Below are 245,925 nucleotides of genomic sequence, written 5' to 3' on the forward strand. Positions count from 1 at the left end.
TTAATAAAACTATAAAAATATTTTTCATAGATGTAAATTATCTGTCTGTTTAACGTTGTGTAATCTCTTTTCAATGTTTAATGTTCCGAAAATAAGAAGATTCTCAAAATAAGAATGTTCTTTTGCTTGTGTTGTTATCATGAATTATTTCTCTATTCTCTGTTCTCCGTTTTCTTTCCTTCGTTTTTTTGGCACGTTCTCCTTCACTTGGACACAGTTTATTTTCCAAATTATCTTAGCCACATGGAAAGAATGATTAAGTATCTAAAAATTTAGCTTGATACAGATCCGCAAATAACTTTGTTGGATCATCTAAATAATTATGTAGGACGCTCGAGCATGATGAGGAAAATCGCTGCAAAAAGTTTAGACATTCTGGCAGCCAGCGAGAGAGTTCTACATAATTATTTTGATGGTCTAACAAAATTACTTCAAATCTGCAACTAACTAAATTTTTAAATACTTTGGCAAAACTGTGCACAGAAAAAAATTCCCTGGCGAAAAAAATTCTACAAAATTCTACACAAATTTGGAGAAATGCTATAAAAACGTACATGAAAATGTTAGAATTGAAACACTCCTAAATTTTGGTAAATTTTTGTATTTTTGTAGAGCGACGTTTATGATGAAATTCTTGATGAAGCTAAGTAGCTTACCTTTAAAAAATTTTTTGTAAATAAGAACAAAATTCTACTAACAATAGAAATTTATAGAAATTATTTTTTTTTTCATAAAAATATTTATTTTTTTTAGAAATATGTATTTAATTACTAAAATTAACAAAAGTGTTTCAATTCTAGCATTTTTTAAAGACATCTTTGTAACGTATTTCAAATTTGTGTAGAATTTTTTCTACTAAGGTTTATGTGTCACTTTACATAAAAATTATCAGAGCACCGTTGTTGTTATTGTCTAGAAGTTACGTTTGCACAGGCGATACGCTGCTGTAGGAATGATAAAACAACTGTTGAAGGTTTTCTATGCGCAAAATGAGAGAAGGAAATGCACGGCCACTTCCTCGAGATAACTCCCGGATGATAACGCATCAGTTTGTCCGTCATCTCTTTGCGTAACAGTGGCTCAAATAAAAAATAGTAATGATTGTACAGCCAGAAATAACGAAGGCGGTCGCATCGACGTAGATCACCTTGAAATTTTAACTTCTCGTAAACAAATCGACGAAATAGAAGAGAGAAAAAGACGAAAAAGAATTATAAATACACTAAAAAAACTTTTTATGTTTAAATAAATACATTTATCATTTCTTGATTTAAAATTTTTCCTAAGTTTAAAAATAATTATTCTAGCTAATATTTATTTAAATCACGGAAACAACATTAAAATAAATATTTACTTGAGTCTAAAAAACTTAGTTTTCGGTGTGCGCGCCGATAAACAAGTATCAAGCTCGACGTCTTGCCGAACAGCCTCCCGCGGAAGAATTCTTCTCTCAGATGCCCTTCTTTTCTTCTTTTCTCGCGCAAACTATCTGAGGAATTTATTTTCGTCAATCTGACGATCGATGCGCCGCGCAAAACTGCAAATCGTAAAGTCGTACGTGCGCATTTTCCAACAGCAACCGAAAGGGAACGAGAGTAGAATATGCTTCACCGCGTCTCTCTCTCTCGCTCTCTCTCTCTCTCTCTCTCTCTCTCTCTCTCTCTCTCTCTTTCTCTTGGTGCCCGCGATAAGATACGCGAGAGCAGCCGTGTAGTAACGCGATTACGTAGCGCACCACGTTCTACTACGAGAGAGCCTACATCTCGCGCTCGCTCTCTCGCTCTCTCTTTCTCTCTCTCCCTGGAAGGAGGCTGGCATGACCAAATTTGGTGCGGCCTCGCTCTCCCGCTCATCGGACACTTGCCGAAGAAAGAAGTTTGGCGTTTTTAACCCGCCGCACGTGCAGGACAGAGGCGCATCCGCCGGCCGGAGTGCATCCACTGCAACTGGATGTTGGATGCTGACCGCCGCATCTAAGACGACCCGACGCGCGATTTTTTATTCGCGCGCGATACGCTGCGGCCGCGTATTAATAACGCAGAGCGTTGCACCCGCGCGATCGGTGTTTTATTTATCGAAAGAGCGAGAGGGAAAGAGATGGAAAGAGTTTACATTCTAACTGCGAGTGAAATGAGCAGGAGGAGGAACTCCAAAGAGAGAATTTGTCGCGAGGCTGCGCAAGCGAGGATTGCGAAACGCTCGCGGCGGACGGCGTAATCGTTATTTCTCGCGGAAGGACGACCGCGCGCGGCCGATTGTTTAACACCGTGATCCATTCGTCGCGCGCCTTATACTTGGAAGCAGTCCCGCGGTTTTCCCGCGGTTATGGATTTTGGAGGCGGTATTTTTAGAGATACGCGCGGTTTGTTTGGTTCGGTTATTTGCATCGGCATAGCGTAGGACTGTGCATGTTGCGCGCGACGCCACCGCGCGCAAAGTTTGCGCCTCGCGAACCTAATCCCATCTTTTTTTTTTTACGGAAGGTGGGAACGTTAAAGAGCCCTCAGTCTTTTTCGAATCAACGTGGGGAAACATCCCTCGGAAATTCAAAGCGTAAAAGGTTGTTTTGCTGAGAAAAACACTCGAAAACGCGCAAAGCTCTGCTTAATTCGAAATCAGTGGCCCCTAGCTAATACTGACGGTATTGAAAATAATTACTTGTTTTTTTATATTTACGATATTACAACTAAGTTTACAAAACTTCAATTGATACATTAATTACTAGATAAGTTTACAAAGCTTATCTAGTAATTAATATATCACTTGAAATTACAATTAGTAGAATATAACCCTAACAGCAGATGATATCGCACGAACGAATATTGTGATATTTTACACATACGCACGATATCACGATATTGTACGAATGTTCGTACGATATCTAGAATATTCTAGAATATTCATACGATATCTTGTGCTGTTAGAGAAATTACTTATTTTGAAGATTAAAGGCACAAACAACAAGTAATTAATCACTGGTCAATTTAATTTTGTCAATATTAAATTTCAGTATTAAATATTTCTCTATATGCTTAATTTTTTTGGCTAAAAAATGCATTTCTTTATTGGATTTCTAGCGAAAGGGCGCGGCAGCGCCCCCGCGTTTCCACGCCTTCGCCGGCCCTGACCGTCGCCACAGCCGTCATCGTCGCCGCCGCTGCCGCCGCCGCCGCCGCAGCCGCAGCCGCTGCTGGACGACAGGAACGGCGGAATCGGGAACGACGGAGTCGCGAGAGTGTTGTCGGACGTAGTGCCTGTGTGCCTCGAAGTGATAAATTGATTTTGTTCGACGGAGGACGGCAGCGGCGCGCATCTATGGATATTCCTCGCGGTGAGTAGCGGCGCGACGCTCCTGGCCCGGATTTCGGCGGGCGAGCGATTAAAACGCGCGGCCACGCGGCCGTCGAATATTGATTTTCCCGTTCGCGTTTCCCGACGCACGGAATGGGCGTGCTGGCCCGCCGCCGTCCGTCTGTCGTCTACCGTCATCGTCGTCGTCGTCGTCGTCGTCGTGTCGTTGCTGCCGTCGTCGTCCGGCTCCTTCGAGTCTTCTCATTTCCCGCGTGTTTTATCTCGCGTCTCAGGCACCCGGTTGCACGAGCTTCCCTCTCATGACGGTCCCCGCCTCACGCGGTTCCCGTGTCGCATGTCTCTCGACGAGGAGCCGCCGTCGACACGGGTAAATAATCCGCCGAGCGGAGCTAACCTCAAAGCGGCCCCTCTCAACGAGCGACGGCAGCACGGTGGCCGGTGCTGGTCGATCCAACGGGTGTCTCCCGAAATATAGATGATTCACGAGATTGACAGATCGCGATCTTCTCCACGACGACGATTCGTGCGTGTGACACGATCGCGCGTATGCGTGCGTGCGCGTTCGCAGAGATTTTCTCGCGCGAGGGAGGGCCTCCTTCTTATTGATATTCGCGCTCCAACGGTTTTCATTCGATCAAATGTGCGACGACGTGCCAAAACAATAGGTCCCCGGAAAATCAATAGGTAGGCCGTGCGAGAGATTAAATAGGGAAACCCCGATGTCTCGCTGCTGCTGCTGCTGCTGCTGCTGGAAACGAGACGTCGTCGTCGTCATCGTCATCGTCGCGATGCCAAATCTCACCTCGAGTTTGTTTTCCCGACCTGCCCACGCGTCGTGACCTCGGCTGGCTCTTTTCGGATTTCTTAACGGTTATTCCGGATGCTCGATTTCACCGTTCTCTCGCGAGAACAGATAAGATTCGTCGTCAACGACCCACTTTCGTGACAACAATTGCAGATAAAATCCTTTTGTCCAGCCTCGAAGATCGAGAGACATTTAATCTCGATTAGGCATTAAATTATTGGCTATTTATTACGAAAATTTTATTATGGAAATAATGTGATTCGATGCTCCATTTCCTGCTTATTGTTTAATGACCTATTTGAGCTTATATTTGCGCCATAAAATATATAAAATTAATGATTCAACCGCATGTGTAAGGTGGACGATCGAAATTAAAAGATCTATGTGTCATATTTTCAAACATTGTCAAAAATATAAATTTTTTTAGATTGTTCTATTACATGAGTTTAAATATATATAATATTTGAGCACAATTCTCTTATTGGTTTAAAAGTTATTTAATTTTTTGTTCACACACTCTTGATTCTTATGTAAAATTGCGTTTTGTGCAATTTGCAAACTCCTTATTTGCAAATTTCATGGAGAAGTATTATTACCAATTAAATCAAAATTTTTACGTATGCTGATAAAACTAATAAATATTCGTCCGAAAGGTTATCTTAATTCGAATACTCTACACGTAATTTTAAATCAAATTACGATTCACATAATACAATTTTCTCTCATTTATAATTATATTCATAATTCGATATATAAATTATAAATAGAATTCTTTCTTGTATTCTGTCGCAAATTATAGACTGTTTAAAGTGGGCTTAAGATAGATCGGTGATGTCTATCAATTTCCAGAAGCGAAGAGTCATTTTAGTCAGTTTGACAATTAGCCATGAATCATCGTATATACGTAATCTTTTATAGAGAATTCTGTGGTAGAATTTTTTCCTATGAGATAGAAACAGAGAGAAGCGAAACACTTTACACGTATAATTTCGACTAAATGCGAGACTTTTTTTCGTTGCAATTTTATTGGTTTCGTCAGTTTCTATTATGATGTATCGGTTTTAACGCGACTATTCTGGGACGGACTTTTTTGTCGTTGATTAATTTTCTTTCAACTCGCCGGGTATCTCTTAATAGCGCTAATGGTTTTCTAATTCTCATGGTATAACAGTGGCTGTTAATTGTCATTATTTTTAGTGATGGACGGTAAATGAATAATTTTATTTGCATTGCGCACTTCGCTTGATATGCGACGTAATTGGAAGCGGGGCTGATCGGAATGATAGTAGTCACACAAACCCCAATTTACGGATTCATTATGCGTGACATACGAACACCCAATTATCCAAACACTACTCTCGTCGATGTGGAGCACGTTTTCGCGCGTCTTCATGGGAGTAAGGCTAATTAGAATTATATTTCCCTGCAATCAGAGCGCTAATCAATCTATGATTACAGCGAGAAAATTATTTTGACCGAATGTACAAAGAATAAATTGTTAATAAAAATATTAGACATTAAGAAACACATATATACATTAAATGTTTATATGTGTTTCAAGCTAGCAATGAGGATAATAATTTCAATTTCAATTTGCTTTGAAAGAACGGTTTTGCGGAAATATTTAAAAATTTAGTTGCATACAGATTTGAAAATAATTTTGTTGGACCGTCAAAATAATTAGGACGTTCTAACATGATGAGTAATGCTGCAAAAAGTTTTGACATTCTAGTACCCAGCTTGAGCGTCCTACATAATTATTTTGATGGGATCTAACAAAATTATTTTCAGATCTGTATCTAGCTTTTCAGATATTTCAGCAAAGTTGTTCTTTCTGCATAAAAAGAAAAGTTAAAGAATCATTATTTACATCTAAAAGCTTAACAATATTTAATCTTTTAAGATTCTTGACTGTTATAAAAATATATGTTTCCATATTCAATTTATTCAAAGTTTCTGAATAACATGTATGTTTCCTTTAAGTATATACTTAATTATTCTTTTAATTAGTAAAGTTATAAAAAATTTTTGGTTAAAACCTTTTTGTTTAAGATTATGTAACGACTTAATAAACGAAAATTTTAAATTATTTTTTTTATATTTTTTTATTGCGGAGATTTGATTTTTCCATTTATACCTAAAATATGAAAAATAATATCTCGTGAACGATAACCGAAAATCACATTGATAAGTATATATATTTTGAATAAGTCGAAAAGTGCAGATATTAGAGGAAAATAAATTACAATGATCCACATAATTAACTAGACACGTGCGAATACGCGCGTGTCATTTGCCCAGAAATAATAAACATACGAAACTGCATGATCCATCGAAATATGCTAATATACGCGGACGACAAGTTTTCTCATCAGCTCATGCAAAATTGCGCGAAACTTTACGTTACATAAATTGCGGGCAAAGTATTATCTCTTAAACTTCTTTCCTTTTTTTTTAGATATAAAGTCGAAGTTATATTGGTAGTATGCAAAGGTCGAAATTGACTCTTTAATATGCGATCGATCATGTACTAATTATTAGCAAATGCGGTAGTAATAAAGAGTATCTTAAATCGTATTATAAAGAATATCTTTAAATCCACCCTTACGAGCGGAAAAATCTTGCCTCGATTTTATTTTAATTACATCCTGAGAGAACTTAGTTCGGAAAACTTTCCTTTCCAATTATTCACAACTCGGAAACTATTAATATCTCGAAGCTTTAATTGAAGAAATTTCGATTCCGCGTTACTCGAAGAATCTAGGATGAAAAAATCGGGGAAAAAATTTATAATTTTGGCGGGCCTTGTATTCATTTGGATGCCCAGTGCCAAGCAATCGTTTAAGCGCGATGGGTAGTCATAGTCCTTTATTTTATTAAAATAGCGATGGCAAATTTCCATGTCGATTCAGTGAGTGGCGTCGTAGCGGGGCGGGGGGATGAGATAAAGCGCGTATCCATCGTGAATTGACGACGACGCTCGGATTACGTGTTGCCATTTACGACAAAGCCCGGTAAAAACGGAAGGTATAGTTCCGGTACATGAGCCCCCGGGTGTATTAATAGCCGAAGAGCGCGTGTACGTCCGGTGCGTGTGTACGTCGACAGTGGACGGCTCAAAATTAGTAGCAGCGGCCTCCGAGCACGCACACGCGTGCGGCCTTTCCTCGAAGATCGTAATGGAGCGCGAAGAGGACGACCGACTTATGCACGCTTGCGACGATGACGCATAGTCGCGCGAAACTCGTGGCGTCATCGCCGTGAAAGAAAAAGAAGAAACAGAGAGAGAGAAAGAGATTGTGCATGTGCACCCCACGGATGCTGCACTCCGGAGCGCGTGTGTAATAGTAGCCATGGCCTGAAGGCCGCACATGTGCGCGAAGCGCATACACGGATCCTGAATGAATAGCGTTAGATCACAATTGTGTCATTGATTTAAAAGAACGGCTCGAATCATTTCTCGTTGGATAAACAGCAGATTCGCGGTTCGCAATTTGCATAAAAGGTCTTCAAAATTTTCCCTCGCGGTAACGGCGACGTGAAATTTTTGTTTGCTTGCGGAAGAAATTGTTTTTTTTTTATTTGTTTTTATCTAAGGATGTATCGGACATACAGTCCTTCCAAAGTAAATAACATTTTTATAGTTTATTTTCTCTATTTGTTATTAAATTATTTTTTGCGACATTAAGAAAAATCTTAATTTCTTTTGTATAAATACTTTAAGTTTTCAAGTTGATTTATATAATATAAGGTTTTGTTTGAGTCTGTTTAGTTATTTTGTATACAAATAAATAAAATTTATTTTACAGAACTGACTTCTGCATCGCAACAAAACTTTATATAAATTATTTTGAATATTTAAAGTACTTAAATAGAAAAATTCAGATTTTTAAAAATTATTTTTTATTTTATTATTTCATTATTAATTATATTTTTATTCTACACATATCTACTTTTTTTATTAAAATAATTTTTTATCCAGACAGAAAATTGCTACCAAATTTTTTCTACTACTTTCAAATACAATATAAAATAATCTGTCTGAATTTTTTGCATAATTTTTTTATTAATGTTTTGAGAAATGTCCTATACATTCTTAAATCGTTTTCAGAATTATCGCGTGTAACCGTTATACGCAGAATTTCTTGGTTACCGTTTCGAACTCCGCGTGTTGACTCGCAATTTTCCGCTGATCCTCATCGATCTGCCTTTTCTCTTTTCGGAATCCAGATGTAGCACGGATTGACGGAAGACAAAGCTGCGGCGGCGGGCATCGACTGCCTCCGAGTGGATTCTCTATAGGAAAGAGTATCTGCTATTTGTCCCGCGTTAGGGTTGCACTCCTTCAGCACGTACATCGCTGGCAGTCACTCGACGATGTTATTGAATTTCTGGGATGGTACAGAATGCCAGACGCGCTACTCGTTCTAGTTTTCCAAATATGGAAAATAACGTGGTTGAAGCTATTAAGGATGTATAACTTATGTCTCGAAACGTTACTAAGAAACAAAAATTTCATAAAATGTTTATAAAGTATTATGTTTGGATGTCTGTGTAAAATTTGAGCACATTTTACTTATTTGGTTTAAAAGTTACTTAATTTTTTGTTGTTGATTATAGGAAAAAAAGAATAAACTTTGAGAATTTTGATAACTTTTAGCTCGTATCGTATAGCCGTATTCCTAGTTGGAAATACTTTATCAAACAAATCGAACTTTTACGAAAAAAAAGTTACAAATGCGCATCAAATTGTGTATTCACGAAACGCGAGGATTCTTAGTCCGTCAGCGGATTACTCGACGATATTCGCTTCGGAATTCAGTCACAACGCGATCGGTCGAGAATCTCCCAGGATGTCACACGCCGTTCGTAAATCCGCCGACGTTACGCGCGGCGCAAATCGTTTAGTATCGTTATTACCACCTGTCCGTCGATACATCTTATTTTTCCTCGACGTTCATCGAGCCGAGAGAGAATCGAGAGAGCCGTCCCATCCCCTCGTCCGTCCATCCGTCACATTTAATCCAAGTCCACCCCTTGTTTGCGCGGTTTTCGGTTACAACGCGTCTAATGGATTATCCTTACATTCCGCCCTAAGACACCTTCCATCCCGTGTCATCGGCTCGAATGGACGTGCACGCGCGAGGCATAAAAATAACAACGATTCCGATATTTACCGAACTTATTAGGAGATTTTACCGCGACCGGTCGACGAGAAGATCATCGAAAAGGGGGAAATATTGTAGCGGCCGTAGCGCGCGGTGTATGCCGACGACGACGCAGTCATTCCGTCCTTTTACGCGTGTCAACGTGTTTCCAGATGATATCCCAGATGAGACGGAGACTGTCGAGAATAATCCGATACTTTGAGACACTTCGCCGCGACGTCTGTGTATTCGCGCGAGAGTGCGAATTTAAACTTGAACTCGAATTCGCTTACGTCGTCGTGCAATTCTAACAGCTAGAATTCGCCTCGTTATTCAAAACGCGATAAACATTTTATTTCTTCAAAGACACACATGTGTCGTATCTTAAAACAAAAAATGTAAACAATAGACGTTTCCATTATATGGTATCCATTATATCCACATAATAATAAGTTGAGTGGAAAGAAATTTAATCAAGTTGGAAAATTTAGTCAATTTAATAACTTTTATTTTCGGTATTCTAATAAAACTAATAAATATTTGTGCCAAAATTTATTTAGCTCTACTTGCTCGTTTAAAAGGTATTTAAAACTGCAGTAATATATAATTATTTTCGTTACAAACACCATTATAAAACGAATGTTTTGGTTTTTTTTTGCATTTGGTTTCAGCACATTTCCGATCAAAATTTTTTCTCGTCGATTCGGAAAAAAAAACAAATAAACTTAAGAAGCTTTCAATTTTTAAATTTTGATAACTTTTAGCTCGTATTGTATGGCCAAAACGTCCTCGAGCGTCGAAATAATTTTGCGATAAATGAAAGCCGTCATTTCTAATTTTGAGGGTAAAATCACGGGTGTACTGTTTCGGAAAGAGGGACATCGGCATTCAGTATAGATTCTTCTACGGGACTTTTTGTGGCATTGTAATTTGGGTCGCGTCACCTTTTGCGCGACGAACCTCTCGTCGCGAACGTACCAAGTCATTAGAGCAAACGAGGATCTTTCACGAATCGATGCGCGAGGCGGGACAGGACGACTCATTGGATTTACGACCGTTATGATCCTCGCGTAACCTACGTGTGCAACAACCCCCATTACAGGATTATACGTTAGGTTATAACTAGCACAATGCGCACTTTATTAGTTGTCTCTTGTGCCGTTTTTACGGCGATCGCGAGATATTTTATTGCGCATTATTCATGACGATGTATTCGCGCCAAATCGTTTGTTAGGTAACGAGCGAGCTGAAGGACACGCTTCTCTCCTTACTTTTATGTTTAAAAAAAGAGAGATTAAACATGCCCTTTATTAAACTGAAAAAATGTTTGCAATAAGAATGACGTTCATTGATACAATGAACATTTAACTAATATTGTGAATACTACATGGAACATTGTTCATTGGCTGTAACTGGATTAATTAGTAATAAATTTTTGTTTATTAATACAATGTATACTTGAATGCATCGTGACTTAATTTAACATTTAATTGAAAACCAATGAAACAGTTTATTCTTCTAATGAACATATTTACGGAATCAATAAACTCATTCATCTGATGTGACTACAAAATTTTACACAAGTGACTAAATGCATTTAACGCATTATTTTATTAACTAAACAAAGTATATTAACTCAGTAATCGAATTTGTTGTATGTATTAAAGAAAATGTTTCGATAACCAAATTCATTGATACAGCGGAATAAAAGGTTTTCTTAAAAGCATGTACAACGTACACATTCATTGTTACAATAAATTCTAGTTTAATCATTCAAATTATTCTTTTGATAAAACTTGAGATGATAAAATTGATCGTTGAATCAGTTTTAACGAATTCTTCATTAGTACAGGAAATACTTTTATTGCCCTTAAGCTCAGTGTACGTACTCTTTGTAGCTCTTACTCGAAACGTACGTTTGTGCGAGCTTATACACTACTTCGTATTTCGAACGTGCAATATATAAAGCTTATGCGGACTGCATTCATGAAATAATATTGCACGTTTCGTTCCTCGTAACGAGATTTTGATAAATGTGCAGTATCATTTAATTACTCGAATGAATATTTATTTTGGCTGAAACACAGCGGTGCATTAATCCGATTATGACAAGATGAAAAATGTAGGGTCAATGGGTGTTAACGCTCGGCTTTTGTAGCATCTCTGAAACATTTGTCACGCACCCAGCGGTATTTGCACTCCAAAATTCGACGGGCATTGAATTTTACTTTCTCGGCTACATCGTAGCAGTCTGCGTTATACCGCGATGGGGTTAATGGATTAGCGAGACGCGCGTAACTAAGAAAGTACATTTGAGGCAAGAAGTTCCCGGCGGACGAGATTAGGAGCGATACAATAAATTCGTAACAAGCCGCAACTCAATTTCTGCTTGCCGTCCTTGTTATATCTCATTCTCGTAATGCGATATCCATTCCGTCGTCGCCGTCGTCGACGACGCAGTCCTCGTAGTCGTGTGTTCATAATGTGTGTCATAATTTAAGACGACGACTGAATAACAAGCGCCCACTTGTTTGCATATCGTTCTCCCTGCGTGTACGGTAATTGACGCAATGGTTAATTTCGAATAACCGATCTCTCTCTCTCTCTCTCTCTCTCTCCCCCTCTTCCTCTATTATACGCGTCTTGTGTACGCTGTAAGAATTCCGGGCGTCGATGTGGCGAGTCGCCTCGAGTTTAATGATCCGCGGATCAAAGAGATTTCGTCGAAAATTTGGCTCGATTAATTAGCAGTTGTCGCGTCGATCTCGGTATCCGCCCCCACGTCCGTAGATGCCTAATCAACGTCGCCTAATCCCGGTATGCGGCCGCAATCGAGTGGCATTATCATCGCGGTGATTCTGCCACTGCGAAATTATAGGGCGTGCTGTGCGTACGCGCGTGGTCGGCTGATACAGGACGCTATGTCACGGTTATTGACAGGTCGTTGGCTGCTTCGCAGTTTTGTCCGTCGCGAGTGGGGAAACCCCAACAGGGATAACAAATCGCAAGCTTCGCGCTCTTGCTTGGATTGTTTTACAATGAAATTCGAAACACACGGCGTAGATTTTGAGGAATCTGCTTCTTGAAAAAGAAAAAAACCGTCGATACGTTTCACAATGATGTGAATGCTGCGCGGAATAAAAAATTATTCTGTCTTTTGACGTTAATCCCACTGTAAAATTAACGTTTCGGAATTTATCAATATTGAATGATTTTCTTCTGTTTGATCTAATATGGTTTCTCTAGTTCTCTACTTAATAGTTCTCTATTTTATTATGTCATATGGCTTTTCCAAAAATGCTTTGCCATTAAGTGAAGATGTAAAAACACTTTCAGGATGTGTGTAAATTAAATATTAAATTGAACTTTTAGCATCAAAATTGTTTTTCTAATTTTTGATCTTTTAAACATTATTCTTTTTATATTTGTACATCATTCAGTTAAGAAAGAAATTAGAAGTTTATTATTTGTGATAAAAAGGTTAAATAATTTTTTTCCGGAAAAAATATATCTTGACATTGCTGTGCGTCCTAACGAGGATCACGTTATCGAGAATTAAACAGCGACGTGCTGTGCGACGCACAGAGCAAATTTAGCGGACGAGCATCAAGGCAATTTATTCATTAAGTAGACTTATCGTTAATCAATCGTTAATGAATCAGCGATGAAATATTTCATACGCCTGCTTCTTTACTCTCAACGCGCTATTACTCTTTAAGAGGCTGCGATTTTTTATTTCGATGTCACCGGAGGATTTCTAAACAAGTGTAAAAGATCGCGTGCCGATTTATCTTCATACGGGACCTTTTAATTAAAGACGCAACGAACTGAAAGCGTTGTTCAAGGCGCTTAAGATGTCAACAACGATCCATCTTGCCTGCCTCTGCGGGATAAATTCCATCGGCGAATACGGGCCAGATAACCCTCGATTCGGGCCCACTTGACGCATGCCACACCCTCGAATCGTCGTCGCCGGAGACGAGAGAGTGAGACCTCGCCTCTCTCCCCCGAAGTCGAGAACGGATTCCAGTTCCGCTTCTGATGCGCACCTATAAACATTTCCTCTCCCGCGCTGCACGTCGCCACGCGTCCACCTATTCACCCCCTTTCGCATAGAGAATGTCCGTACACGCACGGCGGCGCGGCGGTTATAGGGGTAGCGCCGGTGACGAGAGAGAGAGAGAGGGGGGCTTGCACGCGTGTGTGAAACAGAATCTCGAACTCTCATTGCGCGCGTACGTGTATTACGTGTGAGGGATGGGGAGGGTAACGCCGGAGGGAGGAGGGCGAAGGGGTGAGAGTCGGAACGAGAGGGTGCACGCGTATGTGTGCGTGGGTACATGCAGCCAGCATCAGTGGAGCGTCTCGGCGTCGAAGGCGCCAAAGCGTCGCGGCGCCACCCTCGGCGCCCGCCATAACGCCGCCAGCACTCACCCCCTTTCTGACTTTCTCTCCGTCTCTCTTTCTCCTACCTCCTACCTCTCGCTCCGTCTCTCTCTCTGCTTTTCCACTCGTCTCTCTATTGGTATCTCGCTTCCTCCGTCTTCCTCGCCAACAGTAAACCTCTTTCTTCGTCTTTTCACCACCGACGCGTCCGAAATTTGCGAAAATCTTCGAGGCGCCATCCTCCCTCTTCAGCGTCGTCTGTCGTCGTCTTTCGCGGAGAAAGAATCGTCGAGAATTCTTCTGCTACCGCGGCAACCGTTCTCGGAACTTTTATCTCTCTTTTTCTTTTTCTTTTCCGTCGTGATGACACGTGCCGGGCACGTTCCATATTGCTGATGTCGCGTGGATAGGGTTACCGCGTCTTTGTTTTGGCATGAACTTTGCTGGAGGTTTTTATGAAGGCTCCAAGACGAAAGAACGGAATGTACTTGTAAACGGAAAGAACGATTTCGCTCAAGTATTTAAACATTTAGCTACAGATTTGGAAATAATTTTGTTGAGCGACACATCAAGACATATAGAGAATTGCATTTTAAGCTGATGATTCTATATCTGGCTTTAATTTTTACGTGTGTATGTCGCATGCAGTTGCGTGCGTCCCCCCCTGCTTTTTAAATTAAAGAAAATTATAAATACAATTTGGAAAAATATATGTTAATATGAAGTTCCTGGGTTGCACCTCTGATTTTTAGTGAGATTAACATTAAACGTTTTAATCGATATAGTTTTTATAAATAAGACAATTTTATTTCTAAATAAATTCAATTTCGTTACCTTGAATAATTTCCAGATACACGTGATTGACGCCAGTAACGAGAACGAACGCACGCGAATTTTCGGATTGCGCGCACACGATCTGGGGAGAGGAAGTGCGGCGTAAGGAACAACGACGAGGCAACGGTAAGTAGCGAAGTGGCCGCTTCCGGTTCGCAAATCGTATTCACGGCTCGCCTTCTCGTCCGGAGAACCTCGTAAAAGTGAGCTCCATCCCGCGCATCCCTCTTTTTCTCGCTTCTTCGACGTGAGTCAGACGAATCGTGAAAGTGCCAGCTATACCCCCGCAAGTGCCATAAACTCACTTGCTCTTCTCCCTCATTCGTGTAACCCTCACACCCCCCCCCCCTCTTGCAGGCTCCCGAATTGAGCTTTATATCGGGTCGAGGAGGCACGTCCCGTGCTCAATATGGAATATTTCTGGGCCATAAGCCCGAAAACATTTAACACTTAATTGCGACAAATATGACCCGTAAAATTTGAATAGGCATTTCGAGATCAGGAGGGAGAAGATGCATTTCTCTCCGTGGGCACGAGCAATTTGAGGACGTGCGAACGCACGATTTAATCGAAGCCAGTCACACTTTGCCATAAAATGCAGGCGGAGCATTACGCGTCAAGTCTCATGTTCAACATACATATTTCTATAATCCCGCTTCCGTTCGCAGCTCAGCAAAATCCCGAGTGTTTCCGGAGCGCGTGGAAGATGGGAAGATACTTTTTCATAACGCGACGCGCGATGCCGAGGACTGCGGTCGCTGTTAATAAGAATATGGGCAAATGGCCCGTCGCAAATGGCGTTAAGAGGTCGATGGTCTCTGTTGACCAATTCGCTCGTATCTCCCTGCATTATCTTTAATCTCCATTCTGCGGCTCGTGCAATCTGCGCATCTGTCCACCGGTCCAAACTCGGCGGTTACAGTTGTCGTGTTTGCAGCCATGGCACGGTCGGAGGGATCAGGCGTCGTTTATTGCTGAACCCGGTTCGCCTTCGATAATTCCGCAATGTAATGCTCTAAGCACGACGGGGAAATTTAAAGCCGAGTACGCACATCTTCTCCTCCTCATCTACATCTCTTTCGAGACCGCCGACCGAAATTAAAATCTTCTCCTTGATGAAATTGCTTTCCTCCTCGTTTTCTTGATTTTCTCACGGGAGCGAGAAGTCTCCTTGAGAATCTCTCTCTCTCTCTCTCTCTTTCCGAATACGCGTGAAATCAAATGAAATTCGAAAAGAAGACCTCGTCTGAATTTCAGAGTAACCTCGTGACGGATCCATTTAGTTGACAACTGCAAGTTCTATTGCATGACCGAGCGTTACGCGGTGCGCAGGAAATCGTCCTTCGTCCGCGAGATTTGGAATATTCGAATTTCGATGTGCGATGTGTACATTCGGAGTAGCACGAGCGTCGATGGCCCACACAATGGAAACGTTATGGCCCAGACATTTTGGCGCCGAACTTACAGCTGCCCACACATCGAAACTGCAAACAAACACCGAGTCCGACAACACTTGTTCTACTTGCGTGTAGATTTATATGACAAGTTGAACGTATGACATTCGTTGCCACGTTTGATCGTAACTTTTACTATTGCAGCCATTTTATACTTTTCCCCCATGCACGAATAGCGTAACCATTTTCGTAGACACATTTTCAGATAGTATTTCGTCCCCTGGTTTATTATACAAAAAAGGGCGCGATAAATCATAAACTTTCCGAGATCCCCTATTGAAGATTTTTTTTTTAAATATAAACGATACCTATGTTTAGAGATGTAAGCAGAAAAAAATTTTATGTTTCCTTTTTTCATAACATACGTTTTTTGTGAAAAAAAACAACAAATATTTGATTTTTTTATGTATTTAATATATATGTATTTTTTATTATTACAATTTAATTTTTCTTAATTTTGAATTTTTTGAATAATAAATTTTAAATGTAAATTATATTAAAATTGATTATATGGTTATGAAAAACTACTTTCAATTAAGTATCATTTCAATTAAGTATCAAAAGAGAAAAATTAAAATTGAATTTGGCATGAGTATTTATTATAGATATAAGTTTGTAATAAAAAGTGTACTTTATTATTTTGAATAATATATTATTATTTAGAGTATAGTTATCTAATCACAATATTCAACATCGTCTATACTTTCAAAATTCATTGTAGAAGAAACTGAGATTTCATTTTGATCGACTTTATCATTTAAATTAATTTTCCTTGATGTGATATTGTCTCAGAAATTTCTGATTTTTTATTAATTACGCTGGTGGTACTTTGAGGAGCAGTGAATTGTTGTAAACTTTGCAACTTTAAATTTTTACCACCCAGTCATTAGTTAATTTCTTTCTTTTAGAAGTGCTTCGCACCATATGTACTAAAATTACAAATAAAATCAAATTTGTATTTTTTTCAATATTTTTTTTTATTAAAAAAAAACGTGTTTGTACATCTCTACCTACAATGCGAATGAGTGATATTATAGAACACGATATATTAATACAAATGTGTCTTGTTTACTTGGATTAATTTCTTTCTTCATTCGAGTATTATCAAACGCAATTTACATTCGACAGCGCGGGATTCCTCTAGCATTTCGTACTTTAAGCAATGTGAAGCTCTAACAGTTTACGCTTTCACTCACTAACAATTCCACGTGAGAGGATCCTCCGTATAATTGGGAACCATAAAACTTTTCCGACCGTAAATCGTTGTCGGGCGAGCGCTGCATTTTCGGGGACTGACCGCACGCGCGCGAATCCAGGGGGTAACTCGAATCGACAGGCGCATTGTCAGGCCGATTAATCGAACGATAAGTTTCACCGTGTATGGAGAGAGTGATTGACGCTACCACGATAAGGGTTGATGGCCATAGGAAGAGAGATAGAGAGAGGAGGGACTGAAGCGCGAGATGGCGAGCAGAAAGAAAAGCAGAGACGCACTTAGGGGGTAGGCTCCTTAATTCATCCCGGACGAATTCGTCCCATCCTCTGTTTTCTATCCCCCCGTAGAAGCATGCTTTTCATCATTTCCGCCGCTGACAATCGCGAAGCAAAAGAAGACACGTGACACGCCTGGACAACCACTCAGAACTTAGCAAATGTTGCTTTAAGGATAAATAAATTTTTATCAATACTTTGATATGCAGGTGCGATATTTTTGTTTCAAGATAAACGGCTCATTTTTTTAACGCCACATTGCAATGTGAAATGTTTTTTGCGTTATGTTACAGCCGTAGATCGCGTTTATATTTTATCATGTTTTTTTTCAATAGTGAATTAATCGCCTTTGTTATAAAAACTAATTGATTACTTGACAACGTATCATGGAAAGAACAATTTTGCTGAAATACAGGTCTAAAAATAATGTTAAATTATTTAAAAAATTATATCGAATATTTAATTTGGTTGCTACAATGTTTTTAACATTCTAGCAACGAAAATTCGAAGTGTGCATACATGCGTAAGCGATAAGCAATCGAATGAGCTAAAAAAAGTTTATTTTTTTTTAATGTTGGGAGTTAACTTCACACGGGTACACTGAGGAAAAAAAAGTTGTTAACTCGACTAAATGTTCAACTCGATTAAATTTTTTCAGTTCAAGCATTTATGTGTTTAAGTTAAATATATAATTACTTGATTGAAGAAATTTAATGAAGTTGAAAAATTTATTCAATTTTACAACTCTTTTTGTCATTGTCAGTGTATATTAAAACTGTCTACAGCAATATTATCGTATTTGAGCATCCTACGTAAATGTTTAAATGCTGCAGGAAAATTATTCTTTCCGTATAATATTCTATGTAATATCTAAAAAAAATATGACTTGCTATTTTACATGATTATTTAAAGCTCCGTAAAAATTATCGCGGAAGTGCGTTATAAAATTAGATCAAGCTCAATTCGTCAACTAACATCTACATCCATATCATTTAACACAATCGCACATATGAGCTGCAATTGAAGGTAACAAACATCTTAATCAAGTCGTAAAATTGAGCGAGCTGCCGCGGCGCTCGAACGACGGGAAAATTCGTCTGTCCACGTTCGATTTTTCGTTTCTTTTTTTTTCTCCCGCCCATTAGAGAAGAAAGCTGGGCGATGTTTTGCAAGTCGCTTATGGTCAAGCAACCGGGCTTCCGGGAGGGAGTGCCGCTCGTTGCATAAATTGCCTGTACATCTCAATTCACCCCCCGGGATGGTGACCATTCCCTTACACGTCGTGCTCCTGAGTGACACTCCCCATCCTCTTTCGTAGAAAACCTCCCGCCTGTAGACTCGCATTATCATCCCTTCGCGTTTCTGCATCTCACCCCCCCTCCCTCCCCCTGTCCTTCGGCCTTTAAGGGCGTGGGTCTGTTTCGAATCTTTGTACAGTCAGCGACCTAAGCTCACACCTAAGAAAATTATCTGATCCGATCTTGCGCCGCGCTAAGAAGCAGAAAGGAAGAAGAATTAAGAAATTTCCACGATCGAACTTTCTTTATTGAATTATCGCATAAAAGATATTTGAAAGAGTATTGATTAGATACGGGAAATTCGCGTAATAAGCTGCACGTGACACGATAAAAATACACGAGAGAAGTACAGCGCAATGAAATTTAATGATTACACGAATTGATCGGCCCGATGTAAAAGTGCCTGCAACGTTCACCTGCAACGGTCGGATAGCAGAGTGCTTTTTGCGATACTCCGAATACAAACGCAAAGTGGCACGTTCGAAAAAGCTATAGGTTGACGTGGTAATTTTCTTCTTAGATTCGCATTATCATTTTTTGTCATTCGCGCCGTGGCACGCCACCTGAGATGATATTGCTGTTTACGTCCACATCGCTCAGAGGCTTTTTAGCGCATAATTTATTTTCGTAATTTAAGCGATAGGTATCTCGGCTCGCGTGACGTAAATAAATTTCGTTTTCGCATCGATATATGTGAACCTATTTAATTCTCTTACTGTGGTCGCCGTGTCTGAAGAAACGGAGGTGTTTGGTGAAAAGCGCGTAACGTTTTTATTTTACTTTATCCATTTTTCAATAGAGATTTCAAAGTTAAGCTTTTTTTATCTCGTCGAGAGATGAACGTGAGAGAGGAAAAATTCTCGAGAACAATGCAGCACATATAATGTATCTATTTATGAAAAAAATGATCTTTATTTTTATTCCTCAGAGAGGAATAAAACTCTTTAACTATCGTAAAAAAAGACTCTTACTCCTCTACTGTTTTTACGGAATTAAATTTTTATGGTTTAAATTTTTAAATCCATCGTAAAATTAAAAATCAGTTCTAGAGGTATGAAAATTAATTGGTAATGATTGGTTTTTAAATAACTACTCGAATAATCACTCGGTGTTTGTACACTCGGAAAAAAGATGTGTTGAAAAATCCAAATATTCAATCCAATACGAATAACCGAACATTGGATTGATTCAGCAATTATTTAGTTGCACAAAAAGAGGTTCAATTTATTCGTGTCAACTTGATAAAAATTGTCTAATCAAGAGTCAACCAAACCAACTCAATATTTAGTTATACTGTAGTAAGCGACGCACATGAAACGTTGACGTTTCAATTCGGTGGTACCGAAAGATTGACCGAGGTACCAGATTAGGAGGGGTCTTCGCAGCGACATCATTAGTTTAATTGCAACTGCATCCTGGTAATCGTCCTATAAATTCGGCCGGTGTCATCTCGATTACTGCAATTTACTAGCAAATTCGTCGGCGGATCTTGGCGCGGTGTCACGGGACAAAGCGGCAAAGTCGCGGCGCGACGCTCGGCCCTTTCGCCAGCGCGCGGCGCGCGGCGCACGGCGTTCGTCGCCGAGGGGGCGAAAAAGGCCAGCGGCGGCGAGAGATGTCCTATAGCGCGATACGACACTCGAATTTCGAAGGGGTCGGCACCGTACGCCGTTCCGCATCCCCCGCGCGCGCGGCCGAGGGTAGTAAGGGGGCTCACAAGGGGTGAGGGGCGCGAATTGGCGGAGCACGAGGAAGCGGGGCAGCGTCGGACGGTCGCCGCCAATCGTCGCCGCCCTCGTCCACCTCGAAACCCTCGCGTCTGCGCCCCTCGGTTGGATTGTCCCCTACGTCGGTGGTTCCCTACGTCGCCCTCGGTTCGGGTACCGCGCGCAAGGCCGCAGACCTATCACTTCTTTGGCGACAGCCGTCGGGGTAACATCCTCGCCCTCTATCCTCGCTCTCTCCTTAATTCTCCCATCCCTTCGACCCTTCGCATCACACCGTCAGAAATCGTTTGATTCCCAACTTTCCACTCGAACTCGCCGCTTCCCATTCCCAGTTTCCTATTTCAATCTGTCTTCCTTCGAAACGTTTGATTTTTATCGATCCATCCTCATTTTACTTTTGTTTATTCTTCAATCCTGTTTGTCCGGTTTCGCGAAGATAGAGTCCAATCGGGCGGGGGCCGACCGTTTTCAACTTCGCGTCGCAGTGAAAGACAGGTCTCGCGATCGTTCCGGCTTCCGAGGACGTGCAAGCGGTATATAATCAGTTTAACGTTTCTCAGGTAAAACGAACTTTCGTTTCTTAAAAAAAAAAGGGGGGAACTCCTGTTATTACTTTCGCCATATTCCGAGCGCGTTGTCTATCGTCGAGTCAAGTTTTTCTCAACCTACGTGTGGTTTCGCTCGCAATTTTCGGAAAATGCTCTCGCGGTTCCGTTTGCGGTTCTTCTATCTCTTTTTATATTTTTTTCTTCTTTTGTGTTTGCCATTGCTCGCCGATTGCCTTCGCGCCGTCCGCGGTCGTACGGAAGAAACGTACTCCGTTGGTTCCGCGATTATCGCCGGAAGGCGATCGCAGCTGGTGCATCATCGCGATGCAGCGCACGGCTGTCGCGCCCCCGGAACTTCCTCGTGCCTTAAAACCGCCGTCCAGTTTGTGACAATAAATTTCACTTTGAGACCTTCCTTTTTTTTACGAGAATTTTCGATGCTCTCCCGCGCGTTCGCGTCGTATCTTCCGGTTTTTCTAGACTGAACCACCTCGTCGTCGTCAGCGTTCGACGAATCGTATCCAATGAGCTTATTTTCCCTCCGAGTCGATTATCGATCCAACCACGAGATTGCCTTATCGAGATCCAAGTCCGTCCGGGTCTTCCCGCAAGTCCTCTTCTCCCCATCCCCCTTCGTTTCCCTCGATCGAGGTTGAACTCGAGAATCAACTCCGTCCCTTCCTTGTGCCTTGTCCACCAGTTTCCCGATTTACCGCGCCCGCTTGTGACCGGGGCGGTACGTTCGTGATCCCGAAGACACGAAGATCCGACGGCGTGCAGTCGACGAGAGAGAGAGAGAGAGAGAGAAGATCGTCCCTCCCCGACTACTACGTACAATCTCCTAGAAGCATCCTCCGTTTTCCCTCTGTGCCGTGACTCGCGCTGAAAATCACGGGCGCGACGAATCCGTCCGAGAAGAGAATTCTCCCCCCTTCCCCGAGAAGCGCGATCGAGTGACACCATCGCACGATGACACCGGCGCGGTGAGTAAGAAACTATTCAACTATTGTGTGACGCCTGAGAGAGAGCCACCTTTGCTAAATCGTAACTTTAGCGATTGTTAGCGAAGTGAAATAACGTCGCGCCTCGTTCTCTAGCGCTGTCGCGTTGCGCGTGCTTTTGATGTGCCGCGCTATCATCTCGATCTAAAGCGACCAAAAGTTCACAGTTCGCGAGAACATCTCTAGCTCTTCGCTAACGTATCTCTCTGTAATAATCTTTTAAATTTCTCTTTAAATAAATTTAGATGTTGATGTGACTCGCATAATCATTTTTCTTTTACCGATTTGTTCCAAAAATGTGGCGAAAAATTTCTATTCTTCTATCGAATCAAGATGTGCCTTGACACACGTAGAATCTGATTAAAAGTATTCGATAGCAAATACTCAGAGTCTGAAGAATATGTCGATCGAGATACAAGGCTCCATCTTTCTCTTCCTTATTTATTTTTGTGATCGAAAAAAAGAGTTGTTGATTTGACTAAATTTTTCAACTTGATTGAATTTCTTCAGTTCAAGTATTTGTGGATTTAAGTTAAATATATAAATGCTTAAACCGAAGTATTACATGTATTTATAATAAGTCAAATACATAAATACTTGAACTGGAAAAAAATTTAATCGAGTTGAAAAATTTAGTCAAGTCAACTTTTTTTCTCAGTACATAATATTGCTGAATGATCATTTGTTAAGTACATTTCGATATGTTACGTCACGCGAATAATAAATATCTTCATATAGATGAAAATATGGCAATTTACTTTTCGATGGAATTCTTTCTTGCTAACATTAACGACAGAGTTGAATTCTGTATTCAAATTAAAAGTCACGTGTCCTGATTTTTGCCGGATTCAAAATCGGACGGACAAACGAGCTAACAAGGCCGAGTGTGTAAAATTGATTGCCATAGAACGATCGAGATAGTATACTCAATTATTAAGAGCGAGTCGTGGTAACAACCCCCTCACGATCCCGAAATCAGATAGTATAATACGAGGGTCGACTTTCCGGGGTCCCGAAATTGTCCAATATCGAGAGGGAGGCTGACTAATAACAATCAGACATTCACGCACACATGCACACACGTACATTGGATTTCTCTTCTTTAAAACCCGCCCGTCCCGTGAGATTGTTTTAAATGACGAAACGAGATAGATTCGATCCTCCGAAACCCACAAACGGCGATGTGAAATTTTACGATAGAAATATGTACTGATACTGTCTAGGGTTTTCCATTAAACGATATTTATCATTCTTTGTAAAATTGTTTATACGAACGGGTATGTCGAATTGTAACGTAACTGGGGCGGATAAACGATCGTAAACCGTGCACGTTGGAGGAATCAAAAGCGGTTTATAAAATTTCACGGCACAGGTGAATAGAATCGGGATGAGGGTCCCCTAAATAATTATTTGAACAAAAATAAAAGGTTCATAATGTGATACGCGAGCAAATGCGATATAGATTCTGAGTTTGACGTTTTGTCGATAGAACTGCGTTATTGACAGTACAGTTTTCAGTTGTACAATCTCTCGTTTACACATTCAAGTATTATTAATCATTTTCCAATAGAGCGTTTCCAATAGAGACATGGTATCCATTTGGGTTTATTGGTGACGTGCACACTAAAAATATAGTTATCTCTAGTAGATACGATTTTATGTGGCAACACACTTCATATTAAATGCAATAAAATTAGACACTCGAAAAGCCTCGAAAAGCCCTGAAAATATTTACATAATTCTTTAAAGCATTCTAATACGTAGTTTCTAATTTTAATTTAATTCTTTGCAAAATGTAATAGAAGTTAATATATAAAAAGAAGTAATTGTTTCATCTTTATTTTCGCAATATTGCGAGCTGTCGTTTCGAAGCCGGCCGAAATTATGGATATAGATTCCTGTGCATCCCGAGTCTTTTATCCCTTTCTGTTTCTCTTTCACGCCTTATTTTAATTCTTTACCATTGTGGCGGAAGAAGAATTGATGATTTCTGTATCTGTCACAAGCGCTCGAACGTTAAAATCACGACTTAAACACACGAGCGTATATACGTTTATTTGAAATCCCGGCGGACTATTCCTTGCGGCTCGACAATAACGCTAGTTCTCTGTGTCAGCGTTGGCTCCGAGTCTCTCAAACGCGATCAATTCGAGTAAAAATTTCTCCGAACATTGCGAGTCTTCGTCAACGAAAATATAAAATGTAAAAAAAAGTTACAGTATGATTGAAAAAAGAAAAACACGTTGAAAAAGTAAAATTACATGGAAAGAATAATTTTGCTGAAATAATTATGGTGAACCATTTGAAATTCTCGTTATTTAAGAAATTGTATGTTTAAATTGGTTGCTAAAATGTCAAAACTGTTTGCAGCGACGTTATTATGCTTGGACGTCCTACATAATTATTTTAATGGCCCAACATGAAATTATTTTCTTTACAACTTTAATTTACATTGTTATAAAAAAATGAATAACAATAAAACAAATATAAGAATATTTCTTGCTTTAGTTAGAGCGATCGTAGTTGGAGTTTTAATTTTGGAAGGGATTTCCGAGGAGAGCGAGAGAAAGCAGCTAATCGTTGGAGAAAATGATGAAAAATTAAGATGACCGGGACCCGGTCGACACGATTTGTTCGCGCTCTCACGACGCTCGAGATTTCCTCGTTCGGGGGTGTGTTACTAGGGCACCAGTGCGCAGAAGCCCCGAACATGCCCGATGTGGAGCCCCAGAGAGCCGTCGTAGCGATGTCCCCCTCCCCTCCCCTCCCCTTCGGTTCCCCTGGTCTGCTCGTCGCTTCATCCCCCGACCGCCGGAGTCCCACATCCCCCTCGAGAGAAAGAGGAAGACACAGGGCGCGAGCGAACGAACGAGCGTGAGAGCGAGCGAGCGAGCGAGCGAGCGAGGGGTGGTTCCCCGATCCTACCCTCTCGGTTACATTTCGAGCTTTAGCCCGAACCGCGGCACATTCAGTTTCTGACCGGCACGGCGATCGAAGTGACGCGTCCGTCGTTCCCGATCGGATCGTCGCAGCACTTCCCTCGGGATTCCGCCCAGGAGGATCCGGTTGTCCCGGTCACGTTGTCGCGTATCCGCGCGCGGCGAGGGGGCCAGCGAGGAGGATTGGCCTGCGAGATTGCTATACGCACGCGGTCGGGAATGTCGTCGCGCGAGACTCGCGTTCGCTCGAACCCATCGATCCTCGCAATCGAAGCGATTCAGTGACGCCTGTGTGGGGCTCGTGCCGCAGTCGTATACGATAAAATCTCAATCGGGATAAGTGCGAGAAAAATAATAATCGCGATCTAAAATACATAATCGATCGTTTCCTCTTTTCATTCCGAGCGTTTGTATACCGGAAAGTATAAGCATCTTAATTTCGTAATCAATAGGCGGACTTGACTTCTCCAATTAATTCCACCTCTATATTTTATGATTTTTTTCTTTTTAACTGGAATACTTGTACGCGAATTGCATTTGGCATCCAGCCTTTTAATCGAATGCCAATTAAAATTCTTTCCCTTGGCAAATATTTATTGTTATTAATATATTCCTGTTTTCAAGAGCAGAGTTGCCGTATGAATAATCTCGTTCATCGAGGATCGTCGATTGTCGTGTAATGGAATATCGATGTAAATAGCGAAGATTTACCAAGTTATCAAAGCTCGTCGTCGTCGCCGTCGTCGTAAATTGGTCGCGATCGCGCATAAATATAATAGAAATGGAGCTGAACCCGTGCTGCAGCTTCGTAGGGATAGTAAATTATCTCTACACGAGAAGCTTGCATCGGAAGCGGCGTCAACCGGCGGCGCCCAACATTCCACGATCCTGGGTATTATAGGAGTCCGCCAATAGCCAAAATTAGATATATAGATGTAGTTGCTGCTAGGCTCCGCTAAAGCAAGCCAATGCGTCGCCGGAGGTAAATATCATCATCCACTATTTTTTTCTTCCGCTCAATCTCATATCGCGCCTGTTGTCGCATCGCCAACGTCCATCGTTATCGCTCGTTAGCCCACCAGCCACGTGGCATTTGCCTGCCTTCATCCGAGAAACGATCGTGCCTCGTTATAGCTTTATTATTACGTGCCTTGCAACAATTTTCAGCCGAGGAAAAATTTCGTTTTATAAATAGCGCAAAACTGGAAATAGAAATTTAACATTTAACTGGTACGCAGTTGATAAATGAGGCCTCGATCGTCTCTCGCGCGAGCTAAATGTTGCTCTGACGATGTTTCGTAGAACGACGATGTTTAAATAGAGTGTTAGATTTAGAACAGATGCAAGCTGTTTCGTATTAAAAAACTTTTGTCCTATAGAGTTTGAGTGACAACGTTACACTACCAGCTTTATTTGTTCAGTTCGTTGAAATATTCATTTAATTTAAATGGTTAGCTGCATATACTATTTCATACCTTTACAAGTGAATTTATCAAAACTTTTGTTGCGCCGAACGGAAGTTTATTTACAAAACGTTTACTCGATCGATTCAGGTGCAGATGAACGCGATGAGTCGCATTTGCGCTTTATTTCGTCACGTCGGCAAATGCGTTAGTGTGTTATATTTGCGTCTACTTGTAGCTTTGTATCGTACTAAGTGTCCCTAATGCACACATTTGCCACGTAGTATAATATAACGAAAGTAAAGTGTCGCGAGAATAAAAAAAGGCTCCTTTTCTCGCATCGTCGGTGAAAGCGCGAGAAACATTACGGAATAATTGCAACGACGTCTCACAATGTCACGAAATTAACTTGTAAAATAAATTCGCGTAATGCACGCCGCGCGCCGGCGAATATAAAGCGGCGAAAAGCGCTCGTTTAAATATCTACCTGCACTTTATCGATTTTGGATGTGGACAGAGCCAATGAAAGGCTCAAGTTTTCCGCGATCGTGACGTAAAATATATTTCTATTCTCGCGACACTGCGCGAAGAATAAGTATCTCCTTTGCGGAAATTAATTGCAACGAGACACGGATATTCCCGTAAGTTATCGTATAATCGTCGGGGGGTTACAAGTTATTTGGATAACCCGGATAATAAGGGGTTACGCGCGCGTTTTGTGTGTTCCTGCGCGGTTTAACTGGAGTAGTGACGCGCGGAAAAATGTGATGACATCCGGCAAAGGGTGGCAACGACACGAAAGAGAAGAAAGGTAGGAGCATAGCGTTCGTGGAGTGGAGGGTGCGAGAACCGACCCGACCGTGCCACCCTTCCTCGCGAGGCGGCGATCAAGTTAAAAAAGCTGACGAGGCCACTATAACTCGCTCCGAGAATGGAGCATGGTAACTACATCCTGCGGCCAAAGTAAATGGCAGTAAGTGTTTCGTATCTACATATATACGGTCGATATATACGCTTCTACTCGAGCAGATTTCGTCTGCAAATTTCATTTAGCAGATTGTGCGCATCCTTTATGATGTCAGTCGTGATTATTCACAGCTTGATGACCGACGCGGCGGCGTACAGAGAGCGATTCATTATTTTATGAGCGCTTTAACATTTAATGACCTTAGCAATAAGATTACATAACGTTTTGTAGCATTCATATATTTATATAGAATTAATAAAGCAATAATAACTAGAGCATACAATCGTCACCGAAAATAGTCATTGAAATAAATTATTAGTGAAAAATTGAATTTGCAAGCTACTATTAAACGATAGTTATTGAACGAAATGTTATACATTGTCTTCATTAAAGTGATATGTTAAATTATTTAAGTAATTATAAAAGCATAATTGCTTTTTAATTAATGAATTGCCGGATCATGAGTACTTGACGATTACACTGCAATCATTATTAATTCAATCAGTTAGCGATTATATCGACGGTAATTACTGAACCGATTATTAATTATTAATTTTCGATTTTGCCTAACTTTTGCATAACTCATTAGTGGGTACCCGAGAGCCAACTTGGGAAGTTGAGCTGAAAGAATAGTGAAAATAGTCGCAATCAAAGCGATATTAATGTAATATCGATAAGGGGGCCGTAGGAAATTATGTTATCAGCATTAATCTTGCGGAGTGGGTGCGCCAAGTATATTCTAATGCATAGGAAATGTAATTTGTGTGGAATATATGCATAAGGCTTGTGTCGCGCGCGCGTGGCCTTGTTAATTCTCACACGGGCGAGCATTCGCTATCATCCGCCGTCGCCGCCGCCGTCGCGAAGAGCAAAAACACCGGTAACAGATATGCCGTAACATCACGACGAGCCCAAGTTGCAACGCGGAGAGTCACGCGACCGTAAACGAGACGACACGCCCGAACTTAACTTCAAGTTTAAATGAAACTCTCTTTCCGCAGTTCTGCAGCTCTGGAAAATAGCGTAGAATCAGTTAAGACTCAGTTAATTTAAACCGACGCTTACGGGAACGGCCTGCCGCGGAAATCGCGTAGAACGCCGTAAGATCTGCATAAAGATTAATTTGAGGGCGTGTGGGACGTCCAAATCGATAATTGTATCGATAATTGCAACGCCAATGCCGAGCCGCCGCTAACGGCAATTAGACTGGATCATCATGCAGACTCCCGCCGCTTCAAACGTTGAGCAACAGCTAATCTAATTTTATAGGAAAATTTTTTAACTATTAACTATCTTTGTTATAAAAATAATATGCAGTCAAGGAGCGTTCTAGTCACAAACCTAGCCAGATGTACTTGCTAAAGTCGTTGTTTATTTGCAATATGATTAAAAGTTATTTCTTCATTTTATTTACGTAAATATTTCAATTGAGAAGTTTTTAACTCGACTACAAGTAAATAATTTTTTGCGCTGAGTAAAATTTGTTTCTAAGATATTTTTTCTCTCAAGGTATGTTTTTCACAAAATGAAAAAAAATTCCATCTTTAGCAGCCACAGCCATTCTGGCGACAATATGTAGCGCGTCCAAAGTTCGATCAAGTTCAACTTTTTCAGGCAGCGTATTTCGAAAATTCTTTGACTATACACAAGTCGTGAAATAAAACTACAAATTTTTCAATCGCGTGAAAAACATGTAAAATCAAATAAATTTACATATCATTTAATACAAAGAAACATAATAAAGATAGTTTACAATTTAGAAATTTATTTATAAAATTGACCGTCACCCAACATTTGAAACAGCACTGCTGTTAAAGCATCGATGTCTGCACGAGGATCCAACCTTAGACGCGCCATCTAATTCCCATGGCGAGCGAGAGAATCGGTGGGAAGGAAAAGGGAGAGGGTGGGATTTTTCACGAATTATCGCGAGATTTTAGCGGGGCGGTAAATATAACGTGCGAGCTATTCAATCGCGCGGCGCTGCGCCGCGATGATAAATGACGAGGACCCGGACGGCGACAGATTAACACGTTTCCACTATAGATTCGCCGTTTCCACGATAATCGACGGAGGCCCCGCCGGCTGATTGGCACGTATGCATGCGCGGCACCGATCCATTAGAGTGAGGAGTAGTAGCGAGGGCGCCGCGCCGCGCCGCGCCGGTGGGATTAGCCGATTTTGCAGACCGCATAATCGCGTCTTCGTTGCCACCCCCGACCGCCGTCGCCGCCGCTGCCCCGGATCGCCGCCCTCAATTAGCCCGCCGTCAAGTGTCATCGCGACGGATATTATACACGACGTCTAATTTTAGAATCGCTCTTGATTAACGCGAATCGCGCAACTGGCTCTCCAGCGCTTCCTTCTCCTCCCCTCCTCCTCCTCCTCTGTTGTCTGCCTCTTCTTTTTTGTCTCGCGTTCCACCGTTAAATACTGCGATCGCGTTTGATAACGGTGCGCTTCGCGTTCGAGCGATCAACCGTATCGAAATGGAAGAATTCTCCGTGGAGAATTTAGGCGGTATGAGGGAGAATAAAATGGGAATTTGTTTTGCTACGTCAAAGAGACGGTATTGGAGTTCGATCGAGATGAAAGCCCTATTTATGTTCCAGTGCGTTGAAGGAACAACGCGCGCCGTACCGCGGGAAGAAGATCATGGGATAAAGAAGCATTTTATCATGTTGCTTAAACAAATTCCCCTCCTCCCCCCTAATAGTCTGTCTCTTCCGCCTTTTTATCGCGTGCTTCTTTCTTGCCGAGGTAACTGTTTAAAAAAAAATTTAACGTTTCTCATTTTACGCGCGAGGCTCCGTGAAACAATTCGTCGACTATTGTATCAACAACCCATTTCAATGTCTTGCATTATTTTTGCGATAAAATTCTAATATGATTCTAAAGTCGTTTGTATCGTTAATCTCGTAAATTTTCTGTTGTTCAATCTTAATTTTTAATGCTACTTTAGTAAATGCATATAATAATTGATTTGTATGTCAGTAAATTTTTATATATTATATTACGTTTTTAAGAACGTTAAATTTTCTTGACGAAGTGTACTGTATATGCTTCCAGTTAAATAAATCGGTTATTATCGTTCCTGAATCTCTTAATGATACTGATGAACGGTAAGATATTAATGGATGTTTAATGTAAATTGTAAATGTTGTTTCAATTGCTTAGTTACAGCCTCATCTCTATTGTGTGCTCGGTTATTGTTATAATTTTTTCCAATGGTCTGAATTTTATCAAATCTCGCATTGTGTTGTGCGCAGTAAAATAAATTAAAATTGAATTAAATTAAAATGTTTAATTTGGGACGCAACCGTGTCACGTAACGTTCTTCTCCGTTCAATTGTAATTCATAAAAATTATACCACTTTTATCTTAACGCTCTTAATTGTTTGTTTAATCGAACTTGAAAATAATAAAAAGAACAAAAATTGAATTTAGCGTGAAGCTGACGAAACAAAGAGTCCGCCACTTTATCGCCGTTCTTTTATTCGACGGTGGATGTTGCGCAACGTCGTCCCTCTCCGTAAGAATATTCAATTTCCAGCAATATCAATGCCAGCATTGTCGGGAAGTGGCTCCATCCCGCCGGCAGTATGTATGGACTTGATGATCCAGTTGTATGTAATGAGGTCATTCCCTCTGAATCGAGTTCGTGCGGGTAGGGAAGGTGACGTATTGCGAATTGAACGAAGTAACTTTGTAGCCGACGGTGGTTTCAATTTCGCGCAGTAAAACGCCGTCGGCTCTGCCAGCGATTGCCTGTTGCGCGATTTTTTTTTCCTTCGCGTTCCGTCATTGGGATGTTCATTTTGTTCCTCTTTTTATTCGAAAAAGAAAAACTTCGGCGCAGAGAGGAAAAGGTATTCTCGTGCTCGTATCTTTGCAGGCGAACAAAATGCATTTATGTCCATTTCCATCGATGCAGATTAACTTACCTTTTATCTTTTTCTAATTCTTGAAAATGAAAAAAAAGATATCAAGTAAACCGAGATTAATGATAATCTACTTTGGTAGAAACGGACATTAATCAAAACGTGCAAATCAATTTTCCATAATAATTTCGTATCAACTCAATTTTTTTTAATGTTGTTAAAGTCAAATTTTCCGAGCAAACAAACGTTCGTTAGTTGTACGTATAAATTGTTTCTAGTTATTAACGAGAGTGGAGCAATTACATTATAGCGTATCTGAATTTACACGACCGATCTTTAATTGCTTTTTCTATAATTATGATAATTTAAATATTTTGCCGACTTTGAAAATGAATTGTCGATAATTATTGTCAAGAATTCGATAAAATGCTTTGTGATCAGTCGTACATTCTTTGCAACTTTGATGTGTACTATTGCAGCCGACGTATTCGACAAACATTCCCCATTTAGGTCAGAAATTCGATACGCGCGATGAAATCAAAACCGTACGTTAATTGGGTGAAAATTGTCAGCGAGAGAAAACGAACGGGCGTGGAGGGAGTTGGGGGAGAAGGTGGGTGGTGATAATGGAAGAGAACGAGAGAGTGAGCTCTCGTAAGAAAGGATAGCCAGAGGGTACGGCAGGGGGTTACGGTCGGAGTTTGACACAGTCAGAGACCAGCGTTGCCTGGCAACCTTTAAGGGTGGAAATCCACATTGGCGTAGGGTGTATACCTGCGACGAATTTATGCGGCATTACTATTCCTCCTGTGGAGGCCCTGGGAGGCCTATCCCGCCTTTCCCTCCCCTCCGCAAGGGACACGTGGGGGAAAGAAACACGCGCGAATGAGCAGCCGACACACACGGCACACGGGTGTGATCGACTCTGATTGAATACAACGAAATTGGGTGTTTATTCTCGCGACGCGCGTCTAACGACGTGCTCATTGTCGCAAGAGAATACACGTTTCGCGCACCGCAAATTAACGAGGAGATAGCAATCTTCTTCAACGCGCGATGGAGGGACGAGCCCGAGGGAAGAGCCGCCGCCGCTGCACTCGGCGCGCTTTGTACCTTCGAGAGAAGCGGGGGTAATGACACTCGGTTTCAATGTCATGATTTAATCTATTCATATCTCAGAATATGCCCCCTCGCACTCTTTTTGCAATTACTCCCCGTGAGATATCTTCCCCGGGTAATCTTTATTAAGGCGATCAAACGTAGTTAAACGTTACGTCCTCATTCATCTTCCCTTCCGAGAGAAACCGTTCGCTTCAATTATATCTTAACATCATCTCGGAGTGTTTTACGCGTTTATAAATCACCGGAGCTGTGTATTACGTGGAAATTTAATTACTTCGTTTGTTGCGAACATTCTTTTTAGCTATCGAATCCGATTTAATTCTTTCGAACTGTAAGTTCGAGAGTGAAAGGGCGTATTCTTATTATTTCTTTCTATCGTTGCTCGTGAAAAAATTTGTATGAAAATATAGTGGGTGTGTATTGCATACACTGAGAGAAAAAATATCTTAAAACAAAAAAATTATTTAGATACTTGGTGGATCCTAATAGCTTATTTATTTGCCGCCAGGTTAAAATTTTCTTAAATATTTATGTAGATAAAATAAAGAAATAATTTTTAATCAAGTAATTTTTTTTCTTTCGAGAAAATATTTACTGTGTAATAATTTTATATTCAAGATAATCAGATTTTTTTTACTCTATATAAGAAAATAATTTAATAAGTTTAATAATATTAAGTAAATTAAAAATTTTTTCTCTCGGTGCAGTAAGATAATTGGAGTTAGAAAAATGTTATTCGTACTATTGCTGTAATATTACTAATTCTACCAATTAAAATTATATGTCGCGAAATTGTCAGATAATTCCGGTGTTATACAGAGAGTAATTTAAAGAATTATGCAGGAGCACGCAGTTTCCGTTCCGCGATGAAATTGCACGCAACAAGTTGCAAGGGTCGACTGTTATGTCCCCTATGAAAAAATTTTACAAATGATGATAATTTCAAACCTTATATAGTTAAGTATCGAGACATGGTTGGTAAAAATGAAATAATCCTATTCATGCAATACGTGCATTTGCAATTATGGTAACTTTTCAAACTCTCTCACTTATTGTTTATGTAGTAATAAAATTTAATAACTATTATATAACCTGCCCTGGTTACAACAACTGTAAATATACAGTTGACATCGAAAATGATTATAAATTCTGGTTAGATTATTTGTAAATTGCAACCATTTTTTTTCTGTCGGCGTACAACGGGAGAGATCGATATGTAGACAGAAGTCTCACGGTGGCTTCCTCCTCCTTCTAGCGCGGATCATTTTTAATCCGTCGCGTCGTGGTGGTTTACCCCTCGTTCCCGCGAACCCACGTACCTTCACCCTCGCCTCGGCGCTTTTTCTAGATATATCGCGATAAAAAATCTACGTAAAGAACTTAAATGGATCTCCGTGTACAGCAGAGAATTTGTTTTCAAACGGTGATGATGCGATTATTTTATTTTATTTTTTCTTTTTACTGTCATGAGCACAAATAATTATAATTCTCTCGACCGGATTAACGTTACAAATAATATAATTGAATTTAACGACGTTACATGATTACATTAACGAGTTCTATCATATCATTAGATCGTAACACGGTAGGGGACATAATAGTTGGCCGTTGCAACTTGTTGCGTGCAGTTTCATCGCGGAACGGAAACTGCGTGCTCCTGCATAATCCTTTAAATTATTCTCCACATAACAGTGAGATTATGTGACAATTTTGCGAGATATAATTTTACACTGTGTGCGAACGTTATGTCGATGATGATTACACGCACGTAGCTCTCTCCATCTTAGAAATATACTCGCCGATCGCGACGGACCGACAAAATGTTACGAAATCTTAATTAATATCCGTGAATGAACCGTCTTGATTAACGTAAATAATCTTATTTTCCGCTTATTATCTTTTTCAGTCGAGTGATTCTGGAGGTTTTCGCGCACGTAGAAGATCACCCCAGGCGATCGCAATGGCCACGCTATCTTTACGCATCTCTATACCAGAGAAGAATGCCACCAAGATGATGCAGTTTGATCCTAGCACGTCAGTATACGATGCCTGTCGTATCATTAGAGAAAAACTCCCCGAGGCTAGCAACATGGGTCAACGTAAGCACTCGATATTTTATTCAGCAAAACTTCAATTGTATTAACGAGATATTTCGCCTACGTTTTATACGATATTTTTATCAATATTCTAAAAATAGATAAAAGTAATATTTTTCATATAGGAACATATTGAATGTTATCTTGTCAAGTTTTTTTAATTCTAATAATATTATTTATGGAGATTAAGTAAAGGAATTTTATTAATTAAAGTTTTAAATATTTATTATAATTGTAATATTAGTTTAAAAATAATTAAATTTTTTATAGGTAAAGTAATGTAAATGATAATTAATACTAATATTAATAATATTTTAACTTTATAAATATTTAATAATTTATATTAATGTTTATCACTTGTTTATTTGTTGAAAACATGATTTTTTTTAATAATATAAGATTATTTTTGAATGAATGATATTAAATAGCTGCAGTATTTTGATCAGAGTGTCCACTTAAAATTTGTAAATTTATTCTCTGAAAATCCAATGAATTTTTATCAAAATTCCAAGTAAGAAAATTTTTTTATGTAGCTTTGAAATCAATATATTTTATTACGCACGCGTGTATCGACGGATACGTTTATCTCGCTTTCCATCATTAGATATAAATAATAAAACAATTTTATCAAAAAGACATAAAATTTAAATGATCCTGCGCAGGACATTTGAAAAGCATGCAAATATAATGAGAAAATTTATTACTGACTCATCGACCGATGCGCAACGAGCGGAGTTACTCAGCCACGAAGCTACGATGATACTGCAACACACAAACATAAGATTCAAAAATTCTGTGTTCAAAATAATCGGTATTTTACAAATTACTTTTTATACACCCAGAGAAAGGTTTCTTTAAGCCAAAAAATATTTGTTTAACTCAAAGAAATTTGTGTATTGCTATACTGTTAAAAAAATTTCTTTGATTCGAAGAAATTTTATGATTGTTCTTTTTATTAGAATTAAAGAAAAAGTTTGATTGTGCAAAGCAAATTTTTTTTTAAATAAAAGAAATATGTTTTTAAAACCAGAATAATAAAATTGTGTCTTACTTTCTGCCAATACTTTCTTGGAATTAAATAATTATTTATTAAAATTAAACCAATCATTTGAACAAATAATTTATTTATTTTTAGAAAGATTGATAAGGTCATTCCTTAAAATCAAATAATTTTTTATTTTTCTCAAAGGTATTTTCATTTCAACTTAAAAAAATCAAATTAAAGAAACGATTTTATCAATTTAAATATAATTTTTTTCTAGATATGTATAACATTTTATACTATAAATTTTTTTTAAGTAACTTTTTTTAATTTATTGCGATAAGATCGAAAGAAAGGGAGAAAGATTTATTAAATTTATATAAATAAGAAATTATATTTACCCCAAAGTTGCTCCGCTGTGGCCCGATGCTTCTCCCAGGCCTCCTCCTCCTCTCAGTGTCATTTAGGTTGTCCTCTTCCTCTCGTAGCATACGCGGAACACTCGCGAATAATACTAAATTCGCGCGCGTGGACTTATTATTTATATAAAGTTTTTCACGCAATACTGCGGCACTTCGGATTTATAAAACCCATGATATGAGTTCCTATTCAGAGGGATTCCCGTGGATTCAGCACCCCGAGTCGACGAGAAGAACGCACGCGTACCCGCCCCGGACAAGGGTAAGCCCCACGCAGAGAAAAACGAAATCAATGGCATTGAATCCGACGCCTCTTGTCTCACAAAAATCACGTCTAAAATTGACTCAGTCATACGCCAAGCCAGCGGCGGCCAGGTGACACCACTCGTGATATAGCTAATCTCCGAGATGTCTATACGACGAGCGATGTCAACGACATTTAGACGTGACGAAGAAGAAGGTACTCATTGCCGACGTCTAACATTCTAATAGACGAATCAGGAAATGAGAGCCAACCTCTCAACACGTTGGACGGCCAAAGCTAAGTTCTGACTCATAGTCAGATTAAACGTGATTCACTGACTCGAACCCCAGATCCAAAGAATCCAAAAAGGGTATCAAGGATCTAAGAAAGTCTTAGGATGGTGGACGAGAGCAAGAGAAACGCGCGAATCCAAGGCAACCGATCCGAACTCTTACCGCTTAGGACCGAACCGATCGCCAGAGACAGAGCGTGTTAGCCTCACACAACCAGACAGCCGCGCAACATGCACACGGAGGAAACATGTCGTACATGCGACCCGGCATTACCTCGTGCATAGTCAGATGAAATGTAATTCACCTAGCTCGAACCCTAGATCCAAAGAATCCAAAAGGGGTATCAAAGATCTAAGAAAGCCTTAAGGCACTCGGCATGAGACGTCGCGGCAACGCCTCAGTGAGGAGATGTCCACTGCCAAGCAGCGGGGGTGCGATTCCCGGCCCTCGAATTAGGACTCTATCGAACGGGAGTTATGAAAAGTTCATTAGTCCTATACTTAAACGACACTCCCGAGACAAACGCGCGACGCGACGAACCGACTACGGTTCGTTTATTTCCATTATAAGTCGGCGACGATAGTCGTTGTCCTCTTCTCGTCGCTGTCCACCTTGAGGAATATCTGTAACATACGATACACATTGGTTAGATAGGTTAGATATTGTTATGAACCCTGCAATGAAAAAAAGACTGGCAATAACTACCAAATGTACAGTGAAATATTATCAATTGAATATTTGGTCATTGTAAGCAGAAATAATTTTTCTTTTCTAAATATTTAGTAAACTTATACCAGATTTGGTAATACTTACGAAACATTTAGAAAAATTAAATTATTTTTGGTTATATTGACAAAATATTTAATTGATACTATTTCACTGTATCAATTTGGTAGTTATTACCTGACTTCTTTTTCAGTATGTGTATATGTTTTATATATTATTTAAAGTATTTAAACTCACCTGAAGATTGCCTCGCAGGCCTCAATCTCTTTCTCTCAGATCATTAGCAGGATTACACTCTCTCACTCGCGAAAATACGGTTACGATCGCGCGAAGATACACTGAAAAAAAGTCTGGTAACAACTATCAAATATATAGTGAAATAGTATCAATTAAATATTTTGTCATTATATCTAAAAATAATTTTATTTTTCTAAATATTTAGTAATAGTATTACCAAATCTGGTAACTAAATATTTAGAAAAGTAAAGTTATTTTTAGTTACGCTGACCAAATATTTAATTAATACTATTTTGCTATACATTTGGTAGTTATTATCAGACTTTATTTTCAGTGTATTTTACACGGCACTCCCGGGGACCGATCGCGCGCGATTAGGTACTCGGTTTCCCCTTCGAAACATTATTCGGCTACTAAAGAAAAGAGTTTGTAAAAGCTACCAAATGTTGAGTGAAATAATGTCAATTAAGTAAAATTATTTTTTATTATATAAATAAAATTATTTAAATTTATTTTATCCAATATTTGGTGGTTATTATCGAACTCTTTCTTTCAGTGTCCTTTTCTTTGTCCTGCGCAGGATGTTTGCAAAGTTTAGAAATATAATTGAAAAATTGATTTACGACTCACCGACCCGATGCGCAACGAGCGGAGTTACTCAGCCAGGAAGCTACGGTGATACTGTAACACACAAACATAAGAATTAAAAATTAAAACACGCTCAAAACAATCAATATTTCAAAAGTTAATTTTTCTAGAGAAAAATTTCTTTGAGTCAAAAAATATTTGTTTGATTTAAAGAAATTTGTGCACTGCTATACTGTTATCATTAGATATTAAAAAATCTAAGAAATAATTTTGTCAGAAAGATATAAAATTTAAATTTAGAAATAAAACTTTGAAAATGTCCAGAACTGGCAATAAAATTTTCAGAAAAATCCTTGATTCCACAGTCTCAAATCTCTGACTTTTCAGGGTTTTCCAGGTTTTAGAAGTAGTGGACACTCTGTTTAACTGTACTAAGATAGCATAATTAATTTTTTTTTAATGGAAACTGGTATAAAGGAATTGATAAAACTTAAACTATTTAAATTTTAATTTATGATGAAATTATATATGTTATGTTAAATCATAAAAGGCATGATCTTAAGATTAGCTCTGTTGTTCTTTGTATAGCAAAAGATTACGGCTTGTTTCTCGCTGATGAAGACGTGAAAAAGGGAGTATGGCTCGAGCCCGGGCGAAATCTGGACTACTACATCCTGAGGAACGGAGATCTGCTCGAGTATCGTCGTAAACTCCGTACACTGCGCGTTCGTATGTTGGATGGAACGTTGAAAACTATGTTGGTAGACGATAGTCAACCTGTGGCCAATCTCATGGTAGTGATATGTACGAAGATAGGTATCACGAATCACGATGAATATTCTTTAGTACGTGAGCTAGTGGAAGACGAAAACGAAAATCAGAAACCTGGAAATTTTGGCACTCTCACATTAAAGAGAAAGAAAGAAGAGAAGGGCGAAAGGGACGCTAAAATGGAACAGTTGAGAAAAAAGTTAAAAACTGATGACGAAGGTAATACTCTCGTACTCGTGTTAACACGTAATTGAAAATTTCATCAGTAGATAAGAATTTGCGAAATATGTTTTTCGTTTTTTGATTTACAGTGAATTGGATAGATCCAAGTAAGACTTTGCGCGAACAAGGTATAGATGAATCCGAAACCGTACTGTTGAGGAGGAAATTCTTTTTCTCCGATCAAAATATCGACAGTCGCGATCCTGTACAACTGTCGCTATTGTATGTGCAAGCGCGAGATGCGATTCTGGATGGTACGCATCCAATTACGCAGGAAAAGGCTTGTATTTTCGCCGGAATCCAGTGTCAAATACAGTTTGGCGATTACAAGGAGGAGAAACATAAACCGGGTTTCCTAGAGTGAGTTGCACTTTATACATCACATTCTATATGTAATTCCTTAATTTTGTACATGTATGATTAACATTTATATCGTATTCTTTTTCAGTCTTAAGGAATTTCTGCCGCAGTCGTACGTGAAAGTGAAAGGTATCGAAAAGAAGGTCTTCGCGGAACACAAGAAACACATTGGACTTTCGGAACTAGAAGCCAAAGTTTTGTACACGAAAACCGCCAGATCGCTGAATACGTACGGCGTCACGTTCTTCTTAGTGAAGGAGAAGATGAAGGGTAAGAACAAGTTGGTGCCACGTCTACTTGGAGTGACAAAAGATTCGGTCCTACGACTTGACGAGAAGACGAAGGAGATTCTAAAGACGTGGCCGTTGACGACCGTACGACGTTGGGGCGCCTCGCCGAACACCTTTACTCTCGACTTTGGCGACTATTCCGACCAATATTACAGTGTACAGACCACCGAAGCAGAACAGATACTGCAGCTAATCGCCGGTTACATTGATATTATTCTAAAAAAGCAGAAAGCGAAGGATCACTTTGGTATCGAGGGAGACGAGGGATCCACCATGGTGGAGGATAGCGTGTCGCCACTAAAGTGAGTATCTCTCACGCTCTTAATACGTGTTAGCTCCTCCGAGCCGAGTGTATGGACAGGAGTAATAATAGCCATTAAAATAGTATTAGAGCAATTATCAGTTGTCGACGAGAGTCGTGCTCATTTTCAACATGCATTCGACCGACATACATTCGATCACTCATCACGTCTTGACAATATTTCGCGTTAATCTCATATAATTATGGAAGAGATTCTAAGACGCTACGCAAACAAGCCTGTTCGAGCCGTTTCTGATTCTAACGGGTATAATTCGCGTTAAATAAAAGTGATACACTCGAGATTTTACATGTGCATTTTTATTCAACAGAGCCACTATCATGCAACATGAGACTAGCAACGTTGGCAAAGGAAATGTAGAAGCTGTCTCAGTCGCAATACCAGCTGTTATGAGAGCCGGAGGAGATGGTAAGTGAAATTTTGTTACATTTTACTTCACATTTTATTTTTCGATCATTTGATCAGGACCATTTCAAAAAACATTATCTTGTTATTTCAACTGCAATTATATACGAGTAAAAATCAAATTTTAATTTGATTTACATTGCAGCTTAAAAACATATTATTTTTGTAAATTGAAAAGTACTTCAAATTTTTTAATATTGTAAATCTTGATACACCATTCTTTTACTTAATGTATATTTAAAAAGAGAAACTACTTAGCAATATTTTGCACGATTGACTCCTCGGATCTTAGCTGTTAATATGTGTTCTTGTACATACATACACTTTTCATTTTGTAAATACACGTTTAATTAGCTTCAGCCATTTGTAAAAGTGTTGCTTATAATAAGATCAAATAATTAAGCCATTAAACTCGCTTTTAGCTTTCAACGGAAATCATTCTTTAAACGAACAGATTTACAGTATCGAGGACTCGATCGGAAATGTCAATAATTGTATATATAGCCATAGAGCTAGAGTGCATGGTGTGATTTGTAGGGGCTCGACCATATGGAACCGGTCACATAGGTGGTGCCCAATACACGACTATCAGTGGGCAGGTGAACATCGCTCATGCTCCACCTATGGTAAGTATTGCGAAAAAAAGCACTCAAGCTGCTCTCAAGCTCATGTCAGTGTCTTTTAGTTGCTTGTTATAAGTATATATACGCAAAGTGTAAAATTGAAAATCCTTCGGAAACTTTTAACTAGCAAGCCGTATTTCTTTACTGTAAATCATTAACAATTATGAGATTATAGGGAAATATATATATATATATATTGGAGAAATATACATTTGGGACAGTATACGTATTTTTTTGTATGGATATCTAAAGTCGCACCAATGAAATTATATTTGCACATTAGAGAACAAAATTTTAAGGGACTAATAGACGGTTAAATTTATTTTCATGCTAGGCGCCTTCTATTGCGGACACAGAGTAGGTACACTACGATAAAATTTTCAGTTATCTTTTACTCTTTAATTTATAGATCGTTTTACTTCATTTTACTTCTTTAGTTTTGATTTATTTGCGTTTCGTGTTTGTCGATCAACTTTCTTTCGGTACAGCGCTTACTGGCTAGATAAAATCTCTTTATCTTGCGATTCATGCTTTCTCACGACAGAATATTTGCTCATACTTGATCAGTATCAGTAAACTCTGTATCGCCGCAACTATTTGTTGCAGTTTATTGCTTCGTTATGTACGCGCATTTCGTTTATTTTCGTTGATTGACTGTTATAAGCGAAACGTTTCATTCCCACTTGTTTACGTGAAAAATATCTTTTACTGTGGTACGGCCAATCAATCAAGTTTGCAACGGCAATAATGTCTATAATGTTTGATACGTTTGTAACTAGGTCCAACAAACTAAGGTGACATCCGTCCTAACTGAACCGCAACGTGCCTTATTATCGACTATCACCGCCGGTCACGAAGTGATACACATCGCCGAAACGGAATTGATTACAAAGGCTCAGTTACCTGAACTCGGCACAGATCCGGCGTCTCTAAGATGGATCGAGCAGACGATCGACACCCACAAACAGAATGTGGGCTCGCAAATTGCGGCGATGAACGCTGCAACCGCCCAGGTGGTAACATTGACTTCCGGACCAGCGGACGACGTCGATCATACTGCAGTGGGAGCGGCGATTACCACAATCGCCACAAATTTGCCAGAGATGACGAAGGGCGTACGGATGATAGCTGCTCTCATGGACGATGAGTCGTCTGGTGAGCGACTGTTAGACGCCGCCAGAAAACTGTGTTCTGCGTTCTCGGATCTGCTAAAGGCTACAGAACCGGAGACCAAGGAGGTGAGAGTTTCTTCGATGATAGAACCTCGTCAAAAAATGCAATGTGAAACTAATACGCGATTAATCCGTGAATGTAAAGTTGAATATTATTTTAACTTTCCTTTCTCCTCCCCCTACAGCCTTTTTACATAACGTCTACGCTGTATGGACAATATGTAAGCACTAACATTTGAGCTTTGTAGCGCTTATGACATTAGATCTGTTCTTTTATGGATGTCTTAGATTTTTTTCGAGCATTTGACTTTTAACTCATCTATATCCGTGCAAATTTTGCTAATAACAATTTTTGAATGTACATAATTAAATGGATGTGAGATCAATCCATCTTTCCTATGTATAGCTGTGACAAACGAATTAAAAGATGTATACGTAATTTTTTAAAAAATATTTTAAAGCTCGTTAGACACAAATTTATATAACTATTTTAAATATTTTTGTATACTATATTTTACATATTTTTAGACGTTGTGTAAATTATTCTTTGCTTACATTTTAGCCGCGGCAAAATCTACTGAATGCAGCGTCGCGAGTTGGTGAAGCGTCACATCAAGTATTAACGACTATTGGTGAAGAGGACGACTCGAATCGCGAATTGCAAGACATGTTACTCGCACTTGCTAAGGCCGTGGCTAATACTACTGCTGCTCTGGTATTGAAAGCGAAGAACATAGCAGCGACGTGCGAGGACTCTGCCACGCAGAACAGGGTGATATCAGCCGCGACGCAATGCGCGCTGGCTACGTCTCAACTTGTAGCTTGCGCCAAGGTTGTGGCGCCGACCTTACATTCACCCGCCTGTCAGACGCAATTGATGAACGCTGTTCGCGAAGTGACCAAAGCTGTGGAGCGCCTGGTTCAAGTCTGCAACGAGACGTGCAGCGATGATAACTTGCTGAAGGAATTGAGCCTTGCCGCCGCCGAAGTCAGTCGCACCTTGAACGATCTTCTCAATCACATCAAGACCGCCACTAGAGAACGCGCTAAGGAATCTATCCAGGAGGGTGCGGTGGAAACTATCTTAGTTGCAACAGACAAACTATTCGCTAGCACCGGTGATGCCGGCGAAATGGTACGACAGGCTAGAGTGGTCGGTCAAGCTACTGCGCAGTTGATTCAGAGTATCAAGGGCGAGGCGGAGAGACAGACGGACTCCGAGCAACAACAGCGTTTGCTGGCTGCGGCGAAACTACTCGCTGATGCCACCGCTAAGATGGTTGAAGCGGCGCGGCAGTGCGCTAGCAGTCCGCACGACGCCAAGATGCAGGATCAACTGCGCCAAGCAGCGGAAGAATTGCGAGCTGTGACAACAGCGGCAGCAACCCCCGCGTTACGTAGAAAACTTATCACACGCCTAGAGGTGTGCGCTAAACAGGCCGCGTCTACGGCTACGCAATGTATCGCGGCGTCTTCTGGTACTGGACATCACAACACTAACCTGGCCAGCCAGGAGGAACTCAACATGGAATGTCGCATGATGGCACAACAGATTCAAGACCTCGTATCGGGAGTGAAGGGTACTCAGATGCAGCCGGATAATCCTACAGCACAGTTGAATTTAATAAATGCTTCCGAGCAATTTCTGCAACCGGGCACCGCCGTGGTGAAGGCGATAAGAGCCGTTTTGCCGACGGTCACCGATCAGGCATCCGCCATGCAGCTGAACAACACCTCGCAGCAATTAGGATCATCGTTGGCGGACCTTCGATCGGCGGTGACGCGTGCGAGAGAAGCCTGCGGTGGATTGGAACTCGACGCCGCGGAGGAACTAATTAATAGTCTAAAAGATGAGATAGGTGAGTTCTACCGCGCCGTCGAAGCTGCTTCGTTGAGACCGTTACCGGAAGAAACGACGGAATCAACTGCGCTGCGACTCGGTGCCACGTCGAAGAATGTTGGATTCGCTATGGCGCAGCTATTATCTGCCGCCAAACAGGGCAATGAGAATTACACCGGAAGTGCCGCTAGAGAAACCGCATCGGCATTGAAAGATCTTACTTATGCCGTGCGCGGTGTGGCCGCCACGTCCAATCAGCCAGAGACGCAGAAGAAGGTACTGATGACGGCAGATGATGTAATTATACGATCGCTACGTCTAGTGAAGGAAGCGCGACGTGTACTGAAGAGTCCTGACGATCCTGAGAACGAGGTCAATCTGGCTGCAGTCGCCAAGGACGTTTCTAATTCGTTGAACAAATGCGTGTCTTGTCTGCCCGGACAAAGAGACGTTGACGTAGCGATACGCCACATCGATGATATGACTCAAGTGCTCAACATGAATGAATTCCCGCAAACGAGCAAGAGTTATGGGTAAATAACTTTACATAGTTTTTTATATTTTTTCTTATTTATCTTGAATAGGTTTTTTCTGAATTATCTCTTATTGCTTTCTACTCTGTGTAGAAATAATTAGGCACATAGACCAGTGTTGGGCATTATTTGTTATTTTTCGAATAATTTTTTATTTAGATGATTATTTAAATAAAATTTTGTTTGTTATTTGCATTATTTTTTCTTTTATCTACATATTATTTTCTTTTCTCATTGTTACTATATATTCAATAAAAGACTAAAAAAATAAAACTTTGATAATAGCTCCATATTTTCACATTTTTATCGGCTTTATACGGCCGATTTGAAAAGTGCGAATAAATTTATAGAAACCCCACAAAAATCACGTTTATTTTTATTTTTAATTTGGAGATACATTTATGGTTATAATTATTAAAAACAATAAAATAATTATTAAAAATAAAATATAAAAAGTAAATAAATAAAGTAATAAAATAAGTAAAGAAATAAATAAAAAACAATAATTTGAATTGCTAATTTAAACAAATTTTTATTTGACTAAAAATTTTATTTGAAAATATTTTTCCGAAGTAAACGAATAAATTTTTATTTGAATAAAAAATTATCTTTTAATCATAAATAAAATTTTATTTAGAAATATTTTTATTCGAGATAGACGAATAAATTTTTATTTGAATAAAAAATTATTTGTTATTCATAAATAAAACTTGATTCGTTATTCATTATTCTTTATTCGAAACATTGCCGATCTCTGATATAGATACATAATATTTCAATTGTGTTATACGTTTCATATTTTTACTTTGCAGGCAATTGCAGAGCGATCTCAACAATGCTGCCGCCAATTTGAACGATGCGTCGTCAAACGTAGTGTCGTCCGTTCGTTCACCCGTGCAACTTGCAAGCTCGTCGAAACAGTTTACCAATGCTTTCAGCGATCTGTTGGGCGTGGGTATGGAAATGGCGAGTCAGACGACAATCGAAACCCGTACTCAGGTGGTAGTATCATTGAAGAACGTTAGCATGACTTCCAGCAAGCTTCTCATGACCGCCAAATCGATCGCGGCCGATCCCACTGCACCAAATGCAAAGAATCAACTCTCGGCGGCAGCTCGCGCGGTCACTGATTCTATAAACTACCTGGTGGATGTCTGCACCTCGGCGGCGCCCGGGCAGAATGAATGCGACAATGCCATCAGAAACATTCAATCTATGCGATCTCTATTGGACAATCCAAGCGAACCCATTTCTGATGCTTCTTATTTCGAATGCTTAGAGACCGTCATGGAAAAGAGCAAGAGCCTCGGCGACGGTATGACTGGCATCGCAAACCATGCGAAAAAATCAGAACACGAACAGTTTTCTGTCGCGGTTCGCGGAGTCTCTTCTTCGATTTGCGGTTTAATCGAGGCAGCTGCTCAGGCAGCCTATCTAGCAGGCGTGAGCGATCCCACATCGGTAGCGGGCAAACCGGGTCTCGTAGATCAAGCGCAATTCCTGCGAGCAGCACAGGCCATTCACAGTGGTTGCCAGAGCCTCGGCAATCCTACCAGCACGCAACAGCAAGTGCTCTCTGCCGCTACTATGATCGCCAAGCATACTAGCGCGCTCTGCAATGCCTGTAGACTTGCGTCTAGCAAGACCAGCAATCCAGTTGCCAAACGACATTTCGTCCAGTCCGCCAAGGATGTTGCTAATTCAACGGCGTGCCTTGTCAAAGAAATCAAAGCGCTCGATCAGAATTATTCCGATATCAACCGCGAGAAGTGCGCAGAAGCCACGAAACCGTTACTCGAAGCAGTCGATAATCTCTGCACGTTCGCGGGTTCTCCCGAATTTGCAAGTCAGCCGGCCAAGATATCCATTGCGGCTAGAGCCGCCCAAGAACCGATCACTAGCGCCGGTAAGTCAATTATCGATGGCTCGTGCGCCATGGTACTTGCGGCCAAGAGTCTCGCTGTTAGTCCGAAGGATCCGCCGACTTGGCAGCTATTAGCCAATCACAGCAAGAGCGTCAGCGATTCAATTAAATCTCTGGTAGCATCTATCCGTGATAAGGCGCCCGGTCAGAAGGAGTGTGACGCCGCAATCGAGAAATTATCAGCGCGAATACGCGAACTCGACGCAGTTTCGCTCAGCGCGGTCTCACAGGCGTTGATGCCGCGCCGTGAGAACACCGTGCAAGGATTTACGGATCAGATGGAGAGTAGCGCGAGCGAGCTGCGCGAGAAACTGGAACCGGTACGTACCGCTGCTAAATACGAGGCGGAAAACGTTGGACATGCCGTCAATCAGATCGCCCTTTACTCGGAACCGCTCGTCTCCGGCGCAATTGGCGCCGCATCTAATATGGTGCACTCAAAACAGCAAATGGTACTGTTGGATCAGACGAAGACCGTAGCCGAGTCCGCGCTACAATTAATTTATGTCACAAAGGAATCCGGTGGCAACCCGAAGGCTGTCGCGCTGCATACCGAAGTGGACGAAACCGTTGAGTCCACCAAGGATGCGCTTCAGGAACTACAGAACACCTTGGAGACAATATCAACGTCAGCGGGCATCGTTACCGGCCTGATCGACACGATTTCTCGGGCGATGGTGAGATTAGAGGATCATCGTATGTCTACTATTGACACTGTGGATTCTTACGTGGATTATCAAACAAGAATGGTTGAAGCTGCCAAAGAGATCGCTCGGTTGGCGCAAGAAATGGTAAATAGCCTCTTGACATATATTACATCTTGTATAACATTTAATCTAGAGAATCTCAAATAATGTAGAGAATCTCTAATTATAAAATATTTATGGTATATAATATTTAAATGACTCTTCTTTATTTCAGTCAACCAAATCGAGCACTGATGTAGCCAGATTGGGACCTCTAGCAGTCGATATATCACACAAGTACACTCAACTCGCTCGCGATACCTCCGGAGCGTCCGCGGCTGCCTCTAATGCTGATGTATCCGCCAGACTTCGCACCGGCGTCCAGGAACTCGGTCGAGCCTGCGCAGACATTGTGCGCGCCGCCGGTATATGCCAAATGTCACCCGGTGACGCGTACGCCCAACGAGAGGTCGCGGAGCATAGTAAAATCGTGACCGAGAAGGTTTCGCAGGTACTGGCCGCATTACAAGCGGGCTCGCGTGGCACTCAAGCGTGCATCAATGCGGCCAGCACAGTTTCCGGCATCATCGGTGACCTCGATACTACCATCATGTTTGCCACCGCCGGTACGCTACACGCCGAGAACGAGGGTGACACGTTCGCCGATCATCGCGAAAATATACTGCAGACTGCGAAGGCCTTGGTGGAGGACACGAAGACACTGGTAGCTGGAGCGGCATCCTCGCAAGAACAATTGGCTGTCGCGGCGCAGAACGCGGTATCGACGATCGTTCAGCTTGCCGAAGTCGTCAAGTACGGTGCGGCCAGTCTGGGCAGTCAGAATCCGGAGGCCCAAGTGATGCTTATAAACGCAGTGAAGGACGTCGCATCTGCACTTGGCGATCTCATTCATGCCACCAAGGCCGCCAGTGGAAAGCCGATCAATGATCCTAGTATGGCGCATTTGAAAGATTCCGCCAAGGTAATTCGCCCGTCTGGAATCTCTTTCGCTTTCGTTTTTATTGGCATCTGTCTATAACGCTCTAACAACGACAATGCTGGAAACTTATTGCGTGCTTCGATTGTTGCCTAGCATTAATTTCATTGAATACGCTTATTCAGAAGAAGCTTATTTATAACGAAATGACGAAAAGGTAAATATTTGATATCTGTAAATATATGGAGTAACGAGTCTAAAGGATTGATTTACGCTATAATACGTACTAATTTAGCAACGAAACGTCCTTTACAGACTAAAAAAAGTACGATAAATATTTTAATAAAATTTAACGAGAGATTTTTCACGATTTATTATTATTTTTTTTAATTCTAATAATGTTTTAGACATAGAGTTTTCATTTTATGTAACATTTGTATTTTTTAGGCAGAAAGACAAGGTGAAGTTATAAACCTTAAAAAAATCTGTAAGGACTAACGACAATTTTAGTGTTTGCCTAATATATTAATCTGTTGAGTTTCAATAACGCTATTTCAAACGTAACCATGAAAAGTGTTTATCCTTCTTAGACATTTTTTTGGGGTGGACTTTAATTGACTTTGATTTTGACGAGCGTCCTCGTATTTGTCTCTAACTGATTTCGTTCTCGCTCTACTAAAATCTCGCGTGGCGCTCATGCGCGGAATTATGATCGCGCGTTTGTCATCATCGTTATCGAACTGCGCGAGATACAGGGCGAGGGTGTCCAGACCAAAGCATGACTGGCGCTATTAAAGTCCACCTTGAACCATTCCCCACGTTCAGCTTGGTATCTATCTATCATGTGTGTGATATACCTGAGCGATGGGTGTTGTTTTTTTTTTTTTAATATATTTGGCGGACGGCATTCTGTAGAAAATATGTTGTTTGTTTAACGATATTCCGCCTGTTGTACACGCTTCTTCTCACCTTTTCCCTCCTCTCGATCTGATCGAGTTATCCGCGTTAATAGCGGCAGCAGTAGTGCAATTGTCTGTATATCTTGAATGTTTCGACGATGCGAATGGTGGACTTTAATGGGAGTCTCATTGACGATTTTGGTCTGGCCCGGTCCGGGATTAGGTCTTAGAACAGCAGCTGCAGCAGCAGTTGGTGCATCTGAACGACATCGGCGGCTCGGAATCGGAATGGTTCGTGTCCGACCAAGAGGAGGAACTAATCCGTCTGCTATCCACTTCCGAGAGCTCTCAGCCGGCTCAACGGACGTCCGACTTACTGTTGTTCATGTAGCCGGATTTTCGTTCCCTCCTCGCCATTGCATTTTTCTATTGCGATTTTGTACAAGATAAATGAAATGTAGCCACGTTATGTACACGATACTCTTATGTAGAATACGATGTAGTTGCTAAATTATCTCAAGATATCGGCGAGACACGTCGCTTCTTATATTAATAATTAATTAAACAATAACCGTTTACATCATTACGGTAATCTCTTTGTATTTCCCGATGATTGAAAATGGCATGTCAGATCATTTTACCGAGATGTATTACTTTTTCTTTTCATTAACAAGTTATTTATTTCGAAGTCTACCAATCTTATCAATTCAGTTTATATTTGAAATATACTTTGTCGGGCGAATCATCGTTAGGTACGTACATTTCATTGACAGCGTTTCGTTTGAACTGTTGACAGGCTTTAATATAACTCTGCTTATCGTTTCGTCATTAGAAAATTATTCATTAGGCTCATGTAGTCATAACATGCTCTCTAAATGCTTAGTAATCTCGTGTATGTTAAAATGTTAACATTGCACAATAATATTATCTGCATTTTAGCATATTTATTTATTAATTTAAGATTACTACTAACATTTTAACTTATATACTAATTATATATTTCATCTCTTTTTTCTCTTCTCTCTCTCTCTCTCTCTCTCTCTCTCTCTCTTCTTTTTTTCTCTCTTGCAGATTATTAATGTGACAAGAATAAAAATGTTAGCAAAGCTACTCGTATTAAAAGTTACGTTCAATCTTCATCCGTAGGTAATGGTGACCAACGTAACGTCACTGCTGAAGACAGTGAAGGCCGTGGAGGACGAGCACACGCGCGGTACCAGGGCGTTGGAGTCCACAATCGAGGCTATAGCTCAAGAGATCCGAGCGCTCAGCAGCTCGGAGACGCTGAGAAGCAACGTGACGCCGGAGGATCTTGTGCGCTGCACAAAGAGCATCACCATATCGACGGCGAAGGCGGTCGCCGCTGGCAACAGCTGCAAGCAAGACGACATAATCGCCGCCGCCAATATGGGCAGGAAAGCCATCAGCGACATGCTGGCCATCTGCAAAGGCGCAGCCCACAATTGCGCTGAAACTACCGAGCTGTGCGAGCGTACTCTTCAGGCGGGACACGATGTCGCCATTAATTATAGAGAACTGCTTCAGGCTATTTTGCAGATAGCGTCGAGGTCGGGTGACGCCAAGCACACTTTGCCAGTGATCTCGCGCAAGATTGCGCAGAGCGTAACGGAGCTGGTGGCGGTAGCGGAACTATTGAAAGGCACCGACTGGGTCGATCCTGACGATCCTACCGTGATCGCGGAAAACGAGTTACTCGGTGCGGCTGCCAGTATCGACGCAGCTGCCAAGAAGTTGGCCAGTTTGAGACCAAGGAGAAGTATCCAGGTGAGTTTCCGTAGAATAGTTGTACGATAAACGAAAGTAACAAGTAACGATACACGGCACACGTGTGCAAAATCTAGAGCTGTAAGGCCGGTTAGGTCTTAATAATGATAAGATAGTAGAGCATCGTTGGGTAACAGCGTCAGTACTAAGTGTGAGAACAAACAACTTTGAGTTCAAATCCCGGTTGGCTCCTTTAATTTTTCCTTGCACGTGGATGGCACGAGTTGTTCCGGTCTCCGCGAGATATGTTTGATTTTCTTGGTCGTTGTGAATGATCGACCGAGAATCGAACATATTATTACGGCGATTGGAGAAATCAACGTTCACAAGAGATGAGTATTAATTAAAAAGATAGAGAACATTCATATAATATTATATTGACAAAAGATTCATCTTTTTTCTATTTCATAAGTAGAATTACTTATTTACTTTATTTCTTGAATAAAGATGCTGAAAGAGAGATCTCTTCTTTCTTACATAGAAAAAAGAATCGTGAAATCAAGTTGATTATTTTAATTTGTAATGATTATTTTTCAAAGCTACACAATTTTGTTTCTAATTGTCATTAAAATTATTTCTCATATTTCCTTTTATAATACATATTCTCTCGTTCAACAGGAGGCTAACGAAGACATGAACTTTGACGAGATGATTCTCGAAGCCGCCAAATCGATCGCCGCCGCCACCTCGGCGCTGATAAAGGCTGCCAGTGCCGCTCAACGAGAACTCATCGCGACCGGCAAAGTGTCACGCACGCCACTGACAAGCTCTGACGACGGCCAATGGTCCGAAGGTTTGATTTCGGCTGCTCGAATGGTGGCAGCTGCTACCCACAGTCTCGTGGAATCCGCGAACGCTCTCGTTCAAGGAGTAAGCTCCGAAGAAAAGTTGATTTCCAGCGCTAAGCAGGTTGCCAGCAGCACGGCGCAACTGTTGGTCGCTTGCAAGGTCAAGGCCGACCCTGACAGCGAGAGCACGAAACGTTTACAAGCGGCTGGTAACGCCGTAAAACGTGCTACCGATAATCTCGTACGTGCTGCGCAACAGGCTATCCAACAAGAGGAGGACAGATCATTGGTCCTAAATCGCCGCATGGTGGGCGGTATCGCGCAGGAAATCGACGCACGCTCGGAGGTTTTACGAATTGAGCGCGAGCTGGAAGAGGCTCGTGGCAGGCTGACCGCGATTCGTCTAGCCAAGTACAAAAATCGACCGGATCTAGCCGACGGAGATGGCGACGTAGTGGGCGATCAGAGTGGTTACCAGAGCTATACCACCCGATACGAAACGAGGGCGTACGAGCCGCCTACTACGACCTCACCCATTCAGACGATGAATCATACTCTGGACCAGTTGCAGTCCACCACACAACACATCAGTCACCAGTTTACTGATCAGCAGAGTCTGGTGAGTCCGGAAAAAGTTCATTCGACGCAGAGCACTCTCGAGAGAAAATTGAAGGATAGTCAGTACCGATCTACCATGGATCAGTATGGATCCCTGGACAGAAAGTACATTGTCGATAGTTATCAGGACAGGAATCCATACATCGTCACCGAGAAGAAGATCATAACGGATAATTCACCCGGCCAGTACAGTTCGATCGAGCGAAGGATCAATCAAGAGAGTTTTGCTGCGGAGAGAAAACACACGGACGGAATCGCCTCGTATCCGCCGCCTCAGCACATCTCGTACTCGACCAAGTCCCCGATCCCCAAGACTATTCAGGAGCAAATTGCCGAGGACCGAAAGTCCCCACAGGATCAGCTAAAGTATCCGACTGATCGGTTCTCTAGCGTCAGTCCAATGAGCACGTTTCGTTCCGAAAAACAGATAGACACTCAGCGATTCAGCGGTGGTATGCCGCAACATCAGACGTTCAAGAATGTGGAGAGTAAGATCATTCCCGGCGGCAAAATCGAGACAATCACAACGAAGGTATACACGTCCACACCCGGTAAGAGTACCAGCTGCTCCAACTTCGAGAGTACCGAGGAGACCAAGCAGTATTTATCTGGTAATGACCTGTCAACGTTCAAGGGCAACGACTCTATTGAGGAGCGCACGACGAAGCAATCGATGCACAAAGTTACAGAGAAGAAAACCGTCACTATGACGACGTCGAGTCGGCAGGAGTCCAACACGAAGACTTTTCGTTACGAAGATAAACAATGAAAACCGAAGATAAGCGAGGTTCGCTGCGTACACTCGAAGCGGTAATTTCGTCCAAAAATAATCTTAGAAAAGTGACCTGTCTAAATTCGAATAGTCTAAAGAGTGCAGTTTATTAAAAACGATATAAGGAACAGATAAAATTATTTTAGTATAATAGATGAGTTTTCTCAACTGAAATCAACGACGTATCGAGCTTTTGAGATTGAATAAGAATAATGCGATGATTGTTCTTGACGAGTAACGACGAACTTTCGCGGCGAAAGTCTTGCTAACTTTGCCGGAAACGATCCCTGTTATGCGTTAAGAGAGCGTATAATTTACGCATTTCGACGCTTCGAAATGAGGAGGAACGATAACGCGGCAGAGTTATTATTAGCGAAACGATAGAAAGTGCCCTTAGATAGATGTAACATTCGTGCTTTCGATCAGTAGCCTTACGAACGTATTTAATCGCGAATGTTTGCGACCGTAAGCCATGAATCGTTTTTGTCGATAGCCATACAACCGGATCTTACGACGCGAGTCGATTGCACATAATATTACGGCGAATGTAGGAGAACGCTGACTTGATTTTCGTATATTTGCACAGTAATTTTTTGTTTTTTGTTTTTTTTCTCTCTCTTTGCTTATACAGCTCGAAGTTGATAGAGAAGAATAATTATGCGCTTGGTTTAATGTAGAGTTAATTTTATGTTTATTCATTTACGGTTAAGAACCACCGGATTAACAAGAGAAGCAACATATCATTTAATTTTATTAATTTTTTCGATGTGTCGCGCGGTGCCGAAACAGGCACGGCGACGCGCCATTGCTATTAACATTTTCCGTTTTCTCAATTAACCCTTCCCTTCTTCCTTCCGGTTTCATCGCGTTTCTATTCTGAGAATTCTTTACACTGTCGCGAAATCCTGACTCTTTTGTCTTTGATCTTTTCGTTTCTTTTAGCGCGATTCTACATACTGTTAATCTGCAGGCGGTAGCTCGTCCTCGAATTTAATTTATTACGGGGAGAGAGGAGGTTTATATTGATTAAATTGAATGTTGTGTTTGCGAATTTATTTCAGGGAAAGAATACAGTTTAGCCGTATTCTTTCTGGTATTTACTACTATATTTTTAATGTAGAAAATTAATTTGTAATTTAAAATTTATTAAAAATATATACGAGTTTTCCGTCATTAAAGATTTTCAAGTTTTGCCACTATTCCGTGATGCAATCTGTTATTCTTTATCTAGTTTTTCTTAGGATACTTTGCTCTATAGATTAAAACTAAAATAGAAAAATGTTTAAAATTATTATTATTATTAAATATTGTTGCAAAACAATAAAATAATAAGGTTAATTTTTACATGAAAATTTTAGTGTTACATTTTTGTTACTATGTAAGTTTTGTTACAAATTATTTACAAATTATTTACAAATTATTTACAAATTTTCTACATCTCAAATATACTAGTAAATAAAACCGAAACGAAAAACTGCGTTTATTCTTTTCCCTGAAATAAATTTGCAAAATTTGTCTCCAATTTATCCATGCAAATCTTTTTCTTTAAATGAATTTACTAATGTAAACTCATATTTTCAAGTCCAGCTAAGCCTTTTTTAGCGATCAATCAGTGCAATTATTATTTGCCTGAAGTAGATTATTCAGAGTGGATACGCTATTATACAGAAATGTCCCTTAGCCCTTAGTATGTATATGAAATTCAGGGAATTCCTACATCATGTCTAACGCGATTGCCCAACGAGAAAAAGTGCCTATCGAGCTGCCAGCGAGCTGCCGCTTCCTTCATTTGAATGAATTTAGCCGGTATGTTAGCTTCATAAAGTAAGAATATTATACTTTATGGTTGGCTTAAATTACGTAAGTTACGTAATTTCAAAATATTTCATTGAAATGATTAGCAAATCTTTTCAATTACACTGCAAAATTCTTTATAAAGGTTCTAAATACAAACGATTTTATACAAGAACTTCGTTTAATTTATTTACGTTACTTTAGGCAGTACAAAAATAATTAACTAAGATTATTTAGTTGACTATTCACCTTTAACTAAAAATTAAAATATACATCAGATCTTTACACAAAATGCAAATAATTTCGTAAGGAAATTGTTTACAAAATTGACTATTGTCGGCTAAATTCAATCGAATGCTTTCTCTCCTAATTATGCTCGTAGTACGATCTTAAGAAGTCTCTAATATTACCAAAAATTGAATGCTTTACTAATGTGTTTAATGGAGCGTGTGTGGACGAGTGTGTCTGCCGAATAAACGGCCAATGTCGAGTTCTTCCAAAGCAATGCGCACATGCTATATTTCACTACCGTATACTTTTAATTAAAAGGAAGATCTCCCATTGCGAGCCTGTATATCTCAGATTTGCGTAAATTGAGATCTTAATAATAACTCAATAATCAGCCGAGTCAATCAACCTGATCGATCTCTTTCATTTCAATTGATTCTACTAATCGACTTCTGCGTCTGTGAATCATAAACAAACAGTTATTTTTGAATAATTTTCTTGGATTCACGCGAGACTATATCGGCGACTGTATTTGAAGAGATTAATCGAAAATAGTGCGCATTGCGATCAGTTGTGTGGATTTTTGTATCTTGTAGACGAATGTGCCATGATATAATACAACAAATGTATCGCAAGATGACGAATTATATATACAAATATATATAAAGATATATATACATAGATATATTATATATTGCATATATACACAAGAAATGCAGCGATCTTTATGAATGTAATAATGTTTCGCATTGTTTTAATGATTTATATTATATAGAGGGTATTTTTGTAATAGTTGTTCTGTAATTGTCTCTTACACCTACATAGAAATATGTTGTAGATCTATTTTTCACGGAATGTTACTAGTTTACGACGTTATATTGACATTATATAATGTTTTTACTTATTATTATTAATCTTGATTACGCGACGAAAGATATTATTACGGTTATTATATGATTTGTATTATTAATCTCTTTTGCCATTATTAAAATCCAAATATTTATACAGACGTAACCAATAAAGAGTTTCTAACACTTGCTGCTTTTTATTTCCCCAAACACACTAGATTTTATTATTCTTGTGGATATTTTGATTAAAATAAATTTCATAGATTCATTATTTTATTATAAAAAATTATTTGTTACTCACCATCTCCATGCGCAACGAGCGGAGTTATTCAGCTCCGAAGCTGCGATGATACTGTAACATAAACACATAAGAAATAATTAAAATTGTGCTCAAAATAATTAATATTTTAAAAGTTTATTCTGATAGGTATATCAAACTGTTAAAATTTAACTTTTAATTAAATATTTAATATAAATTTACTATTAATTTTATATAAATAAATACCCCAAGGTTGCTCCACTGAGACCCGATGCCTCTCTCAGGCTTTCTCTTCCTCTCAGATCTATTGGTCGAGTCTTCTTCTTCCATCGCACTTAGATTCTCGCCCCGAGGAATATCTGTAACATACAATTGAAATATTTATTGATTAAGCCAGATAGAAATATTTAATCTTGAACAAATATAATATATTTAAAGAAGAATTAAAGGAAACTTATGTCGAATTTTTATAATAAACTTTCTTATCAAAATATAATTATTTATTTTTAAAATATTTTAAAAAATATCTTGTGTTGTATGGGGCAATGGTTAAATTGACGCGAAATTAAAAGTGATTTAACTTACCATTTAAAAAAAGTACGTCGCGACGCCGCTCGGCCCGGTCCCGATCCGTCTCGCGTCTCCGCCGCGTTCTGTAAATAAAACAGAAATGAAATCGAGATGGCAAGAATGTTCTCGAATCGTTATCCGCGCGCATTTCTCGTAGTCGTATGATCGTTGCGTTGTCAATTAATTATTCGCGCAATACATCTGATAGATTATGAGGTAGGCATTTTACGAATTGCTGATACATAGACACCGATCTACATTACGCTACAATATTGGTTTCGCTTACCTGTTGAACAAATCGCGACGCCACTCGCTCCGGTTCCGATCTCTCATCCCCCGTCTGCCGCGTTCTGCAATTAGACAAAAATGCGCGTCAAGATGGCGAGTCGGTTTCGTTTCGACGCGCGCGATCAACTTTATGCATCAAGATCGACGCCGCGCTATATACGAGCATCTAATCTACATTACGCGATGATTATTTTGGCAGTGAATATTATTGCGAGATTAATATATACATTTTGCTCAACTAATTTAGTCAGTTTGCGTACATCAGTACATCACTCGTTTCCGCGCTCCGATCCGCATCGCGTCCGCGCCGTATTCTACAATCAGGCGAAAATGCGCGTCAAGATGGCGAGCCGGCTTCGTTTTGGCGCGCGCGATCAACTTTACGCGTCAAGATCGACGTCGCGCCGCGCGCCTCGGACGCTCTACATACGGCCATCGAATCTACATGACGCAACGATCGAATTGGCAATAAATATCAATGCGAGATAAGTTTTGCTCACATGTTTAAAGGATTCGTAATATTACTCGTTCCGGAGCCGATCCGTTCCGTGTCCGCCATTATTCTGGAAAGGACGCAGGTATGCAATTAATATAGCACTAAGTAGCTTCGTCTCTCTCGTGCGACGCGCGGTCAACTTCACGCGTCAAAAGTGACGCCGTGCCGCGGCGCAACGGCGTCACTTTTGCCGTTCGTACATTTTCGGCTGACCAAATAATTTTGATGTAGCGTAATAATATAGATTTTATTTATTAATTAGACGTTGCGATAGCATCCATCCCTTAACCGATCCGTCTCAGCATTGCCACGTTCTGTAAATGAGAGGGAAACGCAATTAATATGGCGAAAGGGTTTTCTTACCCGGGCAATCAATTTCGCGTGCCGTGATTGACGTTGCACGCGACAGCGAATGTACATACGTCGTGATCGCTCGAACGAGTATTGAGAAATACGCGTTCGAACAAATTATAATGCGAGATCTATGTTTCACTTATTAATTAAATGATCCGCGATGCCACTCGTTCTGGAGCCGATCCGCCCTGATCCGCCCCGCGTCCGTCGCGTTCTGGAAAGAATATGCGTTGCGAATGCAGTTAATGACGTGAAGTACTTCGTTTCTCTCGCGCGGTCAACTTCACGCGCCAAAAGTGACGTTGTGCCGCGGTGTGGCGCTGCGCACGATTTTCTTGCGTGCGCATCCTTTTCACTCTGTCTTCCTACCACCGGCAGGCAAAGAAGTTAAGTGAGGTTAAGTAAGAGTTCTCTTGTCGCGTGGAAGAATGGCTGACGCGTAAGTAATTTCGATAGCTCGCGAAATCCAGCTGCATCAGCCGACAATGTGATTTTACTGGTGTAAAAGCATTGTTCTAATAATCTTTTATAATGCGTGCATATTAGCGAATCCGTATTTTTATCGTAAACGAGCGAGCAAACGAGATTGTCAGCTTTAAGTTCGCGAGTGCATCATCGTTCCCTCACATAATAATCATTACTATATACACGTACCCGAGATTGAATTTGTTTCATTGATTATTATTTATAAAATTGACCAATTCTGCTAATTAGATGCTATTTGTGTATTGCGTGAGAACTGAAAAATACTTGCAATCAATATAACCTATTTATCAGTTTTACATAGCTTATAACCTGGAACATTTAAGAGAATGGCAAAGCTATTCTACACTGTATAACTGTATTTCTCTGTGCAGGAAGAAAGAAGTTCCTGCTCCCCCGGCTCCAGCTAATAAGCTGCCGGCGGTGCCGGAGTCGGTGTTGAAAAGAAGGAAACGCCGTGAAACAGTTAAAGCTGCACGTCTACAAGTATCCATCAAGGTAAACTTATTACATGTAAACGCGACTTGACTATTACATTAAACTTTAAATGATAAAACTTGATGTATTTCTCCATATAGAAAAAGAATTATGAATCACATATAAGTTGAGTTTTGCATTGTTTTGCAGCAACGTGCAGCTCGCTATAAAAAGAGAAAGCAGATCTTCAAAAGAGCTGAGAACTATGTGAGGGAATATAGAAGAAAGGAAAGGGATGAAATCCGGTTGATGAGACAGGCTAAAAACCGTGGAAATTATTATATTCCTGGTGAAGCACGCCTTGCATTTGTTATTCGTATTCGTGGGTAAGTGTGAGCGTATTATTGTTTATGTAAGTTACACTTGTCATTTTTTTCTTAAGTTTAATTTGACGATTGCAATAATTTTTTCAGTGTAAATCAAGTTGCTCCCAAAGTAAGGAAGGTGTTACAACTGTTCCGCCTGAAACAGATCAACAATGGTATCTTTGTGAAATTGAATAAAGCAACCATCAATATGTTACGTATCGTTGAGCCTTACATCACATGGGGCTATCCAAATTTGAAGTCAGTTCGCGAATTGATCTATAAACGCGGCTTTGCCAAGGTAAACAGACAACGTATACCGATTACCAGCAACTCCATCATTGAGAAGAAACTCGGTTAGTAACAACTCTTAATATCTGTACAAATTAACATTCAATGATTATCAGTGAAGTCACCAAATCGCAGCTAATGTGCGTCGTATTCTTTGCAAATAATTTTTTGACAAATCCATGGGAGTTTTTGTAATGTATACATTCTCCCTTCCAGTTTGTCAAAAATTAATAAAGCAATTATGTCAATTACTTGATATCTAATTATCAGGTACAGACCTAATTGATACAAAAACTATCATAACTCATATGTATCAGTATATGAGTTCTCAACTTGCATCAAAGAATTGGAGCACAATTTATCGAAAGACAATTTTATTTTACTCAGGTCGATCTAATATCATCTGCACTGAAGATTTGATCCACGAGATATTTACTGTTGGTCCGAAATTCAAATACGCCAGCAATTTCCTATGGCCCTTCAAGGTATGTGCTTTTCAAGATATTAAAAAAGAAATATGATACAAATATCGATACTTTGCTTTCTATTTAGTAACATAAGTCTTCACAAGTGCCATTTAGTTTTTATTACTATTTAAATACAAAAAAAAGATACACTTGTGTTATTAAATAGAAAGCACTCTTTATATTTTACGACACAGGCATGGTTGTAGATTAATCTAAAGTCTATTAACCTCCTACTGTGTCGAAAAGCAATACGAGTTTTTTTTCACTGATGAATGATATATCCTAATATCATAAATCTAAAACAGACTCAAACATTTTTGTCAATTTGAAAATATTTTATATTTTGATCATTCTTTAACAACTTTTTATCTTTGGAAGCATTGCACATATATCAAAAGTTATTTCTCTATTTCTAGCTTAATACGCCAAATGGTGGATGGCGTAAGAAGACCAACCATTATGTAGAAGGTGGTGACTTCGGAAATCGAGAAGATAAGATCAACGAGCTCCTCAGAAGGATGATATAAATTTATAAAAATCTTAAATAAATTCTTCTAAACAAACTATTTCTTATGTTAATTATGCAGATGTGTCTGATTAATATTTTACACTGGACGTATGTTGCTTTGTTTCTAACAAATATATTTATTAGAAACAAAGCAACATACGTCTGGGAAAATAAACTTAAAATTTTGTAACAAATTTTAATGAACTTGTTAAAATTCATTGTTACAAGATTTTTTTATTCAAAAAAATTAAAAGATTTAAATGAGAACTTTCAAAATATTTTTTTAAAGTTTTATATATATATATAATTTTTTTTTATTTCTATAGAATTTTATAACTTGAAAAATTTTTTTAAATTAGGATACTTTAAAAATACTACAGAAGTTTTTTCTAGAATTCTTTATATATGATATACTATGATTTATTTCATAATTTAAAAAAAAAACTAAAATTTAAAAGATATTTTTTCACAAATCTTCGTAAATTAAAAATATAAAAAAAATTAAGAAAAATTTTATTTATAGGAATTTTTCACAAACCTTAAAAATATGCAGAAATTACAAAATATTACATTTTTCATTGATATTTAATTTCGTTCAATTATGTAAGAGAAATTTTTTAATTTTATTTTAAACGCGCAACATAAAACGACGACCGATCGATATCAAATCTGTCTCATCATTTCTCGACGAGACACGATGCGTGTGTGCATGCAGGTTAAAAGGTGCAAGCAATTCTCATACGTGTTATACTCTGTATAAAAAAAGGAGGGGGGAAATTTTATTTTTATTTAAATTTATCGCATTGTGCACAAATAAGTCCATAGATAATCATTAACGTTAACTAAGATAGTTTGAAGTGAATGATTTAAGTTATCGACACATATAACCTATTTGCGCTATTCGCTCTTGTTACAAAAGTGATACGAAATCGCGAGATTTTTTCGTTATTTATAACAATGAAAATAGAGAAATTTATAAAATCCCGCTTGAACAGTCGTATACACGGGTGACGAGCATTCTTATAACACGTAGAAGTGCGCGGAACGCAACCATGTGCTTGGAGCGGCAAGTAAGCGGTCTGGCTCCAATATCACATGTCTCACGTTCAAATCCTCGGGAGTCGGCTTTTTTTCTCCTCATTTTTTCCCTCGTATTTTTCATTATTAAAATATCGCGAGATGAGTTGTGAGTATATATCAGACAGATTAAAACAATAATTATGTTGCAGGTTAAATTAAATCTGTTGCAGCATAGAGATTCAATTTTCACAATTCTCTTTGACATCGATTTTTATTTTGCAAAAGAGAGAACAGTTCATCCGACATGTCGTTTAAGAAAAATAAATATTTAGACAGGTATAAAACGCATGACACAGCATTCAAGAGGGATACAAGGATGTCTTCTCCATCTGACCTTACGAGGCTACAGAGTGTTTGTATCAATGATGCAGCTAGTAGTAAGTTCTTACTATTTTCAAAAATTCCACAAATACAACATCAATATTGATTTTTTGAACCTTTTAATTTAAGCATCTACTTCAAACGAAAGCATTCTGTTATCAGACACAGAGAGGAGCCATAACGAACCACTGGATGTTCGGTATCCTGACATTAAAAATAACAAGTGTAAGAGCACGCCCATTATTCTACATACGCGCGATGAGAGCTGTGCACCTGAAAGTACATCACTTCGTCCTCATCAAAGTAATTTTACAGAAGTTAACAGATCTGACAGTATAAAGCAGCAGATAATTGTAGGAAGAGAAAATGTAGTGGGAAGAAGTAAGGCAAATTTAAATAGCAGAAACAAAGTACCTGAATCTTGTAAGTTAATTACTCCCCAGAATGCTGCTTGTAAAGTGGAATTAATACCTGAATGTCTTAGTAGAACAGCAAATTTAGATTATGAATCAAAGACATTTTGTAGAAAGAAACTTTCAGCTTCTGTCAATAATAAACCAAGAATATCGTCCATGGAAACAGAAGACACAGATGTTCCGACAACATCTAGAGATGATAGTACAAGCATTCTATATTCATGCACGATAGAGGACGATATTTGTTTAATCAATAACGAAGATGTGCCTGATAAAAATAAAAAGGATTTTCAGCGAGAAAAAATAAACAACCATATGGTAGAAATTTTCCCAAATAATTTATCCCAAAGATTAACTGATGATGGCACTTTGTCGACGAAAGTGCGACGTCAAACTGTGTCAAATGAACAGCACAGTACTTTATTATGTGAGAGAACTACAGCGAAGGATCGAGAAACTAAAAATATTGAGAATGGAGTAACTGCACTACCAATTAAGCCAATAAGATCACTGTCTTCAGATTTAAAAGCTTCTGTCAAAGATAATAATATGAAATCGAAATTAAAGAATAAATTGCCAGGTTCGTCGCAATCATTCTCAGCAGAAATGCAATCGACAGTGCTAGATAATGATCAAAAGGTGATGGAAGAAAGTACAGAGCTTAGAAAGTCAGTCTTATTTCACGGGGATACAAATATGTTAGTATTCGATTCACCAAGTGAAAATAATGCCATACAAAATAATGCAATAGATCGAGATATACATTCGGCAAGTGACATAAATGAAGAATATAATGAACAAGTTCAGTTACTTGGAGATCCAAATGTCAAAAGAAAAAGAGGTAGACCTAGGAAAGAGCAAGTCATTTTCAATAATGAAAATAAGGAGAGAGACGATGATACATCGCGAGAGATTCCCGATACTTCGAACGAATCTATGACACGTGATAAGAGACAAGTTAATAAAATTACGGTCACCTCCAATGTATGTGATTTCAGTGACGAGAGCGATGGTCCGGAAGACAAAATTATCGTCAGGAAGCGAGGTCGTCCACCTGGTTCTGTAGGCCGGGGTCAAATGCGTGGTCGAGGACGAAAACGAGGACGCGGTAAAGGAATGTCACAAAATTCCTTAGATAGCGAGTATATTCCAAGATTAACAAAAGACGTTTCTCAATTGGGAACAAAGAAGAGTGACAAAATAAACGATACTACTGTGGATTCAAACGCTTCAAATGTTGAAAAAACTGTAAGTTGCACTATTTCTCAGAGATTTGTGGTATAATATATTGCAATTAAAACAGAATCATTTAGTTAAATTCTTTATTTTAGATACAATTGGTAACTTGTGCCAAGTGCAACCAGGAAGTGCCGAAGAAACAATGGTCTTCACATAAATTATATCAACATAATAATATGGCTTGGCAAAAAGACGAGGAACCATTGGTAATAACGTTTATTATAACTTTGCAGATATTTGTTACTATTAATAAAAATTTATATGAAAAACAAATTTATTGTTTATATCTGCAGGATTTTGAAAATGACGAAAAATTGTTGAAGAAAGTATTAGCTGCCGCTCTTAAACAAAGAAAGAAATACTTAATTTGTGAAAAATGTGAAACTGCGAAACGGAGTGTCAATGGTTTTATATCGCATATGCAATTTTGTGGTAAATCAGAAGAAGTAAGTGCAAAAAGCGCAGCACTCGTTGCTGTATATATTTATATGTATGTCATATTTTATTAAAGGTTTTTACTTATTATTATAGCAAAAGAAAGCATTAATGGTAACATGTCCCATTTGCAAAGCAGTTATGATGCCTTCCTCTGTAGAAGTACATGAACGCTATCACAGACAATTAGAGCAGAATAAAGATAAGGAAGTAACTGTTTCAATAGAAAGAACTAAACGAAAAGCAGCAGAGATGTAAGCACAAAATTTTAATTAGAGTTGTAAATACGCTTATTAATATAGCTATGTATGTATTGATATATATTTTGGAATTACAGAGCGGTACCAAAAATATTGGAACTCACCAAAACTTTGAAAGAGCAAAACCCAAGCACGGTAAAGAATATAAATTCTGATTTATATTCACTAAAAAAAGAAATTCTTGTTTTGAATATATCTTTGTTTTTGAAATGTTAAATATTGAAATAATATTAAATAGAGTTAAATAGACATAACTTGCTTACATGAATTTTGTATATTTTGTATATTTTTTTTATTCAATAATAATTTTCGTGAATTGAGAGGAAAAAAACATCGATTTGATTCAAAATGAACATAGAAGTTATTACATAAAATATATTAATTTTAATGATATGAGTGGTTTTATATTTACGAGTGTTTGTATGTTAAAATTTTATTTGTTACATTTATTGTTTATCTGTTGCAAGTATATGCATATTAATATTTACAGAGTAATGTGATACGAACACCGAAAAATAAAAAAGTACCAAACGTTTGGAAAGCTATGTGGAAAAAAGAATTAGTTTCAAAAGGTATCGTATCGTGTAAACAACCGGGATGTACTTTTACGTGCTCCTCTTTTGAAACTATCTGTGAGCATTGCTATCAATGTAATTTTGCTCCACAAGAGGTATATATCGTATTTCATAATTTTTTACTATTTTAAAGGGGTCATTAAGTGTATATAAGAACAATGTTTCTTCCTTTTTTAGAATTTTATGTGTAAAATTTGCAAATTTTCTGCGGATTCTAAAAATAAAATAGTAAATCATATAACAGAAGTTCATTCCGGCAACAATGACTTAGACAAATGTTCTGATTACGAGATAGAGGAAGATGATTACTCATCAGATGAAAGTATATCCGAATGTGATTCAAGAAAAATTCGCGTGAAAATAAGCTCCGAAAATACAAGTAAGTAAAATCGCTAGGCACATATATTACTCTAATTTAGCAGATTTAGTTGGACCATTAAAAAAAGCCCTGCACAAATCAATATACATCATGCGTAAACAATGTCACACAAATAAAATGCTTAGTATGAATTATAGTGTTTAGCATAAAAATATATATATGTACAATTAAAATATTTGAACAATAATACGTTATATCGGACTGACGAAATTAAAACACAAGAACAGAAGGTCTTCTATTCTCGTGTCAAAATATTTGAAATAGTATATTGTATCTGAAAAAATTTTAGGAATCTCCAATAAAATGCAATTCTTAGATAAAGAGACGCTGCAAAGCCCGCAATCAACCGAAGCTTATAAACCAACTGTACGTTGGACTCTGGATTTGTAAGTAAAATTAGCTCCAAATATTGTTAAAGTTTAAATTTTATTTTTAATTTAATTACTATACAATTTACCTTATATTACTTTACTTTGTAACTAATTTTTTATTTAAAAATACTTCATTTATAATTTTGTGGTAACAGTGAGCTGACAAATTATGAATTAGCGTTGTTCAAAGATGATATGCCAAATTGCTTTACATTATTGAAAAATGATGAAGCTGCAACGTATTTCCCAAATCTAACGATTTCGATGGCCGTCAAACATGTGGGTGTCACTTCGTCGAAAAATGGAGAAAATTCTAACAATGATAATTGGATTCGCATCAATAGGTTCGAGGGTGATGTCTACAAAGGTGAATTATGCGATTTTGTGTATATTATGTTGTATTTAGCAAAAAAATCTCTAAAATAAATTTTAATATTGCTTTAGATGTGCCAACATTTTTTGTCGGCGGTCCTGTATGGGCGTTAGCATGGTTACCCATTCCATCACCGATGTTTTCCAAAAACCCAACTCAATACGTCGCAATTAGCACACATCCCACGATGGAAAGTCAATACTCGGTAGGAAAAAAATATTCGGGACCAAACATCATACAAATATGGGATGTCGGACCCTTAGATCTCAAGTAAGTAACTCAAGACACATTACTATACGATTTATATAATGTTATTGAACACATCACGTATATTTTTTTCAGTTCTAACAGCGAGAACAGATCGCCTGTTTTAGCTTATGCGATTGCACACAATAGCGGTACAGTTTGGTGCTTAGAGTGGTGCCCGTCGGGATGCTATCAGGATATCGAGTTTGACAATTATAAAATGAACGAAAGTAAGCTCAGACGAATGGGGTTGCTTGCTGCTGCGTGCTCAGATGGATGTATAAATATTTATTCGCTACCATTTGCGGACGAACTTAAGTTCGAAAAAACGGAAGATAATTTGTGAGTTGTATTACGATTTTTTGATTACACTTTATTATTTCTCTTTCCGTTACTCATGAAATTTTTATATGCGATTTGCATAAAGGTGGCCGATTTATAAGACTGATCCGGTAATGACATTGGTTGTAAATATTCTTATGTATGACGCTAACAAACAAGATTGGCAATGCACTAGACTGTCGTGGACGAAGGAACACGGGCACAGGTAACGTCCACGGTCTAGATACTCTTTCATAAGATTTATATATGTATTGTAAAAATAATGCAAATATCTTTTTTTTTTTTTAGTATTATAGCGGCAGGTTTTACAAACGGTTATATCGGATTGTGGCATCTTACGACTACCTCGTCTCTGTTGCTCACCCAACGACAGAATACAAAATTCATAGACACATTCCATCATTTTTTTGCTCACTCTAATGCGATTACCAGTAAGCAAACTTATCCAAATAAGAGAATAGAAAAGGATTCATATGTGTAAAAGGATAAAAAAATCTTATTCTTTCGTATAGTGGTGGCACTGGTCCCATATGGCAACAGTCGATTTCTTGCTTCCGCCAGTGTAGATAAATCGTATAAATTTTGGGACTTGGAAGACACGACTGTACCACAAAGTTGTGCGAAAAAGGGTATAGTAGCGAACGGTGTGTGGATGATGCATTGGCCGTGTGCAATTCTTAGCTTCGACGATGCACTGGGGTAAAATTTATTTATATTCGCGTACAAGAATGATAACTCATAACAATCACATTCACTTTAAACGCGATTTCAGATATCAATATATGCATTCCTATGTAATGCCACTGAGAGAACACGGATACAAGTTTTGTCCAATTTTAGCAACTAACTCACCAACTTACGTAAGAATATCATATCCCTGCTTGTCTCTTTCAAATGACTAATTGCGCACGCTGTCCTAAATAACATTTAATTGTTTTAGGGCGTCGCAGTTTCCGATCATGCTAACAGTATCGCACACGGCACTTTAGCTGGCGAAGTATTGACAATTTTTCCTCACCAATTATTATATATGGAAAAAATATGGCCTAGAAAAAGACAGGTAGGAAGTTATACTTTTTTAAATCGTTATTCATAATGTAATTAAATATTTTTTTTCAATAATTTGTTATTATATATTTTTTTATAATTTATTACAGTTGAACTCTTTCATTGAGACAGTGGATTTCTTAAAGGAACAACAACATAACAAAGATAATAAAAGTAAAGAAAAGAATTGCAAGGAATATCACTACATGCCGAAAACCTACGACGAATGCAAAGATCGTTTTGGTATCGTTTTTCATGATAATTTATTGGTAAGTTATCGTATGTATCTCTTGTAATGTGCGTTATATCTTGATATTTAATATTAATCAATCTTCTATATAGGATTTGAAAAAAAGTGTTGCTCGGAGTAAGCACAGAGATATTCAGAATAATGGCAGGGCTGTCCCTATCGAACAGTATCCATTTACTTCTGTGAACAGGGTATATCGGCGTTCTCTTCTATCTTTTTTCAAAAAATAATTAAAAGCATTAAAATATATATAAAATCATATTTCGACAATCGCAGATTTTGTTTGTTCTTGATATAAAAACATAACTAGAGACATATACTGAGAAAAAAAAGTTGATTAAATTTAATTTAAATACACTTGAACTGAAGAAATTTAATCATGTTGAAAAATATAGTCTTAAATTGAAAACTTTTTTCTCGGTATGCAGAGTACTGATGGAGAAAACAAAATAAGTACAATTTTTCTTTTTTTTTTCCTTAGATGGCTTGGAATCCAAATGCGTGGAGTTATCTGTGGCTCATAACAGGCTATCAAAATGGCTTAGTGAGATTGTTAAACTTCAAGTGTATGTCTAGGTCCCGTGAACTGAATACTCTGCTACCGACGCACGTGCAGTCTGTGCTTGCCAAAAAAGAACAAATTAACTAAACAATAGTTAATTTCGCGGCTTACTCTTTATATGTAAAAAAACGCAAGACTTGTATATAAGCATTTAAATTAAATTTTTATCATGTATCGCTCGAGGAAATTTTCTTCGGCTGGGTTTTGGTGAGTCGCATTGCGGGGCCTAACTTTACTCGCCACTTCCAAGACAGGCCTATTGCCGGCCCTGAGATACATCTACATACAAACCATGGCGTAGCGGTAAGGCGTAGCGGAAAAAAAATACTGGTTAGCGAGCGAGAGGATCCAGTGTGGGATTGGAGAGAGCGTCAAGCGGAGAGCCACTATCTCGCCGGCGTGCTGTCTCTCCTATCGCTGTCTTTCGAAATTTCGGGCTGATAACACTTCCGACCGGAAGTACTCGCGCCGATCGCACGATCTTTGTGACACAGCGGTAAGTGCAAAAGCTCCAATTTATTTAAAAAGATATTCTCGCGGAATGACGCTCGAGCACGCTGAGCTCTCACGAGCGATTCCACGTTATATCTTTTTTCCAGAGATTGCGAAGAGATCTTTGGAACACAAAATTACGTATTTGTCATCCGTTTTATTTATGTAGCATCTTACCTAAAAATAAATAAAATATTCAAAAATATTTATATTTGAAATTTGTTAATGTTTTAACACAATTACAGATTACATTTTTTATTAGTTTTAATTGTAATTGTAAAAATATAATAAATAATGACTAATGAAAACGTCCTTGGTGAAAAATTTTCAATATTTTTAAGATTTTTTTATATTTTATGAAAATTTCGGAAAAAATACCGTAAATATTTTCGGATTTTATAAGTGTTTTTAGAAATCTTTTTATAAAATGAGAAATCTTTCTTATAAATCTTAAAATATTTCAGAATTTGTATATATAAAGAATTTTCCAGAGATTAGACTTTTGCAGCATTTTAGAAAAGTATTTTAATTTATATAAAAAAATCTGAGAAATCTAAAAAATTTTATTATGGAAAAATTTTCTGTGAAAAAAATTTTTTTTAATTTTAAAACCCAGGAATTTCTAAAATTTTACTTTTATTATTGGCATATCAATTTTTAACTTTTATATAAATGTACACTTTTTCCTAATACACTTTGCAAACAGATAATATAAAAAAATTATAGGGAAAAAATTTAATCAACAATATTTTTTGAGGAATACTTATCCAAAGTAAACGTTGCAAAGTTTTGAAAATCTCTGATGTATTCAAGAATTAAAATGAACCAGCAGCTTGAGGTCGAATGTTTCGATACAATGCAGATGGTTTCAACTGAAATAAAGAATTGATTTACACATATCTATAACAATCAGTTTTTTTTTTTGCTGATAGAAAATGGGTCTCAATCCCATGAAATGGAAAACGAGAACTATTTTGCACGGTGTCCTAGGCGTTTTGGTTCTTTACACACTGTTTGTTTATAAGAAGAAGCATCAAGTGATGTTCGAGGGCGTCATAAATAAGTCGGATCCTAGGCTGGTGTGGGAGTTTGTGGCTGATTTTAGCAACATGAAAAAATTGAACCCAACAATGTAAGTAGGAATCAGATAATCTCTGGTGAAAAAGTTTCTATATATAATTCTTTATATAATTTTTCAGAATTTTTGTATAATTTTTTGTATAACTTTTTTGGAATTTTTAAAAATTTTTTATATAAATTGGAACGTTTCTGGCATACTAAGAAAATTTATATTCCAGATAACTCTTTAAATATATAAATTCTGAAATGTTCCAAGATTTTTTATTTCATAATTCCTGAAGAAAACTTGTAGAAGTTTAAAGTACTTTTAAGAAATCTTTTCATAAATTTATAACATAAAAAAATTCTTAAAAATATAAAAACTTTCTTATCAGAGAAACCTTAAAGTAAAAATAACTATGATGTTACATTAATATAAAGAACAGAGAATACACACACACACACACACATGTTATTTTGGTCTCTTATCTTCGAGATGTAGAGAAATAGAAAACGATACAGATCATTCTAATTCGAAAAGGCAGAATAAAATATGTTGCGCAGTTTTCCTTTCAATCGTTCCGCATTTGATTTATCTGTTTGAATTTAGAGAGGATTTTAATGTGATCGATGAAGGTGGGAATTACGAACACTGGAAATATTCCGTGCAGTACACGGAACATCTAAGTCACCTGCCAATGATCCGGAACGTAGCGCACGGGCACTACGCCGTCAAGCCGGATAACAATGGCTATGTCATCAGTTCCAGACATCGGACTTGCTTCTTCTTCAATTTCTATTGTTGTAAGTAGACACCGCACGCAATTCCGTTTACTCTACTTAATGTAAAGCAATAACACAATCAATTTTACTTTGTCTCGCTACTTTTTACTAATTCTACTATCTTAAACATTTTAAAAATTGTACTTACAAAATTGATTGAACGTTTCAAAACTTATAAAAATATTGAAAATGTAACAAAAAGAGAAAAGAAAGATTAGACATGTGAAAACGAATTTTTGGCGCGCACGCGCTTATCAGAAAAAAAGAATATATTTCTAAACTATAAATTAAAATAATGTATAAAATATAAAGTAATATGAAGTAAATAAAACGTTTTCCTAATAAACTTTTAAATATAATTCTTACATAATTTTTAAAACCTGGTGAAAATTTTTTTTAGATTATTTTAATTTATTTTTCAGAACTTCGTAATTTCAATATAATTTTATACTTAACTTTTTAGCAAACTTAAATTTTTTACACGAATTGAATACTTCAGAAATGCTGAGTAAGTTTATATCTTTTTTAAAATTCTTTATTATGTGAAATCTGAAATCTCCGTTTCCAATTTCTGAAAAAGACATAAAAATCTAAAATGTTTAAGATCTTCATAAATTTCAAAAATTTATAAATATCAAAAATTTTTTTTTAATATGTGAATTTTTTCACCAGAATGCACAGAAAAACGGTTTTACTGAAATATCTAAAAATTTAGTTTGATTCATATCTAAAAATAATTTTATGTTCGACTATCAAAATATAATTATGTATGATACTCCAACATGATGATAATGATAAAATGATTTAACATTATTTTAATCAACTTAAGCATATAATGTAATTATTTTGGTCCAACGTCAAATTATTTTTAGACCTGTATTTTGTTAACTTTTTTGATCCTTTAGCCCAAATAATCCCAAAATTTTAAATAATCTTTAGCAAAGATTGTTCAATCGATTTTCGCGAATAACTGTAGAAATTTTTTCACAAATGAATGCGTTAACGATCGCTCCAGAAATTTGGCTTCCAACATACACATCTTGGGACTATTTTTGAACGATCAATTTTCATTCACGTGCGCTTTTAGTTCGACGCGCTCTAGCTTTGGCTACATAAACTCTACGCACTAGAACGAATCGTATATTCCAATCCATCTGTTTGCTTTCCAGTGGAGTCCGTTTCGCAATTCAGATTCGACGCGGATGGCGTAGAGGACACAAAATGCATCGAGACCGTGCAATACGAATGTCCGATCGCGTTTTCGCCGCTGTGTCGCAGGGAGGTCATGTACCAGCGAGAAGAAATCCTGAAGAGACTAAAATTGGAATTTGCTATCAGTAACAGGAGAGAAAATTAAAAATATCACTGCCTACATATATGTACTTATATGTATTTAGCTCGCGAAATCCTTTTTTTTATAAAACATCGTATAATTATTTTTCATATAATTAATTAATACATATTTTAAATTATGTTGTACCTTTCCGCTTAAAAATAATTTGACATCAATTTTAATGAGCTGCTAATTATGTGTACTGTTATATCATGTTTTTTTTCTGACCGAGAATTGAATTAAAACTGTAAATGAAAAAACGCGTATTTTACGCTCTATAATTCACGTCAGATTTCACGGAGAATTTTCTAACTCTTATATGTTACGCATATGGAAATATTTTTAATATATGTATATTTTGTATACATGTTATAATATATATTCTTCAAATGTTAAATATATATATGTATAATTGTACAAATACTTTTGTTATGGTACATACAGAATGACTTCAATCAAAATTGAAATATTGATCAATGATTTTAATTGATTTAACAAATAACGCTTGTTATTTCTTTGATATGAATAGAAATATGAATCTTAATTGTTATTCAAAACATGAAAAAATTAGATTGCACTCTTATCGTGAATAAAATTGTTAATTTTTTAATTATTTAATACATAAATTAAATTATCTTTTCTATAAATCAACAATAACTTAATAATTTTACTCTTGTGTTAATAAAACTACAGTACAAGTACTGTTTATTAAAGTAAGTAATCGATTAATTCAAGTAAATTACATTTAAAGCAAAATTTCTAATTATATAATTCCTAATTACATATATTAGAGTTTGATCAAAATCGTTCATAAACAAATAATGGAAATAATTAAAAAGTTTTGTGACAAGCCGTACAGATAATTTAAATTAAACATTTTTAAATTATATGTAACCAGCCAACTGATAGATATAGATCTGTTCTTTTTACAATTAAACTTTTTGCACCGTTTATCTCCTTTTCTTTTTGCATTGGAGAGTAAAAGAAAGACGTTGCAAGAAATTTCGCTGATTCTGCTAAAACGAACAGACTCCATTCATTCAAATGACTCTATACGCGCTCAGTATGGCCAACGTGCGAGAGCATAATTTCTGATGACAAAGTGACGGAAAAAAACGCGAGAAAGGGTGAGAGAGCGAGAAAGAGAGAAAGAGGATGCTGCTGGAAGATCAACAGTTTATCGAAAACAGACGTGAAAGCTCAACGCGCGAGCGAGAAAGAGAGACGTGCATTTTGAAGAGTTTTGCGAGATTTTTGTATTTCACTTCGCGTCTAATCGCGTGATAATACTCATTTGGTGTACGACGCACTTTTGTCGCGGCAACTGCAAGCATGTCCAATAAATTCGAGACGTAAGTGAAGGGTGCTCCTTCCTGTCCCTCGCCGTGTGCATTTTCCTCGCGAGTGATTTTTTTTTCGAGGTTAGAATGCACCAGACAGCAGGCTTTCTCGCACGATCGAGATGAATGTCCCCCATCTGTCGCGTTTGTCGCTCAAACGTTCTCGTCCGAATGAAAGTTTGAGCCTCGATGATAGGGAGAATGACGTATCTATGACCGATGCCAGTTAGAATTCACGCGTGACTGATCCAATTTCCCTCGTGATTGAACAGCATCCCCTCGTTTCGACCTCATTGGCAATTAACTTATCGAGTGACGCCCTTAATATTTTGCTAATGTTGATAGAATAGTTATTGATTTTTTATTGTTTGTGATGCGAGAAATAAAAGATTAGAACGAGGATTTATACAGAAATTTTCCTATAAACTCAATTCTGATTGAATGAATTGTCCATTATGTTAATTTGAACTTGATTGGAGTCACCTTAATGTGCAACAAATGTCATATATTAGAGAGAGTAATATATAAAAAATTATGTATTTCTGTCGTATTTCACTTACAAATTATGACAGCACTTACAGATTGAAAGCCACAGAGGACAGCGGAGACGAGGAGTCTCAATCAAAGGATAATCAAAAGGTGGAAAAGGGTCCATTAGTAAGTATAAAACAGAGATCTTGCATTAACATTAAAGATATTATTATCAATATAAATATCTGATGATTGATATCTATTTTGCAGCCTCCAATAGAGATAAGTCCAAATGAGCATAAATTACAATATGCTTATGCACTATGGTACAGTCGGCGTAGTCCTGGCAAACAGACTAGCATACAAAGTTATGACCAGAATTTAAAGCTTATCGGCAGGTTTGCTAGCGTGGAGCAGTTTTGGGGTCTTTATAGTCATTTAGTACGACCGTCAGATTTAACAACACATACAGATTTCCATCTTTTCAAAGTTGGCATAAAGCCCATGTGGGAGGTAAGTACTGTTTTGTCTGTTTAAATCCAATCTACAATGAGTATAGTAAACTTTTAGGCTTTTGCTCTACTTATAAGCTCTAAGCTGAGACATTAATTTGCTCCAAACTATAAACATTATAATTGGAATCTAACCAGCTCGCTTAAAGCTTAGGGATTAACTTGAAGTAGCACTGAAAAAAAATGCTTTCTGCTGAAAAAAATATAGTTTAAATCTTACACTAAGAAAAAAAATTGTTAACTTGACTAAATTTTTCAACTTGAATAAATTTATTCAATTCAAATATTTAGATATTTAACTTGTATACATTTGCAATAGTTTAATCAAGTTAACAGCTTTTTTCAACGTGGAACAGAAGACTAAGCTTTATTATTTTAAATAGGGTTTTATAATTACTGCATAAGTATTTTACCCTATTGTTTAGCTTCTTTTTTTCTAGGATGAAGCTAATCAAAAAGGTGGCAAATGGATAGTAAGATTACGGAAAGGTTTAGTTTCTAGATGTTGGGAAAATCTTATATTGGCAATTTTAGGCGAGCAATTTATGGTAGGAGAAGAAATATGCGGGGCCGTTGTATCTATACGATTTCAGGTGGGCGCGAGAGATTACGCGCTTCTTTTCAATTTGCGTCAAACATAACAATTCCTTTTATCAGATAAATTGGTAATTTGATAGGAGGACATTATATGTGTATGGAATAAGACAGCATCGGATGTAACGATAACAGCGCGTATCAGGGATACTTTAAGAAGGGTATTACATCTTCCACCTACTGCCTCTATGGAGTATAAAACCCACAACGAGAGTTTGAAGAATGTACATCGACTCTAAAGTTGAATAATTTCAAGAACGAGATATATTGCAATTTTCCTAACAGATTCACTCAGGTAATTTGAAGGCAGTTTGGTATCAAAAGTCATTTCATGCCAATGAAAATTTCTTTTTATCTAATTATTACGCTTTTTGATAATATACCTGATTTGTACTTCCCAGGTGGTGACGCATTTGACAGGAAAGTAAATAAAACATGAAATGTTAAGGAACATCCATTTGACGAAACACTTTGTTCACAAGTGTCTGTGTTGTAACTTATGTAAATAATGAATATATACATTGATCACAAAAAAATAAATGTCCTTATTTCCAATTTGTTTAACATGGAAAAAGAATTTGTGACTAGTTATTGTATGAATAGTTTAATATATCTTCCGTCCAGTTTCTCGAAAGTACATTTCTCAAAAAGATCGTTGCCTCTTTTAAAATTGAAGTTTCTTTGTAAAAAATAAAATTATAGGTTGCTTTATAATTTAAATATTTGCAACTGGAATTTTTACTCCGCTATTCTGCTTTAATTTCATCAAATCATGCCTTCTATCTAAAATAACAAATGTAACGAATAATAGATGTAGAAAAAATGTGTGAGAATTATCTATTGTAGATACTTTTTAATATTTAAATTTTAATCCAACTTTATATACAACAGGAAGATCCTCTTATCTAACTGTACATACATGAGATCATGGCAATTAGATTATATAAAGTGATCATTATAAACGGCGAAATATATATTACAATGATTATATATACAACATAAAAATACAAAATCAGATGAGCTAGCAGTATAAATATTAACATGTTTTGCCATTATATTACGTTTATAAAGGCATATATAATTTATCATCGGTATATATACATGATCGCGCGTGGTTTAAATAAAATTACATTACGTTTCCCAGTAGGCCTGGAATGGTTCACGAGCCAGAATATCTTATCATACGTTTCGAGACTGCCTCGTTAAAATAGGATCTATCTTGGTCAACACAATGTTGAAATTTATTGTTTGTAGACTAGAATCGAGTACATTTCGTAAGAAAGGAGGCCCAACGAAGTCTTTATATTAATTTTATCTTACGATCTTCTATCCTGTGTACAAAGTTGTTCGTATAAAAATCTAAAGATTATAGCCCTAAAACGATATTTGCAACCATACCTGAAACAAAAAAATTATTGTAATTTAAAGATATGTGTGTATATAAATGTAGCGATGGTGGCATAGAGTCGTGCGTCTGCTCTCTGCCGAAGATTTGGATTCAAATCCTGATCAGAACCATTTGATTTTATTTAATCGCTACCTCTCGGAAGGCAATAGCAAATAAACCAGAGAGTATCTTGCCAAAAAAACTTCTAATTTAGGCTGTTCGGAACCAGCGTTTAAACTATAGGTTTTATGTATTTATGTAAATTAAAGGGGGGGGGGGGAAATATTATATATATATATATATATAAAAAAATATATATATATATATATAATTATACACTTACCTAATACAAATGAGAATATTAGTTTAAAATTCACAGAGAGATGGAGATAATCAGGCAGCCTATGATTTTGTTCTCCTTCAGTAGGTAGAAGTAATCCAATTATACATATAATTCCTGCGATGAGCGCTACGTGATTTGTACCGCCTAGAGCACCGTTAACGTGCAATAATAATTTATTCGAGGATAAATTCATTATTGTAACTATAATCGACAACAATTTATTTCAAATTTGTATATCAATGTAGCTTCCATTTATAGCAGTTTAGACGTAAACACAAATCATTTTGCAATATGCAAATATAAAATTTCTATTGTTTTACACTTTCTTTTTATATATCATATAAAAAGCTGCAATTTACATAAAAAAAGTACAAGCTTAACTTAAAGCAATCCTTTAGATATTTACTTACGATCCATAGTTTTATTTCGGCTTATAAGTGCATATGTTTCCTGCTGCTTATTCTCATTTATTGGAAGTTGTTGAAATATGTCTGGATCTGGTGTCGCTCGTCCAGCTGTATCCATTATTCCAGGAAGAAGTTTAGCTTCTACATCTCTTTTTCCAATTATCTAGCAATATTGATAGACTTTAAAACCTAAATGATCACCTCCTTCAATTATTTATATTATAAATATTACCTGCTTATTAGGATATTCGTACATTTGTATCCTGAATTTGTCGATCACATTGCAGTTAGTCGCCAAAACTGCTGTATGTCTGACGACAATATCTACACAGGAACTCGCTTTTATTACGCCCTCTGGATCAACCACTTGATATTTGTATGGCGCAGTAGACAAAACTATAATAACAGGATTTGTTTATTAAATAACCAAAATCAAAGTCAAAGATCTTTTCATCAGAAGAAAACAAAGAATTACCTTTGAATTTAACTGGAAATTCATATGGGTTATACAAAGTTAACACTTGCTTGTGGGTGGATTGGTCGTCCAAATAGAATGTAATGCTTTGTGGAAACACAAAGATTGGCAATTTCCGAGGCGTAATCGCTGACATCGACATTGTTCTTTCTTAATCTTAAGCTACCCATACACCTGCAAGATACAATGCTTGTGTATTTTGCACAGATGTCCATCACTCTATTTATGTATTTGCTTGCGCTCTACATTTCAATACAAAATTGTACACAAATGTAATTATGGAAGCTATTCTTTTAGATATATTTAATAGATTATGAAATCTGAATTCTATAACTTGACCCTCATGTAAGATTCATATATCATACATCGCGAAGAAAATAGCAAAATTGCGTAAAAAAGGCAACGTATCGTATTCATCAATTTCAGCTCATGGAATTAACAAATAATCTACAAGAATTTGTATCGAATTTCTAAATTTCCACGACTCACTCGAAATGAAACAAAGCTATCAGCTGGACCTCAAATTGGAGTAAACTCACGATCGCAACAAGCTGCGAACTGCGATTTCTGCACGGAAATATCACGACCGTGCCGTTGGATCGAACTTCACGTCGCGTTAAGTGAAATATGCAAAAAAAAATTCATATATATGCAAAATATTTACAAACAATTGAGTATCCCATGACACATCGCTGTAGGTTGACCACAAGCGCACCTGCGCAGTGCGCACACCTGCGCATGAAAGTCTTATACGCATCCTCATCTAGATGAATTTTGCAACGCATTCTGCCGTTTACTAGAAATATTTCTAGGGACTTTAGTGATGAGCTCGAGCACACAAAGGCTGCGTTCCGAAATTCACTGCCAGTACTGAAAATCTATAGTATACGTAACGTGAACTATAGATTTTCAGTACTTGCAGTGTATATCGGAACGCAGCCAAAATGCATAGCATGTAGTATAGAAACTTATAGCGATTTCGAGTGCAGTAGGTTTTAACCCAGATTTGACGCCATTTGCCAGAATCGTCCAATTAGAACGGACTATTGGACATTGAACCTATCGTTTGTTTTCTGTTCCTGAACTTCCTGAATTAGTGTGCATTTAAAGTGAAATAGATATATATTTGAAAGTTAGTGAAAACAAGAAGAAACGTTCCAGTGCAGTTTAGTGCTGGAATAGAAAACAAGCCTCTAGGCTTAGGCTCAAAGCACACAGGACGCGTCAACGCGTTACGCGTGGCGAATAGCCAATCATTCTTTTGCTTTCTTATTTCTTGTCATAAAAACGAAAAAATGATTGGCTATTCGCCACGCGTAACGCGTTGACGCGTTCTGTGTGCATTGAGCCTTAAGCGTCGTCTACAATACAGTCGTTACGATGTTACGACGTTGCGACGGACCAATCAAAGAAGAAAATATATCATTTTTTCTTCTATGATTGGTCCGTCGCAGAGTCGTAACATCGTAACGACTGTATTGTAGACGACGCTTTAAACTCACTGCACTCAGAAACGCTATTAGGCCTGGGGGTCGATCATGAAACTTTTTCCCTAAGGCGGAAACGTGAAAAGTGAAAATCTTTACCATTGAAGTTAATGGAGAAATTTTTCACTTTTCACGTTTCTGCCTTAGGGAAAAAGTTTCATGATCGACCCCCTGTTCGTGTTGCTGCCCTTTTTGAATTAATTTCTTTGTCGTCTCTCTCTTTCTTACGATCGAATACGTATTTATAGGCTTGTTTTCTATTCCTGCACTAGACTGCACTGGAACGTTCTTTCTTGCTTTCGCTAACTATCAAATATATATCTATTTCATTTTAAGTGCACACTAATTTAGGGAGTTCAGGAACAGAAAACAAACGGAATCTCATCTCGAGTGCAAAAATTTTTGGGGATTTCAAGCAACTCGAACAAACCTATTATTAATCGCGGTTTCGCGGAACAGAGCGATATTTTTTTCTACTACATTTATTTGTTTCATGTAAAAACACGTCGAATTAGACTAATTTCAGCAAAATCAGTGGTAGTGAGGGTGTTCTGAATAATAATTGCCCACGTCGCGCCAATTGACTAATTTTCATATAAAATGTTTTTATTGGCTGTTCCATACGAAAATCTCTAAACAGCGGTCGTTGTGAATAGCGGTGGCAACGTTATCAAATGGAAGTCCCGATTTCTGCGACCGTCTGATACGAGCTTTATGCAACGTTCTGTGATATGGACTTTACGGACCATATTGCGCTCTTCGTGGAAGTTGTTAATACGTAGCTGTTTTTCACCGTCTTATTGAGATATTTGATTAATTCGATGTTTGTCGTCGAGCCTCGGGAATCGAGTACGCACGTATCGGGATAATTAACGACGTTGAGAACATTCCGTAGATTCGTGTCAAGGGTAGTTCAACCACTATCTCAAATATCCCGAGGAGGTAAGCATATACGGTTCTATAAAACCTCTAACCTTTCCATCCAATTTTTTGGAGGATTTGCACAGACTCGCGCGAGTAAATCGGTAGTTATTACCGTCTCCTCTCAAACTTTCTCTTGTCATTGTCTTTATCGTTTTCACATGAAGCGACACGTGCAACAGTACGCGTGGACGCCATTCTCGACACGCCGAACGGAATCGCGGAGTCATACCGGATAAGACAATCTGTGCATTAATTTTAATGCACTGTGATCTTGACTGGATTTGTCGTGATTATTTCTCGATATACTGACGCGTGTACTTTTACATTCTTTTGCTTTATCTTTTCTTCATTCTTTTATTTTTATTTTATTTTAATATTCTGAATATCTCTCTTCTTTTTTTTTCAGGTAGGTGTGGTAGTAACAGTTTTAAGTCATATCAAATTACACGTTGAAAACTGAAGATTGAGAATTGAAGATTAGACTTCATTTATCAAATAAAGTTTTAATTTTGATCAGAATTTCATTTTGAATTCTAATCTTCAATGTATAATTTGATATATGCTTTGGTATTTTACTTTTTGCATGTAAATCTTCTATTTTGTACTTGTACTTATTTATTTCATTAATGAACAAGATGTACACAATAAATTTTAAAATCAATTTGTAGCTCTGTATCTTGCTAAATTCATATAAATATTTGTATAATTTTATAATATAATTTGAATATCCCATGCTATGCTAATTGCTCACATCTTAACATTTACAGATAATCCAAAGATCCTCTCGCCATGGTTAATGCTAGGGTATTTTTTGATGTTGAGGTCGGTGGCCTACCCATGGGCAGAATAGTCTTTGAATTATTTTCAGACACTTGTCCCATAACGTGTGAGAATTTTCGTGGATTATGTACAGGAGAAAAGGGACTTGGGAAAACGACGGGCAAGCCGTTGCATTATAAAGGCATTGTTTTTCATAGGGTTGTAAAAGATTTCATGATTCAAGGTGGAGATTTTTCAATAGGTAATGGGACAGGTGGCGAGTCGATTTATGGTGGTACATTTGCAGGTAAATATATGATATTTTAATATCATAGCAATTTAGTTCAATATACTGTAATGCAGGATGTTTGCTACCAAAAGAAATCATGAAAATCCTGGAATTTTCAGAGAGTTTATTTTTTTCTTAAAAGTTATGGATTTTCCTGGAGATTTTATTGGTACTCAAGAAAATTTTGAAAACTTTTTAATTTAATCTATTTTTCTGAAAATTATTTTTTTACTGTATATTGCTGATAGATTGTCAAAAGCTATATTTACATCATATTATTTCTTGGTAATATTTTCTCAGATTCTATATTCAAAGCTCAAGTGACTTTTTTGTGATTGTATAAAAATATTAAATATAAAATAAATTTATTTTAAAACTACATTAAAAAATTTTTTAAATTTACTTTTTCTAAGTTAACTTGGAATTTGGAATAAAATTGCTGAAAAATCTGAAAATTCTTAAAATTTTTTTATAAAATTGAATAAATATTCTCATAAAGATTTTTTTCTAATAAAAAAGAAAGATAGGATAAATTTACTTTCTAACTATCTAGAATTTGTTTTTAACTTCTAAGCATTGGTTTTTTTTTGCAGATGAAAACTTTATTATGAAACATAATAAGCCATTTTTATTGTCAATGGCGAATCGCGGTAGAGATACCAATGGCTCACAATTTTTTATGTAAGTACATTAAAATAATATTAAAAATTATTGCTCTCTATAAAATGCATGCACATGTAAATTTTAAGAGAAATCTGTAAATTTTAATATATTAATTATAATTATTCTTTATTACAAAAGCATTGTTACTGTGTTATACATATTATGTGGTTATTTATATATTTAGCAAAATCTTACAGGTACCTTAGAGGTATCTTACAGGTAGCAAGCAAGATATTACAATGTGGTTAATATGCATACAGTGCACATTCCTTATTCAAAGATTTCTCTTTAAAACAGTTTTTGGAATTCTTTTCATTAACTAGGCACTCTATGTAAATCATGATAAAGTTAACACAACATTAATATTTAATCATGTTGACCAAAGAACTCTCACTTAAATATAAATATGGGAAATCAAGGGAGGGATATGAGGCTAATCCTTGTAGCGATTCTATTGTATATATAAATAGATAATCGACAGATTTAATTATGTGGTGAAAATCAGCGAATTTAAATTGCACACGAATGTACAGTATTGCTCCCATAATATTTATGCGGCGAACTCACGGCAGATGTTGAAAAGATATAGGAGTAAGAATCATTCTGGAGGAATGAATAACTTAGCGATGTTTTTGCGTAGTCGTGAGGGGGTCTGCACACCACTACTACAACACAAATGACCAATGAAAGCTCTCTGGCTCTTTCTGTTCACCTCTCATCCCCTTAATCATATTTTGTTGTTGTAGTACAACACAACCAGCGCCTCACCTCGACAAGTGAGTGTACATTGAGGTTGAAAAATTTGATTTTACTATAGTCGCAAAGTGTTAAATAACCTAAGTTCTATATGAAAATATCTCGTTTTAGTGTCCATGTGGTTTTTGGAGAAGTAGTGTCTGGGCAAGAGATCGTTACGCATATTGAAGGACTTCCAGTAGACCGAATGTCACGTCCATTGCAAGATGCTAAGGTTGTGAACTGTGGCGAATTAATTTTGAAGCTCAAAAGTAAAGGTATAATTGCTTTTTATACTCCAAATACAGATACGGGATAGAGAAAAATCATAGTTCTCTGATAAATGGATTACTATGTGTGTATGTATATATGTATATATATATATATATATATATATATATATGTTTGCAGCGAAAAAACGAGAAGCAAAGCAAAGTAGTTCGGCAGATTCAGAATCTGATTCTTATGCTGATAAGGCGAAAAAGAAAAAGAAGAGCAAGAAAAGGTATGTTATCAAGCGCGAGAAAAACTACAAATTCCAAATATTCGATAATTATAATAACCACAATCTTTTTTCAGTAAAAAGAGAGCAAAGTCAGAAGATGGTGAAATTCAAGATTCTAACGAGGAAGATGAGGGTGAACCTCATCCGCTAGTGTCCGTTACGAAAATTGATCCCGATGAAATTCCAGAAGTACCAGCAAATAAATTTTTATATAGAGCAGGATCCACCAATAACGCAAATCAGAAGGAATTCAGACAGCATTATGGAAGAGATCGCGCGCGATCTCACAGAAAGACTGGCCGTGTTTTCAAGGGTAGAGGAATATTTGTAAGTGATTAAATTTAATTGTTGTAAAGTACATGCTGATATCTGTTACGTATTCGTGATTATTCAGTTCATCAATCGCATATAATTAATGAACAGATAAGAATGCAGCGTGCGCATCAGATTTCGTCTATTAACTTGTTGATTTATCTTGTCCATTTGCTACGAACTTCAATTACAGATGTACGTTTAAAATAAATTTTTAGCGATATCACACGCCTTCTCGAAGTCGTTCCCGAAGTACAACACCACCTCATTGGAAGCAAGCTCAAAACCGTACTATCAAATTGCATGAATTTCAGGTATATCGTACATGTATTGAAGTGTGTATAACATACACATAATTGTTATTTCTACGTGCTGTTTTGTATTGCAGAAAATAGAAAAAGATCGAATCAAGAAAGAAGAAGAGTTCAAACAACGTGAAACTGATAGAATTAGAAGATTCGTAGAGAATCCGGATGAAAATGATCAAATGCCAGATTTAGATGTGTGCACGACAGAATTAATGGAGAATAAAGAAAACGATCAGACAGACGAGACAGCAGCTATGACTAAAATGGCGCAAGATGATAACGCAGAGGGAAATGACGTTGTGCAAAGCAAGGAGGAGAATAAGCATAATAAAAATGAGAAGCCATTCAAACGCGACCGATCCTACAACGATAGAAACTCCCGACGTGACTCCAGAGATAGGAACAGAAGACGCGGACGTTCTCGATCAAGAGATCGTCGAAGATCGAGAGATAGAGATTATGATCGTAGAACGAGTCGTGATAGAAGGAATCGGAGAAATTATTCTCCTCGTAGGCGAGATTCTTACAGATCCTACAGACCCGGAAGAGATAATTACAGGTACTATGATAAACGCAACGATCGACGTCGGAATAATTTTAATTCCCATCAGGACAACGATATTAACTCACGCTACGACAAAAATAAGTATAAGAGAAATGATAATGTACCGGACACGAGCCAAGCGAAATTTAAACGTCGCTCGCGATCAAGCAGCTCCAGCAGCCAACACTCCAAAAATTAATCTGCGTTTCACATTCTTCTTTTTGCTTATGGACACCAACGAAATATTAATAAAATACAATTTGTGACTGTTATTTAAATCAATAAAGTCTGAACGATTAGCTTATGCAGTATTTGTTGTTAGGTGTTTTTTAGATAAACGTACATATCTAACATAATATTGTTGCAGTACATTTTTTCTATTATTTATGAATATATTATGGGATGCAATTTTAAATTAATATAATTAATTTTAATTATTGTATGTGTAATTTTAGTACTAAAGTGTAAAATTGGTACTGCATTATTTAATCGTTCAAATATTAGCAATCATGCAAATTCTTTCAGATAATCGATCTATGGTACCAAATACCAAATGCTGTTGAGCACTCTAATATTATGATCATGCTATCGATGTACAATCACTTACATATTATTAATTTGTGAATCAATAATGTCATAATAATGCTGGAGCAATATATATTAATTCTTTTTCGATACATTTGTGGTTAATGCACATGTTTCATCATTGGAATGTACAATAATGTTTATCTATATTTACATACTCTTATGAAAGTATCTATTTATCGCATCTCAACCTCTTTCTCTTTCCTGTGTTGGATATATATATATATATATATTTTTTTTTTTCAAAATTTTTCTCTAGATTTCTAATATAAATTCCTTTTATAGAGTTCAAATCATTATTCTGTTTCATAGGATTAGCAAAGGCACCCGACAAAATTGGTCTTGAAAATTAATGATAAATTAAGTCAACGATTAAAAAATACGCTTGAAATATTTTATATGTAAAGCTTTAAAATTCTATTATATTATCTATAAAAATATCAATTAAAAAAATTTATTTATAGATTAAATATTGTAAGGATGTATTCAATGTTTCTGTATGATCAATATAAATATAAATATTTTTTTAACTGTATAAATCGTTATCATAATAATCGTTTGGGATAAATATCAGAAATATCGGTATGAAAAAACATCCATAAAATTTTAGATTTATGAATTCGTTTAACCATCTTTTGGTTAATGTCTGTTTAAATTAATAGTATAAACGCTTTGTTTAATATATATATGTTGTTCATTGCAATTTTTTGCAATTTGCATTCGCGTTTTATGCAATATTTTATATACGATGTATACATCCTGTACAAAAGATATACATCATATATTACTATAACAAATATCTTCACTAAAAATGTAATACACGCGCTTTTGTACCAACGTAGCGTACTTGAAAGTCATTTTATTGCTAGTCGACGCATCGAGATCTTTTGATCCAGGTGATTTAGGTGAAAATAAGTTCTATATGTTCAATTTATTTTACAAAATATATTTATAAATTGATAATATGCCCTCTACACAAAATTGATGAAGCTTAAAGCGTAACAAATATCAACGATCAATCTGTACTAGATAAAGGACTCGATACGGCGAAACGTGTAACAATTAGTAAACGCAAATTCCCTTGAATTACACGCAACATCATCACCCCAATGTTGGTTAATTGCAGTTTTTTCTAGAATTTATATATAAAATATGCGTGATATACGATTATATTTCAAATCGCAGTATACGCTAATACCGCCTGTCTGTATAGTTTACCATGGGTTTTGACCATGCGGTGGTGGTTGAGTGCCACCGTAACGTGGTAACGTAGCGAAACCTCCATATGGAGCTTGAGGCATACTCTGGTATGGATTGTATCCTCCTAAAAAATCAACAATTTTATATATGCTTTTTGAACATATTACAGATAAAACTACGAGATCTCCATTTATACCTTGTGTAGGATATGGCATTGTAGCATATGGATTGTACGTCGTCGGCAACGGTGGAGGAGCATACGGCGCGGTTACAACAGGATACGGCGTTGTCGGTGCAGCACCGTAAGGTATAGGCATACCACCTTGATGTTGGACTGGATAAGGCAGCTGCGGCGACGATGTGGCGGCTTCTGTTGGATTTATGCCAGGAGGACCTTTTTTTCAAAGAGAGTTCAATATTCACTCGAATTAGCACGCGTAAACAAAATCAATTAACGTAACAGTTATCCATACCACTGCCGTGATGAGATGGAATACTCGGTGTTGTAGCGGGACCGGTCTGACTCAAATTCGTAGTTAAATCTTTCAAGAGTTCTTCCTTTTCAGTTTTTCGTGCGAAACAGAAGTCGGATATCTTATTTTGGAAAACCACGAGTAGCTACCGAAAGACATAAATTGTTTAAATAACGTCGACAAAGGTAAAAGCAAACATAAATAGTAAGAGAAATAAATGTACCTGCGTTAAATCATTATAAAATTTAGCCCCTTCTACTAGATTGTTCTTTAGCTCTTTAAATGCATCATAAGCAGAAGCCAGTTTACAAAGCATCGCTTCTCGCGCACTGCCGCTACCAGCTTGCTCGTTTGTAAATTCTGTATGGCAACTCTAAAACAATCGCAGATTTTTGTACATGTTTCCGTCTTGTTCACACCTCTGATTTTGAAAAATCCGTCATACTAATATCGGCTACATACTTGAATTTCAGCAACTAATTTTTCCTGTTGTGCTATACTTTCTCGTACTTGCTTCTGCAAAGGCCCATAACACTTTCCCAAACTCTCGACAGATATATTTGGTTCATCGATCGCGCCATCTTTGGCCAATGCCGAAAGGAACGTTGTCTTCATATCATTGGCAGCGAATTTAAATTCATTTTCGATGGTGTCTCGTACAGATTTCAATGTGGCTACCTAACAAAAAAAAAAAGCTCCATAATAATTAAAATGCAAAAAATTAAAATGTATAAATCCGTTTATTGCGATTGTCCTTATAATTTTTTTTACTTACATCTTCCATTAATTTCCTAAGTTTCATAACAGCATTACTTTCTTGGAGAGCAGATCCCTGTGGAATAGCACTTGAAAGTTCGTCCTCATCTAAACTTAGGATTTCGATCCCTTCTTTATGGCTTTCATATTTCTCACGAACTACCTATGTACGGATCAATACAATGGAACACTCGTAAGATTAATGAAGTTTTGTTTTCTCTCTTTGAATCTTTACCTTGTCAGCAGAAACTGCGTTATTTATAATTTCACGATATTTTTGTAAATTGTTAGTAAATTGTTCCGTCAATCGGGCACTTGGTGTCCGCTTCCAACGTTCTTTGAATTGCTCTCTTAACTGGTCGTCAGACTCACGTTCTTCCTGCAGCATTCTTTCAGACTGTAAAAGATGATGTAAAAAATAATGCAACACTTTTAAAGAACTTTTGTAAAAAAAAATATGCATCATCTTTTTTACCTCATCTAAAAGTTCTTTATTACGCTGCAATAAATCCGGCAATTCTCTCATAGATGCTTCCAAAGCGTTTATTCCACCTGATTCTCGTACGCGAACTGCTTTATCCAATAGCGATTGTGGTATTTCCGTACCACTCGTATCTTCTATAGCGGCTGGCAAGTTCAAGCTTGCTAAAACGCTACATACACAATAAAAATATTTAATGAAGAATCGATGGCTCGACGATAAAAATCGCATTATACTTCAAATATGTACCTATTTAGGAGTTGAGTCATTTCACGAAGATTCGAAATTTCGTAATTAACGAGTTCATTACGACGATTCTCGTAGGCCGACAATGCGTGGCGTACATTAAGGGGCAACAACTCGACGAATAAATCTGTGAACATGTATCAATATAGTTAACGTTATGAAAAGGGCGTCTTCTCGTGCAAAATCAACATCGCAAACCTTTGAAATCGGTACTAAATATTTCAGGTAGCGGAAGTAGTTTAGCAACGCTTGCTTTTCCTATAGCCTCTACATGCTTAATATCTGGAATTCTTTCGTGATATATAAAATCATTATCCTTCTTCACCTCTGTCAGATTTCTTTGTGCCTTGTTGGCGTAATCTTGGAACAGATTTGGTTTATTCGATCTCTGTTGAGCAGCTTTAAACAACTCCACGGCATGCTGGAAATATCAACGTATTGTCAATGACAATGAAAACGTTAATGAAATAAATAATTTTAGATAATATTGGAATTACCTCCAATCTAGCAATTTCTTCTCCAATAGTTTTATTACTTTTGCATACAAGCGATTGATGAAATTCAGCCATGGCACGGTAACCAGCTTGTTTACCCGCGATCTGTGATAACATTTATTTATAATAATGTATAAAAGTGATTCTGTAAATCATCTCAATGTACTAACCAATGGCACCCATTCCTTATCCCAAAACGCACGAAAGATTTCCTTTTGGAATAGTTTCAGAGCGTCCGCGTACAGTTCTTCCGCCTGCGCCGCCAGTCTAGCAACAATACCATCCTTCATGGAATCATGGATCGCTTTGTGAACGAATATCTCTTGTGCTTGCGCGAGCATTAAAGCGCTCAACGCTCCGAGTGTTTCTGGGCTAATATCAGGTGTCGGTTCTTGCTGAATCGCCATCATAACGTTTCCCTTCAGATGATTAAATATTCCAGCCGATTGCTATGAGAAGAATGAATAAACATTAAACACATCATAAAGAATATTAATAATGTAGAAGGACAAAAATGCGAACCTGAAATAATTTAGCTGACAGCTTTAATCCTTCATCACTGTCCAAGGACTGGGTAGCTGCCACAGAACTTTGCAAAGCAGCGATATTGAAGAGCACACATACTTTTTCGTATGCCAATGTACTGATCGCTACATAAAACAGTATTAAAAGTAATACTGATCGCATTTTTATTGACATACAAAAATTCCAGTAAAACATATCACCTTATCTTATCTATAATTCTAATATGCAATCTTAATCTAAAGATTACTCAAAACTGCTATATATTTACCAATTGCTTTAAATGGCTCTCAAACGATTCAAATTTCATAAAGATTTGTAAGATAACTACATTTTTACTTACTCAAACTAAGTTTTCCTCCAAAAATCGTACGATCAAAGGCATCTTTCCATTTGAATGGTATTTGTAATTCATGAGCAGGGATTTTCCCTTCCAGAGCGCATAATTGATCATAATAGCTGCAAATAAAGACATATGATAATGCTCCATTTCAAATTTTTTATATAAAATATAAAACATAATTATGCAAAAACTTTATTTACATCACCCAATTCTATAGTGAAAAAACAAATTATTAATACATTAAAATTATTTTGATGACTGTCAAACTTCTTAATTAAAGGAAATAACAAGATCTTCTTTCCATATATTTCCAAGATCTAACTCTATCTTTTTCAATTTTAAATCTGCTCTACACAAAGAATTAAATTCTGTTAAAGCCAAACTGTGATAAAATATATAATAACATTTTATCTGTATACTTTTAAACCTTCAAATCTAATAAAATCCACAAAGATCTTTGGACTTCCTAAATTTTTTTAAAGTATTTTAGGGTGATATTCATAGTCCAATCTTACATTTTAAATTATCATAAGTACGATTTCAAGATGCTGTGCAGTCTTTACAGTGACTGGACGGAAGACCACTTAAGATCCAATCTGATCTTTAATTTAAGATCTGGCTACGAACACTGCTCTTCAAAAAAAAAAGAAATGAGAAGAAGGAAGAGTCATGAGCATTCCATCATGTTTTATGTAGATAAATCGAGCCGATCGAATATCGTTCGTTACCCACCACGAATTCATCGATGTGAACGGCTCGGGACCGCGGAGAGACGACGAGCGAAATACGTCGAACGTTCCGTTTAAGAAATCATGACGTGGTCCAGCCGTCGCACGCAATAATTGAAAGAATAATTGAGATAGAAAGATGACTCATGTACCTGTAGATAACCTGTAAAGAGCTCTCGTACTTCTCGAAGGCACGCCATAGAGCGTTGTTCCGCAGCTTGCTGAACTCTGCGATGGCGTCCGCATAATCTTTACCTGTGCCGCTGTATGTCGATCGGATGACATTGGTGAGCGGCTTCACGACATCGACATCGGACGGCTTCTTCAACGGTATCGCAATCAGTTCCGCCATCTTTGACGTATGGCTCGTCGTCATAAAGCTCTATATATATAGCAGTCAGGCTGAGCAATGCTGACAACTTCCTAGTTATAACCTCATGTTCCTCTAGCTAGAGTGAGTTTTTTAATTCATCAGATCTGTTCTTTTTAGCTGAACTGACTGCACTAGTTCACAGTTTATCTTTTTCCCTTCACGTTAAAAGAAGAAAGATAAACTCTGAACTAGTGCAGCTAGTTTAGCTAAAAAGAACAGGCCTTCGAGCTGGCGGTGTAGCACCGCGTGGTTGCAAAAAGTGCAAAACGACGCCTCAACGGCAAGAAACTTCGGTGATATAGGTTATGAGAAAACTGTATTTTTGTTATGAGTTATGAGATCATTGTCGTCAAAGATGAAATTGGAATAACATGGTGTATCCGTTGCCACTAGAGCTGACAATAAATAGTAAAGCCGTAACTCGAAAAACGCTGTCTGACGTGGATGAGACACTCGTGGTCGGTCGAGTTTGTCAAACTTGTCACTTGATAGCTTCGCTATCCTCGAATTCGGCGACGTGATGCAGCGGTACGATATTCTGATCCAGGAGATCGAGGGCATCGACGACTATCTGGGCCCAACGTTCCGGTAAGCGAAATAAATTTAACTGAATGGGATTGTGGAGGTTTAAAATGTAGGAAGTACGCGCCCATCCAATTAAAATCCACCCCCTTCACGCAGATGCGACGAGCTCGTGGTTCGCATATGCGCACTCGAGGGGGTGGTTTTAAAGAGGGGTGACATTACAGAAGTACCCACCGCGTATAACTCACACCCTCGAGCGAATTTACAATCGCGACTCGAAATGTCAATTAATTTGTCACCGAATCTCTTAGCGTCGATGGTGCCGAAGCACGAGTATCTACTTTATGAGATAGAATCAACCGACGCTAATAGTATTGGTCTCGTTTTCAGGTATTGTCAAAGTGGCGATCATGCTATTTTTTGCCTAGGATAAAAATATAAAAAATGAAAATTTTTACTATTTTACTTTTCACCTAAGGAGGAAGTTGTGGAACATAATAGCTATCTAGAATGCAAATAATGAGCCGTGTAACTAAGAAATTTGATTACAACTAAAAGATGACAACAGAAATTATCATGTTTGATTTATGTTGCAGAGCGATTTACGATGGCCACGAGCATCAAAAATTTATGGAAAAGCTCGACGATCGTATCAAAGCTCACGACAAGGACATCGAAAGGATGTGCAATCATCACTATCAGGGATTTATTGATTCTATCCGGGAGCTTTTGCAAGTTCGCTCACAGGCGCAACAATTGAATGTTAGTTTTTATCACTCTTCGAAAATAATCGACAACAGTAACTGACATTCAATGTAACTTTGACACAGCAATACTTTTTAATAGGACTAGTTGATTTGCTTTAAAGACTTTGACATTCAAACTTTAAAATTTCAGTATTAAAATATTAAAAGGTCTAAGTTTTGAAGCTTTAATAGTTTATTATTCTTATATATATATATATATATATATATATATATACTTTTTATTTATATTTTTAGCATTTCTTGAATAAATTCACCATTTGCATGAATATATGTATTTTAAAGCTTCAAAGGCACCTTAAACTTCAAAAGTTTGAATATTCAAAGTTCTCAGAAGTAACAGCGCTAATATTTAATAGTAAGACACTTTTTAATGATTTATTTAACCTTGCTATACAGGCAGAAATATTGGAGCTTGATAAATGCATCACCGCTACATCCACCAAAGTGATTGAGAAGGGCGAGGAACTTGTGAAAGCTCGTAAAATCGAAAGCAACATGGCAGCTGCTGTAGACAGTCTCACTATGTGCCTTCCTGTCTTAGCCGCATATGCAAAGTTACAGAAACAATTGAAAGATAAACGTTATTATCCAGCCTTGAAAACGCTGGAGCAGTTGGAGCATCATGATCTACCGAAAGTTACGAATTATAGGTTTTCATCTCAAATCACACAACAAATTCCACAGTAAGTTTGATTGAAAAAATCTTTCTCAAGTATTATCGTATACCTTTTGTAAAAATATTGTATAATTGTATTTCTTGTTCTAGATTGCGCGAGAATATAAAGGATGCATCTATGTCTGATCTACGAGATTTTCTAGAAAATATCAGAAAACATTCGCCAAAAATTGGAGAAGTTGCAATGAGGCATGTGAGTAATTAAAAAAATTTTTACTTATCTATATTATACACGGTATCTGGCAACAGATGGGAGAAAATTTAAGAAGAGATTCTAAATGGTAAAATAAAATAAAAATCAAAAATAAAAAAATAATTAGATTTTGTTTTTTAATTATAAACGTTTAAACATTTATGTAAAAACTGCTTAAAGCGTGTGAATATTTAAACTTAATCAAAAAATAAAGCCATAATAGTAATTTTTATTGATTTTTATTTTTTTCTTATTTTATTATTTTATCATCTAAAATCACTCTAATTTTTTTCTTACTTATTACTGAACATCCTGTACAACATGTGTTCAGACAGACCTATTATTTATATATAATTTATCAATTTTGACATGTTTTATTAGACCGCTGAACAGTTGGCGACTGAGGCAGAAATCACAGGAAGAAAGAAAAAAAGATCTCACATGAATCAGTCAAACGAAGTCGAGGAGGAACTAAGCGCCCAAGATTTAATGGATTTCAGTCCCGTATATCGATGTATGCATATTTATACTGTGCTCCGGGAAGGAGAAACTTTTAAAACGTACTATAGGCAACAAAGAAAGCAGCAAGCTAGGCTAGTTTTGCAACCACCCATCAATATGGTAAATTTACTCGCCGAATACTGTTTTGTCTGTATTCATGTTTCAGTAACGAGTTATTTTCTTTTAGCACGAGAGTATAGTCGGATATCAAACTTACCTACACGGTATCATTGGTTTCTTTGTGGTAGAGGATCATATATTGAATACAGGTAATGGATTAGCTACTCGCGCGTATTTGGATGAACTTTGGACCATGGCATTGTCCACCATAGTAAATGCTTTACGTACACATTCGGTAAATTATTACATGCAGTTATATTTTATATTATGAGTCATAATTTATGCCAATTATAATTAATATAAGAAAATTTATAAATTTTTAAGGCTTACTGTACAGACGCTACACTTATACTAAAAATCAAAAATCTTATTATGTTATTCAATACTACTCTAAGGGTAAGCAAAAGTGCATTTATCTTCCATTGTTCATATATATGCATATGTAACTTGAGCTATTTTTCCTGTTGTGTATAAATAGGATTACGGCTATGCCGTAGAACAGTTATGTGATTTGTTACAAGAAATTAGAGTACATTACAACGAAGTGTTGATGCAACATTGGGTTCAAGTGTTCAGGGATATTTTGGACGAAGATAGTTTCTTGCCAATTCAAGTAATTATCATTTATACTTATGAAACATTTGTCTTCTAAATTATTTATTTACTCAGTCATTTGGTCCAGGTTACAACGCAAACGGAATACGACGAAGTTTTAAATCTATTTCCTTACCACGATGAGGAGTTGCAAAAAGCTGAATTTCCGAAGAAATTTCCATTTTCCGATATGGTACCAAAGGTTTATCAGCAAGTAAAAGAATTTATTTACGCTTGTCTAAAATTCTCAGAGGACTTGAACTTTACGCAAACAGAGATTGATGAGATGATATGCAAATCAACAAATTTGTTATTAACAAGAACGTTTAGCGGATGCTTGTCATCCTTATTTCGTAAACCATCTTTAGCACTCTTGCAAGTAGTACAAATTATAATAAATACAGGCTATCTTGAGAAGTCTACGAAGTATTTAGAAGAATTTGTGACTAATATTACTGGGTAAATATTTAATACTTTTTTTTGTATTAAGTAAAATAGCCATTAAGTATATCTAAATTTTTTAGCACACCGCATCAAGGCCAATTAAGTTGCATGGGTGTGGAATCTGCTATGTTTCGGGTCGCACGAGATGATGCCGAAAAGCAGATTTGTGATAAATTGAAGAATAAGCTGGATGAATTTTTAGAGTTGGAAAATTACGATTGGAACTTGGCGGAACCTCAAGGACATGCATCGGGATTCATCACAGATCTTATTGCATTCTTGCAGAGCACATTTACGTGTTTCACTAATTTACCCGTAAATATTGCGATACAATGCAGTTGTATGTATGTGTGATTTCCAGACAATAATCGATAATTAATACCTCAGGATGAAGTAGCTCAAGTGGCATGCAAATCCGCATGTTCTCACATCGCAAAAGCCATATTAGGCATATTGATTAGCGAAGATGTAAAACAGATATCTATGGGCGCATTGCAACAAGTCAATTTGGATACGATACAATGCGAACGTAAATCATTATATTTTTCATTATATTATTTTATCATAAAACATGTTTTTGAGAACATAAAAATTTAAATTATTATAATTTTCAGAATTTGCTGCTTCTGAGCCAGTTGTTGGTCTGCCAGAAGGAACCTTGTTGCAATACTTCTCACAGTTACGACAGTTACTAGATTTATTTATGAGTTGGGACTGGCCTACTTACTTTCATGATTATGGTCATGATTCTAGTAAATATGATTTAGTAACTCCTAATATGGCTGTGCTTTTGCTGGAAAAGTGTGTATTATATGTTATCTGTACTTTCATTTTGCATGTGTATTGTGTATTTCTTTATCAGCAGACATGTTTTTACAGGTTGAAAGAGTCTGATAAGAAAACGGTGTTCTCTGTGTTAAAGAAAAGCGAAAGGGATAAAAAGAAATTGCTTGAAACTGTATTAAAGCAATTACGTCAATTAGCACAGACTACTCAACAGCAGTAGGAGTTAGAATTAATAATGTACCATGTATATATAATATATTCTGAGAATGTATAAATACATAATAATTTTTATACATATATAATTATTATAAAAATATGATTATTAACAATATGAACATTTATTATAAAAGCATATTTGCGTCAAGTCAAGTCTCTACGTATATATTTTTACAAGCATTTTTTTTTATCTTTCGATTTCAAATTGTTTCCAACATATATGAATGCACAGGAGAATTAATGCGGGGAGAAACAGGAATTAAAGTGCAACGTAACATTTGTGTTCCCATATACTTATTATTTTAATTTCCTTCTATATTGGCATTGTTATATTACATGTAAACGAGTCGTATCGTACAATTACTGTACAGCGGATTAAGTATAATGTATAAAGTTCCAATTGCTACACCTCATATACAGTGTAATTATTCTTGGAATCATACAAAAAGTTTGATGTAATTCACTCGGTAATCACGAGAAATTTGCGACATTGTGACTTAACAATGCCAAAATTTTTCGTGCCGAAAATGAAGTAAATATATAAGTTGATATAGAAATATAGTTATTGAGAATATTAAAATAGAGATTAAATACAAATCAACAATAATTCCAATAAAGTAATACCAAGAGCGCAACACCTGGTTTACGACAAATCCATGCAATAATAGAAGTAAAACAAATGATAATACGCATAATTGTGTATTGCATGTGGCACAATTTAGTAGATGTGTGATGCAAATTGTAATCAATTAAGACTATTCATCGAAATTGTCGGGATCCACATCATCAGGTAGCATAGAATATTTGTTGGAAGCTACAAAATTCTTTTTAAAAAGAAAACAGAAAATTTAATGCGCTGCAACTATTAATCGATATATACTTTCAATATTAATTAATTCTACTCACTGGAGCTTGTTCGTCCTTAGCTTTCGGCATTCTACTGATTTCATCTTTCTCTTTGTCTTTATCTTTGCGATCCCTGCAAGCAAAAGTAAATAAAATACAGGTAAATTCAAATCTTGCGTATATAAAATATCTATATTTTCTTTCCGTTGATACCTTTCCGCTGCACGAGTATCTTTCTCAATGGACTTCTGAGGTCCTTTGGATGTCGGTGGTCCAGAACGCGAAGCAGATGATGATTTGGATCCACTTTGCTCCTCTACTTTAAAAATATAAGTCTCATATATCATGTCTTCAAATAAATTTTGTGAAAGAGTTTAAAAACGAAAGTAGCTTACCAGAACGAGTAGGAGTCGGTTGAGATCGTGGCGCAGACCTCTCAAGTCGAGCACCTCTATCCTCTTCTGATCGCCATGCTGGCCGCCCTCTTTCCTTTTCTTTGTCTTTATCTTTGTCGCGCTCCTTGTCTTTATCATCGCGTCCTTCCTGGAAACGGAAGTTATTTAACTTTACTTTTTATAATTACAGATATATTCTTTGCGCTCGATTCAAAATACTTACGCCATTACGTCGACCCCAAGTACCATCTCTGCGTTCCTTAGTATCCCTGGAAAGAAAACGCGTCAAAAGTTTTGAATAGATACATCTCATGCAAATTTAACGAAAGTACAACATGAGATTTTTTATGTAAAAATTACATAATTTAATTTGTGGAAATTTCGAGCAAAATGTGTGTTAATCTAATAATTTCGGGACATTCTGTACACTATACGTACGTTTCTTCTCGGGATCGTGATTCCGCGTAAGACTTGGCGAGACGCTCTTCTATCTCTCGTTCGCGGGCAGTGGTATCTACAGGTTTAGCAGCACCGAAAATATTTGCTGCTGGCACGGGCGCAGCAGCTGGCGGTCGTTGAGTCGATTCTGAACTTGTCGTTGATTTCGTCGGTTCGTCGGTGCTTTCCTTAGCTGTCGAATCTTCCGCAACTACGATGGGCTCGACGGGTTTCGTGCGAGGCTGTAGTTGCAGTTTCGGTCTTTGTCGCGACTCGGCTAAATAAGCATAATTGAATAAAGATATCGGTAATTGAGATATATCTTTCATGTATTATATCAAACAATTGTACACTTACGTTTCGGATCTCGGTCCTGTCGACGATCGCGATCCCAATCGGAAGAGTCACCGTAATTGCGACGTGGCCCGAAACTACTGCTCTTGTCTCCATCTCTGTCTTTGCTTCTCCCTCTATCACCAAAGCGATTCCAGTCCCTGTCTTTGTCCCTGTCCCTGTCCTTGCTATCATCTCTGAAGCCACCCCTTTCTCTAAACGAGGATCCTTTATCGTTGCTGTCTCTCTCGCGCCATGCACCTGGCTTGTTATCTTCATATCCTGGTAAATAAAAAATAAATATTTCTCGATTGTAAGATGATCTTTCGAGAATTTATCTTTATTAAAATGGGATAACACGTGGCTCTGTGCGAAAACAGTCGATTGTAATCAGAAAGTCCCAGGTTCAATCCCGAAAATCACCTCGTATATTTTTTTTATGGCTAACGTCAAAAATCTAAAGGTTATTTAAACCTAAGGAAAAAGTAAAATTTTTGTACTTTCTCTATCGTCTCGTCGATCTCTGTTGTCAAATCGGTCTCTATCGTATCGGCTGCGATAGGACTCTGTGTCCAACAGATCTTCGCGCGGCCCGCTCCTCCAGTCGCCGGATGTGCGTTCTGGATCGTCATAATTGTCTCGACGATTGTCCCTGCCCATCCTACCACCTCGACGATCATCGTTGGTGCTATTTGAGACTTCGATTCTCACTCGTCTCGTCTTGATGGTCTACATGGAAAGATAAATGACATTATTTTCAACGTAATTTTTTAACGATAAGTATTATTAAGTACTATTTGTTTTTACCGTATTTGTCATAGAAAGGGCATCAATTAGGCTCTGGCGATCTTCAAATTCCACATAGCCATAGCCCTTAATTTTATTCGCGTCTTTTGGCAGACGCATGCTCGAAATCTGCATAAAAAATGCATGATTTATAAAAAAAGTAAATAAATTTTTGTTTCTTTATCAAAATGTACAATTAAAATATAGTAAGATTTTATATTAATTATATTATGAAAATGTTTATTGGGACTCATTGAATTTTATATATAAAATGTAAATAAAAGTTTGCTTAGAATATTTAACTATAGAGAAATCGTCATTCATATTGAAAACATAATGTCCATTGCAATCAGTGTAGATTATCTTTGATAATTTTAGTTTAATTTATTCTTTATCTTTTTCTGATTTTTAAAACTAGAAAAAAGATAAAAAATGTCAGAAAAAATCATAATCATCAACAATAATATATATTATAGATCTATAATTAAAAAATATATAAAGTGACGTGATTGTAATAGTTATTATATTGTCATATATTATGTTGTTATATATTAATTGTTTATAAAATGTAATATTATAATCCTGAAATATAGATGATAAAATAATATACTTGCAAAAGTAACAGACCTTCATATCTGCGAAAAAATCAGCCAAATCAGTTTCATCCACATCGTATGGCAGATTACTTATGTAAGCTACATAAGGAGGATTTGTAGGGATGTTTTCTTCGTCAATCCCTGGTCCTCGTGCAGCTCTTGGAGCAGTCGGCAATATAACCGGATCTTTGTTGCTCCTTGATGAAAATCCTTCTGTAAAATTAATTGATACAATAAGAAAGCAGATCAATATTATAAGAAAACAGATACATATTTTTATATTACACAAGTACTAATAAAAAATTAATTATGACAAAGAATTATATAATAGTTACTAATTTTCACTATTTAAAATTCCAAGTAATCAAATATCATTATAACAAATGTAACATGGTAAAATAATTTTTTATACATTCTGCACAAGAATACATATAAGCATAATGTACAATACTAAAGATATAATCTAATGCAAACTGATGCACAAATACATTTAATAACTAGTACAAAGGTCTATGTATTTTTTTTTTTAATAGAACCAACTAAGAAGCACACTCGATCGTTGATCTCAAATTATGACAAAGATGATCCATTCAACTTACCATGGTCGTCCTCCACATCATCAGCCCAATTAGACGATTTCATCGGAACATTAGGAGTCGGCCCATTTCCTTCGGCCAGGAATGACCATAGATCGACGGTCACTCCCTTCTTCTTCTTGCTCTTCTTGCCTGTAAAACATACAGCGAGCGTATCGTTAGAGGAATATACCGTCGCGGCCCTCGTGGGCGCGAAACGCGCCTAGCAGCTCGTGTAATATCGAAAGCATGGTGACCACGTCGCGCGGAGTTTGGTTAGGTGCAAACGTGCAAGGCGAGAACGGGGGCGCGGACAACGCCCCGGAATCGCTTTGGACAACGAAAAAATAGTTCTCCACCGGGACTCGCGATCGCGCCGACCGAGAACGTACCTGAGGACATGGTAACGGTTGAGAAATCCACGGAATTACGTGCCAGGCCGTGTCTACGTGCACCACACAACCACTCTCATAGAATCTGTGAAAGCACGAATCATACTTGCGCGAGATGCACACGCGCGACACATTCACGAAACGGAGGAACTTCCTCTAGCTTGTCAGTCTGATATTTCCTGTTGGAAGTTTCTAGGAGACGAATTTTCTTATTGGATATCTGGACTGCAAGCAAATTGGACTAACCAATAGTGCATTCGATTTGCTAAGGACTTCAAGTGAGAGATCGGACAAACCACCGCCATTTCAGAAATACCGGATGTGTTTCATATCAAATGCATTTATTATACATTAACTTCGGAATAACTGTTTCATAAATGTTTTGTAAAAAAAATTATTATTTTATTGTAAACAATAATTTTTACAGAAAATGGCAATAAAAAAAAACGGAAAAATAATTCAAACTGACTGAAGGGAGTTATGCCGTTATGTGAATGATGCTAATTAAAATTGAATCATCCAATATTCTAAAAACTATAAAGACGTATATTTTATTACATTAAATAAAAACAAAAATCAATATATAGAAAACAAAGCTATATTATTAAGTAACAAAGTTATTTATTAATTGTAACTTTGACAAAGTTAATTACATTAATATATATACAATATCAATCTGAGATTTTTAAATAAAATATAAAACTCTTATTATGTAGGTACGTATGTTTTTAATATTCATTAATTTATATTAATCTGTTATATATATACACACATACGAAATCAATGAGAAAAAAAAAAATGTTAGACACAAGAAATCTAGATGGAGTAAAATGACAAATGTAATTATGACAATTCTATTTGTTTTTGTCTAAAATATCTGACGTGATAATTATAATCCTCGGAATCTATTGTCCATAACAATGCCATATACACTGTCAATATGGTGGCCAATAACACTCGATCCACACTGTAAAGAAAAAGTATTCGCAAAATTTATTTTAGTTTTTTTTATTTTATTTATTTGCAAGATTTATTTCATACAATTTAAGCATTACAAAAAATAATAAATTTCAGTCAATCTATATATATATATATATAAAATATAAAATATAAGTAAACTATTACAGATATATGGATTTAAACTAAACTTCAGTCAATCTATATATATATATATATAAAATATAAAATATAAGTAAACTATTACAGATATATGGATTTAAACTAAACTTCACAAAATCTCACCTCATAATAGGATAAATCCACAAAATTGCAAGGAATCCAGTAAAACTTGGATGCCTCATGTGTTTCATATATCTGCGTAGCTCTCTGGATTTTTTATCCAATGGGCTGTTTATTTTGGATACTTTGTACCATATTTGCTTGAGACCACAAAGCTCAGCGATATCCATCATGATACAACCACTATAAATAATGCTCCAAGCAAACACATGGAAGCCAGAAAATATTGTCCAGACCACATCATTGGAAGTCTCAAACTTCCAGAGTGTTGTATCTGAGATACACTGCCAATTGTTGATCAAGAAATGAAGACTCGCCGAGCTGCAGGCATTGTAAATACTCCTGCTAAGATGGTCAATATGCAGTCTACAGAAAGTATGCTTAACAAATTCATTTGCCATAAGAGAATGTTGGAAAGAAAAGATTGTAATGAGCAACATATCTATTAGAAGAAACCATAAGGTAGATTCGGATGCATTGTCATCTGAAAACAATTGAGTTAACTTATAGAAGTTTAATCTTAGAAATCAGTACAATTATTTGACAAAAATGTATGTACCTGACGCTGTATATGAATTTTCGTTATCGCCATGACTTGACAGGAAATAAGTTAGCCTGCACAAGATGTAACAAGTATACACAAAACTACAGGTACCCACAATTACGCTCAATACATTAGAGATCATCTTTCGTGAGATAAATGACATAACATAAGCGGGCTTGAACATAGATTATGTTAGAAAGTGTATTTTTATACTTCGTTGTAATATTTCGTTATGAAAGAGTGCACATTTCATAAACGATGTTTACTTAAATTTGCTTATAAATAAACCAAAATAAACAATGACACTAATTTTGCGGTTTTGTTTACACTAGCATAAAAAATAACATTGGGAGTCAAACCACAATATCTAAACTTATCCAAACTTGTCTTTTACAGAATATTTCTTGCGTTATTCGTAAGCTTGTCGGACGTTGATGATTGGTTGTGAGATAGAGAAGTTTCCAAATCCCCAGAGATTCCCCATTTTGCAACCAATCAGCACGTTTGACAGGCTTGCCCTACGCGTGTAATGCATGTCACTGAATGTCCCTAGTACCGCTGTGCGCATGCACAAAAAAGGCAGTTTGCTCCCATCAACATTGGCCACAGTCACAGTAGTGGTATGCGCAAATATTCGTGTAGTTAAATTTGTTACACACATTTGTCAATTGAAGATCCCGCGAGGACCGACACAACATCTTTTGTGTTCCAAGAACATTTTTGTATTTCTCATACCGATTTCGTGTTCCCTAGTTTGATTTGTGTTATATTCGACAATCATTCATATAATCATTGATAATCATATGGTCGAAACGTCCCAACACTGGGGAACAAATACCAATAAATTTATATTGTATTGTACCGTCAGTTGGAGAGCCGTTGTCATCGGGTTAACCCGAATTCGTGCTGATTCATACGCTCTGGAGATCTGCGAGTCCACGAAAAGGTTTTTTAAACGGCTCGGTTGGTTTCTCTCGATCTCAGGCTCGTGAGTAGTCGTTATTGTATTATGCGACATATATTGATACAAGTGGCGAGATTCTTTCAAAAGACGGTTGTAGAAGATTAAATAGTCTCGTTGAAAGCGGACATTGCTTCTCACTGCACTTTCCAACACCTCTTACATTTGGCAAATACACGTAGAATTTATTTATATAAAATTATTAACGATTAGAATGTGAAAATGACAACTGAAATTGTTACTTCACATTATAAAAAAAGATGTATAAAATTTAGAGAGAGATGGAAATAACGCAGCTGGTAAAAATAAATTTTTAAGGTTAGGATATCTACCAGAAGGGATATTTTTTCTTTTTTTTTTAGAATAAATAAAGTATATTACCTTTTCTAAACATTGATTCAATATTTTGCAAAGAAGTTTAGTGAAGATTGCGAATTCTTTTTTCTATTATCTATTACATGAGATAAAAGGCCCAGTTACTGACACAGTGTCACAAATCAACATACTAGAAATCCAATTTTAAATGCTTTTTTTTATTAGAAGATTAAAATTATACTTTTAACAAAATGTTATAACAATAAGTGGATTCCTTAACAATTCAAAATTAAAATATACATGTAATAATATAATTTTATTTGTTCAAGAAAGCATTTAAGATTAAGTTCCTAGTTGGGACAGTGTCAGTTTACTCTATGTATATTTTTGACTTTTTGTCAGATTTGACATGTCAAATCCATTAGAGCGCATCAATTATGTGCAAGACAGCAGCAGTGACACAGAGACTGATTACAAGGAGACTGATGGAAGAGGGAGGCATCGCTTGTACAAGAACAGACTGAGGTAATTCACAAATTTTTTCTAATCCAATTTTAATTGGATTTGTTCAATTTTAAATTTGGCAACAGAATGCCTGTGAACTTTTATGTAAGGCTTGAATTTCTTGCATGGTTCATCTTTCTTTTTTACATTGGAGAGAAAAAGATGAATTGTGTAAAAAGTTTAGCTAAAGAGAATAAACTTACGCAGCAACACATTTATTGAAAAAATTGTTTCCATTGTATGTTTCCATTGTATTACAAAATAAAAAGTTATTAATTTTGACATTTTTAGATTTTAGATGACTTAAAGTCTACTTGTTCCATTTATATACATGTAAACAAAAGGAGATTAGCTCTAGTTTCCACAATGTCTTAGATTTCTTAGCATGCACTTAGGTTTGCCCTTAATATTCATTATTTGCATGCAAATTATTCTTTATATATAAATTTACACATCATTTTGCCAATTGGCAAAAAATTAAATTCATGTAAGAGATACATAAATGAAGAAAATGTGTAATATACACACAATGAAATTTTGTCCTTGGTATCTTGGTACTTCATGAATATGTAAGAATACTGTTATGTATGTTGTTATAAATATATTATATTTGAGTATAAATTGAATGAAAGGTTTCCTACAAAAATCAAACAAATCTAAGAAGTTAAATTTTTAAGAAATAAAACTTTTCATCTTCAAATTGTTTATTATATAAATATGATAATTTTTCTCCAGGCATACAATGGGTAAGAACAAAATTTGGATTATTATTTTGAAGACCAAGAAAAGAAAACGAAAAAAAAAATCTTTTGTTTGAACTTGTTTAATTCTTATGAAAATTTTACATTTTACTATACATAACTATTTATATTTATATTTCTTGTTTTATGTTTGATTTTTACAAAACAAAATTTCTTGCGATGTGACACTGGTGATAGAGAATTAACGCCATAATCCAAATTTCAGGATTGAACTTGTTTGATTTTTGTAGGGAATTTTTTATATGGTATATTGAAATATAATATTATATATGTATTTTAAATGTGTATTAAACATTTTCCTTAACATATTAATTCATTTTAAATATATTTATTGCAGCATTTTTATACCATGTATTTAAAAATTTTATATAAAAAATAAAGAAATATCATGTTTTTTATAATACATTATGAAGGCATTAGAGAACTTTGCAAAGCCAGCACTCTGCTTTTTTACCATAGATTTCCATATATTATCATAGAATAGAATTTGTTTCTATTTATATACAACATATATGTATATGCGCGTGTATACGTGTTTATTTCAAAGAAATTCCAACATTATCACCTTATATATTGAGTTAGAATAAAAGTTCGTAACGACACATATGTGATTAAATCTATGTATTATACAAAGATCTAAACATTGTCCTTGAATCTCACTAAAAGTACGAACTCTTGTTCCACACAATGCAATACATTTCTTTATATTTCTGTATTTTTAAATATCTATTATGTATACGTATATTCACGCGTGTACACGCAGAATAATGATTAATAATATAATTTCTTTAAAAACATTTTTTGATCTTAATGACTCTATTTAAAACCAATAAGATATTTCAAAATTAAACTTTCCATGATTTAGGCATCCAAAAATTGACTTTGCCAAATAAAATATCTGTTATAATTATAAATTAAAAAGATTATTTTCATAACATTTAATCTATCATATCATAAGTTTAAACATTTTATGTCATTTTCTCTTGTATCCTAGGAATTTGGCTTTAACGTAATTGCACCATTTGCATTTTTGCAAGATACATATATATATATATATATATATGAAATGTTTCGGAAGCAACAAATTTTTATAAAGTAGCATAGTGGAGATGTCACAAGTGCTTGTACTGGTAGCCAATTAGTATAAGATTACGTGGTTGTTCTGTGCATGTATAGTTGTGGTGGCTCGTCGAAGCCGAAATCTTGTCTGGTACAAAGGGACAGCAGCGGCGATCGGCATTGTCATTTTTTCAATTCCGGCAGAAATTCGCAGAGCACGAGATTCATTAACAGGTAAATGCACGTAACAGATAGAAGCAAAAGTTCTCTCTCTGTGCGCTTATTTCTTTCTAATTTAAAAAAATACAATTTAGAAGTTTGTATTTAATTGAGAAATTTTATTGACTAAAATTGATATTAAAGAAATAAAACTCAGTAATTTTGCGATAATATGGTATAATTTTTATTTTATTAAATTTTTTGAATTACCATTTTAAAAAATTACAAATATATAATTAACAATTATATTAAATAACTTTATTGCTTTCTTTTATAAAAAATATTTTTCTATTTTATCTTTTGCAAATTCTTATTATCTTTATAAAAATGACAAGGTATTTTGTAACAACCAGTTCTCTATTTTTTTAATGTAAAGTATTATAGAAATCATGCATTTTATTTATTTTAATTAAATAAAAGAAACATTGTTAAATTCTAACTATATATTTATTTTGAACAATTTTTTTCTTATGATGTCTGCAAATCTCGAAATCAAGCTACCGGGCTTCGCAATTTATAAGGTAGGTTTTATAGACCATGCTAATACCATATTATCTTGTGCATCTACCAAAAAGTTTTCTACACTATTAAAAAAAATGTTATCACATGTGTTCGTTAAGAGAGAAATAATAATCTTCCCTGCAGAATTCGTGCGAACGTAAATGTGGCCAAACAGAATCAAAGTCAAAACCAAAACAGTAGCAGAGATAACACAATATCAGGAGGAGCGGCGACAACATCTACTACCGGGGTTAGCAATCAACCAGCTAGCGATGAAAGAATCACTCTCATCGTCGATAATACCAGGTAATAGAAACACTAATTAATATAATAATAATAATAATAATAATAATAATAATATGTGCGTGCGTGCATTATATGAAATGGTTTTTATATTACATTAATTAAAAATATAAAATTAGAATATACAGAATGTAAATAAGTGTCAAATTCTAGGGATGCCATGTATTCCTATCGATTTTTTTTTACATGATTTGACTAATTATTCCCCATATAAAAGTACTAAAATAGAGTTATAAAAAGTTAGTAGTTTATGAAATATTTTATATTACATTCCGATATATTTCGACATAAAATTAATTGCTTTGTTTTCAAGATATATTTCACTGTTTTCCAATCCTAGTCCCTTAAAAATTAAGCGTTTCTAAATCCATACAAATATTTTTTTATCAATGGAAAAACATCTTTAGAATATTTGACATTTATTTATATCTTGTATATTTTAGTTGGATTCTAATGTTCTAATTATATTATATTATAATACAAAAATGATATTTTCTCTGATAGTCAGTTAAAAACTAGGGAGCTACTTTTATATTACTAAAAATGTTGAGGTCGTTATTGTACATCTCAGTAAACATATTGTTACTAAACTCAATTCAGTAATTCTTTTATTACATTTAATGATTTATATTTTTCTTTATTAAATCCATTTATATTTAATTTTTTTGTTTTGTTTCAGATTTATTGTTGACCCGGCTTTATTTACAGCACATCCCAATACAATGTTGGGTCGTATGTTCAGTTCGGGCGTAGAATATGCTCAACCTAATGAACGTGGCGAGTACGAGGTCGCCGAAGGCATTTCTGCCATGGTTTTTCGCGCCATCTTAGAGTATTATAAAGGCGGAGTAATTCGATGTCCCCCGACTGTAAGTGTTCAAGAATTACGAGAAGCTTGCGACTACTTGTTGGTGCCTTTTGATGCTAGTACAGTAAAATGCCAAAATCTTAGTAAGTATTATAAAAAAAATATATATATATATATATTACTTTATTAATTTTATATATTATAACATATAACATATATTATAATGTATATTATAGTTATTCTTTTACAAATTTTATGAAAAATTTTGTATGTTTTTTTAAAATATATAAGAGCAATCAATGTATAGTATTTATGTGTTTATATGACAGTAATAAAAAATATAAAAATAGTGAAAATAATAAGAATAATTAACGTATATAATGAATATTTTTTGTATATAAAGTAATGATTCATCGAGATTGAATACTTTAATTAAAATTGAATTAATTAAATAAAATGTCAGGAAATTGAATTTATAAATAGAAGAAAAGTTAAATTGATACGAAATAATTAATTTTCTTTGTAAGGATTTTTAAAACTAACAAGTTTATTGTTACAGGAGGATTGCTACACGAATTATCGAATGAAGGTGCACGTTGCCAATTCGAGGTATTCTTAGAGGATTTAATTTTGCCATTAATGGTGAATAGTGCGCGACGTGGCGATCGCGAGTGTCACATTGTCGTCCTGCTCGAAGACGATGTCGTCGACTGGGATGAGGAGTATCCACCCCAAATGGGAGAAGAATATTCTCAAAGTAAGTAAATAAGATTGTTAATCTTTTGTACATTTGGCATAGATGTCTCTAAATTGAGAACTCTATTGTAAAAAGAGACTAAAATCTAAAATAAATAATCAGCTTTTTGTTCTTAACTTATGACGTAGTTGTTTTATATTAATATAGAAACACTAAATTTATATAGTATGTCATACTCTCTTTTGCAGCTTATTTTTATTTAAATTATTTATAAAAATATTTATACAAATAAATAAAACATTACAAATACTTTGCGTATAATCACTTAAAATAATTTTTTAAAAATCTCTTGTATATACTTTTGATATAGTTTGTATAATTTGCTATAAGTATAAGTATCCTTTAAAAGCTTTAAGAAAATACGTGCACCTTTTTAGTTGCAAAATACAACAAGCGTTAATCTTATGCATTATCACTGTGTTCAGTGCAAAATCGATTAGCTTTGTCTTTAAAGGTGCATAATCTCCATTAGTTCCGCCTGTTTTCTTCAACAATGAATGCTCAAGGTAGCTCGCGATATTAATACGACCCTGTAATGCGCCTCATATATTTAACCTCTCACACACTCAGGAAGAGGAACTTATGTAGCGACCTGGAATTTGTATCCACTCTAACTAGTAGACTTTAAGCGAACCGTCATAATAACCGTAAATACCATAAACATAAAAGAAACATAATATTCTTTAAAGACGAGTCTATTACGAACGATATAGGATATTTCAGAGTTAAAGATATACATATGTATTTCATGATTTTATTTGATTATAGTTTAATTCATATTACTTTAACTTTCTTCATTTTCGAAAGATTAAAATCTACTAGATCTCATCAGATATCAGTTATTTATATCCTTATTATATCCCTTTTTCTTTTTACTTTCAGCTGTCAATAGTACGGCAATGTATCGCTTTTTCAAGTATATCGAGAATCGGGACGTTGCCAAGCAAGTAATGAAGGAACGTGGTCTCAAAAAAATTCGTCTAGGTATCGAGGGCTACCCGACTTACAAAGAGAAAGTGAAGAAACGCGCCGGTGGCCGCGCTGAGGTCATCTACAATTATGTTCAACGACCCTTCATCCACATGTCTTGGGAAAAGGAAGAGGCCAAGAGCCGTCACGTTGACTTTCAGTGCGTCAAGTCTAAGTCAGTGACAAATCTCGCTGAAGCCACGGCCGATCCCGTTCTGGATGCTACTGGAAATCCCATGCTTCTTCAAGTCGCTGAAGGAGCAGTCGCCCAGCCAGAAGTGGTCGGGCTTCCTATGGGTTCGGATGCCGATGTAGATGGACCAATGGGACCTGGCGATCAAGACTTAGGACCGCTACCATCTGACGATTTACCATAAAAGACGGAAATAGACTAGAATTTTTAGCAATTCTGAAAAAGATCTTGGATACAAACTTTAAAAAATATTTACAATATTTATAAATTTCTTGAAGAAAATCTTGTAGTTTCGTCTTGACGAATCAGAATCAAATTCTGAAAACCGGAGTGTAATGGATTTTTAAAAGACTGAGATGCATTTGACTTGAATCATTACAAATTGAATCCCGAAGACTTTGGAAATACGTTGGATATAAAGAATGTTGTATGCTGGAAATTTTTTGAGATGTACATCTTGAAAATTCTAAAGCTTAGAAAAACGGAGCAAATTGTTTATTTATAAGGTAATTTTTGTTCTTACAATGCCGCTTTATGCGATCTCATGAAAAAAAAAACTTATATCGAAAGATTTACGAAAAGAAATAATTTTAATTGCATTACTTTATAGACAGAATTCCATTTGTTGTAATTTACTATTAATTGTTTGGTTTTTTTTTAGGCTTTTGTTATCACGTGATTTGTACGACCGTGTGACTAAAACCAGGATTTATTGAAAGATATATCAAGGCGCTATGCACTCCAGTCTTCACGATTCAACGTTTCACTTTTTTCCCGGTGTCTTTTTGTATTCTGAATGCAATGCTATCTAGATATAACTTATTAAAGACGAAAGACGTACGAAGAAACATTTTTAACATTAATTAACCAATATCGTTCAGTTATCCTTCGAGGTATGTATGACTCTGTTTAAGAAAAAGGCTTGTATTAAGACTAAATGTGAATTTCTTCATCTAGCATCTCTTGTCATAGAGTTTCATGATCTTTTTGCAATTTTGTGTATATAAACGTTTATAATATACTTATACGTAGATTTACTTGTATATTATATATATATATAAACTGCGAAAACGATCGATGTATTATTATCGCATCTTCTACTACCATCGGTCTTTCCCATTTTATACTATTATAATAAATAAAGTTAAATACGTGATTTCTTTTCTCAATAAATAAATATTTGCCCTTTTTATTCCTTAAAACGCTCATTTTTCTTTTATTAAATGTTTCTTAAAGGGCTCTGCATCATTAAAGTATTTCTTAATATATAGAAAGTTCATTCAAAGATGTATTAATAATTTAAAAAAAAAGTTTATAATTTACAATCAACATTGGTCATATATTTACATTATTTTAATTTATTTCACGATACTTGATCAATCTTTAAACTCTCAAGATTTCTTTTAAGTGTGAAATTTATATTGTGAACTAATTTTTACAATTTTATATCTGACTTTGACTTTCAGTTTAGAGAGTGCCTATTTTTTCAAGAGAAAGTGTTGAGAGAAAATATTAATGCATATTAAAAAATTACTGTTAAAATGTTGTATACACATACACATATGCAACGAACAACATTGTAGATGGAGCTTTCAACCCCATCCATACAAATGGAGCACATCTCCTTATCGTTACTTTGCCTCTTTGCAAAGTATATTCAGTACGGTTGATCGAATTAATTTACAACATGTTAAATCACTAATTACAGTGACTAAAATCACCAGGAGAACTTGCAACCACCCCCTCCCCCCTCCTCTTCTCTCCTTATCTACCCCGCTCATCTACGCTCTTTCCGAGGCTTAGTAGGTCGTCGGAAAGGAAGTCGTTCGCCGACCCGGGGGAGGCGCAGGCGCTATCAAGAGGTGGGGATCGGACGATCAATAAGGGACGCACTACCCCCGGCGACGGCAGCCTCAGGAGGGCAGGAGATCAGTAGCGTACGGGCGCGCGAGTGGTGCACGACGTGGGTGCGTGCATGCGTGGGGTGTGTGCGCATAGAGGGTGAGCCGCGAGTGAGCGAGGGCAAGTGAGAGCAAAACTCTGCCCTCACCTCCTCCTCTGCCCCCGGCGCTGCGGGAAAAACTCGCCTCAGCATGCAACCACCGCCGAGAAAAGTAAGAGGAAGTCGTTGCGTACTCGAGAAAACTCGCCCCCGCGAGCCAACGGGGGGTTGTAATCTCGTAGAATCGACTTTCCATGCTCTGTAGGTAGGGGATGTCTTTACGTCAGACGACGTGTGTCCGAAACAGAAGAGTCATCTTCTTGCGTTATAGTCGCACAAGAAAATCGACCTTATATCGGGTGTCAAATGTAAAGGATTATTTGCCCGTGTCGAGATTATATGGAAAAATAAACTTGTATTATTCGTTGGTCTTTTAATCTCTCTATATAAAACAATAATGATGTATCAATTTTTTAATAATATATTTTTATTAATAAACACAAAAATATGGTAATATGGTAAACTATATGCTTTAATTTACATGATTCGTATTTTTTCTCCGAGTCTCCTGCAGAAAATCTTATTAAGAATTATTGCAAGAGAGAATTTGAATCTATAAATATTAATAACCATAAAATAAAAATATTAATTTTATATTAAAATCTGAAAAAGCATAAAAATGTAGTAACATAATACTGTAATACACAATAATGAAATGAGAGGCAGAGAAAAATCTATTTACTTAATACATTACAATTTTGTGAAATTATTCCGGTCTTAATTTGTTAATTCAAGGGAAGAAGCTTCTTAAGAGAAAAAAAAACGAAAAGAGAGAGTGGAAAGAACAAATTAATAAAGCGAAGGACCAATTTCGCGAATGGCACATCCAACGTAATCACTGTTACCACCCTCATGTCGAAATTCCGCGAGCGATCTACTTTCAATATTATCTCGTACATTAAGTGGACACACAGAATATACGTCTATACGGAATTTACTATATAAGAATTATGAAAATGCTCAAAAAATAGCACAGTGATAAAAATAATTTCAAGAAAATGTTTTTATTGATTTCGGCAAAAAGATTCCGACAATTTGCATTTCTGGATGTCATTATGTTATATCGCTGAATGTATGTGTGTGTGTGTGTGTGTGGGGGGGGGGGTGTAATATAAATATTATTAAGTATTGCGAAATGCTAATTTATATGTAATTTATAGATTTATATTTAATTTTTTTTATATGTTTATAAATAATTATATTTATAATAAGTAATTATTATTTTAAATAATAATTGCAATTGAAGATTTTCTAAAAAAATCAAATTTAAAACATTAAATTTTCAGAAAGTGGAGAAATTCCTAATCTTCAACTATGTATTATATTAGAAATACGTAATTTTTTTTCAGACGTATAACAGACGTATAAGAACAAAGTTAAAGACATTGATTAATATTTTGAGGACCCATTTAAATGAGTAAAAAATATTTTTAAGCTTATTTAATTCTTGCGAGAATTTTATATTTACTACTTATTTATCTTATATAACAATTAATATTTTTATAATATTATTAATGATAAAGTTTAAAGAAAGAAAATCTAAGTATAAAGAAATGAGTTTTTACTTATTATTTTATAAAATTTTATAAATTGCTTTTAAAAAATAGTTTTTTAAATATTTAATAGTATTTTTTTGCATATATGTTGTAATTTTTCTCATACAATAGAGATATAATGATAATATATATAAGCTTTCCAGTTTGAATAATATTTTGAGGACCCATTAAAAAAAAATAAAAATCTCTCAACTTGTTTAATTCCTGCGAAAATTTTATATACTACTTATTTACATTTCTCCATTTTCTTCATTTTCTGTTTGATACTTGTCAGAATAAAATTGGTCACGATATGACTCTACTGATAAAGAATAATTTGGCGCCACAATCCAAATTTTCCTCAAAATAAACATGTTTGGTTTTTGTAGAAAACCCGTCAATTACTTATATATAGAAAATATATTTGATTATAATTACAGCTTAAAAAATATGATTAATTTTAATAACAGCTTACAGTTTCTATTTTACGTCATTGGGCGGTGTTTGTTTCTTGGAGAAGAATTTCTTATTTATACACGTATACATGCACATATGGATAAATAAAAAATTTTCTTTACCAAGAGACGACTATAAATACAGTTTTACATATGATATTAAAACGCATCGTTGAGTGGCATTAATTATCATTGATTTTCAATTTGCACTTTAAGTGAGAAATGGGAGAAAAAGACAGACAGAGAGAGAGAAATTTGACTAATTGTAAAAAATAAATTTGAAGTAAATTATAACTTGTAATTAAAATTTCTTGTAATTATAAAAGTGGAACCATAACATGTTTATATTTTTTTGTGTTTGTAAGGGAAACTTTGCGAAATTTCTGAAGAATGTGCACACGGAGCAGGCGGCAAAATTACAAGCGAAGAATCAGCACGAATGCGATCTTTTGGAAGACATACGGTGAGTTATTATATTAAACGTTAAATAATAATATTTTAGCATCAATATCGCGTTTTTTAAATAGAATTTACAGTTTAGGGAAATAATTTCATATTTTAAAGGATTCTGCAGTTATGATTATTATTTTAAAATTGCTCTATATAAATTAAAATTTTTTTAATGATTCAAATGAGCATTGATTTTTGTTTTTTCAGTAATTTCACGATAAAGAAATCTGCCATTGAAAAATCCTACTCTGAGGTAAGAAATTATTTTTAAGTGTTTATTTTTTTATAAATATTTATAATATTTATTATTATTAATTCTTTATAATATTGTGATATGGACATATTCACTTTTCAGGCGCTACTCAAGATATCATCTGCATATTTAAATAAAAAAATACCGAATATACCAGATCTCAAAGTCGATGGAGCAGAAGAGAAATGGTAATTAAAGCATGCAAACTGAAAATCTCTTTTTTATTTCTTCTTCTGTTTTACATAGAATAGAGAAAATCTCTGTTACATCGTAAAAAATATTTTTACGCATTTACAGTATTCAGTTTTAACAAGATTAAATTGATTTTATAATCTATGTTCGATTTGTTATAATTGATCCAATTATGTGCACTAATTTCATCATACGTGATCGTCTAACAAAAGAGTGAATAAATAAGTCGATATGACTCAATGAAAGTAAGGATTATTTTCGCGTACATGAACACGGGAATTTGACCTCTACGGAATTGTACCGGTTTCAATTCCCGGCTGTTTATCGATCGGGGAAGTTTGCCAAGGAGAAGAAGGGTCATAGGTAAATGGCAATCCACACTGGCAGGCGGTCAAATGATTATAGGAACATGTGGAACGTGTGGCGAACCGTGCTGGAAGAGAACGAGAAGCTGGCCCGCGCACGCCTCGCCGCTGTCGAGGTCTTCCAGCAGCAGATCGCGGATGACGCCAAGAGCCTCAGGATGCACAAATTACAAATCTCTAAGAAGGTATTGATATAAGATTTTTTCACAGATTAATATACATTACACACATATATAAAGATAATTATACAAGTTAGAAGAAAAATCTTGAAATTACATAAAAAAAACACTTGTTTTAAATTTTTAAAGATGTATATAAAGAAATTCTATATACATAGTATTCATAAATATATATACATTTTGTTCAAAACAAAGTTTTTTTAATATTTATAAATTATACTTATAAGTTATAAATTATTATACTTATAAATAATTTATAAGTATTATAAATATTATTATATTATAAATATACGTGGCGCATTTCATAAATTTCTATAATAAATGAATTTCTAGGCAATCGACCAATTACTGATAGTACAAAAAGAGCTCCAAACTTGCGTACAGGATGTCGACAAGACGAAGAAATTGTACTTTGACGAAGAACACAGTGCACACGATGTGCGTGACAAAGCAAAAGATATCGAAGAAAAGTATGTAAATTAAGTTTCACTTATCAGTTGCTTGAAAATTAAATTACTGTCTCAATTAATCACAAAAGTATTTTTGAAAAAATTTTATGAAAATGTTTTGTTCAATAGAATACTTATATAAAATATAAATTTTAACAATTTTGTTTCTTGAAGAGAAAGGAACGCCTATTTTATCAGTTTTTATTTAATATTTATATTTATACTCAATCAAATACATGTATTAGAAATTTGGTTGGATACAAATATAAAGAAAAAGAAAAACTTATAATATAAGCGCTCTTTTTTATTTCTTTTTTAAGAAACAACATTGTACTTTTCTTGTTTCAACAATTTTTTTAAGTTTTTGATTTATTTTTTTCTATTTTTATGCTGCTATCATTATCATTTGCTACATAAACCAGTATCACATAATAACGAGTGCAATAATTCATGTTCAATCAATGCTTTCAGACTGAAGAAGAAGAAGGGTTCCTTCTTCCAGTCGATAACGTCTTTACAGAAAAATAGTGCTAAGGTATATGTTATCTTCTATAAAAATCAATTGATTATTATAGATATTTTAAGATATAAACCATACGAGATCTTTTCAGAGATATTTTCTATCTTATTTGAAGTTTTATATGAATATAATGATTTTTTAACAAATATTTTGTGGATACTTTAAATACTTTTAACATATATTTTAAAGATAATAAAGGAAATAATTAGAATTTGTTAATACTTTCCTTTTATAGTCTTTGAAAAGATTTAAATTACTATAATATTTATCATATACTTATAAATATTTAATTATAAATTTATTTAAACAAATGTACACATTTCTTATAATTAAACTAATTGGTGAAATTTTGCACGTTTATTTGTGTGATAATAAGGATTGTGCTTAGAGTAACCTCATTTGCAATTTAGGTGAGCTCGAAACGAGATGCTCTAGAGGAAAAATCAACTGGTGCTCGCAATGATTATCTATTGAGCCTCGCCGCCGCCAACGCCCATCAGAACCGATATTTTGCAGTCGATTTACAGAGCACCATGCAAGTAAGTTTTCACAGTGATGGCATCAGCAAATTGAAAGATTGTAGAAAAATCAGAAAATATTTTAGCATGCAATTCCATATTAAATACGCAGTTCTATACAAAAAGAACGAACATTTTTATTTTGAGAATATTGTATTTTTGTTTTCAAAATGTTAAATATTAAAAACTGAGATTATATAGTGTTAAATAATTTATTTACACGAATAAATTTAGTATAGTTTTATCTGTCTCTTTCTAAATCAACGTAATAAATTCAAGTGTTCTACATTTATTAATATAAACTTTTTTATCTTTACAAAATCTTTATTTTATATTAAGTCTATGGTTTCAATTTGCTGCATTTCTTTGTGTTTCTTAGTACTTGGAGCAAGGCGTTTACGACAAGGTAGCGGAATATTTAACGTTGATGGGTCGCACGGAGTTGCTCACTTGTGTAGCCACTCAAAACAGCTTTGGCAAGATACGTGATCAAGCTCAGCAGGTATGCTTAAAAATTGATATCAGTATAATAGATTAGTAATATTATTCATAATAGATCAATAATGTTATTCATAACATTATTTTATTATTTATTTTAATTTTTATATTCCTTACATACTTGTTCCGAAATTGATATCCTTTAATCCTATAATCTTCATCATATTGATATTATTTTTTTAAAAATTTTTATTACAATTAGAAAAGAATTTACAAGCAATAATGTCGAATTACAGCTCACTAGGGAATACAATATCCAGTGTTGCTGTTTATACTATCCCGTTTTAAAGCAACATATTCAATACGACTTTGAGCCTTGCGATAGCGATCCAGTAGATAGGTTTGTAGACTATATTTTTTTCATGTATTTATAAAGCATTTTATGTATCTATCATATACATATACCTATATTATATTTTTTCAACATCTTAAAATAAATATTAAATTATCGCAATTAATGCTAACTTTACGTTGCAAGAAAGTTTCTTTTTATATAAAATTAAATTTTAATAGAATGATCTAAAATAGATAAATTTTTGACGAATTTAGGGTAACTGCCGATCATTCAGCGGCGACAACATTAGGCAAAGAAGCGCGTCGCTGGTCGACAAAAATTGCCCGCGAGGTCAGCAGCATCCGTGAAAATAATCGGAAAATTCAAGTGTTATACGCACTCAAAGATGCTGGTCAGAAGGTTCGTGTCAGTGGATGTACTAAAAAAAGAATATCGTCAATTACAGTTGATTATAATATTCTTGTTTCACTAAAAAATTCTATTTATTGAAATTCTATATTTTTAATAAAAAACGATACTTTTAAAAATCTATTTAATGATAATTTGTACATTTTGCAATAAAATTTTATTATAATTGACATTATAAATTGTATGGCTTTCTAAATTTATTTATTTTTCTAGACTGATCCGAACGATCCTAATGGTCCAGATTTAGATACTAAGATCGATGAGCTAAAACACGCTGTTCGACGAGCGGAGGTAAAAGACTTAAATTTTATCTTCTAAAAAAATTATTTATTTTAATATACTCGTATATCCAAAAATTTAATTACACGATAATTATAAAGATTTAAATATAATACGTGTATATAAGTAATTTATATCCTTTTCTCTAATAGACCGCAAAACTTAAAGCGGAAGCGAGAATAGAATGTCTTCGAAACGGTGGAGGTTCGTCCATATTTTCTATTTTTAATGAAACAGTTGTTTTTTAAAACGATTTACAATTTTATATCATTTTATTTTGTTTCGTATTTTATAGTAAACGTAGACGAATTCTTACAAGAGGCTGAAACACTCAGCGTTCAGGATATGCCGCGTTCGGCTAGTTCTCTCTCTGTTAGAACAGATGCATCTGGTGCAGCGGTAATTATAAAAATAATAATTTAAATTTTTTTTTGACATGTATAAATTATACTCTATATAAATATGTAAAAATATTTTCTATTAAATTAAATATTAATTAAATTAAAATATTTCCGAAATATTTTTTCACTCTGATAATTTTTCACCTCTAACGTTAACTACTTAAATAACAATATTCGATGATTACAGAAGAGAATTTATCAAATGAATGTACTCATTAAATTATAACATTATATGATCAAAAGAATAAGAACTTGCAAAAGAATCGTGCAAAAAGTATTTCTAATTTTTAATATAAACGAAATGTTTTTATATACAATATTTCTTTTAGGAGCATCCATCATCGGACTCATTCTACGATAGCGACGGCGATGGCGGAAGCGACCTAACGACTTTAGAACGACCTGGAAAGAATGCGCCTCAGCAGGAAGAGGAAGCCGAAGATAGGCAGAGGCATGACAGTGCCGAGGTTGATGGTATGCAAATAACTTTTGCGTATAAATTTTATACCTATTTACATTATTTATTATTCTCATTAACTTGTTTTGTGTATTTATTTATCTACTTTTCTCTTCGACTTCTCTTCTTAATTTCTTTATTTTTTTTATTAATTTTAATCCCTTTCCTTTTCTATAAATTTCTTTATTGACATTTCGCTTTTCATTGCTTGACATTTTCTTAATATATAGGATACATTCTCTTCTGCTCCTTTACATATTTTGCATTTTTGGCATATCATGCATTTTACATATACTATGTGAAAAACAGAATATTATCTTTTTAGCATTGCTGGAGCAGGAGAAGCAACGGATAGAGCAGCTGACGGCAGGCTGGGACGATCCTATGGCGGTCGATTGGGACAACGAAGAGAAAGATGAGCAGGAAATGACGCACGAGACACCAGAGATGCCTTCTAATCAACCCATATACAAGTGTACTGCTCTATACTCCTACACAGTAAGCACAATTCCGCAGGACTATATTTAATAACACTCCATGCATCAGAAGTACACTTAAAGGGACATACACACCTACACAGGCTACAATGTCTAATCCAACTTTGTGAATTTTTTTATGGAAAAATGAAAAGAGATAAAAAAAGTTGTGTTTATTTTATTATAATAGAATAGAAAAAAATAGAAAAAATAGAGAAAAGTACGATCTTTACGATAGAATAAATATGACTATTTCTTTCTGTTTTTCCATAAAAAAATTCGCAAAGTCTTGTTTTGATTCGTTTAGATACCTCATTAAAAATAATGTTTTTTTTTGCATATATATTATTTTTTTGACAAAAACAAAAATTTTTTAGGCGCAAAATCCCGACGAGCTTTCTATCGTGGAAAGCGAACAGCTAGATGTAGTGGGTGAAGGCGATGGCGACGGATGGTTAAAAGCGAGAAATTACCGAGGAGAGGAAGGTTTCGTTCCTCAGAATTATCTCGATGTAGAGAGAGAGCCTGAGACTACCACCGGTCTAACTTCGCAGGGCCCAGGTTTGGTCCAACAAATTTCTTTCTCATCCGTCGATTACACCATTGATGATCACGACGCCGTCGATCCCGATGCCAATTTGCAAATCGCTTCGGAAACTATAATACAAAATCACGTTGGAGGTACATCGCAAAATTTAATTCTTTTGTAATTTTTGTTTGTTTCAACATGATTAAAAATTTCAGATATTTAAAATTATAAATAACATGATATACACATTAAATTATAGAAATTGAGCAATTCTGCATTGCACTTTACGATTACGATGCGACGTGCGACGAGGAGCTAAGCTTTTTGGAGGGCGACATCGTTAAAGTACTGAAAAAAGAACCACACGATGTAGACGACGGCTGGTGGGAAGGTGAGCTAAGAGGTCAGCAGGGTCTCTTTCCCTCTCTCGTTGTGGAACCTTGCGGTCCGGACGGATGTCCTTTGACCCCACAGGTGACGAATTGAATAAATTATTTTAAATATATCACACATACATAATACATAACAAAAAATTCATAAATAAAACTAAATGCACATTATGAAAAAATTATAATAACTTCGATTTTAATTTATTTAATATTTTTAACGTGCAACGTGTAAAATGTTATATTAAATAAATTAAAATAAAATTAAAATTGTAAGAAAAATATGTTATATATATATATATATATATATGTTATATATATATATATATATATATATCGATGTATGTAAAAACTAAATTTTGATCAAAATTATATATTAATAATATATTAATCAACAAGTTATGTCAATCAAAATCATAAATTAAAAAATCAACTTACAGATTATTATTTTATTTTATTAATTTTCTAACAGAAAAGTGATATAATATTTTTACCATTTCAGGAGAATGTAACACCACCAGGTTCCGCGCCACCAGTCTTTACTCCACCAGATGTACCAGAATTTTTTCTAGAGGAGCTTGCTCAAATGGAAGGTAATTAGAATTACTATATAGTCGTATCATCAATCACCAATAAATAATCGTTTAAGAAAAAATATTAAAATAATAAGTCTTTAATAAATTGCAAATTAATTGATATATTTTAGATCTAATTGTAAGTAGAGTTGATTAAAATATTTTTTACTTGAAAAAATATAATTATATGTTTTTAATATATATTATTAAATTGTTTTTATTTGTTCATTGACATTTTATATACATAAAATTAAAACATTTTTCTACATATTTATTACATGTGCTTTTGTTATAGAATCGCAAGAAGAAAAATCAATGGTGAATGGTGATAGTGGATTCATAATAAATTTATCTCAAGACCAAAAAGATCATTATGGTTCACAGTTCGATGGTGATAAACCGGATGATACGCCAAGTATATTAGGTGAGCTTACAATTTAAATTAAAATTCTTGAAATGGGCTATGGTAATAGTTGATATATAGCAGGTATTATTCATTTTAATAAAATATTATGACTTGCTGCACAGTTGTGGAGATATCAGATGAATCGGGTGATAAGGTAAATTGGTATAATGTAAAAAAATGTTTATAGACTAGACATTTAGTATTAATATTTTCGTTTTTAAAAAGCATGCAATTATATTTTTATTAAACTTTTAATACATTAATGCTACAAATGTTTCTTATGATTTAATAATAAAATCTCCGAAGGAGATTAAAATCAAATTTTATTTCTGTAATGAAATGATTATTTTTTTCTCAAATCTAGTGCGATATGAACTACACAATTCATACATGTAGTTACTAAAAATAATCTTCAAATCAAAAATAAATCTTATTTGATTCGCAGACGGAAAAGGATCCCAAATCCGGTGAAGATGTCAAATCTGCTGACCAAACGGACGACTTTGGTCTTGGAGTAGCTCAGATCGTGATCACAGCCGCAACTCCGATGGAAGAGATCGAACATCCTTTCCCTGGAGTGGAGGAGACTCCGGAGGAGTCAGCGAAGTCTGCAGAAGCTTTTGAAGCCGATCCCGAAGCTTCAAGCGCGGCTTCGGATCCAAACGAGAGTGAATGTAAAGAGGAAGAAGAGCCAACTGTCATTTTAGACGAGAAGGAGGGAGAAGAAACTGAAGAAAAGTCTACAACTGACGAACTTCCAGCCGACTCGGCACCATTTCCAATCAGCAGTAGTTCTGGAAGCGAAGCGGAATCAACTTCCGGACCCAGTACTAACGAAAATTCTCAGTCGAGGGGAACAGTGGTGGAAGTGACGGAAGAGGTCACAGAAGACATGGAAGAGGAGGAGGAAATCATGCCAGGAAAAATGCTAGTAGGAGGGAGAGCCAGTATCCCGGACGAGCTGCAGCCGGACCAACTGGAAAAATTGCAGACGCTCAAGGAATCGAACGCCTAGGACTGACTAGGCCCCGGGGCCCTTAAGGGCAAAATTACATTGCCTGACGGCCATACCGACAATTTCCGACATCTACTAGACTTCTGGCGATCACCTGAGGTGCTAGGCAAAAAAGACTAACTGTAATAAACTCACATTAAGACTATCTGAAATTCATAAGGTTCTTATGGTGATCGAGTACTAGTGAGAATAAAGATGTTCGGAATTTTTGTGACTGAACTATCTTTAGAGTAATGGATGTTAATGGATCAAGTGGTGCTGAAGACTGTCTAAATTACGGCTATAAGCGTAAGAAATATTTTCGCGTGCCTGAAAGCATGGGAAAATGTCCAAAATAAGATTTAAATTCAAATCGTAACTTCTTTGAAAATAATGTATGTTGTATATCTTTATTATTTAATCAGAATCATAGGGAAAGATTCATTTATGAAACTATATACTGATTGCCATAATGATTTATTAACATCCTGGAAAGGAAGACGATTTAGCAGATTAACTGACTCAGTTGAATAAAGAATAATTTGAAGTTGATGAGAGATATTTGACATCAGGACACAGTCACAAAAAGATAGAAATATTAATGTACACAAGATCACCAAGGCTTATGTCAACTTAAGGTGAGAGATTTCTCATCTTAGAGATTTCTTTGCGTTGACCGCTAATAAAAGATTAGAAGAATTAATTTGTCCTATCTTGGGGCAAATTGGGCTTTAATGAGTTAATTAAACTCTTGAGTTAATAAAGCTAACGAAAAAGGAGGAGAATTCTTTCGTAGGAGATGATGTACAGTGAAGTGGGATAATAGAAAGAATTGTCGATACCTGTGTACTATAAAGGGCGTACATTTCAAAGGAATTACACTGGTGTTGCATGTAAAAACGACTATTTATTCAATATTCCTTATCTATTTTTTATTTTATCCTTGTCCATGTTAAAAATCTCTAACGCCAAAGAACCAATTTCTTTCAATGTGTATGTATTGCAAGAAAAAAAAATCATGACTATCTTCTAATGTTATGATCGAATATAGCTCTAGTGAAAAAATAAAAATCCGAATAGTAAATAAAATTAAGATTGTGATTAAAAGATTAAATTTTTTGTAATTATAAATTAGAATAATATTGTTCCTTAAAATACAATTTTATTTTCTTTCATAAAGATTTTAAAATCTTTATATACATTTATATATTATTTACAGAATAGCTTTCATTATGTCTTTAATAAAATTAGTCTTCACGTTTTACTGTATGTGTATGTGTATGTATCAGAAAACAAAAACTATCTAAAGTAAAGAGGGAAACGTACATGAAATAAAAAATTTCTAAAGATAAAATTAAAGTGTTTAAAAGTGTAAAAAGTTAACATTTTATTATGTATATACGTACATATTATATACATGCATTTACGTGTATAAAAAAGAGCCACGTAAGATTCATCTTGGATACTGTAATTCTATTGGTATGAAAAACTGATGGTTCTTCAAGCTTGCATTCGTAAAGCACCATCCAATCTAATTACCTCTCCATTCAACATCGTATTTTCAACAATCTGCTGTACTAACATAGCGTACTCCTCAGGTTCTCCCAATCTCTGAGGAAACGGTATGGTTTTTGCCAAATAGGTGCGCACTTTATCTGGCAGCGCCATTAACATCGGAGTTTTGAAAATTCCTGGAGCAATTGTTACGACACGAATTCCATCCTTGGAAAGATCGCGAGCGATAGGTAAGGTCATTCCTACATAATGACATTAATCATAGAAAATAAAAAAATAATTATATTACTTAGAAAAGTTATATTTTATCCTAAGTTATAAAAATTTATAAATCAGGATAAAATAGATGTAAATGCAATATTAAACGTAGCGAGGATAAGATTATATACAAAATGTTTTAGAATTATAAGCAAAACAAATTGGTTAATAAAACAAAGTAAAAAATCTGGATGAAGATAATTTTGTAAGTTAATCATTTTTATCTAGATATTCATCTTTTTGTTTTGCAAGCTACATTCTTGGTACAATTATGGGTGATTTTACGTAAAGCGTAAAATGTGATAAATTTGCTTTAAAATGAGTGCTCGCAGAGTTCTATATCTTATATCATTTAGAAATTGAAACGTTCTAAAAATATCATGACTTGGAATTTGTGTGACTTAAAAAATTCTATTTTTCGAAAAAAATGATTACAGCATTAAAACTTGACAAAAATACATGTTTTAATATCATGTAGAAAAACAAAATTCAGGACTAAAAAACAAAAAATACGCATTTTTTTAACTGTCCACTTGGACATGAAATTGTCTTTACATGTATTGCGAAATAACTGACTAATAATTTTGAACACTTTGTATAATATTTAAATAATAAAATACGAAAAAAATGACAATACCTACGACTGCTCCTTTCGAAGCAGAATAAGCAGCCTGACCTATTCGACCATCAAAAGCAGCAACACTCGCCGTATTAACAATTACACCTCTTTGACCATCTTGATTAGGTGTGTTTTCAATCATCAAGCCAGCAGAAAGACGAATAGCGTTGAAGGTGCCAACAGTGTTCACATGAATAATTTTAGCAAAATCCTCCAGTTTATGAGGAAGTTTTTTATTACTGTTATAAGTCTTAAAGGCTATGGCGATACCGGCAGCATTAACGAGAACGTCAAGCTTCCCAAATTTTTGTTTCGTAAGATCAAGAGCAGCTTGAACGTCAGCTTCCGAAGTTACCTTGAAGAAAAAAATTCAAGATTTACATTAGAGAGACAATAAGATAAAAACTACAATAATAATTAAAAAGAGAAACAAATAATACAAAATTATAACTATTTAAAAATTTAGATAATCTGTAATTTAATATTTTAAATATAAATTATATTATAAAAATTAAACATTGTGAAATATGTTCTCTATTTTGTATGTGATATTTAAAACAAATTATCCAAATTTAAAAATTGTAAATTACAATCTCTTATTTTTGTTTCTATTTATCATTATTATTATATTATTATTATCTTTCCAACAAACAAGATAACATTTCAATAACATCTTATTGATTTCATAGATTAAAATATTATTAAAACGTCATTAAGATATTATTAAAACGTTGTTTGACATGTTGTTTGCTGGGTTATTATTATCTTTCTATTAAGATTATATCTGAGATTACATAACTACGTAATGACTATATTAAATATGATACGTACATCCATAGGTGCAAATACTGCATTGGCTTCTCCCAATTCATCGGCCATGGTTTTACCCTTTGAAACAGGCAAATCGCCAATAATTACTTTTGCACCTTGTTTGACAAATCTTTCCACAGTACCACGGCCCAATCCAGAGGCACCACCAGTTACCAAAGCCACAGTGCCCTGTAATAAACAAAGTATTTATCAATTTTTATCATAATAAATAAGTTCTATCAAACAATTTTTTAATATAAAATGTAATTGTTTGCACTTTTATACATGATTATCACCAAATCAAGCTGATGTCCCCAATGGAAATAAATCTCTGAAATCGTTAAGATGGGAAATGAAAATTACTGATATATTATTAATAAAAATTGTATATTGAAATATGCTAAAAGATGATAAATCCTAAGAACAAACAACAAAAATGTTGTAAAAGTTATGAAACAAAATAAACAACATTAAGTTTTCAGTTAAGTTTTTCTGCCTAAATATTTATAAATTAATTTCAATACAAATGTTTATGTTTACAATATTTATATTTAGTATTCTCTAAATTTCTTAAAGTGTCTTAAATCAATTATAATTTATTTTAAAACTTTGAATATTTTCATTCTGATCCGCTCATACACAATACTGCATTTTTATTATTCAGCTGAAATTCTATAATCACTGAATCATATTTAAAATGTTATTGAATTCCATGTGAGTCTCTTTCAATTGGCCCATTTTCAGTATCATTTTATTTAGATTTCAATAAAAATTCAATATAAGACATTGTGATATTATAAAGAATTCAGTAAAGTTTTAAACAAAAATCAATGAATGCAATAATTCAACATTTTTAAGTATGATTCAGCGATTTTAGAATTTCAGCATATTTCCATCAAAGATATCAGACAAAAAATGTATCATGTAAAAGTTTCTTTTTTTAGAAAAAACTTGTGTGATTATTTTAAATTGCTTGAGAGTTACAGATAAGACGTTTCATTAATTCTATTCTAATCAAACTTGTGTTGCATTCTAATGTTTTTTGTTAATGCTAAAGTTAACATATGTTGTAATTGTAAGGCGGGGAAACTAGAATTTGTCAGGAACCGCCTGGGAATATTTAGGAAGCCAAATGAAAGGGCAAAAGGATGACACTTGCAGGTCTCAAGAAATATACGTTTAATGTTAATGACCAGATGTACAAAGATGTCCGTCAACGACGGTTGCCGCACAAGAAGTGCCGTTCTCCTCGCTTCTCCTGCCATGCGGCTTCTTTAAGCCACCAGATGGCAGGTCCGCTATCTCAAGCGACCAATCGCAGGGCTTCCTAGAGATCACGAGGCCTGAGGGGCCAATGTGGTCTCGCGCTCAGTTTCGCGGGTAACTGCAGCCAATCGGTTGCAACGGTACGCGAGTAAAGGCGATTCGCAGCGCCATCACGCTCATGTCCTAACCTAACGTAGGACTCCGCACGAATCTACAGGGTGTCGCTTACAGCTCGGCCATGCTGCAGATTGGTCTCGACGCATCCTACAGTCTCAGGCTCCTTTGGTGATGAGGCAGCGGGCACCGTTGACGTGACTGGATCCTCAGCAACACAGCCGACCTGCGACGAGGCAACCTTGAAGTTGGCAGATGAGAGTGATGATTTGGAAGACGCTGGTGCAGTAACCGAAGCTGTGGCCTGCTCCCTTCTTTTGAGTTTAAAGCAGTCTTCTTTGCTGTGGCCTCTGGCTTTACAGTAACCACAGTGTAAATCCTTGGCGTCCTTTGACGTCTGGTTAGACTTCGTAGGAGAGGAAGGCGAGACTTTGCCTCTCTCTTTTTTAACTGGTGGAGGAGACATCCTCTTCGACATGGTAGCGTATGAGCTGGTGATGTCATACATGAGATCTAAGAAGTCGTCAATCGTTTGAGCTCTGAGAGCAGCAGCTGTGCCTCTCAGTGATGCACTACTAATGCCGTTGATCAAAAGCTGGATGCAATCACGCTCAGGCAGTTGCAGCGGATGCATAAGCTTCAATTTCTGTCTAGCATATTGCTGGAAGCTTTCTTTCAGGAAGTTCCACTTACGGGCGTCGACCTTTTGCATAGCAAAGTGAATAGGTATTTTACGACGGAATGCCTTGATTAAAGCGGGTTTCAGCGAAGCCCAAGAGCTGGTAGCTGGTCCGATATTCATGTCGTGCCAATCCTTGGCATCATTGGCAAGTTTCTGGGATGCAGCCAATCTTATGACTTTATCCGACACACCATGAGTATCGGCGATGAATTCCACTTTTCGAATCCAAAGTTCAACATCTTCCTCCTTTGTTCCACTGAAAGAAGGAATCTGAGATGTAAGCAGTCTCACGGCTTGTCCTGTTGACATGTCCGATAGATGCTGATCCTCACTCTGAGTTGAGGTATTAAGGTATGTGTTCATGGTGTCGCTTGTTGCTCATATTCAGCGACAGACGAGTCACGTGATTTTATATATCACTGATTTCAACCGTCGCTTGTGTGAACGGAAAGCAGCGACAGAAAGAAAAAAAACATAACCTAGGTGTTGTGTAAAATAAATTTCAATCGTTAAATAACCTCAAAGCTCCTCGGGCAGGTTGACGACGCGTATCCCTTCTTTTTCTTCTTGAGGGGCCCTGAATATCAGACTACGAAGGAGTTTCAATGCCAATATTTTACTACGCGTGTTCCAAGTAAGAACACACAAAAAAGTAAATTTCTACATTGTGTGTGTCCAACATGTCATATCAAGAAAGATATCACGAGTGGGTCTGTCAAGTTGCTACAATTATTTATAATAAAAATGAAGAGCAACGTCGACGAAATAAACTAATAGTCGCTGTATACATTGCAAAGTTAAAAAAAAAATATAAAAAAAGAGATTTTGGATTGATCCATTATTTAAAAGACGACGTGAACATGGTTTTTACTACGCATCTGTTCCAAGATTAACTCCAGAAAATTTTCGAAACTATTATCGCATGACAGTTATGCAATTTGAAGAATTGTTACACTTAGTGGCACCTGCAATCACTAAACAAACGGCAATTAGAGAACCGTTACCTCCTGCAGAGCGACTATCTATAACATTGAGGTTTGTTTGTCCTTATTTCGTGCATTACATTATGAATTCAAAAATAATTATATTTGATATTAATATTTTTAGATATTTAGCAACTGGTGATTCGATGCATTCAATGTCATATCACTTTCTCGCTGGAGTTTCAACAATAAGCCACGTTATAGGTGAAACATGCGATGCTATATGGAACTGTATTCGTCAGAAAGTGATCCCACCATCAAAAACAACAGAGGAATGGCTACACCTTGCTAAAGAATTTGAAGAGAAATGGGATTTCAATCATTGCGTAGGCGCAATTGACGGCAAACATGTTATTATTGAAGTAATGTTACTGATCAATACTACATTCATCATTGGAGATTATAAGTTTGATGCATAAATGATTATTCTTTTTCTAGTGTCCACCTAAAGCAGGCTCATCTTATTATAATTATAAGAAGACTCACAGTATTGTGCTCCTCGGAATTTGTGACGCACAATATATGTTCACGTTCGTTGATATAGGAGCCTACGGTCGTCGCAGTGACGGTGGTATTTTTAGAGATTCAACGATGGGTCTAAAATTTGCATCAAAGGAAATGAACGTACCTGCACCAGAACCTCTCAGCCCAGGTGGACCTCCTTTACCATATGTTCTAGTGGGCGATGAAGCCTTTCAATTGTCAGATTATTTACTCCGGCCTTATCCAGGAAAAGGCGGTTTAAACGACGAGCGAAATATTTATAACTATCGATTGAGTCGAGCTAGGAGAACAATCGAAAATACATTTGGTATTTTAGTCAGTCAATGGAGAATTTTGAAGCGACCAATCAATTGTAGTATAGAAAAGACAATTTCAATTGTTAAAGCCATTATATGCCTCCATAATTGGATTCGTCAGATGGATATTGAAGAAAATCAATATGTTACTTCAACACTAATTGATCGAGAGAGTGATGACGGCTTTATTCCAGGTTCTTGGAGAAATTGCACGGATAATAGTGCATTAGAAAACATAACTCAGTGCGGTTCTAATAATAGTTCTCGTCAAGCGATGCAAATTCGCGAAGAATTCTGTAAATATTTTAATAGTGAAGGTGCCATACCAAGTCAATTCTATCATTGTTAGTTCTTATACTCATTCATTAATTGTATATATGCAATTTAACTTGTCTGAAAATGTATAATAAATTATAAAATATCAGTGGAGTTGATTTAAACTTTATTATAAAAATGTAACAGATGTATGCTTTTAAAAAAATAATAAAACTTAATTTTTTGTGAGTACATCAAAAGTTAGGTTCATCATTTGCTGAATGACATGTAATTGTTGTGTTGGATTCATTTGTCTTAACCTCCATCCGATTACTGCTAATGACGAATCAATTTCATCACATTTGGGTGCTGGTGGTAATACAAGTGGAGTTGATGGTCGACAGAGTGAATCGGCAATTCTATCTAATGCATCGGACTGCTGTCCCGAGGTCTTCTTCTTTTTAGTTGTTGTACCTGTAGTTTATTGGTTTATTATTATTATATTTTGATTATTGATAGAGTAATCAAAATCTTTCATCATTCATTATAGAACACTGATTATTCTTATACTTCTAGTTTCGGTGAAAACCACTTTAGCATAAAACATTCAAAATAGATATTAATATCAAGTACCTGATGCCTCTGATGGGCCATCACAAGTTGCATCATCATTTATTGATTCGCCAATGTTACTCGCAGAGTCATCGACATCAATAGCGTCAATATTAGAAACTTTTCCCCTAAAAATATAAAAATTATAAATTAAAAAGGAAACAATTCAAAAGTGTATATAATTAAAATACTGTATATAATTTTTACTTTTTGACAAGACATAAGTCACGCAAAAACTCCATGGATTCATAGTGGTGCCATTTCTTTGTAGGGAGAGGTCTAGCCGACCCACTAGGGCGTTTTTCAGTATTTATTATTCGTCTATAGGCGTCATGTAAATTTTTAAATTTTTTTTTGCTTCTTCACCACTAAGTTTACCTGTAAATAAAATTTTTCTTTAAATATTTTAACCGTGAATGTTTTTAACGCTTTTTTTACCTCTCAATGTTTCTGACACTTCATCCCAGAGTTTTTTTGTTATGCGTTGACATCGCTGTTCTAATGGAATAGTAAAATCCCACAGGGGCCTTCGTTCTTGAACTAATAAAATTAAAAGTTCCTCGTCATCGTAATTTAATGTAGACTTTGCGATTTTGTCTCTCTCATTATGAGACCTATTTTCCTTTTCAGCTTGTAATTCGTTTGACGAAAGTGTTGTTATAGTTCCTAAAATCAATTTCAGTTAAAAAAATGCAGACTTATTACTATAATTTTCAAGATTTCAAAGTTTCTATTTACCACTAATCTTTTCACGAACCGGCAAGACGACTTCTTTGTTATTGACAAGGCTTCGTCGAACAATGCGATTATCACCTACAAATAATAATATACATTCTTGTAGAATGTTATTTTTTTCAATGATAAAATAAAAATTAAGTATATATATTTTTTTTAAAGATATTTGGAAGACTCATGAGATTTAATAATTTAATAAAAGAGGGCTAATGCGAGTCACACCATGTTATGTGAACAAAGGCTTGATTAGTTTTTAATTGTCGATTCAAACTCGGGTTAAAACGTTCGTACCAATTTGATGGAAACTGATCAATAAACACAAAAGTACTGGTACGCATCAACAATAACGTTGTAACTCTCGTCTCTTTTATTATATTGTATATATTATACCTGTTACTGGATAAAAATAATAATTATTATCCACGAAGAACTTTTTGTATGCTCTTATACAATCATGCATCGGAATGTCGTTTTGATCAATAATTGTTTCACATATCCCGCAGGTATGTACAACAGCTATCTGAAAATTTTATGAAATTATTACAATTTTAATCATTTTTACCCTACTATGCATGTGATCACACTTAACCTCAAAATTATAACAAGCTGAATTCATTCCATTTATTCAACTTTTTTAGTTCCGGTATTTTAATATAATAATTATAAGAGTACAAGAAATCTGTATTAATTAATTAATTTATTTATTGTACTTACATCTTGCAGATCCATATTCAAATTTACTTGATAATCACGTGAAGCGACGTCGCTAGAAGTTGGATTCAATCCTACTTTTCTTCGGCATCGCTAGCGACAAGAACTGGACATAATTTGGTCACGTGACTACTTATCTCGGCGACAAGCGACACCATGAAATTGTACCTTTAAGAGGCGAAGGCCTTGAAGGTCCTGGAACCTGCGCACCGGCGGCATTTCCAAGATTCAATTGAACCAACAGTTTGATTTGTTCGGTTAATGCTGCGTTTTGATTGGCTAGCTGCTGAAGAGATTGCTGCAGCGTAGCATTGGAGACATATGAAGGTGTCACCGTTGATGAAGAACCACTGTCTGGGTTGCCTGTGCCCAGCAGATCCAAAGGGCCGTATCTTTCCAGATGAGCCACAAGAGCATCAATACAACGAGTCGGATCCTTGTGCGTCGGTAAACCATATTTTTTAAGTTCGGCGTGCAACTCTCCCACAGAGAGCCCTTCAAGCTGCTGGCGATCCATCCTGGGTTGAGAACCACTTGCGAGGACACTCGCGAATCCGCAAGACCGAATGCGCAGCGACGCGATTGAACACGCACCGACAAGTTTGAACACGCACCGACAAGTGTGAAGGCGACGCACACACCCTTATGAAATGGCGGCACTTTCGAGACGTTACGAAAGGCGAACACGCGGTCGTCAACGCTGGCTGTATTGCAGCAGCGGGAAAAGTCGAATAGACACGACGACGCTAATGCGCGGTAATGAACACTGGCTGAGACAAAGCCGCGGGAAAATGATGTAGACACAACGACGATTTTCCGCACCGAGCCAATGGCGCGAGAATGCTGTCGCATGTAAAGCGTAACACAACGCGGAACGGTGGCGACGAAACACCAAGGCGAACGGGCTAGCTGTCCGTGCTGCCTATGCAAAACCGAGTAGCGTAAATGCACTACGGCGAGAATACCGTAAACCGGTGAACACTGCCCGATACACGTGGCCGTGTGGAAAACGTAACGCGTGTCGTAGCGGCCACGCTCGCGTCCTCGTGAAACCGTAAACCGGGGAGAACTTGAAACAAGGCACGAACTTTAATAGCACACCGCGAACACGAGAGACGGGAGAACTTGACTTCTGTGCAGGCTTCTTTTGTAGAACCGTCGTGCTGACAAGGACAGAGGAAAAACGAGAGGGTATCCCACTTCTGAATTACTTTGGCTGTAAGGCGGGGAAACTAGAATTTGTCAGGAACCGCCTGGGAATATTTAGGAAGCCAAATGAAAGGGCAAAAGGATGACACTTGCAGGTCTCAAGAAATATACGTTTAATGTTAATGACCAGATGTACAAAGATGTCCGTCAACGACGGTTGCCGCACAAGAAGTGCCGTTCTCCTCGCTTCTCCTGCCATGCGGCTTCTTTAAGCCACCAGATGGCAGGTCCGCTATCTCAAGCGACCAATCGCAGGGCTTCCTAGAGATCACGAGGCCTGAGGGGCCAATGTGGTCTCGCGCTCAGTTTCGCGGGTAACTGCAGCCAATCGGTTGCAACGGTACGCGAGTAAAGGCGATTCGCAGCGCCATCACGCTCATGTCCTAACCTAACGTAGGACTCCGCACGAATCTACAGGGTGTCGCTTACATAATTAACATATCGTCTAAAATTTATAGTTCAGTTGATGTATGCTACATATAGATTGTTAAAAGTAGTGGCAATAAATATGGAAAAGGTACGATAAAATCATCCAAGTAGGCTTAGATAAGACGTTTCGTAACGGGGGTCCGATGTTATCTTTCAAAATAAAGAAGAAAACATATTAAAAACATAACCCTAAAAAGACATGACATAACCTTGAACCAAATCTAAGCAAGTACCTTTATTTTATTTCAAAAATCCAATATAAAAAATTATTAAACATTGTTAAACACTATGTATACATAATAACAGTAAAATTAATAAGACCTAACAAAATACCGCAGTTGATCGGAGACATAAAATAACTCCGGCATATTGCTAATTGTTAAAATAAAAAATAGAAATATAAACGCATCACGAACATACCTTCAACATTTTCGTGCTTCAAATTTTTCTTTCAAAAGAAATAAATGCTGGTAGCTTTTACCACTGGTCACGAGGATCGCCAAAGCTGTTGTGACGAACTTGTTACGTGTCGTGTACTTTATACTTGGATTGGTTCCAGTAAATAGATTCCAACGATGATTCGCGAAAAAATTATCTCGGTGGACTTTGGATCTACAAACGAAGAACTAAATACTCTCCCTCTCTTATACGATGATGATAGATCCAATTGGAAATAGCATCACTTGTTAAATACAAGGATAAAAATCACTGTAAAAAAATTGGAAGATCAGATATTCACAATCGAGTTCTTATTTCAAGTCTTAATTAAACCTAACCGGTTTAATGTCTTGCTTTTAAATTCGATTTTACTCTTTTCTGCATGACTTTTAAAGCTAAAAAAAAGTATGCTTAAACGAGATTAAATTCAATCAATATTGATAAAAACGGACATGAGCTTAATTAAATACTTTTAAATTGTCTAATTATAGAACGCATGAACGGAATATGAATTATAAAGAAAAATTAATTTTTTTTTAAATCGAACTCTATAAAAGTTGCTCGTCATACTGATAATAACGTATTAAACATAGTTTATGTTATTTTCACTTGGGTTAGGTTTCAAAATGTACTTTCCGAGAAAATTTTACTCGAAATATATAGTACATGTACCTAACGTATACAATATTACATCGAGTGAAATTCTCCTCGTAGAGGATGTTATGGAATGTAGTCTTGAAGTAAATTGTAAAGATTCATTTCATTTGCTCCAGGAAGACTTTCAGGGACAAATGTACTGTTACTAGAAAGCATAGATTCCTATTGGACGTCGACATGTATGTACTTCCTTGTAAACAGAAGCGTGTGACTTGTCAAACATTGACAAACACCAAGAACCGAGGAGGAGGAGGACGGTCTGAGTCGCGGTGCATTTATAAAAATCGTCTGTCACTAAATTACATCGAAAAATGTCGGCGATGTTAACAGCCGATTGGTTTCCTCTCGGACGGGACATATATTTTCGGTAATTAACGTACACTTTGAAATTTACATGCATATTTCTTAACAACTTGCTGTTGCACGGTTATGTTTTGCGTAGCAAGGAAGCTGTCATTGCTCGACGTTCAAAGTCACTAATGGCCTGTTACCGATTTTTATTATTGCAGCAAATTCGAGTTGTATCCAATATCCTTCCAGCATGAGATTTCCAGCAACAATCTGCTGGTGGCGGCTCCCTACGGAGGCTCCATCGCTGTGACGAGAAACCCCAGAAAGCTCGTCAAGGTCCAAGGAGCCAGCAAGCCTTTGATACTGCTGTACACATCATCTGGAAAATTGACGGCCAAGCTGCAAGTGAGATCTTTTTATTTGGAGATTTTACAACCATTTTTACATTTGTTTCTTATTCTTTGCTTAACTTTCTGATGAACAGTGGAGTAGTGGGCAACTGGTGTCATTTGGCTGGTCCCAGCAAGAAGAATTGCTCTGCGTGCAAGATGATAGCATGGTTCTTATATATGATATGTTTGGAACTTATCAGCATACTTTTAGCATGGGAAATGTAAGTTGATAGACACACCTTTAATTATAAGCAAATTTTTTAGTACACATTAATTTTTTTCTTTTTAAGGCAGCCAAGGATACTAAGGTTGTCGATGCAAAATTCTTTGTAACATCCAACAGCACTGGAATAGCTGTTTTGACATCCACCAATCGTATATTTCTAGTGAATAATGTGTCTGAGCCTAAAGTCCGACCAATCACTGATATGCCAAGTAAATTATATGTTTGTACTTTGAATTATGAATTTTTAGTGTCTTAATTGTCGTAATTGTTACTTTTAGGATATGGTCCAATCGATTGCTGGTACATGGTTCATTGTGATAGGGAGACACAAGTGATTTTGTCGAATAGAGAAGGAATATTTGTAATTCATCAATCCCATCAGAACACTTATTCATTTGTAAGCATACTATTGTATAGTTTGTAATATTGTTATAATTTGCTTGAGTTCTTATGCATTTAAAATCAAATTTTCAACTAAGTTACTTTCTTTTGTTCCTAGAATAATCTCTTTAGTAATAAGATCAATAATGTGACAGCGATAACTGTGTCTAGCAACAATCGACACATTGCGCTTTACTCCGATACCGGGCACGTGTACATTGGTTCGATAGACTTCAGAGAAAAGTATTGTGAATGTTATACAAATATGAAGGAACCTCTGGCGAATATAGCTTGGTCAGTAAAGACATTTAATCAATTATTTAACTATTGAAGTTTAATACGATGCAAATTATAGAAGACGATATTAGAATTTGACAAATATTTTCAGGTGCGGGACGGAAGCCGTGGTGTGCAGTTGGAACAGTACGATAATGGTGGTGGGACGTACGGCTGATACCATAGTATACAATTACGATGGACCAGTACACTTGGTTACAGAAATTGACGGAGTGCGAGTGTTGTCGAGCAGTTCTCACGAAATGATACAGAAAGTACCAAACGTTGTGCAAAGGATATTTAGGATCAACTCTACGGATCCTGCTTCCTATCTTCTGGAGGCGTCTAAGCAGTTTCAGAAGAAGAGCCACAAGGCCGACAGTTACATAGATTTAGTGAAGGACAAGCTGGACTCTGCGATAAAAGCGTGTATCGATGGCGCGAGTCACGAATTCGATTTTGAAACGCAAAAGATTCTAATGAGAGTAAGTTGTAGAAATATACATTTATCAAGATATTAAAATTATCTAATATTGTTTAATTAAATTATCTAATATCAATTTTTTCTCAGGCTGCCAAATTTGGGAAAGGATTCAGCAAGACCATAGATTCGGAATATTATGTTCAAATGTGCAGGATTTTGAGAGTCTTGAATGCAGTAAGGCATCCTGCAGTGGGCATTCCATTAACATATACAGAGTATCCTTTTTCAGTTTATATATATATATATATTTTTTTAGTTCAGTTTACACATATTAGTCAATTCCTTGCAGTTTTTGCTAATTTTAGTTTTTCATCGAGAGAAACAGAAAGTTCCTTGAATGAAAAGTAATAAAGTTATTCGAAAATACTATATTTAATAACTTTAATAACTTAATTAAAGTTATTGCCTTCTATAAAAAAAATCGTTTTTTATTTACAATTATTGCACGGAATTGTTAGTTAACCTAATATATTTTGTGTGTTCTTTGTATCTTTCTAATAATTATTGCAATCTGTGGAAATCCTTATTAATATCAGATTTAACATTCTCACGAATCAAGTGCTATTAGATCGACTGGTAGCACGGAGACATTATTATTTAAGTATTCAAATAGCGCGTCATTTACAGTTACCCGAGATTGACGGAGAAAGTAGAATATTAGCACATTGGGCTTGCTACAAGGTGAGATAAAGAAAAAAAAATTTTACGACCTGTTTAAAAATATTCCTTTTAAATATTATTTCTTTTTTATACTTTTTATAGGTGAAACAAACGCAGTTAGATAAGGAACAAATAGCAGAAGAGATTGCTGATAAATTAGGATACGCTCCTGGCGTTTCGTACAGCGAAATCGCGAAAAGAGCAGCCGATTGCGGACGAAAACAATTAGCTATTAAAGTAAGTCTATTAATTTATATGAATATATTAAATATTATACACTTTACTGTGGGAACTATTTATAAATTAACATCATTATTACTTTATTCAGTTAATCGACTACGAACCACGTGCACATCAACAAGTACCTTTGTTATTGACACTTGGTGAAGAGCGTGCCGCTTTGCATAAAGCTGTAGAAAGTGGCAATACGGATCTAGTCTATACTGTTATTCTTCATCTTAGAGAAAACATGACTCTCGGAGATTTTCAAGTAAGTGGTAAAAGAAATAAAAATAGTATTAATTACTGTATGTACCAGTTTGCTGAACAATCATCAAATAATTAGGAAAAAATATTAAAATAATTAGATTTTAAAATAATAAACCGCAAATTAATTGATATTTTTTAAATCAAACTCATACAGATTTAATTAAAATATTTTTTATTTAAAAATATTAAATAGTAATTATATTAAAATTATATTAAGTTGCTTTTATTTGTTCATTGATCGATGTGATGACACTTTGCTCCGAGTGCAGATAAAATTGTGTTCTTATAAATTGATCTTTAATGCAGATGTCTATAATGCATTGTCCTCTAGCGATGGCATTATACATTAAATATTGTCAGAGCCATAATAGAGAGACATTGCGCGATATTTATAATCAATATGACGATTTCCATTCACAAGCGGTGTGGTTTATTACCGAGAGTTATCAACGAAAAGTTAGTATAATTATTTTTGCATTTATAATTATATCCTTTTTTGTGATATAAAACCAAATAAATAAAAGCATGCTGCACATTTTTAGAATATGATGTCGAGGGACGCGTTATTGCAATCCGCTCAGGAAAATTTCAGATTGGCTCGTAATGATACTAACGCGTCATTAACGGAAGAACAGATAAAACTGCTAAAGTATCAGAGGTCTTTAGAAGACACGCTGCACGAATCGGTCGTGGGAAAGCCTCTGCATGATACTGTGAGAATATTATTATTGCGTAACGAGTTGAAATTAGCGGATAAATTGCGATCGGAGTATAAAATACCAGATCGGAGGTATATTAATTTTTATAACTTTAAGCAAACCATTTCTATTGTTTCGTATTATATCAAGTGATCTTTTAATACAGATATTGGTGGTTAAGAATACAATGCTTGGCGGAACAAGGTTTATGGAATGATTTAGAAAAATTCTCCAAAAGTAAAAAATCTCCCATTGGCTATGAGGTAACAATAAATAACAAACTTGCATTGTTTTTATATAATTATACATCAGTATTGGGCATTAATCAATCAATTGATTTGTTACACAACAATAATTAATTTTAAATCAATCGATAGAATTAATCACAATTACATAAAACTATTTTAATCGATACGTTTTATTGATTACAAATATAATTTATTAATGCCTGAAATTTATTTTAAACTAAAATATTTCAATCGTTTATTATAAGCAAGAACTGAATTTTGAGTCAATAAATTTTGCTCAACACTACTATACATTTGATTTTTCATTGGTGAAATAATTTTGGAACAATTTCAATGTTTAAGCCGTTTATCGATGAATGCCTAAAGTATAATGAGAAATTAGAAGCAAGGAAATACTTAGCCAAAGTTAAAGATGATCTTAAGGTGAAATATCTAGTGAAATTAAAGTAAGTATAACTGAAAAAGGTACTTTTTAAAATGTAAATCAAATACGTGAAACATACGTAAGCATAACTAACATAATTCTGCAGTTTGCTTAGCGAAGCCGCGCAAACAGCGTATGAGCAAAAGGACGTTTCGGCTCTCACATTTGTGCTGGCACAATGCGGATCGTCGGATAGACAATTTGTGGACAAAATCAATATGTTATTAACTAGTCTTAAAAATTAAGATTTTTTTATTTGTTTTATACGATGCATTTATACATCTTTATAGTGATAACATTTATAGTGAATTAAAATAATTTTACAGACCAATCAAGACGCATTCAAGACGCAATTCACATAAATTGATAAAATATTAAATACTTATTTTAATAAAAAAAAAATATATACATCTTGCTTTAATGGATACTGAAACAAAAATTTTAAGTTTGTTCAGACATTCTGTTTATTATAATTTGTACAGAAATGTGATCGTATATTTGTGCTGATAACTGAATTATGTACATTTACAGTGCTGATATGTATATACCATATAGCATATTGATATAGTATATGTATAATATACAATATAGTATATTGAACCTGAGTATTATCCCCATTATCACCAAAATTTTTCTAATTGTGGTGTCTATAAAATTATCTTTTCAAAATGCATATTTTATATATAAAATTGACTATATATTTTACAGCTTGAAATAAGCTGATCAGCAAACTTCTTTGGATTGTATAAACTTTCTATGCTTTTCAACGAGATCATTTACGATTAATTGTTCAATTTCCTCGCCCTTATCTAATTGTTCATTTGTAAGAGATAAAACGTAGTTGGTCTCCTTGCTCACAATTATTACTTCTTGCTTTCTAGTTTGCAACATGTTGGCTATTACAAGCTGAAAGATATTTCCATCAAGATTTAAATGTCTTACAATTTGATGTATATCGCAATAATAATTACTTACGTTATGATGATACTTGTTGAGGGCAGTTCTTGCCTTAGAAATAAATTTTTTGTAATTATAAATTAGAATAATATTGTTCCTTAAAATACAATTTTATTTTCTTTCATAAAGATTTTAAAATCTTTATATACATTTATATATTATTTACAGAATAGCTTTCATTATGTCTTTAATAAAATTAGTCTTCACGTTTTACTGTATGTGTATGTGTATGTATCAGAAAACAAAAACTATCTAAAGTAAAGAGGGAAACGTACATGAAATAAAAAATTTCTAAAGATAAAATTAAAGTGTTTAAAAGTGTAAAAAGTTAACATTTTATTATGTATATACGTACATATTATATACATGCATTTACGTGTATAAAAAAGAGCCACGTAAGATTCATCTTGGATACTGTAATTCTATTGGTATGAAAAACTGATGGTTCTTCAAGCTTGCATTCGTAAAGCACCATCCAATCTAATTACCTCTCCATTCAACATCGTATTTTCAACAATCTGCTGTACTAACATAGCGTACTCCTCAGGTTCTCCCAATCTCTGAGGAAACGGTATGGTTTTTGCCAAATAGGTGCGCACTTTATCTGGCAGCGCCATTAACATCGGAGTTTTGAAAATTCCTGGAGCAATTGTTACGACACGAATTCCATCCTTGGAAAGATCGCGAGCGATAGGTAAGGTCATTCCTACATAATGACATTAATCATAGAAAATAAAAAAATAATTATATTACTTAGAAAAGTTATATTTTATCCTAAGTTATAAAAATTTATAAATCAGGATAAAATAGATGTAAATGCAATATTAAACGTAGCGAGGATAAGATTATATACAAAATGTTTTAGAATTATAAGCAAAACAAATTGGTTAATAAAACAAAGTAAAAAATCTGGATGAAGATAATTTTGTAAGTTAATCATTTTTATCTAGATATTCATCTTTTTGTTTTGCAAGCTACATTCTTGGTACAATTATGGGTGATTTTACGTAAAGCGTAAAATGTGATAAATTTGCTTTAAAATGAGTGCTCGCAGAGTTCTATATCTTATATCATTTAGAAATTGAAACGTTCTAAAAATATCATGACTTGGAATTTGTGTGACTTAAAAAATTCTATTTTTCGAAAAAAATGATTACAGCATTAAAACTTGACAAAAATACATGTTTTAATATCATGTAGAAAAACAAAATTCAGGACTAAAAAACAAAAAATACGCATTTTTTTAACTGTCCACTTGGACATGAAATTGTCTTTACATGTATTGCGAAATAACTGACTAATAATTTTGAACACTTTGTATAATATTTAAATAATAAAATACGAAAAAAATGACAATACCTACGACTGCTCCTTTCGAAGCAGAATAAGCAGCCTGACCTATTTGACCATCAAAAGCAGCAACACTCGCCGTATTAACAATTACACCTCTTTGACCATCTTGATTAGGTGTGTTTTCAATCATCAAGCCAGCAGAAAGACGAATAGCGTTGAAGGTGCCAACAGTGTTCACATGAATAATTTTAGCAAAATCCTCCAGTTTATGAGGAAGTTTTTTATTACTGTTATAAGTCTTAAAGGCTATGGCGATACCGGCAGCATTAACGAGAACGTCAAGCTTCCCAAATTTTTGTTTCGTAAGATCAAGAGCAGCTTGAACGTCAGCTTCCGAAGTTACCTTGAAGAAAAAAATTCAAGATTTACATTAGAGAGACAATAAGATAAAAACTACAATAATAATTAAAAAGAGAAACAAATAATACAAAATTATAACTATTTAAAAATTTAGATAATCTGTAATTTAATATTTTAAATATAAATTATATATATAAAAATTAAACATTGTGAAATATGTTCTCTATTTTGTATGTGATATTTAAAACAAATTATCCAAATTTAAAAATTGTAAATTACAATCTCTTATTTTTGTTTCTATTTATCATTATTATTATATTATTATTATCTTTCCAACAAACAAGATAACATTTCAATAACATCTTATTGATTTCAGAGATTAAAATATTATTAAAACGTCATTAAGATATTATTAAAACGTTGTTTGACATGTTGTTTGCTGGGTTATTATTATCTTTCTATTAAGATTATATCTGAGATTACATAACTACGTAATGACTATATTAAATATGATACGTACATCCATAGGTGCAAATACTGCATTGGCTTCTCCCAATTCATCGGCCATGGTTTTACCCTTTGAAACAGGCAAATCGCCAATAATTACTTTTGCACCTTGTTTGACAAATCTTTCCACAGTACCACGGCCCAATCCAGAGGCACCACCAGTTACCAAAGCCACAGTGCCCTGTAATAAACAAAGTATTTATCAATTTTTATCATAATAAATAAGTTCTATCAAACAATTTTTTAATATAAAATGTAATTGTTTGCACTTTTATACATGATTATCACCAAATCAAGCTGATGTCCCCAATGGAAATAAATCTCTGAAATCGTTAAGATGGGAAATGAAAATTACTGATATATTATTAATAAAAATTGTATATTGAAATATGCTAAAAGATGATAAATCCTAAGAACAAACAACAAAAATGTTGTAAAAGTTATGAAACAAAATAAACAACATTAAGTTTTCAGTTAAGTTTTTCTGCCTAAATATTTATAAATTAATTTCAATACAAATGTTTATGTTTACAATATTTATATTTAGTATTCTCTAAATTTCTTAAAGTGTCTTAAATCAATTATAATTTATTTTAAAACTTTGAATATTTTCATTCTGATCCGCTCATACACAATACTGCATTTTTATTATTCAGCTGAAATTCTATAATCACTGAATCATATTTAAAATGTTATTGAATTCCATGTGAGTCTCTTTCAATTGGCCCATTTTCAGTATCATTTTATTTAGATTTCAATAAAAATTCAATATAAGACATTGTGATATTATAAAGAATTCAGTAAAGTTTTAAACAAAAATCAATGAATGCAATAATTCAACATTTTTAAGTATGATTCAGTGATTTTAGAATTTCAGCATATTTCCATCAAAGATATCAGACAAAAAATGTATCATGTAAAAGTTTCTTTTTTTAGAAAAAACTTGTGTGATTATTTTAAATTGCTTGAGAGTTACAGATAAGACGTTTCATTAATTCTATTCTAATCAAACTTGTGTTGCATTCTAATGTTTTTTGTTAATGCTAAAGTTAACATATGTTGTAATTAACATATCGTCTAAAATTTATAGTTCAGTTGATGTATGCTACATATAGATTGTTAAAAGTAGTGGCAATAAATATGGAAAAGGTACGATAAAATCATCCAAGTAGGCTTAGATAAGACGTTTCGTAACGGGGGTCCGATGTTATCTTTCAAAATAAAGAAGAAAACATATTAAAAACATAACCCTAAAAAGACATGACATAACCTTGAACCAAATCTAAGCAAGTACCTTTATTTTATTTCAAAAATCCAATATAAAAAATTATTAAACATTGTTAAACACTATGTATACATAATAACAGTAAAATTAATAAGACCTAACAAAATACCGCAGTTGATCGGAGACATAAAATAACTCCGGCATATTGCTAATTGTTAAAATAAAAAATAGAAATATAAACGCATCACGAACATACCTTCAACATTTTCGTGCTTCAAATTTTTCTTTCAAAAGAAATAAATGCTGGTAGCTTTTACCACTGGTCACGAGGATCGCCAAAGCTGTTGTGACGAACTTGTGATTACGTGTCGTGTACTTTATACTTGGATTGGTTCCAGTAAATAGATTCCAACGATGATTTGCGAAAAAATTATCTCGGTGGACTTTGGATCTACAAACGAAGAACTAAATACTCTCCCTCTCTTATACGATGATGATAGATCCAATTGGAAATAGCATCACTTGTTAAATACAAGGATAAAAATCACTGTAAAAAAATTGGAAGATCAGATATTCACAATCGAGTTCTTATTTCAAGTCTTAATTAAACCTAACCGGTTTACTGTCTTGCTTTTAAATTCGATTTTACTCTTTTCTGCATGACTTTTAAAGCTAAAAAAAAGTATGCTTAAACGAGATTAAATTCAATCAATATTGATAAAAACGGACATGAGCTTAATTAAATACTTTTAAATTGTCTAATTATAGAACGCATGAACGGAATATGAATTATAAAGAAAAATTAATTTTTTTTTTAATCGAACTCTATAAAAGTTGCTCGTCATACTGATAATAACGTATTAAACATAGTTTATGTTATTTTCACTTGGGTTAGGTTTCAAAACTTTCCGAGAAAATTTTACTCGAAATATATAGTACATGTACCTAACGTATACAATATTACATCGAGTGAAATTCTCCTCGTAGAGGATGTTATGGAATGTAGTCTTGAAGTAAATTGTAAAGATTCATTTCATTTGCTCCAGGAAGACTTTCAGGGACAAATGTACTGTTACTAGAAAGCATAGATTCCTATTGGACGTCGACATGTATGTACTTCCTTGTAAACAGAAGCGTGTGACTTGTCAAACATTGACAAACACCAAGAACCGAGGAGGAGGAGGACGGTCTGAGTCGCGGTGCGTTTATAAAAATCGTCTGTCACTAAATTACATCGAAAAATGTCGGCGATGTTAACAGCCGATTGGTTTCCTCTCGGACGGGACATATATTTTCGGTAATTAACGTACACTTTGAAATTTACATGCATATTTCTTAACAACTTGCTGTTGCACGGTTATGTTTTGCGTAGCAAGGAAGCTGTCATTGCTCGACGTTCAAAGTCACTAATGGCCTGTTACCGATTTTTATTATTGCAGCAAATTCGAGTTGTATCCAATATCCTTCCAGCATGAGATTTCCAGCAACAATCTGCTGGTGGCGGCTCCCTACGGAGGCTCCATCGCTGTGACGAGAAACCCCAGAAAGCTCGTCAAGGTCCAAGGAGCCAGCAAGCCTTTGATACTGCTGTACACATCATCTGGAAAATTGACGGCCAAGCTGCAAGTGAGATCTTTTTATTTGGAGACTTTACAACCATTTTTACATTTGTTTCTTATTCTTTGCTTAACTTTCTGATGAACAGTGGAGTAGTGGGCAACTGGTGTCATTTGGCTGGTCCCAGCAAGAAGAATTGCTCTGCGTGCAAGATGATGGCATGGTTCTTATATATGATATGTTTGGAACTTATCAGCATACTTTTAGCATGGGAAATGTAAGTTGATAGACACACCTTTAATTATAAGCAAATTTTTTAGTACACATTAATTTTTTCTTTTTAAGGCAGCCAAGGATACTAAGGTTGTCGATGCAAAATTCTTTGTAACATCCAACAGCACTGGAATAGCTGTTTTGACATCCACCAATCGTATATTTCTAGTGAATAATGTGTCTGAGCCTAAAGTCCGACCAATCACTGATATGCCAAGTAAATTATATGTTTGTACTTTGAATTATGAATTTTTAGTGTCTTAATTGTCGTAATTGTTACTTTTAGGATATGGTCCAATCGATTGCTGGTACATGGTTCATTGTGATAGGGAGACACAAGTGATTTTGTCGAATAGAGAAGGAATATTTGTAATTCATCAATCCCATCAGAACACTTATTCATTTGTAAGCATACTATTGTATAGTTTGTAATATTGTTATAATTTGCTTGAGTTCTTATGCATTTAAAATTAAATTTTCAACTAAGTTACTTTCTTTTGTTCCTAGAATAATCTCTTTAGTAATAAGATCAATAATGTGACAGCGATAACTGTGTCTAGCAACAATCGACACATTGCGCTTTACTCCGATACCGGGCACGTGTACATTGGTTCGATAGACTTCAGAGAAAAGTATTGTGAATGTTATACAAATATGAAGGAACCTCTGGCGAATATAGCTTGGTCAGTAAAGACATTTAATCAATTATTTAACTATTGAAGTTTAATACGATGCAAATTATAGAAGACGATATTAGAATTTGACAAATATTTTCAGGTGCGGGACGGAAGCCGTGGTGTGCAGTTGGAACAGTACGATAATGGTGGTGGGACGTACGGCTGATACCATAGTATACAATTACGATGGACCAGTACACTTGGTTACAGAAATTGACGGAGTGCGAGTGTTGTCGAGCAGTTCTCACGAAATGATACAGAAAGTACCAAACGTTGTGCAAAGGATATTTAGGATCAACTCTACGGATCCTGCTTCCTATCTTCTGGAGGCGTCTAAGCAGTTTCAGAAGAAGAGCCACAAGGCCGACAGTTACATAGATTTAGTGAAGGACAAGCTGGACTCTGCGATAAAAGCGTGTATCGATGGCGCGAGTCACGAATTCGATTTTGAAACGCAAAAGATTCTAATGAGAGTAAGTTGTAGAAATATACATTTATCAAGATATTAAAATTATCTAATATTGTTTAATTAAATTATCTAATATCAATTTTTTCTCAGGCTGCCAAATTTGGGAAAGGATTCAGCAAGACCATAGATTCGGAATATTATGTTCAAATGTGCAGGATTTTGAGAGTCTTGAATGCAGTAAGGCATCCTGCAGTGGGCATTCCATTAACATATACAGAGTATCCTTTTTCAGTTTATATATATATATATATTTTTTTAGTTCAGTTTACACATATTAGTCAATTCCTTGCAGTTTTTGCTAATTTTAGTTTTTCATCGAGAGAAACAGAAAGTTCCTTGAATGAAAAGTAATAAAGTTATTCGAAAATACTATATTTAATAACTTTAATAACTTAATTAAAGTTATTGCCTTCTATAAAAAAAATCGTTTTTTATTTACAATTATTGCACGGAATTGTTAGTTAACCTAATATATTTTGTGTGTTCTTTGTATCTTTCTAATAATTATTGCAATCTGTGGAAATCCTTATTAATATCAGATTTAACATTCTCACGAATCAAGTGCTATTAGATCGACTGGTAGCACGGAGACATTATTATTTAAGTATTCAAATAGCGCGTCATTTACAGTTACCCGAGATTGACGGAGAAAGTAGAATATTAGCACATTGGGCTTGCTACAAGGTGAGATAAAGAAAAAAAAATTTTACGACCTGTTTAAAAATATTCCTTTTAAATATTATTTCTTTTTTATACTTTTTATAGGTGAAACAAACGCAGTTAGATAAGGAACAAATAGCAGAAGAGATTGCTGATAAATTAGGATACGCTCCTGGCGTTTCGTACAGCGAAATCGCGAAAAGAGCAGCCGATTGCGGACGAAAACAATTAGCTATTAAAGTAAGTCTATTAATTTATATGAATATATTAAATATTATACACTTTACTGTGGGAACTATTTATAAATTAACATCATTATTACTTTATTCAGTTAATCGACTACGAACCACGTGCACATCAACAAGTACCTTTGTTATTGACACTTGGTGAAGAGCGTGCCGCTTTGCATAAAGCTGTAGAAAGTGGCAATACGGATCTAGTCTATACTGTTATTCTTCATCTTAGAGAAAACATGACTCTCGGAGATTTTCAAGTAAGTGGTAAAAGAAATAAAAATAGTATTAATTACTGTATGTACCAGTTTGCTGAACAATCATCAAATAATTAGGAAAAAATATTAAAATAATTAGATTTTAAAATAATAAACCGCAAATTAATTGATATTTTTTAAATCAAACTCATACAGATTTAATTAAAATATTTTTTATTTAAAAATATTAAATAGTAATTATATTAAAATTATATTAAGTTGCTTTTATTTGTTCATTGATCGATGTGATGACACTTTGCTCCGAGTGCAGATAAAATTGTGTTCTTATAAATTGATCTTTAATGCAGATGTCTATAATGCATTGTCCTCTAGCGATGGCATTATACATTAAATATTGTCAGAGCCATAATAGAGAGACATTGCGCGATATTTATAATCAATATGACGATTTCCATTCACAAGCGGTGTGGTTTATTACCGAGAGTTATCAACGAAAAGTTAGTATAATTATTTTTGCATTTATAATTATATCCTTTTTTGTGATATAAAACCAAATAAATAAAAGCATGCTGCACATTTTTAGAATATGATGTCGAGGGACGCGTTATTGCAATCCGCTCAGGAAAATTTCAGATTGGCTCGTAATGATACTAACGCGTCATTAACGGAAGAACAGATAAAACTGCTAAAGTATCAGAGGTCTTTAGAAGACACGCTGCACGAATCGGTCGTGGGAAAGCCTCTGCATGATACTGTGAGAATATTATTATTGCGTAACGAGTTGAAATTAGCGGATAAATTGCGATCGGAGTATAAAATACCAGATCGGAGGTATATTAATTTTTATAACTTTAAGCAAACCATTTCTATTGTTTCGTATTATATCAAGTGATCTTTTAATACAGATATTGGTGGTTAAGAATACAATGCTTGGCGGAACAAGGTTTATGGAATGATTTAGAAAAATTCTCCAAAAGTAAAAAATCTCCCATTGGCTATGAGGTAACAATAAATAACAAACTTGCATTGTTTTTATATAATTATACATCAGTATTGGGCATTAATCAATCAATTGATTTGTTACACAACAATAATTAATTTTAAATCAATCGATAGAATTAATCACAATTACATAAAACTATTTTAATCGATACGTTTTATTGATTACAAATATAATTTATTAATGCCTGAAATTTATTTTAAACTAAAATATTTCAATCGTTTATTATAAGCAAGAACTGAATTTTGAGTCAATAAATTTTGCTCAACACTACTATACATTTGATTTTTCATTGGTGAAATAATTTTGGAACAATTTCAATGTTTAAGCCGTTTATCGATGAATGCCTAAAGTATAATGAGAAATTAGAAGCAAGGAAATACTTAGCCAAAGTTAAAGATGATCTTAAGGTGAAATATCTAGTGAAATTAAAGTAAGTATAACTGAAAAAGGTACTTTTTAAAATGTAAATCAAATACGTGAAACATACGTAAGCATAACTAACATAATTCTGCAGTTTGCTTAGCGAAGCCGCGCAAACAGCGTATGAGCAAAAGGACGTTTCGGCTCTCACATTTGTGCTGGCACAATGCGGATCGTCGGATAGACAATTTGTGGACAAAATCAATATGTTATTAACTAGTCTTAAAAATTAAGATTTTTTTATTTGTTTTATACGATGCATTTATACATCTTTATAGTGATAACATTTATAGTGAATTAAAATAATTTTACAGACCAATCAAGACGCATTCAAGACGCAATTCACATAAATTGATAAAATATTAAATACTTATTTTAATAAAAAAAAAATATATACATCTTGCTTTAATGGATACTGAAACAAAAATTTTAAGTTTGTTCAGACATTCTGTTTATTATAATTTGTACAGAAATGTGATCGTATATTTGTGCTGATAACTGAATTATGTACATTTACAGTGCTGATATGTATATACCATATAGCATATTGATATAGTATATGTATAATATACAATATAGTATATTGAACCTGAGTATTATCCCCATTATCACCAAAATTTTTCTAATTGTGGTGTCTATAAAATTATCTTTTCAAAATGCATATTTTATATATAAAATTGACTATATATTTTACAGCTTGAAATAAGCTGATCAGCAAACTTCTTTGGATTGTATAAACTTTCTATGCTTTTCAACGAGATCATTTACGATTAATTGTTCAATTTCCTCGCCCTTATCTAATTGTTCATTTGTAAGAGATAAAACGTAGTTGGTCTCCTTGCTCACAATTATTACTTCTTGCTTTCTAGTTTGCAACATGTTGGCTATTACAAGCTGAAAGATATTTCCATCAAGATTTAAATGTCTTACAATTTGATGTATATCGCAATAATAATTACTTACGTTATGATGATACTTGTTGAGGGCAGTTCTTGCCTTAGAAATAAGTAAGCTTTCGTCGGTTTCTAATTTAAATGAAATCACAAATGCTTTTGGTACCCACAAACTAACTAATGGGGCCAAAATTTTTGGTACTAAATGAAGAGATATACTTGGTGGTCCACTAGAGGATATTTTATGGATTGACTAAAATAAATATATTTCTTTATTTTATACATATATATATATATATATATATATATATATATATATATATATATATATACACACAGAGGGAGAGAGAGAGGCAGAGAGAGAGAGAGAGAATCACTTTTTAAATTTGTTTTCCTATTGCAAAATCCTATATTAATAAAGTAACGAAATGTTACATAGTACTCCATGAATGAAAAATTTGAAAATTATTTACCATTTCATTAGAAGGAATGTAGAAATCTGACACTGCTGCTGCTAAATATAGTATAGCTTTATTCTCCAGAGGTGCTAGCACTTGGCAAGCAGATCGTAGCAGCCAAAGATATTCGGAGAGAGTCGTAAAAGTGAGTTGCAATAATTTTTTCTGATCAAATGCTTTTTTATACTTTCGCAGCACTGTTACTACTTTCTGTGTATATTCTGGCAATACTGTAAAAATAGTATAATAACATCTAATCAGTTTAGATTATTTATATTTAATTATACACGATTGATTACTCTTTGTGACTTACCTGTGATAACAGGATTCTCATTGTTATCCGATATTTGAAGCATGTCTAAAAATTTCTGACCTATAAAATGCCTCGAAAATGGTTCCAAAGATTTGACTCTAAAAATGTAAAAAAAAAAAATCAGGTATGCACAGAGATTTAAGAGGGATGACTATTATTCATTATGTCCATTTCCACCAATGTAGATTAACTTTGATCTCAGTTTAACTTAGTCTTTATTTCTAATTTGTAAAACTAGAGAAAGATAAAAAGTTAGTTAAATCAAGATAAAAATTGTTCTACATTGATGGAAATGAACATAAGAGTACCATTACCTGTGCATAAAAATAACTGCATAGCCATGCTCCAAGAAGTATTCTGCTGAAACCGACCCCCTCGTACCTGCACTGAAATTGTCCACAAATCTCACTGTATTATGTTCCAAGGGTACTGTTGTACCTCCACTCTGCATCATGAAGATTAGATTACAAAAAAAAATATGTACATCTGCAAGATCAAATCTTGGGACTTACCGTCACCAACACCACTTTGTTACCCTCCTCGAAATTCTTCCTGGTAAACTCCTTCAACGCCTGTTCATTTTGCGTCAGATCCTGAGGGGGTGAATGCTTCGCGTAAAAATCTTCCCACATTGAAGTCATTGTAAATTTCGAACTCGTTCGCTGCGTACAAGAAAGATAAACGATAGAAAAATTTACGAAAATGCTCAATACATATTTGACGAACGTATACACGTGTTATGTAATAAACATTCTTATTTAACCTCACATCAACGTCGTCGAATGTATCATATATTTTACGACGTACTATTAACAGTATTTCGTGAAATATCTGTCTTTGCGGTAATTTCACGTCAAATATGAGATTTGCAAGCAAACGAATGAGAGGAAAGGAAACAATAAACAGCCACTAACCTCAACGTGTGTCGAATCTGCTCATAAAGAGAATTAGTTTGGCTTTGATCGTCGGACAGTGTCTTCTGCAAATATCAATTGCAGAATAAATCACCGACGTTTCTATACGTCCCCACGTGATAATTATTTTTTCACGTGTATCATAATTCCTACGCCTTTTCGCGCGAGAATTTCTCCTCACGGAAACGCGATTACGGATCGTTTCCAGGACATGGCGAATGTCCGTCATATTTTTTTTTGCCGTGCTTAAATAAAAACGTCGGAGATAACGCTAGCCAGATCTTATCTTAATTTTATCTACATTTGATACATCAATGCCCGATAAGACTATCGCCGAGCACGTGCAAATTATTGTTTACATATCACAAGAAACTTCACGAGACAAGACTGAAGCTTCTTTAAGCGAATTTTTTACATTAATAGACAAAAAACGTCATTTAATTACATAGAGGAAAAAAAGAATGCACCTTCCGTATCGCGTTTACGCGACTCTTTTATTAAATATCAAACTTTCTCTTCAAAATTAAATTACATAATGTACATTAAATTACATCAAAGTACATTTCGAAGTAATGGACTCCTTCCAGAATTATTATTGATTTAAGATTGCTGCCCTCTTGTCATTCGAGATTACATGAACGATTAGCATTACTTCAAGAAGATAGTGCTGAGAAGAGGTAACATTTTATATAACAATTTATTCCTACAAGTACTAGTTTTCATACAGTGCAGCTCAATACTCAGGCGCTGGGCTTTTGGCTTTGGCGTAATCGTCATTTGTCGCGTAGAACTGTAAAAGAAATGAAAAACGTCATGGTCATGCAGAATTTGTTCAAACAATCTGAAAGCTCACTTCAGATGATCACATTGCAAATTTCAGGAAAGAATTTTCTATTTCTAATTTCATTGTACTACTTTAATACATATGTATATTTTAACACATACATATATGTGCGTATTCTTCAAACGTTTTTTACAGCCAAACAAAATTATAAATAGAATTCTATCCTGAATTTTGACGCATAATCGTGGATCATCCAAAGTAGGTTTGGAGTAACAAAACGCAATCGTCGTGCATGGCACCTTGTACTGCTTGTCCTTGTAGTAGTTCCACGGCTCTGCCTCCTTCTTGTTCAACCAGGAAACGTCGGGATTACGTGTCGCCAAGCGTAAGGTATACAGAAACGCGCCGCAGCCACCCAGCACTATACAGAAATACAGCGGGAGCAGCTGGAAAGAGAAACAGAGAGGACGTTGAATGACATTGCGACGTTCAGTGGCGTGGAATAATCTGCGTGTCTCGTGTGCTCACGGCCGGGTTCTTCTTCACGCTCGTCAGACTTAACCCCTGCATCTTCATGATCGCGGCGGAAAATTCTGTACAATCCCCTTTGATGAAACTAGTCGGACGTACCTCCGGCGTACTAGTTTTTCTGCGGCATCGAATGGAAAGATATTCACTAAGAAGGGAATTTTTGTGCGCATGCGTGAGATGACGTAGATAGTAATTTTCAGTGACGGATTTGGGAGCAACATGGGGTACCTACAGGGAGCTCTGTCATGCGCACAAGACCGCTTACTACTATGTTTACGAGTTTTCCCGCGTTTATACCGCGTCTTGTCCCTTTTGGAGTGAGGATCAGAAGATTATCGCTTCTAAAGGGACCTTGCGAAGATTTTTTCCTCCTCCGTAAAAAAAAAAAAAAAAAATTGTTGCAATATATTTGTATTATGTATTTGTATTTATTCATATTATTTTTTAAGCAGCATTTTATTTAAATAAAAAAATTGAATAAAAACTTTTTCTACAATTTACTTAATATTTCTTCCTTTTACCAATATAAGGGCCCTTATAGTACCACTAAAACTGTACGTCGATGAGGGTATGTAGCATTGCTTGAATGCGCGTGCGCGAGAAAGATCTTTCCATATCCCATCACTGTCCGACGTACCTCCGGCGTACTAGTTTTTCTGCGGCATCGAACGACGGAGATTAGGGCCGATATCTATCTGGCGACTGCGCGATAAAACGCGGCACCGTAGTTCAAAAATATATAGTTTAAAAAAACGCGCGCAAAATTAAATTTTTACTTAATTTTAGAGTTGATCGTTTACGCGTGAAATATAAGTAATTTGCATTATGCATGTATATAATGTAAACTATGTAAATTATGTTTAACATGTTGTCATCTATGTAAACAATAATTTCAGACAGTACATAATATATATTGATGATAAATATATTTATAAATATTTATTATTTGTTTTTTAAATAATATTTATGGTAATAAATACATATTTTTATGTCATATTTATGATAAATCTTTATAATCTGTTCAAATTGAGCTCACAAAAATATTTTAATATTATTTGAATATTTATAAAGTATTCAAATAATAGTTATTATAAACCTTTTATAAATATTATGTGCTGTCTTTTTTATATACAAAAAAAGTTAAAAAGTTTTATTTTATATACAAAGAGAATTAAAGAATTTATGTTTAAAAACTATTTTATAAATATAAAATTAAAATTTATCAAGTAAAAAATATGTTTTAGATACATTTTTAAATGTAATACTTTTCTTCGAAAAGCATATTGAAGTATAATATACAAGAATTTTTTTATATTAACTTGTAGTTAATATATTAGTTAATTTTTAAATTTTATTTAAAGTGACCTTTTGTTTTTTATTTAGAGCGACTTCAAACATATAAAGTTTCCAATTTTCATCTAAATGTGTACTAATTAATAAGCACAAAAAATGAATTTTGCGCGCGCTTTTTAAATTTTGGACTACTATTGGTTTGTTCTTTTCAGCTGCGCTTCTTGCACAGTTAATCTTTTATCTTTTTCTCTCCGTCGTTGAATTGTGCAAGAAACGCAGCTGAAAAGAACAAACCGCAAGTGTGTGGGGCTTCATACGATCTACGGACGGCGGGATCTATCGATTCACGATCCATGCGATCCACAGCGGACTTTCCTGATCGACATCATCGTGCGACGTAGCCAATGGCGGTATTTCGCTGGTAAAAGTGAATTTTTCTATAGCTTTTGAGCAACGGGTATAAATATAAATGTTGATCTCAGAGCTGCGCGGAGACGCGCCGGAGTGCCCGGAGTAACGGCACGTCGTCGTCATCATCATCGTCGTTCGTCGTTATCGTCGCTGGCGGTACTGGTCATGTAACGATCCCCTCCGGGACACGTCGCCGTCGAGCCTACTCGAATTAATTTTAGGATATCCGCCGATGTCCACGTCCAAAGTATCTTGCCGCAACGAGGCCGAAGGTATGAGCCACCGTTGAGCACCACGTTACCATCGATAGTCCGCTCGCGATTCGCTACCGAAGGGATGGGCTTTTCCACGAGCCTGCAGGGTCAGGCGTCGCACGAGGCGCTGCTGGCCCGCCAGGATGCCGAGATCAAGCTGCTGGAGACGATGCGCAGGTGCCTTACGACAAAGGTCAAGTCCGATCGGGAGTATGCCTCCACTATCTCCTCGTTTACCACCCAGGGAAAGAAGATTGAGCGCAGCGAGGATCTCGTTGGCAGCCTCATAGTGCAGGTAGTTGATTTGTCCTAGACAGAGAGGTCTATCGAACACAGATGACTTTGCAAAGCGTCTGCTACTGAAACTCTGTAAACAGAATGCCAATGAAAATGTAACAGATCTGCTAATAGAATATGATGATAAATTGATTGCGAAAACTAAACTATTTAAATGGTTATAGAATTATAGAGAGATTCTACTTGATTTCTGTTGATGTCAGATTATATATCAGTCAGATTATATATCAAATTACTACAGTCAGATTATATATCAAATTATTATTAGATCATATATTTATCTTGCTTGCAAAACACAACCTTATAATATCTTGATGTACTAATATCTTGATGTACACCTTTATTTTTTGGGCTCTTACATTATGGGTTGTTATTAATTTTCATCATTTTTATCAAATTTTTAATACAAAACTATACATTTTTTATTTGTAAAAATTATTAAGTAACTTACATGTACTTTGGAAAGTATTTGTATGATTTTATATTAAAATAATTTTAAATATAACTAATTATAGATGACAAAATGTTTCAAAGAAAAAAATGTGGGAAGGTGTACGTTAAGTGTTAATATATATGAGATTGATCATATTTGCTGGCAAATTGCTAGTGAAGAGTTTTAATTAAATTGTATAGAGAAATACATATATTTTTACAGAGTTGGAAAGACATAATGGACTCTATTGATCAAACGGCAAAATTGATTAAGCAGCAGGCAGATTCTATTGAAAATATTGTTGTAGATCATTTGAGTACATTGTATTCAGAAAGGAGGAGAGCTAGAAAACTATATCAGGAGGAACAAAATTGGCTGAATAATCAATTTCAGCAAGTGAGCAATACAAATATCTATATATTTTGATATTGTGTGAAACATTATTGCACCAGTCATTGAATGATCAGTAGTGAATAACTGTTTAAGAACAATATTAAAATAATAAGACTCCAAAATAATAAATTGCAATTAGATATTTCTTTAGGTCTAATTTTCCTATAAATTTGATTAAAATACCTTTTTTACTTGAAAATATAATTATATTAAGTTGTTTCTATTTGTTGACTGATCCTTGACACTATTGTGACAAATAGTAAAGATTTAGATAAATTTTGATGCAATTGTGCCATTTTAATTTTTCCTTCAATTTATATTTGAAGTTGACAGATGATGTAACTAGGAAAAAGATGGAGTATCAAAAGAATTTAGAGGTGTACAAACTAATGAGGTCGCGATTTGAAGAGTATTATGTTAAGTGTAAGTGCTATTTATGAAGATTGTTTTTTATTATTTTATATCTATTATACATATTTGTGAAATAAGAAAGTGGTACAGTAACATAACTTCTTTAGCTGGTAGAGGAGGTCGCAAGTTGGATGAAGTAAGAGAAAAGTATCAAAAGGCATGCAGAAAACTTCATCTAACACACAATGAATATGTACTACTATTAGGCGCTGTGACAGAATGTGAACACGATTTAAGAGCCTGTTATCTACCGAGCTTGCTTCATCGGCAGCAGGCTATTCACCAAGAATTTATAACTTCATGGTGAGTTACATTATAAGTAGCCTCTACATGTTATTTAAACGGTTTCTGACAAAGTTCTAACTCTTTTACTGCTTTGTATCGTTAAACAAACATCTTAATGATTTTTCTATTTGCATGCAACTAGAAATGGAAAAGGTAAAATCTTTTATTGTAGTCATTAGTGATTATTGTAGTCATTAGTCATTAGTGTTTTACGTGTATGATACTTAAGTTCCCGCGATTTTCTAGGAAAGGAATACTTCAGGACATTGTAAAATATACAGATTTTACGACAGAAAAATTTCTGGAGATCCATGTAAAAGTGTTAAAGACAGTCGATGGTATTAAACCAATTGAAGAGTACAGAGATTTTATTGGAAAGCACAAGTATATATGTAACATTATAATTATTTCTATATCTGAAAAAATATATTTATCTTAAATGTTGCAAATTACAATGTTAATGCAGAACTAGGCCAGCATCACCAATCAGATTTACATTTGATGAGAACCTGGTGGATGACACTTCAGGAAAATTATTGCCCAATAAACTGACTGTCGATAATTTGACGATAGATTGGTTGAGAAGTCGCCTCTCAGAACTTGAAACTTCTCTCAAGACCACACAACAAAATCGACAGAGTCCTCAATTTCCGCAAGAAAATAATAGCGATTCTAGGTATAAATCTTTTATTACCGATACTTTTTTAGTTACAAGTTTGACATTTGCCTATGAATAAATTCTCAAATACCTTTTTGTCCTTTATCACTAGAATCTCAGTCTTGGACTATTCTCATGAAAGAGAAGAGCTGAGATTACGTTGTCAGGAGAAAAAATTACAAAGACAAGTGGATGTTATTAGAGGCGCTCTCAATGAATTGGGCTGTGAAGAGTTACCTTCGGGATGCGATCTTTCCATGGAAGGTTCTTTCACTGATTCACCTGCAATTAGTAAAGTAAGTAAAAAGTACTTTCCTTTTTCTTTATTAACCAAAAATCAATTTTTGTTAATTACAATAGAGTATTATGTTCCTGTAACAATTCTTTTATGTTAAAAACGTCCTCGGAACCGTTTAGGTTCTTATTATATAATCAAACTCAATATCCATAAAAATTAAATCACTTTGTAACTGTAATAATAATATGTGAAAGTATTGTTATGTCTATTTTTTCCTGTTAAACACCGAGTTGCCTAGAATTATTAGTTAGACCTAGCCCTTTACAGAGAAATAAAGTCGCAGACAACGGTCTGTTCACACTAAGAAGAAATCAGCGATTCATGACAATATTAAAATCACCTTTTAAATCCTTGCCGGCAATTCACGACTCGAAAAACGGAATGATTAGGGCAAATAGCGAAGGGCCTACCGCTAAAGCAGACAAAAATATCCCCCCTGTTGTATGTGTTACACTTTATTCGTGTGATATCTGAGTGCTCGTGTGTTTCCTGCGTCCAGTCACAAAGCGATAAGATGTTTAATGTCCTGTGCCATTATATAGATCTCACATACAACACATCTCTCCCAGCTATTATAGTGTGATCAGTTTGTTATCGTTATGTATACTATCGCACAGACGTAGACAGTATCTAGTCTTCCATAATATTTTTTTTATTACAAAAATTAGTGCAAGGCTCGCAAACAACCTTGTCTTGCTTCATGTTTTATTTACGAAATTGTGATTTATATGATTTACTACATTTAGAAAATATTGCATGGAATCATGAATTTATTGTCTAGTATATAATTTTATTAACACTGAATTATAATACAGGTATTCCTCGATTTACATTTTGTAACTTCAGTCGAATAGCAAGATAGCCTTAAAGTACGTCAAATTGTTGTTATTGTATACATATTGTTTAAATTGATAAATTGATAATTTATAATTTATAATTAGTATATTTTTAATCAATATCATATCGATCGTAAGTTCAAAAATTTGTAGATCGAGATAATTGGATATCTGTATTATCAATGTTAAGCATGAGAATGAATATTTTTATACTAATATTTATACATTTATATAGAAATAAGATGAACATATATATGTTGCAGTGATTGAATTGCAAATTATTTATTTCATTAATATTTATTTGGGATAATTAAATATTAGGGATGTGGGTACCCGAGCTTCGGGTTGAGTCGGGATTTTTTTTCGAGATTGGGTCGGAATCCGAAAGTTTCTAAAGTTTGGGTATCTGAAAAATTTTGGGTACCCGAAATCGAGACAAAATTCCAAAATTTTGTAAAGTTTGAGTACTCGGATTTAAAATCGGGTCAAGAAGCAGTCATAGATTTAAATTCGTTATACACTGATATGAGAAAAAAATTACTAAATTTTAATAATTATTTGTTTGAATATTGCCCCAATAAAATTTTTTTCGAACGTAAATATATATTTATTTAATACAAGGAGTAACCACTAATTTAATTATCATTTTTTTTAAGTAAATACTTATGTTCTGTAAGTAAATATTTCATTGGCAATATTCAAATTTAATAATTCAACATAAACGAAATGTCTTACGTAAATTTAGTAATTTTTTTCTCACATTAGTGTGTATAAAGTATCTAGATCTCTGACCGCTATTTGACCCGACTTTAGATCCGAGTACTCAAAATTTACAAAATTTTGGGATTCCGTTTTGATTTTGGGTACCGACCCGATTTCGGGACCCGATTCGATTTCAGGTCCCGACTTGATTTCAGGTACCCGAACTTTACAAACTTTCGGGTCCCGACCGGATCCTGAAAAAAATTTCCGACCCAAATCCAAAATCTCGGATATCCGCACACCCCTATTAAATATATCTGTAGGTGCCACTGCGTGGAATCTCGCATTTAACTAACAATCAAAAAAGTAACGGAAATGGCGGTCCTCTTATGGATGAGGAATGGTTTCATGGAGTACTACCAAGAGAAGAAGTCGTGAGATTACTCGTCAACGAAGGGGACTTTTTAGTGCGCGAAACAATGAGAAACGATGAATGTCAGATAGTTTTATCTGTTTGCTGGGACGGGCACAAGCATTTTATTGTACAAACTACACAAGAAGTAAGAAATAAACTTATAAGGAAAGATTTTCAATTTGCCTTTCCTTATTGATAAAGAGTTTGACGCTAATTTATAAACTTGTATAATATTAAAATATTAGAGAAATATTAGAGAATTTAATTCTGAGCTCAAATGTATCATTTATTATTTAAAGCAACGGATTATATTGAAGTAAATTATTGCAGGGACACTATAGATTCGAAGGACCGACATTTCCATCCATTCAAGAATTGATCAGGCATCAGTGGCTATCTGGTTTGCCGGTGACCAGTCGGTCAGGTGCTATTCTTAAGACGCCAATTTTGCGCGAGCGGTGGGAACTTAATAACGATGATGTCATCCTTTTGGAGAAAATAGGTCGAGTGAGTAAACTGATTTTGAACTTTCCCGTGTTTTATATGCCGCGATATGATACCGATAATGCGATCTGTAGGGAAATTTCGGAGACGTTTACAAGGCGCAATTGAAGACTTGCAAGACTGAAGTGGCCGTGAAAACGTGCAAGGTAACGTTGCCGGACGAGCAAAAACGCAAGTTTCTGCAAGAAGGAAGGATACTGAAGCAGTACGATCACCCAAATATAGTCAAACTTATCGGCATCTGCGTTCAAAAGCAGCCAATTATGATCGTGATGGAATTGGTACCCGGTAAGCCGTCATATCTCGTTACGTTGTATTATGCTAACACTGTTAACATTCTTGGTCGTCGTACTGTCGTATTAAAATTGGAAATCCGAATTGTACCTGTTGCTACTTATGGTCTACATGCTAATCGCTAACTTTAGGTGGTTCATTACTTACGTATTTGCGGAAGAATACTAGTACAATAACACAACGGGAACAGTTGCGTATGTGCAAGGATGCTGCGGCTGGTATGAGTTACTTGGAATCTAAGTATTGTATCCATAGAGATTTAGCCGCTCGCAACTGCCTCGTAGGTAAATAAACTACATTTCAAGAGGGAGGACACTAAATTTAAATTTAACGAACGATAATAACTGAATAAAATATAACATTGAATATGTATATATCCTCAGGATACGAGTGCATAGTCAAAATTTCCGACTTTGGAATGTCGAGAGAAGAGGAAGAATACATAGTTTCTGACGGTATGAAACAAATTCCCATTAAGTGGACCGCACCAGAAGCTCTAAATTTCGGTAAGTCATAAGTTTGTATTGCATAATTTTTTGAGTGTCAAAAATTTTATTATTACCAGTTATCGATACATTACATTGTATCTCTCAGGTAAATATACATCGCTCTGTGATGTCTGGAGTTATGGAATTCTGATATGGGAAATATTTTCTAAAGGCGGCAATCCTTACAGTGGTATGTCCAACTCACAGGCACGTGAGAAGATCGATGCAGGTAAGAGATTATTTATATCAGAGATTGCTGCACGATTAATTATGGAGATTGATACATCAACATGTATCATTGTAATATTTGAATATATATATTTGATATTATTGTGATTAATTCAATCGACCGAAAATAATTAACTGATCAACAAATTAATCATTAATTATTAATCGTTAGTTTTTTTCATTGATTAATAAATAAAATAATTCTCGGCTAACATCAATCTGAATATCTTTTCTAATTTATATGACAAGCACATTTTTTAAGTTCGTAAAAATTATATATCTAATTTTATTCTGATAATTTATACATACATTTATTGAATCAGGATATCGAATGCCAGCTCCGGATGGTACGCCTGAAGAGATCTATCGATTAATGTTGCGATGCTGGGACTATGACCCAGAGAAACGGCCACATTTTGATCAAATATATACCGTGGTCGAGACACTATCGCAAGCGTATTGATCTACAAGTATTATGTTGAGAGTATTGGCCACTAAGAAGTATGAATTGGTGCTATTGCTGACACTTATTTTGTATATTTACAAGTCATAAAACCCCATAATTTATATATATAGAGAGAGAGAGAGAGAGAGTTTTAAAGATTTGAAATGCTCACCACCAAACCGTATTTTGTTATAAAATTCTATACCATAATACATCGAGGAAGGATATGACTAAAACAAGTACATCTCTTTTTGTTAGTGAGGTACTTCAGGTAAAGGAAATTTTAATTTATGATGCATTTTAGAACAAATTTCAGTTATATCTTCTCGAAAAAAAAACATTTTCAAGAATGAATGTCGCATACGTAAAATATTTTAGAGCTATTTGGACTGTTTTAGGGTTTGCTACTCGATACACAAAAAAATTGAAAGCATTTTTTAAAGTAAGATGGAATGATATATAAGAAGACAAATAGGTCGAATTTGCCAAAATATAGTACACAAAAAACGATAAAAAGAAAAACTATTATTCTGGACTATTTTATCATGCTTGTTATGTTGTGTATATACATATGTATATATTTATTAGTATAAAACGTACTATTAATTGCCATTATATACGTCATTGTGAGATCGCGTCAATGTGAATGCCATTATGTTTTTTATTTGTGATGTTTAATTATTGCGTTTTATTAATTATTATATTTCTCCGTCCGTACAGAGTAATTCAATTTATAACACGTAATATTATTACTCATATATATAACTTGAATATATATATATATATACATATATGTTTCGTTTTAGTCACATTTATAACACAGTATGTGAGCTTTATTTATTCAGTTCTATTGTCATCTGTGTATTTTCTTTAATATTTCACAATGTTTCTTGTATGTACATATAATGAGCATATGTACATTAAATTTTTGAGGCAGGTTGTATTCAGATATATATTATATTTGTGTATTCATTGTAAATTTTCATCATTTTTCATGAAAATCAAAAGCACAATGAATATATCGGAGATTTGTACATAAAGTATATGATCACAATTCTGTACTCATAATTTCCAATATGAAGGTTTTCAATATGTTAAAAATATATGTAAAAAAAATGTAGATGGTATTTAAGCAATATGTTGTCCACGTTATCATATCCATTCAATCAATGATTTAGAGATTTCATAGCCTGGAATCTCATTGAAAAAAAACATGCAAAATCATGAAAAGACTAATATTGCTTTAAGTCTTCAAAGAATATTTTAATCTTATAAGCCAATAAAGAGGGAAAAAAGTAGAATTAAGAATTATGCAGTATAATATCCTAATTATAAGAACTTTTTTGTTTCCCTGATAATAATTTTATATTCATAAATTTACTATGTAATATATAATCATTATGGAAAAAAATGATATGTAAATGTATGTATCCATTTTTAGTTTATAAGTGTATAAAACGACTATAACGTTTAACGCTCTTCCAAAGTTGATAATTGAAGATTCTTGTAATTTAAATATTCTGTTTCTTGCGATTTTGTTTGGCATCAATGTTACACATTGCACGCAATTACAAGCTTTATGTGTGTAGATTACACAAGATTTCATTATGAAGAAGTCCGTTTTAACGTGTTGTTTTAACATAGGTTACGGTCCACTTGACGTTAGAAAAGCTTCAAAACATACAATGATTAGCTTTGTTCCGATTAATCAATCAAACGCTTCCAAGTATTTGTAGCGTCAAGTAGATTGTAACCCTAATGTAATCCTCATATAGACAGTTTATTACTTGTTATCTTTCACGTGCAATTATATGAAAGACATTTATCTTGTTTCCATATATAAATACTCAATATCACTGTATAATAAATTAATAAAGATTATATATTAATCTTTTACAAAAGTACAACAGACGTCTCCACATTTCATCTTAATTTTTACATTTTCAGATAAAACTTTTTTAAATATTCTTGTAATGTTATTCTATCTTTTATAATAAACATATAATTTGACAAATTTGCCTCTGGATAAATCTTCAATGTATACATTACAAGTACAATTTGATGAGTTCGTCACTAACGGCTGACGGTGTTAGAATTCCCAAATCGGTAAACAACAAGCTGATGTAATGAGGTGGAGTATAATCTACCAAGGGATGCTCCTTCTTCAAATTCTTGTTTAGAGTACTAGATGTATACTATAACAAACAATAACGATGCGTTTTACAGGCACACGAAAAATATTTCTGTGAGTTATTCCCGCATAAAAGTTACAATTGTTTTTAAGTGAGTAATAAAAATATAATTCACCTTAAATTCATTAGGTAAATCTACTTGGTTCAAAGGATAGATTCTCGCAAATTTAAAGCTTTCCGTCAGTACATAAAATGGTTTCTTCATCTCTTTCGCGCATATAGCCATTGTATATGTACCAATCTGTAAAAGAGAATTGAAGGAAACACTTTTATTTACAAATTATAAGAATTATATATCACCATCGAAATCATCTTATACCTTATTGATCACCCCGCCACTTTCTGCGACACCTTCTGCTCCAACCATTACCATATCGACGTGCTCCATCACGTATCCCACTGCAGAATCCAGTATCACAGTACATGATATTCCCAACTTTGTTAAACTCTGGCACATCTCTTCTCTGTTCGTAAGAGGAAGATAAAGAACAAATTAAAACTTATAATCACAGAAACCAAAAAATACTTGTTTTACAGGATAAATTAATATTTTTAAAAATTAAGTTAAAGTTAAAATGACTTATAAAATTAGTTATGTTAAAAGTTGTATGAACAAAGAACTAAAGTGTAATATTTTAATTCAAGATTTTCAGATTACATACCCATTGTTGTCAGGTGATGTTGATGTAACATAAACTTCAAATATTTTCTTACTTTCCGCAGCTTCTTTCATTGCCTGCAGTACTACTCTTGATTTCGAATGCGTGAGTATGGTCTGATAAAAATGACACATAAAAGTAAAAAAATAATAGAGATATTTCAAAAATATTTTTTGTACGTCTGTTCTTACCGAGCCATCAGTAATAAAGTGAGCTGCTACCTTGGCCACTTTTCCTCGCGCTGCAACTAACTTGTCATAGAATACGTTGCCTCTTTTCAGCATGATTCCTTTGCACTCTGCGATTGACTAATTAAAAGTTCACACACACACATCAACATTTTGTGTTAGCTCAGTATAAAATTAAAAAGATTAAATTTATTCTCAAAGTTATAAAATGAAATCTAAGCTTAGTACTGTTATTCTCGAGGGTTTAAAATATGAAATCTAAAGTTTAGTATTTTTACATGATTTTAATTATTCTTACGGGTGTATCCAATGTCGCTAATGTAATAAAACGAAGGAACAATTCGCTTCCCGAGGCAATCGCGGTGACTGGAGTTTCTGTGGAACGCATAGCATCGATTGCATCCTGTAAACAAACCCGGAGCTCTTGGACTGTTTCCGCTACAAAAGTGAAAAGAACACATACGGGATAACTTTACCTAAACATTATACTTTACTTTATTGTAATATCCAAGCAATTCAGTAGTATAAGTATTTGTTTTACAATATGTGTGCATTTATATACAATAAAAACATTTACATTAAGATATTGTGTGTATTAGTGATACTTACATTTAGACTGTCTCAATACTTTGAGTAAGGTGCGAATGGCAGCCATGCCAGCAGAAACATCCTTCTCATTTTTAATAATGCTGATAAAGTACTGACATATTTCTACAAAAGTTCCTTCATCGTTTTAAAATCTCATTTGATAAAATTCTCTCCACGTGATGTCAATACGATATAAACGTTTGTTGATCTTACCTTCTTTGTCCATTATGACCTGTTGTAGTTGTTGTTAACAACTAGTCGTGTCAATAATTAACAGATGCGCGTCCGCTTTAAATTAACATCAATATTGCATTAATATTGCATAAGACAAGTAGACAACACGTGTTAACAGTGGTCAACAGCTCTCGAGCGTCGAAGTTGATCCATGTGAAAATCAATTCGCATCGCCTAGTGGAGGAAGGGTTTGCATCGACAACCAATTTTTGAATTTTCTTTGTCCAATACGAAGCCGTGATTTCTAGAAATGTTGCCGTCGATATTTTTATCTCTAGAAAACAAATCTTTCTATTGGAGGGTGTCGACTGCGACATAAATCCATCCTAACCTAAAAATGAATGGACATGGATGGAGTTGAATGGATCTTTTTATTCAAAGAGATCTCTGATGCGATATTTTCTCCAAATATTGCATAAATTAATACTGTAATTTTTTCAAGAAGAAGAAAAAGCTTTTTTATTTATTTTGTTTGCAAAATGTCGCTTTGTAGCGGGAAATTTGGATGGATAGAAGTTCATCTCCAATAGATGTCTTCATAGTCATTCCGGTTTCCTCAATTTGAACTTAACATAACGTCATTACAAAATGATTCATGGAATTGATATTTTAATCTTATTGAAATTAGATTGTCAAAAGAGTTAAAACATTTATTGTTTCTTGTAATACAATCTCTAATTAGAAACGACACGATGGAAGAAAAGGCGGATCCTCTCAAGGAAACTGGCGCCAATGATGTCGACGTGGAGTCAAAGGTAGGTTAACGTTTGCTTAGAATGTTTTTAATATTTTATCTGTCCTGTAATTCTATGTGAAATTCACTTAGGCGTTGCTAAAGAGAGAACTGCAGATGAAGTCAGAAGCGCTCATACTGTTGAGCCAAAAGATGGAGCAGTGTAGGACACAGCGTGATCAGTTCAAGTTGATGGCCGAGCAAATTCAGGAAAGATTTCTGCATTTAAAGAAACAGATGTGTGATATGAAGGAATTGAACGGGTATAATTCAGGCTTATAGTACGATGGCATTACTCCGAGATTGTGTTCCATGATTTTTTCATTAACTTGGGCAATAAATTTCTTGTTACAGTCTGGACGACGATTTTAGAACCTTGGATCTATTAACAGAAGTACGAGAGCAAAATAAGTGCCTCAGGCTACAGGTCGATACATTAAGACAGAAGCTGGCAGACGCCGAGGGTGATATCAAGGTGTTACGTATGAATAACAATCGCATGCCAATTGAACAGCAAGAGACTCAGTTGGCACCAGCCATGCACCAAAGGGAAGAAATGATAGAGCAATTAGAAAAGCTAAACTTAAAGGTAAGCATAATTAAAGCATTAAAGGTAAGATTAATATCAAAGAAATTACAGTAACAAGTAATTTTTCATATATTTATTAACTTATTGAATTGATTGATTATATTTTGTCAAGACCACCATTTTATGAGATTATCTTTTTTCATAGTGTTCACAGTTACAAACAGATCTACAAACAGTATTGGATGAGAAACATGAGCTGGAGGTGGAAAGGGATGCCTTCAAATGTAAAGCACATCGTTTGAATCATGAACTATCTAAGGCTTTGAATGCTACTAAGCCAGTTGATTTGGATGCTCTTATCAATGAAAATAGGTAATTAGTAATGTGTAATTGTCTTTAGATAAATATTTGATTATTTATTTATACATGCAAATGTTTTAGATATCTGCAAGAAAGATTGCAACAATTGCTCGAGGAAAAGGAACTCACACGTCAATCTCTGTCAAAATATAAGGTAAATGATAGTGGATGTGAGAAATGTTGATTGTTGTGTTCCTTTAATTTCTATTTTTTATATTAAATGATTAATTTTTTCCAGAGCATGTTGGACAGTAAAAGGACCAAAGGAGCTATCAAGCTGGGAGCAAACTCTGCGGCTGGGACAGTAATGACTCACAAACAAGGTAAATTATATATGTACACACATAAAGGTTTATTTGTCATTAAATTTTTTTATATGAAAAAACATTTTTTTTTATTTTTAGTTGAACAGCTTCTTCAAGAAAGTTCTTATATACCGCCTCAGAAATCTGCTGCCGCCGTCACCGATTTGCGATGCCTTTGCACCGCCTTGTTGGAGGCTTTAAATGACAAAACTTTAGCTCTAGCGCATCAGAAGAAGGCGAACAAGTAAATATTTCAATATTAGTTGTATTTATATATTTACGTTTTAATGGATTATAATTTGTATACGCATTGTTCATAGGATATTGGCATTGAGAATTTGTGAACTGGACAGTGCTGTGCAATCACCAACCACAAGGCTCTTGGAGGGATACACGAGCGCCAATGTCGATTTGAGATGTATGTATAATCAGAGAATCATCACGTTAACATATTATTTGTACAGCAGATCTATTATATTACATTTGTTTTTTACAGGTGATAGCGATTTCAACGATTTAAATCATACAACTAACGGTAATGTAGATAATATTGAGGAAACTAATATCGTAACGAATGAAAACAATATACAGTGTAGCTCCTCGCCTGAAAGTCAAGTTATGCAACAATTGCAGTCGATACAAATGAGTCTTCCGAAAAACTTAGGGGTATTGGTCCAAAAGGCATTAAATAATTTGAAGGATAATGATAAGCAGAAGATATGAAATTAAGAATATATGTTACGGAGAATATATATGTATGTGCCTAAGTATACATATAATGTGTATATAGAAAGCAGGTTTAACGAACGATGACTCATACAGCACATAAATGTTAAATCAATCAACGTTGAAAAGATGTAGAAATGTCTAATATTCGTTTAAATAAAATGAATAAAATTAGTTTTTAAATTGTCCGAAAAATAGTTAATCTAAATTTTTTTAAATAATATTGATTTTTATTTAAAATTGTTCTACTTTTCTAAAATATACTATATATATCTAGAAAAACAATGATTTTTTTTTAAAGAAAAGTTATAGATTCAGTGTTGAGGAAATATTTATATTTTCAATATGACTACATCTTAACAACGTTCTTTCAAGGTTCTGTGCTGTATAGATGAAGTACTCTAAATAAACAGAGTACATTAGGCAGTACATTAATTCTTAAAAAAATCTAGTCATAAATTATATTTGTTTATCAATAACGCGCAAATTCAATTAATTAATTAATTAATTGATTGACTTATCACATAAGCTAGCGATGCAAAATGCTAGTTAATATTTCTATCAAATCAGTATTTAATATACAATAACCAGAAAGTTAAGATAAAGATGATCTTATCAGATAATGAAAGACGTTTTATTACGCAACGTTGTAAATTAGTTTGGCATATCATTTACGTGTAGCACGTAGTTACAGCACCATAATATGTAGGTTGACAGTAAAATGATCGTACCAAGTGACGACGTTCTCGCAAATATTTTTGATGCAGGACATTGTTCAGCTCATCTAACCATGAGTCAAATTGCAAGTTAGATCTGTCTGTGAATGTTATCGATGGTTCCATTGATCTTTTTGATTGACGATAAGGGGCGTTTTCCCTATGTGGATATGTATATACATATATATTTGTTATTTCTAAATATAGAATTACATTCCAGTCATATTATATTTGTATTGATATACGTTATTATTAATTTCGCTTGTTTCAGCTTTGTATTCTGCTTTTTCCAGGCCTGATCATTAATGACGCATCTCTCATCGATTTGTTTCTGCAGAGTTTTTATATTTGTTTGTTGATTTACTTCTAACTGTTTAGCGGATAATTTCCTTCTATATTGGATTTCTTTTTCTTTTATTATCTGCATGTGTACCTGAAGAGGATACGCTAAAGATAATTTAGAAATATCTAAATTAACAATGAATAATTTTTTATAAAAATCAAAGTATATCCACTTCTTGAAAAGCTTTTTTATGTTCGATGCCCTTTAATTTTTTTTGTAATTCTTGTTGTCTCTTTTCTTCTTCTTTCAGCGGTTTTTTGTACATTAGGTTCTTCTCCTTCTTCCAAGATTCGAAGGATAATTTTTTCCTCACTTGCTTGCTTAATTTTCTGCGTAACAAATTTTTTTTTATGTATTTGTAAATTTATAATTGTATAAAAATTGAAGATTTCTGTTACGTATATATAATAACCCTTTATTTTGATTTATATTTTGATGATCATTGCTTTCCAGCTTCTTAATTTTTTTTCTATGTGCTGGATTATTCCAGTCTTCGATTATTCCTAGACTGGATGTGTTATTGTTATTATTAATACATTTTTTATCTTCAGAAATTTCACAAGATTTTTTGCTGTATTTGGTATATATATTTACCTACAAATATGAAGAGAAATTTTTTATCTATTAAGCAAAATGATTTTATTGTTTTAATATATAGCTAACAAATATTATAATTGACAAATCACTTTAATAAAGATTAGATTAAACTAAAATCTACTTCAATTGATTTGTTGCACATAATAGGTACGTCTCGTGCACCAGATTTGTCATGTTCAATTATTTTAGTATCTGAATGTTGATTCAAATATTTCATTTTGTTTGAAGGTTCTGGTGAAAAAAATGCTCATTATAATTTATAATATTTTTAAGAATTTTTAATATTTTAAATATATAAAGATTTCTGAAAAAGTATGTATTTTAAACTTCTTCAGGTTTTGTTTTCTTCAGAAATTTTAGAATATTTCAAAATTCATGTATATAAAGAATACTGAAAAGATGTAGACTTTTTCAGCACTTTTGAAAAATATTCCAATTTGTATTAAAAATTCTGAAAAATTTTTTAAAAAGTTATAAAATTATACAGAAATAAGTTCTGAAACATTCTGAAAATAATATAAAATTTCTGAAAAAAGTTGTGTGAAGAATTCTAAGAAAAATTTTCACCAGGAGTATCTATTGAGTTGTCCCTATCCGATATGTTTCTTGCTAAATCGCTTAAAGAATACGTCTCCTGTGAATGTATCATTTTTATTCATTTTCTACATTATTCGCATTTACAGTTTTTTAATAAGAAGATCAAACCTGATTTATCTTTTGAATATCTTTTAGATTTTCTGTTTTTCTTGTCGCGTCTCCTAAATCCATCATTTTTTTGAAGTACCATTCTTCATAAATGGCTCGGTGCAATTTTGCTATTTGATCTAGTTAATAACATAATAATTTAACTAATAATATTATAATGTATTAGAAGAGATGTAGATACACAGAACATATGTAGCTATATAACTAACCGGAATCCTCGAGCGCTGCTTTAACCATTTGTTTTACTATGTTTCCTAAATTTTCGACGGAAACACTTTTTACTTTCATTTTGATAAGAGAGATCGCAGCAACGCTTTTAATTTGAACATAATATTGTGCTTAATATTTTTTCTAAGAATTTTTATGATATATAAATTACTGCGAATTTAAATTTTTAACGTCATATTAATTTGACACTTGGGAGCTGTGATTGCAGTGATTGCTGCATACATTCTTCATATGTTCCGTAAAATAGCATACACTATATTTATTTTATATTTATTATTTTTTTTTATCAAGGTAATAATAGATTTATTCTTTTTAGCTGAATGTGCAATGGATTTTTAATTTCGCTGAAAAGGTTGTTTTCTGCATTTAACGTAAAACAGATATTTTAACGTGAATTCAATGAAAATATAATGAAATTTTAATGAAAAATTATATACTTTATACACAGATATAAAGATATCTGTGACTTTATATTGACAAATTAATGATATTTTATTGAAACTAATGAATTTTTGATAAAATTTTAATGAAGCACTAGACAAAATGTCCTGAAATAAACATAAAATTCAATAAAATATCATTAAAATTTCATAAAAATTTTTTTACCAGTAATGAACTTATAAATTACTTTAAATGTTTTATTTTCTTTTTCTTTAAGTATTTATATACAGGAGAAAAGGAGAGAGACGGAAAGAATAATATATTTTAAAAATATGTGTAATGACATTGGTTGCCCCAAAAGATATGTATAATGATAATAATTTATTTATAAGTTTATATATTATGTATTCAATGAATATACATACGACCACATTCTAGTGTTTCCACAAAAACATGGATGCCATAGATTTCTATACTTACTTAGGGAATATAACTGTACATTTATAAAGGCAATAAAATATAAAAAATGATGAAACAAATGTTTGGTGCATGTTACATCCTTTTGACGTTTCCTAAAATCGTAAATAATTCATTATAATCTAATGAAGGTGTGTATTTATACACAAGATGTGTTATTTGACATATTTTCAAAATTATGAAAGATGAAAGGTATATTGTATATGCAAATTTGCAGATATCGAAGTATATCTTGGCAAAATTGATATAGAACGCCAAATCAAATTTCTTCAAGTACTTTTTTTAAATAAACCTACAAAAAATAAATTAATTAAAAAGAAAAATCACATATATTGATTTCTAAAATTTTGAGAATTTAGTATTCAACTTCACAGAAATGAATACTTATTTTAATTTCCTTATTTCTTACAAAAAATTTGTAATATTGAAAAACAACTTTATAGGTAATGTATTATCGGTTTTTTTTCTATCAACAGAAAGTATCAGTCTATATTTATTTATATTTCATTTTTCAGGAGAACATATGCAAGTACAATCCCGTCGCATGGCTCCGTCATCATTTCATGTTACTTTTGGCCCAGTCTACGTATTCGGAGACGCGCGTGTACACACCAGGATAGCCAGGTTCGCCGCACTTGTTGCCGAATGAAACGATACCGATCTGCGTCCATCGACCTTCGACTTTCAGCATCAGCGGCCCACCTGAATCACCTTGACACGCGTCCTTGCCGCCCTGGCTATAACCAGCGCACAAAAAGTTGCTGGTGATCGGCTGAAAGTAAGCCGCATTACAGTCCTCGTTTCTCCACACTGGTAGAACCGCCTGCCGTTGTATGGTACTCTCCTTTCCGCCTGTTGTACCATATCATCATTACATTTATTATAATTAAGAATATATTAAGAATAGACGTCCATACAGCACAGAATATTGAAAAAACGTTGTTGGAACGTAGAAATGTTGAATGTTAAAGAATGAATGTTTTTTTAATGTTGAATCTACATACTGATTTTTCTTTGTTGTTAATGTTGCTGCAATATTGAAACAACATTGGACAAATTATTATCTATTGAAAAGTGAAATAATACATGTGTACATGTTTTATTAAATAAAACATAAATTAAACAGACAGAATTTAAAAATATATATATTGTTTATTAGGTAACAAGTTGTCAGTTTGATATCAATGGTATCTTTTTAGATTATGTTACAACATTTGCAATGTTGTAATTCAACGTTTTTGAAATATTGATTCAATATTTATGTGCTATGTGGGATAAACATGGAAGCAAGTTTATCAAACCTAAGATTGGAGATATTAATTACCGTAATAAGTGGTGCCCCAGCCGACCACCGTTGGTCTGGCACCAGCGAATGGATATCCGCGATACCGCGACTGCGGTAAACAAATAGGTATCACGTATGGCGATCTTCTTACAGGTCTGACGAGCTCGAGGATGGCGATGTCGTTGTAAAAACCAACTCGCGAGAATTTCGGATGGGCATGAATTTCCTTTACTGCGTAAGTCTCTGGCGATGAGGGCTCATCGTCTCTCTCTAGATCGATGTCACCGAGACGCACGGTGAACTGACGGGCGGCGAAGCTACAATCAGAGAGATTTTATGTTACATAGATGTGAAAAAAATATTTGCACACATAAAATACACATTTTGTTATCCTTTAATTTCAATGATTATAAACATTCCTTCAGTTAAAATAACAAAAAGAAGTTTTTCACACACAATTTTAACTGAAAGAAGGTTTAGAATCTTGATTGTGAGATGGAAGGTTAAGGATTTGAGTGAGATATGCTCTTCTATTTTTATATTTCTGTTTAGAGAGAAATGGGAATTTGTATGGATCAGATGTTAATAGAACGTTGCTTACGGTCTCTGTCGCTGATCTCGGGTGCAATGGGCAGCGGTGAGAATGTGGCGTGGACCTATCAACGATCCTCCGCACCAGAACTCTGTTCGTCGGGAGCCGTGAAGGAAAATCGCCGCCATCCAGGGCCATCTCCCGGGTAGCGCTTCTTCGCCCCCGACCACTCGATATTTGCCCGCATTTCTTACTCCGCACTCTAGACAGATATTATTCGTTTCGGAGCAGATCTTTTTGAATTGTCTAGGGTCACTACATCAATCAATAAACAAGTTAAAACAACTTAATATAATTACATTTTCATATAAGAAATGATTTTAATCAAATCTGTATGAAAATTAGATCTAAATATTATCAATCAATTTGCTATTTATTATTTTGGAGTCTTTTATATATATATATATAAATTCTTAAATAATTTGTTGTTGATTGTTTAACGACTGGTGCAGTGATCCCACTTATTTTCGTTGAACAATAATTACAACTGCTTATAATAACTTATAGAATATCATCAGATGAGAGATTTTTTTTTAAATCGAATTTACCGTTAAAAAAAACGTTTACAAAATGTCTATTAAAAAGTACCTTCGTCGTCTTGAATGAAATTGTTATCAATCGTCGCTATTGCTTCGAAGTTCGTATTGTTGATCAACGATTCCGGCGTTGAAACAGCATGCGTCGTGGGTCTCGTCGTCGAGGATACCGGGTACAGCGGTATAGGTCGTGGTGTAGGAGCTTTCGTAGGTCGAATTGTCGGTCGTGGCTGTCCAATTTCGATCCCGGATGACGTGGTGCTGCAACATTCATTCACCTAAGTCTTTTTCACACGATAAGGATATTTTTACAAAATTCTCTTAACGATATTTCACATCTCAAGGTATTATATTAAAACTTTATAAATTTCATAGATCGTTCTACTATTGTTTAAGTAGTATATAAAATTTTTGCATAATTCTTTTATTGGTTTAAAAGTTATTTAATTCTTGTTTACTTCTTAAAGTCTGATTTTACAGTATATATTTCATAAGGAACTTACATGGGAATGGAAGGATTGCTGATTTTGTCCACCGGGCAGCAAACCCCTGGCACAATCAAACTTTTGAAGCAGAATGAGAGCCTCAGCTTGTTGAGATCAAGCAGCAATTGTGGACAGTTGCTGAGATCCTGGCACTTCCCGGGTCCACCTCCAGCCGTTGTGCACGCGGACAGAGCGGACTCCTTGTCCCTATTCCCGAGCTCCTCCGTGGCCTGTTGCTGTTGGACCGATGGTGCTTGTGTGGAGGATGCAATTTGTCTCAGTGGTAACGCAACGCCGCGCACCAAGGGCGCTATGCTATCCGTCACGTTACGGCCTGAAAAAAGAGATTAAAGAAATTCAAATTCGTATCCGGAGGAGCGTAAATACAGAGCCACCGTGCTTAATTATTTCTGTTTATCATCAATTAGTTAAATAGAAACTATATCCTCGTTTGTAGTCCACTTTTATACTTTAATAAGCCACAACAGCGATAACGGTGGTCTCGCAAGTCTGCCAGACTATCTAGCATCATCAAATCGTCTGTAAAATGGAATCGCTTAACTCTATGCTATTTAGATGGTAACTAATAAAAATAAATAAGATAATGTAAGAAGATGTAATATTGCTAATTTACTAATTTAATATAATAATTTTATTTATTTATTTAATATACTAATTTTACTTAGTTTACCAATGTATAAATGTATTGATCGTTTTCTATTACCCAAAATATTTTTGGAAATAGTGTACAACGCTGAGGGCAGCTCCTTCGGCGGATAATCCGAGATCTCGACGCCCCTCGTCATATTTACAAGATAGTTGCCTACGGTGTTCAAGGCGCCCAGAGTTTCGCTGATAGTCGCCAAAGGATCACTCTGCTCTTGCTCCACCTTCACCAGCTGCGTGTACGGGCGCACATGGGTATCTCTGCGGGCATATACTGGCCTGTCCGATCTGCTTGGTCCAGCATCCCAGGAGTGTAGCCATCCTCTCGTCGGCGAGTTTCTGTATCCGTATGCTGCGCGATTTTTATCTCATGTGAGTCGAATTATTATAACACAAAAATGCGTAATAACAAAAACACAAAAACGTTTCTACCGGGACGAAAGGTACTTACGATAAGTGCGGTAATGCACGACTTCTTCGGTGTACGAGATGGAACCGGCAAATAGACTCCATATTATGCACAGGCCTGTGAAATAAGTCAATTATTATTAAATACATAATTATATAGTCAGTATAATAATTAACATTAATTTATTTAAATTGTATATAATTAAATAAGCATGAATAAATATTTTCCATTACATACACAGCCCGTGTTCGATATGAATGAATTAAGTAATGCAAGTTGTGAAATTGTTTCATAAATTTGTCAATGTTAAACTTGTAATTTTCGTTTGTATCATTTTTAAATTATTTTTCAATCATTTTAATTGATTGAAATTAAATACAGTTTAGCAATTAGTTTTAGAAATTGTTTAAGTAAATAACTTTAACAATTGGGTTATCGATTTTTCCTATAGAACCGCGAAAATAATGATCTCGATGTTTATTCGTGACAATTACGAAGTCAAGTCGTAGACGTCTGTCATCGGGAATATCGTAACATACGCATCGTCCATAATAAGCAGTCGCGTTTCGCATTGCGTAATGTGAAAACGTATGCTGGGGCACTCTTGGACTTTCCCGTCTTCTTAGGATTTGTCGAAATTTCACGGATGTGACGCACGGCATCTGCGTCACTCGGTCCTCGAGATAAAACGTGCAAGAGGAAATACGCGCGCGGATATGTTACTTTCTCTCTAAACTGAAAAAAAACATATTCGTTATAAATTTTAGAAATTTAAATTTTTTTTTGACCAACACAAGAAAATTTGTCCAATACATTTTACATATATCATATTATTGTTCAAGTCCATAAGATTTTTGTCTATTTTCTTACATTCGATTAATCTCTTCAAATTACTATATCCTAGGTGAAATTAAGTCAAGCATATTAAGCACCGTCAAATCACCCGGAACCGCATTTAAACGAAAAAGAGATGCCGATCCGCTGTGGGAAATACTTCTAAATGGTCCTGAGAAATCATCGTCAAATCAAATCCTCGTCATCCGGATCTAGTTCCGGTTTTTTAAAACTCGATTTGCCAATCGTGACACGAAAAGAGAATTTCGAGTTATCCTCTAATCGACTGCAGCAATAAAAAGCCGGATCCTTCTCGCTCGAAAAAAGGCAAAAAATTAAAAGATGGAAAGAAAAGAAAAGAAGGCAAATGTAAAAGACGCTAGCTATTACAACTGAGAAAATTGTTAATTTGATGTTAATTGTTAATTTGATTGTTAAGTTGAAAAATATAATAAAGTTATATAATTTTTTTTTTTTAGAGTAGAGACCCGAAGAAATGGAGATCGGTCTTGGGTCACAATCGCGTGACCTAATTGTAAAGAAGTCTTTTTGGAGATGACTGCTAAGAAGACACGCAGGTTCCGGGATCGGGAGATGGCAGAGTACCACCGGTTTCTGTGTACAATTACAAAATTACGTGTCCTGACCGGACGCATGGAAGCGAGATTTTTTGGAACTGGTTACGGTGGCACCACGCGCGTTGAGCTTCTCTCATCGACGGTGAAAGTTGCCCGGCGTGAAAGTGTGCCTTTCTTCTTCCGTTCACTGATTCATGTCGCCCAATACCTGGCATAGAGGAGAGAGATACGAGGACGAGGACAATTATTTATTTCTCAACAACTCGCGAGGAACGGTAAGAATGCTCTCTCAGGATTTTCTCGGCCGAGGAAACTCCGCAAGTAAACGCGGGTCGTTTCCTAAACATCAAATTTTCACTTTGTTCGACCTATCGACGAATGAAATCGACGTTTCATAATATTTGCTTTCACTCGTCTCTCGGAAATCAGAAAATCCATAGAGGAGCGCAGAATTGATTGTATGCAGAACAATTGGCACCAAACATTAATATCAAATTAAAACTAATATAATCTACTTAATTTTTTCTTGAGAAATTTAGAAATTCTTGCTTATATATGAAACAAAGATTATTTTGCATGTGTACATAATTTAATCTTTTTTAAAGAATTTGACAATTTTAAATTTCTCTCAGCAAAATATAAAACATTTTTATTTCAATTTCAGTTCTCAAAACAAAAATATCTTTTCTTTCTGTACAATTAGTACAATGAAATTTTGGTATTTTATCGCTCCATCATTGATTTGCGAATTGTGCTCTAGAAAAAGAGAGAGAAAAGAAGATTATGCACGTTTTTGCAACACGAGAAAAATGTTTAAATAACTTATTACTGCATGCGGGATCGACGTCCTTTTATCCTTAGCTGCAAGAGTTACAAGGACGTTCCGATTACGTGCACCAGGACTGCGGCATGCGGGTTGCATCGCGTCACCTCGACCGATTATTAACGCAATTACACATCAAGATCGTTATGACTGCAATCCCAGAATATTATTTTTTTAATCTGTGATGTTGGTCCCAGATGCTAAATTGTCAAATGTAATTTTTTTGACAAAAGGTTGTTAATTTAACTAAACTTTTCAACTTGATTAAATTTCTTCCATTAAGTTCATTTACGCATTTAAGTTAACTTAAACTGAAGTTCAAGTATTTTATGTATTTAAGTTAAATACTTGAACTGAAGAAGTTTAATCAATTTGGTGGCGTTTAAATTTTAATTTTCTTCTCAGTATATTTCGAACTCGTTTCTTCAGCGACTTCACAGGTCATCGTAGATGCATCGCGACGCGAATTGCGCGATTCCGATTTGCATCTTTGCGTCGACTGGCTTTTCGCGGTTTCACCACGCGGCTGTACCGCCGATCGATCGGCAGTGAAAATGTGAAAACATGAAAAGCATAAAAGCCCGAGCTACATTCAGCAAATCAAATGTAAATACGCGTCGTAAATACATTTGTCAGGAATTTAAGATAAGATAAGTCAGGAATACATAAGTCAGGAATTTAATTAAAGATTTTCAATTTTCCTCGTCATAGATACGTCATGAAACTTTCACACGAGCAATTAATTACTTTTAAAATTAATTTTCTTTTGTTATTCGTTCGAGTAATCAATGGTGGAGCACAAGGGACTCTTGACGCGACAATATTCGCAGAAATTGTTAATGGAAAGCTTATTAGAGAAATGTTTGATATAATAACTAATAACTAATTACATAGATTATTATCAATATAGTGGAAGACAATGGCTAATATTCTCATTATTCAATACTTTTCATGAGTTGAAAAGAAAAACTATTGGATAGAAAATAACAATATCTTCAAACTAATAAATTTGAATTTTTTAATATTACCAAAACAATTATATTGTGCTCTTTAAATAGTATTATAATATTGAAAGAAAAATATATATAATAATGTGCTGACATTTAAGATTATCAAATTTTTTAAAGAATATTAAATTATTTTCAAGCAAGAATATTTTAATAATGATAACTACAAATAATAATTGTTAAACAGAATAAATTAGCTTTAATTTGATATTGTGGTGTAAAAAATTGGAAAAATAAATGCGGCATGTATAATTGTCTCCGACATTTCCGCTGCGAAAAAATTCTCGGTTGATTGAGGAACATAAGGGTCTTAGGGACGTCTGTTAAATTAATCCACAGTATTCCTTAGAATTTTACGAAGTATTACTTGGTAATTTTTAGACACGTTTTAGCTGAATGATTTGACGAGGAAAGGTGTGGCTCCTTTCGAAGAAATCTCTTTGTATCGCACAGCGTTTATAATATACATTTACGCATGTGTCGCGTTGAATATAGAATATATGTATGCCCACGCATAGTAACCCAGATATGCCAAACATTGTGTGCGTGCGTGATACGCGCACACGCGATATACGCTATACAAACTTTGCGATTTTATTTGCAACATCACGTGGCGTAAGAAGGAAAAAAGGAGAACAAGTCCGGATGTATGCCGGCGTTTAAATCCCCGAGTGACAGGCACGCCGCGATGATTTTGCGACTCTCGATCGGGCAATCCGCACCCCAAAGATATGCAATGTTTTCATTTTAGAAATGTCATTTTGTAAGAAAGCATTGTGTATACGGAAGAAGTCAATTAAATTATCATATAATGATCTATTTTAAACATTGAATATTTCAAACGCAGAATATCTCAAGCAAACCATTCGCGTTTAATAAATATATAAAAAACGTTTAGTCAATACGTTTTCATAATATATATAATGTTGATTAAATGTTTATTAAACCATCGAAATATCTTGTATAAAAATAATATTTTAAACTAGTAAAAACATGTTAAAATGACGTTATAAGATATTTTATAAATTGTTTTAATATTTAATGAGTTGTTAACAAACTTTAAACGTTTATATTTTTGTTTACCTTAAATGTTTAACACTTATTTATAATATTTATTACAAACTTAACTGTGTTACTTGAGGTATTAAGCAACAATTTCAGTAAAATTAAATCCATTAGAGGAGAAACTAGGATTGTTCGAATTTTCTATAAAATGTATGCATATACATCTTGTATAAGATTAGATCCAATTAACGAATGTCTAGATTAGGATTAACGCTTGTAACAACGTAAAACAATGCGGCTTTTGTGCGACCGCGCCGCGCCAGATGGATGTAATTCGTTAGATTCGCGTTTTCGTAGATTTGCGAATTTGTGTCGCGGACTAATGAGACGAGAATCGCGCTACCATTATTAGACCGAGATCGGCGTGTCGGTGCAACAGATTCCACGGGAATTTGAATCCCGATAGCGATCCACGGTCGGGTAAAAGGTAGACGTGCGTCCCGAGCACGGCAATTAATTCGCGGAACATTAATGAGAAAACTGAGGAGTTCGTTCTGCCAGTAGGTCACTGGGATTCCGAGATATCGTTAGACAATCGGCAACAACGGCAAACTCTAATCTCCGAGAAAGTGAGAATCAGACTGTGCGTGAGGCGCAGGGAATTTACGAGCAGCGGCGTAATTGAGGCCACCTTCGACCTGCGCAACTCATCTACTTTTTGAAGCAAATCAAAATAAAGTCGCGATCGCGAGTTTTAAAACTTCAGCAATTAAAACTTCAGAAAATTGGTGTCGCGGAAATTAATTCCAAATAAATAATTAAAAAAGAACGCTTCTCTTTGGAATTTTTGTCTTTCACACTCGGGTCTCTTTTGTGTAAAAGATTACAATGTCTTGTGGTACTTTATTAATTTAAGTTAAATTGATTGTAAAAAATTAATTTAAAATAATTATATTTCTCAGTCCTGATAATTTTCGATTTTTCAAGAAATTTTATTAAAAATTCCAGATAAGATTGTCTGTGTATGTGTGGAAAATTTTTTATTATAGCTTTGAAATAAATTGATTGCATGTTTTAAAGTTTCTTAATCATACAAAGAAAAGTAATTTAAGATTTTTAATATTTTTAATTGTATCATTTAACTTTTAACTCTTTTAGTTATTATCCAACCCTACGTATATTACGAACTGATAATTACGTGCCATTTAGTTCATATTATATCTTTTTGTAATTTATCAAATATTTAAAACTCAAGTTACTTTTCTTTATGCTTCTCTATGATTAAGGAACTTTAGAAGATATAATAAATTTATTTCAAAGCATTAAAAAATTCCCCAATCTTATCTGGAATTTTGAATAAAATTCTTTAAAAAACCGAAAATTTTCAGGCAATTTTTTACAAAATTTGAGCAAACATGATAAATATAAATTAATTTTTCAAAATCAACTTTAACTTAAATTAATAAAGTGTATACCCTCGTGTATACTTTATTTACGCGTGTTATACGTGCAGTCCTTCTTTCGCCGGACCAAAGCTTAGAAAGCGATCCCTCGCAAAACGTGTGCTACTGAGAAGTGTATGCAAATAGATCGCTTTCTTAGACCGTAGACACATCTACACGCCGATTCACTCCGTTTTCACTTTTGAAATCTAATACGTGTCAGCAGTCACACTTGGACATATCAATAATATACGTCGTCGCTGTTGCGTGACGCTCTATCGTTAATTCATTTCAGCGGAACCGGACGACAGAGATGCATCCGATCGCGTCCATACTCTCGCGCGCGAAAATTCCATTTTCTCGGATTCGCAGAAAGGAAAATCTCAACTTACTCAGGATCACTGACGAAGACATCTCCGTTCGAAAGGAAGAGGGAAAATAAAGGCTTATCCCGCGGACATCCCCAGCGTTTTGTTTGTCACAACGTCGCGGACGGCACCCGTGACACCAGGGGCACGAGAGACGCGGCGCCGAACTATTTTAGCTAAGAATTGTCGCGCGAGAGCGCCGGCGAGTTATGCATGGTGCGTCGAGAGCGGCGAGAGAAACAGAAAGAGAGAGAAAGAGAACGAGAGTGACAATTGTGGCGGGGAGAGGGCACGACACCGGCAGCAAAAGAAAAAAGAAAAAAGAAAAAAAAAGAAAGGAGAAAAGAAAGAAGAGATCGGTAAAAGAAGGAAGCAATCGCGGTTGCACAGGACAGACGGACGGATCGACCCGGCCACGACAACTGTCCGTGAAAAGACCTCGACACACTTTACTCTCAACGGAAGACCGCGACCGATCGACTCATTCGCTCACTCTCTCCCGTTCTTCCTCCTTCTTTCTCCGAGGCGCCGCCGTCCCTGGTCACCTCAAGGGAAAGTGGTGCTCCTTCTACCACCTTCCACCGCCAATCTGATACTCCGCCTTTCGATGACGATTCGTCACCACGACGCGCTGGAATGTTCCCGCGGAACGGCGAGTCTTCTCTCGGATGATGCGTGAACATTGTGGATCCGTTCGCGAGATCCGCGTATCTTCGTTCCTGGAGAAAGGAAGTGAGCCAAGCGAGCCAAGAGCTGTAATATTTTCTAAATTTATTCATGTTACTGCGACAGTTGTCGTTACATCAAGTTTCCTTTTGCGTTTCGCTGTATAAAGTAGGCGTAGCGCTACCGCATTATTTAACACGTACAATTTGTCTTCCGCGATCCCGGAATCCAATATGCAGATCCCAATCATGCTCCAATTTAAAAAAAGAGAATGATTTTCTTCGAAGAATACAAGAAAATTATGCGATACATTCTTCATTATATACTACTCATTTGTTTATAGTCTATTATTAAAACAAACTCGTTTAAGATAAACAGATGCACTTATAGCCTCTACGTCCCCTTCAATTTAAAATTGAACGCTTCTTAGAATGACAATAATCGGCTGTGAGCCGATTAGCGTTCGCAGACCAAACGGATGACGCGCAATTTACAAACCGATAAGAAAATAAGTCGTATTTTATATTGTAGGGACTCTTCAGTGGTATCTATTAACACATGTACAAAAATCCGTTAGATACGAATAGTTAGAAATGTGTCACACACACATATACATACATACATATATGTGTGTGTAATATTATATCATGCCGAATAGACACATATATAGAGGAAATACAACGACAAGGAGTGCACATAATTGTAAATTACAAGGGCCCTCCTTGGACATTATGCACAATATGCGTTTTATATAAAATTGACACGTCGTTCGACTGTAGTAAAACATGATGTCAATAGAATGCGTACAAGATTTTTTTATCAATCAAGCTGGTGCAGAAAATGTTTTTGAAAGTTGGAATTCCTATACTTTCAAGACCGGACGCTGCAATTATTTTCGCACAATTAATAAACACGTGCACAATTCATCGCGATTTTGTTCGCGTTACATTAAACTAGTAGTTAATTCTGTAGTCGCTAAAGAAATTCGACAATTTTCCCGTGAATACTCTTATTTGAATGAATGTTCGTGATCGCGAAAATTCGCGCAGTCCGATAATCAATATTTTCTCATAGGCATGGACGATTTGTACGCCTCAAACCGTTCATATGATGGTGCGGTCCCGGGAGCGGTCAGTCCCATAGATTGCATCGGTCCGCTCTGATATGTCGGTGGAATTGGATGCCGCATGGTGTTTCCCATGCTGCTCGAGTTACTCCATCTGCAATGCAAGTGCATGCATTGAGCTGTTGGTGAATTAACAACATCTAATATAGTGTGAGATATTGATCAATTTGTTTTTATTAATTAAAGTATCAACTAAAATTTTAAAATGTGTACAATCATGATTAATGTAATCAATTAATGAAATTGATTGTCAAACGATTGTGTATAATCAAACGAATAATTAAAGTAATCGATTACAAATTAATGATCAGCATAATCACGATTGATTTAATTGATTATTAAAATGAATCAAACATTGCTGATAAAAAAAATAATCATTAATTTTTAATCATATTTATAAACTTATAATTTATCATTTTTACAAACTTAAAGAATGTGTTTGTTAAAAAAATATTAAAATTAATATAGTTAATAAATCGTTTTATTTTTTTATATTAATGCTATTCATTTATCATGATTGATATCAATGTTATAAATCAGTGATTAAAATGAATGATTAATTTATTAATTAGCAGTAGTTAATTATTTTCAATTAATGAATTGATGACACACAACCATTTATTTTAATCGATTTATTTTTATTAAAAATTTTATTCAGTATATGTTCAAGATTAATTTCAAGGTAACTATCAAAATTTTATTATAATCAAGAACTATCTTTAGTTGTAATTAATGGATAAATTGATTAAATTTTGTCCAAATTTTGAACAAATGTCTAATGTTTCGTTGAACAATTTTGCGATCGTATCGGGAACAAAGTAAGAGAAGTCACATGTGCTGAAAGTCATGCTTGTGAATCAAGCATACCTGTTAACACTGTCGGATGATCTAGAACTCCAGCTGGAAGGCTCGTTACGAGGATCACGAGACCCGCTGCTTGTCACAGAGTTAAAAGATTTCGAAGATGTAGGTCCCGAATGCCAACTGCTGGGTGTACGATTGCTTTCCACGTAACGACCTTCACCTGCATATAACAATGGCATGCAAAGATGAATGAAGACGATACTTTTATTAATTTAATTGCAACATGTAAATCTCTCTCCCCTTTTTATGCAGGATATATAAAAATTATTAAAACATTTACCAGCAAGAATAAAAGTTAATTATACACTCTTATTTAAATATAATTCAGAATTTTATTATATTAAATTCTGTATTCGTATCATTTGGTATGCTTAATAATAAAAAAAATATATTAATCAAGCTTGCATTAACCCAATGAAAATCAACATGTGCACAATCACGCAGCATTTATTAGATGAACCAGAGAAATTTTGTATAATACTGCTCTCATATCATTTATTGAATCATAAAACTGATAATAGGTTCAACTAACTACAATAAAAACTCAACAGAAATTATATAAATTTTTATTACGAAGCATACACATTTATAAAAGAAAATACAGATTGGATTTGGAATGAGATAATAAAAATTTCTTTACACGATTTAATAATAATATGTAAAGGAGTACCAAACTAAAATACTTAAAAATTAAACTTGAAATCAGTGCTTAATCATTAGTACAAACTTCTCTAATCATTATTGAACGAAATTCTATTCTCAATTTTCTCTCGAATTCATATAAAATATGATTTCTTTATAATAATATAAATTTATTTTAATTTTTTAATTATTATAACAAAAAATTTTTTCCCTAATAAATTTCATTTCAACGTTTACTTTTAATACAATTTCATATAAATGTAACAAACCTTAATATACATTTATTTTAACTTTCAATCATAAATATTGAACAACTATTATATTTGTTTAACAAAAAAAGTCCGATATAAATGATATAATAGGTTTAAAATTCAAAAAGACATATTTATGTGTATGTTACTAAAAATTAAGAAATGCTTTTTAAAAAAGCAAATAAATCTATTATATTCAGTTAGTTTTTAATTTTCTGTTTTATAACTCAGTTATAAATATAATGAGTGTGTATACATACATACATACATACATACATACATACATACATACATACATACATACATACATACATACATACATACATACATACATACATACATACATACATACATACATACATACATACATACATACATACATACATACATACATACATACATACATACATACATACATACATACATACATACATACATACATACATACATACATACATACATACATACATACATACATACATACATAATATAAACCATCTTTGAAAATTGTTGGCACTTTAAAGCATGAGTTGGAAAATATACATTTCTTTTCATAAGATACATACATATATATATATATATATATATATATATATATATATATATATATACTCTTTCATTTTATCAAATAATCCTATTTTGAAGTTTTTTGAATATTTTCTTTAAAGATATATTAAAAATTATAATATAATATTAATATTAATAAAATGTATCTATCAAAATTATGAGGATTGTTTGCGCAAAAGAAATCTAAGTTGTAAAAAAAAAATACAAATTCTGTACGATTGTCCACCTAACTTTACAATTTTGTTTTATTAAAAGCGATAGAATTAAACTTTATATTTTTTAAACTTCAAAAATTTCGTTGAGTCTTCAAGTTTATTTTAAACACGTATTTCCCTGTTTTATAATATTTAATATATATCGAGATATATTTTAACTACACTAATTTCACATTGTTTTATATCGTTTAAGAATTTCTAATCAAGAACATTAAGGAAAAATGAATTTATATGGAACGGCAAGTTATGTGTATACGCCCTCTTCTTTGTCAGAAATGTTTCATGAAGATGAAATGGTTCATGTTTTGCATCTTGACTTAAAGGTCTTAAAGTAATGCTTATATCCTGTACAAAATTAAAAAATAACCATGGTTCAGCAGGTGATATCAATTACAAAAATAGAAAAAGTGACAAAAGCTTTGAGTGCTATCTAAAACTATCTCTCGTATACGTACGATTTATCATACTTACGTTGCGTGTTGGATGTCGGAGGTTTGAAACTATCACTGTATCGTGTATGAGTATCTCTAGAGCTTCGATGCGTCTCGGGATCGGAACGCCGTACCTCGCGTTCGCGAGTGTAAGATGTGGTATTTGGACGATCATATCTGTGTAAATCCAAATAAAGAATTTGATTAAATTTGAGATACTCGATCGCTCTAATTCTACGATTTGAAAATACATCACGTACCTTTCCTTCACTTGTCGAGGATCTATGGACGAGGACGTAGTAGACAGACTTTCTCGTCGTACAATAACTTCTCTTCCTCGAGAAACATCGGAAAAGCTGTCTGGTCGACTGTTTCTTGAAGAGAAATCGCTACTTCTTTTAAATTCCTTTTTCAATCCCAACTCTTGAGTTGATCTGAAATAATTTTGGTGGCATTATAACGCAGATATATATTGAATCGTTCGAAATTATATTTTAAATATTTTATTGTCTGGAAATTTTGTGATTTTAGATCAATAACGGTGATATATATCGCAAAAAGTGGCATTTTAATACGAATTCAATACAAAATTATTTACCTGCTGGATTCATATCGAGATGGTGGCGAGGGGTCCAATCGTCTATCTGACACTCGCTCTAGCATCTCATTTCGTCTATCAACTATTCTCTCCGGGCTATGTCTGCGACTATGTTCTGTGGCTATTCGTTTCCTGTCAGATTCCACGTACAAGTCTCGCGGATCTCTTCTGTCGCTGGACGATCTCTTTATGGACGGTGGCGGTGGTGCACGTCGACTCTCCTCTAAACGCATTTGCTGCCTCTTCAGTTCCAGTCTCTCGCGCTCGAGCTTTTCCCTCTCGAGTTTCTGCCGCTCACGCTCAAGTCGTAGTAACTCAGCTTTTTCCTGCTCAATCCGTTCCCTTTCTCGTCTCAACTTCTCACGTTCTCTCTCCAGACGCGCAGCCTCTTCTCGGTGTCTACGTTCTATCTCTCGTTGACGTTCCATGTCTTCTCTTCTTCTTCGCTCTTCCTCTCTCAGCATCCGTTCTCTTTCGCGTAATCTTTGCCGTTCACGTTCCTCCTGAAAATTTGAGATTTATATGAATTCGTTCTTCCTATTGGCGGTTTACCAAGGCGTTTATTCAAATTGTTAAAAAAAAATTCCCTAAGAATTCCTGAATTTTCCAGAAATTTTATTCAAAAATTCCTGGCGAGATTAGAAAATTTTTAATGCAATTAAATTTTGAAATTTTATCTTATTACTAATATTTCTTATTAACCGATTTTACATTATCAAGAAAATTATTCAAATCCATGAAATTTCATGAAACAATATTTTCAAGAATAAAAAATAAATTTTCTGAAAATTCTAGGTTTTTTCAATTTTTTCAGGTAGTAAATACCTTGTTTATCGGTTTTATTTAACATCAAACTTAATGAGGATATTTACTCTGATTTTAGCAAATGTGAGAACATCATCGCGCTTTCGTCGTTCACGGCTCCGGGATCGGCTATGAGATCGGTGATCTTTATCCCAAGTACGAATCCGTTTTTCTTCTCTCCTTCCTCTTTCGCTCTCCGGCTTCTTGCTAGTAGATTTTGTCGATCGGGAATCAGACTCTTTAGATGGATCTTCCTTTTTGTCTTGATCGACTTTTACTTTTATTTCGACACTTTCATTTTTATCATCAGATTTTTTTGCTAAACAAAAGTAATAATTATATTTAATATATATCATTTTAAAAGTAAATCAAGTATGTTTAAGAAAAATAATTTGCTCTCTGTAATTATTATTATAAGTGATATTTACTGGTATCTAATCCTTTCTCTTCAGACTCCTTCTTTGTTTCCTTCTCCTTTCTTTCATTTGCATCATGATCCTTCGGCTTTTCTTTCTCTTCTTTCTTCTCCGATTTACCATTAATTGTATCACGTTTGCGCACATGACTTTGCTGGGAATCACCTTTCGCCTGTGAAGAATTATAATTTATAATAAAAACAGAAATGATAAATATTAAAGGCAAGCAAACTTCGGTTTAACAATCAAAATGTTGCAATCAAAAAATCGTAATTTACCTTTTCGACGGATATAACACGCCCATGTAGCTCGGTTCTATGCAAATGTTGTATACATTTAGCAGCATCTTCGCTTGATGACATAGTGACATAACCGTAACATCTCGCACCAGGAGTTCTTGCATTCGTTACCACTTTTGCACCTATGACCTTGCCATACTTTGAAAAAATCTGCTTTAAATCAGTCGCACGAGTACTAGATGATAAACCCGATACCCATAAATTGCGACTGCTTGCATTGGCTGGACTGATTTGAGATACCTTTTTATCTGTAAAGTATATTAGGCGCATTGTAAGATGTAGGATTCCATAAAAACTTATCTTTTAAAAAGAAAACAAGATAAAGCTTGGCATTTAAAAATAGTTAAAAATAGTTAAATAAATGCAGCTTACCTTTTTCTTCTCTCTTCTGACTCTTACTGCTAGACTCCGTGCTGAAAAGGATAATATTGTTATTACGTCAGAAAATTAAAAGTTAATAGTACCTATTACAAATAACAAATTAATTAAGACTATAAATGTGCTTAATACGTATCTCTGTAACTATGTTAAGTATACATAAATTTGGCTAGCAACTTATTTTTAAGTAACAATCTAGACTTTTTTTTAGGAAGATTTCACTGTCGTACACCATCTCGTACGTTATCAGTTTTATTTAGATTACTGGATGTGTATTCACTGTGATCTCTGTTCATTCACTTTTGTCACTCATGCATAAGGAAATCGTGTCCATGAGGCAACACTTATCAGCGCTAAGTATCCACAAAAAGGTCATCTGTTGCACAGCTCTTCTGACAGGATACTTCTTGTCATAATCGGGAGTTTTTTTTTAACGTTTTTCTCTCTTTTTTTTTAGGGTAGTAGTATCTTCAGTAAACAATAGAATTGCTTCTTAGTAGTACGGGGACTTTAGCACGTTTTGCCGAATATAATTTACCATATAAGATACTAATGTCCTTTGTATAGCGACGCACGATGAAATTGCTGCCGTTCAATAAAACGAATAAAATGTCCTCGTCGTATAGGGAACACAGCACACCAAGTTCATCAGGTTTTTTATCTTGGTATATATAGAGTACATGTAATCGCTTTTATCGAATATGCGGAGGAAAAAGGCAAGCGACAGACTAGTTTAAGTTTGCTAGCCAAGTTCTTGATCTCTTAACATACTTTCCAGAGTTAAGAATTACAGCCTAAGGGTGGGACACAGATTGGAAGTTTAACTTCCAAGATTCAATTTGAAAAAAGGGAATTAAACATAATCTTGCATGTGTGATGTGAGTGATCTCATCTTGGAAATCCATTGTCTCCTGACGGTACAGAGAGAGAGATAGAGAGAGAGATCATCCCGATGATATGGTTATGCAGCAGTAGAACATCCCTAGCAGAGTTGTGAGCGATTTCCAGTTTGCCGTACCACAGTACTGCGAACCGTACTTTTTTTTAGCTCTATGAGAGAGACCAACCTCTTGCTTCCTCCTTCTCCACCCTCCTGCTTGAGCTTCGTCCCGTTCACGCTGGACGTCGTCCCTTCCTTGCCGCCGGCGCCAGGCTCCGCTCTACCGCTGCCTTTAGAGTCTCCCTTCTTGTTGTTCTCTTCCATTTTCTTCTTCTCTCCACCATCTGCAGAGACAATCAAGGTAGCATAGTCACTTTCTGCGAAGCCCAGATTCTTCTCCCTCCCTCCTAAACATCTCCTGCTTTAGTGGCTTGTGACTTCCAGTCAGGAATTTCGGCCAAGTCACTAAGAAATTCACGCAGCAAGTAACGATGTAGCTTGCGCGACATTACGAGCCACCGATCTTCGATAGCATCGGTTTGATCCAAGGAACCTAAAGCTTTCTCGTCGATTTTACGTCGGTTTTACACGCACGCGTGCGCGTGTACAAAAGCTATCCTTGCATCTCTTTTCATGAAACTTGGAATTAAAAATATTGAATTAAAAAGAAAAAAGAAAAGATAACTATAAACGCGTCGCAGAGCATGCTTATCAATTTGGAGAATTTGCATTGCTCTATGCTAATAAAATAATTCCTGCGCGGTAGATTATACGTAAATATATGTATATATTATTCTCGCGTGTGGAAAACATTCTCGAACATATACACGCGACAATGATTCGTCGAAGAGGCACGAACGATTCGAAGGTACTGGTCAAACCTCAGGTCGTGTAACAATTTGTATTTTGTGGCAAATATTTGCTGGCGTATACTTGAGTCTTCCAGTATCCATATGATTCGATGATAAGAGAGATCCAACGATGCTCTATGTGGTAGGTATAATTAATATGTAATTGTATATCAAATTATAGCGTTAACTAACTTAAAGACTATGGGATATATGGCTTGTTTGCTCGAACAGCAGCACGGGAATGTTGGGAGATGTACACTGCTTATCCTGGTTGACAACCTTAACGATCACCATGTGTTTATCCCAGTCGAAACGCCTTATGTCGCCGTCTTGCACTTGAACGATAGTACGCCACGTCTATCGTAGCTGAGCTATGTTGCATCTAGAAGTCAAAACGAAGTTCGACGGAGAGGAACTTCCGACGACAGGAACTCTCATAGGACGAGGAGGAAGTAGGCGGACGATGCCGATGTCGCCCTTGTTCCAGATGGTTACGGACACGAATACGTTCTTGAAGATGCTTGGTTCTTGACGCTTTCGCTAACTTACTCAGGATGCCGTAGATACAAATATCGCTAGCCTTGTAATACTTACATCTAAATTTAAAGAAAATAGTAAATAATAGCGAACTTACCTTTGTGCCTGTCATGAGACTCTGTCTGCAATAAGAAAGATGTCCATTAGAAATGTCAAGAACTAGAAACAAAAACTTTTGATCTACAGGTCTCTATTTACAACGCAATTCCATAAATTAGAATGTAAATCAAATAACAAGATTAAATGAGCAAACTGTATTGTAAACATTATTTAAAATATATTATTTTATATAAATAATATTTATATTAATTATTTTATTACTAAAAACAATTATAAATCTATTTGAAAAATAACAAATCAAAATTGTTTTCTTAAAAATTCTTAATTTGCAATTAGAAAATTAATATTTAGCTTAAACAAACTTCAACAAATTAAAAAATATTGTTTCTTCTTAAAAAAATATATAACTTTAAATATAATATTTATTAATATAAAATTAATAAAATTAATATATTAATATATTAAATTTGGATCATAGATTACCGAGTGTTTAATTTCATTATAAAATTTTATTTACTGGTTTATTTTTATTTAATAGCATATCTGTCCTAAGTTCAAAAAATCACAAGTCAAAGTAGTCGTAAGTAAAATGATACCTGTAGAATCTTTGAAATTAATTGTATAAAGTTACTTGAAAATTTGTTCTGAATCATACCTCCTCAGCTAGGAGATTTTCTTCATCTTCTCCAATAGTCAAGTTAATAGAATCTTCATTGTCAATCCCATTAGCCTCAACAGTAGTAGATGGCGCATCTGAGATTTGACTTGTAATAGTCTTCTCTGCTTCATTCTTGTCAGTGTTTTGTATATTTTCACTCGGAGTCTTGCCTCCATGCATTTTGTCATCCAATCTTTCCACCTTAATAACGATATTCTTAACAAGTTCAGGGCTTTCCGATTCCTAAGTAAAAAAAAAATCAAAATAAATTGTTAATTAATCCATCCCTTTAATTTAATCAAAGTATCTAAAATCAATGTACAATACCTCTTTTATTTCTTTCTTAATACAAATTTCTCTCTCATCAGACTCCTCTATCTTTATTTCTTTACATTTATTTGTATTATCTTGCCCATCAATATTTTCTTCCTTCTGATTATCGGAGCACTCAATAGAATCTTCTTGATTCAAAGATCCTGTAACGATAGAAGTTTTACAAATAAAAATCTTTAAAATTTTATGAAATAAAAATAATAAAAATCTTATCTCAACTTCATCCAAATACAAATGTTCGCATATATTAACATTTTATATTAGTGTTTGCTTAAATTTGGTAAAAAAATTTCATGAGAATTCCTAGATTTTTCATGAATTTTTATTCAAAATTCCATAGATAAGAGTAGAAAACTTTATTAAATTTTAATTCAATAGTAAAATTTGAAACATTTTCAAAATACCAATAAAATCCCATAAAAATCCATGATTTTCAAAGGTAAAAAAACAAAATTTTATCAGTTTTTTCGAGTTTTTCTCAGTAGTAAATATCATGCACATGTTACAGGCTACTTTCTTAATAATATATGGAAAGAAAATGTATATATACCACTATTCTTTCTTGGAATGATTTTTGGCTGTCCACCAGATGGTATGATGAGATACTCCTCTGGATTCTCTCCTTCCTCAAGTATCGCCTAAAAATAATTATTTCATTTTCAGTTGATATATACAAGCCATTATTATTGGCGTGCAGAAATTTAATTTCATCCAAATAGAAAGAATAAATAAACACATTAGAGCAGCAAGCTGTGTAATTTTTTCCTCAGGATGGAAATGTAAAAAATTTCTCCTTTAAATTTAACAATAAAATTTTTATTAAAAAAATTCCATTTTCTACTTGAAAATCCATAGCTTACTTATCACTTTGACTCTGCCTAACTCACGATTGTACATAATTTTTTCTTGTTTATTGACTATCAACCCGTTAATACGGTCAAAAAAAGTTATTTATTTCGAACAAGACGCTTTGTAAACTAATGGCCTTTTCCCCTCCCGGAGTAACACGCTGATTAGATTGCGCAATCTTTCGACAAGCGTACTCGAACATGTTTTTGCTGGTTTCAAGAAAACAGCCCTATTCCAACACGCAAATAAATTTAATTGAAGAAAATCCCTTTCAATTAGCGCGAATACGTGACAGCAGGCTCGCTAAATCGATAAGATCAGCGGCAATAAAATCGCCCTTGAGGCACGAACGGCATCCATGTACGAGAAATCACGAGGGAGGGGGGAGGGGGAATTTTTCGCAGGCATTGCGCCCACCTTGGAGAGCCGTTCAAGGAGCGCCGCTTTGTTGCCGGTCTTGTCCAGGCCACGACGTTCCAACTCCGTCTTCAGGTCTATAACCCGAAGCTCGGTTAATTTTTTTCCTTCCATATTATCGGCCATTATACTCCTAACGACGATCGCTGGCCGCGCTGAGACCGAACGAGACCGCGCAGCAACGCGGGATCGACGTTGATGCGACTTCAAGCCCGATCGAGAATTTAGGACGCGCGATCGAAAGCCGCGGTGTGGCTCGCTAACCAGCAGATAATCGCAGAACACGGAAGAAACTGCACGCTACGAGAAATCTTCGAGACACCAGCCACCAGCCGGATCACCGTATCGGAACCGAGCGAGAGGCCATTGTGCCTATCGAAATGACTCGACATTGAACTGCGTTCGGAAGAACACGATCGGGTCTGTTCGGCTCGTGTGCGATTGGAGAAAAAAAGAGAGAGGAGATAGAGGGTGCTTTCTTTCTAAGTTAAACAAGTCGACTTGTGTAAACTTGTCCATGGAAAATACCTAGAGATTGGTCCAAGTAATGCCAACTGCCAACAGCACGATGAGATTTTTCGCATGTATAAATTACTAGAAATTGTACTGTACGGCACATGGTATTTTTGATGTATAAACTTTGTCTCTTTATAAATTACACTGCGAATGTAAACAAATGTAAACAATGAGCGACAGCGATGACGATCAGCCGCAATTGAGTTCGAGTACGCTTGCCGCGCTGCAAGAATTCCTGAAGGAAAAGGAAGAGCGAGAGAATTTGCTGAAACGCATATCTGAGGAGGATCAGGTGCCGGATACTCCCTTCGACGAGGACTGGGTAAGTGCACGTTAAAATTATGTGGCAGGATTTTTTTTTTAATTCGGAGAAATTGACATTGCATGATCGGTGTTTCAGCAACTGAGCCAATTTTGGTACAATGACGATACGATAGAGGCTTTTGTTCAAGGTGCTTTAAACTCCACACCAACAAATGGAAGGATCGCTCTGGTCTCTTGTCCGACGCTTTATAGTAGATTGAAGAGGGAGTGCGGTGAACGGCAAAGTATTAATTATAAAACAAAATAGTTTATTAAATGATTACCGCAAATATATTATTTTGATTGCAGTCAGGCTGTTTGAATATGACAGTCGTTTCAAGATATTCGGTGCAGATTTTATACAGTATGACTACAAGTTTCCTCTGGATGTGCCCAGGAACATGTCTAGTCAATTTGACCTGGTTATAGCTGATCCACCGTTTCTTTCAGAGGAGTGTCTAACGAAATCGGCGGTGACAATAAAATTTCTGACTAAGAGAAATATTGTACTCTGCACAGGTGTGTGTACAAAATTGTCTTTCTGTCTCAAATTCTCCTGTTATGAATTGCACACGAATAAGATTATTATTTCATGCACAGGTGCTATTATGGCGGAACTGGCAGAGAGACTGTTGGATGTCAGAAAATGTGATTTTATTCCAGGTCATAAGAACAATTTGGCAAACGAATTTTACTGTTACTCAAATTTTAATTTTGACAAAAATTTGAAATGAGAGCAAACAGTATTAGGAACAATTCGAACAAATACATATGTGATAAATATACGTAAATGTTAATAATTTCTTTTATATTTTCTCAAGAACCAATTGCTTGTAAGCTAAAGGTTGAAAAATTAATTACAATAGATGATACTGAAATATTATTGGATATAAAAAGATTCCATGATTTTCATAATTAATGTACATAGAAGGATTCTATAAAAACTTATCTTTCAACAATACAATTCTCTTATTTTATATTCATTGACTCTTGCTCTCTTTTCATTCAGACTGTATAATAAATTGTATAATTGAAAGTGTTCTTTTATAACTAAAGGTTCAACTTAAAGAAGTAAAAACGAATTACATGACTATTCAGATATATCTTTTAACAAAAGATATTTTGTTATTAAAATTGTCAAAATACTAAATAATATTCTTATTTTGATTGACGTGCTCTTATTTTTAAGTTTTTGAAATTGGCAAAAAGTTTAAAATATACTAATTACCTAAAAGTTTTTGCGACAACTCTTCACCTTTATTCTAAAACGTTAGATAAAATAAAACTGTTAAAAAATTTATAGGAATAAAAAAAATATAATTTTTGAAACCAAATCAAATATATTGAAATTAAAATTTAAATAAATGCTTTAGGTCACGTCGTCGATTGTTTAATTTAATATTTTATTAAGTTTTCTGATGGGTGATACACAATCGACCTCTAGAAATATCGAAAAATAGTAATTTCGATTCCAACGAGTTGACAGGAGGGAAATCTCCAGATCACGCAGTGGAGAGATAAGAAAAATCCCTAGGCAGTGTCGCTTCCGCGAAAAAGTAGACACGCGATGGAAAGCGTAAATATTTACATCTCTTGAGTGTTCGTTTCGGCGCATTTTTTTTTTAATTTGTATAATCATGATAGACGGGAACATCTCGATGGAGGAGGACACGGAATTGCGGGACCTGGTGGTACAGACCCTGGAGAGTAACGGCGTCCTCGCTAAGATACGGGTGCGTCTTTGGGAAGCTATGTTTCGCGAAAAGAAAAAATAAAAAAATATTCCTCGAGTCTGTAGGTTAGGCGAGTGTTTTCAGGGCGAGAACGGGTAGAAACTTCGGTTAAAATCATTACGATGTAGTTTTTCCTTTTTTGGCCTCATCGAATCTTTTTTATGATGTTCGCAGGCGGAACTCAGGGCGAGCGTGTTTCTGGCACTCGAGGAACAGGATTCTGTTATGGTGAGTATCGTCGAGGCATGCCACGATAAGACATAAAAAAAGAAAAGCTTGTTTACAAATATTTGTGTTCTGTTAGCTTTACATCTACTTTTTACACTTGCAAAATAAACGAGAGTGTCTTGTTCGTGAAACATTTGTGTCTTATATTTATTTCACAAAGTGAGAGAGACGAAGCAAACTATTGCATTAATTTTTATAAATATAGAATCTTTCTACCATTCTCACAAAAAGTAGATAATTTTTCGTAAATATTTTTTTGATATAAAAATATAGTTTTTAATTCTTAGATTGTTGCAAGTTATATGTATTGTTATTCATATGAAAGAAAAGAGAAAGATGCAGCATAGATTAATAGAATTGATAAACTTGAGATAAATGTTTCAGAATCCTGAGCCACTTCTCAACAAAACTGTAAAGCAGTACCTGTCTAATTCGGAAGGAAAATTATTGTTTTCCTTGGTTCGCGAGTTCCTAGAATACTTTGGTCTTGATTACACAATATCGGTGTATGATCCAGAAACGTACTTTGGAAAGGAATATAACTATGTAGGGAGAAATAAATTGTGTGAGGAGTTAGGTATCGATTCAACCGAGCCATTGCTGGGAGAGATTCTCAAGAATAGCATCAATGGTGCCTTCAATAGTTCACAAAAGGTATTTTTCTTAATTAAGTAAATCATTGGGATAGTTGTAATTGTTAATAAAATATGGACTTCTGAAATGGATTACTATTCTTCAGTTGACAGAATTAAATTAATTTGTTCATTAATAATTATGATTAACAATTTAATTCTTAATTATAAGTGATTAAATTTTTTTATTTTTTAAAATAAAATAAATTTTTAGTATTATTAAATTTTTAATCAAAATGAATTGATTTTAAAATAAATTATTGTATGTATTAATTTAATTAACGCTGCCTTCAATCTTTTAATTGATTTTTTATAAAATCAAAGTAACATTGACCAGGGCCAGAATTGACCTTGTTTATCCATCTATTAGAATCGATTTCTCTTTTATGCGTTATCTCAATGGTTGCAATACAAAAGTTTTAAAAACAAATTATTTAGTTTGATGTACATTCCAATAGAAATATTTGCATTGACTAAATTTATTTGTAATATTGTTGGTACTATATTTTTTGTGTTTTTAAAAGCAAGATATTTTAAATGAAAATATACATTTTTGTGCATTCTTTCTATAGAATAAAACTAGCAGCAGACACGACGAAACAGATGAAGCCACAACAAATTTCGCGAATGCTACATTCGAAGTGTCTGTTCCCAAAATAATCCACAATGAATCTGTATCGTCGAACGATAATGATTCCTCCGAAAAACTAGAGAGCATTTCCGAGCAGAGTCCAAAAGTTCCAATAAATGTGACAATAACGGACAAAAAATGCAAAGATCCGCCGACTGGCGCCGATGTCGTGACGGACACGTCGGATTACGATAAGCATCAATCTTCTCTCAGGGAGAGTACAACGGATACTGATCGAATTGAAGGTAACCGGAACAATAATGTAAATTTTGATAAGAGCACCGCGAATCCACACGGCACCCGCACGGTGACGAGCGACGCGGCACGGGAGACTGATAGTACCGTTACGTCTAATCAAACCAGTCCATTAAACAAATCCGAGTCCTTAATTAAGTTCGACGACTCTGTAGTGATCGACACGCAAGCAAATCAAAATGAGGATGTAACTAAGCAAAACAGTATAAATAGTTTGGAGCTAAGTATAGAGAATAATGTACAAAGTAAAAAGCCAGTTAATGCAGGAAGCAACTTTGGGAAAACGATTTATTTTGACGAGATAATCGTCGGCGGTGAACGGAAGAATGTTAGTACAATGAATAAAGCTGAGCCTTTTTTGGAAGGTTTGCCGACCATAAATCAGAAAGCTAATTCTATATTTAGCGATTTGCCGCCATTGAACGGTAAAAAGGCTAACATTAACGATCTAAAAGAATTAATGGACATTGGGCTTGGTAAGTTATAAAAAATATAATAGTAATATAAAAATCAGAGTTGGGTAATAACTAGTTAAAAAGTAATAAATAAAAATTAACAGGTTGATAACTTTTAACTTAGTTTCAAATGAGTTAAGTTTTAATTAACTCAATTTCATAAGCTTAGCTTTATTAACTTAATTAAAAAATATTTATCCAACCCTGTATAAAGATTCGACCTTTCTCATCTGATATGCGGTGCATAAATGTCTGAAATATTGAAGCGATACATTTTTATAGCTACAGACGGCATAGATAACTATGAAGAAGACTTTGTGTCGTCTGCGTCGGGTAGCGCAAACGAGCAAAGTCCCACTAAGGAGCCGGACAAGGTAGACAGTCCTCTTAAATTACGAACGAAGAAAGAGGAAAAGCCTCAAAGTGCCCGTACTGAAGATTTGAGTGAGGAAATCGAAGAGGTGGACGAGATCTTGAGTAGTACCTCTTGCGTAAGTAAACTGAATTTGAATTAACGCAAACGGCGCGGCACTATTACAACTACAATTGCACATATTTTTCTCCCGCATAAATTACGTAACTATACACATAGAATCGTTATATTTTAGCTCGAAGATATAAATACGGATAAGAATATATCAAACTTTGCGACGGGTATTACCGCAGATTATACATAGGGAATGTAATTTTCAATTCGTACTGCTACAGAACTGTTCTGTAGGAATTCTAGCGAGTTGTTCCTCCTGTATGTAATCTCATAAGATCGATATCCTATTCGCTAGAAATGTCGCGCGGATATCTATGCCGACTACCGTAAGATTCAGGAACTTGCAGAATTGAATCAATAGTTTCTGATAAAAGCACTGCCAAGCTGTGGCTCAATACTTATAAGTTTGCGCTGCAAAGAAAAAAAAAAACGTAGAAGGAAAATGTCTGAATGCGTATTTCCACACAGACGATACCATATTTTTGTACGATTTGTAAAGATGAGCTCTGAAACTGTCATAGTTTGCAATAACGATTTGCGTATTGTGAACAATCGTCATCTCTTTCATAGATTATCCGAGACATTGCATAATTCAGAAAAGCAATATGATTGGCGTGCCGTTATTAAGAAGCGTACGCAAAATGTATGTCTTATTATTTATACATATAAAAAGAGTATCTTTTCTGTTGTTCATTACAAAATTAACGAAACGGAAACGTGAAAAAATATATGTAGAATTAATGAGATAGCAGTTGTACAGTTATATAAATTCGCAATAATTTTGAAGCCTTTACTTTTATATTTTGATAAAAAAGGATAACACATTGAGCATTATGAAGTGAAGCATTTCAATTAACTTCAGACAGGCTACCTTCTACGTTATGTAAAAAAATATTAGTATTATATTACTCTAACAAGTATATTACGCAAGTGTTATGATAATTTATATATTGGAGAGTCGAAAAAAAGAAAGAACACACGAGTTACTGCTCGTATAATAGCTTAGTTATATTTCTCTCTCTCTTTTTCTTTTTTTTTAAGACTATTAGCATTTTATTATGTTTAATGAAATGTCTCTGCCCTTAATTTTACGACTGAACATTGTCCATTACCTCATTTTACATAAAGTTACTGACACGATATTGTAACAATATCAGGAAATCGTCCGTCTAGAAATGGATTGCCTAAAAAATCCATCAAATTATTTTTTCGAATGTTATGGTGCTAAGTGTTTGAAGCTAAAGTTATTTATGAGAGTTAACGTTATCTAAGAAAAAGGGAAAAAAATTAGGTGCTTATATATTTTCTTGCATCTATGATTCGCAGGAAATTAGTGGAAGCTAGACTAGAATATTAATTTTTGGGTAATACAGCTCGATTGAAAGAGAAAAAAGAACGAAAAAAAAAAACAGAACGTTTAAACGCGGATATTTTGTATTTTGCCCCCATAAGATGCAATAACTAAGTACAACTCAAGATGGATCAACTAGCTTGACAAATCAAAATCCTTTTGTAAAAAAACAAAATATGTATAGCCAGCCAGCTTTACGAAAAGAATTTTCATTGACGGCTAGACTACGTTGTAATATTGAAATTGTCTTGTTCGAACGAAGAAATTCCGTCGCTCATATAACTTTGAATTCAGCAAGATGGTAATTCATTGCATAGAAACTTAACGAAGGTTGATGAAGAGTCAAAGAAAAATACCCGTGCTCAAATACTTGCAGCATTTTTTACTGTACACTTGTATAATATTATACTTAATTATTATTGCTCCACTACATATATATAAATTATGAATTTACATTCGGTATGAATGTCACGAGAGAAATATTTATTTTGATAACAATTACGCGCGTAATGTGAGAGGAAGGGACAAATTACATAATAATTTAATTACAAACAGCAGATCCCTTATAGAAATGTATTACTGGTAGTAATAAATTTGCCAGTAATTTAAGTAATATATTACTTGTTTTAGTAATTTAAAAGTACTATTACAGTACTTTTAAATTACTAAAATAAGTAATATATTACTTAAATTACTGGCAAATTTATTACTACCAGTAATACATTTCTATAAGGGACGTATCTCACATTGCTACAGAAAATATCATTGGGCTTTTCGCGGGTGAAAGAACAAATGTTGGAAAATGAACAATATATACAAATTTTTCTCAATTAAATTAGATATAGAATTAAATCCAGTCCAGTCTATTTTTTTCACATCACACACACGTTGTATGGCATATTTATTTTTTCATCTTTACAAGTTAAGCTCTTATACTTAGTAATGTATAAATAAATTCTTAAAAAGAATTCTCATTCTTATTAATACATTTCATACGTGATTAGCACATGGCGCGAGATAAAAAGATGAAAACAATTTATCCCAAAAGGCGCGCAAGGTATGCGACAGTCCCTTCGTTTCAACACTGCGTTCGCGATAAATACGGAATCGCTTAGTTCGAACTGTCGTTTATCCCGATGTGTATTTAAAAAGCGAAGAAAACGGAAGAAAAAAAAAGCAGGTGTGTTCCTGACCAATCAGCGTGGTTACATTCTATTATCGACACTGTAATCTTGACGACGAAATTCAGGACTGCATTTAAACATTCCTACATTCTGTAGAATCTAGATAGACGAGAGATGGATACATTCCAACGTTACACTTAAGATAGGCCGTACTTTCGTTACCATTAGCACGCACGTTTACAAAATAAGTGTATCTCTCATCGTAGACTGTAAGATAATTTAAGAAACGTCTTTTTGTATTCGCTGCAAGAGCAGGCTACACAAAGGTTTTACTCTCGGAGTAACAAAAAGCTCGCCTTTGGTGAAACTATCGCGCAATACACCTATACATTGAAAAAAAATGTGTTTTGAAATTGAGTAAATATATTTATTTTTAGTATCATTAAGTTATATTTAAATAAATATTAGCAGATATAAAATAATTTCTTTTTAAACTTACAAAATATTTCTTTAAATTGAGGAAATGATATTAAAATAAATATATTTGCTGAATAATAAAATTTTTTCCAGTGTACCTAGGCGATTCTCGTTTAATTGTAAGACGGCAATATTGGAACTATACCTTGCTTACGTGTCTTTTGGGTTTTTCTTCTTCGCATGTTTGTAACGTAGATATATTTAGAGAACGCATATATGAAAACCTATCGGAAATGTCTTTGAAGACCACTGTAAACTGTATTTGTCTCGTAATGCTTTTGAATGTATTTACTCGTATATTCGGGAATGAACGGTATCTTCTTTTTGATATGATTGTTTGACGCAGCTTTTGTGAGAGGAACATATCCGACGCCGATTGTACATTAAATCAATAATTTTATTATTGGAAAATGTATGTACATATGTAACACAGTTTAAATGCACAAATTTCATGAATAGGCAAAGCTCGATATTTTCGGGATAGGTAGCCGTAGTTGGTCATAATTCACAGTTTGAAATTTCACGAATAAGATATTGATAATAATAATAATAATAATAATAACAACAACAACAACCTGCTTTATGGTACTCCCTTACACGATCGCAGATAATTATTTTGTAACCACGTTGAAACATTGGTAGCTATACCGTGCCTTTTAGTGTGTATGAAATAATTATAAAAAGAACGCAAATAATAAAATAAAAAAAAGTACTGTGGAATTGTGGGTTTTACGAAAACACCTATGTTACTTATTTATGATTTTCAAGTATGATGTAATAATATGTATTCATGTATATGTTATTTATTTTATAAAGATTTTTCTCTTTTGCAGTCGTCATTTACTTTCTTTTCCATCTCTCTTTATAATCCCTATATAAAATACAATTATACTCATCATCAATCATTCTCTCTTTATAATTCAGCCTTTTAACAATTTTTTGACTATAGAATATTAATCAAAAGTTATTGAAATTTAAAAACTATACTTTTTAGGTTTCTTTTTTTCTAAACGATCAAAAATTTGATTCGTGAATTCAAATTTTGGTTCTCAAACCAGCTACAAAGAACAAAATAATTTAACTCGTGACAGCTTACCTAGTGTAAATGGCCATATTTTGCTGAAATTAAATGAAGTAAGATTGATTCATACTTTTGCATGTATATTTATTAGAATTTCATTAATAGTATATAAAAAATTTGATTTAATTCTTAGTGCTCAGTTCTCTTCATCAAATTTGCATATAAGTACTATGAAGTGCGATTTTTCATAAGAATTAAGAGAGTGAATCAAAAATTTAATGTTTCAATCAATAACAGAACTGTATTCAAATTTTACATAGATACTTAAACAGAATCTGAACTTTTTATACTTTTGGTAATGCTTTGAGATGTAACACATACATCTTTAATAAAAGTATTTATTTTTATATAAAAAATGTATAAACTGGAATAGATAAGTGTGTGCACTTGCAATAACGCCGCATTATATGTTGTACTTTGATTTGTATTGTACATCATTTTTAAGCAATGCACCATATTAAATGCTTTGAAAAGAAAACCATATAATACACATTAAATCGATGATATCCACGATGATGCATCTCACTGGCCATGAGTATGAAGAAATATATTCCCATAAGCTAATGAACACTATGATACTGTAATGGTGCTATTAAATTACAGTATAGATAACAAATAACAATATATTTCCACAAATTTTTGTATTTACATTCTGTTGCTTTCTCTTTGAAGTCGTTCACTGTACGTTTTTGACACAAGATTAAACGAATCCATGTATCGATCCATACACATCGCTATGCATTTCTGTAAACAAATTATCAAATCAATTAAATCGGAAAATGAGGAATGTGATTCGATCGAGAATAGATTGGAAAAAAAAACAAAATTAACTATGTGAAATTAATTTAAAAAAAAAAGACATGTTTAAGACAAATTTCAAATCTATAAAATGTGAACCATTACATGGAACTTTGGAACTCGATAAATAGAAAGTCATTCTTCATTATCTCGGGTGAGCTTTTAGGGTTAGATTTCGTGGGGAAAAAGTTACCTGTTCCGAGCTGTCCAGCGAAGTGCCCGGTTTGCCTATGCATTTTTTGAAACATTTCTCCGTCATTTTCTGTAAATATGCATAAAAACTTGTAGCTTTCAGTCAGTCGAGAGGGAAGGAGCATTGGAAAGGGAAAGACATTGTATAACAATACCTGGAGCAGTTCTTGGGCATTGGCGACCGCTATTTGTTGCTTCACCTGCTGCACGAACTCCTGCTGCGAACTCGATAAGTTCCCTGTCGACAACGTGTCCATCTTCATGCAGTTTTCCGGATTGTATTTACGGTGATAAAACCGTAATACTCACGAAATTCTGTTGCCGTTCGCCCACAGGACCGCTTTGCTGCTGAACCACATCTAACCTAACCTCACCGGTCGCGCAAACGAGACCACGTGAAGATTGCCATGAACTGCAAGCCTCGTTCACACGGAACGATTACCACACGGAACACATTCTGAAAAGATAAAAAGTTTTAGGAAAATTGTTAAGAGAGGAAAGAATCTATGAGAATTTTGTATTTTTTTAGGAATTGCATTAGTTTGCATAATGCATTAATTTATTAAGTTTATTATAAAGATTTATAACCTGACGATACTGTTCATTGCATCTTCTTCACGAATCCAAAAGCATGAATGGTTAATATCAATCACTCGATTGAACGCCCAATCGAAAGACGCGACATTGCATCATGCGGAAACTGTACACCGGCTTTAACAATCGCCTACAACGCCAACTAAAAAAATTCAAATTTTTGAATGCGATAAAGGTTACGTGTATACGGTGTATGTTGTGAGATGTTTGGATCAATTTGGATGTTAAAGAGTATTAAGAAACATTTGAGAGACAGAAGTTGCAGCTTTATTCAATAATTAAATAACGAAGAGAGAATTAAGAAACCATGACAAAAGCGAAAACTCGGCAGAGAACTAAAAAAGTAATGACAAACATTGGCAATTAATTTCAATACATATTTAACGTTTACGTTTCTCACTTTTTTAGTTGCGTAATAAATTGGAAAATTGGTTTCAAGATCCAGCGAAAGATCAGAAGTCGAGACAAATGATTCTTTGCAGATTACAGCAAATGGTAAAGGAATCTCGTGATGAGAGTCGTAATTCAAATGACCCAGGTGAGTTTGGCAAAAAAATTAATCCTTGGACAGTGCACAATATTTATGATACTCAAAAATATTACTATTTATTTTTTTATTAATAATAAAATGTTTTAAAAATTTGTATAAACAATATACAATTATACATTTTTTATGTAACGAAGGAAAAAATCATAAAGTATTTAACGTTTGTTATTAAAATATAGATGAAATATTTTAAATTTTATAAACATTTTTATATTTATGATAAATCTTATATGATCTATTTAATTGATTCAATCTAATCACAAAAATAATTATAAAATATTAAAATAATTATTACCAATCTTTTATAAATATTGTGTGCTATCTGAAAAATTACTTTACTGTTTGCATAGATTAAAAAAAGTAATTAAATTATTAATTACATTTTAATTTGCATGCTTTGTACAGAAAATAAGAGACAATCATCCTCAAGTAGAAATATTGTATCTTGTCATACAAATGTTTGCAACAAAGATTTGTGCAATGACTATGTGTGTTACCGTTGTAAACATTTTTTGGAAATACCCCGTAATTTGTCTCAGCCATGCAGAAATGGAGCATCCAGCTTTCAATGCAAGAACGAGTTGAATTTAGTTCAGGCTATTGTCTGGTTAAAGGCCTCGATTGCAACTGCCTCTCAAATACCACTTGAACAATTGCAACAGCTATTTAATAGACTGTCGATTGCACATGATGAACATCATTGTGAAGATGAACCTACTGATGCTGAACAATTGAGATCTCCTGTGGAGCTACCGACACATAATAGGATAGCCCTTGTAATAATTTTTCTTAGAATTCTTCAAATAATTTTTTTCAGAATTTTTATGCAATTTTCAATTTTTAATTTGTATAAAATATATTTATATAAAATGTATTAGAAAAAAATATAGATTTCCTCTGCACCTTTAAAAAGTGTTTTAAATGGTATAAAAAAATTTGAAAAATTTTTTTATACTATTTTTACACTATTTTTTTCCTTAGTTTTCTTTGTCTATGTAAATTCTGAAATATTTTAAGATTTTTAAGTTCTCTCATTCTACAATTTCTGAAGAAAGCTTATGAAATCTGAAGAAGTTTAAAATATTTTATTAGAAATCTTTATAAAAAAATATGAAAAATTCTTAAAAATGTTTTGTAAGATATGTAGTGAGAATTGTTTTCTCTAGGAAGGAACGAGGGATTCCGGCGAAGCGTTGAACTCTTCAAATATTTCCATCGTGACGTACGATACATCTCAAAATAAGCTCAGCGGTTCATACACAGGGTCTGAAGTTACACAAAATAAATTTGTTAATTTTGTGTCGACGAACAATTTGAATGAATCGCCTATTGTGTTATCTTCAATAATTGAAGGTAAGCAACTGTTACTGTTGCGGCGAGAGGAAAAGAAAGTTCTGTATTTATAATTTCAGGAATGGATACGGAGTCAAACTTCAGTGAAAATCTTGAGCATACTATCAATATATCCTGTAGTATACCTGAGCATCAAAGCTTTGATTATAAAAATAATAAAGAATATTTGCCAAGAAATGCCAGTATCAAGCAGATAAACGAGGAAATAATCGGGAAGAAACGTAGCTTCGAAAAAAGTCACACTGACGTTTCAAATAATCATGTATTTAATTCACCACTGAGAAACCAATCTGATTTATTTGACCTAAAAAGTAATTTTATTGGAGAATGTAGAATCTTAATGAGAAGCCAAAGTAATTCTGTCAATGAGGTGTCACAATCTAATGGCAGTCCAAACAATTTTATTATAACTCCAAAAAGTTTCTCTCAAGTGTCAAATAATCTTGGTGATGATCCCCTCCTACTTGATGATTTTAGTCCTTGGCAAGCATGGAATTGCACAGCCGGAAATTCAATCGAGGACAGCGCATATAGTACTTTACATATAAACAATCAATTTAATTGCAATACTATAGTAGGAGAGGGACCCACTGCCGCTAATAAACACATACCGGATACTGAACAATCTTGCAAAAAGAAGACTATGAATAAGACACAAGAGGTCTTGCGTTTGACTAACGAGACATTGACATCCAATGATAGTCCGAAAAGTCTTATCATAACTCAAGAAGATATCTATCAAAGGTCATGCGTTCATAATGATGAGAATTCCAAATTTATCAGTATTTGCGACGAGCAAATAAGCGATATCATATCGGAAATTTCGGAAAATGATGCTCCAGTGACCGCGCAGTTTATAAATTCGGAAAATAGTATTGCAATGCCTTACGAAAATCCATTGGAAATGGAAAACAACAATGAAGACGAAATGATTTCTGCCGATTGGTTGAACTTCACTCTGGAGTCGTTATGTATCGATCGTGTAATTCACACACCGATCAAAGTGATCATCTCGACGCTCTGCGACAGGGGAACGGCGGAGGAGTATTTAATAAGAGAACGACAAAAAAAGAAGCGCAATTGTTGGAAAGGTAGTTTGGAGGAACAAGCTGTAAATGCAGTACTCAATATGTCTGATATTCTTACAACAGAGAAAAAGCCCAATGTCTGTATAGAAATAATTATGAAGGAAATAACGAAAACTTTGAACGGGATGATGGCACGGAGACAGTCGTATAAAGTACATATTACTCAGGTATATATTACATATTATTACATATTATACATTTTTTATATTTACAAATATTGCAGTCAATAAATACAATAAATATCATAATGCACATAGACAACTTAGAACAAATATATATACGTGAACAAAATATATATATAATATTTTCTATGTATATAACTGTTATTAGTAATGTTTTAAACTGATTTGAAACAGAGTGGAGCACAATTTTGTGTGTAATACAGTTAGATAATAAATTATCTTTTTTCTAGACATCTGTGTGGATACATTGTGTACACATGATTTTGGAGTTTTGTAATTCATTACCGATATGCGTCAAGGTGATCGATTATTTGATAACGAAATTAGAATCGTTTCGATCTATATTGACCAATGCAGAGAAAGATCAGAAGAAGACCTTTGCCATGATAAATCAAATGCATCTCGTATTTTACATGTTAAACATCACTCTACAAAAATATCGTACAATTATACCATGTGATGAAAGATCTCGATTTGTGGAAAAAATGGTACCACACGTCGCAGATCTTTGGAAAATGTGTTACATTGACAAGGAGCTCGAACATGCAGGTATAGACCTGGATGCCGCGGAGAAGCGATGGTTAAATGTTTTGGAAAATAGTATGGTAGTTTTTCCGAAGCATTACGTGCAATTTGCCGAAAAATCGCTTTCACTAGTCCATGTGCTAATCTCACAATCTAGCACAAGGGTAACATAATATTTAACAATCAAATTGTATACGAATCGACGAATAGAATTATGTTTAAAATGTTTTATTTTACATTTATATAAATGTAAAAAAAAATATTTACATTTTTTTTCTAGTTATATTACAATATAAAAAACGCGGTTATTTAACTTTAAATATAAATAGCTACAGAAAATGATAATATAATAAATATTAAATTTTTGTTCCAATTAGAAACGGATTTATTGTAAATCGATGAGTTAAATTCTTTCTCCGACAATTGATCTTTCGTTTTTATTAAGTTCTCAGTAGACCAGCCACATAAAGATCGCGAGTCCCGAGGTATTAGATCGATAGTGGCGTTTATTAAAGTCTGCAGTGGACATATGTCCGCGCAATTTGGCAGCGATAAAACAATTATTGTGTCGTCGATGTCCGTATAATAATTAATCTGAAATAATTTCAATACTGTTAATTTTAGTATTATACAATTTGAGTATTCTTAGATAATGTACATTTGAAACGAGTTATCAAAATTAAAATAAAATACTGTAAACGATAAATAGGCTAAGCAAAATATTACCTTTATTCCGTAAGTATTCGTATCATTATCGAAGTACAATTCAAATATTAACGCAGCCGCCTCATTAGGAATATGAGGCGACCAAAGATTAAGATTCTTCAGAATCCCAACGATGTTTCTCGCGTCTCCGCTGTATAACATCATTTTTCGTTCCTTAGGTATATCACCCACTATATACTTCAGGGAATTACCTATAATCTCTCCTAAAAGGGTTCCACCATTCAATTGCCTCTGCAGAGGAGTCATCGAAAGTAGATCGTACTCCAATAAGGTGACGTTGTACATTGAACCATCAGGAAATACGTCAGTCGCCCAATTCGGCAACATATCATTTCTGTTTGCCTGATTATTTTTATTGTTATGTAATATTGAAATAAAATTATTATACTAATAGAACATAATTTATGAAAATGCAAGGTAATCTCTGATGAAAATTTCATATTAGAATTTTTCATATTTTTTTTCAAAATTTTTATATAAATTTTTATATAAATTTTAGAATTTTTTAGAATTATATAATTTTATAACTTTTTTTTTATTTTATAGGCTTACCATTGTTTCTAAAGTAGCATACAAAAGAGCCACGTCCGATGGAATGCTGATATTTCTTCCAGTGTATTTAGAAAGATGATCAAACAAAGGTTGGTACCATGTTAATATCTCCCTCGTTTCGTTTGTTTGCAACACTTGATTTATTTGTGAAATAAAATTTGGGCACAGAAAACCTAGCATCAATGTATCTTCTTTCACTTTCAGATAGTCTGCAAGAAAATATATCAATGTTACGTAAGTAAATAAATTTAACTTTTACAAAAAAAGCTTAATTCGAATATATTGTTTTTACAATTAGATTTGTTATATATCATAATTAATTTTTATGAAATAATTTTCTAAAATATACTTTGAGAAAGTATAGTAGAAATTAATTTTGCAGTGTATGTATTCCAATTTAAGAAATTGTATGGAGACAAAAAGAAGAGAATTCTATTCTTTTTCTGACCATTTGGTATTGGTTGCCAGTGAAAATTTTCAATCCACATTTGATCTGTCGCAGGAGGCCACAAGGCAGTGTTAACAAGTTGGGCCGATAAGATGGACAAGGTATGTTCCGTCGTTTGTGTCTTTGTAATTTCAGGCGTATATATGTCGCCTAAAAATTTGTCGTAGGCTTTGCGCAAATACATCCCAAGATTGTACAATTTTATCTCAGAATCCTGTTTGATCGAGAAAGTGATAATATGACTTATATACATTATCACCTATATACACACTTTTACAGAAAATCAATATCAAACATTAGCATCAGATAAAAACTAGTATATTCTATTCAACAATCGTTGTTTTATATGTAAGGAAAAAATTATACTCTTGCTTATATATGGAACAATGATAATCTTGCTTACATATGACTTAATCTTCTTTAAAGAATTTGATAATGTTAGATTACAGTATAATATAATATTTTTATTTGAGAATATAATATTTTTCTTGAAATAATATAAAATTGTATAAAATTTCTTTGTGTGAGCAAGTGTAACGCCATGTAATCACATTTCAATATTCAAATTTTATAAAGATATTCTCAAAATAAGAATGTTCTTTTTCTATTTGTGAATTGAAATCAAATCTCAATCTTTGATATCAAGTTAAAAGATTAATGTCAAATTAGCATAAGATTAATATTAAATGTACATCAAAGAATTATATTAATATTTCACGTACCATTGGTATGTTTATTGCGGCAGAAATGAAGGATTCGTACGATAAAGTTTCCGGGATGCTGGTCTCGTTTATTTCCGCATCGTTTTCCCACGGCGCGTACAACTTATGTGCGAACAGCTGCGACCACATCAATAGGAACAATACATTTCTTATGTATTAATTTACATTTAAAATGAGATACTTACAACTTGCACTAATTTTAAGTGTGGCATAGCTAAACTGGGAAGTACGCAGATACATATTGCGAATGTAATGCAAATAAAATGTAGCCTGGCCATTGTCTTCAGGAGATCAGTATTAGTACAGCGCTTTAACAATAAATATAAGTAATAGGTATAAGGAAAAAACCGTTGAAGGTGTTCAAATTGTTTGTCAGCAACAAGGAAGGCATGATAATGTGATACGGAGAATTTCGCGAATGTTATCCAGGAAGCACAACATAAACACAATGAACAAAGAATCGTTATAAATAATTATTCAAGAATTTATGTAATATATTTTTATTTAGAAAATTTATTTTTCTTTTTCTTTTTAAAAGATTTGTTGGTACACAAAAAAATTGGTATTAAATTAACAAGCAATCTAAATTTTCAGCAAAACAATATTTTATTTCAATATTACAATAAACAATATTTTTTATCTCTTAATTTATGAAAATTATTATTGAATAAAAATGAATATATTTTTCTTCATAAAACTATGCAAAATTTCTTCATGTGTAAGCAAGTTACATGAGTTTAAGATTTTAAAAATTTTTAAAGATTTCATATTTTTTTCTATACATGAGACAATGATTGTCAATTTGATTAAACTAATTTTTTTTCTGTTCATCTTTGTTTCTTCTGAATATTCATCGAGAGTCTGAAAATATTCTTATAGCACAGCAAATTTTTCAAAACATTTATTTTAATCAATTCACATAACATTGTCTTATTTTAAGCAAACTATATATAAATAGAAAAACCGAACGAGAGAGATTTGATTTATGATATTATACGAGTCGTCATAATTTTAGATAAGAATTTTTCTTTATATTTCCGTCCACATCCACAAAAATCATAGTCGGTTTGCCACGACGCTTCCGAAACCATATAACATCCGCAGCTTACTGATAAATGGACAGATCCGTCTTATCAAAGTTGTACAGACGTGCTGCCAACAAGTCTATAATTCTTGTACTATGTTTATCTGATCGTCATTATGATAGAATTTAATTAATAATATTTAAAGTTTTGTATCATTGTTAAGTTGTTAATTATTTCAAAATTTGGATAGAATAAATTATCCAATTACTGACATGTAGTGTCTCAAATACTAGAAATTTGATCTTAAATGCCTTTTTATGCTTTAATAAATTATATGTGTATTTAATTTTATTTGAATTTTTAAAGAATTTGTTTATTATTATAATATTTTATTAAAAGTAAGACTCCAATCTTTTAATTAAAGAAAAGATTTTGATCGGTTTTCCAGTATTTGGGACAATGTCAGTAATTGAGTTATTTATTTAAATATTTTTATTTTTATTTTGTATCAATAATTGATCATTTTCACTGATATAGTTTGTTTACACACCCAATCAACTTGATAATTACACTTGGATTACTAATGATAACAGATTTTATTAAGACAACATGTGAACCTGACGTCAACTTATTTAGAAATAAATATTTGGAAGTGGCAGCAATATACTATTTAGAAATACTTATATTTATAAGAAAATTGATAACTCAAACAATTTTGCACGGAATTTTGCTTTGCACTTTTTGGTTTATTTGCAATTTAAATATCTTTTTTCTATACTCACTACTCAATTCTCGTTTCTTCTCCTCGGAAAACTGCATTGAAAACGGAACAAACACTGAGCGATGTAATTTGCCTGCTGATTTTACTCGTACTAGTTATCTTACCATATGTACGAAGATAACAATCAGTAATTTGGTTGACGAGATGAGTTAGTCAAATATTCAATTCGAAAATTTATTTTACAATCTAAACCGTCTATAATGAACAGTAAAGCACATTCTATTAAGTGATGCAAAATCAAAATTTAAAAGAGTTATAATTAATTCATATGTTACATAATTTTAAATAATTGTGAACCAAATATATCATTATTCAACAAAGCTTACAATAATTCAAATATTTTCAAACAATAAAAAATATATATTTAAAGTTATAATATGAACTTGATAAATGTTTGTAACTGCAAATATCATACAATTTATAGCTACAATACATTTTATCACTGTTGTTGAGTACATTTCTGCAAAATGTGAAATTGTTGCGAATATTTGCAGCTTTGATAAAAATCATGTGTTTTGCTCGTGATCTTGATAATTATTAACATCCGGAACGTAAATTGTGTACAGTATTTGCAAAAACATAAAATTTCAACGGTTCTAAAAAAATGTCTTGCTACGCTGACAAGTTTATTTACGTTAGTAATTATACAATAATTAATATTTTTCAATTCAGTAATAATTAAAATATTAAGTCATAATTTTATTAACTACTAAATTATTATTAATTACGTGGCACTTACTTAAAGTAATTAATAGCACAGTTGACTTTTATAATTATATACCTCTAATAATTTATATGTCGATAATAATGTGCGTAATTAATCTACTGATATCTGAGGCATTCCATAAAATCCATGCATATCGTACGTGATACATGTAAGTGTATAATTCGTAGCAAGCGTAAGAAAACGTGATCGTCGACGACGATACACATTAATTACAGTATCACGACAAAGCGTTAGTCGGTGTGTTTCACGCAAATGCTAATGATAAAGCTACAGTGAAGGCCGAAAATAATTTCAGTATTAAGAATTAGCCATTTACGATAACGTCGTTTGCACGTGTCGCAATAGCGTTTTATCGTCATAAATTGCAAATTATTTCGTCGAATTGCGTTATTGTATATGTCAACACAATTTGCAGAAACGCTATATATTTGTTTCAACTACAATATTTGCATATAAGAATATTGAAGAGATATTTTTATATCATTTGTTCTATTTTTAAGAATATTCTATTAGAAAAAATACAAGAACTGCACAAACTCGAAATTTGGTATATACTTTGTTATTGAAATGTTTTTTATAAAATTTTGGCATTTGTAAATCTATAAAAAAATATCGTTTTACTGTTATTATGATTTAAAAGACAGAAATTGTGAGAAACAAAAATTTGTTTGAATAATTTTTAATCCATGAAATCCAAACTACAACCAAATTAAAAAAATTTTACAAAAATAATAGTTTTTAAACAAATTTTCTTTTTTCTTTTTTAAGACTTTTTAACATATAATTTTAAATGTACGATGTATATTCAATACTCTCTCTGTAGAAACAGTCATTCAATATTTAGTTTATTAATTACTATTATTATTATCCATAAGAAATGTGATAATATTTGCGATAATAAACAATTTTTTTGATGATATATATCAGATGAGAAATCGGGGGCTAATTGATTGTTCAAATATCATTAATTGCGATTAATTTTTGATTATAATCAGCACAAAAATAATGTGACCAAATAGGTAGGATATAGTAGAAAATTGGAATTGTTTTTATCCAAAATAATTTATAGGTTCAAAAAGAGAAGAGAATATCTAAAATATCTATTTTATTAAAATCTATCATTTAATTTAATCACAATTATCCGTTTTTATATACATATATTTCTATAAGATTATTTTATCTTTAACGTTGGACTACAAACGTTGTGTAACATCAAATTACTTAGGTAATAACTGATTACTTAAACGAACAGCGCTATCGTCATAATAGTACTAGGAAAAGCCGGAAAAGCCAGAAAAGCATGAAAATCATGATCGAGTCATTCTACTGGGTACCCCCGATTTGCATAATTCACAACGACTGATTCTTTCGCATTCAATACAGCTTCTATTTTATCACAAGAATTATTTTGCGTCATCTATTTTAAATAATTACTATAATATTGAAATAAAGATATAATATTTTATGAAAAATAAAATTATCAAATTCTTTAAAGAAGATAAAATTATATATGAGCAACATTATCATTATTGAAGCAATAATGATTATACATGAAGCAATAATTTTTAAAGAGAATATGTCAGTTTTACTTCAACATTAGTATTTGATACTGTTTTTTTTTGCTCAAGTAGAATAAAGGCATAGTGATTTTTAACACTTCATACAAAATTTCACGAATAAGTTTTGACACTTGTCAAACATTTATAAGACAAATTTTTCGTATTTGTGCACTCGTTCGTACGACATTCTAAAAGTATCCTTGGAATATGATTAATTATGCTAATTATGTATGAAGACTGTTATCGAGTAACGATGTGAATGGCAAATTGATGCAAATAAATTGGCCAAGATAAACCGATCCACGTGTATTTTCTAAATTAAGAATCATTTTTATTATTAAACTTCGTGCGTAACGCAGATATGTAAATATTAGTCGAATTGTTAATGAAAAGCTAGCCGCAAATATCCGCGCGTTTATGACGTAATTTCGCAGAAATTTTTTTATCTCTCGAGTTTTTATTAAAGTTGTCTCTATCGAAATTATTATGATTACATCTCATGCACAAATTGTGATTGCATCGTTATAGATGATTGTTATGAAAAAAAATCACGTGAATGCAAATTATGTACATTTTTCAAAGCATATAATCATGGTCTACAAATTATTTTAATATTCACAAGCGCATAAATGCTTTTGAAAGTACGAGAAATATGTTTATGATAAATTTTTTTTTTTTAATTAGTTATTCTAAATCATAACATTATTTTATGCTTGAAACACTGGTTTGTTTCAGATAACACATTAGAATTAATTAGGCAATACAATATACATAATTTGTAATAATTCTATAATCCATTGTAGACTCATAAGTTATAGGGCATATGTAATTAGCTGATGTTTATGAGAATTGCTTATTCGTAACTTTATTTAACTTCAACTTTGTACGATAATTTCATACTTTTACAAATGATAACATATTGTTACGAATAGTCAAATGGCCTTCTTACTTTTGCGCAGGTAAACACGCAATTACTCAACTGTTACATTCATGGGTCATAGTAATTAATTATCTTGTCATTAGTTGTACATATTCATACGGATGACATGCATTATCTGAAAATTATTCTCTACTGCGTTTGCGACCTAGTTTAACGATAGGAAAATATACACTACGTATTTTGTAAATTCATTGCGCAAGTTTTCTGAAAATATTCTCTTTCAGAAATATTTCTTTCCACGTACGTTTGAGAATACGAAAATTGCATCAATGTGCAATCATTGAATTACGTGATAAGCGTTATTTTCTTTTATATATAGCTTTTATTATCTATCGTTCTCTCGAAGCTTATTTCTCAATACTCAAATCTTTTCAATTTAGCACTCGTTGCTTAACGTTATTAATTTACGGCGTTATTGAATGACATAATGCAAACCTACAAATATTTTTCAGCATTATTAGCACGATATTTTAACGCTATGATGTGCGTTATTGCAGTGAAAATAATTATACTTTGATGCAATTTTTGCATTATCGAACATATAACGAACAAAAACAATTGAATTGTTATCATTACGTTATATAACATCAATTTTATTAAATGAGTAAAGGAATCGAAAATGAAAATTATAAAATCCTATGTGTGTGGCGCGTTTTATACATATTTTACGTATATATAATAATATTAAATAATCGTTTATCTAGGTGATAAAGAAATATTACAACGTTACATAATTTATTTAAATTTGTAATCAAATTATATTTCGGTTAAGAAAAAAAAAAATTTTTTTTATGTTAATTACATTTTGTTTAACATTTAAATTTTACTTATTATTCTTCCGTTCTTGACGTCATCCGCGATATTTTAAGAACGACACTGTTGTATAATTATACAAAAATAATTATAACCTGCTCCAAGCTCTGGTATTTTACTTTACTCGACATTCCCAAGATACTCGTATAATTTCTTCGTAATGCTCGGCGATTCACTCAATCCTTGACGCATCTGCTTCCCCGCAATTAAGTCGTAACGTGCATTTTACGACGGGAAGTCCTGCGGTCTCTAGATTTCCCGTCACGGTTTCGCGCAAAGCAAATTACAACTATTAATATATAAAAATATTATATGTTAAAGTTAAAAGTAAATTTTGTTAATTGAGAAATGGAATTTATTTTTTTAATGTGATTTTAGACAAGAAATGAAATAAACTTCCCCTTACATTCGTCATAACATCCACGATACAATGTCCGATAATAATGACTCGGATAGGAAGTACAATATGGTGGGGTGTACGCTCTTACATCTTAAAAGCCTTTTGTGCTATGAGAAAAAGCCAGTACCCAATTAATCCTTACGATCAGTAGTTCGACAGATTTACTGATTTCGGTTTAACGACAAGTGCCAGTTGATAAAACGCTGAAGATAGTAATCTGATTTCCGAAGAACGCTATCAGATTAACACTATCATAAATACATACTTGTGAGTTAATTTTTATAATTTTTAAATTATTTTAAAATATTTTATAGATAGGACAATTATTCGTACACATAATAGAATACCAAATTCTAAAGCTAGAACTTGGCTATGATAATAGTTATTATAATAATAAAAAGTGCTGCTTTGCACGCTATGAATTAAAGATGATATTAGAATAAAATATTTTTATTCTAAATTATTGTACAATACACATACCTAAATAAATATAAAAATTATCAACTTTTTGATTTTTGAAAATGCTTTATTAATTAATGTTTATAGATATTGACAAAACTATAGATGTTAATCTAATCGCATTACATTTCAGATTGCGCATCGACAAGATGGTTTCGTGTCATATTTTTGTTACTTATTTATCGATTGCTATTATCAGTCTGAATGCAATTTTGATTACAGCCTCGCCGTCTGAGCTTAAATTAATTAATGTGGTAAGTGCACTTTAGTAATGTTACTGATAATTTAATAGCGTACACACAAATTCTTTCTCTCTAACAATTGAAATTGTATTGTTTTCTAGTTTTCATGTTACACGCGATTGCTGTGTTTAATGCATTTTTATTTATCTTCTTGCAGGTATTCAGACATGGAGATCGAACACCCGATAACAATGGTCGCGAAATGTTTCCGAATGATCCGTATATAAATTATTCCTTCTATCCGACAGGTCTCGGACAATTGACCGCAGTAAGTACAACATAATATATTATCTAGAATAAATTGTTTCCCGTGAAAAAAATTAAGAAGTAATATACTTTAATATAACTTAATTTTGATGAGATAAAGTTGTGTAAATTTTTGAGATGCTTATTTTTTTTGTAAATCAAGATTTTAAATTATTTTAATGTTATTTTATACATAACCCTTTTTGTATTTTTAAGATTATTGGATATTTGATAACTAACTCATCGAATTTATGTACTTTTCTACAGGAGGGCAAGAAACACGAGTATAGACTGGGAAAATTTTTACGTACTAGATACAATGACTTTCTCGGCAGTTTATACACCCCAAATCTTGTCGTAGCTCGTAGTTCGGATTTCGAAAGAACAAAAATGTCTCTGCAACTTGTTCTCGCTAGTTTGTTCCCGCCGAAATATTTACAGCGATGGAATCCCGCTTTAAATTGGCAACCGATCCCAATGTCATATACACCACGTATCGATGACAATATCATCTTAGCTGACGAGTGTCCGCAGTAAGTAAGCAAATGAAACAAGTGACGATTGAGAAATTAATCAATAAATGGTTTTATTATTAAATGTGTTTTTTGTGTATTCAATTATTTCAATTATATTTCAATAATATAATTAAAAGATATTTAAAGAAAGATGTACTTTTATATTATTTGATTTTTAATCATATAAGTTTGAAAGAAATTAATATAATTCTAAACAATATATTCTAATATATTTTAACAATCAAGATAAAACGAGATAACTCTTAATCTTATGATTGTCTTCAGGTTCCTCGCAGAATACGATCGAATATTGAGCTCACCTGAAGGGCAAGCGAAGATCGGCCAATTCAAAGAACTGATGGGCAACTTGACGAAACTGACCGGGAAAGAAATAAAGACAGTAGAGGACCTTTACTTTCTTTATCAGACTTTTATAGCCGAGTCTTCCTTGGGATTGCCTCTTCCCGAATGGGCGTATGACTATTTTCCTTATGGACAGTTGTTCGATGGAATTGTAGCTTCATACAAACTTAATAATTTCACTCCTTTAATAAGAAGATTAAATGCTGGTGAGTCACGCTTATCTTGACAAAAGCAATTTTCGTTATTTAATAAAATTAATAATTGTTGAAATATATGTTGAATTCATAAATTAAATTTGTCATAAAGCTTTCTCCGATTTATTATAATTATGATAGATTTATTAGAAATTAAATCACAATTCTTAGAATTTTGTTGTTATAACGTTATGTGAATTTTAAATTGATAAAGAATCTGCCACAGATAATAGATAATCTTACACTTTTTCAGGTCCAATGATCCGTACTATGACGGACAATATGATAGCTGCGCAAAATCCAACCGTTGCGCCGAAAACGAAAATTTATTTATACAGTGCTCACGAAACCAACATTGCAGGTATGTTGCACGCGTTGGGCGTGTACAAGCCGCATGTACCCGAATATTCTAGTGCAGTCATCATGGAACTGCAGCAGATCGAGCAAGAGTATTACGTGAAGGTAAGTGTTTTTATTATTCAAACACAAACAATAGTAATAATTGCGCACGGAAAGAACAGTTTTGCTAAAGTATTTGAAAATATAATCAAATATAGATGTGAAAATATTGGTGGGCCATTAAAAAATTATGAAGAATACTGAAGAATATAATAAGCAATGCTACGAAAAGTTTCGACATTTTAGTAACCAGAGTTTGAGCATGTTCTATATAATTATTTTGATGGTTTAAAAAAATTAGTTTTAGATGTATTATAATCTTACTAAATTTTTAGATTAGATTTCAGCAAAATCTTTTCTTTTTTCGTGCGTTATCCAATAATGAAAGAAGAAATAATGCTTGATTATATATATAATGAATTTTTTTCAGCTCGTGTATTATCAAGGCATTCCACCAATTATTAAAGATCTCACAATCCCAGGTTGCGACACATTGTGTCCCTTTGATCAATTTTTGGATCTAATGGAAGATTTGATCCCGTCCGACGAGGAGATGATTTGTGATAAGAGACAGACTCCGAGTTTTGCCGGCACCGAATATCCCATCGGCTTGCAGAATCTCCTGGAGAACTTAATTAAGAGATCGGCAATCGAGGAGAGCGCTACGCGATAACGCGCCAATCGGTAATAATTTGGTTAATAAATCGAGAAAGTGATCGTGAACATGTGCATTCTGTGGTATGAATATTATATAAGATAAGATTTTTTTTACGGATTCGTTCCTTTTCATGTTTATTTATTCAATTGCCATTAAATATACATAACATTGCGAAATAATTAGAATAAGAAAATATCATGTTTTGAAAAAAAGTATTATGATTTATTGTTCAAAGTCCTTTTATATTTCCTTCATCGTCCATTACTTTTTTTTATCTAAGTTTTAGTTCGTCTTTAAGTACTTTTGTATGTTTGCTTTTTTATGCATTTCGATTGCGGTCTAAAAAGTTTGATTACAATTCAAGTCAGAGCCGCATTTATATCATAAAATTTACGCTCAAGGGTTGCAATTTTTGAACGCTCTAATTTATATAGTTCTCTCTCTTTTAATAAATAAATAGTCAAAAATTGATATTTTTAATATCTATTTAATTACTAAATACATTTAGGAACAAGGGCAAATCATTAAAAAAATAAAACATTGTACATAAAATGTCTCTGGCACTTCGGTTTCAAAAGTTCATAAATGCGCTGAAGTAAGAATTTAAAATAGAAAACTGTGTAGGGGCTTTCTGGGATTTAATGAGTTAAGTTTGAACGAGTTTTCGAGTAGCTTAGTCTACCGCTGAACGCCATCGAGTGTAAGTCGTTACATTTCACTAATATTTAAAAAAAACGAGTTTTGCAATTTTTTAGCCTTCTTGTTCGATCTTTTTTCTACGTAATGTAAATAGAATTTGATACAAACCAGATTTATAAACCACAATCTAGCCATTCAAACTGAAACAAGTTACAGGTCGTGTATTCAATTTGTGCATTGAATGGGTTATATAATCGGTACGTAGTTTTACGTTTCGGACTTCATTTTTATAGCACCCGGAAACTACCTGTTGTCGTTATACATGTACACAAGGAAAAAAAACGTAAAATTTGTAAAAATTATGTTTTATATATTTTAAGCATATTTTAAACATTTTATTTTTATATATCTGTTAAAATGCAACATTCTGCATTTAGCAAACGAGCTATCTTTATCAAGAACAAAAGGAATATAATTCTTTATGCACATTTTTACACTTGTTTACACAAAACACGTTTTTATCAGTTTATCTTTGTCACGACATTTGCCGGTCTCGTGGAAGAATTAGCTATTTAAGCTTAATGGCATATACTCTCTTAGTTTCCAGCAACATGGTCTCGTTCCGTATACTCGACAATTATTTATCAGTTGGTCTCGTCATCAGTTTAAATGCTATTCTACTCGCAGGTGCGCAACCGGAGCTTAAGTTAGTCAACGTGGCAAGTATAAATGCTGTTGACGATTAACTATAGAATAGTTTACGAATATTAAAAAAAAAATTAGTTTGTTAAATTAAATTTAAATAATAGTTAAATTAACAAATTGAAATAAATTTAATTTAATCTATAATTGTTTTGTCTCATTAATTAACGATATTCTATATTCACTCAGGTATTTAGGCATGGCGATCGGACACCTGATAATAATGGATATGAAATGTATCCGAAGGATCCATATTTAAAATATTCCTTCTTTCCTGAGGGTTTAGGGCAGTTAACCAATGTAAGTAGCAATTTTACGCTTTTTGAATTTTTTTAGAAAAAAACCGACAAAGTGTGTAAGTGAATTAAAATGCATTAAGAAATTAAATTAATTTCTGCAAAATTAAATCGTTAAATTTCGAGATCATGAATTGATGAAAATTATTTCAGATATTGTAAAGCTAGCACTTGTTGAGGACATGTATAAAGTTATTTAAATAATTATACAATCTGGAAGGACGGGTTTTACTGTATAAATATTTAAAAATTTAGTAAAGTACAGATCTGAAAATAATTTTGTTAATCTATCAAAATAATTATGTAGAACACTCAAACTAGTTGCTAAAATACTACAAAACATTTGACATTTATGCTTGAGCATTCTCCATAATTATTTTAATGATTCGACAAGATTATCTTCAAACCTAACTAAATATACTTCAACAAAAACCGTTCTTTCCGTATTAAATGATCAAATTGTGTAAGATTGATTAATGCATTTTAATAATTAGACGATAATTAATGCAATTTTTTAGCGGGGCAAGATGCGCGAGTATGAATTAGGAAAAGTTTTGCGCAGCAGATATCAAAATTTCCTGGGAGATCTGTATTTGCCACAACTCGTCATGGCTAGCAGCTCCGATTACGATAGAACGAAAATGTCTCTGCAACTGGTCCTCGCCTCATTGTTTCCTCCAATAAATGTACGACAACAGTGGAATCATGCTTTAAACTGGCAGCCGATTCCGACCACATACTTGCCACGTGTTGATGATAATTTCTTTTTGCCTGACGAGTGTCCGCAGTAAGCATGATTTAACAAAAAAAAAAAGAAAAAAAGAAATGCGGCAATCAAGAAATTATTCAAACGTACAACAAAGAACATTTTTGTTTCAAGTATATCTTAATTTTTGAAATATTAAATAGTGAAATAAAATTATACAGCATTTAAACAGGCATAAACTGCTTGCAGAGTTAGAATTTTTTAATACTATATTATTATCGAATCATATTTTACTTTATAGATGATCATTTTAATATTGACTAATAAGAACATATTTTGCTAAAATGTAAGATTATCAAAATTTTAAAGAGGATTAAATTTTAGTAAGACTGTTATTTCATGCAACATTTCATATATACTTTTTTATTCAAATGTACATCAATGATTGTTAAATAAAATATATTAATTTTAATCTAATACACTAATATATATTTAATACTGTTGTTTTTGTGTGAGTTGATGCAAATTAACTTTGATATAGTTCGGGATTGATATTGGAAACAGAAAATGTAGAAAATATTCAAAAACCTAATGGAAAATTTAGTAACATATTATATAATGTAAATGTGAAGAAAAGGATGCAAGGAAGATATATGTTCTAAAGCTCGAAAATTTACAAGAAAAGAAATCTACATTTGATCATTATTTTCAGATTCCTTAACGAGTACGATCGAGTGCTGAATTTGCCTGAAACGAAAAAACGAATGTCGCAATTCAAGGATATGATGAGTAAATTAACGAAACTGACCGGCAAGAAGATCGAGAAGCCACTTGATATGTATTATTTGTATCATACTTTCGTAGCGGAGTCATTCATGAATTTGACTCTTCCTGAATGGGCATACAATTATTTCCCGAATGGTACGCTATTCGACGGGATTGTAGCTGCTTATAATATTGCAAATTATACTCCTTTATTAAGGAGGCTGTATGCTGGTAAGAGCAATATATTCATTATAAAAATTATATTATTATGACTGTATTTCTGATGTTTATTGAAAATCTATAATTCTACAGGATATGTTATATATAAATTGTCCAATATTATGCTTATTATTTTACAGGCCCGGTAATACGCGTCATATTGGAGAACATGTTAGCTATACGAAATGCAGACCCATCGAAAACGAAAATTCATTTATACAGTGGTCATGAAACCAATATCGCGACATTATTACATGCATTCAAAGTGTACAAACCTCATGTACCTGAATATTCTAGCGCAGTTATTCTAGAATTGTTACAACAAAACAATCAGTATTATGTAAAAGTGAGTTATACAGTGTACAAAGTATCTCTTTAAATGATAATATAAACTGAAGAAAAATTACTCATACATAATCATATATTATAATTATTTATATTTATGCATAATTATATGGGCCATTTTTCAGGAAACTAAAAAAAAAGATAATTTCTTATTAAGAAAAGAAAATGTAGAAAAAAATTTGATTCAAAGATCAGAGTTAAATATATTATAAATTTTTTAATTCTTAGAATTATTTTTTGAAAATGTAGATGTGCCTGAACAAATTAAATTATTAATTAAGATGTATATTACGAATTTAATTCTTCATAATTTTATTTTACAGCTCTTACACTATCGCGGCATTCCATCGATTATTGACGAACTTACAATCCCAGGTTGCGAAACTCTTTGTCCTTTTGACAAGTTTTCAACTCTAACTCGAAACTTGATTCCATCTGACGAGGAATTGATTTGCGACAAGAGACAGACTCCAGATTACGCAAACACGAAATATCCTGCTACCTTGGAAAATATGACGTACGATTTAATAAAATTAATAAATTTAATAGATAGATAATAACGACAACACTAACTTATTGCTAATTTAAATGTTACACGAAATATTTTTATTGTATAACTTGGAATAAAATAATTTATCATCTATGTTAATATAATTTAATAAAATATATTGCTTCTTTTAATTATCTCCAAAATTTTCACTTTCTATACAAAAATATTTATTATAATATATAAAAGAATGCATTTTTATTTTATCACACAATATTTAATCCGTATAAAATTTTATTAATTGAAATAGAGCTTTTCATCAAACATCTTCAACAGTTCTTCTCTGGTTATTTTGTCCCAAAGGCAATTCATCTCAATCTCCGAAGGTATCACATCCTGTACAAGTTTTAAATATGTTTCTAGAGGGCAAGTTTCGTCGCAATCTGTCAGCTTGATAGGCAACAACTTTTCCGTAATGCCCGTCCAGAAAAAAATCTGTCGATAAAAAAAACATACAATTTAAATAATACAAAATTCAATTGATTTAAGAGGAGAAAGTATAGATTAAAAAGGCTAAAAATAGTTACTTTTAAGTAGTTTTTTTTAACGTAATGAATTAAATTTAAAAAAAATTTAAAAAAAAAACAAAATGAATATGTTCGAAAGTAATACAAATATTTCGTAAAAAATTAACAAAAATTATGAAACAAATTGAAGAGGCATACTTCTTCAGCAAAATTAACACTTATAATATATTGACATGTACATTTTATTCATTTATTTTAGAATGTACGTTTCCTAAATTCTATTATTTTTATGTTATAATGTGTTATACAATTGTATTATTTTAACACTAAAAAATGTTCAATATTAAATTAACATAAAAATTTGAAATAACAAAATTACATTATGTTGGATTAACACTTGATTATTAAAAATTTAACACAAAAATTTTAATAGAAATATAAAATGTTTTTACTGTATTTAAGACTATGCAAAAAATAAAAACATTAACTTTTTCAAAACCTTTAACTTCTTAAAACATATATTTTAATTTAAACGTAGTTTTATCTTGTTAATAAACACGAATAAACTGTACATAATTATTACCCTGACAAAAAGCTTGCCGGAATCATCTTGCAGCTTTTCAAATAGGAATGTGGATCCATAATCTGGTATTTTCGGTTCGCTGATATTCTGAGCCTTGGCGAACGCCGCGATATTCGTATCGTGGGCACTGTACACGTACATCTTACGACTTGATTGTTTATTAATGTTGTTGATGAACTTCTTAATCAACGCACCACCATTCAATCGCTTCAGCTGAGTCGTGTATGAGAGGATGTCGTATTCTAACATGACTACATCTTTTATCCGTTGATAGACATCATCGGTGCACCACTCCGGTAGAGTAAGATTCATATTTTTCTGAAACGTGAGAAGAGCAAACGTCTTGTTACACATTTTTATATTACAATTAAATAATTTTCTTATTTCAATTATTATAAAATATATAAGAAATAACTTAATTCTATGTTTGATATAAGAGATATTTTCTTATATAAGTCAAGAGTTTTATCAAAATATTCGGCTCTCACTTGTGCTGTTAACAAATTGTAAAGATTTAGCAACTCTTCGATGGTTGATTCGGTTTTTTCGCTCAAAAATTTATAAAAGTCTTCGTAAAATACGGTTTTATTCCGGACCTCTTCCATCTTCTTCGTTTCTGCTAGAGCTGCTTTGTATCTAAACAAAAGATTAGAATTATGATAAATTAAATCAAGAACATGTGTAAAAGAAATAATTAAAAATCTGTTCCTTATGCACGTAATTTATTATTAAAAATTAAAATACTAACACTGGGCATTTGTAAGATTTGAACAATATGTCTACTTTTTCAGGCGTATAATGCGTGGGAATGGCGAGCCACGGTAAATCCGGATTCCACAATTGTGTTGTGTCTGGAGGATACAATCCCGCTAACATCAATTGCAAAGACATTTTCGTGCGATCAATATCCGTGCTGACAGCGTAGATATCTTGCGGATGATAGATCGATCCCAGAAATTTGTCGTAACGTTGCCTCAACATTGTGCCAATTCGATATTCCGTCAGCTTTCCTTGCTGAAAATGAGCGAGATGAAAAATATTTGGTGCAAATTAAAAAAAAAAAAAAACTTGAAGAATATATGAATAATATTTACGCATAAACGATTCCTTGACACAAAAAGATAACAGATTTACGAAAGTGGACTTGAATACAAGTTAATGATGCGTGAAACATATGCAAAATATATAATACTACAAACTTGTTGTAATAAAATAGCAAGAAATAATTCGTATTTTTTGATATTGATACATACACATATACACATATATACTACATGCAATATTAAAATATACTTACATTAGTTAATTGGCTAAGACCCCATGGCTCATAAATCGATACATTATACGGGTCCTTGGGATACATTTCTTTAAGTAACGGCGTCCGTTCTCCATGTCTCATTAACTGCAAAGTTCGAAGTTAAATTATTATAACATGTAGAAAATAATATACTTAAATTTGATTTTCTTTTAATATTTATTACAAAACTATATTTCTTACTGATTTAATAAAAATAAAAGTACAAACTTCTTATCGATTTCATGGTTTCATATACAATATGTTTAGCAAGAGGTGAGAGAAAATTTAAGAGTAATTCTAAATAATAAAAGGTAAGACGATACTTAAGAATAACAAAATTGCAATTGAGGCTTCGTTTCTTATAAATAATGTTTAAATATTCACGTACTTTAAGCATGTTTTACGTAAATGTTCAAAATATTACAAAATCACAAACAGTAATATTTCGATGAAGGTTTCGTTTTTTAATTATATCAAAATATTTTTGCTTTACGCATTTTTAATACAAATTAAACATTTATAATTAAAAAATAAAATAATTGCGAATTAATTGTAATTTTGTTATTCTTGACTTTTGTCTATTTTATCAACTAAAATAACTCCTTAAATTTTTTCTTTTTAGGCATTACTGAACATTTTGCATTTTACTTACACTTTATATACATATGTATAACATATTTTTATTTTACACACTTTAATTTTACAAATAAAAAAATTTGTTACAAAATTTTATAACGTTACATATATGAATACATATGCTTACTTACCACTTGAACCAGTTTTAAATGAAGCTCCGATTGTCCTGAGGACACAAACAAGCTCAATAAGAACAAAGACGTTTGTAGAAGCGTGCGGTTCATGTTCGCAAACTAAAACGATATGACATGACTGCGAAAAGTGAAAGAGCATTTATTCGCTCGAAAGAGCCGAGAGTTAACGTAGCTCACTTAAAGATTAGCTGCAAACTGATTAGCAACAAAGAGCTTGCTCTCAACCTAATCTGTTATATCTCCTTGCTGTTTTTTTGCTCTCGGTTTCCAATGATAACTCAATGTACAGAAGAAATAAATATTCTCGTTTTGAAAATATTTTTACTTTCAACATTTTTTAGTTTAAATATTGAAATGAGATTACATAGCGTTTAACTGATATAATTTGCGTGCATAAAAAAATTTTGTATAGTTCCATCAAGAAAAATATATTCTCAGTATTAAATAATAATTTTCATGAGTCGAGAAAAAAAAAATATCAAATAGAAAATAGCAAATATATCTTTAAATTAGAAATTAGAATTTCTAAATACTATCATTATTAAAATAACCATATTGTGCACTTTTTAGATGAATATTGTAATATTAAAATAAAAATTTCTTGCTGAAATTTAAGTTTATCTAGTTCTTTAAAGAAGATGAAATTATATATAAACTTAATTAATTATAAATAAAAAATTAACTATGTATAATAATTTATCACCTTGTAATCTCTTTTCACTTTAACTTTTATTCGATGATTCATATGGCTACTACATCAAGTTTGCAGTTTGAAAAATATCTTTTAAAAGCAGATCTTGACGATCACCAGAGTGAACGTCAAACGGAATTTCTGTGAAAAACTTGAATTAAACAATTCAAAGTTCAAAAAAAGCAAAAACAAAACATTTGCGTTGATAATTAATTATCGATAAAAGTCGCCTTATGAGCGCTTTCACAAAATTTCTTATCACTGTATCTTACAAAATTATAGTCACACCGTGACCTTTACGTACTAGTCTTGTCGCTAGTTCCATCGTGTTCTCTCTCCTCGCAATATTGCGCAACCGTCATGAACACGCAGAATGCAGAGTAGCAGAGGCATAATAGCAACATCGAACGATGACAAGATGACACACAATTTAACATCATTACGGTACGATCTATGGATATCTTGCAAATATCTATCGAAAACTTTTGACAATCACTTCTCAATGTTGACGCGTTCGTATCGAAACATACACTGTTCCGAATTAGCTAGGATGACATTCATAAATCGACCTTGTATTAAAATAGATAATCTTGGGTCTTGTTTAATATTCCATCTAGCCAATGAAATAAATGTATAAATCGTAACAATAATTTATTTTGTTTAGTAGCAAAGGTCGATTCTTGTATATTATTGCCACAGTATCATCACGATATCACTTTACGACAAAATGGACATTTCGGACATTATCATGATTTTATCAGCGTGACCTTTGACTATGAAGAATCATACATAAATTTCTTACAATAATAATAATAAATTTTTGGTAGATACAAAATTTAGTAGTATCAATGTTTATTTTCGTAGTTTTAACATCAAAAAATGTGTAAAAGAAAAAAATAAAATATGAAAATCATGTATGGACAATGTAAGCAATGTGTACGTGACAACAAAAATTATACATTTTTTTTTAGATGTAAGTGCCCTCCTAAAAGAATGGCAAAAAGTATTTTTATTAACATAAAAAATAATAAAATCAGATAGATCTACGTAAAATAGAGTTACCAATAAGTAAGCAAAAGATAAATTTTTTTGTACATCTACAGTATTACAAATAAATGATCATAAACTTAAAATACTTCAAATATTTTATAAGTTGTTATTTTATAGATATATCCTTTTATTCTGGAATAGCAACCTCCTATAATCTAGAAATCTTTTATCATTCTACATTCATACATTATACATAATATAATTATTATGTATAATGTATGAATATGTATTGTAAGATGCGTAGAAAAAAGTGAATAAAAAAAATGATAGAAGCGTAAGAACATTACCTTGTTTGTCTGCCATGAAAATAAAATCGAGGATTGAGGAAAAATTCCAGAATAAAAGAATCATATGGCATCTCTTAATGTAATTAATACTGTAACATTAACGCACTCTCTTTCTTTATATGTTTCTCTGAATAAAGATGACCACGCAATTCCAGTAGACCAAAAGTTTCCGTTTCACATAATTTACAAAAAGCCTTCACGTTTCTCTCCATGCGTATATCTCTAATAAATCAATAGAGAAAATATATAAAATTGTATACAAATATTTCTAATTATATATAAATAAAATATGTACGTACTTCAAGGCAAGCTGTTGTAATTGCGAAAGATGCCTCAGCATCTCCTCCGTCTGTTCATTTATTTCGTGTAGTTCCAACGCCTTATGTAACGGATATATGTCACATTCACTCGTAGTTTCTCGAACGGATGGCAATAAATGTTTTTTGTAATGATTCCATTTATTATTAAAACTATTGATCTCGTCGTCCTCTAGATTTAGTGGCGTTCTTTGTTTATCTCTTAGCTCGAGCAAAATGTGTTTGATTTCGTTTTGACAACATATAATATCCTCATCATTGGCATTATCAAATCGCATCCCGATATTCATCCAGTAGCGCAATTTATTTATCTAAAAATTGATTATTAATATAATAATAATAATAATAATGATGGAAGAACAATGTTTAAAAGAATAAGATAAAATAATAAAAACAATAACATAGAAAAATATTACAATTGTTTCTATTAAATTAATGGAGTATTTGATAAATACCAGAAAATGAAGAATCTAATGCAGTACATGTACAGTAATTTCACGATAAGTGTTGCGAAATTATCAATTTATAGATATACCTCTTTTATATCATTCATTGTAATTTTTATGTCAAATTGAATTTCCAAATCATGATCGGGAAATATAGCCCGATCATTACGATCATTCATCGGGCCCAAACCACATAAAGCCCCTGTGTAATAAGTCCTGTGAGAATTGCATCTCAACTCCATACGCGGTGCAAAACTCAGTGCAAGCAATGCTGCGAGTCCGGGAATATTCGGCAAAAGAGTGGTATTTCTTAGTACTAAAGAATTTTTACTGGTCTGATTAGTGCTCTGAGCGACTAAAAGACGTCTCGATTGGTTGATATCGTTATCCAAAAGAACGGAATTGACGGAATTCGCATCTATATTTATCTTTGTCATTTTTTCATTTAAATTTAACTGACTCAACTCCATTTCCAAGGGAGAATATGGGCCTTGGAGTTTTGTCTTAAACACGCAATCTTCTTCTTTAGGTGGATTAGGATACTAGAATCATTAATATAAAATTAATTTATTAACTTTGCAACAAATTAGATACTATAAGTTAAATCTTTACATAAGGCTCAGCTAATCTACTTACTTCTAATAAATGATATTTGTCATATTGTTCCTCTTCATAAAACTGTTTCTCTTCAACTGACATCGTGTTAATATTACAAACATTTGCTCTTAATTCATGATTATGCTTTGATAAATATTTTTCTTCCCTTTCCACAGCATATTCTTTTTCAATCAAACATTTATTAATATTAAATTTTCCTTTCTCATTAACAACAATTAATTCTAAATTAATAATGCTATCAACAATTGAATAAATTTTTCCAAACATCTTTTTGCTTTCCTTGATTTGTGCTTCAAAATAATTTTTCGATTTTTCCGACCATTGACCGTAAAGATTACTTTGAATTGAAGGTTGCACAAAAGCCAAATTACAACAAAATGCTAAAGGAGGAATTTCCAAGATTACAGTGTTTTTAATTCTTCTTAGATCGCTAAATCGTACTCTAGAGAAATAACCGCAATCGATAAAGAAAATGTCGACCAGTTCTCCAACTTCTGAGACAAATTCTTTAATTATGGCACGATGGTAACACAAAGAGTTATTTTCTTCTATAGGAGCTGCGATTATGGTTGAAGCTTTTGGCGTAAAAAGAAATTTTTCCAAAGAATCAAGTTCATTGAGATTTCTTTTTATAAATTGTAATTCATTATGAGTAATATCGTTATCGAGAGTTACCCAGAAATATCCAGGGCTAATAATCTAAAAAAAAATATATATATACAAATACCTTCAATTCTATCATTATATTTTATTAACTTACAAAGTAAAAGAAAACTTACATTTTGCATAAACAGAGGTATAGAAGTTACATCAAGTCCTGGCAATTTTGGTCTAATTTTAGGAACATCATTTTCTGTTTCTTTTAAACCTTTACGAAAGAAAAGAGACCGTTCGAATTTAGAGGGATCATATTGTTTCGCCCTCTTATGTGCTTCTTTTACATTCAACAACTTTATTTCAATCGGTATATTGTTTTGCCTCATCTTAATAGCCTGATAAGTAAATGTTACTATTTATTTTATCTTATGATCAATATTTTTTCAATATTTACATTATACATATTTTTATAATTATATGTTTATACATATAACCATGGCCAAAAATATTAGGCACCTTATATATAATTTTTTGTATTTTTAACTGAAAGGATTTAAACAAAAATAAAATGTGAATTACTCTTTATTTTATGAACTTTTGGAATTTATGTATAATGCCAATAATCAATACGAAATAATATAAATAAAAGAATTCTAGATAAACAAAAAAAAAACGTAAATACTTAATAATTTTGATCAAAACTATATGTAAATTTAATTTATACAACATTATAATCTAATTATATATATTATTGTATTTGTTTATACTCATATATTTTATGCTCATTCGTGTGTTGTTTATATAATATACAAATAATAAATTAATAATTACCTGATAAACAAACTCTGATACTTTTTGAAGGCTGTCATCAACGGTCATTTCCTTTTCACGAAATTGGACGTAAACACGTTGTGATCCATCAAAGGATATTGTTATCTGTTTTTGCGGAATCCCTAAATGTTTGGAAAAAATCTCTTGCAGTTTCTTAGCGTATAAATATCCAGGCTGATTTATTATCCAACCTCTTAAAAAAATTGTCTTCATGGGATCTAAAATGCCCAAAAGCGTTGCAACATTGTCTTTATAAATTTCTCGATTTTGCAAACGTTTAACAAAATAATTAGGATAGAAAGCTCCAGCAAGAACAACTTGAAGCACGAAATCGCGATCTGCACCTAGAAATAAATGAGAAAAATTTTAAAAATAATGAATGCTATAATCAAATAATTTAATAAACGATTTAAAAATAACTAAATGCTAAATAATTAAATATACCTTGCCAGATAACTTTATTTATTCCTGTACTTTCTTTAATTTTCAATTTTTCTAATCTATTAGTAATTTCGTTCACCAGAGCATCCAATTCACGCAAAGCTTTTGGGTTGAATCCGTTTCTCTGAGCCCATTGTTTTTCAGCTTGATAAGTGTTTAATCGACGATTTGCTTTTTCATTCTGCCACATCCTATAAACATTTAAAGTGGCAATGCAGTCGCTATCAGATTCGCGGGCCCATTTTTTACGAGTCATATAACAAGACATTGTAGCATGGCCTTGCTCTATACGGAAGACACTCTTAACGGCCATACTGGCTCCCAAAATAATAGCGTCTCGTAAAACGCCAAAAACGTGGCCCAACATAATTAATTTTGAAATACGTATGTCGAGCGGAAGACGTGCCATTATATTCCCGAGATCAGTTAATTTTCCATCAAACATGTGATAAGAATTGTTTTCATCTATTAAGGCTCCGACCTCTTTCAGGCTCAAAATGGTATTTGCCAAATTAGAGAGAGTCGGTGGATCAAGAGCATGTGAAAGAAGGACACGTGGCTCGTCGAGATCAAGGACTTTGGCACGAAGAACGACATTGGCGAGCGGGGCGCGAAGTATTTCTGGTGTACTGTAGTTGTCCAAAATATTCTATAAAATAAAAAAGTGGTTAATAATAATTACATAACAAAATACAATACATTAAAATACAATACGCTGAAAAATTATATAAGCATACATATTGCTTGTAGATCTTTGAAAAAAACTATATTATACAATGTGCAAATAAAATTATAATCCTTAAAAAATTCATATTTACTCTCTTATTAAATATTAAATTCTATTAAACATACAATTTTAAATTCTAAATAAATTTTATCTCACATTGCACTTATAAAGTATATATGTATAATATTATTTATAACATTACTTACGAGATAAAATAATTTTGGCACTAATCTATATACTCTCCCATCCATTACACGACCTGTGCGACCAGCTCGTTGAATGCAATTTGTCTTGCTCGCCCAACAAAGTTGTAAACTTTGATAATGAGTTACAGGATCAAATATGAGCAGTTTTGTGAGGCAAAAGTCTATCACTATAAATTATACATATTTAATTAATCACTAACTTTTTACTTATCAATAATCAAATTTATAATACTTATTTGGATCACTATATCATTAAGTATCTCTTTACATCATTTTAATACTTCTAAAATTTTCTGTTTGAAAAACCGTTTCTTTCAAGGATAACCGTATAATTCATAAAAAATTTATATTTACCATATTTTACATCTGGCACAGTAATGCTACTTTCAGCAATATTTGTGGAAAGTATAATGCGTCTGTAACCTTCCGGAGGTTTTTGAAAGATGCGACGCTGCTCATTGTCATCAGAAATCAATGAATGCAAGATTGCTATGTCCCATAATTTATTTTGATGGTAAATTGATGACAAGTAATTATATAATTCTTCAATTTCATAAATTCCGGGTAAAAATATAAGAACGGCATGTCTCTGAGGCGAATCTGAGGCGAATGTTTCTTCATCATTTATGTCAATTTCATCTAAGGCATCGATGATAAGCGAACAAAAATTGTACATGCTTGAAGTGATCTTTGGTTCCGCAACAGAGACTTCTGGTATCTATAAAATATAAATCCATTGTTATAAAATTATACAAATTTTTATGCATGTCTATCTTATTATATTATTCTATAATACTTGTAAGATCTATAATATTGATAAAATTATAAAATTGTGAATAATTATTAGTATATTCTGATAATCTCTATACTCACGGGTCCTAGATTATTTATCTCATCTAAATAATATGTACGAATGTCAAAATTTCTTCTCTCAGGAATCTTGATAATTGGCGCTGGAACTAACTCATTTTCTACTTTCATAGAGAAATATCTCGCAAATTTTGTTACACTGATCGTTGCCGACATGAGAATAATTTTAACTTGTCCAGAATTTGTTTGTAACAATCTTTTAATGACTAATAAAAGAAAATCTAAATGTTGATCACGTTCGTGAATTTCGTCTAATATAATGTGCGTGTAATCCAGCATGTGCTTTAAGTTAATCAAATGTTGCAGAAGAATTTCGGTGGTGCAGTAAGTTAAACGGGTTTCCTTGGAGCTTTCCCTTCGCATACCCACATGGTAGCCCACAAGGCTACCAAGACGCCAACCTCCTTCCTCGCTTACTCTTTTGGCAATGCTTATTGCGGCAATTCGTCTTGGTTGTGTTACTATATTAATATTGTAATGTTTGAACAATTTATACAAGTATTTACATATATATAAAATATATTCATACATATACTGTAATAATTTTTATTATACTATAATTGTAATGTTAATATGAGAATGTAAAATAGATAAAAAATATACCTATTATATTGCAATTAAGTTTCTTCTTAATATAAGAATCAAGAATGAATTGTGGAATTTGAGTAGTCTTCCCACAGCCAGTTGGTCCTTGAATAATGACTACAGAATTCGTCTCAATTATTGACAATATCTTATCTTTCAAGGACAAAATAGGTAGATTATTAAATTTTGGTTCATAAGTAAAACTGCAATCTCGATAGACTTTAGCCAGATCATCCACGTAGAGTTTTTGCAGACTGTCTTTTAATTGTTGGAATGACGTATTTAACATAGATTTCTTTTTTCCCTCATCTTTACTGTTCATGTACTAAAAAATAAAAAAAAAAAAACATAAGAACAATTACTTTTCTTGTATTTTCAGAATATATTTTTAAGTATGTGTATTTACATTTATAATAATATACACACATGCGTGCTTTTTTTTAAATCTAAACTATAGCCTTAAATTATTCTCAATCACTAGCATTGCACTGTAAACAAATTTGTTTGAATAAAAATCAAATATAACAGAAAATATAAATATGTAATAAATATATTTTCACAAAAATCAAACAAGTTCAGAAATTATATTTTTTAATAAATTTTTATTAATCAAAGTCTAAAACTTTGTTTTTATTCCTATTGCATGTTCGAAGAAAACCCAATTTATACAAAGAGAAATATAAAAGAATGTTTTTGTTAAAAGCAATTTATAATTTATAAATAAAAAGTAAAAAAAATTGTTTTATATTTCAAATAATATTTCTTTATTTATCTCAAGGAAGATAAATGTAAAATATTATAGAATGTATATATAAGTAAATAATAAATATATAATTCCTACAAGAACCAAACAATTCAAGAGATTTTATTACTTTCTTTTATTAAATGGGTGTCTTCTCAAAAAATGAATCAAAACCTATAACATTGTTCTTATACATTCCATTTTACATCCAGATAGAGTTACCATATTCACATAATGAACAGTTTGAGGATGAAAAGTTTTTCATGTAGTAAAAATTTAATTTTTCTGACTTTGATTTTTGTAGGAAACTTCATATCTATAAAACTATGTATAAATACATACAAATTTGATACAAAAAATTGATGTGATTAAATGACAGCCTCATTACCTTTAAATATTCTTCAGCTTCTGCTTCTGTGTAATCCTTTACATAAGTTTCGTTTGTAGATTCATCAGATATAAAACAATTGCTTGTGTTTATTGAAGAAGCCATAATTTGAAATTTATTTCATACAGTTTTGGATCTATATTACTCTATATAAAATCCACAAAGTAATAATATTATAATACAAAAAATAATTAAGTGATTAAATAATTGTCTCAATTATGGGATATTTAAGATAAAAATAATTTTCCCTAATTTATATACATATAACATTTAAAAAAATTTTTAATATTAATGTAAGTACTAATATTATAATTATATATTCAATTGTTAAAAAAAATTATAATATATTCAATAAATTAATTGTAAATTTGGAAAAAATATTTAAAGTATTATGTATAAGAAATAATAAGGTTTATGTATAATCTCAATAAGTATTGTGTATATTTCAATTAAGAGTCTGTATAATTAAATGTACGTTTATATATTTAATGCACTAAATGCAATTCACTAAAAGTAGATAATTTCATAATTTCAAAGAATTATTGAAAAGATATTTAGAAAGCTTAGAGAGGTTATTAAAAATAGCCTTCCAGTTTTTTTTCTTAAATATCAACAATAATTGAGTGATTCTATATTATCATTTAACAAAATTAAAAGCAAACAATTTTTCTATAATTTGATTAATAGATATATGCTTGTAAAATATTTAATTTTGTAAATTTAATCCATAATTAGGACTTGATCCATAACAAAGTAAATTGCTTGCACAAAGTTACAGAAATATCGTTCAAAAATATGTTAACCAAGAATTATTTGTCCTGTTCGATATGCAAATAATCTTACCGTATCTTTAATGATTTTAATTCTCCTTAATTATCGGGAAGATTCAATAAATTTTAAACTTAGTAATACATTGTACATGTATCATCCTCTCTAAAGCCTTGCGTACACAATGCAACGCAGCAACACGATGCTAGAAATTGGTCCAAATTTCGAACAAAGAGATAATTGACCAATCGCATTTGAACAATTTGCCAATTGATTTATCGGATCGATTTTTTACAAAATTTGACTCATTCGACGCGTTTTTGCACGAAAGGAAGAATCTGACAAAAAAATGTCGTTCTACTTCACGAGCCAAGATATCAAACATTAAAATTAAGGACTATTGAGGTTAGGAAACCTGTCACGTTCTGTGATCACATGCGTATAGAAAAGTGCACGATTTGAAATGTGTGAATAAATATTCTCTAATTAAACAAATCCCCTGCATTAAAACACAAATTGTCTGCTTTAAAAACACATATTTTTCTCTATAATTTCATTTCATTAAATTGTTGTTAAAATCTTTTGCCTCATTTATTAAATTCTCAAACGTTCCTTTCAATGTGTAGAACAAGATAATTTTTCAATAAAAATTATTTTTATTATACATATTTAAGAAAAATTAATTAATTAGAAAAATTAAATTAAATTAAAAATAATGGTAATTTAATTATGTGTTGCTTAAGATCACTTAAAAATCAGTAAAAGTTGTTAGATACGTGTCGATAAATAAGGTAGGCGAGAATTGGGTCTTGCAGCGCTCAAAATACCGAAAATTATTGTGTCTGAAGTATCAGGAGGTATCAAGAAAGCAGAATAGGCAAGGAGGTTGCGTAAAGTACGCGGCATGAATCTTGGTATCGGCGCGCTGATTGGTTGGCGTCTTCGGGGCGTAGGTGTTTATCATTCACGTACCGACGCGCTGATTGGTTAGCGTATTGAAGGCGGGGGCGTCTCTATCACTCACATACCGACGCGCTGATTGGTCGGTGCTTTTATTGGCCGACGCCGGGCAGCCATCATTGTAGGTTTAGCCAATTACCGCGTAGCGTCTTACCCTGTGGAGTGGGGATATTATTCTACCCATAAATCCAGTAAACCTACTTGCTAATTCTGTACTCCTAATAACTCTGACGATTTTTCGAGCTGTTTAATCGGACGGATGGCGCCATATCTGCGATGTTACCTACTTGCTCCTGTCGTAATTTACTACCCTAATAACTTTGGTGAATTTATGAAGCTTCGAGAGACACTTGCAACATGTTAAATTCTAATTAAAGGAATCTTTCATTTGACATTTAATATTACATTTTTAAAATTGTTAAATGCGTTTAAACTTTTTTTTTATTATTAATATGAAATCATCTTTTATCCTTTTTAATTTTGTTATTTTTTTGTGCAAAGAAATTTAGAATTGTGTAAAATTAGAATTAAAGTTAATATTTTTTTAAACTAATTTAAATTGAAGATAATGCCCTATAAAACGAATTTATTAAAATTAATTTAAATAGCAAACCCATGTGAAACAGAACAACACATTTCATAAAATTATATTGCTAAAATCTTTCGCCTTACTAAATTGATAAGTATGAAATATGTTAAATTAAAGCAGGCAATAAATGTTTGCTTTACAAATGAATTGCATCGTGCGTTGTAAATTCTTCATAATTGTACACTGTCATTACAGAAAGTGCAGGTGCAGAGTAGTGCAGAATAATCTGGCGAATCTGGCTGATCTGGCGACGAGCACGAATATTGTGAATTCTAACCTACACGAAAATATTGGAAAATATATACTCGCAGACATAGAGACCGGCTGTTATACACTTGTCAATCGTACTTCTAATTTAAAAAATTCTACTCTTTAGCATAATTTTTTGCATTTTATACGTATCAGGATAACGAGTGGAAAAAAATGGCTGCTTTCGAAGGTATGATGTTTTTAATAAGTCAATTGTGTTGTTTCGCTTGTGTACAATTATGTCAATTGTATCAATTTGCGTAACTATATCTCATGTTACTTTATATTATGATAATATATTGATCTGTTCTAGAAATGGGTGTTTTGCCGGAAATTGCGAAAGCAGTCGATGAGATGGATTGGACGTAAGTAAAGAATCAAGATGTAACTTTGAGACTTAAAAATGTCATGTATCATGGAGAAAGAAATGGATAATATTCTTGATATTAAGAAATTGTAAATTACAGACTACCAACAGACGTTCAAGCGGACGCTATCCCATTGATTCTGGGTGGTGGCGATGTGCTCATGGCTGCGGAAACTGGTAGTGGAAAAACTGGTGCTTTCTGCTTGCCCATTTTGCAAATAGTTTGGGAGACTTTAAAAGATTTGGAGTCTGGAAAAGGAGTTGGGACAGCCGCCGTTCAACAACGTGTGTATCAAGATAAAATATACAATTCTGATAAAATTTGTTGAAAAGACGATATAAATATTTTGTTATTTCATAGCGACACATTGGGGACTGAGTCTGTTCGATAGAGGACGAGCCATGGCGGTAACGCTGGATGGTTTAAGATGTCAGAGTAGAGAGCAAAAAGAATGGCATGGTTGTCGTGCAAATAAAGGTGTTTCTGGAAGTGGCAAGTATTTCTTTGAAGCAACAGTCACAGATGAAGGCTTGTGTCGAGTAGGCTGGTCAACATCTCAGGCAAGTATTTTTATAAGTGATATAATGATTATCATTTTTATAGGTTTGGACAAATTAATATTTTTTTTCAACTAAATTAAGTTAATGACTTATAAAATTTAGTTATGTTAAAAGTTGCATGAGCAAAAAAATTAATTTTGAAAAGCATTATTTATATCAAATGAGAATGTTGTATTTTTTAAATTAGACTAAATAACAAAACAACAACAATATTCTTGTATATTAAGTTTATATGAAGTAACAAAATAAATATTTTTTTTACATTCTAATGAATTTTTTTACAATTTTTCTTTTGTACATCTTTAATTTAGAAAAAGGGTTAATAAATTAAAGTTTTAAAAACCGTGAAGTTAAAAATTAGTTTATTTAAAATTAAATTGAATTTATTACCTTTGTAACTTTAGTATTTAACTTTATTATTTATTTTTAATTAATTATTATACAACCATACTTATTGCGATGAGAAAAATTCATTGAGCATTTTGTTACTGGAATAGGCTGCCTTAGATTTAGGAACCGATAAATTCGGTTATGGATTCGGCGGCACGGGAAAAAAGTCGAATGCAAAGCAATTCGACAACTATGGAGAAGCCTTTGGAATGCACGACGTAATTGGATGTTTCCTCGATTTGGCAAAAGGCGAAATAAAATTTACCAAGAATGGCGTGGATTTGGGTGTCGCGTTTACGTTAAATGCACAACAAAAATCACAGACTTACTATCCGGCGGTTGTGCTGAAAAACGCTGAGATGGCCTTTAATTTTGGAGCGCAACCGTTTAAACACCCACCTCCAAACGACTACGTGGCCGTATCCTCGGTCCCGAAAGAATCCGTCAAATGCAATACCGTTAATAGCAATCAAAGTGCGTCTAGCGAAAGCGGTAAACCGAAAAATAACGCGCCTCAGGCAATCATCATAGAGCCTTCTCGTGAATTAGCTGAACAAACTTACAATCAAATTCAGAAGGTGAATAAGAACTCGAATGAACTTAATATAGAGACTGTATATGTGGTATTTAACTAGGTGCCCTTATTATTTTTCAGTTTAAAACATTTTTAAAGGATCCAACAATTAGAGAATTACTTGTTATTGGCGGAGTGAACGTAAAGGAGCAGATTGCTGTTTTGAATTCTGGCGTGGACATAGTAGTTGGGACTCCTGGACGATTAGAGGATCTCATACAAGGCGGTTATTTGCTGTTAACACATTGCAGGTAATTTATCGTTCATGGAAATATTTTCGCTTTTACAGTTAAAAAATCAATTATTATTAGGTATTTTTTAAATTTGAATGAGAGCGAACGAGAAAGAGCAGATTAAAAGTAAGAGACTTGCAAGAATTTTTATTAATGCGTAAAATTCAAAATTTTTAACATTTTCTTTTGAAATAACATTTTTCAAAATCGTTGCCATGCTAATTACTCGTCTACTTAATTTATAATTCAGACGAGAACTACATTTAGGTAAATAAAAAATCTTTTAATTTAATTTTTTTTTCTGATAATTTTTGTATCTTAAATTATGGCAACAGTATTTTTTGACACATTTATACAGATTTACAAATAATCATCACAAATATTTTTTTCTAATTTTTGAAAAAATTTATAAAGAATATTTGAATGTCCAAGAATAAATGTATTAAGTTTTATAGCTTTTATATCTTTTACAAAAATTTAAAAAATTGGATACAAAAAGGATACCAAAAGCAAAAATACTTCCTTAATTCTAGAAAAAAATCATCAATTTGAAACAAATTAATATATTTCAAGGTTCTTTGTTTTGGACGAAGCTGATGGGCTACTAAAACAGGGTTACACCGAACTTATCGATCGTTTACACAAACAAATTCCAAAAATTACGTCAGATGGCAAAAGATTGCAAATGATTGTGTGCTCAGCAACGTTACACGCGTTCGAAGTTAAAAAGATGGCTGTAAGAATCGCGGAATGTATCCGTTTAAAATAATTGTGTAATTGACAAGTAAGCGAATATATAATACGTACAAATATTGATCTTCATTGCAGGAACGTTTGATGCATTTTCCAACTTGGGTAGATTTGAAGGGTGAGGACGCAGTGCCCGAGACCGTACATCATGTCGTAGTGATGGTAGATCCGCAGAAAGATAGAACGTGGCGTAACTTGAGAAATTGTATACAAACTGACGGCGTCCATGCAAGAGATGAGGGATCAAATGACATTGCTTGTAATTATCGTAATTGTTAGATAATAATTTCATTCTGCGGTGAGAATAACAATATAGTCTAACAATTATACTCGTCTTAAAGGCACGTTATCGGAAGCTGTAAAGATACTGAAGGGAGAATACTGCATTCGCGCTATTAAGGAACATAAAATGGACCGGGCATTGATATTCTGCAGAACGAAACTCGATTGCGATAATCTCGAGAGATATCTGAAGAAATCTGGTGGACAGCAATTCTCATGTGTGTGCCTGCACGGGGACAGAAAGCCCCAGGAGCGTAAGGCTAATTTGGAAAAGTTTAAACGTCAGGAGGTGAAATTTTTAATTTGTACCGACGTGGCTGCCAGAGGATTGGATATCACCGGTCTGCCTTTCAGTGAGTTTAATTATTCGGGTAAAATCATTCCAAAGCAAGAGCGTATCACATTACGTTTATACTATCTTTTTAGTGATAAATGTGACTCTGCCCGATGAAAAATCTAATTATGTACATCGCATTGGAAGAGTTGGTAGAGCTGAGAGAATGGGTCTGGCCATTTCCCTGGTCAGTAGCATTCCAGAGAAAGTATGGTATCACGGCGAATGGTGTCCTTCTCGCGGAAGAAACTGCAACAACACCAATCTAACCAATCAAGGTGGCTGTTGCACGTGGTACAATGAACCTCAAGTAAGTTTTAAGAAATTTAATCTACTCCATCGAGAGAAACCAAAATGCTTGAACGAAAACTCGTCCATTTCGTGTAGACTCCATTCTTTATAAAAGTTAATTGTAAAAAACATTATTTATATTAAATTAGAATGTGCTACTTTTTAAAAATTAGATCTAAATAATAAAACTCTAAATAACAAAACAATTACAGAATCAGCAAATAAATTCAATACTTGTCAATTCAGTTTATATGAAATAACAAACAAATGTTTTTTATATGGAAATATATTTTTCTCTTTTATATAAGTAAAAATTTTACTTTAGGAAAGAAAGTTCAAGTTTAAGGGTTTTAAAAAATCTAATTAAAATAATTCTCGTTGAAATTAATAAAAGGTAATTAACTCATTTGAAATTAACTAATTGTAAGTTAGATTCAAAGTTATTAACTTTTTAACTGTATTGTTTAATCTTTTATTTTTTAACCACTACCCAATTCTGAAAAATGCATATTATATATAAAAAAACTTGATTAATATAGTTGAGTATTAATAATTGATTCTTTCGCAGTACTTGGCAGATATCGAGGATCATTTGAATGTGACGATTCAACAAGTCAGTTCGGACATAAAAGTACCAACGAACGAGTTTGATGGGAAAGTTACATATGGCGAAAAGAGAGTAGCGATGGGTATGTGTGGTAATATTGTTTCTCATTATGTCACACAACAAACAATTATTAAATTTTTGTGTCTCTCAGGTTCTGATTACAAAAATCATGTTCAACAAATGGCTCCTATTGTGGTTGAATTGGCCGCGCTGGAATCCAGGGCGCAGGTTGCGTTTTTGAAGACGCATATAGCGGAGCGCTGAAGACAGAATACTCAAAGATATTTAACAAGTGAAATTTCAATCGAGACTGTCGCAAGTTTAGTAATATAAAATCCTATCGTAAATATTAAAGAAAATGAATTATAATGTTTAATTTATCTATTTAAAAATCTATTTTATCCATCATTGTGCAGTTATCTTTCTTTCTGTACTTATGTACTTTCTGAATCTCTTTTTGCACTTGTAAAATATTATGTTGCATAATGAAAATGATAAAGTAGCAGTAAAAAATAAAATGTGTTTCTTTCTTGTGCAATACATTGAAACGATGTGCGATTAGATATGCCCTATAAAAATTGGACCTGACAGCCAATTGCCACGGAGGCATCTGTCATTTATGTAAGACATATGGTAAGTATTTATTGTATCGTTATATCCTCAATAATTATCACACTTTCATTTTACACATCATTTTAGTTACACAAATGTATGATACAATGGCTCTCCTTTTTGCTCTTGTAATTTTTCTGCATATGTATGTATGTATATATGTATATATATATGCGTGCTTGTGTTTGTGCATGTTTTTCTTCTCTGTGTTTATAATATATATAATATTTAGTATTAGAATTTACTAAATGACTTAATTCTGTTTAATTACACATAATAATTTATACACATAACTCTTATATATTCTCGAAAAAAAAGCAATGGTAAACGACTAAAGTTATACAGTATACAAATCATACTGTTCTCTTCTCGCCGCAACTCGGATACAGCGCGTTTCCGTTTTTTTTTCTTATTTTTTTTGTTTTATAACATGTTAAAGACCTATATCTTGCGCGCGACGAATTTACCGTGTCCGCCTCTTCTTCGCATACGTAACGAACGAGACACGCACGTCTCTTTACGTTTATAAAGATTTACGTCTCCCTTTTCCCTCCCCCTCTTTCTCTCTCTCTCGCGCAGTTAGTTACACGAATGTTAATTAAATCTTTATATTCGCTAAATCAATTTATTAATTCATTAGCTTTAAGACTTCATGTAAACATTTCTTACTCTCTTCTCACCTTTCGCATATTCAGCAGACAGTCATCACAGAATGAGAATGAAATATTTTCCTCGTAATCTAGTAACACGTTTAACACAATCATGCATGTAATCCCATATACACTGTCTAAAATACACGCAACGCATACCATTCGAACTGCGCGATTGATTCAATGAATTGCATATATATCTATATAATATATTTGTGTGTTGTGTGTATGTGTGTATATATATATATCTATGTATATAATGTTTATTTTATATTCTACTTATGTTCGTTCCACGATTCACATTCGAATGGCACCATCAGATATACAACGATATACACGCACGCTAAGTGCCTTTAACCATATGTGTTTGATCGTTTGCGTACTTTTACACGGCAGCATTATATATGTATATATATATTTTTTTTTCATCTGTATTAATTGCACTGTACGCGAGGTACTATTGATTCACCTCATCTCGCTCTTTCCTCTTTACATGTCAATGTAATTCCTTCCGACGGAATTACAAGCCACGCTGGCGAGAATACAAAGTTAATGGAAATCGTGGCACGAACAATACGAATTTGATTTCCTAACGAATTTCATAAGTTTGCCAGTCACATCGTGTTTGCTCTTACTCGACTCAAACGCTCCTAAATTAGTATAGCACTTATTAAACATCATCAAAGAGGTATCTTCTTTCATGCCTCTCTCTCTCTCTCTCTCTCTCTCTCTCGCGCGCGCGCGCGCGCGCATCGATAGTAATAATAATAATCCATCTTTAAGTCTTCAACTATACATCTTTCTAAGAGACACGCAATAACGAATAATTTAATGATACGAGAGAAAACGGGGCACGAGAGGACGTAATTATATTAACGAGTTAATTTTCCTTTTTTCTTTTTTTTTTGGTTTCTTTTCTTTCACGTTTCCTACTTACATTCACGCACAATGATAATTATAATCCATCGTTTTCCTTATAATGATTTGGATTAAAAGTGATTATCTTTACGGAACGACGTTGCATTCGTCAGTCTCCTCCGATCATGATTCTTTACTTGCGTATAATTTACTGAATATATTTTCTTTTTTTGGGTAAGATCAATAAACCCCATCTCTCTCTCTCTCTCTCTCTCTCTCTTTGTCACACACGTAAACATTCTTTCTCTCTATATATAATATCTCTCTTATAATATACCATTAAACGCGCGATGATGTATATTTAACGGCGATACTTTACGTTTTATAAAAATGTGGAGCCCAGCGAACCGCTATCGAAGACTAGAAAAAGTCAAATTCCAAATAGCACTGACGATCGTTCACCACACATTATTATCCTTATAGAAATGACACCATTTCGATTAATTACTTAATTTCTAGAATAGATAACGCGCTCGAGGCACAAGTAGCTTCTTTCTCTCGCTTCTCAATTTTTTTCTAAAACGGCAGAGCGATCTCATATTTATAATCATGCGTTTAACGAGCTCGCATAAACACATGCAATAGAGAAAAAAGTTCAAGAAAAGAAAATAACACTACACGCGTATTATTCTTTTTTTTACTTTACATATCTACATAGAGATCAGATTTTAACTTTAATTACTTAAAAAATGAAAATTAATTTAACGGCGAGAGTACGGGATATATAAGATCGCTCCGCGTTTCTAATTTACCTAGGAAAAGAAGTGAATTTTCCGACAAATGACGAAGGAATCAACGAAACGACTTGTGTGAGAAAAACTATAGAAAAACTATAGAAAGGCACGATCCACTATGGAACCATGGTGGAACCATGATATAGATACATAGATAATGGAACATTTCCTTTCCTCTCCGTGAATGGAAGAGCGATAAGATAGTGCACTGGCCCAGCTCTGAAAGATTATGCCACATTTGGACGATTTCATCGAGATATCAATTCGAACCGTATTAAATTCGCATCTTCACGTGGAAACATTCACTCGTTCCATATATTTCGGTTAGCTGCCAAGTTCTCTACACATATATGATTATATATGTATATATGTCTGTGTATGTATATGTACACACACACACGCACACGCAAACACACACACACACACACACACACACACACACACACACATATACATACATACATGTACATATATACATATATGCGTGGCTTTCAATATGTTTTAAAATTTTAATAAATATAACGAATAGATATATATATATATATATATATATATGTATATATATATGTATATACATCACATATCGGACTAAACAATAACATCGCCGAATATACAATCTCTGTTTCTGATCTCGTCGATGAAATCATCCAAGAAGAAAGTATATTTGACATTTATTTCGCAGCTCGCTGTTTAAAACTAATCGTCGGATACGGTTTATTCACGACAAATGGTAACGGGAAATCGCGCGTGCTCTATACAATTTTACGTGTACTCTTATGTATTCGCCTTTAACAATCTCAACAGAGTGAAAGACGCACTAGTTTGCCGTAAAATTAGATTTTTGTTTTTCTTTTTCTCGAAAAATCGCAAAGAAACTCTCTCTTTCTCTCTCTCAAGATTAAAATATGCCATTATATATATATATATATATATATATATATATATATATATATATATATATACGTATATATATGTATATATAAAACTAGGATATAAAATTCCACAATAAATCTCTTATAAAAGCAAAGTCGCGCTCGTGCCATATGGACATCGATCGTGATTTCATCGCGCTCAAGTAAACTTTCGAGATTTTGTGCATAGTTTTCGACCCGATTTTTTGCAAATTTCGTCGACACTAGAGTTACAAGGAACCCGCTCAAGCTGTTACTTCAGTAGATCAGCTCCCAATAATGACCGTCACGACAGTCGCACAATTACGATGAATAATTAATGTTACAATGATACTATTCGCTTTTAGTAAAATTTGATAATGCGAGGACAGTGTTTATCGAATAAGAACGCAACGATCATGATTCGTTCGTAAACCAATCTTAATCGTGGCATGCAGCATGAGACTGCCGTCTACGCCAGAGGTTTCACATGTTTCTATTGGAAATGCATATTGTTTTTGGATTATAAAGCATATATATATATATATATATATATATTTTATATATATATATATATATTTATATATATATATATATATAATGATTTTATATATATATATATATAAAATCATTGGATAATCACCTATTTTTCAGTGTTTTCAATTGTTACTATTCTTATGTAGGCTGAAAGTTGTATTACCAACCCGTAAAAATCGTTCAATGTAACTCTTTGAAGAAAAAACACATTCTCAATTCTAATATCTTAAATGTTTCCTTAGATTTTGTATCGTTTCTCTCTCTCTCTCTCTCTGTTTTTTTCTTTTTTTTATTTTAAAAAGGAATAGATTAAATTGGTAA

General features: G+C 34.0%; 33 protein-coding genes and 1 long non-coding RNA gene across 78 annotated transcripts; 19 read left to right on the forward strand and 15 right to left on the reverse strand.

Moving 5' to 3' along the window:
• The first annotated feature begins 3,147 nt into the window (after positions 1-3,147).
• On the forward strand, positions 3,148-55,901 carry LOC105205722 (talin-1). 9 transcript variants are annotated; one of them, XM_039450061.1, is made up of 16 exons: positions 3,167-3,331; positions 14,501-14,610; positions 34,222-34,414; positions 38,489-38,890; positions 38,983-39,253; positions 39,342-39,845; positions 40,174-40,271; positions 40,691-40,894; positions 41,226-41,248; positions 41,671-42,129; positions 42,249-42,284; positions 42,626-44,436; positions 45,249-47,151; positions 47,282-48,028; positions 50,029-50,667; positions 51,286-55,901. In XM_039450061.1, exons 3-16 carry the CDS (start codon positions 34,276-34,278, stop codon positions 52,840-52,842), a joined length of 8,793 nt encoding a protein of 2,930 aa, XP_039305995.1. In that variant the 5' UTR covers positions 3,167-3,331; positions 14,501-14,610; positions 34,222-34,275; the 3' UTR covers positions 52,843-55,901. The 9 variants fall into 9 exon arrangements, with proteins under 9 accessions (XP_039306000.1, XP_039305995.1, XP_039305998.1 ...); XM_039450066.1 differs by lacking the exons at positions 50,029-50,667; positions 51,286-55,901 and adding an exon at positions 49,106-49,465 and having other exon boundaries at positions 3,148-3,331; XM_039450064.1 differs by lacking the exon at positions 42,249-42,284 and having other exon boundaries at positions 3,168-3,331.
• Positions 55,902-58,092: 2,191 nt separating this feature from the next.
• LOC105205721 (60S ribosomal protein L7) lies at positions 58,093-60,268 on the forward strand. Its single transcript, NM_001304607.1, has 6 exons — positions 58,093-58,121; positions 58,540-58,663; positions 58,793-58,968; positions 59,056-59,303; positions 59,626-59,723; positions 60,122-60,268. The coding sequence occupies exons 1-6, from the start codon at positions 58,111-58,113 to the stop codon at positions 60,230-60,232; spliced, it is 768 nt and encodes a 255-aa protein (NP_001291536.1). The 5' UTR covers positions 58,093-58,110; the 3' UTR covers positions 60,233-60,268.
• A 513-nt stretch (positions 60,269-60,781) lies between these two features.
• LOC105205720 lies at positions 60,782-68,285 on the forward strand. Of its 6 annotated transcripts, none has more exons than XM_026131807.2 (21): positions 60,782-60,936; positions 61,566-61,670; positions 61,744-63,278; positions 63,362-63,475; positions 63,563-63,715; positions 63,801-63,958; positions 64,042-64,099; positions 64,455-64,634; positions 64,717-64,918; positions 65,208-65,304; positions 65,445-65,656; positions 65,734-65,932; positions 66,005-66,250; positions 66,336-66,455; positions 66,539-66,681; positions 66,763-66,949; positions 67,023-67,110; positions 67,191-67,310; positions 67,408-67,566; positions 67,640-67,738; positions 68,029-68,285. In XM_026131807.2, the coding sequence occupies exons 2-21, from the start codon at positions 61,610-61,612 to the stop codon at positions 68,194-68,196; spliced, it is 4,299 nt and encodes a 1,432-aa protein (XP_025987592.2). In that variant the 5' UTR covers positions 60,782-60,936; positions 61,566-61,609; the 3' UTR covers positions 68,197-68,285. The 6 variants fall into 6 exon arrangements, with proteins under 6 accessions (XP_025987592.2, XP_011173508.2, XP_025987590.2 ...); XM_011175206.3 differs by having other exon boundaries at positions 60,783-60,936; positions 61,443-61,670; XM_026131805.2 differs by lacking the exon at positions 60,782-60,936 and adding an exon at positions 60,950-61,399 and having other exon boundaries at positions 61,464-61,670.
• Positions 68,286-68,336: 51 nt separating this feature from the next.
• Positions 68,337-72,181, forward strand: LOC105205718. The gene is made up of 4 exons (XM_011175205.3): positions 68,337-68,605; positions 69,534-69,733; positions 70,271-70,464; positions 71,613-72,181. The coding sequence occupies exons 2-4, from the start codon at positions 69,537-69,539 to the stop codon at positions 71,798-71,800; spliced, it is 579 nt and encodes a 192-aa protein (XP_011173507.1). The 5' UTR covers positions 68,337-68,605; positions 69,534-69,536; the 3' UTR covers positions 71,801-72,181.
• A 675-nt stretch (positions 72,182-72,856) lies between these two features.
• LOC105205717 (eukaryotic translation initiation factor 4E type 2) lies at positions 72,857-75,280 on the forward strand. 4 transcript variants are annotated; one of them, XM_011175204.3, is made up of 6 exons: positions 72,857-73,128; positions 73,698-73,773; positions 73,858-74,100; positions 74,540-74,692; positions 74,777-74,988; positions 75,095-75,280. In XM_011175204.3, the coding sequence occupies exons 1-5, from the start codon at positions 73,109-73,111 to the stop codon at positions 74,930-74,932; spliced, it is 648 nt and encodes a 215-aa protein (XP_011173506.1). In that variant the 5' UTR covers positions 72,857-73,108; the 3' UTR covers positions 74,933-74,988; positions 75,095-75,280. The 4 variants fall into 4 exon arrangements, with proteins under 4 accessions (XP_011173506.1, XP_011173505.1, XP_039306002.1 ...); XM_011175203.3 differs by having other exon boundaries at positions 72,859-73,128; positions 73,689-73,773; XM_039450068.1 differs by lacking the exon at positions 72,857-73,128 and having other exon boundaries at positions 73,135-73,773.
• Positions 75,281-75,526: 246 nt separating this feature from the next.
• Positions 75,527-78,093, reverse strand: LOC105205716 (motile sperm domain-containing protein 1). 5 transcript variants are annotated; one of them, XM_011175199.3, is made up of 6 exons: positions 77,970-78,093; positions 77,306-77,479; positions 77,063-77,226; positions 76,834-76,993; positions 76,424-76,624; positions 75,527-76,091 (listed from the first exon to the last, which is right to left on the reverse strand). In XM_011175199.3, the coding sequence occupies exons 2-6, from the start codon at positions 77,445-77,447 to the stop codon at positions 76,060-76,062; spliced, it is 699 nt and encodes a 232-aa protein (XP_011173501.1). In that variant the 5' UTR covers positions 77,448-77,479; positions 77,970-78,093; the 3' UTR covers positions 75,527-76,059. The 5 variants fall into 5 exon arrangements, with proteins under 5 accessions (XP_011173501.1, XP_011173502.1, XP_011173504.1 ...); XM_011175200.3 differs by having other exon boundaries at positions 77,974-78,060; XM_011175202.3 differs by having other exon boundaries at positions 76,424-76,567; positions 77,795-78,033.
• Positions 78,094-79,499: 1,406 nt separating this feature from the next.
• LOC105205714 (peptidyl-prolyl cis-trans isomerase cyp11) lies at positions 79,500-84,510 on the forward strand. Its single transcript, XM_011175197.3, has 9 exons — positions 79,500-79,734; positions 80,484-80,782; positions 81,358-81,445; positions 82,174-82,203; positions 82,295-82,440; positions 82,574-82,667; positions 82,742-82,994; positions 83,198-83,293; positions 83,368-84,510. Exons 2-9 carry the CDS (start codon positions 80,506-80,508, stop codon positions 84,028-84,030), a joined length of 1,647 nt encoding a protein of 548 aa, XP_011173499.1. The 5' UTR covers positions 79,500-79,734; positions 80,484-80,505; the 3' UTR covers positions 84,031-84,510.
• Positions 84,511-85,341: 831 nt separating this feature from the next.
• Positions 85,342-90,038, reverse strand: LOC105205713 (programmed cell death 6-interacting protein). Of its 2 annotated transcripts, none has more exons than XM_011175196.3 (15): positions 89,812-90,038; positions 88,932-89,047; positions 88,589-88,716; positions 88,237-88,515; positions 88,070-88,171; positions 87,771-87,993; positions 87,576-87,699; positions 87,321-87,498; positions 87,081-87,242; positions 86,865-87,008; positions 86,552-86,767; positions 86,313-86,462; positions 86,090-86,234; positions 85,813-85,986; positions 85,342-85,740 (listed from the first exon to the last, which is right to left on the reverse strand). In XM_011175196.3, the coding sequence occupies exons 1-15, from the start codon at positions 90,033-90,035 to the stop codon at positions 85,631-85,633; spliced, it is 2,475 nt and encodes an 824-aa protein (XP_011173498.2). In that variant the 5' UTR covers positions 90,036-90,038; the 3' UTR covers positions 85,342-85,630. The 2 variants fall into 2 exon arrangements, with proteins under 2 accessions (XP_011173498.2, XP_011173497.2); XM_011175195.3 differs by having other exon boundaries at positions 85,813-86,010.
• A 135-nt stretch (positions 90,039-90,173) lies between these two features.
• On the forward strand, positions 90,174-94,967 carry LOC105205712 (exocyst complex component 6B). 3 transcript variants are annotated; one of them, XM_011175194.3, is made up of 14 exons: positions 90,174-90,334; positions 90,426-90,620; positions 91,154-91,319; positions 91,721-92,007; positions 92,091-92,193; positions 92,575-92,814; positions 92,882-93,049; positions 93,139-93,210; positions 93,293-93,427; positions 93,497-93,867; positions 93,933-94,167; positions 94,240-94,381; positions 94,467-94,653; positions 94,732-94,967. In XM_011175194.3, exons 2-14 carry the CDS (start codon positions 90,553-90,555, stop codon positions 94,856-94,858), a joined length of 2,301 nt encoding a protein of 766 aa, XP_011173496.1. In that variant the 5' UTR covers positions 90,174-90,334; positions 90,426-90,552; the 3' UTR covers positions 94,859-94,967. The 3 variants fall into 3 exon arrangements, with proteins under 3 accessions (XP_011173496.1, XP_011173495.1, XP_025987729.1); XM_011175193.3 differs by having other exon boundaries at positions 90,187-90,620; XM_026131944.2 differs by lacking the exons at positions 90,174-90,334; positions 90,426-90,620 and adding an exon at positions 90,741-90,947.
• Positions 94,968-95,131: 164 nt separating this feature from the next.
• LOC105205711 (eukaryotic translation initiation factor 4B) lies at positions 95,132-99,366 on the reverse strand. Of its 2 annotated transcripts, none has more exons than XM_026131945.2 (12): positions 99,216-99,366; positions 98,848-98,976; positions 98,280-98,461; positions 97,674-97,781; positions 97,367-97,595; positions 96,891-97,148; positions 96,534-96,810; positions 96,319-96,364; positions 96,096-96,243; positions 95,914-96,016; positions 95,761-95,833; positions 95,132-95,678 (listed from the first exon to the last, which is right to left on the reverse strand). In XM_026131945.2, the coding sequence occupies exons 1-12, from the start codon at positions 99,223-99,225 to the stop codon at positions 95,610-95,612; spliced, it is 1,632 nt and encodes a 543-aa protein (XP_025987730.2). In that variant the 5' UTR covers positions 99,226-99,366; the 3' UTR covers positions 95,132-95,609. The 2 variants fall into 2 exon arrangements, with proteins under 2 accessions (XP_025987730.2, XP_011173494.2); XM_011175192.3 differs by having other exon boundaries at positions 95,914-96,019.
• Positions 99,367-99,923: 557 nt separating this feature from the next.
• On the reverse strand, positions 99,924-101,402 carry LOC105205710 (nurim homolog). The gene is made up of 3 exons (XM_011175191.3): positions 101,014-101,402; positions 100,458-100,938; positions 99,924-100,182 (listed from the first exon to the last, which is right to left on the reverse strand). The coding sequence occupies exons 1-3, from the start codon at positions 101,180-101,182 to the stop codon at positions 100,059-100,061; spliced, it is 774 nt and encodes a 257-aa protein (XP_011173493.1). The 5' UTR covers positions 101,183-101,402; the 3' UTR covers positions 99,924-100,058.
• Positions 101,403-101,584: 182 nt separating this feature from the next.
• Positions 101,585-109,525, forward strand: LOC105205709 (BTB/POZ domain-containing protein 10). 3 transcript variants are annotated; one of them, XM_011175187.3, is made up of 9 exons: positions 101,585-101,986; positions 102,677-102,799; positions 104,716-104,832; positions 105,315-105,338; positions 105,463-105,624; positions 106,301-106,572; positions 106,989-107,186; positions 108,069-108,854; positions 109,010-109,525. In XM_011175187.3, exons 1-8 carry the CDS (start codon positions 101,802-101,804, stop codon positions 108,530-108,532), a joined length of 1,545 nt encoding a protein of 514 aa, XP_011173489.1. In that variant the 5' UTR covers positions 101,585-101,801; the 3' UTR covers positions 108,533-108,854; positions 109,010-109,525. The 3 variants fall into 3 exon arrangements, with proteins under 3 accessions (XP_011173489.1, XP_011173490.1, XP_011173492.1); XM_011175188.3 differs by lacking the exon at positions 105,315-105,338 and having other exon boundaries at positions 101,586-101,986; XM_011175190.3 differs by lacking the exons at positions 104,716-104,832; positions 105,315-105,338 and having other exon boundaries at positions 101,586-101,986.
• Positions 109,526-110,269: 744 nt separating this feature from the next.
• Positions 110,270-121,870, forward strand: LOC105205854 (protein nervous wreck). 3 transcript variants are annotated; one of them, XM_026131821.2, is made up of 22 exons: positions 110,271-110,462; positions 112,706-112,803; positions 112,998-113,043; positions 113,146-113,231; positions 113,641-113,785; positions 114,113-114,249; positions 114,700-114,763; positions 115,159-115,287; positions 115,646-115,768; positions 116,001-116,104; positions 116,314-116,458; positions 116,681-116,758; positions 116,899-116,950; positions 117,042-117,145; positions 117,477-117,621; positions 117,930-118,102; positions 118,458-118,761; positions 118,869-119,083; positions 119,498-119,588; positions 119,866-119,994; positions 120,099-120,130; positions 120,422-121,870. In XM_026131821.2, the coding sequence occupies exons 1-22, from the start codon at positions 110,442-110,444 to the stop codon at positions 120,989-120,991; spliced, it is 2,991 nt and encodes a 996-aa protein (XP_025987606.1). In that variant the 5' UTR covers positions 110,271-110,441; the 3' UTR covers positions 120,992-121,870. The 3 variants fall into 3 exon arrangements, with proteins under 3 accessions (XP_025987607.1, XP_025987606.1, XP_039305710.1); XM_039449776.1 differs by lacking the exon at positions 110,271-110,462 and adding an exon at positions 110,537-110,555; XM_026131822.2 differs by lacking the exon at positions 120,099-120,130 and having other exon boundaries at positions 110,270-110,462; positions 120,422-120,687.
• Positions 121,871-122,324: 454 nt separating this feature from the next.
• On the reverse strand, positions 122,325-132,542 carry LOC105205705 (3-hydroxyacyl-CoA dehydrogenase type-2). 3 transcript variants are annotated; one of them, XM_011175184.3, is made up of 4 exons: positions 132,389-132,542; positions 124,194-124,361; positions 123,381-123,717; positions 122,325-122,727 (listed from the first exon to the last, which is right to left on the reverse strand). In XM_011175184.3, the coding sequence occupies exons 1-4, from the start codon at positions 132,395-132,397 to the stop codon at positions 122,471-122,473; spliced, it is 771 nt and encodes a 256-aa protein (XP_011173486.1). In that variant the 5' UTR covers positions 132,398-132,542; the 3' UTR covers positions 122,325-122,470. The 3 variants fall into 3 exon arrangements, with proteins under 3 accessions (XP_011173486.1, XP_039305714.1, XP_025987551.1); XM_039449780.1 differs by lacking the exon at positions 132,389-132,542 and adding an exon at positions 125,668-126,642; XM_026131766.2 differs by lacking the exon at positions 132,389-132,542 and adding an exon at positions 125,366-125,633.
• LOC120357901 (protein ALP1-like) lies at positions 126,981-128,446 on the forward strand. Its single transcript, XM_039449784.1, has 3 exons — positions 126,981-127,269; positions 127,342-127,579; positions 127,656-128,446. Exons 1-3 carry the CDS (start codon positions 127,157-127,159, stop codon positions 128,364-128,366), a joined length of 1,062 nt encoding a protein of 353 aa, XP_039305718.1. The 5' UTR covers positions 126,981-127,156; the 3' UTR covers positions 128,367-128,446.
• LOC120356836 lies at positions 128,443-130,922 on the reverse strand. The gene is made up of 8 exons (XM_039449788.1): positions 130,499-130,922; positions 130,334-130,423; positions 130,010-130,139; positions 129,623-129,697; positions 129,323-129,550; positions 129,092-129,262; positions 128,906-129,012; positions 128,443-128,746 (listed from the first exon to the last, which is right to left on the reverse strand). Exons 1-6 carry the CDS (start codon positions 130,547-130,549, stop codon positions 129,198-129,200), a joined length of 639 nt encoding a protein of 212 aa, XP_039305722.1. The 5' UTR covers positions 130,550-130,922; the 3' UTR covers positions 128,443-128,746; positions 128,906-129,012; positions 129,092-129,197.
• Positions 131,933-138,237, forward strand: LOC105205707 (vacuolar protein sorting-associated protein 16 homolog). Its single transcript, XM_011175185.3, has 17 exons — positions 131,933-132,056; positions 133,180-133,430; positions 133,573-133,759; positions 133,839-133,967; positions 134,037-134,181; positions 134,251-134,369; positions 134,472-134,647; positions 134,742-135,114; positions 135,201-135,328; positions 135,650-135,794; positions 135,876-136,010; positions 136,102-136,263; positions 136,569-136,718; positions 136,805-137,052; positions 137,127-137,223; positions 137,551-137,654; positions 137,739-138,237. Exons 2-17 carry the CDS (start codon positions 133,375-133,377, stop codon positions 137,875-137,877), a joined length of 2,493 nt encoding a protein of 830 aa, XP_011173487.2. The 5' UTR covers positions 131,933-132,056; positions 133,180-133,374; the 3' UTR covers positions 137,878-138,237.
• LOC120356835 (3-hydroxyacyl-CoA dehydrogenase type-2-like) lies at positions 138,073-142,477 on the reverse strand. Of its 2 annotated transcripts, XR_005574907.1 has the most exons (6): positions 142,231-142,466; positions 140,763-140,930; positions 139,949-140,285; positions 138,945-139,295; positions 138,608-138,640; positions 138,073-138,538 (listed from the first exon to the last, which is right to left on the reverse strand). XR_005574907.1 is itself a non-coding variant. In XM_039449787.1 (4 exons), exons 1-4 carry the CDS (start codon positions 142,237-142,239, stop codon positions 139,039-139,041), a joined length of 771 nt encoding a protein of 256 aa, XP_039305721.1. In that variant the 5' UTR covers positions 142,240-142,477; the 3' UTR covers positions 138,893-139,038. The 2 variants fall into 2 exon arrangements, 1 of the variants encoding a protein (XP_039305721.1); XM_039449787.1 differs by lacking the exons at positions 138,073-138,538; positions 138,608-138,640 and having other exon boundaries at positions 138,893-139,295; positions 142,231-142,477.
• On the forward strand, positions 141,814-148,072 carry LOC120356834 (vacuolar protein sorting-associated protein 16 homolog). The gene is made up of 17 exons (XM_039449779.1): positions 141,814-141,898; positions 143,021-143,271; positions 143,414-143,600; positions 143,680-143,808; positions 143,877-144,021; positions 144,091-144,209; positions 144,312-144,487; positions 144,582-144,954; positions 145,041-145,168; positions 145,490-145,634; positions 145,716-145,850; positions 145,942-146,103; positions 146,409-146,558; positions 146,645-146,892; positions 146,967-147,063; positions 147,391-147,494; positions 147,579-148,072. The coding sequence occupies exons 2-17, from the start codon at positions 143,216-143,218 to the stop codon at positions 147,715-147,717; spliced, it is 2,493 nt and encodes an 830-aa protein (XP_039305713.1). The 5' UTR covers positions 141,814-141,898; positions 143,021-143,215; the 3' UTR covers positions 147,718-148,072.
• On the reverse strand, positions 147,893-150,407 carry LOC105205708 (phosphopantothenate--cysteine ligase). Its single transcript, XM_039449785.1, has 7 exons — positions 150,063-150,407; positions 149,661-149,810; positions 149,463-149,593; positions 149,149-149,246; positions 148,851-149,065; positions 148,448-148,630; positions 147,893-148,378 (listed from the first exon to the last, which is right to left on the reverse strand). Exons 2-7 carry the CDS (start codon positions 149,787-149,789, stop codon positions 148,196-148,198), a joined length of 939 nt encoding a protein of 312 aa, XP_039305719.1. The 5' UTR covers positions 149,790-149,810; positions 150,063-150,407; the 3' UTR covers positions 147,893-148,195.
• A 130-nt stretch (positions 150,408-150,537) lies between these two features.
• Positions 150,538-151,511, reverse strand: LOC105205704 (cytochrome c oxidase subunit NDUFA4). Its single transcript, XM_011175183.2, has 3 exons — positions 151,375-151,511; positions 151,146-151,292; positions 150,538-150,852 (listed from the first exon to the last, which is right to left on the reverse strand). The coding sequence occupies exons 1-3, from the start codon at positions 151,420-151,422 to the stop codon at positions 150,796-150,798; spliced, it is 252 nt and encodes an 83-aa protein (XP_011173485.1). The 5' UTR covers positions 151,423-151,511; the 3' UTR covers positions 150,538-150,795.
• Positions 151,512-152,943: 1,432 nt separating this feature from the next.
• LOC105205702 (tyrosine-protein kinase Fer) lies at positions 152,944-161,923 on the forward strand. 5 transcript variants are annotated; one of them, XM_011175178.3, is made up of 16 exons: positions 152,944-153,091; positions 153,153-153,630; positions 154,288-154,461; positions 154,785-154,881; positions 154,977-155,172; positions 155,401-155,538; positions 155,621-155,830; positions 155,925-156,108; positions 156,378-156,551; positions 157,972-158,208; positions 158,394-158,570; positions 158,642-158,855; positions 158,993-159,145; positions 159,245-159,367; positions 159,456-159,578; positions 159,901-161,923. In XM_011175178.3, the coding sequence occupies exons 2-16, from the start codon at positions 153,418-153,420 to the stop codon at positions 160,038-160,040; spliced, it is 2,553 nt and encodes an 850-aa protein (XP_011173480.1). In that variant the 5' UTR covers positions 152,944-153,091; positions 153,153-153,417; the 3' UTR covers positions 160,041-161,923. The 5 variants fall into 5 exon arrangements, 4 of the variants coding, with proteins under 4 accessions (XP_011173480.1, XP_039305711.1, XP_039305712.1 ...); XR_005574904.1 differs by having other exon boundaries at positions 152,965-153,630; positions 159,901-160,293; positions 160,421-161,923; XM_039449777.1 differs by having other exon boundaries at positions 152,965-153,630.
• Positions 160,852-164,021, reverse strand: LOC105205703 (translation initiation factor eIF-2B subunit alpha). 2 transcript variants are annotated; one of them, XM_011175181.3, is made up of 8 exons: positions 163,863-164,021; positions 163,671-163,772; positions 163,360-163,499; positions 163,065-163,181; positions 162,877-162,989; positions 162,534-162,678; positions 162,330-162,455; positions 160,852-162,217 (listed from the first exon to the last, which is right to left on the reverse strand). In XM_011175181.3, exons 1-8 carry the CDS (start codon positions 163,873-163,875, stop codon positions 162,068-162,070), a joined length of 906 nt encoding a protein of 301 aa, XP_011173483.1. In that variant the 5' UTR covers positions 163,876-164,021; the 3' UTR covers positions 160,852-162,067. The 2 variants fall into 2 exon arrangements, with proteins under 2 accessions (XP_011173483.1, XP_011173484.1); XM_011175182.3 differs by lacking the exon at positions 163,863-164,021 and having other exon boundaries at positions 163,360-163,464.
• Positions 163,964-167,480, forward strand: LOC105205697 (coiled-coil domain-containing protein 149). 2 transcript variants are annotated; one of them, XM_011175171.3, is made up of 10 exons: positions 163,964-164,071; positions 164,566-164,638; positions 164,710-164,879; positions 164,971-165,205; positions 165,351-165,517; positions 165,587-165,659; positions 165,744-165,828; positions 165,910-166,054; positions 166,131-166,228; positions 166,307-167,480. In XM_011175171.3, the coding sequence occupies exons 2-10, from the start codon at positions 164,576-164,578 to the stop codon at positions 166,531-166,533; spliced, it is 1,263 nt and encodes a 420-aa protein (XP_011173473.1). In that variant the 5' UTR covers positions 163,964-164,071; positions 164,566-164,575; the 3' UTR covers positions 166,534-167,480. The 2 variants fall into 2 exon arrangements, with proteins under 2 accessions (XP_011173473.1, XP_025987677.1); XM_026131892.2 differs by lacking the exon at positions 163,964-164,071 and adding an exon at positions 164,111-164,311.
• Positions 167,481-169,868: 2,388 nt separating this feature from the next.
• On the reverse strand, positions 169,869-180,169 carry LOC105205699 (proclotting enzyme). Of its 2 annotated transcripts, none has more exons than XM_011175174.3 (8): positions 180,038-180,169; positions 173,999-174,073; positions 173,606-173,899; positions 172,900-173,215; positions 172,449-172,657; positions 171,870-172,062; positions 171,308-171,585; positions 169,869-170,835 (listed from the first exon to the last, which is right to left on the reverse strand). In XM_011175174.3, the coding sequence occupies exons 1-8, from the start codon at positions 180,057-180,059 to the stop codon at positions 170,540-170,542; spliced, it is 1,683 nt and encodes a 560-aa protein (XP_011173476.1). In that variant the 5' UTR covers positions 180,060-180,169; the 3' UTR covers positions 169,869-170,539. The 2 variants fall into 2 exon arrangements, with proteins under 2 accessions (XP_011173476.1, XP_011173477.1); XM_011175175.3 differs by lacking the exon at positions 180,038-180,169 and adding an exon at positions 174,496-175,276.
• On the forward strand, positions 173,759-180,986 carry LOC105205700. 2 transcript variants are annotated; one of them, XR_003268345.2, is made up of 3 exons: positions 173,759-173,919; positions 175,270-175,643; positions 179,941-180,986. It is a non-coding gene; the product is annotated as an uncharacterized LOC105205700 (long non-coding RNA). The 2 variants fall into 2 exon arrangements; XR_851299.3 differs by lacking the exon at positions 179,941-180,986 and adding an exon at positions 178,768-179,228.
• On the reverse strand, positions 180,770-192,282 carry LOC105205701 (SAFB-like transcription modulator). Of its 2 annotated transcripts, XM_011175176.3 has the most exons (15): positions 191,856-192,282; positions 191,140-191,227; positions 190,584-190,732; positions 190,254-190,499; positions 189,636-189,660; positions 188,338-188,494; positions 187,265-187,305; positions 186,872-187,140; positions 186,606-186,765; positions 186,246-186,496; positions 185,374-185,876; positions 185,036-185,209; positions 184,816-184,952; positions 182,673-182,829; positions 180,770-181,899 (listed from the first exon to the last, which is right to left on the reverse strand). In XM_011175176.3, exons 1-15 carry the CDS (start codon positions 191,979-191,981, stop codon positions 181,737-181,739), a joined length of 2,646 nt encoding a protein of 881 aa, XP_011173478.1. In that variant the 5' UTR covers positions 191,982-192,282; the 3' UTR covers positions 180,770-181,736. The 2 variants fall into 2 exon arrangements, with proteins under 2 accessions (XP_011173478.1, XP_011173479.1); XM_011175177.3 differs by lacking the exons at positions 180,770-181,899; positions 182,673-182,829 and adding an exon at positions 184,345-184,689.
• A 150-nt stretch (positions 192,283-192,432) lies between these two features.
• Positions 192,433-193,841, forward strand: LOC105205696 (EEF1A lysine methyltransferase 1). The gene is made up of 4 exons (XM_011175170.3): positions 192,433-192,693; positions 192,772-192,919; positions 192,984-193,193; positions 193,275-193,841. The coding sequence occupies exons 1-4, from the start codon at positions 192,541-192,543 to the stop codon at positions 193,406-193,408; spliced, it is 645 nt and encodes a 214-aa protein (XP_011173472.1). The 5' UTR covers positions 192,433-192,540; the 3' UTR covers positions 193,409-193,841.
• Positions 193,842-194,031: 190 nt separating this feature from the next.
• Positions 194,032-207,113, forward strand: LOC105205695 (dentin sialophosphoprotein). The gene is made up of 10 exons (XM_039449775.1): positions 194,032-194,407; positions 194,582-194,635; positions 195,020-195,289; positions 195,840-196,629; positions 196,891-197,099; positions 203,121-203,250; positions 203,665-204,035; positions 204,426-204,612; positions 204,672-205,867; positions 206,113-207,113. The coding sequence occupies exons 1-10, from the start codon at positions 194,312-194,314 to the stop codon at positions 206,578-206,580; spliced, it is 3,771 nt and encodes a 1,256-aa protein (XP_039305709.1). The 5' UTR covers positions 194,032-194,311; the 3' UTR covers positions 206,581-207,113.
• Positions 201,196-203,892, reverse strand: LOC105205694 (mitochondrial import inner membrane translocase subunit Tim13-B). Of its 2 annotated transcripts, XM_011175167.3 has the most exons (6): positions 203,782-203,892; positions 202,707-202,854; positions 202,428-202,575; positions 202,274-202,356; positions 202,120-202,188; positions 201,196-201,872 (listed from the first exon to the last, which is right to left on the reverse strand). In XM_011175167.3, the coding sequence occupies exons 3-6, from the start codon at positions 202,475-202,477 to the stop codon at positions 201,829-201,831; spliced, it is 246 nt and encodes an 81-aa protein (XP_011173469.1). In that variant the 5' UTR covers positions 202,478-202,575; positions 202,707-202,854; positions 203,782-203,892; the 3' UTR covers positions 201,196-201,828. The 2 variants fall into 2 exon arrangements, with proteins under 2 accessions (XP_011173469.1, XP_011173468.1); XM_011175166.3 differs by lacking the exons at positions 202,707-202,854; positions 203,782-203,892 and having other exon boundaries at positions 202,274-202,575.
• On the reverse strand, positions 206,706-210,846 carry LOC105205693 (venom acid phosphatase Acph-1). Of its 4 annotated transcripts, none has more exons than XM_039449781.1 (7): positions 210,663-210,846; positions 209,041-209,163; positions 208,856-208,972; positions 208,134-208,347; positions 207,686-207,894; positions 207,134-207,475; positions 206,706-207,001 (listed from the first exon to the last, which is right to left on the reverse strand). In XM_039449781.1, the coding sequence occupies exons 2-7, from the start codon at positions 209,131-209,133 to the stop codon at positions 206,723-206,725; spliced, it is 1,254 nt and encodes a 417-aa protein (XP_039305715.1). In that variant the 5' UTR covers positions 209,134-209,163; positions 210,663-210,846; the 3' UTR covers positions 206,706-206,722. The 4 variants fall into 4 exon arrangements, with proteins under 4 accessions (XP_039305715.1, XP_039305717.1, XP_039305716.1 ...); XM_039449783.1 differs by lacking the exon at positions 210,663-210,846 and adding an exon at positions 209,853-210,059; XM_039449782.1 differs by lacking the exon at positions 210,663-210,846 and adding an exon at positions 209,820-210,059.
• On the forward strand, positions 208,107-222,532 carry LOC105205853. The gene is made up of 15 exons (XM_039449253.1): positions 208,107-208,234; positions 215,079-215,367; positions 215,693-215,813; positions 215,959-216,069; positions 216,315-216,580; positions 216,848-217,131; positions 217,373-217,581; positions 217,949-218,188; positions 218,849-218,876; positions 219,416-219,534; positions 219,707-219,817; positions 220,332-220,600; positions 221,232-221,515; positions 221,644-221,849; positions 222,172-222,532. The coding sequence occupies exons 3-15, from the start codon at positions 215,709-215,711 to the stop codon at positions 222,403-222,405; spliced, it is 2,466 nt and encodes an 821-aa protein (XP_039305187.1). The 5' UTR covers positions 208,107-208,234; positions 215,079-215,367; positions 215,693-215,708; the 3' UTR covers positions 222,406-222,532.
• Positions 222,494-235,488, reverse strand: LOC105205691 (probable ATP-dependent RNA helicase spindle-E). The gene is made up of 19 exons (XM_011175162.3): positions 235,152-235,488; positions 234,309-234,454; positions 233,197-233,503; positions 232,597-233,054; positions 232,078-232,441; positions 231,724-231,890; positions 230,794-231,439; positions 230,350-230,693; positions 229,701-229,913; positions 228,940-229,620; positions 228,393-228,845; positions 227,840-228,168; positions 227,647-227,762; positions 225,510-225,544; positions 224,743-224,847; positions 224,194-224,459; positions 223,934-224,081; positions 223,446-223,763; positions 222,494-222,830 (listed from the first exon to the last, which is right to left on the reverse strand). Exons 2-19 carry the CDS (start codon positions 234,411-234,413, stop codon positions 222,633-222,635), a joined length of 5,253 nt encoding a protein of 1,750 aa, XP_011173464.2. The 5' UTR covers positions 234,414-234,454; positions 235,152-235,488; the 3' UTR covers positions 222,494-222,632.
• Positions 235,489-236,799: 1,311 nt separating this feature from the next.
• On the forward strand, positions 236,800-243,287 carry LOC105205689 (ATP-dependent RNA helicase Ddx1). The gene is made up of 12 exons (XM_011175159.3): positions 236,800-237,064; positions 237,188-237,239; positions 237,342-237,526; positions 237,603-237,802; positions 238,300-238,770; positions 238,848-239,017; positions 239,573-239,735; positions 239,828-240,008; positions 240,091-240,384; positions 240,458-240,675; positions 241,225-241,345; positions 241,415-243,287. Exons 1-12 carry the CDS (start codon positions 237,049-237,051, stop codon positions 241,525-241,527), a joined length of 2,184 nt encoding a protein of 727 aa, XP_011173461.1. The 5' UTR covers positions 236,800-237,048; the 3' UTR covers positions 241,528-243,287.
• Positions 243,288-245,925: the final 2,638 nt, after the last annotated feature.

The sequence above is a fragment of the Solenopsis invicta genome, chromosome 5 (assembly GCF_016802725.1).
Source record: "Solenopsis invicta isolate M01_SB chromosome 5, UNIL_Sinv_3.0, whole genome shotgun sequence".
Taxonomy (NCBI): Eukaryota; Metazoa; Arthropoda; class Insecta; order Hymenoptera; family Formicidae; genus Solenopsis; species Solenopsis invicta.

Bases quoted from the DNA above. Each gene is read 5' to 3' on its own strand.
- LOC120356836 (XM_039449788.1), bottom strand. From the start codon at position 130,549: ATGCCGCCGGTGCGCAGGTTCCAGGACCTTCAAGGCCTTCGCCTCTTA. The intron at 130,424-130,498 runs GTACAATTTCAT...TCTTGTCGCTAG, and splicing joins AAGGCCTTCGCCTCTTAAAG to CGATGCCGAAGAAAAGTAGG. The intron at 129,698-130,009 runs GTATAATATATA...TATTATTTGTAG, and splicing joins TTATTTTTATCCAGTAACAG to GTGATAATCGCATTGTTCGA.
- LOC105205695 (XM_039449775.1), top strand. From the start codon at position 194,312: ATGATAGACGGGAACATCTCGATGGAGGAGGACACGGAATTGCGGGAC. The intron at 204,036-204,425 runs GTAATAATTTTT...TGTTTTCTCTAG, and splicing joins CACATAATAGGATAGCCCTT to GAAGGAACGAGGGATTCCGG. The intron at 205,868-206,112 runs GTATATATTACA...TCTTTTTTCTAG, and splicing joins ATAAAGTACATATTACTCAG to ACATCTGTGTGGATACATTG.
- LOC105205716 (XM_011175199.3), bottom strand. From the start codon at position 77,447: ATGTCGATGTCAGCGATTACGCCTCGGAAATTGCCAATCTTTGTGTTT. The intron at 77,227-77,305 runs GTAATTCTTTGT...CTGTTATTATAG, and splicing joins ATTTCCAGTTAAATTCAAAG to TTTTGTCTACTGCGCCATAC. The intron at 76,994-77,062 runs GTAATATTTATA...CAATATTGCTAG, and splicing joins ACGAATATCCTAATAAGCAG to ATAATTGGAAAAAGAGATGT.
- LOC105205691 (XM_011175162.3), bottom strand. From the start codon at position 234,413: ATGGCTTCTTCAATAAACACAAGCAATTGTTTTATATCTGATGAATCT. The intron at 232,442-232,596 runs GTGAGTATAGAG...TATATTTTATAG, and splicing joins AGATAAATAATCTAGGACCC to ATACCAGAAGTCTCTGTTGC. The intron at 231,440-231,723 runs GTAAGTAATGTT...TTTATTTTATAG, and splicing joins TGCCAAAATTATTTTATCTC to AATATTTTGGACAACTACAG.
- LOC105205712 (XM_026131944.2), top strand. From the start codon at position 90,838: ATGTCAATTAATTTGTCACCGAATCTCTTAGCGTCGATGGTGCCGAAG. The intron at 92,815-92,881 runs GTAAATTTACTC...ATTTTCTTTTAG, and splicing joins TGCAACCACCCATCAATATG to CACGAGAGTATAGTCGGATA. The intron at 93,428-93,496 runs GTAATTATCATT...CATTTGGTCCAG, and splicing joins ATAGTTTCTTGCCAATTCAA to GTTACAACGCAAACGGAATA.
- LOC105205697 (XM_026131892.2), top strand. From the start codon at position 164,235: ATGGAGTTGAATGGATCTTTTTATTCAAAGAGATCTCTGATGCGATAT. The intron at 164,639-164,709 runs GTAGGTTAACGT...AAATTCACTTAG, and splicing joins ATGTCGACGTGGAGTCAAAG to GCGTTGCTAAAGAGAGAACT. The intron at 165,660-165,743 runs GTAAATGATAGT...AATTTTTTCCAG, and splicing joins AATCTCTGTCAAAATATAAG to AGCATGTTGGACAGTAAAAG.
- LOC105205714 (XM_011175197.3), top strand. From the start codon at position 80,506: ATGGTTAATGCTAGGGTATTTTTTGATGTTGAGGTCGGTGGCCTACCC. The intron at 81,446-82,173 runs GTAAGTACATTA...TTGTTGTTGTAG, and splicing joins AATGGCTCACAATTTTTTAT to TACAACACAACCAGCGCCTC. The intron at 82,668-82,741 runs GTATGTTATCAA...ATCTTTTTTCAG, and splicing joins AAAAAGAAGAGCAAGAAAAG to TAAAAAGAGAGCAAAGTCAG.
- LOC105205717 (XM_039450068.1), top strand. From the start codon at position 73,651: ATGTATTTCTGTCGTATTTCACTTACAAATTATGACAGCACTTACAGA. The intron at 73,774-73,857 runs GTAAGTATAAAA...TCTATTTTGCAG, and splicing joins AGGTGGAAAAGGGTCCATTA to CCTCCAATAGAGATAAGTCC. The intron at 74,693-74,776 runs GTGGGCGCGAGA...GTAATTTGATAG, and splicing joins TTGTATCTATACGATTTCAG to GAGGACATTATATGTGTATG.
- LOC120357901 (XM_039449784.1), top strand. From the start codon at position 127,157: ATGACAGTTATGCAATTTGAAGAATTGTTACACTTAGTGGCACCTGCA. The intron at 127,270-127,341 runs GTTTGTTTGTCC...TAATATTTTTAG, and splicing joins CGACTATCTATAACATTGAG to ATATTTAGCAACTGGTGATT. The intron at 127,580-127,655 runs GTAATGTTACTG...TTCTTTTTCTAG, and splicing joins GCAAACATGTTATTATTGAA to TGTCCACCTAAAGCAGGCTC.
- LOC120356835 (XM_039449787.1), bottom strand. The intron at 140,286-140,762 runs GTACGTATCATA...TTTTTCTTCAAG, and splicing joins CAGTATTTGCACCTATGGAT to GTAACTTCGGAAGCTGACGT. The intron at 139,296-139,948 runs GTATTGTCATTT...GTCATTATGTAG, and splicing joins TTCGAAAGGAGCAGTCGTAG to GAATGACCTTACCTATCGCT.
- LOC105205718 (XM_011175205.3), top strand. From the start codon at position 69,537: ATGGGTCTCAATCCCATGAAATGGAAAACGAGAACTATTTTGCACGGT. The intron at 69,734-70,270 runs GTAAGTAGGAAT...GTTTGAATTTAG, and splicing joins AAAAAATTGAACCCAACAAT to AGAGGATTTTAATGTGATCG. The intron at 70,465-71,612 runs GTAAGTAGACAC...TTTGCTTTCCAG, and splicing joins CTTCTTCAATTTCTATTGTT to TGGAGTCCGTTTCGCAATTC.
- LOC105205722 (XM_039450061.1), top strand. From the start codon at position 34,276: ATGGCCACGCTATCTTTACGCATCTCTATACCAGAGAAGAATGCCACC. The intron at 39,846-40,173 runs GTGAGTATCTCT...TTTATTCAACAG, and splicing joins GATAGCGTGTCGCCACTAAA to AGCCACTATCATGCAACATG. The intron at 42,130-42,248 runs GTGAGAGTTTCT...CTCCCCCTACAG, and splicing joins CAGAACCGGAGACCAAGGAG to CCTTTTTACATAACGTCTAC.
- LOC105205853 (XM_039449253.1), top strand. From the start codon at position 215,709: ATGGTTTCGTGTCATATTTTTGTTACTTATTTATCGATTGCTATTATC. The intron at 216,581-216,847 runs GTAAGTAAGCAA...GATTGTCTTCAG, and splicing joins TTAGCTGACGAGTGTCCGCA to GTTCCTCGCAGAATACGATC. The intron at 217,132-217,372 runs GTGAGTCACGCT...ACACTTTTTCAG, and splicing joins AATAAGAAGATTAAATGCTG to GTCCAATGATCCGTACTATG.
- LOC105205721 (NM_001304607.1), top strand. The intron at 58,664-58,792 runs GTAAACTTATTA...ATTGTTTTGCAG, and splicing joins GTCTACAAGTATCCATCAAG to CAACGTGCAGCTCGCTATAA. The intron at 59,724-60,121 runs GTATGTGCTTTT...CTCTATTTCTAG, and splicing joins ATTTCCTATGGCCCTTCAAG to CTTAATACGCCAAATGGTGG.
- LOC105205710 (XM_011175191.3), bottom strand. From the start codon at position 101,182: ATGTTCAAGCCCGCTTATGTTATGTCATTTATCTCACGAAAGATGATC. The intron at 100,939-101,013 runs GTACATACATTT...AATTGTTTTCAG, and splicing joins AAATTCATATACAGCGTCAG to ATGACAATGCATCCGAATCT. The intron at 100,183-100,457 runs GTGAGATTTTGT...TTTTCTTTACAG, and splicing joins TGGATTTATCCTATTATGAG to TGTGGATCGAGTGTTATTGG.
- LOC120356834 (XM_039449779.1), top strand. From the start codon at position 143,216: ATGTCGGCGATGTTAACAGCCGATTGGTTTCCTCTCGGACGGGACATA. The intron at 144,022-144,090 runs GTAAATTATATG...TGTTACTTTTAG, and splicing joins ACCAATCACTGATATGCCAA to GATATGGTCCAATCGATTGC. The intron at 145,635-145,715 runs GTGAGATAAAGA...TACTTTTTATAG, and splicing joins CACATTGGGCTTGCTACAAG to GTGAAACAAACGCAGTTAGA.
- LOC105205705 (XM_039449780.1), bottom strand. From the start codon at position 126,597: ATGAACACATACCTTAATACCTCAACTCAGAGTGAGGATCAGCATCTA. The intron at 124,362-125,667 runs GTAAGCGACACC...TGTTTATTACAG, and splicing joins ATCTGCAGCATGGCCGAGCT to GGCACTGTGGCTTTGGTAAC. The intron at 122,728-123,380 runs GTATTGTCATTT...GTCATTATGTAG, and splicing joins TTCGAAAGGAGCAGTCGTAG to GAATGACCTTACCTATCGCT.
- LOC105205709 (XM_011175187.3), top strand. From the start codon at position 101,802: ATGGTCGAAACGTCCCAACACTGGGGAACAAATACCAATAAATTTATA. The intron at 101,987-102,676 runs GTGAGTAGTCGT...ACTTTTTGTCAG, and splicing joins TTTCTCTCGATCTCAGGCTC to ATTTGACATGTCAAATCCAT. The intron at 106,573-106,988 runs GTAAGTATTATA...TTATTGTTACAG, and splicing joins AGTAAAATGCCAAAATCTTA to GAGGATTGCTACACGAATTA.
- LOC105205703 (XM_011175181.3), bottom strand. The intron at 163,500-163,670 runs GTAAGTATCACT...TCACTTTTGTAG, and splicing joins AGTATTGAGACAGTCTAAAT to CGGAAACAGTCCAAGAGCTC. The intron at 162,218-162,329 runs GTGAATTATATT...TGTTTGTTATAG, and splicing joins ATTTACCTAATGAATTTAAG to TATACATCTAGTACTCTAAA.
- LOC105205702 (XM_011175178.3), top strand. From the start codon at position 153,418: ATGGGCTTTTCCACGAGCCTGCAGGGTCAGGCGTCGCACGAGGCGCTG. The intron at 158,856-158,992 runs GTAAGCCGTCAT...CGCTAACTTTAG, and splicing joins CGTGATGGAATTGGTACCCG to GTGGTTCATTACTTACGTAT. The intron at 159,579-159,900 runs GTAAGAGATTAT...TTATTGAATCAG, and splicing joins ACGTGAGAAGATCGATGCAG to GATATCGAATGCCAGCTCCG.
- LOC105205711 (XM_011175192.3), bottom strand. The intron at 97,596-97,673 runs GTAAAAACAAAT...CTTTCCATGTAG, and splicing joins CCCTTTCTATGACAAATACG to ACCATCAAGACGAGACGAGT. The intron at 96,020-96,095 runs GTAAGCTACTTT...ATATTTTTAAAG, and splicing joins ACCGACTCCTACTCGTTCTG to TAGAGGAGCAAAGTGGATCC.
- LOC105205854 (XM_026131821.2), top strand. From the start codon at position 110,442: ATGCAACCACCGCCGAGAAAA. The intron at 110,463-112,705 runs GTAAGAGGAAGT...TGTGTTTGTAAG, and splicing joins TGCAACCACCGCCGAGAAAA to GGAAACTTTGCGAAATTTCT. The intron at 116,105-116,313 runs GTTTGTAGACTA...TGACGAATTTAG, and splicing joins GATAGCGATCCAGTAGATAG to GGTAACTGCCGATCATTCAG.
- LOC105205701 (XM_011175176.3), bottom strand. From the start codon at position 191,981: ATGGCCGATAATATGGAAGGAAAAAAATTAACCGAGCTTCGGGTTATA. The intron at 191,228-191,855 runs GTGGGCGCAATG...AATTATTTTTAG, and splicing joins TCCTTGAACGGCTCTCCAAG to GCGATACTTGAGGAAGGAGA. The intron at 190,733-191,139 runs GTATATATACAT...CTATCGTTACAG, and splicing joins CATTCCAAGAAAGAATAGTG to GATCTTTGAATCAAGAAGAT.
- LOC105205694 (XM_011175166.3), bottom strand. From the start codon at position 202,381: ATGAAGATGGACACGTTGTCGACAGGGAACTTATCGAGTTCGCAGCAG. The intron at 202,189-202,273 runs GTATTGTTATAC...GCATATTTACAG, and splicing joins ATGCCCAAGAACTGCTCCAG to AAAATGACGGAGAAATGTTT. The intron at 201,873-202,119 runs GTAACTTTTTCC...ATTTGTTTACAG, and splicing joins CGCTGGACAGCTCGGAACAG to AAATGCATAGCGATGTGTAT.
- LOC105205708 (XM_039449785.1), bottom strand. From the start codon at position 149,789: ATGACTTCAATGTGGGAAGATTTTTACGCGAAGCATTCACCCCCTCAG. The intron at 149,594-149,660 runs GTAAGTCCCAAG...TTCATGATGCAG, and splicing joins ACAAAGTGGTGTTGGTGACG to AGTGGAGGTACAACAGTACC. The intron at 149,066-149,148 runs GTAAGTCACAAA...CTATTTTTACAG, and splicing joins TGAGAATCCTGTTATCACAG to TATTGCCAGAATATACACAG.
- LOC105205699 (XM_011175174.3), bottom strand. From the start codon at position 180,059: ATGTCTTCGTCAGTGATCCTGA. The intron at 174,074-180,037 runs GTAAGTTGAGAT...CTTATTTCACAG, and splicing joins GTCTTCGTCAGTGATCCTGA to GCCTGTGCATAATATGGAGT. The intron at 170,836-171,307 runs GTAATTAATATC...ATGGTACAACAG, and splicing joins CTGGGGCACCACTTATTACG to GCGGAAAGGAGAGTACCATA.
- LOC105205713 (XM_011175195.3), bottom strand. From the start codon at position 90,035: ATGACGACGAGCCATACGTCAAAGATGGCGGAACTGATTGCGATACCG. The intron at 87,243-87,320 runs GTAAAAAAGATG...CATCTTTTACAG, and splicing joins ATAAAGAACTTTTAGATGAG to TCTGAAAGAATGCTGCAGGA. The intron at 86,235-86,312 runs GTACATTTATTT...GTCTTTCGGTAG, and splicing joins TTTATAATGATTTAACGCAG to CTACTCGTGGTTTTCCAAAA.
- LOC105205704 (XM_011175183.2), bottom strand. From the start codon at position 151,422: ATGAAGATGCAGGGGTTAAGTCTGACGAGCGTGAAGAAGAACCCGGCC. The intron at 151,293-151,374 runs GTGAGCACACGA...TTCTCTTTCCAG, and splicing joins GCGTGAAGAAGAACCCGGCC to CTGCTCCCGCTGTATTTCTG. The intron at 150,853-151,145 runs GTGCCATGCACG...TTTCTTTTACAG, and splicing joins ACAAGGACAAGCAGTACAAG to TTCTACGCGACAAATGACGA.
- LOC105205696 (XM_011175170.3), top strand. From the start codon at position 192,541: ATGAGCGACAGCGATGACGATCAGCCGCAATTGAGTTCGAGTACGCTT. The intron at 192,920-192,983 runs GTATTAATTATA...TTTTGATTGCAG, and splicing joins GGAGTGCGGTGAACGGCAAA to TCAGGCTGTTTGAATATGAC. The intron at 193,194-193,274 runs GTGTGTGTACAA...TTTCATGCACAG, and splicing joins AAATATTGTACTCTGCACAG to GTGCTATTATGGCGGAACTG.
- LOC105205720 (XM_026131804.2), top strand. From the start codon at position 61,309: ATGTCTCACGTTCAAATCCTCGGGAGTCGGCTTTTTTTCTCCTCATTT. The intron at 61,400-61,565 runs GTGAGTATATAT...ATAAATATTTAG, and splicing joins AAAATATCGCGAGATGAGTT to ACAGGTATAAAACGCATGAC. The intron at 65,305-65,444 runs GTAAGTAAAATT...TTGTGGTAACAG, and splicing joins GTACGTTGGACTCTGGATTT to TGAGCTGACAAATTATGAAT.
- LOC105205693 (XM_039449781.1), bottom strand. From the start codon at position 209,133: ATGGCCAGGCTACATTTTATTTGCATTACATTCGCAATATGTATCTGC. The intron at 208,973-209,040 runs GTAAGTATCTCA...ATGTGGTCGCAG, and splicing joins ACTTAAAATTAGTGCAAGTT to CTGTTCGCACATAAGTTGTA. The intron at 208,348-208,855 runs GTACGTGAAATA...TCGATCAAACAG, and splicing joins CCGCAATAAACATACCAATG to GATTCTGAGATAAAATTGTA.
- LOC105205707 (XM_011175185.3), top strand. From the start codon at position 133,375: ATGTCGGCGATGTTAACAGCCGATTGGTTTCCTCTCGGACGGGACATA. The intron at 133,431-133,572 runs GTAATTAACGTA...TTATTATTGCAG, and splicing joins GGACGGGACATATATTTTCG to CAAATTCGAGTTGTATCCAA. The intron at 134,648-134,741 runs GTCAGTAAAGAC...AAATATTTTCAG, and splicing joins CCTCTGGCGAATATAGCTTG to GTGCGGGACGGAAGCCGTGG.
- LOC105205689 (XM_011175159.3), top strand. The intron at 237,240-237,341 runs GTAAGTAAAGAA...TGTAAATTACAG, and splicing joins GTCGATGAGATGGATTGGAC to ACTACCAACAGACGTTCAAG. The intron at 240,385-240,457 runs GTGAGTTTAATT...CTATCTTTTTAG, and splicing joins TATCACCGGTCTGCCTTTCA to TGATAAATGTGACTCTGCCC.